Here is a 288,358-nt window from a genome sequence, read left to right as displayed (position 1 = left end):
TTGGTGCATTGATGCCCTGCTTTTCTGCCTGAATCACAACTTCGATCCCTTGTCTGATATCCTCATTCCTCCTTGCTCTGCCTGAGAGAACCTCATCCATCTTTCATGAGGAATAAAAAACTATCCTTTCATGAGTGAGACACTATTCTGTCTCCCCAGAGCCAGCGTGGCTTGCTTGAGTCACCAGCCCGAGACACAGTGGCATCTCTCTCCTCAGCCTGTTCCTGAGGCTTCTCCAGGCCAGCAGGGCCACGTGGACCTGCTGTCCCTGAGGTCTGGCCACACTCCTGCCCTTTGCAGCTGCCAACTCCGACCTGGTCTCTCCTTCTCTGCCTTCCCTGCCCGGAATGATAGCATCTTCTAGCAACTTTCGCTTTGGAGTGTTGGGTTCCCAACACTAAAGTCAACTCTTGAGTGTGGGAGCCTTGTCCTAGCTGCTGCCAGTTTCACAAAGGCCCAGCGTGGGACAGGCGTGGGACACCCTACCGATGCTTGAGAAAAATGTCCGTGTTCATCAGAGCCGCCATTAATTCTGTTCTTCACTACTCACCCTGTGTAGGAGAGAAGGTGAGCTCCATCTAACTGAAGCCCAGAGAGAATTTATTGGGCCACAGATCTGAAAAGACCTGACCCTTTTCGTTAGGTTTTGAATTAGCTGGATTCCCTCCCCGCTCTCCTCCCTGCCCCTCCTCTCCCTAAAGTCTCTCTGTCTCCAAGTATCCCATATATATGGGGTATTTTAGCCACAAAACAAAAGAACAAAACATAATAAAACTCATGCAAACGGACACTCTGGGCTGAGGAACTTCAAAGCATGGCCTATATTTTGTCTGTTACTTTCAGCTGGGAGTGTACTTTGCTTCTGCTTGACTGTCCTTGTATTCTCACAGTGCCCAGCTCGGGGCCAGGCACAGGGCCACCCCTCGAGGAAGGACATGACTCAGTCCGGGTGAGGTCAGAGAGGGAAGGGGAAGGGGTCAGGGATGGGTCAAGTCTGGGGGCTGCTACAGGAAGAAGGTCCTTCAGGGCTGTTAATTCTCACTCCTGGCCTTTCTGCACATGAGGCCCCAGAGCAGGACCAAAGCCCTGTCCTCCTCCCAGACTTCCGCACGTCCAATCAGCATCTGCCATAGCGGCTAGGGCTGGAACGGAGTCCTGGTCAGCATCAGCCAGGCTGATGCCAATTAAGACCCAGGAATCCCCTGCCCCTAACCCTGGGCTCAGATCAAAAGACCTTGGCCCTCAGATGAGGGGCTCCAGACCATAAATCTGAAGGAGCTGGGCCTCCAGCTAATAAGCTGTCCTGGCTCAGACCGGAGCAGGATCCTGGATCCTGTTTCATTCTGGGAAAAGCCAGCCTAGAGCAAGGGGGGGTAGAGGGGCCCTCGACTCCAGAGGCCTCCATCCCCCCTACAGCACCAGCTTGCTCAGTAAAACCTGCGCTGAGTGTCCTAAAGGGTACTTGAGAATCACAGTCGTCCCCTGGGCAGCTCTGCCCCATGGGGCCTCAAGAGCGGCTCTCAGTGCCCATTGTCTGCCCCCACAAGAATTTTAACTGCAAACATCTGGGTGCAGGAGACTCCGGAAGAGCCAATGTCCTTACTGCCTTTGATTCCCTTCAGACAGAGGGCTTTTTAAATTTTAATTTGAGGTGACCTTTGACCTGAGTTCCCATTCCCATAGATTCCAGATATTTCCTGTGCCCTCAGATAACCTCCCAAACCAGCCCCCACCTGACCAGAAGCCCCTTCTAAGGGGGCACTGCCTCCCTGAGCCATGGTCCACTTGGAGTCCCCCCTCCCCACCACACACACATACCTCTGGTTGCCTCCCAGTACCTTCTTTTGTCTCGAGAGCCGAAGATGCCTGTGCACCCACCAAACATCTCCCCAGGGTTCTGGACCCAGCTCAGCCCAGCCCCCAGGAATCCAGGACGAAAGCACCTTTGGTCTCTTGCCTTCCTGATTTTCGGTGACAGCAACAATAAACCATGGGTGCAGCACCTGCCCTGTGTCAGGGAACCTGGTCATTCCAGAACAATTGCCCTGAACTTACAGATGAGGAAGCCAATAATGGAAAAGAAAAGGGACATGAAGAGCACAAGTGTGTGGCAGAGCTGGAGCCTTGAGCAAGGTTTGGGAGCCATGAGCCAGGGCCTTCGGGAGGGAAGCTCAAGCCGCAGACCACAAGGCCGATCAGTCTTGGAGCTGCTGGAGCATGAGTGCGTCTCCACCTGGTCTGTGAGCCTGAGAGGCTGACATGCTCTCACCAGATGTGGTCCACCCGTCTCCACATAGTGACAAGCACAGCAAAGCCCCAGGGGTCTCAGCAAAAGCTGCAAAGGGCTGAGAAGGGACAAAGGGAAGAGGGATGGGCAGGAGCAGGGCCAGTCAGACCCTCAGCCTCCGATGCTCTCTCCAAGTAGCTTTTGGACTAAACTGGAGAGATGCCTTCCTATCAGTCCCCACCGTGTGCCCTGCGTTGTGCTAAGCTGTGCAGGAGGCTATAAGGGGGGCGGGGGGGAGGGGGCTCCTGGTCTCTGCCTTTGAGGCGCTGGCAGAGGAACAGGGACACACACACGTAAAGGGACCCCAGGACTGGAGCGTAGAGTGAAGAGGGTCAGGCAGGCCCCTTGCAAGTGAGACTTCCCAGCAGGGCCTGGCTATGCAGAGGCCTCCCATTAAGTCCCCACACAGAGCTGGGTCAGGGCTCCAGCAGCCATCACTGCCTCAAAGATCCAGCCAGCGCCATGGGGTGGCCCATGGGCCTAGCACCCTGGGCCAGAGGCTGCATGGCACCGTCCGGCCGCCTCACTGGCCCCAGTGCCCAGCCCCACAGCCAGCCCAAGCCTCCTCACCAGTGGTTTGACCACATGACTCCTCGTTAAAACCTGCCCTGGCACCCCATCCCCTCCTTTTCATGCCCAGTGACTCACGCTGCCTTCCCAGGCCCAGCTCACCGCAGCTGACATCACCTTCACCCCACCCCTTTCCAGCAAACCCTCTTTTCCTCTGATCCACCTTCTCCTCAGAGTCAAGAATGCAAGAACTGGGATGGGTCTTAGGGAGAATCTGGGGCAGCCTCCCTTTAGAGTCGGGGGGACCTGGGACCTTGAGAAGGATACCAGTTTATTCCAGTTCACAGGCGGTAATGCATTTTGAACCTGGCTTTTCCACCAAAAGAGGCTGATTCAGGGCTCCCCCCAGGACGTCAGGGGAAAGAATCACTGCTCTCTCAGTCACTAAGCTCATAGCCCTTACACCCAGCCAGGAAGGCCCGGAACCAGGGTCCAGACGCCCCAGGGTCCATGGCTGCCCCTGGGCACAGAGGCACCAAGAGCAGCAGGAGATCAAAGGGTCACCCTGGCCTGAACCACTGCCCAAAGTGGGGAGTGGCCACTTCTTCAGAGAGATCAGTTGCTTCAAAGTAGAGAATAGAAGGAACAGGTGTAAGATCCTACCAGGAAGAGGAGATTGAGTGCAGCCTCACAAAGGCCTGGAGAGATGGTGTAAAGGGACCCTCCAATGACCCGGAGCTGACAAGGAGAAGAAGACAGGAGCCAAAGGTCTGCCAGCCCCCAGAGCATGCCTTGTGTTTCAGGAGGTAAGCACAGCCTGGGGAGCAGTGCTTTTCAGAGTATGGTCACTGGCCCCACAGCAGCAGCCTCGCGTGGGAACTTGTTAGAAATACAAAATGCAAATCCGCTAGCTCCGCCCCAGACCTACTAATCAGACACGTGGAGGTGGGCCCAGTAAGCTTTCCAGATGATTTGGATACATGCTCAAGTTTGATCTTCTTTCTGCCATAAAGAATAGCAAAAGCAGGAGGGCACCTTTTGGGATGAGCACTGGGTGTTATATGGAAACCAATAAATTTCATATTAAATTCAATAAATTTCATATTAAAAAAAAAAGAATAGCAAAAGCGATTAGTGGGTCTGGTACCTGGTCAGTACCTGCCAGTCCTGACCCCAGTGGGCCTCACCGAACCTCTTGCAAGCCCACCCTGCTTGCCCTTGCTGTGATCAGGCAGGACTTCTGCAGGCAGGACGTTCCAGAGGGGTCTGGAAAGAGTCTCACTGCCAGAGATGTGCCCCGAAGACCAGGGTGAGCCTGAGGGCACATCCTCCAGCCATTTGCCTGCATTGTTGCCACTGTCCACACAAATAGGATGCTGCCTCAGTTTCCCTGACTCAAACTCCAACTCACTATTGGCCTTAGAACTCTGCCCTGGACCTCAGCCTACTTCACTGGGTCATGCCATGCATGGGGCTGGTCTCCTCACGGGTGCCACATCCTGCTCCTTTATCCCCAGTGCTGGCTGAAGTGGTTGGTGGACAAACAGCCATCCATAACTGTGCTCCGGGGCCCCCATGTACGACTGCACAGGCCACTTACTGAGCAAGGGCAGCTGTCTGAAGGAGTCAACGGAGGGGTAAAATCCAGCCCACACTGCATTTACCTATGTCTCCTCATGCAAGGTGGCATCCATCCAGTTGGGGCACCTTTTTCTAATTTGCACAAATGCATTATATGGGCTAGTGTTTGAGCATCACACCTCCCTTCCCCAAGGTCCCTTGCTCTGAGCTGGACACTCCCTTGCCTCCTCCATGCCTGTACCAGCTGGACCTGCACCGTCTCCACATGTCCACATCAGCTAGAACCCAGTCCTCCCAAACTGGCCGTGACTGCTGGTGTCACACATGCTAGAACTCTTCTCTCTGTGGAGCCTTTTGGCTGGATCAGCTGTCCTACCTTTTGTCTTCTCACTGCCCGTCCTCACTGACCTTTCTGTCTGTTGAAGAGGACATAATCAAGGGCGCCTGGGTGGCTCAGTCAGTTACGTGTCCGACTCTTGGTTTCAGCTGAGGTCGTGATGTCGTGGATTCGTGAGTTCAAGCCTTGAGTCGGGCTCTGCACTGGCAGCACAGGGCCTGCTTGGGATTCTCCATCACCCTCTCTCTCTGCCCCTCCCCCACTCACGCTGTCTCTGTCTCTCTCAAACTAAATAAATAAACTTTATTTTTTAAAAAAAGATGACATAATCAGATGCAGACAAAACATCTTTGTCAGCTAAAAGTTTGAAGTCATTTCATTACAGCATTTCCAAGACATCCATTGGCAGCCGTACCGGAAAGACCTTCCTTCTACGGCCTGCCTCACAGGTCACCCCTTGTAACTTCTGCACATTAGGGGCCCTGGCTCCCTCCAGTCCTCAGAGACCTGGAAACCGTGCTCCACACCTGGCCCCACGTGCATCTTCTGTCTTCTGCCCCTTTAACTAGTCCCCCGTGACTCAGTCTCCTTCATCACTGTAGGCCAAGCTCTGCTCTGTGGATTCTGCTCATTGATTTCTCCAGACAACTGAACACACACAAGTAGGCACCTAACTTCTCTGTTTTAACCATTCGTGATTAAGAAAGATCTTTCCAAAACGTAACATATTCTTTCCTGCCTCCTGGAAGAGATAGATGAGAACAGATAAAACATAACGCTTCTTTGGAAACTCTAGATCATAATAATTTTTTGAACAACTCTAGAAGTGTTTTTAGGGACACCTGGGTGGCTCAGTCGGTTAAGCAGCCGACTCTTGATTTCGACTCAGGTCCTGATCTCACAGTTCGTGGGTTCAAGCCCCGCATTGGGCTTTGTGCTCACAGCACAGAGCCTGCTTTGGATCCTCTGTCTCCCTCTCTCTGCTCCTCCCCCCACTTATGCACGCACGCCCTCTCTCTCTCTCTCTCTTTTTCTCTCTCTCAAAATAAATAAATAAATGTTTAAAAAAAATTTTAAGTGTTTTTAATAACTCAAGTAATTACATGAGTTTTTGCAGTAGACAAAAAAATGGAAAATACAGATAAAGGAAAAGAAAAAAAGAATCGTATCACCTGATATCTTACCAGCTAGAGGCAATGACTAATGACTTTTTGTTGTATAACTTTCTGGACTTTTTCCTAAGCAAACACACTTCACTAGTTTGGGGCAAAAATTCAGTCACTTTTATTTATTCAACAATTGCTTGAGCTCCATATGCCCATATGAACAGGAAACCTCATCCCACACCACACCCACTATTCCACACCCCCACCACCACAGAAACTGGGGACATACTCAGTCCTAGGAGCGATTCTGGCTGCAAATGGCAGAGACAAACTGAAAAATCAAGTGGTCCCAATTCCCGCGGCTTCTGGAACAGCACTACCGTGTCTCTGTGAACAGTGGTCTTGCAGACTGCTGGGATCTGCCCTTTGCCGGCTCACAGAGGTGCCCGGCACCAGGCTCCAAGGTTCCCATAGCTCTTGTGGCTCACACCTCTGAATTTAGCCATGTTCCTGAGCAGAGTGTGACCACAGCAGAGACAGCTGAGTACAGGGGGACTTCTACTCTCAGCCACACCCCAGGCCCAGGCACATAGGTGCCAGAGTTAAGCCAGGTCACCAATTCTGACCCCGCCCCCTTCTTCCTGGTGCCCACCGCACCCCCTCCCTGAGGGCAGGGGGCTTCCCCTGCAGGGGCACGTTCTCAGAGGGATTCCAACTGCAACATGGAAGGGGCCTCTGTCTCTATCCCTTTCTCCCCAGATGCTCCTTGGCTGCAAACAAATGATCTCCCTGCTCCTCCACACAGGCACTTAGAGGAACCTGCCTTTGTCAGGCCACGCAGGAACCTGCTCCATCCTTTCCCCAGGGACATCAAGGCTCATAGCCTAACCCATGCACCACCAAGAGGGGCCACTCATGGGACGGGTCCTGAACAAAGACGTCAATTCTTACCCAGTTGTGTAGACAAAGAAGGAGCCCATAGCAACTTGCATTAAAAAGAAGGGAAAGTTCTGGGGTATCTGGGTGGCTCAGTGAGTTAAGCGTCTGACTTTGGCTCAGGTTAAGATCTCAAGGTTCGTGGGTTCGAGCCCCGCATAGGGCTCTGTGCTGACAGCTTGGAGCCTGGAGCCTGCTTTGGATTCTGTGTCTCCCTCTCTCTCTGCCTCTCCCCTGCTTGTGCTCTGTCTCTCAAAAATAAATAGATGTTAAAAAATAATAATAATAAAAAAATAAGGGGCGCCTGGGTGGTGCAGTCGGTTAAGCGTCCGACTTCAGCCAGGTCACGATCTCGCAGTCCGTGAGTTCGAGCCCCGCGTCGGGCTCTGGGCTGATGGCTCAGAGCCTGGAGCCTGTTTCCGATTCTGTGTCTCCCTCTCTCTCTGCCCCTCCCCCGTTCATGCTCTGTCTCTCTCTGTCCCAAAAATAAATAAACGTTGAAAAAAAATTTTTTTAAATAAAAAAAATAAAAAAGAAGGGAAAGTTCTGACTTGGCAAACTACCTGGAACCAGCAAATTTGCAATATGCCCATTCTCCAGATAAGGCCACCAAGACCATCTGCTTACTTCTTGAGAGACTGAAGCTCCAGCCTCGAGCACTGAAGATTGTATCGCGAGGCAGTTTCCTCACACTGATGACACTGATGCTCTGGGAATTCCTCTCCTGCTGGGAGGAACCCGGCTGCCCTCTGGCCCCGGCCCCCAGGCCATGTGACCCAGGGAGGCCCTGCCAGCACTACTTACTAGGCTCTAGGTGCAGCTGTGGTACCCCGCAGCCCAAGGGCAGGAAGGATTCTGTTTCCGGGCCAAAGGCACCGACACTTTGTCCCCTCCTATCTGGGCCAGGGCGGCATCTTGTCAACTCCGGGGCATGATAGGAGCTGGGCTGGGACAGTCCCTGAAGTCAGCGCGCCCTCCTCGGCCACCATCATGAATGCAGTGCACGATGGAGGGAGTGGGGAGCAGTTTGGTATGCATTTATGTGTTGATGGCCTGAGATTATTTGAGATAATTAAATATATTTTCCCCAGGTTGGAGAAGAGGGGAATGAAGAGGTGGAGTGTCTGGGAGCTGGTCATTCCTGTCTCTGCTTCCTCTCCCCTTCCCAACATCCAGCCCACGTGTGGGCCACATGTTCGGCATTCGGGTGCCCCCCGTGCCCCACTGCATTCTGCTAGAGAGCACAGCCCGGTGGTGGGGAGGTAGAGAGGGTCTACATCTTCCGTCCCCTGCTCCAGCCCTTGGGCCACCATTTTTTTGTTTTTGGGGGGTCAGAGGACATGGAGGGCAGGGGCCCAACTTGGTGCCACCTGCCAGGGTGCCAGCCTCCGGGAAGAGGATCACCTGTGCATAGAAGCTGGCCCAAACTCTTAGGTTCACAAACACACCCAGTTTTGGGGCCTCAGGCTGGGTGGGACAGGTGTATATCTTGCCTAACGAGCTCTACAAGGCAGGAGACAAAGGGAGAGAGAAAGTGTTGACCCAGAAGCTGGAGGAAAGAAGGACTAGGGTCTCTCCAAGGGTAGAAACTCTCAAGGGAGTGCCTAGACGCAGCAGGGCCGGGGCAGGGCATGGAGGTAGGCTTTCTGGGGCTCTCACAGTTCACAAGTGAGCTGAGGCAACTGGGCAAACAGCTGTCAGAGGACCTCCATACGAGAGGCACTGGGGAAGCCTGACTATCCCGCACCTCCCCCCCAACTTCTTACCTTCATGTAGAAAGAGGCAATGACTCAGGAAACGGACTTGCCCTGAAGCAGCAACTGCCCAGCAAGTGCACCACTTTTATTTAAACGACAGGTGTATTTGGAGTGGTCTTGGGGTACACCTGTCATTCCAGCACTTCCTGCCATCTTGCTGTCCCAGGTCAATCCTCCCCCCAGATTCCTTTGCCTTCCTGCCTCTAGCCTCTCTCTTCCAATCTATCTAACCTGCTTCCTTAATGTTCATAAAGCACCAGTTTTATTAGGTGTCAGTGTTCTGCTCCAGAACCTTCAATGGCTCCCACTTGCGATGAGGTGAAGTTCAAATCCCACAGCCCACAATCAGGGCCGTCTGTGGTTAAGGTGACCATACAGTCCAGTTTGTCTGAGACAGTCTGCTTTATACTTGCTGCCCCGGCACAATGACTAATAGCACCTCCTCTCATACAAAAGAAGTGTTCCAGTTTGGACGATAAGTGATGTGACCAAGCTGTCTACAGTCTACTCCCAACCTAACGCTTCAGGCTAATGTCCAACAGTCTCTCCTCGGATGCTCCAAGTCAGTGGTTCCTGACTCTGGCTGCTCATTAGAATCACTTGGGGAGCTTTTAATAAATACTGCTGCCTGGGCTGACCCTCAAGCAATTTCATTAAGACAGAATCTCTAGGAGCAGGGCTCAGGCTTCGGGGTTTTTTTTAAGCCTCTGAGCAACTTTGATGTGCAGCCAGGGTTCAAGACAATTGACCTAAGTAAAACAAGTGTCTTGGAACTCTGTCCCCGAGCTCATGTCAGAGTTTTCTGTCTCTGACTTTTTCGGTAACTTGCTCTCACTGCCAATCACCCATTTAAGTCCTACTTACACTGCCAAGCCCACTTCCAATGCTGCCTCCTCCTTCATTTTTTCCAGCCCCTAAGCTAGAAGGGGACCCCCCCCATCCTCCTCTGCCCCTCCCTCCGTGGCTACCCTGTATTATGATGTAATTTGGGTTCATGTTTTGAGCTCTTCATAGGCCTGTGAGCTCCGTGGGGTAGATTGCAACTGATTCATCTCTGGGATGTCGGGACCCAGACCCAACCCTCAGTAAAGACCCACACCAGGCTGAGTGACTGTCACATGGCCAGCATTGCCCACCACCTGGCTGGACACAGCGGCCCCTCCAAGTTAACTTTCTTTCCCGATGTGTGTGGCTTCTCGTTCATTCGTTCATTCTGCTTCGTGCCAGATGCTGTCCTCCCCCCACCTTGAACCCCTGCACTATTGGACAACCCATTTCCATCCTCTGGGCAGCCCAGCAGACCATCTTTCACATAAACGCCACTCAGAAAATATTGATTAATAATCAACTGACGAATGGATAAACGAAACATGACAGATCCATGCAATGGAGTATTATGCAGCAGAAGAAAGGAATACATTCTAACACACTGCAATAAGGGTAAACCTTGAAAGCATTATGCTCAGTGAAAGGAGCCAGACGCAAAAAGCCATAAATTAGATCGTTTACATGAAATATCCAGGAGAGGCAAATCCACAGAAACAGAAAAGAGATTAGTGGTTGTCAGAGGCTGGGGGAGGGGGAGATCAGGGCTAGCTGTGAATAGGTACAGGGTTTCTTTGGGGGAGGGGGACAGTTAGAAATGCTCTGTAATTGGATCGCGGTGGTTGCATAACTTCGTGAATATACTAAAAACCACAGAACTGTACACATTAAAATGGTGAATTTTATGGCATCTGGATCATATCGCAATTAAAAAGAAATACTGCTGATGGGTTCTTCTTCCTTTCCTCTGTTCTCAACCATTAGTGTACCAGAATCAACTGACATGTTTGTAAAAGTGCGGTTTCCTTATCCTCACCTTGGAACTTCAGAGTCAGTGGATGGAGGCTGAGACCAAGAATCTGCATTTAATGGTGGTATTCTAAGTGCCATCACCCTGTTCCACAAAGGACTTGGGTCAGGGCGTTTCTGAGCCAACCTCAGAACCTCAGAAGACAAATAAAATTCTTTAACCTATTATTTCAGAAAAAGAGCTGAAGATTTCAAACACAACCGAAACTTTGTTTTTAGTCTGCTTCTTATTAAAAACAGACTGGGACCCAAAGAAACCCCATCAGGGGTAGGTAATGAAGTAATCACGATCATAATAAAAGAACAGAATGGAAAAACTGCCTGGCCTCTAGCAAACCGCAAAAAAATTGTCTTCTGCCTCCAGTACTCAACTGAGCCATTCAGATGAAAATATCCCACTAGCCACATGGAGAGCTTAATTTGGGGAAGGAGAACTAAACATTGGTAAATCTCTGCTCACTGCCCCTGCACAAATACATCTTTACAGACACCCTCTCCTACACTGCCAAAATTCTAATTTTTGGTATGCGCTCCATGATTAGGGCTTTCTTTGGGGTTATAAGGAAGCAGAGTTGTAAATCGGTATTAGAATGTGATCAAAAGGAATGTCTGTATGCAATTATTTGGTTTTGAGACCAGCGTTTAGAGGCAACAGCTTTAAAGCACTGATGTGGTCACGTGGCACAATCTTGCATACATACGCACGCGTGACTTTGGTCCCCTCGAAAGAAGGAAGACAAAGGCCTGGATTTGATCATTGTTGCTTCTTTGTTACAGGATGAAGTCTCACCCTGAGAGCTCAAAAGTACCCTCTATACCATCTCCCTTGGCTGGTCCTGAACCATTTCAAGAGAAAGCCTTGCTAATAACCTCTTGCCCCGGAAAATAGCAGTTAACTGTAACTTGAGAACAGACACCACTTGCTTAACAGAAATTCACTTAACAAAACTCCAAAATGAATAGGGGTAAATGAGAGGAAATAGCATTTGTGATGCACCTCTACTGAGTGCACCCAGGTGCTGGGCAACTCCACAGACATTGTCACATTTCATCCAATGAGCCGTCACATCAACGCCACAACAGAGGGAGTATTATCCCCCATAGGACAGCAAAGAATCTGAGGCCCAGAGGGGTTGTATAACTCTCTTCTGGTCACAGGTTAGTAAGTGCCATTGTTAAAGCAAGTGAAAAGATCTCAAAGGAATGACATACACACAAATTCTAGGGACTGTGGGTGTCCCATGAATACATTTTATGGTGGCCGGCTTGCTGAGGCTGCTGCCATCTGTTTACACATGCACGTGGGAAAGCAAAATCCAGCTGGTCAGATAACGTCCCAAGCAATCAGCGCATTGCCAAGTCGAGCAAGCCCCCATCATCAACAGGCATGAAACCAAGGGGGTGTGCTTGGGAATGAAACCATTAACACTGATGTGTTCTAGCGATTGCATTACTGGCATCCTAAGTCACAAGGCTCTGGTTGGGGCCCCTATCAGTCCAGTCTCTTTTCGAATGGCCTCTCCCTTTCTGAGCTCTGGCCAAATAGCACATGGCTGTCTCTTGAGAGTGTCATGTTTCTCTCTGTCCCAGGCCCTTGGTTCCTGCTCTCCCTCTGACTGCCCTTCTCATGACCCCAACCTCCTTCATGAACTATGACTAGAGGGAAGCTCCATGAGGACAGGGACTTTGGCTGGCTGGCTCATCACTGCATCCCCATAGCCTAGATGGTGCCTGGAACACAGTCGGCATTTGATAAATGGCTATAGAGAGAATGAATGAATGAATGAATGAATAATATATCAGACCTCGGTTCACACTTTACTTCTTCAGTTTAGTTTTTCCTGGGTTACATCCCTCTTGTTAAATGCTCTGATTTCTGACCTACCTTTCTTTCTTTATTATATATGTATATATGTCTGCGTATAGATAGATAGATAGATAGATATACATATATATATGCTTATCTAATGTCTGACTCTCCCACAAGACTATAAGTTCCATGAAGACAAGGACTACATCATGATATTCTTAGTGACAGTTGTATTATAGGTATTCAGTAAGTCTGTGACGGATGTGTAAATAGCCAAGGATGTCTTAGAGAGGTCAAATCTTTCTGAGCTATTTTGGTAATAAAGTACTCAGAGGAACTGAGAAAAAAATGGGTCAGAAATCAACAGATAAAAAAGGCAAGGGGTGCCTGGGTGGCTCAGTTGGTTAAGCATCTGACTTTGGCTCAGGTCACGATCTCACAGTTTGTGAATTCAAGCCCCGTGTCATGCTCTGTGCTGACAGCTCAGAGCCTGGAGGCTGCTCCGGATTCTGTCTCCCTTTCTCTCTGCCCCTGCCCCACTCACACTCTGTCTCTGTCTCTCTCAAAATTAAATAAACATTAAAAAAAATTTTTTAAGGCAATAATTCTCTCTCTCTCTCTCAAAATACATAAATGCACATTTTTTAAAAAGGTGGGGCGCCTAGGTGGCTCAGTCGACTGAGTGTTCAACTCTTGATTTCAGCTCAGGTCATGATCACACGGTTGGTGAGGTTGAGCCCCGTGTTGGGCTATGCACCGGCAGCATGAAGCCTACTTCGGATTCTCTCTCGTTCCCCCCACCCTCTCTCTCAAAATAGATAAATGAATATTAAAGAGAAAAAAGGCAATAATCTGATTTAAAAATGGGCAAAGGACCTGAATAAAAAGTTTTCCAAAGAAGACATCCAAATGGCCAACAGGTATATGAAAAGGTGCCCAACATCACTAATTATCAGGGAAATGCAAATCAAAACTACACTGAGATATCATTTCACACCTGTTCAGGATGGCTATTATCCAAACAAACAAACAAACAAAAACAAGAAATAATGAATGTTGGCAAAGAGATGGGAAAAAGGAGCCCTGGGAATGTGAATTGGTACAGCTATTACGGAAAACGGTATGGAAGTTCCTCGAAAAATTAAAAATAGAACTACTGTATGATCCGACAGTTCCACTTCTGAGCCTATAGCCAAAGGAAATGAAATCAGTATCTCAAAGAGATATCTGTACTCCCAGCGTTACGTATACTTTGAAGCAAATATACTTATATTTATTATTTATATTATATGTATAATGGAATACTACTCAGCTACTAAAAAGAGGAACTGTTCATTGCAGCAATATTCACAACAGCAAAGGTGTGGAAATGACCTAAGTGTCTGCTGACAGATGTGTAGATGAAGAAAATGTGATGTAAATAATGAAATATTATGCAACCACTAAAAGTAAGAAACCCCGCCATTTGCAACAATGTGGATACACCTGGAGGAAGGTATGCTAAGTGAAATAAGTCAGAGAAGGCAAATACCGTATGGTATCATTTTCTATGTAGAATCTAAAAAAAAAAACAAAAAACAAACAGTCAAATTCATAGAACCGGAGAGTAGAGTGGTGGGAGTCAGGGCCAGAGGTGTGGGGGAGATGTTTGTCAAAGGCTACAAACTTTCTGTTATGAGATGAATATGTTCTGAGGACCTAATGTACAGCTTGGGGAATATAGTCAATGATATTGTAGTGTATACTTGAAATTTGCTAAGAGTAGATATTAAGCGTTCTCACCACACACACACACACACACAAAAGTAACTGTGAGGTGATGAATGTGTTAATTAACTTGATTATGGGTATCATTTCACAATGTATATTTATATCAAATCATCATGTTGTACACTTTAAATATATACAATTTTATTTGTTAATTATACCTCAATAAAGCTGGAAAAAAACCATGTCTAAATCGTGGGCAATTATTTTTCTCCAGAAGAACATACTCCTGATTTCAGAATGAAAATCTGTGGGAAAACGAGGTTCACTTAAAAGCCCATCATCACCTTGCAGCCATTTTGATGGAGTGCATGTGCTTCATTAAGTGAGGGGACCTTCATGAGATTCATTTGATTTATTGCTCGCACATTTCCTAAAGCACATGGTGGCAGGCAGAAGATGTGGGTTGTGGGAGTCTGGAGGGACGTATAAAATCGGAGGAGCCAAAGGCCATTTCGTTTTCATGGTTTCGTCGGCAGGGTCTGCCTGGCAAACCTCAGCTGCACGGGGTGGGCTTAAAGCCTGGACATGTGGAGGCCAGAGACGGGGCTGGAGCAAGCCATCATCTTACAGGCAAGTTCCCCTCACAACCTCCTTTTTTTTAATTTAAATTTGCCACTTCCTATTTGCTGGCAAAAGTTTTGTCATCTGTGCCCACACAGGGACTATCTCGGTTGTGGGTGTGCTGGCAAGCAGGGGAGGCTGGGTCCTCTGTGGTGCCAAATACTTGCGGGCCTCCTGGAAATGGGCAGGACTCATTAGAGCACAGAGCATGGAGAACCCAGGGTACAGGGGCTGGCAGCTGGTGGTCACTGAGGACACAGACACCCATCATCTGACACAGCTACCGATTCCTGGGGCCAGGGGCCTTGTTCTTCACCTCTGTTTTGGTGCCGACGGGAGGAGGGGATAGCTTTGAAAACAAGGTAGATTTTTTTTTAACCCCGCCCTAGTGGTCCGGTGGGTCCTGCTGGTCAGGAAGAAAGACCAATAATGAATCCCCTCACTCTTCTTGTAGGTGTGAGGGGGTAAAACATACGCAAAACACAACATTTACCATCTTGACCTTTAGTTTTACAATTCAGTGGGATTAAGTACATGCACGGTGTTAGGTGTCCATCACCACCATCCATTTCCAGAACCGTTTATCATTCCAAACAGAAACTCTGGACCCATTACTCAGTAACTTCCCAATCTTCCCTCTCCCCAGCCCCTGGGAAGCTCTATTCTACTTTCTGTGAATTTGCCCATTCTCAGTACCTCATGTAAATGAAATCATACCATATTTGTCCTTTTGTGTCTAGATTATTTCACTCAGCAGAATGTTTTCAAAGTTCATTCATCCACATTGTAGCGTGTGTCCGAATTTCATTTCTTTTTGAGGCTGAATAATATCCCATTATACATAATACACCACATTTTGTTTATACATTCATCTGTTGGTGGTCATTTGGGCTATTTCCACCTTTTGGCTACTGTGAATAATGCCGCCATGAACATGGGTGTGCACATATCCCTTCAAGATCCTACTTTCAGTTCTTTTGGGTATACACCCAGAAGTGTGATTTCTGAATCAGATGGTAATTCTATTTTTAATTTTTTTTTGGCGGTGGGGGGGGGAGGGGGTGTCAAGTGTTGAGCAAGGTCATCAGCTAGATGTAAAGTGGGTGGGAGATGGGGGTGCCTGGGTGGCTCAGTTGGATAAGAGTCCGACTATGGCCCAGGTCATGATCTCATGGTTCGTGGGTTCGAGCCCCGTGTCTGGCTCTGTGCTGACAGCTCAGAGCCTGGAGCCCGCTTCGGATTCTGTGTCTCCCTCTCTCTCTGCCCCTCCCCAGCTGGCACTCTGCCTCTCTGTCTCTCAAAAATGAATAAACATTTAAAAAAATTTTAAAAAATGGGGTGCCTGGGTGGCTCAGTCGGTTGAACGTCCGACTTCGGCCCAGGTCATGATCTCACGGTTCATGAGTTCGAGCCCCACATCAGGCTCTGTGCTGACAGCTCGGAGCCTGGAGCCTGCTTCGGATTCTGCATCTCCCCCGCCCTCTTTGTCCATTCCCCGATTACGCTCTGTCTCTCTGTCTCTCAAAAGTAAATAAAACATTAAAAAATAAATAAAGTGGGTGGGGGATGTGAGAGACAGGAGGAGGGGGAAGACACAAAATAGTCATTTTAGAAAGAGAAAATAAACTTAGCAGGGAAACATTTTAGGATTACCAGGTTGTATTGCATGATCATTTGAGGTTTGTGGTCATGAATTTAAAATGAAAATTATCTCTAGGAATTGTGTGTGTGCGTGTGTGTGCGTGTGTGTGTGTGTGTGTGTGTGTGTAGGAGCGGTATCTATCATTCTCTACGCATTATTTGGCAACTTGCTTTACTGCTTCCAGTGTGCTATACACAGAAGTGAGGCTCTGCGGTTTGTGTAACCATTCTCCTGGTGATGGACAGTGAGGTCATCTCCAGCTCTTCACCATGATAAGGGAAGTTCCAGTAAGGGCCCTTTACCACGGGACTGTTTCTCTAGGAATGTATCAGAAGAGGATTTACTGGATCATAGGTAAGGGCATTTTAAAGCTTAATAGAGTCTTTCAATTGCCCTCCAAAGTGATTCTACTAATTTAGACTCTCACCAACAGAATATGAGAATAGCCCACATCTTCATCAGCCCTACAGCAATCCAACTTTCTATTTTGCTTGGCTGGGCGAATAAAAAGTGTCCCTCCATCGTTTTAATTTACGTTCCCTTTATTACTGGAGCTATTACACCCTTTCCTAAGTTTCTTGACCATTTGGACTCCTCCTCATGTGAATTGTCCTTTCAGAGCCTTTGTCCTGTTTCTTTGTGTGTATTGTGACTGTTGCAAGGATTTCCCTTAGATGGTTTCTAGTTTTCAGTTTGTTGGTGTGTTTTGATGTGGTTGAATTTACTAATATCCCTTCCTCAATGGCTTCTGTGTTGAGTATCTTATTTCACAAGCTTTCCCTGTCACAAATCCATAAAAATAATATCTTCTGTTTTCTTCTAATTCTTTTGTAGTTGTTGGGTTTTTTTAATTTAATTATTTATTTATTTAAAATGTTTATTTATGAAAGAGAGAGAGAGGGGGAGAGAACAAGTGGGGGAGGGGCAGAGAGACGGAGACACAGAATCCAAAGCAAGCTCCAGGCTCCGAGCTGTCAGCACAGAGCCCGATGTGGGGTTCGAACCCATGAACCATGGGATCATGACCTGAGCCGAAGTCAGATGCTCCAGCTCCACCGAGCCAGCCAGGTGCCCCTCTTTTGTAGTTGTTTTAATTCAACTTTTAGCCTTGAAAGAATTGTAAATTCACATGCAGTTGAAAAAAAAATAGTACAGGAGGATCTCATGTACCCCTTACCCACTCTTCCTGAGTGGTAACAGTTTGCAAAACCACAGGGCATTACCATGACCTTGACATTGACACTGGTACAGTAAAGAGCTCTCACAAAGAGTCCCCATGTTTCCCCTTTATAGCTACATTTACCTCTCATTCCCCTATTCCCCACCCCACTGCCGCCCTATCCTTAACTCTGACAACCAGTGATCTAGTCTCCATTTCTACAATTTTGTCATTTTAAGAATGTTCTATGAGTGGAATCACACAGTATGTAACCTTTGGGTATTGGCTTTCTTCACTCAGCAAAATTCCCTGGAGAACAATTCAAGTTGTTTTGTGTGTCAATAGTTTTTCTCCTTCTTATTGCTGAGAAGCAGCCCATGGTGGGGGTACACCCACTTTGCTTCCCATTTGTCTGTTGAAGAACATCTGGGTTATTTCAAGTTTGGGGCTATTACAAATAAAATTGTTAGGAACATTTGTGTACAGATTGTTCGAGAAATGCAATTGTTAGGTCAAATGAGTTACATGTTTAGTTTTTTAAGACACTACCAGTTTCCCTGTGGTTACCTCCCCACCTGCAAAGTACATCCAAGAAGATCCAAGTTCTTCTCATCCTGGTCAGAAGTTGATGTTGTCACTATTTTTCCTTTAGCTATTTGAATAGGTGTGTAATGCTATCTCTTGTGGTTTTAATTGGCATTTCCCTATGGCTCAGAATGTGGAAGGTTTTTTCATATGCTTATTTACCACTAGGATATTCTCTTCAGTAAGATATCTGTTCATGTCTTTTGCCTACCTTCTAATTTAATGGTTTGGCTTTTTACTGTTCAGGTTTTTTTTTTAATTTTTTTTTTCAACATTTATTTATTTTTGGGACAGAGAGAGACAGAGCATGAACGGGGGAGGGGCAGAGAGAGAGGGAGACACAGAATCGGAAACAGGCTCCAGGCTCTGAGCCATCAGCCCAGAGCCTGACACAGGGCTCGAACTCATGGACCGCGAGATTGTGACCTGGCTGAAGTCGGACACTTAACTGACTGCGCCACCCAGGCGCCCCTTTACTGTTCAGTTTTGAAAAGTATTTATGTATTCTAGATGATGGTCCTTTGTGAGATAAGTGTTTTGCAAATATCCCCTCCCACACACACTGTCTTTATCTTTTTATCCTCTTTTCCGGGTCTTTCACAAAGCAAAAGTTGTTTGTTTTTTTTTTTAATTTTTTTAATATTTATTTATTTTTGAGAGAGAGAGAGAGAGAGAGACCGTGAGCAGGGGAGGATCAGAGAGAGAGAGACGGAGACACAGAAACCGAAGCAGGCTCCAGGCTCTGAACTGTCAGCACAGAGCCCTACACGGAGCTCTAACCCACGAACCGTGAGATCATGAGTCTCAGAAACTGAGAGTAAGAGTCATATGGTCTTCCCACTGAGCTAGCCAGGTGCTCCCACAACATGTTTTGATATCTGGCAGGAGACGGTCCCCGTCACTGTTCTTCCTCTTCAAAACAGTCTTTTGCATCTTTTCTCCCATGTGAATAATAATAAAACTGTCAATTTTAATTAGATGGCTACTGGGATTATACTGAACCTATAGATAAATTTCCACCATGGACATTTTCACAAGGAAGAGATTTCCCAATATAGTACAACCCCCATTTGTTTGAGTCTTCTTTTATGTCCATTATTAAATTTTATGGTTTTCTCCAGATAAGCCTCTCATTTTTTCTTAAGAAAATATGTTGTGAGTTTTCATTGTGTGGTGAACAGGATCTTTTTTCACATGTATTTTCAAACTGGTCACTATCATGGAGAAACAAAGCCTTTTCACGTAGATGTTCCCATAGGATACACACAGGAATTTTTTATGGAAACCCCTATGTGAAAAGGGAGGGACTGGAGTTCAGAGAGGGGAACCCAGGGCCAAATACAAGTCCTCTGTCCCCTCAAGCATCCAGAACTGCCTGGAAGGCTCTGGAATGGAGGGTGGGGAGAACAGCAGAGCTGAGGGGTCTCTCACTTCCTGAGTGGGGACCCAGCTCATGGTTTGGTTTAACTTGTCCTCCCCCTCAGAGAGGCTCCATGAAGACTTAACTACAGCTCTCCACCCCCTATCTCTCCTCCCCCACCCTATCTCCCACCCCTGTTCCCTCCCCATTGCTTTGCAGCTTGTGTCTCACAGGCCAGGCCTGTGTTTCTACCTGGCTCGGTGACCAAGGTCTACTGTATGTGGGTCCAAGGGTCCAACCTGGCAAGTGGACAGGTTAAAGGGTCATTACACCATGGTATTGGTAATGGCAATGAGGCCACTGACCATTCCTCGAGGACAAGGTGAGAGGTGAGAAGTGAGTATGGAGAAGCCAGATTAGAACCGAATTCCTAGGGGCACCTGGGTGACTAAGTCACGGTTCATGAGATTGAGCCCCACATCAGGCTCTACACAGTGCAGAGCCTGCTTCAGCTTCTCTCTCTCCTCTCTCTGCCCTTCTCCCCACTTGCACGTACATGCGTGCTCTCTCTCTCTCTCAGGATAAATAAATAAGCATTAAAAAAAAAGTTATGGGAATGCAAGCTGGTGCAGCCACTCTGGAAAACAGTATGGAGGTTCCTCAAAAAACTAAAAATAGAACTACCCTACGACCCAGCAATTGCACTATTAGGCATTTATCCAAGGGATACAGGTGTGCTGTTTCAAAGGGACACATGCACCCCCATGTTTATAGCAGCACTATCAACAATAGCTAAAGTATGGAAAGAGCCCAAATGTCCATCAATGGACAAATGGATAAAGAAGATGTGGTATATATATATACCATGGAGTATGACTCGGCAATCAAAAAGAATGAAATCTTGCCATTTGCAACTACGTGGATGGAACTGGAGGGTATTATGCTAGGTGAAATTAGTCAGTCAGAGAAAGACAAAAATCATATGACTTCACTCATATGATGACTTTAAGAGACAAAACAGATGAACCTAAGGGAAGGGAAGCAAAAATATAAAAACAGGGAGGGGGACAAAACAGAAGAGACTCATAAATATGGAGAACCAGCTGAGGATTACTAGAAGGGGTGTGGGAGGGGGGATGGGCTAAATGGGTAAGGGGCACTAAGGAATCTACTCCTGAAATCATTGTTGCACTGTATGCTAGCTAATTTGGATGCAAATTTTAAAAAATAAAAAATAGGGGCGCCTGGGTGGCTCAGTCGGTTGAGCGTCCGACTTCGGCTCAGGTCATGATCTCTCGGTCTGTGAGTTCGAGCCCCACGTCGGGCTCTGTGCTGACGGCTCAGAGCCCAGAGCCCGCTTCGGATTCTGTGTCTCCCTCTGCCTCTGCCCCTCCCCCACTTGCGCTCTGCTCTGTCTCTCAAAATATGAATAAACGTTAAAAAACTTTAAAAAAAAATAAATAATAAAATACATACATACATACATACATTAAAAAAAAAAAAAAGTTAAAAAAGCAAAACAACTCAATTCCTAGCTTGGGCAGCAAAGGGATCCAGGAATGAAGGAGACCAGCCCGCAAGCACCAGGGTGCAGGGTGACATCCACTATGGGAAGGCAGGCCTACCGCAGGAATTGAGGGGACTGGCCAGCAGCTTCTGAAGTAGCCACCCTGTGAGGCAGGATGTGGGGAGGGGCGGTCTGGGAGCCTGGGAATCAAGAATGCTGGGAGTCCTCTGTGAATCACAAGTGTGTCGGGGGGAGCTTAATCGTGTGCGTGACACTTGGCTTCTTTGTTCCTGTGTTTGTCTCACTCAGGAGTCATCTGGTGTCGGGAAGAGTCCCAGCCCATCTCGCTGAGTCAGGAGGCTGAGGGAAAGAGCACCCAAGCGAGTGCAGAATCAGTGTCCCCGGGGTGTAGTGTAGAGGCGTCAGAGGGAAGCAGAGAACCCGCAGAGGGAAGGAAGACTGGGGCTAGACTCCGCCCTGCTCTTCCTCACCCGAAAGACCCATTTCAGCTGCACCATGCAAATTCAGGGTTTCTGTAGTACACGAAGGTTATTCAGCTCCTATAGCTTTGTGACCAGAGCTATTTTCTCATCCAAAAAATAAAGATAATAATCCTACAAAGTTCCCCAAGTTATAAAACGCTTATCACTGGAGAGAGTGGGTGGTGTAATCGATTATTTTACATAGTATGTGGACATAGCTTTAAATAATGATGAACCTTGGGGCACCTGGGTGGCTCAGCTGGTGGAGCATCTGACTCTTGATTTCGGCTCAGGTGGTGATCCCAGGGTTGTGGGATCGGGTCCTGTGCTGATCATGGAGCCTGCCTGAGATTCTCTCTCTCCTTCTGCCCCTCCCCCACTTACATGTGCTCTCTCTCTCTCTCTCTCAAAAAAAAAACAAACAAAAAAAAGTGAATAAAATGATGAGGAAAATACATTACCTCACCTAACCTTACAGGGTAAGGCCGTTCCAGAAAAGCTCAGCAGCATAATGAAGTCATTAAAGGTCCACATTATTTTAATCTTTCCTCCTCACCTTATTGGCTTAGTCCTTAGGCATGTGTCTTTGCAGCTACAAAATGGCTGCCTCCCCCCCACACCCCCACCCCCAGGTCAGGATTAGTATATAGCCTAAAGACATCTACTTTATGTCTTTATACTTTAAGACATGCACATTAATGTTATTTACAGACATTAAGGGTAGTCGCAACTTGTTTGCTTTAAGGCATATACATAAATGTGGTACTGAAAAGAAATTCACATAAAATAACCTTTTTAAAGTGAACCATTCAGTGGGTCACAAGGTTATACAACCATCACCACCATCTAATTCCAACTTTTTTTTTATTGTGGTAAAAAGTATCTCTAACAAAATTTATCATCCTAACCAGTTTTTGGTGCATAGTACAATAGCGAATGCACATTCTTGTACAGCAAGTCTCTCGAACTTTTCATCTTGCAAAACTGAAACACTACACCAAACTAACAATCCCTATTTCCCCCTCCTTCCAACCTCTGGCAACCTTCATTCTACTTTCTGTTTCTAAGAATTGTGACTGCTTTAGATAGTTATATAAATATAACTGGGAACGTGCAGTATTTGTCTTTTTGTACCTGGCTTGTCTCGCTTAGCACAACACCCTTAAGGTTCACCCATGTTACAGCATGTGACAGGACTGCCTTCTTTTTTAAGCCTGCAGGATACCCTACTGTATGCATATACTACATTTCTTTATCCATTCATTCTTTGATGGGCATTCAGATTGTTTCCAGGGTTTGTTTCCTCACTTATTTAGAAAGCTCACACGCAATCGAGGGAGGGCAGAGAGAGAGAGAGAGAGAGACAGAGGATGCCAAGCAGGCTCCGCGCTGTCAGCACAGAGCCCAACTCGGGTCTCGAACTCACAAACCATGAGATCACGACCTGAGCCACAGCCGAGAATCAGAAACTTAACCGACTGAGCCACCCAGGCACCCCCTCTGGGGTTTATTTTGTAAACAGGGAAGTAAATCTCTCCCAGAAGCTCCCAGGAGATTTTACTCAGATTTCAGTGGCCACAGCTGGGCCATAATTCCATGCTGGCTGACGGGAGGCTAGGAAAAGTATAGGGTGTCTAGCCTCCCCAGGAGGAGGAGGGTTCTTCCAGCAAGAAAGATGGTGTGAAAAGGCTGTAGATAACAGTGTCAGTCACAGTGAGAGCCTGGAACCTCTCAAACAGTAGTTAAAATATCTCAGAATACCTCAGCCCCAAATCTCCCCGTATGCAATAGTATCCAGCAGACAATAAAATGATAACACTACATTTAATTGTGCAGCTACTTCTAACAAGTGCTACCAGTTATAATTTCCTTTAAGAATAAGTAGATTTAAGTTCAAAAAAAAAAAAAAAAGAAGAAATTGAAGGACACCTGGGTTGCTCAGTCAGTTAAGAGTCTGACTCCTGCTGATGCATAGGGGCACTTGTACCCTAGTGTTTATGCAGCGCTTTCAACAATAGCCAAATTATGGAAAAAGCCTAAATGTCCATCAACTGATGAATGGATGAAGAAGATGTGGTTTATATATACAATATATATATATTGCATATGTATATGTATATGTATGTATATGTATGTGTGTGTGTGTATATATATATATATACTTGGTGATGAGAAAGAAAGAATGAAATCATGCTATTCGCAGCAACGTGGATGGAACTGGAGGGTATTATGCTAAGTGAAGTAAGTCAGTCAGAGAAGGACAGCATATGTTTTCACTCAGATGTGGATCTTGAGAAACTTAAGAGAAGACCATGGGAGAGGGGAAGGGGAAAAAAATAGTTATGAACAGAGAGGGAGGGTGGCAAACCCTGAGAGACTCTTAAATACAGAGAACAAACTGAGGGTTGATGGGGGCGAAGCAGGGGAGAGGGGAAAATGGGTGATGGGCACTGAGGACGGCACTTATTGGGATGAGCACTGGGTGTTGTATGTAAGGGATGAACCACAGGAATCTGCCCCCCAAACCAAGAGTACACTGTACTCACTGTATGTTAGTCAATTTGACAATAAATTATATCTAAAAAAAAAAAAAAGAGAGAGAGAGAGTCTGACTCTTGATCTCAGTCAAGTCTTGATCTGAGTTCAAGCCCTGTGTTGGGCTCAGCTCAGCTCAGCGCTGGACGTGAAACCAATTTAAAAATAAATAGATGAATAAATGAATAAATAAATACAATTTTAAAAAAGAATTTGACCTAAAGAAAATAAGTAGAAAATAGTACAACTGTCGTGCAAAAGATATGGCAAACATCTTTAAGGTGGTAAGTAAATCATCCAAGTTTGGGGTGCGGGGTAATGGTGAGGTTTAAATGACATAACATATGCAAAGTCTCAGCCCATTGCCTAGAACACAAAAAGGGCTCTCTCAATGACTTGTGACAAAAACTGTGGTTACCTTCAAGTTAAAGTTGCCAGATTCAACAAATAAAATCAGAGGGCACTCAGTTAAATGTGAATTTCAGATAAACAATGAATAGGATAAGCATATCCCATGCAGTGTTTGGGACATACTTGTGCTAAAAAAAAAAAAAAAAAATTATTCATTGTTTAACTGAAATTCACATTTAACTGAGCAACGTTTGTTTTATCTGGCGATTCCATCTCACCTGCTTTCCCTGGAATGAGGAAGAGCTGAGACACAGCGTGGGGAACCTGGATGTCATCAAGGTAGCTGGGCAGAAGATAATGAGGGAATGAGGAAGCCCCTTGGGGGGCTGGAGAACCTATGCCCAGGAGCAGCCTCCAGCCCAGGCACTGCACCCCCAGCCCCCATTTCCCCCCAACCCTGGGACAGACCCCTGGACTCTCCAGTCTCCTGCCTCCCCAGCTCCCGGTGGCTGTGATGTGGCCTGGGAGGGAAGTGTTGCTGGGGCAGCATATTATAGGCAGAAAGGATCTTATGAACACACGGGAGTCTCCTGTGTGACTTTAAAGGTTTACCACAGGGACCTGGGCCCATAAACACTCAGACAAAGAAGTTTTATGAGTGTTGGGCTGAATGCATCCTTCCCTCACCTCCTCCCCCCTCCCCATCTGAGCCAGGCCAGGGAACTCTTCTGTCCATAGAAGGGCACAGGGAGCTCCGGATGTGTCACGTGTCCTTTTACCACCCTCCCTGGCCATGCTGAGCAAGATCCAATCCCTCCCCTCCACCACCCTCTACCACACACACACACACACACACACACACACACAGTGTCAGCTATAGCAAAACATGCCCCCTCACTTCCATTTGCTGCCTCAGCTCTTTGAGGGGGTGGGGGACACCTCAAACCAAGAGTTTCAACCAATCTCTGGGATGACAGGCCAGCTCGCTTGTCGCTCCCAGCAGTCTACCCAGCAGCACCCAGCAGGAGGACGTCGTTGTAACTACACAGGCCTGGATACTTGATTCCCACCCCTCCCATAGAGCTTCTGTGCTTTACAGCAGACCCCACTTAAACTCTCTGAATCTCCTGGGGGCTGACACCGTCTGCCATTTGTATCACAGGAAAGATGGGTTTAAATGGAATTCACTCGAGACAGCAGGAGAATTTCACATTCTCTAGGGAGAAAGACCTCAAAAATCTATGGGTCCTCATGTCTGGAAAATGGCGACTCTGATTCACACCAGGCCAAGAACAAAGAGATTCGTGAGCCCAGCGTGCCTTCTGTTTGTCCCATGGCACTGCTTAGCCCCATTACTCACACACAGCCCAGGGTGACACAGACGCTACAGTGCTTACTCATGCACTGCTTATCCCCTGGGTGTCTGCTGTGTGGGTGTGGGGGTGTGGGTGTGTCCTCCCCAGACAGACTGAAGCCCCTCTATGGCGGAAAGATCCTCTTGTTCCTTTGTGGCTCCATGGATACACAGGAAGGACATAGCAATAACTGCCCACCCTGCTCAGAACTTCTGGCTCCAGCATAGCTCACCCGAGGGTGTGTGTGTGTGTGTGTGTGTGCGTGTGCATGTGCACACACAGACGTGTACACCAACCCCCCATGTCCAGCCCCGACGTCAGCTGTTAATCACCTTATTATTGCACACCTTTCTATCTGTCCATCAGGTGCAGACACAGAAGCCTGAAGCAAACCCACTCATTTACGTCTGGGTAATGTCTACCAGCCTCTGCAGAGGCCTCGCTGGAAAGGGGACCTGCCCTGTCCCTCCACGCCATTCCACTCACCCTTTCTTCTCAGAGCGCCCTCCTCTTGCACATCACAGGGAAGCAATCCCCCCTCCAGCTCGGGCCTCTCTCTTCCGTCCCCTGGCACGGCCACTCAGGCTCTTGGCTCCTCTCCCTTCTGGCACCACACTGACCCTTGTCCCCTGACCACTGGCTTGTGTTGTCAGCCATTCTGCTGCATCTGTTCTCACTCGAACTGTGCCCCGAGGGTGGGAGTCCGACCTCAGATCCCACAGCTACACTTCTCCGGGATAAACAACCCACTGGCATTGCCACAGTGGGCCACCTATCAGCATGTAGCCAGTGTGAAATCGTGCCCAGGGGCCCCATCTCTCTTCGCCTTGAGTTCAATGCCCCATTTATTAACCCAGCTTTGGTGTGTGCCAGGGATACAGGTGTGGCAGGAGAAGAAATGTGGGCAGCGTAGGAAGGAAGAAAAAACCCACCCCACCACTTGGGGACACATGTGCACAGTGGGCACCGCCAGCCTGCCCAGGTTGTGTTGCCTGGCCTCCTGAGGCTGAGCATGAGTTAGCTTTCCAACTGAGGAAAGTGAGAGACTCGGAGAGCATTTGTCGCCAGCACTGCAGAGCAAGCAGGGAGGCAGGAGCACTGGAGCCCGGGACCAGCATTGAACCAGGACAGCAAACCCTCCCCAGCTTATAAAGTACCGTCCCCCACGCTGCACCTCCCCTGTCCCCAAAGCTGTGTGACAATTCCAGGCAGCAGGGGGGCCAGGAGCGGAGGACCCAGAGGAAGCAGCAGAGCCCCCTCAGGAGAGCTGTTCTCCTGAGGTGTCCCCCTCATGCCCACAGTCAAGTCCATGCCCCAGGGAAAGCCAGGGTCCTCACAATCTCTGGGCATGCCTGTGTGAACAAGGGCCCCGGGAGGGTGGGGGGTGTGGGCCTCACGGCCAGGGGAATGTCATCCTCCCTGCTTCCCTGCTTCGCCCTGATTCAGGCATTCAACTTGCACTCTTGCTGCTCTAGCTATGGGCCACACCCCACTCTCTTGAAGATGCCATCCCTGTCTCTGAAGCATGTGGCTTCAGGGCCCTTTGGCCTGGGAGTGACACTGAGGCATGGCCATGTCACACAGCACAAGGCTGGCCTGCTTTTGCATCAGGGTAGCTTCATGACCTCAAGCCAAGGCATCTTATGGTGGGGGGCAGGGGTGGGGGAAAGGATGCACGTGTGAGAGTCCCAGCCTCCACGTGGAGACTGACCCAGCTGCCCGCGGCTCCTCCCATAGCCCGGTCCTGGGTCTGACAGGCTGCTTTTATGTTGACAGCTAAGGTTTATAGATATTTCTGCAGCAGCAAGTTAAATCGCATCTGCTCGGGCAGATATCCAGGCCCAGGGCAGGCAGGCAGATGGAGCAGCCAGGGCCCTGGGGTCCAGAGGCCCTGGCAGGCAGGCCTTCCTGCTGTAAAGCCCTATGTCTAATAGGAAATGCAGGCTGGCAGAGAGGCAGGGGCGGCCAGCGCTGCTTCCTTCAGGGTCTCAGTGCCTCAGACGACTCAGCCTGTTCTTCGGTAGCCTCTTCACGTGGATTCTGAGTTCTGGGTCTGGGCAAACCCCTTTCTGGGAAAACAGAACTGATATCAGACTATGGCTTGTGGAACGAGACAGGCAGGAAGAGGGAGGGCCCCTTCTGCCAGCTGTGACCAGGCAGGGAATCCAGAAAGCTGGCCCAGGAGGCAGCGCACGTCGGAGCAATGAGTGGGGAGCTGGTGGGGAGCCCAGCCATGGGCCCCCGTCCTACAGGACTGGCAGTGCTGGGCACATTAGTGATCATGGAAGGTAGGGCTCAAAGCAGACAGGGACCTCAGAGCTAGGTTGGAGGTGAGAGTGCTTCCCCTCGGGATCTCCTCTCCCCACTGGGAAGGCAGAGAGGGGCGCCCCCTCCGGTCCTTCTGCCACCAGCGCAGCAAGCTTTGGTGGGGCCATTTCATTTCACAGCCAGCCCCTGCCTTGGTCCCAGGCTATGTGATGAGATGCTCAGAGACCTTCAACACACAGAGAGTGGACACCTCGCCTCGTACAGCCTGTGTACTAAGCTCTGGGGTTATTGAGTAAATGAAATACAATGTCTTCCTGGTTGTGGAGAGTAGGAGCAACACACAGATTGTGCTGAGGAGCAAGGGTAACGGAATGCAGAGCTGGTCCAGGAGGCACAGAGGGCAGGTCCCAGCCTCAGGGTGAGAGTACAGACCCCAGAGGGCAGAAGGGCAGGCTGTGGATCCTGTGGGGACCACCATCACCCAGCCTGGTCTCAGCCCAGAGTTCCCAGACCCCCCACTCACTCCCTCCATCCCTTCCTGAGAAGCCTGTCATGGGCAACGGCCAACAGGAAAAAGAAAACCCTCCCTCTCAGTGCTCCCTCACAGAGCCTGTTTCTGGTCTGGGAACACAGGCCCCCCCTCCAAGGAACCAGCCAATTGGCCGGGCTGGAGTGATTGACACTCTGCCCCTCCGGAAAACCCAGAGTGACTTAGCTAAACAAAGCTCCCAGCAGGCTGACCAGGTTATCCTGTCCCGTGACCAACGGTCCCTCACACCAGCCCAGTTTCCAGATCACATGTGTTTACCTTCATGGACTGCCTACCACGTGGAAGGTATTGTGCCGGGAGGGGCTTACAACATCCCTCAAAGACAGACAGGGTGTCAGGTTATCACCTAACACTGCAGAACTAACCACCCAAAACACATTTACTTTGCCTGGGAATGTGCAGAGTGAGCAGGGCTCAGCAGGGCCAGCTTGTCTCTGCTCCACTGGGCATCAGCTCGAAGGCCGAGTTCAGTCATCATGTAGGGCCACTCACGTGCCTGGTTCTGGGGTGGCAGGAACAGCTGGGACTCCTCACACACACCTTTCTCCATGGCAGCTGCTGGGTAAGTAGACTTTTTACATGTGCTCGGGGCTCCTGGGGCAAGTGTCATGGGCAAGAGAAAGATGGGCAGACACTATGTCCCCTTTTCTGACCTAGAATCGGGGGCCACATAGTATCATTCCTGCCTCTATTCATTGGAAGCATGTCTTCAAAGCCGCCCCATATTGAAGGGAGGACAATTAGATTCAGTCTTTTGATGGGAAACATGTCAAAGAACGTGTGAACATGATTGTGAACGTGTTTTTAACTCACCACACAAGACATGGGTTATTGTCCCGTTTCAGAGAGGGTCTTAGTTGGGGCATCTGGCTGGCTCAGTCAGCAGAGCATGTGACTCTTGATCTTGGGGTCATGAGTTCGGGCCCCACGTTGGTCTCAGAGAGGCGCTTAGAATAAAGTGGCTTGTCGAATTCACACGGTAATTTGGAATTGAGTGAGAACTCTAAGCCACGGCTCCAAGACCAAGCCTTCCTTCTATCCACCACCTGGTTCAGTGACAAAGGGCTCAGAGTTCTTAGAGCATCTGACGAAACCTATGGACAATTTTCTCGGGGGAAAAGTGTACACATATAAAAACGCGTGTCTGTGAGATTGTGTGGGCACTCCCTCTTTCTCGTCCAGCATGTAAAAAGCTACAAGTGGCCACTCCTAACAACAGGTAAAGAGCTGCAAACACTGAACACTCAACAATCCTTCCTAGATCCTTCAGAGGCGGGGTCACCGGGCAAACCATGGCCCCCCGAACCAGACAGACAGACAGGTGAGTGCCGTGAACACAGTGCAGCTTCCAGAATACACTGGAAGCAGTGCTGGGCAGTGCTGGGCAGTGCTGGTACAGGGACTGGACTAGAGAGATTGCTGGAGCCTGAGAGAGAAGAACTACAGGGGACCCGGTTGCGGGGGTGGGTGGACGCTTTTGTCAGTTTTATCTCCAAGACGTCCCAGGTTTCCACAGTGAAAAGGAAAGAAAAATCCCCTCAAACTTGCTTCCAGCAGGGAGATGAGAAAAGGAACCATTTTGAAAGCTCCTCTTAACACACCCTGCCCTGGGGGAAACTAGTTAAGCACAGCCTAACCTGTGGGGATTTTATCTGAGTCTAACTGACCTAGGAAAAGGGAACTACCCAGTTCAGCCCAGTCTAGCCATCTTGTCCCACCTAAGTGGGGAGGAAAAAATGGAGAAACATTTGCGAAGTTCACAGCCCAGAGGCATAGGCTCGCTGAAAGATGGAGACCTAATCACAGGACTATAGAATGTTCCCCTCACTCCATGCGTCACAACCATATCACTAAAGACCTACTTATAGCAATTTCTTTTACCCAATGAATCATACAGCTGTCAAGAAAAAATTAAGGGCATACTAAAAGACAAAACACAGTTTGAAGAGACAGAATAGGGGTGCCTGGTTGGCTCAGTCGGTTAAGTGTCCAACTTCGGCTCAGGTCACGATCTCACAGTTTGTGAGTTCAAGCCCCGCATTGGGCTCTGTGCTGACAGTGTGAAGCCTGCTTGGGATTCCCTCTCTCCCTCTCTCTCTGTCCCACACCCTTCCGGCTCATGCTCTCTTTCTCTACCTCTCAAAATAAACATTAAAAATTTTTTTGGGGGGCGCCTGGGTGGCTCAGTCGGTCAAGCGGCCGACTTCGGCTCAGGTCATGTTCTCACGGTCCGTGAGTTTGAGCCCCGCGTCGGGCTCTGTGCTGACAGCACAGAGCCTGGAGCCTGTTTCAGATTCTGTGTCTCCCTCTCTCTCTGACCCTCCCCCGTTCATGCTCTGTCTCTTTCTGTCTCAAAAATAAGAATAAAAAAACGTTAAAAAAAATAATAAAAAAAAATTTTTTTTTGAACATCTATAAGTAAGATGCTAACAACTCAAAAGAATAGACACCATCCAAGAACAGAGAGACAACGTACAGAGAAATGGAAAGTCTAAGAAAGAACCGATAGAAATGCTAACAATCAAAAACACTAATAGAAATGAGGAATGCCTCGGATGGGTTTATTAGTGGACTGGACACAGCTGGGGAAGGTAGGGAATGTAGCCAATGGTATCGTAGCAGTGTTGTGTGGTGACAGATGGCGGTTACGTTAGTGGTGAGCACAGCATAACGCAGAGTATTCAAATCACTGTGTTGTACACCTGAAACCAGTGTAACATTGTGTGTCAGCTATATTTCAGTTTTAACAATTAAAAGAATTTGCTCGAGGATATCTCAGTAAATTCTGGGGAGCAAACCAGTGTGACCCCAAATCAGGCTAATCAATCGTCAACTCCACACACTCCCAGCACAGCCACCACAGCCAGGGCAGCTAGGGCACAGCCAGGAGCACATTCCTGACCCCGCACCTGCCCGGCACCCTGGAGGCCTCTCCTGGGGCCCAACCTTGGGGCTCTGGGGAAGGCCTCGCTTGTGGTCACGCTCTGGGGCTTTCCTCTGCAGGTGCCACCATGGTGCTGGGTCAACAGGACATCACATGGAAGCAAAGGAGGAGTCCCCTTCCTGCTCCCCATGTGGATGGCCTCCTGGGGCCTGAAAGGAGAAAACCAGAACCCTCAAAGCAGCCACCGGTCTCCTCACGCCCGGGAGCAGACTGGCCAGGGTCCCAGGGCAGCCACACCACAGAACAAGAGTCCTCTTGGCCTTGATACAGCGAGGGGTAGTATGGTGGGTCCCGGCCCTCCTTTCCTTCCGATCACACGTGAGGGAGGAATGTGAACATCGCCAGCCCGCAGGGGAAAGAGGGGTTGAAAAGTCCTTTGGCTCTGCAATAAATAGCCCCCACTCATCCTTGCTGTCGAGAAGCCTGTGTGTAGTAGAAAACAGAGAGGCTTTATACATGGAAACTTGTGGTACCGTCCCTGGCACCGGCCACACGACCTTCAGCAGGTCCCACTCTGGCCGTGTCTCCTGATCTGTACTTAGGGCTGGAGTGAAGTGGAATATCCCACATTTGCAGGATGGAAAGGGAAGGGTCCCCTAAACAGACTCGCTGGGTGATACTGACAGCGAGTTTCTTTGGTATTCCTACGGGAATCCTTTTAGGTGAGTAGCCTTGCCCAAAAGTTTTCTTTTCCTCTTTTATTCATTTGGAGAGGTGATGGTGCTGAAGAAGGGGAACCTCCAGGGCAAGAAGAGTTTGGCTAAGGGGTGGGGAGAACGTGGCACCAGGGACGTATTTCACCCCATTTCGTCCCCTGGGCTAGTTTTTGAGGCTGTTACAGGGTTACAGAGGGTTACAGAAGGGTTACAGACAAAAACTGAAAAAGTTTTGTTTCTTTTTCTCTTCCTGAAATAACGAGCTTTATGACAGCTTGGACATCAGCTGCTTCTTACCTTAAGGCCCAGGTGACAAAATGTGGTGCAAATTGGAAGGAGAGAGGACCTCGATGTGTGGCCCAGCCCCGAGGTGGTGCCTCAAGTGTTCTCCCGCTTTGGGACACCTGAGCAGCGGAAGCGGAAGGAGCAAGTGACAAAGGTGCCAGCAGGCGGGTCAGATGCCCACTGGGCCTGCCGGGAGAGAAAGCAGCAGTACCTAGCAGGTGCGACCCACGCTCGAGCACACCTCAGACACAGTGGGGGTGGGGTGACGCCGTGCTGCCCGGAAGTCCTGCCGTGGTGTGGAGCCGTGAAGGTCTCGTCTGTGCCATAGGGTGGTGGGAGTGGAGTGTTCCCACTGGGAACACTGACAGAAGTTTTAAAAAGGGATGTGCAGAGGCTCCTGGGTGGCTCATTCGACCGACCATCCGACTTGGGCTCAGGTCACGATCTCACAGTTCATGAGTCCAAGCCCCACACGGGGCTCTGCTGTGACAGCGCTGTCTCCCTCACTGTGTCTGCCCCTCCCCACCTCCTCAAAAAATAGATACACATTTAAAAAAGAAGGAAAGAAAGGGATATGCAGAGAGCAAGCGAAGCTGTAAAAAGCAAGAGAGTAAAATCTCACATTCAGTTGGGAAACTGATGTGGAGCTAGGCCTTGAATGACCAGGACGCCTGAGACAAACACAGACAGACAGAAGTCAGCTCGTTGCAGGTGGAGGAAACACCTGATATGGGTACATGAAAAATGCTCCATTCTTTTTTTTTTTTTTAATGTTTATTTATTTTTGAGAAAGAGAGAGAGAGAGAGCGTGAGCAGGGAAGGGGCAAAGAGAAAGAGAGAGACACAGAGACCGAAGCAGTTTCCAGACCCTGAACTGTCAGCACAGAGCCCGATAAGGGGTTCGAATCCATGAGCCCTGAGATCATGACCTGAGCTGAAGTCGGACGCTTAAACAACTGAGCACCCAGGTGCCCTGGAAGTGCTCCATTCTGGGTATGGTCATTGCAAAGTTCCTACAGGAATATTACAAGTCTCTGACAGGGTGTTTTGCAGAACTTCTGTGGGGTCACTGCAATATCAGGGTGACGTGGGGATGCTGGATTACTGCTGACCTGCTGAGGGTAGAGAATGTCCCCAAAGGCTGGTGTGGACATCTTCTGACATGTGACTTTATTCCTGGTGTCAGAGATGGGGAAGTTTGTCTTTGGGCCCAACAGCAGCCCAGAAAGGCTCAGGAGGGCAGAAGGGGAGTCAGCCTTGGCCTATGGAAGGCATTGTCAGAAGGAGAACAGCCAGGGACCAAACAAGGCCCTGCTCACAAGCTGCACTCTCCATTTGGTTGCCACTGGCCACATTTCACAATTTATATTGACATTAATTAAAAGTTAGCAAAACTGGGGCGCCTGGGTGGCGCAGTCGGTTAAGCGTCCGGCTTCAGCCAGGTCACGATCTCACGGTCCGTGAGTTCGAGCCCCGCGTCGGGCTCTGGGCTGATGGCTCAGAGCCTGGAGCCTGCTTCCGATTCTGTGTCTCCCTCTCTCTCTGCCCCTCGCCCGTTCATGCTCTGTCTCTCTCTGTCCCAAAAATAAATAAACGTTGAAAAAAAAATTAAAAAAAAAAAAAGTTAGCAAAACTTAAAATTCCATTCCTTAGGCACAATAGCCACATTGCAAGTGCTTAACGGCCACCTCTGGCCAGAGGTTATGTGGTGGATGGTGCAGACATAGAATGTTTTCATCATCACCAGAAAACGCTGCTACAACACTGAAGAAAGTCAGATGGAATGAGAGGCAGTGCTCAAACCCTCTGGAAGTGAGCCAGATGCGGAGGAGTGGGTCATAGAGGAGGCCTTGAAAGACCAGCGGCCCAGAGCAGGGCCCACCCCCAGGCCCAGGTCCTCTTTCCTGGCCCTCCCAGGCAGCCCTGAGGCCTGTCTGCAGCTGTCCCCACCACTCAGGGGCAGAGAATGGGCTTGCGGGGACCTGCAAGGAGCTGACCGGGTGCCAACACAAGGCCCAGCTGGGGTGGGGCCAGCAAAAGCGCCGCCCACCTGCCCACACCCCAGAAAGCTTTGCAGACAAAAAACCTAGCTGGGGAAGGGAGCCGGCTGGGGGCTGCAGGCGAGTCTGGCTGCCTTCCGGTAGCCTCTGGCCTTCATCACCGGGACAGGCATGGATGTCCTCTGAAATGTGACTTTATTCCTGGTGTCAGAGATGGGGCAGTTTGTCTTTGGGCCCAACAGCAGCCCAGAAAGGCTCAGGAGGGCCCCAGAAGGGGGCGAGCACTGTGGTTTTTTTCAAGACATCTTTAATGTGCCTTGGAGTCTTGATGTCAGAGGATGTCCCCAAGCTCACTGCGTCTGTCTGCTCTGGGGTTTCCCTTGGATTCATTTTTAAATTCATCTCGTAAAATTAGTTCTGTAAAGAGCAAAAGAAGGAACCCAGTGGAAAAGAAAAATGCTACAGTTTATGGGGGGGTAGAGGAAGTGAAAGCCCATTTGTGGCAAATGGGGCGCAGCCGAGAGCAAAGGCCTGCTCCTCCAGCTCATGCTTAAGGTGTCAGCGCTTGGCACATTAAAATCTCTTAGAGTCTTTATAGAATCCATGTATATTTCTTGTGGATGAACATAAAATCCTTGTGAGATCTTAATGGAATCCATGTAGAAGCTTCATAGAATCCTTTGAGAAGCCACATAAAATCCTCATGGAATTCACCAGACTGCTCCTAGAAGCCCAAATCCCCATTGCTACACTCACACACACGCTCCTATCCCCTCCAATAGAAGGAGCAAGTCACGTTGAACGGGGCCTCCTTCCCTCAGAGAAAAGCCACGTGATAGATCCATCTCTTACATGAATGTAGGGGCTGGAGACACCCACTGCCCAGGGTAAGGGGTTACTGAAAACTTCTGTGGCCTGACCTGGACAGGTATCTATCTTCAGGCCCCTTGGTCTGTAAACCTGGTCCCTTGGGAAGAGGGGGATCTTGTTCATAAGGATCCAAGGGCTTCTGAGAAGAGAAGGGATCCCAACCCCTGTATGAACACTCGTCATGGTGGCCTGGGTGCACTGCCCTCCTGAGTATGAGCCCACGAGGCAGGAGGTTTGGTTTATATCGTTTACATGTCCCCAGAACCTACTCCTGGGCCTGACACATAGTGGGTCCTCAGTAAATATTTGTTTAGTGAATAAATGAGTGAAGGTGTGCTTGCAGGAAAGGACTCCAAGGGCTCAGAAGGGTGCCCACCAAAAGGACACCTGGTGACCTGGGCCACAGGTCAACACAAGGATTGGGCCAGGCACTGGGCACCACAGCAGACTGGCTGGGGATCTGGACAAAAAGGCCTCCTCACTGGAGAGAGAGAGAGAGAGAGAGAGAGAGAGAGAGAAACTCATCTAGTCAGGGAAAAGCCAGGAAATGGGATTCTGGGAGCACTAGGGCAAGGTTGATCTTGAAGGCATCTTGGTGGTGGATGGCCAGGGACTGCAAGGGCAGTCTCTGGCCTGTCCTGGGCACGGGGGGTGAGACAGAGCTGAGGATTAAGTCCTTGCAGGATCTGGAAGGGTTTTCTGGTTATTTTCTAGTTTCATTGCAAGCAGTATGGCTTTTGCTATCATTCTTCAGAGTTGCATTCTGCCAGAAGCCCCCAAATTCAACCTGCAAGAGGTTTGTAGAGGCACGCAGAGATGGGGTCGCACCAGCAAGCCTGGCTGGGGGGGCTCAGGTTGCCAGAAAGGAGAGAGATTCTGTCTCTTCCAGGCAGAGAGGATAGGACCCCTTCACTGGGAGCCCCAGGCTCTGAGAAGTCCCTCCCAGAAAGCAGCAGGGCTGACTCTGGTCAAAGAAGCTGAACTCTGCCTGTCTGTCTGTCTGTCTGTCCCTCTGCACTGGGCACCACCTCTCTCAGCAGCTCCCTCTGCACACCCTATGGAGCCGCAGCTCCACACCCCTTCACTCAGCTTGGCTGAGCATGGACCAGAGCCCTGGCATCCAGGAATGAGTTGTTTTAGTCCCGCCAGAGCAAAGTAGGCCCAGGATTTATGTTTAAAAAAAGAAAGGAGTGAAAAAAGGGACAAAAAAGGAATTCAGGCACCTCTAGCCCACAACATTTTTTACAGAAAACACAAACATCCTACTTCTGCCAACATTCAAATTCAGGTGCCTGGAAGGGACAGCTAGAACTTACATGATAAAAGAAACCACACCGTGGTCACCTGGTCACTGCCAGCGCCTCTTGCAGGCACAGCCCCCTGCCCCATGTGCCAGCAAGGACCTTGGGCAGTGGGGAGCCGGGCTGGCCTTCTTGGGAGATTTGCCCACCAGATATAACCTCAGCAGCAGCGGCAGAAGGACTGGGAGGACAAGGCAGAACAAGCGGGGCCTCGGGGGCCTGCTGGAATCAGGAGTTTGTTCTTCAGCGCTGGGGAGCCTTTGCAGGTTTTTGAGCAGGGGAGTGACTTTTGAGACATGTGCATTAGAAGTGTTCTATTTAGGGAAACCAAATGTTCCAGTGTGCCTGGCTCAGTCCTGGTTTTCTGGGAAGGTCCCGATTTATGCCTGCTATCTCCATTAACTCCCTGATACACTTTCAAAACCATCCTGGTTTTGTTTACTGTATATTTTATGCTATTAGGGAATTATTTTTAATTGTTTAAGATATGATAGTAGCATTGTGGTTATGTTTTTTAAAAAAAAAGAGTTGTTATCTTTCAGGGATATAGTCTTCAATATTTATAGGTGAATGTTGTCTGAGATTGCTTCCAAATAATCTGTGGGGTGGATGGCAGCAGGGGATACGTGGGAGCAGAGATGACACCAAAATTGGCTGAGTTAATAATTTTTGAGATTTGGTGTGGATACATGGAGGCTAATGAACATACTAATCTCTCTATTTTGATATTTGTTTGAAATTTTCTTTTTAAAAATTTTTTTTAAAGTTTATTTATTTTTGAGAGAGAGACAGAGAGAGCAAGCAGGGGAGGGGCAGGGAGAGAGGGAGAGAGAGAATCCCGAGCAGGCTCCGCACTGTCAGCTCAGAGCCCAGTGCAGGGCTTGAACTCAACCAACTGTGAGATCGTGACCTAAGCTGAAACCAAGAGTCGTATGCTTAACCGACTGAGCCACGCAGGTGCCCCTGAAATTTCCTGATATAAAAAGTTAAAAAAGAAAGTGTCCCAGATTGGACAATAAATATGGTCACTCTAGTTCACTCACCCGGAGGGATTTTGTCCCCAGGGAACAGTCTGCAATGTCTGGAAACATTTTGGGTTGTCACCATGTGGGGTGGGGGTGGGTACAAGCCAACGAGGCTGCTAAATTCTGCGGTGCACAGCACAGCACAGCCCCCACAACAAAGCATTATTCAGCCCAAAGTGTCAGTGGTGCTGAGGTTGGGGGACCTGGGCTAGTGACAACGTCTACAATTTACTTTAAAGCACCAATCCGTGAAGGCAGGATGGTATGTGTTCACTGTAATTTGTGCTCTAAGGATGATTAGTAAACGAACACTCACAGAAATTCATACTGTAGGAGCAGCAAGTAAGGGCTTCAAATATAGTTACCTAAATCCACTCCCCAAAATTCATTAGTTAGCATGGAAGGTGTTCTAGATACTTTGTCTTTGGGGAAGTAAGTGATATTCAAGAGATGTGTTTGGCTGGAAAGATGGTACATGCACCTGTCTTTACTTGAACAAGATAGAAGAATCCCACAAAGCTGGATAAATGGCTCATGCCCATGGACTAGTGCTCTGGGTCTGTTTCCATGTGGTTCTGGGTCTCTCTCTGAGCCCCAACCAACCCCCAACATCAATAGAAGATTCTGTCCCTGGTCCAACCAGAAGGTGGGCTGTTCAGGCAGACAGAACATAGGCTTGTCTTTGGGGCACTGAACTTTTCACGCACGTGTTTGCTGGCATACCTAAGGACAAAGGAAAGGGATGCCCCCAAGCTTAGTAGACAGGGTCAAATGACCGTTTTTTGTGCCTACTCGCTATTGAAAATATGCCACTGTGGCAGAATCTGGTCTGAAATTTGCTTTCATTATAACAATCTATCACCTAAAGACTCATAGCCCCACCTAATCCTTGATGACACCAATGTTGACCTAAGAACTTGAGGATCAGGGAATGGCCAAGTTGGCTGAGGTCAGGAGGATGATGCTGGCGGTGTGAGCAGAGGATAAATGGACATTTTCCACTTCCTTCAGCGTCTCTAAAGCCCTGTACCTTCCTGGCACCAGCACCACGTATCACACCTTTTCCCATCCCGCAGGGGTCTCATCCACATCTCCCAACACTTACATCTGTGGCTTCAACCATGGCCAGGAATGGTCTCTTTGTGCCCAGGGCCTCCAAGGCAGGACAGTAAACATTCAGGAGAGCTCTGTGGCCTGAGTCTGGCCTCTGGGGCTGGAATTCATCATGGTGGCCAAGACTGGTTTTCAGCTTCCTCTCATCTGCCTCCAGCAGCAGTCAGGCAGGAACAGGCTGCCTCAATGTCCTAGAAAGCCAGGGGGCCTGGCCGCTCAGCGTCACATTTCCTGCCCCCAACTAGGCTCCCTGATCATAAGTGGTGGTTTGCATTTAGGAGCAGGGGGCAGTTAGTGAACAGTGGGAGTGGCTGGGAGGACCACTCAAGAAGCCTCTTTTTCAGTCATCAACAGCTCAGGAGGTGTGAGCTTCTCAGAGCATATTCTGAAAAGCCTATTTGGCTGGAGAGAGGTGGAGAGGGCAGGGACCACCGAGTGAGTGGGGAAAGGGGTGGGCATCGCAGGGGAAGAATGCCAGCACACCAGCACACCGAGGGAGGCTGCAGGGTCCACAGAGAACTTTCTAGAGCTGTCACGAGATGAACTCCACTAACTTCACCATTCGGAGGAGAAGCATTGCGGTCCTAGCCAGTCCTCAACACATGTGCACACATACACATACACACGCCCACCCAGAGGTCTCTGGGCTGCATTTGTTGACTCAGGGCCCTTTCTTTCCTGAGGTCTCAGATTACATGCCTCACATGGAGATCTCCTAGCTGCTAATGCCACTGTGTGAGGGCTCGGAGCCCCCAAAATGCTCCCACTGGCCCAAAGGCAAGTTCCCTCAATGGGCAACTCTGTCACAGTCAGAAGAGTCCCTGAAGGGAGCCGAGATCCCCCCAGAGGCCCGTGCTCTTCTGCCAGGGTTATTTAGTGGAAATCTCTGGTACAAGCCCATTGTAGCCGTCTTTGCCTCTATTAGGGCCAGGAATTGTGCCACGGGGAAGCTTGGGGTGGGAGAAAGAAGGGGTTCTAGGTCTCCCATAATCCTATTAGCTCCCCTTCCCAAATCATGACAAATAAATATCCTGTAAAACAAAACAAAACAAAACCGGTTTGCTGCTTCGGGGCCCTTTTCCCACCAGCTACCCCCCAAGCCCTGCCTGTCCAGGGGTTCTGAGTTTCCCCAGATCATAGCCTACAGTAGCACTGGGATTCTACAGGGCCTGCATGTGGCTCTTGCCCTCTCCTCATCCATCTGGGGTTCTCTGGGCCCAAGGATAGGGCTGGGGCTGGGGCTGGGTGTTGCTGATCTCTGTCTTTCCCACAACAGAACTCAGCCCAGAACCCCCTCGCCCTGTCCCCACCCCCCGCCCCCATGGACAGAGGATGTCAATGAGTGTGGGCAGAATTTAATTGCCTGGCAAGTTCGGATTCGCATCTTTGATCTGAAAACCTGGCAATGCAGGAGACAACTCAGGATCTGGGCACAGACGGACCCAGGCTGGAATCCCCGCTCCGTCACCCACACCAAGTGACCTCGGGTAGTGGCTTCACTCCCCTAAGCCTGAGTGTCCTTGTCTGGGAAGTGGGGACAGTTGCCTAAATCACAAGGGACCTCGTGAGGGGTGATTACACAATGGGCACAAACAACCCAGCCCAGTGCCTGGTGGCCTCTTGGCTTCCCCTTGCAGATTAGCCAAGCCCAGTGATGAGTGTTTTCATCTTGGTTTTGGGTGCTGGGGTTTCTGCATTATTGACCCAGTAAGCACTTTATGTATACCCTACTCCTCACAACAGTCCTCGGAGGAAAGCATCGTCATCATCGGCAACAACACCATCTTTTTCATAGTCCAGGAATCAGGCCCAGAGAGACGGCGACGCTTGGCCAAGGTCACACAGCCGTAAAGCAGCAGAGCTGTGGTTTGAACCAAGGCATTTGACGTCGGTACCCACCAGCCTCTCTCTGCCACCCCACTGCTCTGGGATCACTCTAAGAGAGGAGACTGGCAAAGAGACGTTCTTTAATGCATTCAACCTATTTGCTGAGTTCCTACTAGAGAATTTAGAGAGCTGGTCTCAGGCCCACCTTCGGATGCTCACTATGGGGTCCTGGGGAAAGGCTCCAGCCCATGCCTGCGGGGGGGAGCTCTGCGGAGCCCTGGCAGGGGTAGCCCTGCCCATCATGTCTTCCTCCATAGCAGCTCGTTCGTCTGCCAGGGCCTTTGAACAATGATTAACTGCAGCGGGCAGGCTAGTGCAGGCTGGGACGGGCTCCGTGGGTGAGCTCACCCCTTGCACAACGGCTGCCGCACCCGCCTGCCCGGCTCAGGGGCGGCCTGGGGGGGCGAGGGGCAGGGCTGGGCAGGTTCCAAGAAGCTAGGGAAATGGCCCTGGGAAGGACAGGGGACAGCCTGGCTGCAAGGGACTGCCACCACATCCCGCACCCCTGGCCTCGGCTCGTGGGGCTTCTTCTGGGGGCTCCTGTGCGTCCCATCAGTAGACTCCAGCCACAGGGATTGGTGGGATCCGCCTTGCTGGAGGTGTTTTTCAGATTGTATCACCTAAGCCCATCCCCTCTAGTCCAGCCGAGGAACAGTGTACCCAGATTGGACCAGAGGAGGCGGTAGCTCCCCCTGGGGGCCCTCCACCCCCGCTTCAGGCTCTTGGCCGAAGGAGCTACACAGCTAGCTCCTGGGCACCTCCTCCCCTGTCCTTGCTACAGCAAGAAGCACAGGCACATGCATGTTGCAGGCATGGTGCACCCACCCCCACACCGCCCCCAGGGCCCCTTCCCCAGTTGCTCGCTAGTTCCTGGAGCGGTGATGGTAGTGAACCCACATTCAGACCAGGCCAAGTCTGCCTCGAGATGCACTGCTATGCCCACGCCCTCGTTCCCAGGCTCACCTGCGGCCCGGCCTGTTTGTTGGTTGAATGGAGCACGAAAGCCCTTTGTCCTGCGTAAAGTCTGTGCCTGGGTCAGGTCTGCCTTCGCTGCTTCAGAAGGTCAGATGGGATTGGGCTGTGTGGGTGGGAGGCGGGGTGGAGGAGTGAAAGGCAATTTTCTCTGAAGCTGGAAGGGAGGTGTGGGTGCCATAGACAGGGCTGACCCTCTCCCCGCTCCCACTCCTCTTCTTCAATATTCCAGGACATCCATTCCTTGCTGGTCCAATGAGCTGTCTTGGCTGACATGAAGGGTCAGTCAGCCTTTTGGATGCCCCTCAGAGAATGGCCCCCCAGCTACCTACAGTCCCCGGGGGTGGGGGCACTAAGCAAGGCCTGGGCCTGACTGGGCTGCCTGGCCTCTCTCCTCACAATCTAGGGACACGGCGACCCCGAGGCTTTCCAAAAACTTTTCAGTAATAAACAAAGGGTAAGCTCCTCCTTGTCCCAGATTCACCTGCCCAGCCACCTCGGGGAACTCAAGTGTTGGCCGTCCTGCGTATTCTCTGAAATCAACCCTCCCCCACCCCCCCCCCACCCCCCTGCCCTGAACCCAGGTCTCAGCCTCTCAGCTGAGCCCCTCCCACCAGCCTTCTTACAGCAAATTCAGTTGTTCACTCCGCATCTGGGCTGGACAGAGGGGAAGAAAATACAATATGCTCACTGCCCCCAGAGCACGTGACCTCCTGGGACAGACCGGCACATGAACAAATGGCAGAGAATGGGTCAGAATTGCCACGATGGAGGCCTGTCCTGGCTGCTCTGACCCCTAAACAGCACCTTCTGTTGCTCTTAGAACAGGCCCTGTTCTAAGCAGGTCCCATTTATTGATTTCTATGCCATGAGCCTCACAGGAAGATATGCCCCGCACAGTAGCTGATGAGGGAAAAACAGAAATTGAGTAACTTGCCCAAGGATGTAAGTAGCAGAACCAGGATTCAAACCGGGGCACCAGTGTTCTAAGCCGCACCAGTGCTCTGCTGCCTTTGAAGCAGCATAGAAGAGAAAGGGATGGCCAGGGGCAGCTTCCTAAACCAGATGGTGGCAGAACCGGGCCTGAGGTGTGAATAGGAGTCTGTCAAGAAGCAGCATGGGGCAACCCCAACAGAAGAATTAATATCTGCAAGGCTGGGAGATGTTAGCAGCGAGCAACCCCCACAACCCCGGGGAGGAGATGGGGACAGGGGGCCGTGTATCCCCATACCTCTGTCTGGTCTGAATCTCTTATAGTGAGCACATATTTATGTATTACAGGTGAAATTTAAACACAATAAAGACTAAGTAACATGTCAAAAAGCAACACCCTAAAGCAGGAGTTGGCAAACTTTGCTTGTAAAGGGCCAGATGGTAAATATTTGATGCTTTGTAGGCCATACGTTTTCTGTCACCACGACTCAATTCTGCCACGGGAGCCCCAAAGCCTCCACAGTGTGTGAACAAATGGGCATGGCTGTGTGCCAATAAAACTTTATCTAAGGACGTTGAAATGTGACACAGTTTTCATACACTGCAAAATACACTTCTTTTAGATTTTTCAGTCTTTTAAAATGTAAAAGGTGTTTTTAGCTCACGAGCTATACAAAAACAGGCATGTGCCGAGTGATTTGGCTGAGGGCCACAGTTTGCCAACCTCTGCCCTAAAGGCTCACAGAGGTGAGAGAGTATGGAGGCTTGGAGAGCTAGTTATGCAGATTGGCTAGAGCCCAGGAACCCAAGGATTGTGAAGTGAGGCTGGGCCAAGATTGAGGAGGGCTGGAGCCACCCCTAGAGTGCCTTGAGGGCCCTGAGAGCAGGTATTGTCACAGCAGGGTCAGCCCCAGGTCAGGCTCCAGTGTCACCAGGCCCTGGCTGTGAGACCCAGGTGTTTGCTTCTCTGAGCTTCAGCTGCTACAGAGTGAAATGGAACACTGGCATTGACCTTAAAAGTCCTGTGAATCTGGTCTGCTGAGGTGGGGGATGGGAGGGGGGTCCTTATTAACTCATACAATTGTTTCAGTTATTCTCAAATTTTTCGGTGGCAACTTATTCAGATGTGGATTTTGGAAACATCTCCCTGGTGGCCATATGAAGAATGGGTCAGCATTGGTGTGAATACCTTCTACTTGCCCTCTAGATTCACCCTCCACCCGCTGCCCTGGTCTGGGAAGACCAACCTGTGTGGACAACATCTGATGGGCATCTCTACCTTCCCACAGGGAGCCCCTGCAGAAGGTGGGGGGAGACAGGAGAAGCAGGTTCAGGCATCAGCTCCCTGCAGGGTGTCGCAAACTGGCTACACCCCTTGGGGAAAGCCACAGCACCAGGCCTGGCTGACCTCACCAGTTCTCAACGGTTTCCTACCCCTTGCTCACATGCTTGCAAATTCTTCTGGCTGTCAGAACTGGAATGCACCCTGGCTGATTGACTCAAAGAGAGGGAGACTGGAGAGACATCCCAGTTAGGAGACCATTGTCGTTCTGACGAAGATGAAGCAATAATCTGGGGCTGGGGCGGGGGGGGTGGGGGTGGGGGGGAGGGTGGGGGAGGAAGAGCTGGAACCAAAACAGAGTTAGAGGCCAAACAGGTCAAACGGAGAGCGTGAAGGACAGGGAGGAGTCTCTGGGACATCTTGCATTTCCAGCTTTGATAACTGGGAAGATGGAGATACCCAAGAGGTATCCAGGAGGGGAGGCAGCCATTTGGAATGGAAATGATGAGTTTGAAGTGATGCCTGCAGGACATCCAGGTGGCTGGGTGCACAGGTGTACCCCAGCCCTCCTGCAGCCCTGATTTTCTACCCAACCTTTAGCGATGACCCCTCCATTCCCCCAGATGCGCCACCACACTGGGAATAGCTGGGGAGCCTTCGAGAGGCGTCAACGCATAAATGATTGCTGGCCCTTTAGATTCAGGGAGAAGGCACTTAGATGCATGGACTCAGCAAGAAGGAGTGACAGGGCATGCTGGGGCCCTCAGGAGAGGTCCAGGAAGACTCCGTCCCCAAAGAGCCATTGGTGAAATAAAGACAGAGCTACCAGCCAGTAATACTGACAAAGGGCAATTTTGCCCATCAGCCAAGGATGCTGAACATGATGAGGCACCTCCATTTGTGATATGCACTAAAACCTTGGTTTGCAAGCTTAATTCACTCTGGAAACATGCTTGTACTCCAAAGCCCTTGCATATCAAAGCAAATTTCCCCATAAGAAATAATGGAAACTCAGATGATTCGTTCCACAACCCCAAAATATTCATATAAAGATGATTACAATACTGTCATATAATATAAAATAATAAAGAAAATACAAAAGAAAAAGAAAAAGAAAAAGAAAGTAACTTGCACTTACCTTTGAAAACCTTCGTGGCTGGTACAGGGGAGACAGGAGAGAGGAGGGTTATCGTATAGGACGACTTTCATGATCACTAATGGAATCACTGCTATCTGTTGGCTCAGTGGAATCTTTTTCTGCATAGGGGCCATTGAATACGCTTGCATGGATGTTGACTACAGTGCAGTATAAACTCTTGTCATATACTGTATTTAATGTAACTGGTAATAAGGCAGCAGAGGAAAGGGTCTTTATCTGCAGGCAGCCCGACCTAGAATGAAGCAAAGCATTCCTAAGCTTACTCTTGCATGGAAAAGCAAAGGACTGTCCATAGGTGCTTTGAAGTGACCAAAAAAAAAAAAAAAAAAAAAAGTGGTGCCAGTTGTGGGCACCTTCCAACATTCTGAAAAATCACTGATTTCTGCCAAACACCACGGCCTGAGACTGAGCAACTGAGCATGGGAGATGATCCCCCACAATCCTGCATCGAGAGAGAGAGAGAGAGAGAACCATTGGCTCAGTTGTGATCATGTGACATTCAGTGTCACGTACTACTTGTATTGCAAGACATCACTCACTTATCAAGTTAAGATTTATTAGAAACGTTTGCTTGTTGGGGCACCTGTGTGGCTCAGTCAGTTGGGCGGCCAGCTTCGGCTCAGGTCATGATCTCACAGTTTGTGAGTTCGAGCCCCACATCAGGCTCTGTGCTGACAGTTCAGAGCCTGGAGCCTGATTCGGATTCTGTGTCTCCCTCTCTCTCTGACCCTCCCCCCCCTCACACTCTGTGTCTCTCTCTATCTCAAAAATAGACATTAAAAAAATTTTTTTTAAAGAAATGGTTGCTCATCTTGCAGAATACTTGCAGAACAAGTTACTTGCGATCCAAGGTTTTACAGTATTTGGTTTAAATCTTTTTAACTACCCATCTCTTATGGCTTGTAGGAGACAGGAGGTCAGATTCAGGCTTTCTTCCAGGGTGGGTCCTGGTGTTGGAACATTTTGGGGAGCAAGGGGAGGGGTACCTCCTTCAGACCTCCTTAGGGCTTTATCTCCTTCATAACTGCACTGCCCTCTGATTACAGTGTCCTTCCACAAACGAATACTTGATTGAATATTTCTCAATTGAGTCACTGTTCAGTTTTCCCTCTCCCAGGAAATCAAACATTCTCTGGTTTTGCCTCTTCATCTTTCTGACCACAGTCATGCTGGACTTTCTCCTGGGATGCCTATTTGGGCTTCTCTGCTCTCTTTCTTGCTCGCAGAACATTGGGCAGTTCGAACCTTATCTTAGATTCATGGTCTTAGAGAGGGCAGTGGTTTGCACAACGCTGCTCTCCACTTGCCCATGATGAATTACCATGTCTCCTTCTCCTGAGAGGCTGGCCTGCTTTTAAGCCCCCTACCCCCACCACCTCTAGCCCCAGTCCACAGATCTGGTATTCATTAGTGTCTAGTCAAGGCCTGATTCAGCCACATTGCTTCCCAGTCAGCCCAGCAGGCAGACAGCTAATGCTCTGGGAAACCCAGGTCTGACCAACTGGTTGGTCAAGTTGGATGGTCATGTTGCTAACAGGAACAGCTGGGTGGACCTCAGCCTTAGGAGGCTGAGACAGGGCCCATGGGACAGCCCCTTGCTCTGACTCACCAGGTGATGCTGAAACCTTGAAACACCCAGGAAGGCCTTTTTTCCCAGAGAGGCTTCCTGGTTCTGCCATCAGGCCTGGGACCTCTCTTTAGGTCCTGCACTGCTCTGTGCAGAGGATAGGGTATTCGTTGACTGAACACTACTTTCTGGATCATTATTCTCTGATATACTGGCAACTGCTGAAGACTTACGCTTTCCAGAAGATCCATTAGATGCTTAGCTATTGAACCTACACCTTAGTGGGCATGAAGTAATTAAACTATGTTATTCACTTGCAGGGGTCAGGGCAGAGGATGGAATGGAATGATGCTATACAAGAAGTTCATGTATCTTTATCTCTGCCAATCCATTTTCAGCTCAAACTTCATGCAAGAAGCAGGTTTCCACCACAAAATTCCTCATTAAGACTGAGGTATGCCCTGGGCTCAGACTGTAGCCCCTGGGCTCAAATTACACCTAGGGGCTCCACATCACATAGCAGAATAGCCAGGGTATTACAGAATTGGAGGGATGCAAGTCTCCATAGAAATCAGTTGCTAGAGATTTCTTCTTAACAAAATGCATGGACATCCCCACTCACGCAAGACAGTGTTGAACAAGAACATTGATGATAAGAATCAGCCCACCGTGATTAAGGCTTCTCAAGGACTCCTTGGTGTGAAGAGGAGAAACACCAAAATGAGTCCCCTGCCTATCCCTCATGGTCTAGTTCATGTAAGGAATGGTGACATAGGGGTCCCTATAGAGAGTGGGTTTGATCTGGCATTCTCAAGAAGCCCACTGAGGCCCCCAAACGGCCCTGAGCAGGAGCCCTGGGCAGTTTCACACTTGGGGGGCTTTAGGGCTTGGGCATTTTGATACCAGATCCCAAGGTTCTACTCAGGATCCATTTTCCTAAGTGCCCTGAGGAGGGGGAGGGGTGTCAGGAACACCTTCTGATGGGAAGATCTGCTTCCTGTTGGGATTCCCCTGTTGATTTCCTGAGCCTCAAGCAGCCTCTGTAGTAAAAAGCCAGATGAGCCTACAGAGTAGGGGAGCCTGGATTCTGGTGCTTCCCCCTCCCCCAGGGTAGTCACAGCCTGTAGACAGCTCTGCCTCGGGAAGTATGACCCCTAGGGCTCATGCTGACTGCGTGGGACACTTTCAGAGGTTAGGAGTCCCAGGGGTCATTTGAATAGGAAGTTCTCAGGTCACATCAAATGTTCCATGTCACAAATCCCCCATTTAACCCCTTTTCGGGAAGTCATCAGTCTCTGTGGCAGGGTCAGGGAGGGGCATAGTATTGTAACTGTCATGAGTAGGTAGCGTCTAGCTGTCCCTCCGGTCAGCGCACCGGGCTAAAACACCATCTCTCGGCACAGCCTCCATGACAGCACAGCACAGAGACAAGCCCCTTTGGGGTGGGCACCACCCAACTAAAATCACGAGGAGCTCCAGCAAAAAGCTGAAGGGAGGACATCTGGCAACAGAGACACTGGTATAAGAGTCAGGGGTGCTCCTGTGTTCAAGATTGTGGAGGCAATGAGGAGAGATGGCCTCACCCCTTCTCTCCCTGTGCCTCTTCCTGTCTCTCTCTCTCCCTCTCGGTTTTAAATCCTCCTGCTGTGTCCCCAGGCAGCTGTCCCACACCTACAGATCCCCCCAGACAGACAAAATTCTTTGTCCCACAGACTGAGAACGCCTCAGTCTAGTCCTGCCTTGTCCCCACTGCTTAAACCTGCACCCTACCCCCATTGTGCTTGAGGAGAATCTGTGGGTCACAGTAAGGGTGGGTGATAAAGGGCAGAGATGCTTCCACTCACAGCCTCAGGCCCTCCCCTGGAAGGCTCCTAGAAACTGCTGGAAGTTTCTAGAGTTACAGATGGATCCTTCTAGCACTCCAGGATCCAGCTCAGTGACACTGCCTCCTGGAAGCCCGCCCTGTGTGTGCTGGCAGTCTTAAAACCAGAGGGCAGCTGCTGAGAAAGTAATGAGGGGAAGCAGAGGCCAGAAAAGTATGGGGGAAGAGGAGGAGGGACAGAGAGGAGAATCCACAACGTCCATCCTGGGGCTCTTATTCTCCAGGAGGCTGGCTCCATTCGTGTGTGGTCCCAGCTCCTGAGGATCCTTCCTCCAGGTGGCTGCCCATGGTGCAGGTGGCCCTCTGGGGGAGGCAGCAGGTAAGAGGGAGGGAAGGCCCTCCTGGACAGGACAAAGGGAGCATCCAGAAGGCCACAGAGAAGCTGCCTCCCCACAGGAGGCAGCGCTGTATGGGTGGGGACACACTAAATGTGCTGTCTGAGCTCCCCGCCTGGGGGCAACCTGAACTCACCCGCCTGGGGCAGAGCTGAACCCTTCTTCCTGAGCCCTCATAGGACATCTTCCCCATGCAAGGAGGGGGTGCTGGGAATCAAGCGCCAAGGGTGGCCCCTGACTCCCTGGAGCTCATGCCATCACAGTCCCCTGCACCATCATGCCCAAGGGGTGGCCCGCTGTGGCCTCAGCTGCTATGAGGAAACTGCTCCTGGAGAACCAGCACCCACTGTGGCAATGCCTAGAAAGGCTGGGGTCCCCCACCAACTCACTTCCCCTACGGGACTAGGTCTCTTAGTTCTTTATTTTTTCTTAATTCTAGACCCCTCCCAGTCAGAAATCCTACCCTTCTAGGCCAGCCGGGGAGGCCCTCCCTGACACCCACAGCCCTCGGCAGACTTCTCCCTCATCCCCTTTCTCCTGCAGGGCCTGGAGTCACCTCACAGTGTCAAGTGCTCAGAGTCTGATGTGTGTCTTCCCAGCAGGACCGTGGGGTCCCTAACAGCCTGTGCCAGTGGGGTGTCTAGGGCTGGGCATCTTGTAGGTACTTAGTGGGAACTCAGTGAGGGGCCAAGTCCTCAGCTACAGCCCCTCTGCCCCCTCCCCTGTCAACTCCCCATGGCTGCTGGCCTCAGGAATTCCTGCCTGAGGGCTCAGCCCTGCCCCAGGCTGCACAGGCAGCAGCCCAGATTCTTCTAGGCTGCACAAACTTGGGACCTGGTTCCCAGAGAACTCTCAACAACTTCCCACTGGTCACTGGCCACTGCTCCTTTCTCTTCGAGGAACTAACTACTGTTCTGTGAGTCAGTAACTGGGGACAGAGGGAAAGGGTGGCCTCATGTGACAGCTACAGTCATGGGGGAAGGCCCATCCGCTTCTGCTTCTCCAGAGAGACATTCTCCTCCAGCGGGAAGGAGGCCCCAATCACAATACAGGTTAGATGTACGCGCAGTCTAACCAGATGGGTTCCTAGACAACCACCTGAGCGGAGGAAAGACACCCGGCTGGGAGCAAGGGGACGCAGGAAGTCTTGGTTCCCCCTCTGATTAGCAAATCACTCCCCTTCTCTGGACCTCAGCTTTAAGGGTATGGCCTCAAGAACCCTAAGAATCCTCAGTTTTGTGATTTTCAGAAATTCGTGTATGTGGAGACGTGCTGAGGGGCCGGTTGCATCCTAAAGGACCCACGTGGAGTTTGTCGCCGTCGGCACAAATCCTCTGGCTGAGAGCAGACCTGGCAGCCGTGGTTCTGGGTTCCAACCCCAGCTCTGCCCCTCACTTGCCCATGACCCAACTTTCACAGAGGAGACCTGAGGCCCGGGAAGAAGGAATGCGCCCATGATCTGGAGTATGCCCCTGAGCCTGCTGGTTTGCAGCTCCGGGATCCTGCCCCTCCCTCCCCAGAGGATGCACCCTAAAGAGTCGATGTCCTAAAGAGGGCCAGGGTGTGGAAGGGGGTTCGGCTTTCAAGGGCTGGGATGAAGGCACCACCTCCAACAGCCTAGCTGGGAAGGCCAGTTCCTCTACCCAGGAGCATTTATGGCTACGCTGTTGACTCCTCGTGTCTGGAGGAAGGGTGGGGGCCAGATGGGAGCACGTGACACTAGAGGGAAACCCTGGAGGGGTGACTGGGGCCGCAGCTGGTCCTGTGCCTTTCATCCCCAGATGCCGGGCCTCCCTCCCCACATGGTGCCCAGAAGGAGTGTGGGGTTTCCCCTCCTGGAAACAGCCTGGGGCAGAACTGGGGGGGGGGCGGTTAGAGTGGGCTACACCTCCCACAGCCCTTGAAGTGGGTAAGGATTTCTGCCTTCGTGGCACTCCTCCCTGCCCTACAGGTCCCTCCCATCCTTTTCAGGACCATTTATTAGGCGGGTCTGGGGTGGCCCATGGATGCGGGAGGGACAGAGAGGGCATAGTTGTGTGTGCAAATGAAGCCCTCTCCTGCCCATTGGAGTGTCCCCCTGAGGCTGTGTCTGTGCACACTGGTCACTGCCCAAGGGCTGTGTCTGCTTGAAGATAGTGTCTTCCTTTCTAACTACAGTCAAGGCCAGGTCCATTCACATTGCCCTCTGCCTGAAGCGCTGGATCAGTCCAGAGGAGACGCTGTTTCTAACGTGCACAGAGATGCGCTGTGTGCCCCTGGTGCCCATTCCTGGGCAGAATTTGGGTGGGGAGGAGGGTCTGGAAGCTACACGACAGGTGGGAACTCAGTTCACAAAGTGGCATCCCCTTGATGCCAGAACGTCTTTTTCCCAATTTCTGACACACCTGGTTGGGGACCACTGGCGCTTCCAGCCGGGAGTCCAAGCGCTCAGTCAGTTCTCACAGGGCCTGGGAGCGCCATGGCCACTTCTGGGCCAGCGTCGAACTGTCCCGAGAAGCCAAAGAGAAAGGCTGCCTGGTAGGATGTGCCTTCCACCCAAGGCAAATCTTGCCCAGTCAGTCCCTCCCTCAAGAGAAGGGTGGGTGGGGGCCTGGAGGCCAGCCCCTCCCACAACCCCATCTCCAGGCACTAAAGCCCACGGGTCAGTTCTGATCTGGGGCCAGGCAAGGAAGCCCCAGGGAGCTTTAGGATCAGCCAAGTCTCCCGTTTGCGGTCTCAGACACTCCCTCTCCCCTGCATCACAGGGTCATTGGCAGGAGACAGGATGCGGGAGCACCAGCCTTCTCCTCCCTGCAACATCACCAGTCAAGCCCCCACCTCCACCCCCCAGGACTCTGTGCGAAAGACATGTGACCTCGCCTGGTTGTGGCTTTGACATCTGTGACCTTGACTGAAAGCCTGCATAGAATAGGCACCCCCACAACCAGCACCTCGGCTCAGGTGATCACTGGGGGCCCAGGCCCTGTGACCCGTCCTGCGTCTCCTGCAGCACCTCACATCCTCGCCCAGCCCAGGACCAGGGAGTCGAGTGTAACACTTGCAAGAGCTGGTGCATGAGCAAGGGAAGGGATGGGGAGCCAGGTCCTCCGCGCTCCCCCTCAACCGCCCACCCTCCCGTCCCCGGCTCGCAGCCCGGCCGGCAGAGCCCAGGTGTTTCCCATTAAGGGTTTTATTGCGGATTCTCAGGCTCTGGCTGAGGAAGGCTGAAGGAGCTCCCCAATCCTGCACACACACCCCCGGGGCTGTGCCCACACGGGGGCCCTGTCCTCTCCCGCCACCTAGCCGGGAGGTCACCCCAGGCCCGACTCCAGGCTCCAAGCCCATTCCCTTCCACCCATCCACCCTTCCTTCACACCGCAACAGCCAGGGCATCCTTCTGTGAACCAAAGCTAATGATCCCATGCCCTTACGTTGAAATCCACCAAAGGCTGCCTTTTGTGTGCGTGCGTGTGAGTGTGCGCGTGTGTGGTTTTTTGTTTTGTTGTTGTTTTTTTTAACAACTGGCTCTGATTTATAGCGCTTACCAGTTCCCGTGGTGTAAATATCCCCACCACGGCCAATTTCAAACTAACAGCGTGAGTCACTGAACTCGTGCCCAGTGAGCATTCACAAGTCAGGAGGAGCTGGCCTCAGCTCCTGTACCCCTTCAACCTTGACTGAGGATGCAAAGTCCACCTCTCCTGGCCCTAATTGTCCCTCCGGCCTCATCTCTCACCGCTTTTCCAGCCCTGACACAGACACTGCACGCGGATGGCACCCATGGGTCCCCGAGTGCACCCAGCACTTGCCAGAAACACTCCTCTCCTGTTTGGCTGGGCCAGCTCCTTTGTTAATACCCCGTTCAGATGTTTCCTCCTGTAGGATGTCTCCTCTAACTCCCCACGCCCGATTAGTGCCCTTCCTCTGTGACCCTAGAATACGGCCCTGAGGCATCTCTGTCCTTGCCCCAAAACTGAAGGCTCTGCAGAGGCCACTGCTATATTCTGGGTCTCTGGGTCTCGGCCCCTGATCCAGAAGAGGCCTCAAGATTGAGTTGAGGGAGTGAGATTCGTGGAGTAGCAAGCTTGGGGCTCAGGGCTCCAGGGGAGGGGCTACCCGGGGATCCAAGGCACTCCCTGGGACCTTTCCCAGCAGAGCCCGGTGCCACCTTCTTGGCCAGCTTTCTAGGAGAGCTGCAGGAGAGGGACAGGGGACATGGCCTATATTGGGGGAAGGGGCATCCGTCTACCTCCTGGGTCTGAGATACACCAGGTGCCAGCCATAGCCTGCCCCCTGGCACAGAGGGGTGCAATGCTGGCTGGGGCTGGGGCTGAAGTGACCTGCCGCCCCTCCCGGTTGTTTGTATCCTCGTGACCATGTTTTCCTGTGGGCAGTCTATCATTATTGACTTTGACACCAGCACCCAGGCATTTCAGGGAGGCCACCCTTTCCCATGCCTGGGAATGGCCTCAGGGGCTGCTGGGGCAGCCTCTGCCTGGATGAGCCTCCCCCAGGTCCTGCCCAGGTGGTCCTTTGTGACCAGAATGGGTGAGACGGGAAGCAGCGATGGTATGGGAAGGGCTGGGGGAGAAAGGGCCGAGGGAGAAAGACCTGGGTTTGCACATCAGCGTGGCCACTCAGTAGTTATACCAAGTAACGGCGTGGGGCCTCAGTTTCCTCATCTGTAAAATGGAGGTGGTTATATCTGCCTTTCAGGGTTTTTGTGAACATAAGAGTAACATCCACTATTGATGGAATGCTTGCAAAGTGCCCACAGGGAAAGGCACTTTACTCACATTATCTTCCATAACCCCCCCATAGCCCTATGAGATTGGAGTTGTTAGCCCCATTTCACAGATGTGTAAACTGAGGTTCTGAGGAGTTTATAGTCACACAGTAAGTAAAGCGGGGTGTAACTCCAAAGCTCCTGCTGCCACCACTGTGCCACTCTGTGTCCCTAAAATTAGAAGGTAGGTGTGTGTAGGGCTTGACATATCCCAGGCACAGTGTAGATAGTAGCTATTATTAATAATCAGGAGGTAGAATTTTTAAATATCCCTTGCACAGTGTTATCTGAACCTGAAGGTAGGCACTGGTGTTCCTGCTTTTCAAATGAGGAGACGGAGGCCTGAGGAGGTGTGAGCTTCTCCGGGTCCCGCAGCTAGTTCCCAGGCTCTGGGCCCGTCCTCCGCAGGGTGAGGGCCTGCTTCTGGCTCCTGGGAGAAACCTGGTGTGTCTGTGGGTGCAGGTGAGGAAGGGGGCCAGAAAGACAGGGCTGAGGAGGGCTGACCATTGGGCCTGGCCCCAGAGGGGGCGTAGAGGCCAACTCCCCACCTCCTCCTCCACCAGCCCTTCTCCTGCCCCCACCCTGGGCCACATAACTGAGTTGGGATGGGGGCGGGGGAGCACAGGGTGCCTGCAGCTCCAGCCCTGCGTCCTCACGTGTGGAATGGGAGCGATAATGACTCCCGCACTACCACTGAGTCCCAGGACCTGGGGAGAATAGGAGGAGCTGAGAATGGTACACCTGGCCTGTGGGTGGGAGCCCCACCGGGGAGGGCGCGGCCAGCCTGTGCTGAGCAGCAGCTGAGGGGCGCATCTCAGGGACAGCTGGGCCCACCTCACAAACAGTGGTGATGTGGTCTTGCTGCTCACAGCAAAGCCCTGCTCTGTGTCTGCACTGTGATGCCTGACAGCAGCTTGTCTGTCACACCAAGAAACGAGACTTCTCTAGTGAGGTCCAGTGGAGGCACACCTGATATGGCAAAACATCCTAGTTTAAAAAAAGAAAAATATATCAACATTTCAAATAGCCTTAAGGACCCGTGGTACAGAGAAGAGTTGATAAAATTCTCCCTCCTTCTATGGACTCTGGACAGCCAGCCACTAGTTGAATTGAGCAAATTCATGTGCCTCAGGTTCTGTTGTGGCTCACGATTAGCCAAACTGGAGCCGCCAGGGAGGCTTGGCTGTGTCTGCATCGGGAACCCCTCGGGCCTGGTGTAGACCTTCTGCCCCTCATCTCAGGCTGTGGGGACCACCTCCCAGGAGGGTGAGTGCTGGGATCTGCATCCTCAAAGCCCCTGGGTGTGGTTATCACCAGGTCAGGTCACCCTGCCCTGGCAGAGTTCTGGAAGATGCGAGGGGTGATCTCACCTAGGGCTACATCCTAGGGGACTGGGAAATTGTGTCCAGAGGGAGAGAACACTAGCTGGTGAATGTCCACACTCAGGCTCCTGCACCTTGCTAGCCTGTGATGCTGTTACCGGTTTAACCACAGTGTCTATTATTTACCACAAGGCAGCAACAGACTACATGCTGTCCACCTAATACCTCACTGAGTCCTCAGGACACCCTGTGAGGGAGATCACGTGACCGGTAGATGGCACAACCAGGCTTTTGAGCCCAGGCTTCTGCTCCAGTCTTTGTCTCAACCATCATGCCATTCTGCCTTCTCCATGAGTTCTGAAGGGGTAACCACACCTCCCGCTCCCCCCATACCACCTTCACTTTGACATGAGCATTAAGAGCCCCCGCCCTCGGAAGCCCTCAGACCTGGGGCTGCTGGAGCAGGTGTGCCAGCCAGTGTGGGTCCTGGCCGGCCAGGGCTTCTGTCCTAGGAAGGGCTCGATAGGTTCAGGATTGAAGTTGCTCCCCTGGCAAGGTCTCTGGGGTCCAGACTGCCCGTGGCGGGGTGAGGAAGGGGGCGAGGCAGCCCAGTGACACAGCACAGGCCACCTCTGAGGCTCCCACAGGGCCTCAGGCTTCCTTGCCTCCCAGGCCTGCAGATTTCAGCATTTTGCTGCTTTTAAGGGTGGGAGGCCCCAATCTGGGCTGCCCCATGTGATTGTGAAAGCTTTGCCTGGGTCAAGGAGCAAGCAGGGGGTCAGTATCCTATTGTCCAGGTTCAAAGTTATGGGCCTGGAGGAAAAGGTCCTTTCTCTTAGTAGACAAAGGTGTCTGTGAACCCGCAGGCTCTCACAGGTAACTTCTCTCCCTCAGGCAACAAGGACCATGCTTTCTGGATCTGAAATCTGGATTTGAACTTGGACAAAGGAAGTACTGATTTATGAATCTAGAAATGAGGAAATACTAACAGTTGAAGAGCATTTGGGTTGTTCTAGTTTGGGGTGATTATGAGTGAAGTCACCATATCCGAACCATGGAACACTACTCAGCAATAAAAAGGAGCCTGCTGTACCCACAGCTTGGATGGAGCTCAAAGGCAGACTCCTACATGAAAGAAGCCAGACCCAAAAGGCTCATGGTATATGATTCCATTTACAGGACATCTGGAAAAGGCAAAACTGTCAGGACAGAAAGCGGATCAGCGGTTGCCAGGGGCTGGGTAGGGAGTAGGGTTTCCACTACAGAGGGGCACCGGGGAGTTTTCAGGGTGCTGAAACTGACCTATGGTGTATTTGTGATGGTGGTTACATGGCTGCTTGCGTTTGTAGAAGAATTGTACGACAGTGAGTTTTGCTGTATGTAAAATAGATCTTAATTTAAAAAAAAAAAGAAAAAGAAAAAAATTACATTTCCTTTTCTGTCTCTTTTTCCACTCGTGTTGACCTTAACACAAATTTGAATATTAACCAATTTGACTTAGTGGATATTTCCAAAGTGCCTCCTGTGCGCCAGGCCCTCTGCTTTGCCCAGAGAAGGGAGTGGTACCCTGAAGCCTGAGCCCACTCGGGGACCTCCCCACCCCCATCCCTCTTCAGCCGTCATCAGCCCAAGCCTCCTCCCACACCTCCCAACACACCTGCTGAGGCCCAGTGCACCCCTATTTCCCTTTTAAGGGACTCTGGATCACTTCAGCCTAACGCTGACTGATGTGGGTCAATCGGTAACTATGTGCTGAAATACTGGAATTTCTGAGACATTTCCATGGTTTATGGGACCATAATATTTGAAGTGGGAACCTGGGAACCATCCTTGACACCTCCCACCTCCTGCTCACCCCACCTCTCCATGCTCCACACAGTGGCGGGCAGGGGGGTGGTCACAAACAACCAGGCAGGTGGCCCGTGGGGGCTCAGGCCTAACTATGTGTCTTATCAGTATGAATTCTATGTCACAACTTTTGGGGAGGGCAGTTGGCAATGTCGTCGGGGGTTTTTTTTTGTTTGTTTGTTTTCACTGACCCCAAGGTGCCCTGGACTATTGTGCAAAAAATCAATCCACTGGCTCGTCCTGTTGGTCTTCCTTCCTGAATGTCTTCGCACCTTCCTTCCCCAAGGCCGCTTGTTCCAGGCCCTATACCTCTCACAGGGACCCCTGCACCGGCCTCCCAGCTGACCCGCCCCCTCTGTCCCTCACACTGCCGCCAGAGGGATATTTCGGACACCAGAACCCGACAGTCTGCTCCCTCAAAATCGCTGGCACATGAAGAACCCATGCCAATCCAATAGGAAAAGACAAAAGGCCCATTAGGAAAACATGCCAAAAAAACATGAAAAAGCAGCTGTCCTATGAAAAAAGAAATACAAATAGCAAACACATATAAAAAGATTCCTAACTGCATTTACAATTCAATAAGTGAAAATCAAGCATGTGATACTGTCTCCCTCCCCCACCACAGCGGGGGGGAAAAGAAAATGGAACCATTTGTGGGTATGGGTGGTAACGTGGCCGGGGGTGGGGGAGTGTCTAGGAGTCTCTCGCATGTCGTGTGGGTATGGTGACAGTTGTGGCACATTGGTGAAACTTTTGGAGGGTCATCGTGAGGGATATCCCCTTCCATCCAGGACCCACTGCTAGAAAGGGGCCCATGGTTTGTACTCAGAACACTTTGTCATGTCTGTATGACACACCTGCTGTACGACGGAAGTGTGGGGAGGCTTCCTCCCACGGTGTTCACCAGGGCAGAGGCCTGGAAATAAGACGCCCGCCAGCAGGGGAGAGTCGAGTCACTAATGCTCTGTCCACACTGCGAAATGCTCCACAGTCATTAAGAAGAATGGAGAGGGACCAAGGTGACACTGAGTCGGGAAAAGGAGCTACAGATGTCCACGGTTGGAACCATTCCTTTGGGTGCAACTCTTGAAAAAGCATAGGCTTATCCTCACAAGTATACGCATGGAAACATTTCTGGAAGCACACACCAAAACCCTCCAAAATGAAATTGCGTTTGGCGAGAGACAGGTGTGGAGGAGGAGGCTTTCTCTTTTCACTGCTACTTTATTATTCTGCTGGGATTTCTGATCGTGTGCACAGAGTGTTTTACTTTTAAAAATGTCATCGGGAAATATCTGGGTGGTGGGATTTGAGGCCGACTTAGTTTTCTTCTTTGTACTTTTCTATATCAAAAAGAATCAAAATCAATGTGTTTAAATGTTGCAAAACAAACAAAAACTTTTGCTGCCCTGGGGATAAAGTCCATGCTCCTGCGCTCACACTGGGAGGTCCTTTGGCGCCAGCGGCTGCTTCCCCTCCAGTCTCCCGACTCCTGGGTCCGCCACAGCCAGCCCCATCCGCTTTCCACGCCCCAGAGCCCCTTGCTTTCTCTTACCTCTGGGCCTTTGGCCATGCTGTTCCATCCACCTGGAAAACTCAGTCCCTCCGACTGCCTCTTAATTTTGCTTTTTTCCTCCTTCAGCCTGGCACCAGGCGCCTGCCCATGCCCCCTCCCCCACTGCTCACCGTCTCGCCCTGCCTGGCTGGCTCCCCAGCACCCTGGCCTCACCTCTGTCAGGCCGGCGCTCCTATCACGCCGTGAGGCCTCTTCCGCCCGTCAGCGCTCCCCCCCCACCCCCATCACTACCTCACAATGGCCTGGAAGGTGAGGACAGGCCCTGGTTAACCGACAGCGTCCAGGGCCCAGCTCTATGCCTGGCACACGGTGGGTTTCAACAGCGATTGCTGACGGAACTGACAGATGATTTCCTGAAATGAACGAGCGCACAGCTGGCACCCAGGCTCGGCTCTCGAGCAGGCCTGTTAGTGGGGCGGGACCCCGGGGCCTCAGGGCCCGCCGAGGCAGTCTGCAAGGGCAGACAAAGCAACCCGCAGCAGCGCCGCCCGCTCACTCCACGGTGGCTTTTATTTCCTCTTTGGTGGTGCCAAGTCCCTGAACAAATATTTTCCTGGAGCGGAGTTGCGGCTTAGCTCCCGGCCCTAAGCGCTGGAAACACCGCTGCGCCGGGCAGCTCCCAGGACCCAGAGGAGGCGCGGGGTCCGGCTGCAGCTCCGGGCCGAGGGTCATCGGGGCGCCTCCGCCCGGTGCCCACCCTCCTGGCCGGCGCACGGGCCCTGCATCGGGCTGCCGACCCGGGAGGCAGCCGGCTTGATCTTGTTCGGCCCACGGCTGGGAAAGGCTTTAGCCCTGGGCCTCTCTGCCCATAAATTAGAATCCTCTGGGATCCCGAAGAAAACGTAGGCCATGTGGGCCTCCCTCGTTTTTTTGCTGAAAAAGCTACAGTGGGGTTTAAAGGAACTAATTAGAATCTCAGAAGCCCTTTTAAAAGCCACCCTCCCCACTTTAACTTTCTTATTGCAGAATAACACACACAGAATATGCTCATCTGGAGCGTATAGCTTGATGATTGCCTTACGTATGCATACACCCCTGTAATCACCACCTACATCAAGCCAGAGAACCTTCCAGAGAAGCTTCCTTCATGTTCCTGCCTTGCCAATCCCACACCCCCAGCAGAAGCACCACGGGCTTTTATTACCATCGATTAGCTTTGCCTGTTCCTGAACTTTATATAAATGGAATCATGCCATCGGGGCTCTTTTGTGTCTGGTTTCTTGAGCTTAACGCATTGCCTGTGATACTCGTCTATGTTGTACGTGGAACAGCAGCTGGTCCTTTCTTTGACTGCGGAGGAGTATTCCACTGCATCAGCGTGTCACCATCTAGTTCTCCGTTGTCCTGTTTGGGGTTTGTTTCCACGTTCGGGCTCTGTATGGTGAATGAAGCCTCCAGCGGACGCGAGCCCTCCTTCCGCTTGGATTAGCAGGAAGCTACAGGTTTCTCTTCGTCAGATTCTGCTCCACCACGCACGTGTCCATTGGCATGCTCTCCAGCCGCCTGGAAGAGTTCCGGGCGCTCCACGTGCTCCCCAGCTATCGTCCATCTCTAATGTGAGCCTCTGTTGTGGGGTGCGGGGGTGCCTTGCACCGTGAATGAGCTTCGAGCTTGACTTTCAGAGCAAGACGGCAAGCAGCTCCAGGTGGCTACAGGGAGCACCCCAAAGGCAAAGACTCCCTTTCTGCAGTGAGCGCATGCCTCGTGCTGGGTCATAATAAAGCGTCTGCCTGCAGGAGGCACCCAGGGTAGCAGGAAGCCAATGTGGAAGCACACACCTAGGTGATGTGGTGAGAGGTGCCAAGAGGAGTGACCCAGGAGTTCAGGGGCACAGAGGCTTCAGTGCCTCTCCTTAGAGCTGTGAGCCCAGGCTTGAAGCAAAGCAGGTATACGGTAACACGGCCAAGGGCCCGATTTGGGAGTGCGTTCACACGCACCCCCGCACTCCGCCAGCAGGTGTAGAGCTGGTGATGCTCAAAGAAGGCACTGGGTGACAGGGTGCTATGATGCTGGGGAGGGGGGGGGGGTGGAGGGAGAAAGCCAGGTGAGAGCTGTGATCACGGCCAGGCAGAGCTGGCAGGATCCCAAGCCCCTCGAGGGTCCCCTGGCTCAGGGCCCTCCCCTTCTGCTTCTGCAGCTCTGGGAACCAGAGCTCAGGTCTTCCAAGGCAGCCAGCCTGCCTCGCTCTTGTGCCAGGCTGGAGAGAAAGGGGATGGGGGGGGGGGGTTGCTGACAGAGACAGAGGTGGAGAGCGAGCCTCGGAGCAGGGGGCACAGCCCCACACTCCTGCGTGGTAGTCCCCTGCAGACCCATTTAAAAGAAGACTTTTTCCCCAGATGCTTCTTGGGGTCCACCTACCAGAAATGCCAACCTGGGAGGTGGCATCAGATGACCCCCCTGAGGCCCAGCAGTGGGCTCCCATCATCTCTGCCCCCCATGACCACCCGCTCAGAGGACAACCTTCACTCCACGTGAGAAGTGCACCTGGGGAGGGCAAGGTGAGGCCCAGTGAAGTGGGGACAGGCCTTACAGGTTCTGCCGGTTTCACCTCTGAACAAGTTTTCAAACCCAGCTCCTCTTCCCCATCTCTTTGCTGTCCTGGGATTCAGCCTCACATCCCTCCGGTTCCCGGATCTGCTCGCTCCTCAAAGACCCGCAGAGAAGTTGCAGGTGACTTCTCACCATATTCCAGCATCGTCTCTTCCCACACCTGTGTTCATGCCTCATCAGCATGAAGCCTCTTGAGTCCATAAAAAATTTTTTAATGTTTATTTATTTTTGAGAGAGAGACAGAGCGAGAGCAGGGGAGGGGCAGAGAGAGGGGGACACACAGAATACAAAGCAGACTCCAGGCTCTGAGCTGTCAGCACAGAGCTTGACGAGGGGCTCGAACTCACAGACCTTGAGATCATGACCCCTGAGCCAAAGTCGGACGCTTAACCAACTGAGCCACCCAGGTGCCCTTTGAACCCCTATTTTTGCCAAAGCTGGACCTTCTGCCTGAAATGCCTCCCACCCCCACCCCCCATTTGAGATGCCTCTGTCCTTCAAGTGCCACCTCTGGGTACCTCTCCCAACCTACCCACACTGAGCCCCCTACCATGATGTCCCTGAGAGGAGCACGGAGCATCTTTGTTCTGGATGTGAAGGCACAGGGTAACCTTGTGATCTGGAGCAAACTTGAGAGGCAAGCGAGGCAGAAAGTGCAATTTAAAACAGAAACTGGCTTAAATTAAGAAGGTGACAATCGATTTAGGAGATGGCTCGCTCATCAGTTGAGGAAAGAACTTGTACGAACTCTTGGTGGAAAATTCAAGGAGCCCTCATCCCCACACAACGTAGGAACACATGGGCAGGCGCACCACGGTGAGATGTAAAGGTGAGGAAAAAAGGACACATCACTCCTTGCTCCATTCCCAGCAGAGGGGGGCAGGGGGAGTCTTGAAAACGCAGAAAAGAGGGGAGAAGGGGGTCAAGGTGGTGGGAAGCAGGGCAGCAAGCTAAGGACTGAGAAGGGCAGGGAGAAATCCCCTGAGGCAGGGGTGCCTGAGAAACTTGAATATGATGTTAACCCCCTTCACATTTTCACTTCTCTGTTAGGTTCACTGAGTGAACCTGGTTTTATGGCACCATCCTGTTTGGGTAATGCCGTCTGGTGGGGATGCCCCCGGCGGGAGCACAGAGCACCACACGCTGGAGCATAGACCCAGAAAGGGAATTAGCAGAGCAAGAGAAGCCGCGGGCAGCGGCACAGCTTTGCCATTTAGAGATGATGGGAGCAGGTGGACGCTGGGTCTTGGAACCTTGCAGGTCCCGTGTGGAAGGGACGTCGAGCCCTCTCAGTCCTAGTGCTGCCTTCGGTGTATGCACAGCCCACTGTGGACTCGGGGGCCAGGCTGCCTGCGTCCAAACCCAGCCCCGCTGCTCACTGACATGTTGCTTCCTCTGTGTGCCAGTTTGTGTCTGTGAAGGGGGCACACGGTAGTGAGGTCTGAGATGGGTTAGCTGTCGGTGGTGGATGAAATAACCCAGGTGTGGTGTGGAGCAGCCCCTGGCCCATAGTGAGCTCAGTAGAAGTGTTAATATTCAAGTTGCCTATTTACGACTGTAAATAGGGGCTGGCAGAAAATAGGCATTCAGTGTTTTCAATGTAGAACAAATGGATGAGCTAAGGTCTTTGTCTCAGCCTCCGAACACTCTGAGCACAATATGTCGGGGAAAGTATAATTCACTCTGCAATGCCGCCCAGAGCCTGCTGTCCCCACTCCACCCACAGGTGCAGGGCCCTGGAAGGAATGGTCCCTCTTGCCCTACATTCCCAGGACACACCTGGGGTTCAGGATAGCACCTGAAGCCGGGGGTTCCGATGCCAGGAGCCCCAGGCAGGGAGACCGGCCACAGAGGGGCAGCTGAGGGGCTGGGTGGCAGCCTGGATGGGACTCTAAGGGGAGGGCAGCCAGGTGCCCTCAGGACACTGGGCTCCTGCCGTGCATTGTGCTTTCTCGACTTTCAAAAGTTTCACTGTAGTTTTTCCATGTAGACATTTTTAGGCTTTTGGCACTTTGCTGGGGAGCGTTCAGGTGTTGCATGACAATGAGTGCACAGAGTAGCTAGCAAACTTTCAGTCAGGAGGAAGCTCTCGTGTCCACAAGGTAGGGAAGGATCTAGGAGAGCAAGAAGGACGATCTGGGCAGGAGACAGAGACCCCTGGGAGGAGGTAAGACAACCAAGGCCAGACAGAGGGGGGACACAGCACTCCCTCACTGCAGAGGGACTGGCACTGATCCTACTGTTCCCCACCCAGGCACATCACAGCCCAGAACCAGTCTCTCTCCAAGAAGGTGACAGGGAAGGACATCGCCAGGCCAAGAAGAGACTCAACCACCGCCACAGCCCAAAATGACAAGTGCTGTTTATTACAGTTCCATGAATGGGCCCAGCCACAGGCTCAGCCCATCCCAGGGAGGAGCAGAGATGAGCAGTCACAGACCCCTTCCCCATCCCCCGAGTCTTGTCCAATCACACACTCCGGGCAGAAAGTCTCAGTATGGAACACAGAGCACGGGTTCCCTTTGTTTGGCGGAGCATCTCAGAGTCACAGATGGCCCCCCTCTTGGAGCGTCCAACAGAGCAATGGGACGTTGTCAGACAGGTGAGCATGGGAGTTCCCAGGAGGACTGGGCTGGAGGCTCTGGTCCTAGCAAAGGTGTGAGAGGAGGTCTGTCCAAGGTGTCCGAGAGCAGGCCTTGGCCCCAGGCCTCCGCGGGGCCAATGGCCCCAGGTAAAGCTGTGCCAAAGCCATCAAAGCTTCATAAGCCATTCAGGAGACAGTGCGTCGAGGTTGGCAACACAGAAATTCATATCAGGCCTTATGTAACCTTGGCTGAACCTACCGACCTCCAGCAGAATTTCAGCAAAGACGAAAAACAAAAAGGAAACAAATCAAAGGGACTCTGGCCGCAGCATCCCTCCCCACGAGAAAGATAAAGGCATAGAGTTTTTAGCCAAGTTTCCCAATATCATTTGTGTTTAGAGAAAAGGCTGGTCCACACAGCCAGCACAGAGAGAAGAGGCAAAGGCAAGTAGAGTTCACATGACTACTTTATATTAAAGTTTATTACATTTGGAAAATCTACTGTACAGGGAAAAACCCATTGGATTAAGTAGAGTTTTGCCAAAAGCAAAAGACTATCTCTCTTTGGAATATTCCTGATTCCAGCCCAGGGGGCAGGGCCACAGGAGCTAATCAGAGGTGAACCTGGTCGTACGTGGAGCAGCTCCATGACAGGTGTGCCCAGGCCCCCCTCATCACCTTCTAGAAGAAAATGTGCCCCAGAGACAGCACCAAAGGAAGGGCTCGGTCTTCAGGAGATTCTCTGGGGCCACTACCACCTCGCTCACCCCACAGTCCTCTCTTCTCGGTCCCCAGCTTGAGGTGCCGGGATTCCGTCCTCACACAGCTCAACATCGCGGCAGCCTGGGCCACGGCAGCGGCCCCGAGTCCGTGGACACAAGCGTGACCGCTCCAGACGTGACTGCCCACGGCTGCCAGGATCAGCCAGCCCCCCAATGGGGCCACCCGACAGACATTCCATACCCTGTTGCACACGTGAGTGACAAACTCAGAGACAACACACCGACTAGGCCTACACGTTGGCTTCCAGATTTGGTTCTCCTAGTTAAAAAACAAAACAACAACAACAACAAAAACAGTCTTCTTAACCCTGATGCTGTCTCCTCGCCGTAGATTAGGGAAGCAAGATGGGGGTAACCAAATCAACTTACTTAACTTACCTCGGGAGTAACCAAGTCTACTGGGCTATGAACAAAGAAACTAGAGGAAACATGTGCAAAAACAAGTTGGTATCTAAATGAGACCTCCCCGCAAAACGTCGCTCTGATGGAGCTCCGAACTCCTCTCCCTGCCACTCAAGGGTGGAAATGTGCCCCCAGACCACTGGTCTCCACCAGCAAGTGCGACAGATGAGCCAGCCCTCGGCCAAGTGGGCCATCCAGGTCCAAAGCAGCAGGGTCCCCTTTGTCTCCAGAATCGGGTCCGGGGAGGGGCTGCTCCAGGTTGGAGAAACTGAGTCAGAATGATGAGATGCCAGGTGCTGGCGGTGGCAGAAAAGTCACGTGCGAGAAAGCCCTTGCGCCCAAGTCTCCAGGCAGAAGTCAGAGAAGCAGAGGAGAGCCCCCAGCATGCCCCGGAAGTCCGTGGGCAGGGAGCCGGGGAGGTGGCATGGTGACAGGGCCTGCAGTTCTTCGTGGAAGAGGCAGGTGGGGGCCTAGCGAGTGGCAGGGGCAGGAGGAGCCCCGTCCCTGTCAGGCATAGAACTCTTCCTGTTTGCTGGGCTTCTGGTAGGCCCCACCGTTGGCTTGTTTGGGCTCCTCCAAGGAGTAGCTGCCCTCGTCCTTCTTCTTCATCCGGTACAGCATGAAACCCACCAGGCACACGGCGAAGATGAGCCCCACGAGGCCTCCAGCGATGACCCCTGTTGGCGGGGGTGGGCAGGGAGGCCGGCTCAGCTCAGTTAGGCAGTAGTTCCCTCACACCGGGCAGCCCCCGAGGTGGCCGCGCTCAGCCGTACTCCAGCGTCCCAACCCCCAAGCAGCGGTATGCACCCCCCTACCACCCACCTGAAAGGAACTCACCTCCCAGCACTTCCTTCCGGTCCAGGAGGCCCTGGGAGGCCCCCGTGGCCCCACGGTCCACTGGGGGCTGATTCCGCTGGTCGGGCTCCACAGCGGCCACGGCTGTGTTCTCCCCAGATATGTCAAAGGTGAAGTCCTACGGGAGGGCAGAGACAGTTGCAGGCTGCGGAGGGCCACCACCAGCAGCAGCATCCAGTTTTATTTCTAAACCCAGAAGCAGCTCGGGAGTCCCTGGTCACCGCAGCCACCAGCTCAGACACACCCAACCCAGCCCTCGGGGACCCCAAAGCCAGGCACCTCTCACCACATCACACCAGACCCTGGCTGGACTGTGGCAGATATCACAGCAAGCGAGACAAAGCGCTTGTATTTATATGAAAATAAATCGGCTCATTGTAATGTAAAGTGTAAAATGACCATGACTCTAAGATCTAAAGAAAGACCTGGTAGGGCTTCTCCCCTGCCCCGCAGCAGGGGCCCTGCTTAAGTTTGGGAAGCCCTGTTTTAGGGGATCTTGAAGGACTCCTTTGCTCAGGTCTCATATTTAGTCTGTCCCGCTCTGGGCTTGGCCCCGGAGGCAGGGGGAAGGTGGGACCGCGTGAGCCTGTCTTCTTGGCGGGAACAGGGCACGCTTACGGGGCACAGGGTGTTGAGTGTGCCAGATGACCAAGCCAGCTGTACTAACGTCCCAGGAAACACAGAGGATACCAGTGAGCACTCACCTGCTCCCCAGAGCCCTCTCCTGCTGGGAGCTGAGTGGAGATCCCATCCTCGACAGCCTTCTCAGTGGCAGAAGGACCACGGTCCTCCATGCTGGGCGCGTGAGAGTCGAGCTGGCTGGGTCCTGCAGGAGCTGAGGTCTCATGGTGGTCAGGCTTCATGTCCCTGTGGGGATGGGAGGTGACAGGCCCCTGGGCCGTGGTGGCTCTTGCTGTTGATGCCTGGTGAGTGGTCGGCTGTGGCGTGGTCTCGCCGGGTGGGTGGGTGGTCTCCTTCTCCCTGGCCGTGAAGCCAGGCTCCACCTCTGCCGGAAGCACTGCCTCTCTGTCCTGAGGCCTCTCTCCAGCCGGCAGGACGGACGTGGAGGTGGCGGTGTTATCTGTGCCGCTGGGCTCTGGGGCCGTGGGCACGGCCGTCAGGAGCTCCGTGCCCTTCCAGGTGGATGAGGGCTGCTGTGACAAGGTGAGATCTTGCAGAGCACCTGCAGGCCCAGAGGCAGAGCTGGTTGGAGTGGGGGACGCCCAGACCTCGGGCCCAGCCAGGCTCACGCAGTGAGGAAGGCCTGGACAAGGGCCCACAGCTCTGACTCCCAGGCCTGCCTAGCGAACCCTGTTGTGAGAAGTGGTTTCCCCAGGGCAGAACGAGCTGAGGCTAAACTCAGCTTTGGAAAATGGACAAGGACAGCTGCCCTTTTCTGCTGCACGTGCCTGTGGACAGCCTGGTCCCTCGAACCATGAGACATCAAGGCCATCTGGGAAGGAACTTTTCCTGTGGCTAATGAAGCTCGCTCCCTGGGTGGGGGCACTCTCAGGGTCTGAATGCCTTGTCCCTGGTGCACACTCCTCTCTGGCCCCCTCCCTGTTCCACCTGCCCTCTCCCCAGAAAGGCTCAGCACCCCCCCCCCCGCCCCCCGCTCCCAAGAACAGAGGGCTGCATCCTACCTTCCAGCTCCCAGGCCCCTACCTCGGCCACTTTCCCCACGGATGGCCTCGGCCCTCTTCCAAAATCCTGGTCAAGAGCACCTCCTCTGGGAGGCCTCCATGGCCACCTCTAGCTCAAGGACTCCACTCCCCCAGGGAAAGGGGAAATAGGGGAGATAAGGGACATTTATGGAAGATCTACATGCCACCAGGCTTTATGTTACCTTACAGCTCCCAACAATTGTACGAAGTCAAGACATATTCCCATTTTACAGATGACGAAATAGAGGCTCGGAGAAGTCCACCTTTCCAAAGGTTGCCCAGGGAGTTAGAAGAAGATGAGCCCAAGTCTGTCTGCAGCAGGCAGTCCCCAGGGCCTCCTGGAACCCCAACATTCACTCCCACAACCCATATATGCCTTTTCCTTGCAGCGTGGACCCCATTCTCTTCCCTAACATCACCCTTCAGACCCTGCCGGGGGGCTGCCTGATCGCCACCCCCAGCTCATGGCCCACTGCCATCTTGGGATGGGGCCCCCATGTCAGCTCACCTGCACCTGAGCCAGAGAAGTTGTCAGAGTCATCCCCAGAGCCATCCTGATCTTCAGGGGGCACATTTGTGGCCACTATTTGCTGGAAAAGGATCAGAAAAGGGTATGAGTGGAGGCCTGGCCAAGGCCCTGCTACTCTGGGGTCCCTGTCCTAGACAGCTGAGTGAGCTCCCCCACCACACACATATAGAACAGGAAGGAAACCCTTGTGTGTGGCTCTGGAACCCACAGCTCAGGGCCACCCTCTGGTCCCCCCCACACCCCTGAACGCTATGATGACACAGCCCTGTGCTAGGTACTAGGGGTGCAGAAACACCTGAGGGGGGCAGGGCTCTTGTCCCAAGAGGCTCAGTCTGGTAAGGGAGCCCCAGACCTCTTAGAAGAGCAGACAGAAGATGCCATTACTTGGAACACAGGCTGTGGCCACAATGGGACCCCATCAGCTCACCCTACACTGAAAATCAGGTCTTGGGGCCACTGGCCAGGGAGCCTCAGGGGCCAAGACAGGTTTAAGAGCCTCAGGAACAATCCCCCAACACCCTGACTCCAGAAAGACATTCCAAAGCATGCTGAGCACCAGGGTATGGACACTGAGGGCCTCACGGGGGGGTGAGGGCAGGGATGGGCACGGATAAGTCGTCTGTGCTGAGGCAGGGCTGGCCACGCAGGACACATGCTTCTTCCCACACCTGGTCTGTTTTCTCATCCACAGGAAAGACAGGACACAGACCCACTTGGGGAAGGAAGGACAGGGTGCCCATTAGGCTGGCGACAGATGAGACTGATCTAAAGGAGGCCCTGCACTCAGGAGGTGGCGACAAACGAGCCACGAGCCTGGAATGGACCCCATGTACAAACAGCTGTCCCAGGAATGCTGTCTGCCTGGTCCGGCTGAGAGGCTGCAGGTGCCAGAGTGCAAACACCTCCCCAATTCCTGAGACAGGAGCTGCACCAGCAGACCCAGAGAGCGGGGCCTGGAGGAGGCAGGGCGCACCACACAAGGCCGAGCAGGCCTGCGCGGAAAGCTGGAAGAGGGCGGCGTGGGGGTGCGGAGAGCTCCCAAATACTAGTTCCAGAACAGCGGTTGGAGAAGAGAAGACCCAACAAGCCAGGTGGCAGGAAGGGTAGCGATGAGTGTCCGTTCAGCAACATGACCTTGACCCAAATGAGTTCGTGATACACCCATCTCGAGGGCCCCAGTGTCAGGGGCCAGAACAAAGAATGAATAAAGAGGCAAAGCAGCACAGTTCAGGGCACCCAGTGTGGCCCTGAGGACATCACGAAACCTCTTATGGCCTCAGTCTCTCCATCTGTAAAATGGAGACAGTAGTTATATCTACGTTTCAGGATGGCTGCAAAAATTCAAGGAGGTTATACACATAAAGAACCTAAGAGAGCCTGGCGTGCAGTAAACTCCCCACCAACAAGGGCCACTGCTCTAACCCGGGGAGCCAGCGCAGCTCAGCGCGGGAAAGAGGATTCTGGCGCCTGCCTAGGAAGAGCTGGGACAGAGGTGGCAGAGAGGCAGAGGTGGGTGGAAGAGAGGCAGGAGGGAGCCAGCTCACAGGAGGCTCTGTGCAGACTTGTCAGAGGCAGGTTCCGCCCAAGGCTGGGCTCCGGGGAGTGGGCCTCCGCAGCGGGAGAGGCATCGCCACATCCTGGTCACAGGCCACGGAGTTTCACCCTTGAAGGGAGCAGAGCAAGGAGAGCCAGACAGGACCTTTGGCCTCCCGAGGCTGCCTGGGGCAGAGCTGGCCCAGGTGGAGCCTCCGCTTCCAGGAGCTCAGGTCTGGAGGGAAGCTTCAGACATGTGTAGAAACCACCAGGCTAGAAATACCACTGAGCTTCCTCTGAAAGTACAAAACCCAAACCCTACCTCTTCCTCACCCCCCGAAGAAAAAGGTTTTGGCCCCAGAAGGGCCTGTCTGAGCTGTCACGGCCCATCTAAATGAACTGGCATGGTCCCTGCCCTCCGCCTGCACCGCAGGCCACATCCTGTCTACACTGTCCCCAGGTGGTGCTTCCTACACCTGTCCTGTCTCCACCGAGCTTCGAAGCCTCCCCTAAACCTTCCGTAGTAAAGAATACGGCCCACCAGGCAGGCAGAGTGGGTCCCCTCATCCCCACATGCTCCCATCCCAGGCCCACAGCGGACTGCTTCCCACAGCCTGGCGGGGCAAGGGGAGGCCCAAGCATTCAGGGGACCCCCACCCACCCATACTCACTGAGACCCCACTTCCCTCTTGCCCACTGCCTCTGCCTTCCCTCAGCTTTCCTGAGGAGGCCCTAGGAGACGAGCAGCGACCTTTCCCAATGCATTGATTCCATCCCTTAGAGATGCTGCTCACCACGGCACGGGGTCAGGGCCCGGCCAGACCAGCCTCAGCTGCACACTGTCATGAGAGCCAAATCTGCCAGCAGAAACCAGAGTCTCCTGTTTCACAGATGAGGGGATGCAGGCCTGCAGAGGACTCCATGCACTGGGACCATGTCACCCTTGGAGGCAAAAGCCAGGGAGGCCCAGCCTCTCACCTACAGGGAGAAGCCTCAACAGGTTAGCAGTTTCCCAAGAGCTGGGCCTCTTTCACCACTTGATAAGACTTTGGATCTGCCCGGTCCCTAAAAACAATTTGTTCCCTCAACTCTACTCAGCTTATCCCTCGGCGATCTTGTTTACACAACAAGCTCTTAAGCAAACGCTTTCTCTACTGAAACCAGCTCCTTGGCCTCGGGGCAGCCCCTCCCTCTGAGGGCTGGGTCTCCATCAGGGGAAGGGCTGCAGTGACCTCCCAATCCCCTCCAGCTTGAACCTGTGCTGGCCTCAGCTCCCTGGGGAGGAAATCAGCAGAAACTGCTGAGTTTGAACTTGGATCACTAGGTGCCAGCTGACTCCAGCATTCTGGGTGAGACTTCCAGTTTCACTTAGGCCACTGTGCTAAGAGCATGTGGCCAGCTGCCCCCAAGGCCTCATTCAGGGCTCTCCTCAGCACTGCCTGACCTGGGTCCTTCCCAGACCATGTGGCCACAGCTCGGAGCTGCTCGGGGACAGGTGGGCCCCCCTTGGAACCTGCTTCAAGCTGCCTGAGAAGGTTGAAGGCCAACCAGCTCATACCTTTTTTCTTTCTTTCTTTTTTTTTTTAAGTTTATTTATTTATTTTGAGAGAGAGCGAACATGCTTGCACAGGGGAGGGGCAGAGAGAGGAGAGAGAATCCCAAGCAGGCTCTGCAGTGTCCGAGTGGAGCCTGATGCGGGGCTTGAACTCACAAACCGTGAGATCATGACCTGAGCCGAAACCCAGAGTCAGACACTTCAGCCACCCAGGCGTCCAGCTCATACCTTTAACGGGGCCCTTTAACCTCTGCAAATCCTAGGAAAATCCACTTTTCATATAACAAATCAAAACCCTGAGGGGCTTTGACCTGGGGTCAGGGCTCCAGCAGAACAGGAAAGAAGGTATGAAAAACAGGCATTCTCTGACACTGAAAACACTTTCCACCCCTTTCCACCTTTACCCTTCTATTTGAGGCAGGCAGGCTTGAGATTAGCATCTCCCACAGATAAGGAACTGAAACAGACAAGGTGATGGACTTGCCCAAGGCCACGGAGCAGTGTGCCACGTGCTCTGCTCACCTACGTCCCTCTCCCTCTGGCCCATCTATTTTAAGATGCCTGTCTTCCCAACACAGCCACAAGCTCCAGGAGCCACGAGATGAGCGCATCACGGAGTAAAAATTCCTGACCACTACCCCAGCAGCCGAGGGGACCTCAATGCCAGCCCAGACTTCACAGGTTGACAGGGGAGGGCATGGACAAGCATCAGGTCAGAGCTGCCAGGGGCTGGGAATCTGCATCAGGCTGCCACCCGCCATTCCCAAGGACAGAGGGCTAGGAGAAGAGCTTCAAGAAGCTGTCAAGAAGACAGCCTCAAGCCTCACCCTGCACTGGCCATAAAGAGGGCCACTCTCCTTGGCAGCCTGCATCTGAGTAGCCTGCTTGCCCTGGCCAGCCGAAGGACCCAAGGGACCCAGGCAGCATCCCTCGAAGACACCTCGGGGACAAGAACTCCATAGCAGTGTCACAAGTCAGGATGCCAAGTGGACCTCTCAGTGAGGTTCAAGTGAGGACGGTGGACCCAGCCACTTCTAACTCTGGATTGATGGAAGACGTTGTCTGTCCGCCTGCTCCCTGGACTCCCGCCACCCCGTCAACTGCAGCCCATGGGTCCCTTTCTACCTGTGGTTTCCAACCCACACCCTGAATCACTGACATGTGTCATTTGCTGCCTGACTTAAGTGATGGCTAAAGCACAAATCCTTTAGAAAGCGTTACTGAGTTCACAGGATCGCATTGCTCTCTCAACCAACACACTGCTAAAAGTACAGTATCGAGGGGCGCCTGGGTGGCTCAGTTGGTTAAGCGTCTGACTTGGGCTCAGGTCATGATCTCACGGTTTGTGGGTTCGAGACCCGTGTCGGACTCTCTGTGGACAGCCTGGAGCCTGCTTTGAATTCTGTGTCTTCCTCTCTCTCTGCCCCTCCCTCACTTGCACTCTGTCTCTCTGTCTCAAAAATAAATAACAAAACAAAAATAAAATAAAAAATAAGTTAAAGTATAGTATCGTGTAAGGAGGATTAAGAGAGTCACATTTTTTAAAGTAATTTTTACCCTTTCAGTTTCTTGGTCAGAACTGTGGATCTAAGGTAAATGGGCAGAGCCCTCCCCCACCCCCCATATACCTAGAGTTCATAACTCTTGGGGTCTGAGGTCTCAGCTGCAGGACCCTAGCCTTTACCCCCCACCACCACCACCACCTGTGCATCAGGATGCCAAACTGACCAAAAGTGAAATCCAAAGCATCACCTTTGTCCAGACCATGGGCTCTTTTATTCAGGGTCCCTAGGAATCAGCAGGAGACTATCAGAAGTCTTCTGAGCTCCATCCCTGAGGCTGATTCAGTGGATCTGGGGCAACGGCCCAGGACTCTGATGTTGAACAAGGTCCCGGGTCCTGTAGGTGGTATGCAGACTACACTTGGGGAACAATAGTCTGGACAGGGAAATGTCTGACCCAGACTTGCCCAGGGCCTGGGTGCTGGGGAAGGCAAATCCCTACAAAGGTCCCAAGACTCTCACTCAGGTGCAGTGTTCAAAGAAGAGGCACCAAATAGCAACAGAGCCCCGTAAACAAGCGCTAGGGGCAAACTGATCCAAGAAGACTCTGGAACATTTCTCTGTACTTCTGATGCATCCACTCCCCACAAACAATACATCCCAGTACCTGCATCGTCTGTAAAAGAGACTCACCATGGAGCTAAGGAAACCCTGAACTTCCAGAGGCATGACCCCTTTGGTTCCTAGGGGTACAAGAAACCGGAGACAAAGATGAGCCTCTGTCCTGCCTGCCCAGAGTTGCAGGACCTCCTTGGTATCCCAGGACCGAGGCACTGACCTGGCAGGAGCAGGATCTCCCAGGGTGGGCCCACCAGGGAGGGGAGCAGGGGCTGCAGAGCCACTGTGCATTTTCCAGGGGAACCTGCCTGAATGGGAGGCAGGGGTAGGGGTCACAGGGGCTAGAGAATGTTGTAGAACACACTGCCCCACTCCTGCAGCTCACCCAACACCCTGGTGCCCTATGGCAGTTATAAACATAACTCTGCTTTCCTCATCTGGGGGATCATTTGTACCCCCTCCTATAGCCCTGGCTAACATGGCCTAAGCACAGTCCCGAGGGCCCAGGCAGGTCAAACCCAAAGCATCTTGGACCAAGGGTTCTCAAGGAGAGGAGCAGAGCCAGGGGTGGTAGGGGGAAAGAGCCTGACCAGGGTGGCTGCCACAGGGCAGGTCTAGCTCTACTGCTCCCTTGCCCAGTACTGCTGACCCGGGCAGCTCTCGGCCTCTCTCTAGACAACAGAAGGGGCTTGGCGGGAGAACACTAAACTCCCTTAGTGCTCTGACAGGCTAGGCTGGGACCTGGGAGCAGAGGCCCCAACTCCTTGTCAGCAGGGCCAGAGTGGTATCGGGGTGGCCATGTCAGGCTGGGTGGAAGGGGCAGGACCGTGGGCCCGGGCCCAGGAAGACACCAGGCTCCCCTCCTGCCCAGGATATCAGGGTAGTAGCAGATAAATCACTTTCTCTCTGAAGGCTTCTCTCCTGACTTGGGAGCTGCCAGGGAGACATGCTTAGGCCACTGAGAGGCACAGATCTCCCCCAGTTTTGGCCTCAAGACCCTGAAATCCACCCCACTTTAGGCACTCCCAGGAGGAAGGGGCCCCACCAGTGCTTCAGACAGGATCAGCATTTCCGGCCTGACAGGCACAGTGATTTATCAGCTCCGTGTCTCTCTACCAAAACCAAGTCAAGACTAGACTTGCAGAGGGTGTGATGGGCATGGCCCAGGGCGGCAGGGGCCCAGGGAATGGCAGGTGGGAGACAGGGGCTTATTCTGCCTTCACCCTGAGCATCCATGAGGGCATGTAGGCCCCCAGCCCCCATCGGCACTTCCACTGTGGGGAGCACATTTCAGGGGACCTCCCAGGGATGTGCCCTTCACCCCATACACACACACAACCCACTGGAGCTGTCCCCATCCTGCCACTCAGACACAGACCTCACCAGTTGGGGGATTCCTGGGCAGGGCTGGGGTACAGGGCAGCATCCATACTGGGCTTTACAGATGGGAAACCGGAGGTCAAGTTTGCAGAGCCCTTTGCCTGCCCCATTCTGCCCATTTGGAGTACCTGGAGAGGCCAGACTTGTGTTGAGGTGGTGAGGGTCCTGGCAGCCAGTGCCAGCCCCAGTGCCCAAGCCAGGTCAGAACTGCCACGAGCACCCCCATACGCACCCCTCCACAGAGCTGGCACCGCCTCACGGCTCGCGTGCTGGGACTCGTCTCAGCCGGGCCCAGCTGAGGGCTGGGTGTGGGGCCGCAGAGCCGGAAGACCCGTTCCTCTGCTTTTCCCCACCTCCAAGAGCCTTGTACCAGGCATGGAGCAAGGTTGCCCAGCCTGGTCCTGCCAGCCTTTGTGGCCAGGGTTGCCCTGGGAGTCAGACAAGGGGTGGCCAGGGGAAAGTGACCAAACCCAGTACCAGGAAAACCTGGTTATAGCCTGGGCTCTCTGTTCCCAACTTACTGGATGACCTTGCATAAGAATCTCTGTCCAGTTCCCCATCGGTACAATAGGTGATAGTAAGGGGGCTCCTGGTTCCAAGTCTATGGTTGGGAAGTCAAGGGGACTGCCCACCTGAGGGGTTGTGGCCCACAAACACAGTGCTCAGCAGGGGGAGGACCCACCATGACAAATAGGGAGAAGGGTACTTGATCACAGTGACTCAGTGTCACTGCCCTCAGCTTCCCAAGGGGGGTTATGGCCTAGGCAGGACGTTAGAGGTGTTCCAAAGAAAGGGGACTCTGGGATGGCAAATGGCACCCCACGAGGACAGAGGGAGCAGCTGAGGCCACCAGAGCCTTGTACCTCCCAAGCCTTGGCTGTCCTAATGAGGCGGCAAAGACCAGAAGTTCAGTGTTGGATGCCCCAGCCAGCCCTCACAGGGGCCCCTTGAACTGCTCTCTAGCTGATTAACCTCCAGATGCCACCGGGCTTGGGGGCCTGACACCTCTGGCAGGTGGGCTTCTAGAGATACCCTCCCCCAGCTCTGTCTAAATAAAGTCTCCTCAAGTTTCGCAGGGCCAGAAACTAGTAGCTTTGGACACACCTGCAGCCAGCCGGGGCTCCAGCTGTGCAGACAGACGGGGATGGGGGCACTTCCTCACCCAAATTTATCCAATCAGTGTCCCTGCAGTTGCACAGTGTCCCCTTTAAAATGCCTCTGGTAAGACTATCGGGTGCTAGACGCTCACCCTAGAGTATAAATCAGCTCTATACAGGGGAGCAGCTAATTCCGGAACGGGGGCACCGGGGGTGGGTAGGAGCCCTGGAGGATGGGAAAGGACTGCAAGAGAGGCCGGGAGATGCCAAGGGCACATTTTTTAACTTGTGTCAGAATTGGGTCGCCAGCCAACCCCATACCTAAGAAAGACAGACTAAATTCCCTTTGTTCCCACTTTGAGCCACAGACATACATGGCTTCTCCTCCCACATACAGAAGAATAATGGGCCAGCCTGGGAACTTGCCTCTAGGATAAAGTTCAAGTCAGACTGATGAGGCACTGAGGTAGAAGCCCAGACAATGACACGGGAAGGGCAGAGTATCCTTGAAGGAGTCCCGTGGGGGTACCACGGCAGAATGGAGTTTTGGCCTTTGCAAGAGAAGGCAAAATTTTCTGTGAAGACCAGGTCTGAATCGGCTGGGCTCGCTCCCCAGGTTCCCAGTGGGATCCCACCTCAAAGGCAGCAAAGTAGACTAGGCCCCTTCACTGTCAGCCTAACATTCGCCAGGGGACTCTTGATGGCTGAAAGGCCCACAGAGCCTCAAACGCCCCACACTGAGCTCCCGGGCACCAGCGGCATGTGCACACAGCAGACGGTGTGTCTGTGCATGCAGCTCGGGGGGCTCTCAGGAGCCCGGAGTCACTCAGCAGGTGGAGTAGCCACAACACCTTGCCCAGAGCTCCGGGACAGTCATGGGGTGGGAGTAGGCACCTAAGGATATAACCTGGGCTGGGGGTTACTGGAAAAACAGAAATACCTGAAGTAGGCCTTAGGGAAAAAACAGCTAATACGTATTGTGTGCTATGTGCCAGGCACTAATCTAAGCACTTTAGCCGAATTAATTAATCTTCACAGTAACCTTAGATTCCAGTGCCGAATCCATCCTCCAGATAACGACACTGAGGCAAAGGGGACAGTTTGTCCCAGGGCATACAGCCAGTGAAGTGCTAGGGAGAGGGTCTGAGGCCAGGCAATCCAGCAGGCATGTGGTTAACAACCCTTCAGTGGGGGCCACGTGGCTCTCTTACCCTCAGGAAGAAAAGAGGTGGCACAGGGGAAAGTGCAGAAGGAAGAAGGACCACAGAAGTGAGGCCTTCCCCCCACATCCTGCAGCCTGGCCTCGCCCAGCTCCCTCGCCGGGACAGCCTTCAGTCGGCCGTTCTGGGGACAAGCCGCTGTCCCCTACAGTCCCGGGGCCCTGCTCGGCTGGCCTGAGCCCCGGCCCAGGTGCCCTGGTGTCTGGCCTCCCCCCACCGCCTGCCAGCCCAGCTCACACCTCCCCGGGGTCAGGAGCCAGACCCTGGCAGAGGCTCAGGCAGAGGCGAGCAAAGTCTGGCCTGCCAGCGAAGGCTCACATTTCTGAGAAGGGGCAAAAGCCATGTTTTCAGGCCCTATTACATCAGCACACTGGGGTAAGACCAGCCAGCCATTCACATGAAGTAACTATACACCCAGGCCAGGTCAGACTGTACCCCTTCCTCCAGTCACAGCCACGGGGGCGGGGCGGGGGGTGTGCTCCCCAGGGGACTCTCTAAACAGAGTCAGGCCCAAAGCTCCCCCAGACTTGCTCTTCTGAGTCCAGGTAAGGAAGGGACTCTCAATCATGCCACGTACATTAGTTCCTGGGGTCTTTTCAAAAGCCCTCCGAGGAAACTGAGGCTTAGGGGCAAGTGAAGAAACATGCCCAAGGTACTCAGGGAGGATGTGATGGAGCCTGGTAATGACTTGGACTGCCCAATCTCCATGTCCTGTGCTCTTCCCAGCCTCCACATGACAACTCTCCAGTCCCCGTGACACTTACCTAGGCTGACCAGCCAGCCAGTTCTGGATCCCAGCTGGCCTGCCCAGCCCCACAGCTTCAGGACCTCAGACTGGGCCCCAGTAACTACCCCAAAGGCAGGCAGACCCAAGCAATCAGCTCAGGCTGCTGTCCTCACAGTGGGAGGAAAGGTGGACCAAGACATCCCCCCTGCCGCCCCCCAGCCCCTAGAGAGTGGTCTTGAAGAATGACCCTGTTCCCAAACAGGTAGAGGGGAGAGGGGTGAGGCCACAGCCTCTCTGCTCCTCCCACAGTTCCAAGGGCGCAGGACACAGACTCAAGGCTGTCCCAGGACCTTACTACAACAACCAGGAGACCCCAGGGAAACTTTGCAAGGATGCCCCTCCCCCAGCCCCACCCACCCTTTACTCCCGGAGACCCTGTGGGTGGTGGGTGGAGAGGCAGGGGCAGAGCCTGGGGCAGCTCCCTCCGCCCAAGTGCAGGTGTGCCCATTCTCCTAGTCTGGCCCACAACCCATAGGCCCTGGCCAGCCCGGAGGTCTTGCTGCCCAGACCATGCCTGCACCGCGCCCTGGAGGAGATGCGGTCACCATAGATGGCGGTGCCACACCCCAGCATGTCTCTCTGGGAGAAGGGGGACTGACGTCAGCCTCTACAACAGTCTCAGAGGCTCCTGAAACACCTGCAGCCTGGGGCCCTGCGAGCCCAAACCTGATCACATACCCGTCGGGGACACTCCCCAGAGATGGGACTCCAAGGCCCCGGATAGTTTCCTGGGCAGCAGGGATGCTGACAAGCTGCAGAGAGAAGAGCCAGTGCTGCCTCTGCACCCCTGCCATAGGACTGGCACAATCAAGTCCCCAAATGGGTAGGCAAGGCCCTGGGCATCAGCGGTCACCGTGGTACAGGTGGCATGGAAGCAGCAGTCCTCAAGTCCCCCAAGGCCTCCCAGTGCCCAGCATGTGCTAGGTCTGGAGTCGATGAGTGCACCTGGCCCTCCAGAAGTTCCCTCCCTATGCACCCAGGCCCCACCACTCCATCTCCTCAGTCTGCTGTGGGGGACAGAGGGCCGGTGTGGCCACAGAAAGGCAGCCTGAGTGGGAAAGACTAGGAATTCAACATCACTGTGGTGGGACAGTTCTCTTAACACCCGGGGAGAGCAGTGTGGCCCAAGAATGGTCCCAGAGCAAAACTGGCAGCCTCTGCCACTCCCACTGCCCCCATCTGGGGACTACCTCCCCTAACACTTCCCCTGGCCAGAACATGGCCTGCCTTATGGCCTGAGCTCCTGATTAGAAACTGCTGTACTGTGGGACTCGAATGAACCCTTTCGCAGTGAATGACCGTTACTGTCACTGCCCCTCTGGCCTATCTGCATGGACCAACCCTCCTGTCTGGTCCCAGTAATGGCCACCTTCTCTTGCATGTGCTCCTGGACCAGGTGTGGACGGCTCCCCACCTGCACAAGGCAATGCACACGGCAGGCACCAGGCTCTGGGTTTTAAATCTGGTCAAGCCAAAGAGGGCTCATGACCTCCAAGGGTTGAAGCAGAATGCTTCCGGGAACAGAGACAGGCCCAGCCCTGATTCCCACCAGTCCTGTGACACAACCACAGGATACCACAAACACACCAAGTGCATGATTGTTGTTACCTACGCTTCTCTGCTCCCTCCTCCCATTTCACAGGTGGGTTCACTGAGGCCAAGACAGGCCCTTGCACAAAGTCACTCAGCAGAAAAGAAGAGGGCCAAGGCTGGATGGCAGGCATCAGAGCCTTAGTTAGTCCTGCTGGGTTCCCCTACCCCGTCTAGCACACAGTGGGCTCATGGTCAAGGCTGCTTGGGTGGATCTGTGGGCCTAGCACCATGACTCAGCCAACAAGTGAAGTGATAAATATGCCTGCCTGCCCCACTGCCCCAACCTGCCCAACACGGCTTCCGTTCCTGCTGATGAGCGGACCTGGGCAGGTGGCCAGGATGCCTGGGTGTGTGCAGAGAGCATCACCAGGCCTGACCTTGCCCAGTGTCCTCTGTCCACATCTGGTTCCCACACTGAACTCTAAGGCCACCTCCTCCAAGCAGCCTGCCCTGACCCCCACCCCCACAGATGACTCCTCGGGCAGTGAGTGTCTCCTCGAGTCCCCAGAAGAATAACGGTGGAGGACCCTAAGCCCTGGTCAAGTCCCCCATTACCACCTTCATCCTCCCCAGGACAAGGTCTCAGAGCTGAAGAAGAGGAAGGAGGCCCCAGAGGGGACAGATGGGGGAACTGAGGCACAGAGGGACAAAGACCTGCTCAAACCAGTCAGGGGCCAACCTGGGACCAGGAAGGACAAGTGTCCTAGCCATCCTTCTCTGTAGGAATAACCTCCATAGACTCCTAACGCCAGGGATGGAGGAGTATCAGGGTTAAAGCTAAAAGGGGAGAATCCACCAGAAAAGAAGAGAGAGGAAGACCACTTCCCGGCTTCTGAAGAGGAAGTTGCAGACAGGTGGTGACCAGGTTTCCCAAGACACTCAGGCTGCAGCCTACCCAGCAGGAAAGCCCAATGAGGAAACAGAGTCGAGACCACCCAGGCCAAGCTCGGCTGTAGCTGCAACCCGGCCTGCAGGCCCACCAGCCGGCACACAGCCTCTTGCGGGTCGCAGCCCTAGGTGGGTCACAAGAGCGTTCCCAGCACTGGAGCAGCCTCTCCATAGAATCAGGCAGCCCTTGGAACCATAAATGAATGCCAGGAGGACAGAGACCCTCAATAAGCTCCAGAGGCAGAAGGGGATGCATCTGAAAGCCTTCAAGTTCATGAGTCAACAGGAAACATCCCGGGGCAGACAACTGAGTCCAGGAGCAGGTCCAGCCACTAGCCTTCCCCTTTCCGCACCCAATGGTCCCGAGCCCCAAAACTGCCCACTGCACCCCCCACCATGAGCTTGCCTCCACACACTCACGGCCTTCCAGACGTCCTGGCCTGCCAGACCTGCATAGTGTTGACAGGCAGCAGGAGGGAGCTTAGCCCACCTCCCCTCAGGCCACCCCACCTGCCCACCACCGGCTCATTCTGGGCCCCACAGCACTGAGAACAGGGGAGCTAATTAAGCGCCCCGTCTAGGGCCTAGAAAGGTTATTCTTTTGGGGACTTCTAGTGCCTACTGCCCACCCAACGTAAGCTTCCTGAGGTCAGGCAGAAGCAGCTCCATCACGCAGATAGAGCTGTCCATCCTGGGGGCCATGTGGGAGACTTCCCAGGTCTCCTGGATTCGAAGGTGCCGAGTTGAAGTGACCCCACGTGCAGGGTCTTGCCTCAGTGGCCTCAAATGTGCCTCCTTGTGTTGAGCGATGCATCCATGCCTGCCCTCCCTCGGCATCATCAGGGCACCCACAGCCCGCTCTGAGGGAGGTTCCAGAATGCATCCTCGCATGCAAAGCCCTGGAACAGCTGACAGGGAAATGACACCGTGCTGAATCTGTTCCAGGGCGCAGGATCCTGGCGCCAAAAGCCCTCTTTCCACAGACTCCCTTAATCCCATTCCCTTTCCCTAGACACACTTAGGCAGGCCCTCAAGGGGGGATGGGCTTTCAACCCAAGACTCCAAAATTGGTTGTTGAAAAGAAGGAAGAAATCAGGAAACAGTGCATTCTGTAAAACTACCAAGGTTCCAGGACTAGAAATCATTTAATGACTGATTCTTTACGGGGCTGCTTCTGCAGCGGGACCTAGTGTTGGAGGGGACCAGGTGGGAAACCCAGCACAGGAACCAGGAGTGCTGGGTATCTGGGCATCTGGCTGATACCATGGTGCCCACCTCCCCAGCTTTAAAAAGGATCTACTAATTCTGAAAGTGTTTCCCCAGTGCCTAAGATGAAAGCCAGTGCAGACTGGCTGTTGCCCTGGGAACAAGCACGCAGGCACCATGCAAACATGGGATGCCCCATCAGGCCTCTTTGCACAAGCCAAGAACATATATATGGTCCCTGCACGGGTATCAGACCTGGGAGCACACCCCACCTTACCCCCATGGGCTCACTGTCTCCTGACCTAGGCTCCAGGGAGCAACTCTTGCCTGTCCCTAAACCACTGGGTGAACCCAACCCAAGCCAAGGATGTTGCCAATGCTCAGGGTTCACCTAAAGGCACCGTTCAGGCCAGCTCAGCCCAGCCCAATGCCCTCTCCATCCAAAGTATGCACACCCATGGCTCTCCAGGATGGAACAGCAAATACCCATAGGGCCTCACAAGTTTCAGCGAGCCTCCTATGCTGGGCTTCACTGGGGAGACTTGACAGTTCATCAGTTCATTAATGCCATACACATAGGCGCACGCATATGGACAGATCCTGTTTCTCACACATCAGCCCCTTAGAGGGGCTTACTTCTATAGGCTTCATCCACAAGATGAGGGCAATGACGTACATCGTAAAGGTTTGGCTTAAAGATGAGATAAGAAGGTAAGAAAAGCACTGAACACTCAATAATCAGCACCCAATTACAGGCGCCTCTAATTATATCGATAGCTAACTTTTCCTCTGGCGCTTTCATTTCCAAACACTTTCAAGCACTCATTATGAAATGAATATGCAAATGACAAAGGACAGGGAGAACAGGTATGATGTCCGCTTTACAGAGGACATCAAGACTTGGAAGTGAAGTGACTCACCCAAGGTTACATGGTAAATTAGTGGCAGGGTTGAGACTTGGTCCTGGAGCTCTACTTAATCCAAAGCCGTTTCTGGCCTGCCAACAGTACGCGTGCACTAAGAAAGATGCACTTCAACCCAGATAAAACATGGTGACACGATGGAGACAGGACCCAAGCTAAGAGTAAGGGCCCTTCCAATGGAGACTTATAAGTTAGCCTCACCAGGTCCAGGCTACCTGTGAGCCTCGAGTCACTTACAACTCAAGCCAGGAAGAGAAACTCGGAACACAGGGTCACAGGTGCCTCCTCCCAGAGATCATCCACACCTGTTCACCGAGGGAGCCTGTAAGCATGCCCTTTGACAGCCTTCATTATTCCAGGTACTATCAGGGATACTGCTGAGGTCCCAGCTGGGTCCATGGAGGCACAACTCCACATATCACAGATCATGAACATTACTCACAAGTGAAACTCTCACTCAGCACTGAAAACTCATGTCTTAGGAATCATTCTGACATATCTGATTAGTTTCTTAGTACTGCTGGAGAACAGTGCAAATTAGAATTGAATAGAAAAGCTGCCTGCTACACTTAGGCCCACAATTGTCACTTTTGGCTGCTGTCAGGGATGAGGGGAGAAATAGAGCAAACCAGAATTCAAAAGGTACCAACCCTGGGGGCACCCAGCAAGGGGCAAAATGCTCTTCAGAGCTCAAGAAACCCAGGACAGAAATGCCTAACCTAACACAGTGACAACCATGAAGAAGACCCTGGCATCTTGAGATTAAATTATGCTTAGTATTCTCTCTCTCTCTCTCTCTCTCTCTCTCTCTCTCTCTCTCTCTCTTTTTTTGAGAGAGAGAGAAAAAGTGCTGACAGCAGAGAGCCAATGCGGGGCTTGAACTCACGAGTTGAAGCCGGACACTTAACTGCCTGAGCCACCCAGGCGCCCCAGTATTCTTTTGTTAATAAAGGAAGGAAAATAAATATTGTAGAGAGTCCTGCCCAAAGTTGAGGTCAATATGGATTCTTAGCTCACTAAAAAAACCTGGATGCCAAGGATACCTCATTCCCAAGGGATTTCAGAATCCGAAACTGCAATAGGAAACATTCCTCTATAAAATACTACAAAATTCAAGCTTTTCACTAATTCTTTCCAGGCCTCCCTCCTTTCTCATCTCTCTCCCCACCAATCTTGGTTAATGAGGTTTTATTGGAACCCACCATGAGCCACAGGTAGAGACTTAAAGCAGCTCCACCCTCCCACCCTCCTGAAGCCAGGAGTGACATCACCTCTAGAAGGCTCTGAGCCCAGGAGGAGAGGAGGCACTTAGCGCCTCCCCCAACCCCCACCCACCCTACCAGGCCTTAGGAAAATGTCTCTACTGGCCCCCATAATTAGGGCAAAAAGGGATTTTATGCCTTTCAAGAAAGAGAAAAGGGAAGGAGAGGAAAACAGCAAATAACTATTCCAGAACAAGCAATTTTTCTGGCATGGAAGAAACAAAAGACCACAGGAAACACACACACACACACACACACACGCACAGAAACCTTTTCAGACAAACCTGTTCTTGTCTCTTGGGAGTGGTTTTAAGCAACCTTCTGCCCTAATAGCCTTCTCTTGCCCATTCAAAATCAGGTGCCGACGATCACACCCTACCTCACTGGTCCCCAGGGGGGTTCTGACCTGCTTCCCACTGGGACCAAAGTGAACCCTGGGAGAGGACCAGATCTCTGCAACCTGTAGACACCTCCTCCTATTTTAGGCAAACCCCATTGCTTAGTTTCTTTTAGTAAGGGGGGAGGGGGCAGGGACTTTATGCCACCTTATGCCCCCACTTTTAACCCAACATGGACAACCACTGTAAGAGGGAAAAGGCAGGTCTGGGAAAGAAAAAACAAACTAAACTTTATAAAAGGAAAAAAGAAAACCTAAGCTCCAAGCCAACGTCTGACCCCAAAGCTTAGTGCTTTCAGGCTCTACTCAGCCACCTCTTCCAGGAAGTCCTCCTACCACCACATTCTAATAAGCCGTCCTCCTTCCCTCCTCTCCCCTTTGAGACTCCACTGCCTCCCAGCCCTCTGTAATGTGTCAAAGTTTCTAGGCAAGAAATAATGCCTCTTAATGCAGCATCTGCCCTTACCCAGTACACAGGAGACTCTGGGAAACACAGTCCACAGAGAATCTCACAACCCATCTGCCTCCCCCATATAACAGGCACTCTGGGATCCCAGCTTATAAGAATGCCAGCCTCAACCAAGGCAGGCAAAAGAACCAAACCCCGCACTCCTGATTTTAGCTGGAAATAGGTGGGGGAACCCCACCTCGGCAGTCTCTGCTGAGGCCCAGTCTTGGACCTGTAGAGAGTGGAGTATCCAGGTAACGCTAGGTGGACCACCGAATTAAGCCACACATCTCCACTCTCCTCTTCAGAGTATGAACTATGAGTCAAGGCACAATCTGAGTCCTACCAAGCTGCAACTCTAAAGAGAGAAGAAGCCAGATACCAACTTCTTGGATCTGAAAGCCAGGAGTGCACTGGAGACTCAGCTCAGAAATCCTATCTGTCCCCATGGCTCCCCCAGATTTGGCACCCTTCGCCCCCCACCTCCATCCAACTCATCAGCAATGCAAGAAGCATCAGGGACCCTGTCCTTGTACTTCAAAATATAATTCCAAACACAACAGTCGCCTGGAAAAGTGGGGGGGGGGGGGGGGGCACTTCACAGATAAGCCTGGGAAACACCTCACCTGAGCCAGACCCTGTAAAATACCCAAAGCTCTCAACAGCTGGTAGCTTCTATTATTGTAGAGGGACCCGCTTACAGAGGGTCGGCACTGCTGAGAGTTGTGCAGATGCCACATTACCCGTGGAGGACCCGGCACCCCTCCCCCCTCCTGCGATCCTTCCCTGCCCACGTGCCTCCCTCACCAAGAGCTGGGGAAGTAGAGCAGTCCAGATGTGGTAGCGAAAGACCGCCACTTCCGGAAGGGGAAGAGCCCCCCGCTCCGTCCACACCTCCCCTCTCCATCCCAGGGGATGGCCGCCCCAGCCCGCGGGGAGGGCCCCGGGACTCCAGCACCGGGTGTGGGGGCTGGGAGTGGACGTGGACACCCGGCGGCCAGCGCTGACACCTGGCGGCGGCCCAGGTCCCGGCCCACGGCGGGGCCGGCGCTGCGGGGCGGTTCCCAGGAAAGGGTTACAGGGGCCGAGAACAAAGCGCCCCCATTGGGAAAGGCGGGCTAGCGGACGGCGGCGGGGGCGGGAGATCACTTTCTGGGGGCCCTTGGGATGCTCTTTGTCGACCAGGTCCCTCTTCAGAGGGGACCCACCCCTCGCCAAAGGTGGATGCTGGAGTCCTACCCAAAGGCCTCCTCCCCCAGCCAAGGGCTCCACATTTGTCCCTCTTTCCCCTCAGCTCCACTGGGCGGGCCAAGGGACCCGCCTTCCCTCCGCGCGGCTACAGCACAAAGCCAGGCCGGGGGAGGGGAAGAGCCATTCCGGGGTCCACTCGCGTGGAAGCCGCAGCCCTCCCTGGCCGTGCCCAGCACCGCCAGCACCCCTCAGCAGGCAACACAACTTCAGCAGCCCCAAAGTTGGGTTCCTGCGGGGCTCCGGTGTTCCGGGACCAACTTCGCGGAACCTCCCGCTGCCAGCTCTGCCCAGCTCCCTTAGGGCAGCCGATGGGAAGCCGAGGATCCCACCTCCGCGGCCACCACGACCCCCGCGCAGCCCTGGCCCGGGCTCCTCTGCCAACGCGCCGGCCCCGCTGCTCCCAAACTTGCCTGCGCCGAAGGGGCCGGGAGCCTGGGCTCGGCGGGTCTGCGGGTGGCCGCGGTCACCGCATCTTCCCGGGTCGCCGGCGGGGACCCCGGCTGCTGCGGTGCCAGGGGTAACTGGATGGGAACTCGCGACCCCGGGAGCCGCCGCAGGCTAGTGGGCACCAGCGCATGGGGAGCCGATTCACATAATTGAGCGCGGGGCCCCCGCACAGGCTCCTCTCCGCGGGGCGCCCGAGCCCCCACCCCGCCCGTAGCGGCGGAACCCGCGGGGCGCCCACCGACGGCGGAGGCAATTGGAGCGGGACCCCGGTTTCGCGGGCACGGTCCCGGGGTCCGCCGGGCTAGCGCGGGAAGGCAAGTCCCCGCTTCCCCTCCCCCTCCACGTGCCGCTGGAGGCATCGGCGAGTCTGCAAACACCGGCTTCCCGCCGCTCCCCGCCCGGCCCCGGGCCGCACTCACCGGGAGAGCCGGCTGCAGGCGCAGCGCCAGCGCGCAGAGCCAGAGCCAGAGCGCAGCGCGCCTCATGCTGCCCGGACCGGCGGCGGGAGCGCTGCGGGCTGCGGGGATCGTGGCGACGCCGCGCGGTACGGACTGCGCGGGGCTCCGCGCCGGCTCCTCCGGGTCGTTGCGCGCGGCACCCTCGGGCAATGCCCCGCGCGCGGCTGTCCCTGGCGAGGGCTGCGGAATCCGCCGGCTGCAGTCCGTTCTCTACCTCTGGATTCCTCTCCGCCCGACTCGGCTCCAGCCCTCACCTCTCCCGCCGAGCTCCGCCTTATAATAAACCCACAGGCCCTTAGCCGTTGCAAAAACTAGCCCCCCACCCCCAGCTCGCCTAGTCTCGGGGCCAGCCCCAGTCCCCACCCCCTAGGACCCCGCCCTCTGAGGCACCCAGCCCGGCCCCCTTGGAACGCCCCACCCCCGGCGTCCTGGCCCCGCCCCCATCCCCACCCCCTCCCGCACCGCCGGGGGGACCTCGCCTTCCTCCGGAGCTGTGGTTCCCACAGGCTGTTGTGAGTGGCGTTTCAGCTCCGCTGCTCCCGAGTGGCGGGATCGGGGCACCCCCTTCCGCCCTGGCTCAGTATACTGGGGGCGCTGACCGCGAGAGGGGCGGGAGGAGCGGGCGTCGGTCTTCGACCGTGGGCGCCAATCTTACAGCGCCCTCTGGGCGTGGGCACCCAGCGTCCTCCAGGTGTGTTCAACTCCGAGATCCCGGCGGCGGCGGGACAGCTTTCCGGGCTGTGCGGGGCCCCGGGGTGATGGGGCCTTAAACCGATGGAGCCCTCCCCTGCCTCTCCTTCGGCTGCCAAAGGGGTCCCTGCGTCCTCACTTCCCCAAGTACAGGTTCCCACAGGCCCTCGCGTTCTGCCATCACGCCAGAAAGTGGTGGAAACTTGGGGCCTTACTTTGAACAGAGGTACATGCTCAGGACGGGCTGTAAAAATAAAGAGAGAGAAAGAAAAAGAGAAAAGGAAAGAAAGAAAGAAGAGAAAGAAAGAAAAAGAAAGGAAAGAAAGAAAGCAAGAAAGCAAGCAAGAAAGAAAGAAAGAAAAGAAAGTTTTCTGTGTCTTTCGATGGAAGACTGCCCTCTCCCTTCGTCCTCTTAGCTAAAAGGAAAAATAAACGGCTTTCTTCCCAGGGCAGACAGCCTCTGGCCAGCGGATCTGATGAGGGCCGCTTGAGTTCCTGCTCCTTCGTGAGTCCCTAAGACGTCCTAGGCCTCAGGGTTTCCAACACCAGTCAGCCACCTCTGTGCAAAAAGGCTGTGGAAGGCCTCTGGGTGTCGCACAAATGGCCTTGAGGGAAAAGGGGAAGAAGCTGCCAGGCGCTGCCTGCAGTCTGGTAGGCAGGAGAGATGGCGCCAAATGACCTTCGTACCCGGACCTGGAGACCAAAGATGGCGTCCTCCTCACCCACCTTCTGCAGGCAGTGGGCAGGGCAGGCCTCAATTGGCCTGAATTGGGAACCAAAAAGTTCTCCTGAGGTGACTTGGCCTCTCAGCAGTTTCCAGTGTTTCTCTTTAAATGGTTTAAACGTTCCTGGGTCCTGGGCTATACAGGCAGGACCATCCACTGTGGGCCCTGGGTTCTCCACCCACCCAGCAGGTTTTCCAGGCACTATGCAGCCTCCTGTGTCCCCGTCTCAGCCACACTCCCCTGTCAGAGCACCAAAAGGTGAGGCCCCTGAACAGCAGCATAGCCCTGTTTTTGCCCCTTCCCTGAATCCCTGTTTGACCGTGGGCAACTCCGGTTTTGAGGTCTCTGTTTCCTCAGCTTTGTCTTTGGGGGATAAGAGATTCTTATCAGGGTTCTTGGGGCCTACTGCAGGGTCTCTGAGTGCCTGGCATCACGGATCGTCCAACAGCATGGCACCAGGCAGGGTCTCTCCAGGAGCTCAGAGAGTCCTGCTGGGTTAAAAGGCCCTTTTAGTAGAAAATCCATGTGTCTCCCAGGGGCTGGCTCCACGGGTCTGAGGTTAGTCTCTGGTCCTCTCAACCCAATGTGGAGGGAAAATAGGTCAGTTCAGGATCCTGCTTTTCTCTACTGCACAAAATCGAGAAAGTTGGGGTCTGGGGGGTTTGATGGAGTCTTTTCAAAAATTACCAGTTTAGTGTTTCTTTCCAACGGTGCATTTGCCCCAGATCAATGTGTATTTCTTTGGGCAGACTAGGAAGAGGAAGGACCCAACAGAGGGATCCCAAAGAAACATGTACAGAAAGAAGGGAATAGAAGGTCAGGGCTTGCCTTTGGCCCGGCTGACCCCTGCTTGCTTCTCCCCCAGCCCAAATTCTGCAGGAAAGCCTCTTCCTTGAGAAGCTGCCTCAGAGATACAGCCCTTTGGAATGTGACAGCAACATCGGTACATATGCACAGGTATGGCCGTCCATCCCTGCTGTACTCATCGGCCCCTTCCTTGGGAGCCCCACCAAGCCTTCATACACCTAACATCTTAAGGGTTAATATCTGGCTGAGCAGGGGGCTTCTAGCCTCCCCTGTGGAGGGACTAAGGCAGGGTCTCCATCCTGACTTGTGTTCCTAACATGGCTTATTAAGTATGTTCAGTATCATCCCTGGTGAGTCATAACTGCCTTGAATGTTGCTTCCTTTTCCCACTAAGAGAAAGAAACTTCTGGGAAGGCAAGGCCAGCATCTCCCCCACCCCATTTCTCTCATTCTTCCCATGGGCACCTGTTGCCACTTGGAGGCGGGGCAGCCTGTGGAGAGCAGGCAAGAAGAGGCCGGCCCTGCGTGGTGCGTGTGGTACCTCGGGCACCGGCTGCCCTTCACTGCGTGAGACACCTGAACTGGCACAGGCATCCTCTGAGCAAGTTGGCATCTGTCAAAGCTTAAAATGCACTTGGGGCGCCTGGGTGGCACAGTCGGTTAAGCATCTGACTCTTGATCTTGGCTCAGGTCATGATCTCACGGTTCATGAGTTCAAGCCCCACATCGGGCTCTGCACTGATGGCATGGAGGCTGTTTGGGATTCTGCCTCTCCTTCTCTCTCTGCCCCTCCCCTGTTTGTGTGCACGTAGCATGCACGCACACATTCTCTTTCTCTTTTTAAAAAAAAAAAATTTTTTTAATAAAATAAAATGGACTTAGCCTTCAACTCAGGGACTCTGCCCCAGTGAATTTATTTTTCAGAAGTATTTTCACGAGTGTCCCAAGAGGCATGTTTACATGTTCATCAGTAAAGAAAAAATGAAATAAATGTGGATATTCCCACACGGTGGAAAACTATACAACACTTTTTAAAATAAAGCAGTCTTGACATGGGACATTTTTCAAAGCTTGTTTTTAGGTGAAAAAGGCAAGTTAAAGAGTGATCTATATATAGTCTGGCCACAATTTTCTTATAAGAAAAACATGTGTGTAATGTACACAGACTATTATACATAATACATTTCTCCTATAGGGGAGGAAAATGGGGTGGGGACAGTTATAGGAGAATTTTTTTTTAATTTTTTTTCAACGTTTATTTATTTTTGGGACAGAGAGAGACAGAGCATGAACGGGGGAGGGGCAGAGAGAGAGGGAGACACAGAATCGGAAACAGGCTCCAGGCTCTGAGCCGTCAGCCCAGAGCCTGACGCGGGGCTCGAACTCACGGACCGCAAGATCATGACCTGGCTGAAGTCAGACGCTTAACCTACTGCGCCACCCAGGCGCCCCTATAGGAGAATTTTTAAGTTTACTCTATGATATTAATTTATTAAATGACAATACATACATATTACTTGTTTAATTCTTTACTTTAGAAGTTATTTATTAAATCAGTGGAGATGTTTTTAACCTTACCTAATAGCTTCCCCTCAAGCAGCTGGAATAATAGGACGTTTATTGCATGTACCTTACCTGCATTACTAATGGTACAACCAAAACCGCCACCGTCCTGGTGTGGCTCCACCCTCAGCCTGGTGGCAAGATGGCTGAAGTGTTTCCAGCCATCTCAGCTAATACAGCCACGTCCAGAAATGAGGTCATCTCCCCTACACTTCTTTTTTTTTTTTAAGTTTATTTATTTATTTTGAGAGAGAAGGTGCAGGCAGGGGAGGGGCAGAGAGAGAGGGAGACAAAGAGAATTCCAAGCAGGCTCCACACTGTCAGTGCGGAGCCCGATGCGGGGCTCCAACCCACCAACTGTGAGATCATGACCTCAGTCGAAATCAAGAGTGGGATGCTCAACCGACCGAGCCACCCACGTGGCTTCTTTTCCCATCTCACTGGCCGGAATTGGTTCCACACCCACCTGAAGCCATGACTGGCAAGCAGAGCTTGAGTATCAGAATGGGTGCAGATTAACCTTCAAGGGGCTTGAATTCGGGGGAGCCAATGTCAAGGACTTCCCAAAGAATATCAGACGCATGTAAGGGCATTCTTACTTCAAGATGGTAAAAACACAACTTTTTACTAAGACAAAGTAACTTCTTGTCATGAAACATTTTTTTTAAATGTTTATTTATTTTTAAGAAAGAGAGAGAGAAAGAGTGTGAGCAGGCAAGGGGCAGAGAGAGGAGACACAGAATCCGAAGCAGGCTCCAGGCTCTGAGCTGTCAGCACAGAGCCGAATGAGGGGCTCAAACCCATGAGCCACGAGATCATGACCTAAGCTGAAGTCGGACACTTAACTGAGCCACCCAGGCGCCCCTTGTCATGAAACATTTTAACGACAGTTAATTGTTTTATTGTGGACCATTTCAAACATATAATAAAGAATAATGTTCCTCAAAAAATTAAAAACAATTACCATATGATCTATCAATTTCACTTCTGGGTCTATACTAAAAGAATTAAAACCAGGGACTCAGACAAATATTTGCACACCTGTATTTACAGCATTATTCACAACAGCTAAAAGGTGGAAGCCACCCTTGTAGCCACTGACAGATGAGTGGATAAACAAAATGTGGTGTAAACATAAAGTGGGAATATTCCACCGTAAAAAGGAAGGAAATTCCAACTCATGCTATAACATTGATGAACCTTGAAGACTTTATGCTAAGTGAAAAAACCAGTCAGTCACAAAAGGACAAATACTGTCTGATTCCATTTATGTGAGGTTTCTGAAGTAGTCAAATTTATAGAGACAGAAAATAGAACAGTGGTCTTTGCTTGGGTTTGAAGGGAGGAGGGAATGGGACATTATTGCTTACCAGGTATGGAGTCTTAGTTTGGGAAGATGAAAAAGGTCTAGAGAGGGAAGGTGGTGATGGTTGCACAACATGAATGCACTTAATGCTACTGAGTCGTACACTTAAAATTGTTGAAATCGTAAATTTTGCATTGTGTATATTTTACGATAAAAAAGAATGCAAAAGAACCCCACCTCAGTTGCAATCCCCCCAAAATAATAATATAATGAAGACCTATGTGACTACCACTCAGTTTATCTAATCTTAACAGGATCTTCTTTCTTCTCTTTTTATTATTTTTGTATGAAATGAAACATTACAATGGAGTCTTCTCCTTTAGCCATGTTGATACATGTGGTGGCTCTGGGTCACTTATCTTAACTGCTGCATTATCATTTATTGTATGCATATACCACGGTTTATTTACCCATGGACATTTGGTTGTTTCCAGTTTTCAATATTATACACAACGTTGCAATCAATTCTTGTACTTTTCTCCTTGAGTGCGTGCAGAGACTTTCTCTAAGAGTAGATAGAGCTGGGTTTAAGGTACAAATATATTGAGCTTTCTTAGGAATTGCTCTAATTTCTCTAAACAAATTGCTCTCCAAAAGGGTCCATAGCAATTTATACTCTCAGCAGCAGTTATGAGAGTGCCCATTTTTCTACATCCTCTGTATGACCTGGCATTTATTGGGCCTTTTATATTTTGCCACTCTGATTGCAAGTAAAATATCTCGTTGTCATTTGATTTTGAATGGCCCTACCATTATGAAACATGGAGCCTTTTATTGCTGACTGCCTGAGCAGATACCACTCGTTGCTTCCTGTATTTGTTTTCTTCTCCTTTTTCAGTAAAAGAACACCTCAATTTCAACTGGCCCTTTGGCCATCCAAAATGAAGATTCTCTTTCCCAGCATCGCCACAGCTCTATGTAGCTGCCGGATGACGGGACATGAGCAGAGATGGTCGTACGTACGTTCAGGGAACGAGCAGAGAAGGTTGTACATACGTTCAGGGAGCGTCAAAGGGAAGGACAGTTCCTTCTTTCCTTTTTTCTTTCCTCCTGGTTGGGATGCAGATATGGCTACAGCTGGAGCAGTCATCTTGGACAGGAAGTGAACTTGAGAACAGAGACCATGCTTGGCAGAGGACCAGGTTAGGGGCGTCGGGTGCCCAGCCGGTGAGGCGGCACACCAGCCTTGCCCTGCCCATGCACACGTGTGGATGATGGACCTCTGCGTTGCTTCAAAAACTGGATTTTCCTGGATTTTCCACCCCTTGCCAGAGAATCTAACTCTGACAATACTCTGGTCAATTTGGCCTCCTGCATGTAACCCAAGAGAGTGTGGGGAGGACAGTTGTGTGGGGGGAGGAGGGAGAGGGGGATAGTTCCAAAGATGCTGCCCATGATACGACCCCACCAGCTCCCCAGTGCTGGACTGTCTTAAATTTTGGATTTGACTCAAGTCACCTAACAACTTTGGTCCCCAAAAGAAGTCTTGATGAGAAGTAGGCTGTTCACGCGATGGGGTGTTTTCAGAATCTGAAGCCCATACAGTCTGTTCTGCTCACACTGCTGGGGACCATGCTCAGCAGGTGGCAGGCATGCAGAGGGGGCTCCACAGGAAGCCCTCACCCCAGTCCGCAGTGGGGCCGTGCTGGAGTCCGAAGTGACACAAGAAGAATGAGAGGCCCATGGGAAATTTTTGTTTCTTCCATGAAACTTACATGTTGTTTTCACGGATATTGGGAACTGTGTAACTACATGTACTGTTGGCACCTTTGTGCTCAGGCGGCTCTAAAACACCGGGTGCCTGGGGGATTGTGAGCATCCTGGACTCTACGTCCTCCTTCTCTGTCGCCATCCCCACGCCCTGCCTCACCGTTATGCTACCTGCCCATTTCTGATGTATAGTTTTGCTTGCCGTTGAAGTTGAGTCTGATATTTGCTAGGATGTCAGCAGGAGAAAAAAAAGAGAATAAACACATCCTCTGTAAATAGCACTGGAATTTCCACATCCAAACCAGAGTTCCTTCCCCAAAGCCGTCCCCTTGGGGGACCGTGTTTATCATCTGATGCTACCCACGCCACCACCCTAGGGAGACCTGAGGACTCTTTGTCTATAAAGATAGCTTTTTTTTTTGAGGAAGGTGGGCTGTAGTTCATTCATTTGATAAACGTGTCCAGAGCTGCAGTGCTGCCCGGCTCCACCTCTGCAGCAGCCTTCATTGGAGGCTTGGACAGGAAGCTCTCAGGCAGGCAGGTATGCCAACCAGTGTCACCCTCCCAGGTGCCGCCAGACTGATTCATCCTGAGCCACTTCCTGGGGCGGGGCTGCTCGGCCCACAGCAGCCTGTCCCCGCCTCCCAACGACCTGGCTTCAGAGAAGCCAAAGGGCTTTCCCTGACTCAGCCCTGTGTCAGCAAGGGGCGCTTGTGCTGAGGTTGTCAGGGGGGGGGGGATGCTGAGGGCCACGTCTGTCTCGCTCACCCCCACCATCTCAGGCGGCCACCAGATGCAATTCCTCCTCCACATTCTTAGACCACCTTAGCTATGTGGCCTCGAGCAAGTAACTTAGCCTCTCTGTGCTTTGATTTGCTCCCCTATGAATTGGGGACATACTAGTACCTACTCAGAGAGGTGTTGGGAGGGTAAAAGGAGAGAAGCACCGTGAAAGGTTCAGCACGGTGCCCAGCACACGTTAGCGGCACTGGGGCCGTGATGGTGCACCTGGGAAAGGTGGGTAGAAACTCATCTTCACAGCCCCCTCCCCTGCGACCTGGGCCCGGGCGCGCCTAAGCCTTCTGAACTCAGCTCGTTGTGACAGCACTTAGCACTCACTCCCCCTGGCACCAGGCCTGGTAAATAGCACTGTTGGAGAAGTTAGGCATTCCAAGGCCCCAGGGGAGATGCTGGGGTGGGCTCTGAAGGGGAAGGAGCTCACAGCAGCCGGGCCGTAGAAGGCAGGGTGTGATGTGGGTGCAGGGATGTGCGTGTAGTGCCTGCGTGTGGCAAGTTCTCTCCTCAGGTAGAAGGTAAACCCTGTACTCATCAGAGGTTGCACACCAAACAGCCCCCAGGGCTGCATTTGGCCTGTAGAAATGTTTTGCCCTTACAGTGCTTTTCTAAAAAGAGACATCTCCATAAGGAAATCACACGTACGAATCCAGATTTCGGATTTTCTAAAAGAATCAGAAGAGCTAGTAACACTGGACCCCCATCCCGTTGTGTCAAGGACCAGCTAAAGCCACGACTCATGACATGTATGCATTTCTAGCACATTCACCACCTCCTGGGCCCTGCGGGAGTCGACTTCCAAGAGGCTCTGGCATGAGACTGCAGTTGACCTCTGGCCCTGCCTCCCTGGGCAAGTCACACAAGCCCTCTAAGCCTTAGCTTTGTCATCTGTAAAAGGCATGTAAGACTAGTCCCTTCCTCACACCGTTGTGAGGGGGGATGGGATAATATATGTAGAGCACCTGACACCTGGCACATAGCACGTATTTTATACTTTCCAGCTATTGCTGCTGTTGCCTCTGGTCCCAGCTCATGATTTCAGGATCAAAACTGACCTCCGTGGAGACCGGAAAGGACCTTCCTTAACTTGGACAGCTTGTTTTCTCCCCAGGTGAAACCGTTGCCAGCTGGAAATGACCACACTGGGGGGAAATTTTTAAAAATCCCCTCTGTTTCATCTACTGATCCCTTCCTCCCCACCCGCCCCATCCCCACAACTCTTGGCAACCTTTTACCTTCTTACAGTCTCCATAGTTTTGCCTTTTCCAGAACATCATATGGTTGGAATCTGGTATGCAGCCTTTTCCGATGGGCTTCTTTTCACTGAGCGATATGCATTTCAGTTTCCTCCATGTCCTTTCACGGTTTGATAGCTCATTTCTTTTTATTGCTGACTAATATTCCATTGTCTGAATGTATCCATTTGTTTATCCACTCACCTACTGAGGGACCTCTTGTTTGCTTCAAAATTTGGGCAGTTATGAATAAAGCTGCTGTAAACATCTGTGTCCCATCTTTCGTGTGGGCCTAAGTTTTCAACTCATTTTTGGGTAAATAGCTAGGAGCATAGGTCATATGGTAAGACTTCCTTACACATGACTTAGGAATTCTGCATAAATGAATATAGCTCATGGTTATAGCTTGTGTGCACTATAGTTCTGTCTCCAAGGTTGTTTTATTTTGTAGAATAACCTGGGAAATTTTCACTGTTGTCCACACTCTGTAAAATTTTATATAAACTAGGAATTATATGTTCCTTAAAGATTTACAGAACTTGCTCTTTAAACAGTCTGGGCTCATGCCTTTATTTTAAGAGTATATCTTTTTTTTTTTAATCTTTATTTTTATTTTTGAGAGAGATGGAGTGTGAGCAGGGAAGGGGCAGAAAGAGGGAGACACAGAATCCGAAGCAGGCCCCCGATGTGGGGCTCGAACTCAGGAACTGTGAGATCATGACCTGAAGTTGGACACCCAACTGACTGAGCCACCCAGGTGCACCTAAGGTTATATCTTTGACTCTCCTCTTTTTCCTTTGACCCCCCTCCCAACCTTTTTTTTTTTTTTTTTTTTTTTGCCATCTTGATCATCTTTAGGTGTACAGTTCAGTAGTAAGTATACTAACTCATTGTTATGCAGATCTCCAGAACTTTTTCATCATGTAAAGCTAAAATTCTACACCCATTAAACAGTAACTCTCCGTTTACTTCTCCCCCAGTCCCTGGAAACCACTGTTCTGTTTTTATAAACTACTTTAAATAACTTCATATGAGGGGAATCAGACAGTATGTCTTTTTGTGGTGTCACATACTATAATGTCAAGTTCATTCATGTTGCAGCCTGTGTCAAAACCTCCTTCCTGGGGCACCTGGGTGGCTTCGTCAGTTGAGCATGGGCTCTTGATTTTGGCTCAGGTCATGATCCCAGGGTTGTGGGAGCCTGCTTGAGATTCTCTTTCCCTCTGCTCCTCTCCCTTGCATGCGCTCCCTCTCTCTTTCCTTCTTAAGGCTGAACAATATTCCATTGTATGTATACACCACATTTTGTTTATTCATCCGTCCATTGATAGACACTTAGATTGTTTCTACCTTTTGGTCGTTGTGAATAATGCTATTATGAACACAGGCATACAAATATCTCAAAATCCTACTTCAACTTTCTTTTAATGTTTATTTTTGAGAGGGGAGAGGCAGAGAGGGGGCGAGAGGATCTGAAGTGGGTTCTGTGCTGACAGCAGCAACCCCAATGTGGGGCTTGAACTCATGAACTGTGAGATCATGACCTGAGCCAAAGTTGGACGCTTTGAGCCACCCAGGCACCCCCTACTTTCAATTCTTTTAAACATATAGACCCAGAAGAAGGATTGCTGAGTCATATGGTAATTTTTAATATTTTGAGTAATCACCAAACTGTTTACAATAGCAGCTGCACCCTTTGACATTCCCAACAGGGCACAAGGCTTCCAGTTTATGCACATCCTAAGACTTGCTACTTTCTGTTTGACAGTAGCCATGATCAGTGATATCCCATTGTGGCTTTGATTTGTGGTTACCTAATGATTAGTGATATTCAGCATCTTTTTTCATAAGCTTGTTGGACATTTGTACATCATCTTTGGAGAAATTCACTTCCTTTGCTGAGTTTTTAATCCGGTTGGGTTTTTTTTTTCTTCTTGGCTTGTAGTTCTTTGTATGTTCTGGATATTAACCCCTTATCAGATACATGATTTGCAAACGTTTTCCCCCATTCAGTGCCTTTCCACTTGGATTATTCCCTTTGCTGCACAGATGATTTTAAGTTTGATGCAGCCTCACTTATCTATTTTTGCTTTGTTGTTTGAACTTCTAGTGTCATATGCAAAAAATGATTGTCAACCCCAAAGCCATGAAGCTTTTCTCATGTTTTCTTCTAGGAGTTTTATAGTTTTAGGTCTTTCATTTGGGGCTTTAATCCATTTTGAGCTTTAATCCAATTTTTGTGTTTGGTGTAAGTTTGTAATTAAGGGCCCAACTTCATTCTTTTGCAAGAGGATATCCTATTTTCCTGACACCATTTCCTTTCCCTATTGCATGTTCTTGGCATTCAGTGTTGAAGATCATTTGACCATATATGCAAGGGTTTACTTCTGGGCTCTTTATTCTTTCCTATAGATCTGTATGTTTGTCTTTATCTAGTACCACAAATTTCTGTGAAAAATTGAGGTATAATTGACATATAACAGTATATTAGTTTCAGGTGTATAACATGCAGTATTTGTATATATTGCAAAATGATCAATCACAATGTGTAGTTAACATCCAAACAGTTTTGATTACTGTAGGTTTTGATATCAGGCCATGTGAGACCTTCCTTCAACTTTGTGGGGTTTTTTAAAGAGTTTTTCTTTTTAATGTTTATCTATTTTGAGAGAGTGAGCGAGTGAACACACAAGCAGGGGAGGGTCAGAGAGAGAGAATCCCAAGCAGGCTCCGTGTCATCAGTGCAGAGCCCCTTGGCAGGGCTTGAACTCAAACCTTGAGATCACAACCTGAGCTGAGATCAAGAGTCTGACGCTTAACCAACTGTGCCACCCAGATGTCCCAAGCATGTCTCATTTTTAACCAATCAAATCTATTCCTTTTTTGTGAAGTTTATTATTAATCCCTTCTACCATTTTTGGTAATTTTGTTATTTTACTAGCTTCTTAAATTATCTTCAGACTTTCTTGGCTAAATATTTTTTCTCTGGTCTTTGGCCCAAATCTCCCAAGTTTTGATATATAGCACTATTACTCATTTTGAAGTTGGCCCAAATGGTTTATTCCAAATTAGTTTAGTTCTTTAACCTAGGAGTTAAGAAGTGTATTTTAAACGTGTCTAAGATATATGTCTAAATAGATGTATTTCTAAGATACATTTTTGGCCTTTTCGAATTCTCTTCAGTGAAACCTCGTACATTCTATTCAACTGAACGTGTCCTGGAGGTCACAATGGGACTTTCAAAGTCGGGGCAGGGAAGCCTCCCAAACATCCCCCTTCTCCTCCAGGGCGGTCCACACGCTTTCCTCCTAGCCCCTGCTGTACAAGGGACCCACCAGGTGTTGAGACCCATCTTTTCAGGGCTTCTTCCTATAAAAGGCCTCAGGTGAGACTTGGGTGTGGTGGGAGCTGGCCGTGTGATGGAACTCCTAACTGGAATTCCCACTGCCGACTTTGGCCTCTCTCCAGTTTCCCACTACTTCCACAGCTTTGCCCAACTTGTGGGCAAGTCCTCTATAGCACTGTACCTGTCACTCCACTGCTCAAGGATGTGACAACTCCTTATTATCATCCTGGAAGCTGGACATATCAGGGCAAAGCTACTTTTAAATCAATTAGGGCACATGGGTGGCTCAGTTGGTTAAGCGATCAACTCTTGATCTCTGTTGAGGTCGTGATTTCACAGTTCCTGGGAGCAAGCCCCGCGACGGGCTCAGCACTGACAGTGCAGACCCTGTTTGGGATTCTATCCCTCTACCTCGTACCTGCTTGCACTCTGAAAATAAACTTAAAAAAATTTTTTTTAAATATTCCCCCAGCCCCCAACAGTTTTGTTAACTCACTAGGAGTCACTCACTGCCTCTGCACAGAACCTATCTTATCCAATTCTCACAATTTTAGGAGGGAGGTCTCACTTCTGTTACCTACACATCAGGAAACTGAGGTTTAAAAGATGAAGTCATTTGCCTAACTACGTAAAGCTAGATTTGGAATCTGGGAAACCTAATTCCAGACTCCAGACCCTGAACGATTACACTTGGATGCCCAAGAAAACTTGAATTAATCTCAACCTAGCCAATTTCTTCCTTCAACTACCAAATGGAATACAGGGTTTAAGTTCCTGGTAAATATTTAGAGAAAAACAAGTTCTGTGATTGAAACCTAGAAGAAATGAGAAATTGTCTACAGGATATGGAGGAAATGACATTCAATAAAACTTTCACCCAGTTCTGAGCTTCCTGTAGGATCTGTCCTACAGTTCTCGTAGGTTCTTACCGTCAAGTAGTCCTCAGATTCAAGGTTCTGTGGGCAATCAGGACAGTATTCCTACTTTACAGATGGTAACACAGAAGCCTAAAGGGTTAAGTTTGCCCAAGATTACACAACCTACACTCACCCTAGGGACCGGAAAATGGAGACCCCCTCGTGCCCTGCAGCCTCCTAGAAGTGAGCCTTGGTGACACCATGCTCCCGGCCTTCTCACTTGTGTTCACAGAAGAATTTACCGTCTGGAGCATCCAAATCACATCAGCTAGGCCCTTTAAAGTTAGCTAGATAAGACAGACTGTGAACACTGCTCCTCTGGGGTTCCTCTGCCCTTCTCCCCCCGAACCCCAACCTTCCTGAAAAAATCACTGTCAGGAGGGCAAATAGAACGACTACTGCCAAGGTCAATTTAGGAAACTTTTCTTTGGTCAGTAAGCTAGTGTGGGAGGATGTAATATTTATTTCTTCAAGGGTCTTTTAATTTCAACACTACGATGTGGGATAGGCCAACAATTCCAGAAGGACTGCTTTCAGCTCAGAACAGAACCAGACGAAGATACAATTAAAACTGGCACAATGTGTATGATGAAAATTCCTTTTCCCATGTATTTTTATGTAGACCTCTGCTCTGGATTCTATCAAATTATCTGTATGGCTTAAAATAAACAGCTATAGAAGGGAGAGGGGAATGGAAATAGTATTAGCATTAGTTGAGAATTGGGTTCTATGTATCTATTTAAGATATTCTCAATTCTTAAAATCAGTGACCTAAGTAGTACTACCCATGGTACAGATGTGGCATTGAGCCTTAGATCAGTTAACACACACACAACTTCACGACGTTTATGAATCACCAGGTAAATTCCAAATCCATGCCTGAACGCAAACTGCACTTCTCCTTTAAACAACACTGTTTCTTAAAGTTCATGTGGAAAGGAAACAAACACCTATAGGTAAAGATAAGTGATTTAATTTAATCCTGAAAACAACCTTGAAGAAGTATCATTTTATCAAGTAAACAGGCTAAAAGTTTCATCCTATGAAGTGTGTAATCACTCTATGTAATTAGAGATCCTGAATACTAATCAAAGACACGAATATCATCAGAGTAATCAGTAGCCCCAGATTAGCATCCATGGGATAAAAATATTTTCTTTTCCTTAAATCAGAGTAAACTTGAATGGGCAATCTGAATTATAATTGAGGTACAGAAGGGTATTTTATCTAGAGAAAAACACAAGACCAGGTTTATTTCATACAATGTTATTCACACATTTTTCATTTTCTAATTTATACATAATATACAAAGTGAAGATAACATTATTTCATATGAACCAAGAAGAGCCAGGACTTAGACAAACTGGTCCAGAAACAATCCATTATCAAAAGGAGACACTCAAGAGTGAAGTCTAAGTGGTTCTGCCCAATTAAAGTTTCTTTATTCTGAAATGTCAGAGTTTAGCAAAACTCCATGCCAACTTATTAAATGGTGGAATCAGAGAGGTGGGCACCAAAATGGCAGACTGTAAAATTTCTAGAGTAACAGATATTTTTCTAGAATAGGCCCCAAAGTATTGGGAAGATTGGGTTGTCAACACTGGGATACATGGGAACATCAAAACCCCAAGAAGAAGGTTCAGTTTCCCAGCTATCCCCAAGACTTTCTAAGTTTGCAGGACAAAGGAAAGCCAGGAATTCAACTGTGCAAATCCAGGAAAGTCACTATCAATCTCCAACAAGGACGATTTGGATCATGATCAGCTCACGACTGTGAGTGGATACTGGGAGCAAAAGTTCAACACAGGGCCAAGACACTCTGAGGCTGGCAAAACAAAGTAGGACGGGAAAAGAGCAGCTTTGTATGGGGCGGGGGGTGGGGGGGTGGGGAAGCACTGCCACTGTTGACTGGGACATGCTGATGAACCAGTAGGACTATGAGAGGGGACAGTGACAAGTGGTTGGATTTAATGGACTCAACATGGAATGTTGGGTTAGAAAACTAGAATAACTCAAAGTCAAACATGAAAAAGTATGCCTGGCACCCCAAACTTTATGCCATTATTTTTAGGTTCATGATAAGAACAGCTAAGTGATAAAACCTTTATATTCAATATTGTGCTCAGAAGAATGCTTTTCTTCTGCAGACTTCTAATAAAAAAATCCTTTACATGTTCAATCGAAAGAGATAGCATGGTTCATTAGTTGTCAGCACTAAACAGAAGTGGGTCAACATAAATGGTTTTATACAAAATACTGACTTCAACAAAATACAAAGCACTTTCTTTATCTTTCAGAAACTGAATATACAAAGCAAGTTTTTTTTCCAAAATATTTTCATAGGCAAAGGATTAAAAACGATTTTAATTATACACATATGGTCACAATTTTGCCTTAAAAAGATTGTTGGGAAATGTACATAAGGCCGCTTGTAAATGTACATCATGTTACTGTTATGTCCTATGTCCAGAGAAAAAAATGTTATCATACAGATTTGCTCTTACTTGGGAATAGGCTATTCAAAAATACAGTACTCTTCTGTACAAAGAAAAAAGTCACATCACATTTAATAAGATGGAAAAAGCATTGGCCTCCATGGTAACCAAAAATCTCAGTCCAATACTTTCTATTATGCACAATACCCTGACTTCTTGAAAGTGATCCAAATCCTAGTATGTCCATATTAACAGAGTCAACAACTATGTTATAAAAGAAAATGTTTCCCACAATAATAAAAAGAAAGCTGGTTCATACTTCTGAAACCATATAAAGATAAAAAATTTTTAAAAAATCACTCTCGATTTGGAGAAATAAATTTACATTATACAACACTATATGCCAGGTCAAATAGGGCAGGGACATAAATGTACACTAAAATGCAAATGTTTCCCAAAGAGATAAAACAAATTCCATTTACAGCATGAAGGTTTACAAATGTACACCTGTACAACCAAGGAAAGCATCACTACTAAATTAGCAAGGCTTTTATAATAAACATTGAAACAAGATTTGCTTTTAAAGTGTAAACTTACATCTATTACTACACACACAATGCATATATTTATAGGAAGCAAAAAAAGCTATCTGAATATGTAGTCATGCTTAAATGTTGAGCTATCAAATTCACTTTTCAGTGGCCCCTTTTCACCTCTATCTGGTTCCTACTTTTGCAAAGTCTACTATGAAAAAGCAAAATAAAGCTCAACACTTCCTCAACATGTCCTTGTAATCCTATAAGCAAAACAATATACAAATTTCTACTCTTTCTCAGATTGCAAACCAAACTGAAAAGTTAAAATGGGACTTAACTTTTCATTTAGTGCACTTAACTGAATGGAAGTGTCACCATGATTTTTTTTCTTACCTCTTACAACAATTACATATGTAAGTATATACAATACTTCTGTACATTGCCAGAGACATTTTAGGGCAGTATTTGTATTAAAACCATATCCATTGTAAATAATGTAAGTTCTTTCATCTCAAATCATTTAATTCTTAACTTGCGGAGATTTTATTTGCATGATAGTTTGTGAATTACCAAAATACAACTTAACTTTCTTTTTAAAATATTAATAATATTTATGCAGTTGATTGTTAATTGGTTATAAAAGGCTTCACACAAACGACAAAAAAAAAAAAAAAATAAGGACTATATTTCTATATACATCTCTATAACCTGTTGTGCTATGGGGTCCGTAGACCTACCAGACTGCAAGCCAGTTTATTAAAAGAATACTGTACTTTTTCCTTTAAAAACTATTTTTTGTGACTTTACAAGGTAAAAATTTACAAAATATGTGACAGCTTTTTTTTTGATAGTTACATCATATACAGGCATTCTGTGCTTTGCCAGCAATCCAATCTGATAGGTCTCCACTCAGGGCTGAATATAATTTATAATTCACCACCCCCACCCCCCAAATATACACAAGAACCTTAAAAAATTTACAAATGGATGAATAAAGTCAATAAATAGTTTTGCTTTAAAAAAAAATTTGAAGATTCATAGTTGAGTTGTGTTTTGATAATTCACAAAAGAAACATTCTTTTCACATGGTTACATCATCTTCTTTCTCTTTCCTTTACAGCATTCCATTTGGTGGTCCTCCAATAGGCCCTAGATCTGGGCTATTTTTCAAATAATATTTTTCCAACTTGGCCAGTATATGCTTCCCATATGTGTATTTGCGCAAAGTAGTAATGTGAGGTCGAATCTGAAAAATAAATAATCTGCTTAGTAAATCTAAGTGACTTTGGTTTCTGGCTTCTTAAAAAAGCACTCCTAAATCTGGGTGACTTAGAAAGAGTAACTGGAATTTTAATATACAAATCCTTTAAAGAAAAGTTGTTTTCGAAAGTAGTTCATCCTACTCAATCTCTCCAATTATACTCTCAAAACTGTCCAATGAATAAACAAACTACTACTTCTAAACTGTTACATATGCAAATAGTAGACGGGGCTCCAAACATAGCAGGGAAGCATCACTAGTGAATTATTGAGTTCTTTAAAAGTTGATGAAAGCAGAATTTTCTAGCTTAAGTTGGGAGACAAAAATTCAATAGGGAAAATAGAGCAAAAGACATAAATGAGCAATCAGATGTGTGATGTGTGATTTTAAATTGTTCAAAATCTCACTAATAGTTTTTAAAATGTAAATGAAACTACTCATTAGAATCATATCATTATCTTCCACACAGACTGGCAAAAACTTTATAAATAACAACTGGTATTGATGAGATGATGGCAAAACAGGCATTCTTATTATATCTTGGATAGATGTGCAAACATGTACAGATTTTTTTAAAGCAAAACCTGGCTGTGTCTATCAACATGTAAAATGTTTACACACTTTGCCCCACAATTCCACATCTAGGAATTTATCCTACAAAACAGTTAACCACGCAAAGACATTCACATACAGCACTGCTTATGACAGTTAAAAACCTGGAAACAATCCAAATGTCATAAAGATGACAGTGGTTAATGTAATTGTTAAAAAGACTGACAATTTTAATATGTATATACTTTTAAGCAGAAATATTAAATTTTAAAAAGGTAAAAAAAAATTATGATCTACTTCTCTCTATACGACAAGAGGTCCAAAGAACTTATGTATCTGTCCCCGGTTTCTTAATGAATAAATTTACAAAAACATGGAGTATATATATAGTATTTCTTCCAGTGGGTTTTTTTATTTTTTTTTTAAGTTTCTCTTTGGAGCGAGCAAGCAAGCGAGTGAGCACATGTACAACCAGGGAAGGGGCAGAGGGAGAGGGATAATCCCAAGCAGGCTCTGTGCTGTTAGCCCATGAACTGTGACATCATGACCACAGCCAGAATCAAGTTTCCGAATGAGCCACACAGAACCCCCACATCTAGTGTTCATTTTAACAGTAAGTTTTCCTATGGAAATTTATGAGCTAGATTCTAGAGAGAAGACAGAGATAAAAAAAACAAAACAAAACCCCAAATTCTCTTTAGCAAAATGCTTAAAAAAAAAAAACCCAAATTCTCTTTAGAAAGCTGCATTACATTAGTGAGAAAACCTAATTAGATTTTAAAATCAATGTTCAACCCATGTATCATGGCAAATCAAATATATCTCAATAAGATGGGGATGGGCAATGCTAAAGGCAGGTTAAATAGATGAGAAATAAATTTGATTTTATTGAGATTACTTTAAGAATTTTAATAAAAGGGTACACCATACCTACATTTGTCAAAGGTTATCCATTGATTTTAGATTTTTTTCTCCAGTTACATCACATGAGGAAATTAAAACCTAGGAAGTTAAAATTGTATCCTGAAAGTCACACAAATTGAATCATCTATTTTAAGTGCTATAAGCTGTATTACCTTATGCATGATTATCTTTCTCTGGGCAGGTTCAGCCATATCAATCATCTTCTGAACCACGTAATTGGCATACTGGTCCTTCATCATGGTGTATAAGGCACTGTGAGCACCATCATTCTGGCAGCAAACTTCATCAATCAGTAAAGCTCTCTCGGCACGGGAGGCATGGGTAACACACTTTTCTACTACATTGCTAAAAATTCAAGTATATACACAAAAAATTTTGTTACTTTTTCCTTTATAGTAAATTTCCCTTGGTTTTAAAAGAACTTGCTTAACACATTGGAAGACAAAAGAGTGAAGATGGTATTCTCTTACCCTTTACTTTCAAAAACAAACAAACAAAAAAGAATTAGTATTATAGAGGAACCCATATTGGATATTCACAAGTGTAATTACATGCCTCTTAAAATTAAAATTACAAAGAGGAAACTAAAGACTAAGTCATTAGTAAGGTCTGAGACTTTCATTAACAAGCACTAAACTAATTTCCATTTATAGGTTTGGGGAGACCATTCATTTTCTGAATACAGACTTCAAAAATGGAATATACACAGGCAGATGGATTTGTCATGAGGAGTATTCAAGAATAAAAGGAATAGTCTGTATGTGCTTTTTCCCTCTACTAAAAGAAACATTATATTTGAATGTCATATTCTACATGCATTTGTTTACTAATAAAAGAGTTGAAAGAACTGACCCTTGGAATTAGAAAATATTGCAATACCTGGCAAATTTGTGTTGACTCAGGGCTAAGACTTTTCCTCGGATTTCAGAAACAATTTTGCTTTTGTCTTCAGGTCGACCGTGTTCCAAGACATGCTGAATAACGTAATTGCCATACTGATCCTAAGTACAGATGTTTACAAGTTACTTTCCTTAAGTCACCCCTTAAAAATAATGACTATTCTTTAAGAAGATACTATTTTTCTAAAGATCCAGTAGTATATAGTCAGGAGAATACACCAAGCTTTTTTGTCTTACTGTGTGTTTTTACAGTGTGTCAATTTAGGAAAAATTTCATTTCCCTATATTCTGAACCACTGTCAGAAACACATAAACATTGACAACTATCACGGAGTTCATACCTGTACCAACTGCTCTGTATGTTGGTGGAGTTCCTCTAAGATAGGTAAAGTCTGCTCTGCAGTGCAATGCTCGAGGATGCGCTGGATCACTCTGCAGCCGTAAGGATGAGTTGAAAGTACAAACACCTTAAGACAAGTGCAAGAAATACATTTACTTTATCTGGCATTTCTGGGAAGTTCTATGAGGCAGACAGGTTTTTGATGACATGCTGAATTAATCTAAAATAGAAGGGTGGGGAGTCACCTCTAATATGACTACCATCCTATTGGTAAAGACTGGAAAGTGAGGTGCTCAATTCAGGAGCTAACAGATATTTTGATCAAAAGGAACCTAACCAGATATGTATTAGTTACTAATTGGTATTTATTTTCTGTGTTTTACTGTACAGTCTTAAGTCTTCTTCCCTCCTTTACTTCTCCCTGAAAAATCTGGAGAACACTGTTGGGTTTCTAATTCTAATAGCTGTGATCCCAAAGTAATACAATTGATGGGGTGCCTGGGTGGCTCAGTCGGTTAAGGGTCTGACTTCAGTTCAGGTCATGATTTCACAGATAATGAGTTCAAGCCCTGCACTGGCCTCTGTGATGACAGCTCCAAGCCTGAAGCCTGCTTTGAATTCTGTGTCTCCCTCTCTCTGCCCCTCCCTTGCTAACACTCTCTCTCTTGCTCAGAAATAAAGATTAAAAAAAAATTAAAAACAAAACAAAGTAATACAACTGAACTCTTATTTCCACATATTTCAGCTTCAAAAAAATGAAGCTATCTATTGACGCACTCTATTAAAGAGGCAGAAATCACTGTACATTCAGTTTGTCTCCTATTTTTGTCTGTCATTACTGGGTATTATAATCTTGTGACTTAGGAAAAATGTGTTAACACTCCAATGCTAAAAGAATGCCCTGCTAATTAGAAGACAAAAATAAACCTTACTTGTCCTTTGAAAGCATCAATGATGAACTGTAGTGACTGTGGCTGAACACATTCAATACATTTTTGTACAACATGGTTTCCATTCTGATCTTTCACACATTTGAGTACATGACCATCTAGCTCCTTTACCATTTCACTCTGCAAAGAGAAGATGACATTTAAAAAATTACCTCATCAAGAAACGTTAACAGGATTAGAAAGAGTACAAAAGTATACTCAAAAATGTGTTGGCAATATTTTAGATATCAAAGTTTAAAATCCATACTCCCTGCCCCTCCAAACAGAAATTGAGATGGTTACCAAAACATTTCGTAGGACTGCAATGTAAATGACACTTATTAAAAAATAACCTAGGGATCCTGAACCTGCCATATTTAAATGACTTTCTTCACTTAGTATACCTTCCACACAACTTTCTCAGCTGACTATAATATACATATACAAATAATTCCAAATTCTATACTTTTTCTCTGCTTAGCACTCCCTTTCCTTCAAATAATTTTTAATACCTACATGAGTCTATTAAGTGCATGGGAAAGGGTAAGGAATTGAGCACTTAAGGGCTATGTGACTTTCACATATTATCTCAATGACAGGAAGAAATCAGACATTTTAATTCTTTTTTTAATGAGCTTATATTAAAGAACTCATTTAATATAACTTTTCTTTATTATGTGACACTTTCTTCAGGGACAAATCTTTGGGAAATTTTAGATTTTTGTTCATTTAACCAGGAAAAATGACCCTTTCATGTGTATTTCTTTGCTTACTCGTAAGGTTTTCACATTTACAATCTTTCTCACCCAAAGAACTCCCAGCTACCTACTACTCCCAGTTACCTACTACCTACTGAATAACTGTAGAGAAATTCTGTTAAGCCAAAATACAACACAGATGTTTAACTATAAACTAAATAACAAAATAAAATGTTACTTAGTTCACAATCCAAACAATACCATTAACAGGTTTCTCTAAGGCTTATTCCCAGTGCTTTATATTTTCAAGTATTAAAGACATTTAAAGTCTTTATCATTTACTTATTAAGTGTAACCAACAATGTTATATTAGTTTCAGGTGTGCAACAGTGATTAAACAATCATACACATTACACAATGTGCACCACAATAAGGTATAGCCACCATACAACGTTATTACATTATTGACTATAATCCCTATGGTGCACTTTTCATCTCTGTGACTTAAATTTTGTAACCGGAAGTTTATACTTCTTAATCCCTTTCACCTATTGCCTCCCCATCCTGCTATCCACACAAGAACTTGTTCTCTGTAGTTGAGAGTCTGTTGTTCTGTTTATCAGATTCCACATATAACTGGAATCATAGGTACAGTATTTGTCCTTTCTCTGACTGATTTCACTTAGTATAATACCCTCTAGGTTGATCCATGTTACTGCAATTGACAAGATCTCATTCTTTAAAATATCTTTATTTAAAAAAAAAAATTTTTTTTAACGTTTATTCATTTTTGAGAGAGAGAAAGACAGAGAGAGCATGAGCAAGGGAGGGGGAGAGAAAGGGAGAGGGAGACACAGAATCCGAAGCAGGCTCCAGGCTCTGAGCTGTCATAATAGAGCCCATCACAGGGCACAGCGAGATCATGACCTGAGCAGAAGTTGAAAGCTCAACCAACTGAGCCACCCTGGCATGCCCAAAATATCTTTATCTATACCAGTTTGAGACTTAGGATCAAGCATTTGTGTAAGCATCTACAATAATCAAAATCTGTTCATCTTGTTCCATTGTGACATATCTTCAATTATTCTAAAACTCAGGATTTCCTCCAGAGTAATGCTATTTTCTCACAAATTTTCAATGGTGTGATTAATGCACACATACAAACATATTCATCCATACATGTTATGACTGTTTTTAATTCTGGGATTTATTATACAATAATATATGTGGGTGGAGAATCAAAGCTGATCTCTTTCCAAATTTACTAATTACTGACACCTTTAAAGAAATAATTATTTCCTTTACTCTATGTTTCATTGTAATACATAAGCTAGTTATATAGAAAATAGTGATCTATTTAGGGTTATAAATTTAATTCCTAAGGTCTGCTTAATTTCACGTGAAACCCACACTAATTAGTGATGCTTCACAATTTATTTTCAAAAATCTAGCAGATCAGCATGTACTCTCAAACTCTTAATATTCTTGTCTATTTCAAATAATTTTAAAAATTATTTTGATGAATTACCAAAAGATTCCCAGAGTATGACTGAAATTACATCAGTCCTTTTTTGATTTAAAATAAGACTTCTTCCATCCAAAAATTTGATATATTCCCATTTACAGGTGTTCTCTTTTCTCTTTAAAGAATCGTGAATCTTGTTAACAGAATTCTTAGGTTAATTTCCTATTGAATGAAAGTTTTAAGAACTTTATGTGTATAATTTCTAATTGGCATATAGAATGCAACTGGCTTTAAATTTTTTATCCTTTGAAGAAATTGATGTCTGGTTACAGGAAACAGATAAGAAGGAAAAGATTGTTTTAAGGTCACAGAAATAAATTTTTAAATAAAACTGGTTTTGTTTCTGTACTTTCATATTTGCTGCTACAGTAGCTCAATATTTTACAGAGCTAACATATAAATCTGGCTCCATTTAAAAACTGGAGTACTTTCTAGTACAACCAGAATGGAAGGAAACCGTGCACCACAGTTTTCCAGATGGGTGGGTTGACTTTGTTTAGCCGATGCATGCTTAATATTCTCCTATAGGCCAACATCAAAGAAGTCTGGGGAAACTCTTACCTTGCAGCATTATGATTCCTGCTGGGCACTGGCATTTTGTGAAACCTTATGAGGGAGGGTAATGCTGGGGCAGAAATGTGAATTATGTAGATGGGTGGTTTCATGTCTTCAGACCTCTCCTAGACCCAGTACAGTTCTCTTAACTGTGCCAGTCCCCAGTTGACAAGCTTTGTATCCACTTGTCCGCTCAATTTAAATATAGCTGTACATAGGTGACAGTGGCCATAGCTAAGTTACTTATTAGCATATCTGACTTTCAACAGTAATGAAAATGGTTTTGGATTTTCTTTTATTTCCTAAAAATGAATACAATGTCAGAACTTCACATTTTATTTTATTTTTTAATTTTTTTGTAATGTTTATTTATTTTTGAGACAGAGAGAGACAGAGCATGGATGGGGGAGGGGCAGAGAGAGACGGAGACACAGAATCTGAAGTGGGCTTCAGGCTCCAAGCTGTCAGCACAGAGCCCGACGCGGGGCTTGAACTCACGGACCATGAGATCATGACCTGAGCCGAAGTTGGATGCTTAACCGACTGAGCCACCCAGGAACCCCAGAACTTCACATTTTATACACTAGTACCTGGCTATTAGTATTTTACAGGAACCATAGTTCTTGGGGACTTTATATATATACATATGTACATATACATATATATTTTGTGTGTGTGTGTGACTTTTTTGTAAACTAAGTCCGATTCAACATTACAATCATTTTAGAGTTACTATAACCAATGAGAATAGCATGTTTTTTTTTCAAATCTCTTCTGAAACTGTCAGTTTCCTTTGTGAACATATCTCTATTTTATACATTTTGTATAGTTACACTGTACTAAAATATTAGCTTGTTTGATATAAGGAAAGTATGTATTGAGTACCTTTTTGCTAGCCTGGTTGTTTAACCTTTTAAAAAAAAAAAAGGTTTAAGCTTTAAAAAAAAAAAAAAAATCTTGGGGCGCCTGGGTGGCGCAGTCGGTTAAGCGTCCGACTTCAGCTCAGGTCACGATCTCGCGGTCCGTGAGTTCGAGCCCCGCGTCGGGCTCTGGGCAGATGGCTCAGAGCCTGGAGCCTGTTTCCGATTCTGTGTCTCCTCTCTCTCTGCCCGTCCCCCGTTCATGCTCTGTCTCTCTCTGTCCCAAAAATAAATAAACGTTGAAAAAAAAAAATTAAAAAAAAAAAAATCTTTAAACTGGTCTTTCTTGCATGTTATAAATAAAGTTACAGCTAAAAGGGACAGGCAGAGGGGTGCCTGGGTGGCTCAGTCGGTTAAATGTCCAACTTCGGCTCAGGTCATGATCTCACGGTTGAGTTCAAGCCCCGGGTTGGGCTCTGTGCTGAAGCCTGCTTTGGATTCTGTGACTCTCTCTCTTCCTGCCCCTCCCCCGCTCATGCTCTGTCCCTCTCTGTCTCTCAAAAAATAAATAAACGTTAAAAAAAAAAAACGTAAAAAAAAAAAAAAAGGATAGGCAGGGAAAACTAGTTTTGAGTGTCTTAGAATAGAAACACAAGATTTTTTTTTCTCATTAAAATGTCTTATTCATGATTTATGGAAAAAATAAAACAAAATTTTTTTACCTGTGCTTGCTTCAGCAGCATATACACTAAAAGTGGAATGGTGGGGCACCTGGGTGGCTCAATCAGTTAAGCATTCAACTCCAGCTCAGGTCATCTCACAGCTTCTGAATTTGAGCCCCGTGTCGGGCTCTATGCTGACAGCTCGGAGCCTGGAGCCCAGTTCAGATTCTGTGTCTGCCTCTCCCCTGTGCTCACTTTCACACACTCTCTCTCTCAAATATGAATAAACATTAAAATTAAAAAAAAAAAAAAGTGGAATGGTACAGGGGCACCTGAGTGGCTCAGTTGGTTAAGCATCCAACTTCAGCTCAGGTCATGATCTCATGATTCATGAGTTTGAACCCCACATCAGGCTCTATGCTGACAGCTCAGAGTTTGGAGCTGGCTTCAGATTCTGTGTCTCCCTTTCTCTCTGCTACTGCCCAACTCACGCTCTCTCTCAAACACAAACATTAAAAAAAAAAAAAAAAAAAAGGTGGAATGATACAACGACTAGTATAGCCCCTGTGCAAGGATGACACACAAATTGTGAAGCGTTATGTTTTTATGTAAACTGGAATTAAAAAAAAAAAAAAAAAAAAAGCACTGTATTGAAAAAAGAAAATTTTATTCTTGTGGTTATAAATTTAGTACAATCTGGGGTGCCTGGGTGGCACAGTTGGTTAAGTGTCCGACTTCAGCTCAGGTCACGATCTCCCAGTTCATAGGTTTGAGCCCTGCGACGGGCTCTGACAGCTCAGAGACTGGAGCCTGCTTTGGATTCTGTGTCTGTCTCTGTTTCTCTTTCAAAAATAAACAAACATTTAAAAAAAGTTTAAAAAAAAAAAAGTGGTACAATCCAAATACATTTTGGAAACAATAAAGGTATTCCTGATACTACAGGTAATCAAATAAGCAAGTGTAGCATTTTGCTTCCCACACAGCAGGCCCTCAAATTATCTTCATTTAAAGATGAAGAGATGTTGAAGAGAATGAAGAGGACAGACAGATCAAAGATCTATAGTATAATATGTAATTAAAACGTACTGTTTGAGACAGATTATTTAAAGTATTTTATTCTAATTGGGGAAATATAAAGTAATAATTTAAAAACTGAATAAAATACAAAAAGTTTGTCTTAACTTACAATTACCTGCTGGTCAGATGAAATAGACTCCAGAGCTTTCTGGATAACACGACAGCCATACATCTGCAAGGCTAAAGGCAGAACATGCCCACGAATACGAGTGGCGAGAGCTAATTTTTGATCCAAACTCCCAAACTGATAGAAAAGAAATCAGTATTAATAAAAATAACCATTATATTAATTTTGTTAAACCTGAATAACCCACTGTTTGTGGCCTATTCATTCTATTTTTAAAATATCACAATTTGTAATCATGTAGGGAAGAGGACTTAGGTAAAAGCTAATTAAGATAAATCCAGAACTGCCTGAAATAACTGCATTACTTTTATGGGGGGGGTTAAGTCTCATTATCTAAAATTTCCTTTTTACTAATATATTGATCACCTGTAATTCTTTTAAAGTAAACAGCATTACATTTCATTTTAAACAAATAAAATCCCCTCATCTTTAACGTAATGAACTTCTGACCATGCATTCAGACCAAATTACATTCAGACAAACTATATTCTGATGTAACTGTGGAGGAAACTTAAGTAAAACAGAGATACTTAGTTGTAAACTGAAAATTAGATAAAATACAAAATACATGACACATCTAACAAATGTAAATAAAGACTATACTATTATCACTAATTTCTTCATCTAAGATTTACTCTCAATGCTTTATATTTTCAAATATTAATCAGATTACTACTAAACTTCTCATTTAAAGTAGGCCCATATATTTTAAAAATATTTTTGTGATAAAATATATAGCATAAAATGTCATTTTAACCATTTTTAAGTGCATAATTCAATGGCATTAATTCACAATGTTGTGCAATTATCACTACAAACTGTTTCCAAATCATTCCCGTTGCCTCAAACAGAGACACTGCATACATTAAGCAGTAACCCCCCCACTCCCCCACCCCCCCTCAGCACCTGGAAAACCCTAATCTACTTTATGCCCCTATCAATTTGGCTGTTCTAGCTATCTCATATAAGAAAAACACTATGATGTTTGTCCTTTTACATCTGGCTTATTTTACTTAGCTTCATCCATGATGTAGCATGTAACAGAACTTTATTCCTCATGGCTGAATAACATTCTTATTGTATGCATATACCACATTTATCCATTCATCTGTTGGACATATAGGTTGTTTCCACCTTTTGGCTACTGTGAATAATGTGGAAACAAATGGTGTTTGAGTCCTTGTTTTCAATTCTTTTGGGTATACAGGAGTGGAACTGCTGGGTTGTAAGGTAATTTTTATGTTTAGTTCTTTTTTTTTAAGGAACTGCCGAGGTGCCTGGGTGGCTCAGGTGGGTAAGTGTCCAGCTATTCATTTGGGCTCAAGTCATGATCTCAAGGTCATGAGACTGAGCCTCATGCCACCTCCACTGGGCATGGAGCCTGCATGGGATTCTCTCTCTCCCTCTGTCCCTTTCCCTGCTCACACGTGCTCTCTCTCAAAAAAAGAAAAGTTTGAAGGAACTGCCAAACTTTTTCACAACAGCTGCACCATTTTACATTACTACCAACAACGTATGAGGTTCCAATTTCTCCAAATCTCCACCAACATTTGTTATTCCCCTTGGCCCTCTAAAGCCATCCTAGTAGATGTAGCGTAGAATCTCACTGTGGTTTTGATCTGCGTTTCCCTAATGACTAAGGATGTTGAGCTTCTTTTCATGTGCTTCTTGGCTACATGTATATCTTCTGAGGAGAAATGTCTATTCAGGTCCTCTGCCCATTTTTCTTTCTTGTTTTTTCTTTTCTTTTTTGTTTTTTTTGAAAGTAATCTTTATACACGGGGCTCAAACCCACAACCCTGAGATCAAGAGTCACATGCTCCACCAACTGAGCCAGCCAGGTGCTCCTCCTGTCTGTTATATTATTTTAATGTTTATCTTTGAGAGAGTACAAGCTCTCTCTGTACGGGCAGAGGAAGGGGGACAGAGAATCCAAAGCGGGAATGAAGTTAACAGCATGGAGCCCAATGTGGGGCTCAAACTCACAAACCGCGAGATTATGACCTGAGCCCAAGTCAGATGCTCAACCAACTGGGCAACCCAGGTACCCCTCTCCTGTCCATTTTTTAATAGAGTTGTCTTTCTCTTGTTGAGTTTTAGGAGTTCTTTATATATTCTGGATATGAAATCTTTGTCAGATACATACTTTGCAAAATATTTTTCCCCAAGTGCATATATTTTTATATGAAAATGACTCTTACCCAACTTTCTGAACTTTTCTACGCATTCAGCAATATAGTTGGATGTACAAATATGTATATGTGCTTACCTCAAAAAATTTCTGTATAACATAGTTTCCAAAAACATCTGTCATTAATTGATAGGCTGCTTGTAGAATTTCATTAAATACCATCTGTCGCTCAGCTGGAGTAGCTCTCTCTAGTTTTTGTTGTATGAATCTATATAGGAAACATTTTATATGTCATCACAGCACATTGAAAATAAGCTCCTGCAAAATCTGTATCTGACTTGAGTATCACACACCCCCACGTATATACACATAAAATTACTTCCAGGAATAGTACTAACACATTTAATACTGTGAACAGCAAATTTAAAGCAAAAAAGGCAAAAGCTATGAAGCATTTCTTTGTAATGCCTTAATTTAAACTAACTATTAGGCAGACATTTCGATATATTATAATCTGCATTATAATCAATGAAGAAAACTAGATTTTACTGGTTATTCATACATTTTTCATAATAGTATTAAATATTTAAGTTTAGAGCCTAATGAAAGAAACCCTTAGAAATAAATTCATCAAACACAAACGAATTCCTAGCCATTGTGAATGACACAAGGTTCATGTGCTACTCTTAAGGAATTTTCAACTTTAGGGAGATAAAATAAAACTATAAAAGGAAATAATAATTAAATTTAATAAATGTGTTACAATTCTATTTTCCTTTTTGTGTTCTATCTTGAGAACACTAATTTACATGTACCTTAAGTACTATAAGAGAACATTATGTTTAATGTACAAAGTCACCATATTCTTCTAAAACAAAAGTGAAATGTTTCAACTTAAGACATATCACATCAAATACAAATCTATACAAATACAAACACAAAAGCATTTAACCTTCTTTAAAAAATTTTTTTTTAGACAAGGTCTACATCAGGGACATTTACATCCACAAATGTAATTCAGAGCATTCTTTTCAAAGGAAAATTAAAGTTGAGTGTTTTCAGAATCAATGTAATAAAAATAACCCAAAAAAAGGGCACTCCTATATTTTCATTATAAAAGTATTCTCATTATAGAAAACTGGGAAACCATAAATAATTAAAAAACCTTTATTTTTATCATATGTCCTAATAGCGAAGAAGAAATCCATTACTGGGCCTTTATTCTGTAAAAATTTCCTTAAATGATCCCAGTCAAGAAAATTTTAGATTCCTATAAGGCAGTAATTTTCAAAGCAAAAATACAGTGCTCAGTATCCTAAACCATAATCACTTACCTAGAACCGTGTTGGTCTTGAGAAAACTCAACTATGTGCCCAATCAAGTCTCTAAGTTGAAGGTTTGGGAAGCGGTTGTTTCTGAAATCTTCCAATAATCTACTTCGGCCGGAAGGCATAATATCAGACCTATTATACCGAAGCCGGGAAGGAGGAAAGAGCTGGCTGCTGGAGCTGAACAGACTGGAAGTGCTTGAAGCACTCCGGTATTTTGCTTCTGCTCCAGGCGCTGCAGAGATATATCGACCACTACCATTTGTCAGGCCTCCTACAACAAAGCAGCTGTGGTCAGCAAATATTTTTGACAAGGCCATTCCTCAAATAAGAGTTACTTACACTAAAATTCAATCAATAAAGAAATAACCACTCCACTGACCACTAATTCCTATATGTTTTAACAGGAAATTGAAACTGGAGGGAAAATCTCACACATTTACTTATTGTGTGTGACTACAGGATCTGGGGGATAAAAAAGACTAGAAAAGATGAGAAAAATAAACCTGTATTTGTTCTTGGCAGTTTAGTTTCAATCATAATCATAACACCTAATATCATATATAAAAGTTGTATTTGTCCTTGGAAGCTTAGTTTAAAACATAATTATAGCAAGTAATGTCATACATACTAATATCAATACCAGAATACTAAAACTACCAACAAAATTTCCAGTTTATTAACAAGGTTACAAATAGCTAAGCAAACTCAGATTTGAAGCCACTGAAATACAGTTGGGCTGAAATTTACTTGCAGTGTTCATGGAACACTGAGGGCTAAATTTGTACTTTTTTGGACTGTATTTTTAAAAATGCATTAGGTAATACATATACCTCTATGTAAAGAAAAACGGATTTTTAAAAAAGTAAACTCTACACACAACATGGGGCTCAAACTCATGACCCTGAGATCAAGAGTTGCATGCTCTGACTGAGCCAGCCAGAAGCCACAAAAAACCATTTCTTAAAGAAAATAAATCCATTACATCTTAAAGTATTTTAAAAATTTTAAAGGAATACTCTCCATAAAATACTATTATTTTACTGACAAGAACTAGAAATAAACAAAATGTATTTTTCCTAGAGCTTTAATGTTGATCATTTGAGACACATAAAAAGCCTCTTTAACTTATTATATCCCATTCCAAACAAGAAAATTAAAGGGCAGTCAATAGAAACAAACAAAAAATACAAGCAGGAAATTGTTATTACAAAAGTCATTTAAAAGTACTTGACAGTGTCCTTTTAAAAAAGAAAAATGTATAGAAAACCGTAACGTGCAAATATAGTTGCTCAGATAAACAGAATCTACCATCAGCTTTAAGCTATTATATACCATCTCTAAGTAGAGGAGTGCTATATATACAATCCAGACCACAGGGCAGAGATGATGCCAAGGACACACTGTCAGTGCAAAGTTGTGAAGTTATACAGAGGCACTGAATGGCAAAAAGAGTTACAGGCACAAGGAAAAAAGTAAGACAACTGTAATCCTGGAGAGTGAACTGCTTTAAAGCGTTCCTCTTTTACTTTCAGTCCCCAATGCCCTAGCTTTTGTTGTGATTCCCACCACCCAGAGTATTATACATATAATCCACAGGACTCTCCAGTCCCCTTTCCAGTGTAAGTGCCACAACATTATGTTCACCTACAAGCTAGATCCCTGGTACCTAAAAGAATGTCTGACAGATAGTGGGTACACATTAATATTCATGAATATTTTATATAACATTAACTGCCTAAGGTTCAATTCTAGACTATCTTTCTTAAAAATGTGTAATTTAACAGAACATTTTATACACTAAAACCACTAACATCAAATTCGCATATTCATGCCAGGTCTATATAACTATACCAGTGTTCCTGTACAAAGAATCCAAAATGTGAAAGAATTCAGTGTTTTAATACTGTCTTGATTTCCTTGATACTCTTAACCCTCTAGCCCCTACTATTATTTCTAATTATACAATTCTATCAACTGTTCACTAGCCCATTCAAATCTCTAACAATTCTTTAACCTTTATGTAGGGTAGGGATACTCTGCATATCATTCCAGTCTGTTTTTACAAACAATTATAAAGTCTCACTCAAAGGCCACTTGGAGGTCACTTTACACTAAAGCATCCTGCTAGAGTACATCCTCTCAATTCTTCAGCCTAATATTGAGTCCTTATTCTGAATCTATTACTCAAATTTCCTAGAAGACCCCTAATTTAATTGTTCACTTCTCCTCCTCTTGTTCATTATTGTCTCTGCACCACTGCTTACCTTACCTCAAACATAAGGCCCAATCCTGCACCTCTTTACCCTTAATGCGCTGAAGATTTTCAACACCAAATTCAAAATATATACTTACCCCCAGAAATGACTATGCCAATTTTATTTCATACCTTCTAATACCTAAAAGGAATCTCTCCCATGTCTAGATATTCTTTGATTATATTCTATCAGCTCCCTAACACCAAACTCCTGATGCACTCATTGCCGACTTAAAATGCCTCATGATGTGTAACCGCCTTTAGTTTTAAAGAAACCTCAAAATTTCAGTTCTGGAAATCTACTTAGTATTTTCATTTACAAAACAAAAAAATTCACTCAGGGCAGGGTACCTTTCTTTCTTTACAAATTAAATAAGCATTTAAAACCCAATTGTAATATACACTGAACATTTTAAATCTGGTTATCTAAATATTGAAAGCATGCCATCCAAACCTATTTTAGAATTGAGGGACATTTTACAAAACTGGCTTATGCTCTTCACAAATGTTTAAGTCATAAAAGACAGAAACAGTGCAAGATTAAAGAGTCATGACAAATGAGTGTCATGTGAGTCCCCACATCAATCTCTTTCCTAATCCTTACTCTCTCCAGTCTCTCTCTGGCAAAGTTTGAATAAGTTGGCTAATTTATTTTTTATTGTGGTAGGATATCATTGTTTCCGGACTTTGATCATTGTAGTTATATAAAAGAGTATTTCCTTATTTTCAGAAAACATACATGGATATATTTAATGGGTAACGGACAGACAGTATGTCTGCAACTTCCTTTCAAAAGTATCAAGGAAAAAAAAAACTGGATGTGAAGGGGAATGAATATGCAGAGAGGGGGAGAGGAAGAGAGGAAATGAACGATAAAGCAAACATGGTAAAATAACATTTTGAAATGTGGATAAAGGGTGTGCTGTAATTTTTTTTTTCCTGTATCAGTGTTACAACTTCCCCATTAAGTCTCAAATTATTCCAAAATTAATGAAAAACAACACACATATAGCCTATCTAGGTCATACCATTGCTAATGGTAGTCCATAAGCAGAGGTGTTTCTGCACCAAATGTGTTAAAGGGATAACCGTCTTCAATTCATCACTGACATCCACCCTTAGCATTTACACTTCTTAATCACTACTTGGCTAGGAATGTATTTTGGACAGGGAGATCTGTGCTATAATGTCACAGACCACTGGTCCAAATGCAGTATGCAGCTAGTCAGCCAGGACTCTTGGACAGAGCTCTTCACACAATAGTGTGCTGCCCTTTACATACTATTTGTGTAAGGATTTTTCAAGTTCACTCATGACAACCGAGTGAAGGCAAGCATCTTACAATAATCCTAGTAGAAATAATATGATTTTATAAGTTTTCATTAATTTCCTCGAGAAGTCTATTGCGTTAGAATCCTTCCTATTATTAATCAAAAACAAAAAAGATTATAAAATTACTGGGAAAAACCACAGGGCAAGAAAAACAACGGTAACAACTGTAACAATCAGAAAATAAATAAACCTGATTAATCTTTTCATTCTTTTCTAAGTCCAGAAAATTTGGAATGGCAGCTGCTTAACCTATCAGACCTGTGTATTCTTTTGAAAATACAGATTCCCGGAGACTTACTCAAAACCTACTGAATTACCCTCAGTGGATAATTTTTATTAAAAAAAAATATTCTGAAGGTTATTCTGAAGAAGAGTTTAGAGGCTAATGAATTAGAATTCAAGATTATTCAAGGATTCATTTTACAGCAGGTTGTTAACTACCAATTTCAAATAGAAATGGTAATCCTAGTAGATTTGGGGTCCTGAAAAGGGTACAACTACATATAGGCTACTAGACAGTGCTGGTTTCAGAAGACAAGGCTCTAGAAAACTCAGGAAATGGTAAGATGATAACCAAAGATGGCCAGTTAGTTGCAGTAGGCAAACAATCAATGATACAGAGTGGTAGGAAAAAAGTCTAAAATGACAATCTTAATTCCTCAAAGGATAATATTGGTCAGACCTTTTTGTCCTGAGTTCTGGCACCTCATTTTAAATAGGGTTTATGTGTTCAAAATAATCAGTTTTTTTCACCTACCTGAGAAAGTCCATTTAATTACTTAATATTCATAAATAATACGGTATGCTAGACACTGAGGGTCCTTTAAAAAAGGCAGGAAACATTTATTGGGCTTCTTTATTAGACACTGAGAAGTGAACTCTGGACAAAATGCTATATACTGTGTTGAATTGTGCCTCCCCCCAAATTTGTCATTTTAAGTGACTCAGCTGGGGTAATCTGCCATAGCAACCCTGGGAAACTAACACAGATTTTGGTACTCATAGTGATGTGCTACTATTAAAAAATGACTAAAAATGAAGAAATGACTTTGCAGTTGGGTAATGGGTACAGTTTGAAAGAATTTGGAGGTGTTCACAAAAAGCCTAAATTGCCTTGAAGAGAGGGTTGGTAGAAACGTGGATATTAAAGGCAATTCTGATGAGGGCTCAGACAGATATAAGGCACGTATCAAAAGTGGCTACCGTCTTAGAGAATACATATGTTGTCATGAACAATGTTTGTAGAAATATGAATGCTATAAAGATGTTCCAAGTGAGGTCTCAGAATAAAATGAGAAACATGTTATTGGAAACGGGGAAACCCAACTGAAATGTGTTAAAAAAGCAAAACTGGGTGGAAAGCAAAACTGGTATGGAGATTTAGCTGAGATTTCCAAACAACGTGCTAAAGGTGTGGTCTGGTGTCTGGGCTGCTTATGGTGAAATAAGATTAAGATAATTTGAAGAAGGAACTGTTTATTTATTTATTTTTTTTAAGTTTATTGATTTATTTTGAGAGACAGCATGTGTGCACAAGTAGGGGAGGGACAAAGAGAGAGAATCCCAAGCAGGGTCCACGCTGTCAGCACAGAGCCTGACACGGGGCTTGATGCCACGAACCCGGAGATGCTGACTTGAGCTGTAATCAAGAGCTGGACGCTCAACCAACTGAGCAACCCAGGCACCCCTGAAAATGGAACTCCTAAGCAAAAGAAAACCAGCACTTGATGATCTGGAAAAGTCTTAGCTTATCTAGACAGAATGCTGAGAATGCAGAGTCAATGGGTGTAGATGGACAGCCCCTTGACATTAGTGGGAGACCAACAATGTTTTCAAGAATTTCGTATCTACAGAAACACTGGCAGCCTGGCCTGAAAGCATTAGAGATGGGATGAATTAAGAACTACTCTGAAAGCAGAGCCACAGATGCAAAGGCTACAGGGGTTGGGCAGCAGTAGATACGAAGTACAGAGCATCATGCCACAGGTGATTATTCTCAGGCCTTGAAACAAATGGAATTTGCCCTGCTGGCTTTCAGACCTGCTTGGCACTGTAAGTCCTTCATTCCTTCCAATTTCTCCCTTTTGCAGTGGGTATGTCTATCCTATGCCAGTGCTACTACTATATTCTAGAAGCAGATGATTTATCTCCTAAGTTTCATAGGTCTATAGATGCAGAAGAATTTTGTCCCAGGATGGACCACATTAGGTGTCTCACCTGACAGAGAAGATGAGATTTAGACTTGAGTCATTTAGATGAGATTTTAGACATTCAACTGACGACAGGATGGGTTACAATTCTTGGGGATGCTGGCTTGGAATTAATGTATTCTGCACGTGGGCCAAAGAGGAATTTGGGGTAACCAAAAGGCAGCCTATACTGGGTTGAACTGAGTCTCCCAGAAAAGTTTTTAATTCTTAACTCCTGGTACCTGTAATTTGATTTTATTTGGAAACAGGGTCTTTGCAAATGTAACCAAGTTCAAATGAGGTCATACTGGATTAGGTTGGGCTCCTACCCAATGAGTGGTGTCCTTGTAAGAGAAGGAAAATTAGGACACAGACACACAGAGAGAATGCCATGTAATTATGTAGGCGGCCATGGGAGTGATGCATCTATAGGCAAGGAATGCCAAGGACTGCCAGCAACCACCAGAAGCTAGGAAGGAAGGACTGCCTCTTCGGTCTTCAAAATGACATGGCCCTAAAAACACCTTGATTTTATTTCTAGCCTCAAAGTATGAGACAATAAATTTGTGTTTTAAACCACCTAGTTGTAGTTTGTTACAGGAGCCCTAGAAAACTAATACATATGCTATACTCTTAACAGGACAAGGGACAAGGCTATTATCTCCATTTCACATGTGACACAATAGGCTTAGCGAAGCTACCTTATTGAAAGATGAGTAAATAATAATTAGACTGAGTTTTTTTGGAAAACAATTATACCAGGATAATTCACTTAAAGCTTTTAATTATACCCCACTATACCTCATGAAGAACAGTATGACATTACATTCTTTTTTTTAAACTTTTAAACAATGTTTTGTTTTATATTGAGAGAGTGAGAAAGAGAGAGAGAGAGAAAGAGAGAGAGAGAGAGAGAGAGACAGAGAGAGCATGCGCGCGCCTGCACAAGAGAAGGGCAGAGAGACAGAGACAGAATCTGAAGAAGGCTCTAGGCTCTGAGCTGTCAGCACAGAGCCTGAAGTGGGGCTTGAACTCACAACAGTGAGATCATGAACTGAGCTGAAGTCAGATGCTTAACCAACTGAGCCACCCAGGTGCCCCTGTCATATGACATTCTGAAATCTGGGATACACTTGACGTAAGTGACACGGGGAATAAATCACATAAAATTTTTCTAGTGATTATTAGCTATATATTTGCAATATAAAGACACAAAATTTTACTGGAAAAAGATTGAGGCTTCAATGAGTTTAAAAACTAATGAGATTCTAATTAAGAGTGTATTCTCCCAGGGTGCCTGGGTGGCTCAGTCAGTTAAGCGTCCAACTTTGGCTCAGATCATGGTCTCATGGTTGGTGAGTTTGAGCCCAGTGTTGGGTTCTGTGCTGACAGCTCAGAGCCTGGAGCCTGCTTCGGATTCCGTGTCTCTCTCTCTCTTCCCCTCCCTCATTCAAGCTCTCCTTCTCTCAAAAATAAACATTAAAAAAAAAGTGTAGTCTTCCACACCATTTTAATAGGCTAATATAAAAAACAAACAGCATGAAAATGTCAGGTGTTACCTTAAAGTTGTACATCTTACGACCACACATAAAGCAAACATTAGATGTAAACTATAAACCAAAATAAAAATCTGTTGTTTCCATTTCTATTGCTTGCAATTTTTTCTCTAAATGCAATTAAGTAACCTGACCTTTTAGCCTCTACTTAAGCTTAACCTTCCTAAAAATATAAAGAGGGAGACCATCACAACAGAAGATATTTAATAATCTTCCCTCATTCATCAAAGAGCATTTAAACAGACTGAGGGGCACCTGGGTGGCTCAGTCGTTGAGCATCTTGACTTTGGGCTCAGGTCATGATCTCATGGTTCTGGAGTTCAAGCCCTGTATCAGGCTTGCTGCAGTCAGTGCAGAGCCTGCTCCAAATCCTGCCCCCCTCTCTCTGTGCTCCCCACCCCCACTTGTACTCTCTCAAAAATAAATAAGCCTTCAAAAAATAAATAACCAGACTGAGCTCTTAACATATGAACTACAGTCTTCAGACTAGTATTACATCATTTCTATTACTAACTCATCTTGTTGATTCCCATTATTCTAACAAAAAGGCTAGTTTCTGTTTGGTTCTAAAAATTGCCTGAACTTTAATCTTTAGTGAAAACTACTTCTGTAACTGAACATGAGGACTCTTTAAAAACTATGCCCCCAAAATCATAAGTAGCGGGGTGAATTTCATTCACTGCCTCATATGGACATGTGGGTGCTAAGTATCTTCCCCGCACATCTCAAACCACCCTCACAGATATGACCTCATTTCCTCTCTGGTTAATACTTTTGGTGACAGTTAAGAAACCAATGGATTACATCTGCATTTCTTGTAAAAAAAATTCCTGTTGCGATTTCATGACCAGCTGCCCTGAATGGGGTAAATGGAAATTGTAGGACCTGGGATTTTTCTCTTAAAATCAGGATCACTCAGTGAGTTTATGCAATGTTAAGGTTTGCTTAATAAACTTGAGTATCAGGAAGAATAACTTTGATCCTAGACAAACATTATAGGCACACTGATTTTCTGTCTTGATGGGGCTGTTACTGTAGTGGGAAGAGGGCTGAACTGCAAACGGACTGTGAAAGATTTAACCCAGACAGAAATAAACCTAACCTAATGTCCAAAAACCAAACCAAATGTACACACACAAAAATAAAAACTCTACAACTGTCATAAGCCCTTTCAAAGTGCAGTATTCTAAACAGTATGATCCTATTAACACACTGAACAGAGAACACACTGACTGGAACAGCTAAATAATGCTTTAATAATAGAAATCCAAGTAGAATGTAAAACAATTTTTTAAACAAGTAGCAAGTGTCCCAGAATATATTCACCAATAAAACACAAAGAAACAAAACTCCTCAAATTCAATTACCCAAACATCTGTTGAGATTTCAACATTCTTATAATTGTGGAGAAAGGTCTGGCCTTTCTTGCTTCTAATCCAAAACAGCCCAGAAGTAACTGTAATATAAAGTGTGGTAAATTTGGTACAAAAAAACCCTGAAGGAAAGATGGCAATTCTAATGAAGAGAATCATTATATTTCTATAAAACAGAATTAAAATGCAATAAGGCAACAGAATTACAATCATTACATTGTAACCTCTGGTAGCCAGGTCTACATTCAACACAAAACTACTACCTCCATGATGGTGGGTAGTTTGACTTGATGATGGGTAGTTTGACTTAACAAGTGGTTTTTTGACTTAATACAATTATCTCCAGTCAAGAAGGGTCTGGCATGTAGGTAGTCATTATTGTCTGAATAAATTAATAGGTAAAAATTCTGATCAGACACAAAAATTATAAAATGTAGGTCAATGAGGGGGCGCCTGGGTGGCTCAGTTGATTGGGTGTCAGACTTCAGCTCAGGTCATGATCCTGCAGTCTATGAGTTCAAGCCCCACATCGGGCTCTGTGCTGACAGCTCAGAGTCTGGAGCTTGCTTCAGATTCTGTCTCCATCTCTCTCTGCTCCTCCCCCACTCTCACTGTGTGTGTGTGTGTGTGTGTGTGTGTGTGTGTCTAAAATACACACACACACAATTTTGGGGTACCTGGGTGGCTCAGGTCACGATCTCGCGGTTTGTGAGTTCAAGCCCCGCATCAGGCTCTGTGCTGACAGCTCAGAGCCTGGAGCCTGCTTCGGATTCTGTGTTTCCCCCTCTCTCTGCCCCTCCCATGCTCATGCTCTGTCTCTCTCTTTCTCAGTAAATAAAAGTTAAAAAAAAAAAAAAAAAAGGTCAATGAAACTACTCACAAAACATAAACATTTAAAAAAAATGATTAATCTCAGCATAAATTAAGTTTATTACTATCCTATTTAAAACATCACAAAAAGACTTTTATCTGTTTTAATTTAAAAACCAGTAATAAAATACTTGAAGAGACTACCGAAGTAAAAATTTAATTTGGATTAAAGGCCAATTGTTAGCAAGTAAAAATGTATAAAGCAACCAATATAGTGACATTCAAACTCAGTTTTCCCATCAACTCACAACAGGCTAAGTTATATTTTACCAAAATTTTATAAATAAAGTTCACAAAAATTCTAAAGTTAGGGAGTAGGAAAAGACCCGTTATTTATTCAGAGAGATATTAGACAGAAATAGAAGCATTCTTTGAGAAGCAGTGCGACATCCTGTAATAAGCCAGAAAAATCTTGGGCTCAAGATTCTTGTTCTTTACTAACTTCATGACTATAAGCCAATTACTTAATTTCTTTGATGATACAATTTGTATGTGTGTATCGTGTGAAAGAGAAAGAAGTCAAAGTTCACTTTACTCTATTTGGATATTTAATTGCTCCAGTCCCATTTACTGAAAAGACCACCCTTCCCCCAAATATACCAGAGCGGCCCACTGGTCACAAATCAGGTAAACCTAAAGAAGTAGGTCTATTCCTGGATCCTCTGTTCTATTCCACTGGCTTATTTATCCTTGTGGCAATACCACAACTTTAGTTGCCATAAGTTTATAATATATTTTGACATTAACTTGGATCTGTAAGATTGTCTGGACTACTCTCAGCTCTATCTTCCCGTTTACGTTATTTAACGTAAAGAAATTGTCAATTTCTTTTAAAAGCCTGAAAAATTATTGAGGCTGTGCTAAATCTAGTCATCAACTAGAAGAAAAGTGGTTTCTTTATAATACTGAGTCTTTCCACCCCCATACAAGGTATATCCATCCATTTATTTGTCTGCTTTAACTTCTCCAGTGTTTTACAGTTTGTAAAGATCTTGACCTTTTCACATTAGATTTGTTCCTAGGCACATTGTAAGAAAACAATCACACATGAAAATATTTTCAATAACAATTTTCAATGTCACCCCATGAGACGTGTGCTTTCATTTTCAAAGATTATTTGGCTAAAGCTATAAATCTCTAGTGAAGCACATCTGCATATATCTCAAAGGTTATATTTTTGATCCTATGTTTACTTAATGGACATTGTTTGGTGTATAAACAATGCAATGATGTAAATTCTAGGTGACACCTTGGTAGATTAAAATGTTTAAGGTGCATGAAGACTTATTTGCTACCTCAGTAATAAGAAAACAAGGTAAAAACTAATTGAGTGGGGAGCTGAAATGCAAATGTGAAGGCCGACAAAAAGGAAAGCTTTAGAAGGACAGTAAACAATGATACACAATCAGCAAAATTAAAGAAAAGGCTCAATTTGGAAAATATCAAGAGGAAAAGAGTATATAAAAACATACACAAAAAGACGGGGCGCCTGGGTGGCGCAGTCGGTTAAGCGTCCGACTTCAGCCAGGTCACGATCTCGCGGTCCGGGAGTTCGAGCCCCGCGTCGGGCTCTGGGCTGATGGCTCAGAGCCTGGAGCCTGTTTCCGATTCTGTGTCTCCCTCTCTCTCTGCCCCTCCCCCGTTCATGCTCTGTCTCTCTCTGTCCCAAAAATAAATAAACGTTGAAAAAAAAATTTTTTTTAAATAAACAAACAAACAAACAAAAAAGAAATCTGGCTTTTCTACTTTGTCTCTCATCTATAAGCTTTTATCCCCCTCCCCCAAACTTTACGCAATAGCAAGCAGAGTTGAGATAAATGGAAGGCAAGAAGGTAGGAAGGAAAAAAGGCATTAGGGAGATGACAGAGGACAAAGTCAAAGGTTCATGGGAAGCCCCCAGGGATCCAGGAACTAAGAGTTAAAAAGGAAGTGTGAACTAATAAGGTCATGTGTAAATTATGAATTATTTCTTTTCAAGGTGCCTCTCTCCCCGTGGGTACTATTGGAAATTTCAGTGGGATAAAACTCCCCCCACCTTTTTTTTGTTATGGTAAGATTGGCTTCTGCATATTTAATGTCAACAGAATTCCTACAATCATTGTGATAAGTAAAAACTGTTGCCACATATTTCCAAATTGTTCACCTCCTCAAACCTGGTACTTTAAAGAAGCACTCCCAAATTACTCTGATGCTGAACCATGGACTCAGATCAAGTATTTGCTAGCTCTAAACCTGAGATTATCTTAACTGAACTAACTGGTGATAATATTCTCACTCAGAACCACAAAGTCAAAGATAATGTTATTAAAGGATAATGAATAAAATATAAGGGCAACAATTAATCACTGTGATCCCAAATTAGACCTAAGATCAATAAATTTGTATACAGAAATGAAACAAAATAAATTCTTCCATACAAGTAATAATTTTGGAATTTCTTCATAGAATAGTTTATACCCATCAATGAATAAAAATGACTTTTAGACACACCAGAGGGTTTGAAGCAATGCTTTAATTTACATCGCCATGAGCCCCTGTAAATGTTCTGTTGCGAGCTGTATATGCTGCTCTAAAGCCAGTTCCCGAGATGCCTGCCTTATGATTAACACATATTCTTATTTCATGAAGTAGATAATATATTTGGACATTCTCAAGAATAACTAATAAGAAAGAAAGGATCTAGAAGTTTAGTAATCTTATATACAACTTTAAAAATACATAACCGACGCCACTGTGAGGTACACAGTTTCAAAGACTGATTAGAATACTGTTGTTTATATACTTTGTGTAAAACTGTTCAGTTTATTTTAGAATAGCATAACAGAAAAAGCAAGGATAGTATCAGGAGTCAGAATGGTGTTCTAGCCTCAATTCCATCATTCGCTGGTTTGGGCAAGTCTCTTGGGCTCATAAGACCTATACTTTTCTTATCTCTAATGAGCGTATCGCTCAGCCAGTCTACCTTAACAATTAAGATGAAATGAAATAATGAATATGAAGGTGCTTTAGAAAACTATTCAAATGCTACTGAGTTACAGGCAACTTATTACTTAAAAGATAATAGTACTTTCAGTAAAAGCTTCAAAATAACTTACACTGTTTTCTGCTTTAAGGACCACATACAAAACTCAGAAAAATTGCACACAGCCTTAAAACCGATTGGGTGACACTTGTTTTAATTTTTATTTAAACATTTCATTCTAAGAGAAGGAGCTGACAAAGTCTACCAAAGTTTGGCAATTTTAAGAGAGGCTGACATCTACTTAATAGGAAAAACGATCCCAACAATTTTATTCTGTTTTTAATATAAAAATCTTCTGTGATTAGAAAATAGGTTATAAACTTTTCTAATCCATAACAAGCTAAAGCACTGAATTTGATTGCTGAATACATGACATTAATGAATTTTCAGAACTGACAGTCCCTCTCAATAAACTGAATTTCATATAGTTCAAAGCTTGAATTACACTTATTCATACCCTTAAGAAAAACATCAGTCAGCTCAAAAATGAAGAAGTACAAGGAATAAGCCATTATTTTGTCAAGTCGTAAATTAAATAAAAATATAGAATGTTGCTTTATATGCAGGAAGTTCCATATCAATCTAATAATGATGAGCATAAAGATGAGAGTATCAGAAATCAGTAACATGTTTTAGATCAATGTAATAGGAGAAAATAATTCACTTAATCTTGAACACTTAACTTGAAGCCCAGAATGACACTACTCTTTCAATTTCAAGATAAAAACCATTCATTTAAAATTTCTTCTTTTTCTTTGCTCTTTCCCACTTGTTTCTGACTCCCTATATTTTAAGTGCTGCTTTTAAAAAATTGTCCTTAAGAAATAATAATAATAGTAACAAAAAGTTGTAGTCAAATGGAGCCAATCTGAAGGGTGCCAAATGGCCAAATATGGTAAAATTTTTGGATAAAAAAAAAAAAGGTATAAAATTGATGTCTCCCAGACCACAATGGACTGAAATCCCAAAAGCTATTAATTTACAGGTAACAATGATGATTAAAAGAACACAAGTAAGCTGTTAGTGTATCAACTCATTCTCAAAGTTAGAAAATAAAGATTCCAAGCATTATCCTGACTCCTATATGAACTATGTATTTTCAGTGTAACCTCACAACTCATGAGGGAAAATTTTTTTAGATAAAAGTTCCAGCTCATAAATGCAGAAGGTATGACAGAATTAGAGAATCACCATTTTTGCAAACTCATAAAATAGGCAACTATCGAAGGCTGCTAAGCCCATCAAGTGGATCAGGCTGACAAGCTCACAATGGAGACAACCAGATACATATCTCCTGATAACGTGCAACACTAAGAATACAGAACGCTATCTTGCCCAAACTAGCAAACAACAACCAGACCATGCCTCTAGATTTAATTGTTTTCTAGAAACAGACATGCAAATTCATTTCCACAGGCATTTCCTAAATCAGCTGCCTTGATAACTTGATTCATGAAGAAATCCATCTGAAGGATATACAATTTAAGTATTTTCTTAGACCAGAAAGCATGTAAGTCTTGCATTGTGATTCAATCAGATGAAAGCAAAGGATAGATTACTTGTGTGAACACTATGTAAAGAGCCAATTTATGAAATCTATTAAATTATTTCACCCTGGCATGGTCTATACAGTCCTTGTTAACAACATTGCCAGTCACACTACAACTAAAACCAAAGGAAACTGGGAGATCACAAAAGAAAATCACCTACAGATAATTCCAGTCAGAAGTGCGTTAAAATACCAGATTTCCAGCTGAAGCTAAACCTATGGAGTTTTAACTCTGGGTACAAAAGTATCAGGCTATAATACAGAAATGCTGGCCCAAGTGATGATTATTTCTCATAATTGATGAGAATTTCTTCCCTAAGCATCTACACAGCTGGGTTCTTTATAGTCTAAAGAAAAATATCTTGATTGCTGTTTAATTATAGAGACAGATCTAAAAATTTTATTTTTTTTTAATATATTTTTTTATTTTTTGGAAGAGCACAAGCAGGGGAGGGGCGGAGAGGGGGACAGAAGATCTGAAGCAGGCTCTTCGGTGACAGGCTGACAGCAGCAAGCCCGATGTGGGGCTCCAACTCACGAACCGCAAGATCACGACCTGAGCCAAAGTCGGACACTCAACCAACTGAGCCACCCAAGTGCCCCGAAAAATTATGTTCTAATTTTTAAGCAAGTTATGTAGAATAACTAATGCCATTTTTACAAGCTCTAAAGCACAACATAAGCAGTAACAGTTGACAGGAATCTGATCTGAAACTTACCTATAAAAAAATGACAGGACATGACAAATATAATCTTAACAAATAAAACACAAAACTATTATGAAAGTCCTATTCTTAGGTTTGTTATGTTCCAAATATTTGTGTCCATTTCAAAGTTTCAAAGGCATATCTTACATGGGGGTGGTGGAAGTGAGTGGGTCTGAGTAGAAATAACAGAAATCAGGAACTGAGCAGCCTTATGACCAAGAAGAGATGATAAATGAAGGTGTCAGGCTAAAAACTGGTAAATTTACACAAATAGTGTACAGCAGATCTTAGGACACCTCCCAAATAAATTAATCAATTGTATATATTTAATATCCACAAAAGAGCAAAGACCCAGAATTTGGGGCACAGGACCAGTCTTTCAAAATCTAGGCCACGTCACACTGACATATATTTACACGATGATCACTACAAAAGATCCCTTTGTTACGTGGACATTTATGTATTAATGAGCTGTAGGAAAAAATAGCTATACCTTAATGATGGGGGAGTCAAATATAATCACTAACTTATATTTGCTAACAACAGCAACATTACTTTTTAAATTGCAAGCTGATTTAAATCTTTCCAAGCACATAAAAATCAAAAAAAGGAATCTGTTTTAATTAAGGCAACTAAAATTATAAAAATCCAAAATCTACTTTCAATGAAATACTTTCCTTGAAGAGATAAGGATTCATACACAGCCTGATATTCAAAATCTCTTCAAATATATGCTGCTAACTACATGAATAAATACTTCCTAGAGAGGAAAAGGGGTAACCACCAACTCAATAATCTTGGGGTGGGGGCAATTTTAATATAAAGATATAAACAAAAGTCCTAAATACTCCAAATTCAAGGATATAACAAACCTAAAACATTTTTTTCTTAAACTAACGACGTATTCAAAAGTATATGGACCAAACCGATAAGATTCTCTAACTCACAACCATACTAAATTCATATACCCTGATACACCCTTTGGTAAAATGGCCAGGCATTCAAAGGCCAAAGCAAAAACCATTGTAGTAAACTATCTCAAGTTTGAGAACTATGTGACTAATGTTTTCCTTTAGATGTGCAAAAACTTTCGATAGTGAAATTTCTTTTACTAACATGTTTCAACAGTTGACTTTTCAGATGATCTAAAACACACACAAATCAAAAGCACAGACAAGAAAAAACACACCACTGTATTTCATAAAAGGAACATAAGATACAATAGGGGTCTTTACCTTACTGTACATTAGACCCTCACTTTGAATTTTCACGAAAGTAGAACTTTTTCAAAAGGCTAGTATCTAAAAGCAAAAGCAATTTGGCATGTTTTATCCAACATTAAATATTTTACACATATTATAAACACACACACAAACACACTTACATGTATACATACAAATAAAAAGGGTTTTGTTTTTTTTTTTTTACCTAAATGCAAACTGGATGAGGATCCATGTGATGAAAGTGATGGCGGTGGCGTAAGTGAATGTCCTGGAGTTTGGCTTGGCAGAGGCATGCCTATTGGACTTGGAGAGGAGGAAAATCCCAGACTATTGTAAAATGGTTGCCCTATGGGTGCTAGGCTGCTACTAGATCTTTTGTACAAGTCAGAGCTAGTAGATAGAGACTCTCTCCTTGTGGCACTACTACTTGCAGAACTGCCAACTGAAGAAGAAATAAAAAAAACCCTAATTACATACAGTGTTAACTGAATAAAACCTATCCCCAACTCTTGCTGGGAAATAACAGAAGTGATCACAATAATTACTTTTAGAAACATTATGGGGAAGATAATTACTGTGATAACTATATAAACTAACTTTCATTAATCATAAAAGGGTATAAATGCACCCCAATAAAGTAACCAGATACTTAACAGAGCACTCATATGTTTATTATTTCACACATATTTACCATTGACACATATGATTACTGTGCTTTAATACCCTGGTATGATTTATAAACCCTACAATTGTAAGGTGTCTGCTTTAGGAGACGCTAGAGATTAAATTCCAATAACGTTAAATTTTGGTAGTGTCCTAATCTCTGGAATCAGTTTCTTAGACTTCAACTCAATGCCAAGAAAGTATTACACTGATAAATAGATTATTAATACATTTCCCTCACCATTCACATTTAATTTGGCTTCTACCTTGTGTTCAAACCATAGTCCTTTAAGTCCATATTGGCCCGAATATCAGTCAGTTGTGAAATACAGATGGTAACTAACTTCTCAGCACTTTTCAAATTACACATTCTCCCTATCCATCAGCAACTAAGTTACAAAATATATATGAAAAAGTAAACTTCCTTTTAGACAATTGATGGCTTTCATTACTGTTGTCACAACCAAAGACATGCTTTCACTTACCCCTCAGGATCTCCATCTCCCATTCCAGAGATTCTACTACTGGTCTTATGAGCCCTTTACTCAAGTGAAGACAAATCAGCCTTTTTCCCCCCTCAAATACACAATTATCTCATATCACATACCTTCCTAAACTACATACTGAATTCCTTTTACTTAATCCCAAATTCAACCCTCTAGTCCTTTTTTTCCTTAAGCACTCTACAAAATCATTTTTAAAAAATGGCAGAACCACATTACCATGTAGCCATGCATGCTCAAAAAAGTAATCAACATATCCGGATAATCAGTCTTTACCAAGTGTTTAAAAGGGCTGTCCAAAACTCCCACATCTTAAGTCTCACTTATAGCCCACATTTTCAAGTGCTTCTTTCCTATTTCTAAACACTAGCCTTTTTTTGGTTTGTTTTTTAACTGAATATCTTTTATAGCGAAGGGAATTTCATATTAGATTTCTTAACCTGTCAGGTTTTTAAAGAACAAGCTCTATATTCGGACCAATATGGTAACATTTTTAAAGAGAATTTTAAAGTTTCTATTAGGTCTTGGTTTTCTAATCTCAAGTCAATTATAAATAGGTCATTAGAGCACAATGAAAAATTAAGAGAAAAATTAAGCAGAGAACATAATGGGTAGACCAAGTTAAGCTTATAATACAGATAGCAAACAATTACATTGGTTTCCCCAAATTCAAGACTCTTATAAAGGAAAAACACAAGGCTCACACTACTGTATGAGGCAAAATATTAAAACACTAGTAAACCTTTAATACCAGCCAGTGTGGTTTCTGAAAGACTGATATGTTTTATAGAAAACTGCACATTTTAAGGTATCATCTAATAAGAGAACACTATGTAACTATATGCATTTTAGTAGCAAAACCAAACAAACACTCACGTGATAAGCACCTCTTCTAGAGTTGCTTTTGGCAAAATTGTAAATACATGCTACGTTAACTATGCTAATTTAAAAGGACACTGTCAAAGTGATTGTTCCAAATACAGGGCTACACTTAAAATTCCTATTTATTTCAGAAAACAATTTGACTGACAAGGAAAAAAACAACAGCTCTCTAATAAGAGCAGTAGCACTGTCATTTCCCTGGCAAATAACCAAAGAAACCATAGTTTTGACACATGAAATAGTATCTTCCTCCAAAAAGGAAAGGCCAAGCCAAACGTTTAAAAGTAATTCAGAAATAGCTTTATTTTAATCCTAAACAAGCTGGCTCCTTAACTTTTACTATATGCCTAAATTATCTGCAACAGTGCAACTGTGAAATATGAAAACAAAGGATACCTAAAAGATCTAAAAGGCTAGACCAACAGCGGAGTCACTAATCATTTATCAAGTATATATAACATGTTAAATTTCAAACTTTCAATTGTAACAACACTTTCCAAGTAATGGGTCGTAGAAGGGTTGATTTAATTACCATATTACAATGGCTAAGCTTCCTAACTGTGTTATATAAGGTGGGGTATAACACTGGTAAGTGTTAATAATTGCATCATATAGGTAAGAGAATGACAGTGTACAGGATTCTGTATGTGTATATGTGCACATAACCATACTATCATTTTAGATTTCATACAGGTATGGAATTGCCATCATGTGAAACGGCAATGGGTAGGCTTCTTTTAAGAGTACCCTTGTGTAGCACTTGAATGAACTCTCACAAAATGTCCAAGAGGAAGGGGAAGATGATAAGACTTTTACTGGCATCCAGGGGTGGCAACTGCTAATGTCCTCTGAAGCAAGGTAAAACAGAGGTATATACAGATTGGTAGTCAAAATTAAGTAAGCAATGTTTATAAATAAGGGAGGCATGAAGAAGACCAGTTTTGGGGAAGGAGGCATCTGCAGGAAACATTTGTAGGAAACAAAATGCTCATGCCAACCAGTTCCTGAATGCTGGGGGGAATGATCCTAACAACTGAGAGACAAATGAGAATTTGAAAGAAGTGGATAAGGGGGTCTACAAATCCATCCCAGACCATCAGTGACAATATATATTATTACAAAAGGGGAAATGAGGTTTATCAAAGCTCTTCTCTATTTTTCCTGGATTATTTAGAGTCTGTAATCTCTAGTTTAGAAACTAGTCATTCCTACAAAGTTTATCTTTTAAGTTATATGTTCTTACAATTTTCTTCAGCATGTTGGATATTTGGAGAAGATGCTTGTCAACTGTATTAGGAACAAAAAATGAGTCCGATGGGAGTGCCTGGGTAGAGGTAAAAATACCGAACTCCAAAAGGAATGAAAAATTCAAGTAGGAATATTAAAAGATTGAAGACTCTCCAAGTTCATTAGATTTTTCCCTCAGAAGTTCTTGTGCCCATTCTTTAGGTAGTTTGGTGTTAGGCAAGTATGATATTTCCCTATTGCATTTCATTGTAGCACAAAAGGATTCTGCTTCTACAAGTTTATAGCAATTTTAGATCATTCCTCTTACAAATATGAATGTTGAAAGTTCAGAAGTCACTTCCTTAGAAAACCAGCAAACATACTTAATAACAACTGGCCCATGTTAGTTTTGCCATTTTCCACACCAGAAAAGAAAATAATTTAATGTGGTGGGAAAACAGACGAGAAGCAGGTATTAAAAGATTCTATGACTTTCTTTACTAAAAATAGAAAACCTCTTGAGATCTGAATAAACTGCCCTACCCCTCGTGAAGAAAAGGCTGCCAATTAATTGTACCAACAGAACTAGGGTTTCCTGAATACTCTGGAACCTTCAGAGACTGATAACACAGGTATGTCAACAGGAAGTCAATGTGGGCCTCTTCTGATTTCACCTGGTCATTTCTCAGTTACAAAATCAGTTTGTGTGGGTAAATTATTTATTTTGTGAAGCTATTTTAAATTTAAAAATTTTAAGTATTATGTATATAACTAGGCTATGGAAGAAATATTCTTTTAGAAGAATTTTTAATGATAAAGGCTAAATTATTTAGTGTAGAAGATAAGCGTATTGGTAGTTTCTTAGGGGCCTCTGACCAGAATATTTCACTGTATTTTAACTTTATATATTATACCTAATAAAACCATAATGAATGACTAGCATTTAATAAGAATAAAACATCTGATAAAAACAAAAAGACTATTATTTTAAAACACTAGAAATTTAAGGTGGCAAAATATTTACTTCCTCAAACATTATTTTGTACATAAAAAGGAAGAACTAGTAATCAGCAAACAAATCTTAATAAAACAAAAATTATAATTCTTAAAGCCAGGGGAAAATGTATTATATCTGAGTAAAAGATGGGCTGCTTAAAGTGAGCTAAACATTCATAAATGCTTAAAGATTTGCAGCCGGTAGTTTTCTTCCTACAAAATTAAATAAACCGGTATTTTATTCCTGTCCTTTCTACACTATAAGCTATTACTTATCTTCATATTAAAAACAAACATATACCTCATGTCCACTTAGCAGAGTACACTCATCTTAAAAAGGCAACTTACCTGACGAACCAAATCCACTGAGGGCTGAGCCTATAGCAGCACCCAAAGAGCTACTGCTTCCAAAGCCAAGCGATGTACTTCCAGGTTGGCCAGGTCCGTGAGAAAATAAAGAACTGCTCTGGGAGCTACTAGTCAAAGAAGTGCTCCCGTAAAATGAATTAGACTGCAGATTCGTGCTCGGCGGCTGCTGCTGCTGCTGCTGCTGCGGTGGCTGAGTGCCAATTGGCCGAAAGAGACCGTTTGTGCTGCCGGTAAGACTATTTGCAGTTCCTCCAGCTGCTGCTGCTGCTGCTGGAAAATAAATTTCAGATACTTCTTGAAACCACCAAAAAGACTACTCTCTATTTTTAAAATATCTCAAACAACACCAGAAAAATATTATCCCTGAAAACATCAGTTACACTTACCAGCTTGTGCTGCTGCTGAACTAATTAAAACGGGTGTCGGAGCCATTAAACGAACTGGAGCTCCAAGGCCAGTTCTTGCTCCGGGGCCAACCACTAAGGCACCAGTCTGATCATAATAGGCAGTTGGAGCTAGTACTTGATAGCCTAGATAATATTAAAATAAATGTTTACTAATGAAAACATTTGCTATAGAAAACATGCATATTTATTTCCCCCACATTTGTCTTTATCAACCACAAAATATAATTATATACAATATGAAATCCTTAAATAATCATGATATGAGAAGTTAACACATGTGAGAAGGTATTACTTACTAAATGTATGAAACTGTAATAGTGTGTAAGTAAAACTGTTTTCTCTAAATTTTAAGAGATGCCTTCCATTTACAAACCACAAAATAACAAGGTACATTCTTTGATATGTAACTATAGGCCATCAAGCACTGATACTTGAAAAATATTACCTATTAGTTCTGAGAAGAGGATGGAAAGACTAAGGGATGTGAGGTAGTTAGAACACTACAAGAATGGTTTATTATGCAATTTTAATAAAGTTCTAAACCAAGGGATTCATTAACAGCATTCCCTCAGCTTTTCATTTCTAAGCATCCATTTAAAAATAATGATATAAAGATACCTTAAAATCATAAGGTTACACTTTTTGTAAAGGTTCTCAAGTGAAAATCTGAATAAACATCATATCGGAATTAGTTTTATAGCCTTAAGCACAAGTCAGGTGATAATCTGCACTATTCACAACTACAGAAGCTCTTCTCAGGGGAGATTCCTTATCTTAACTACAGAACAAAAAGTAACTATTTTGAAGAGAAAAGTGACTATTTTGCCAATTCTTCCAGGGATAATATATAACAAGTACCACTCTAGATGCACAGGAGAGAATTTAACTACACACAGGAGATACTTTTAAGACAGAAAAGCTTACTCCTCTCCCAGAAGTCATGTTAAGAAAGTCTATCTTACACAGGACAAGGACTCAGGTTCAACATTCAGACAACCATTTGCAAAAAGGTACTGATAATTTTAAGTTTAAATACTACCTTCACCACCAAGACTAACAACACTGTCACATGCAAAGGTTGTTTTTAATTAAATATGGTAATTCTGACTGTTTTTGCAATTAGTTTCATTATAAATGGATATAAATTAGAAGAACCAGCTGAACAGACATATAAGGCAAAATCTAGGGGGGGGAATACAGAGCTTCCAAGCTGACTCCTCACGGAATGAATGGGATAAATCTTGAGAAGAGATTATGAATATCCAACTGGAGATGTCAAATAGGATATACAAGTCTCAAGTTTAGGGGAGAGGGTCCAGGCTGGAGTTACAAACAATTAAATCACCAAGAAAAATTAAAAAGGGATCTATGGACAGAGTACTTCACATTAAGAGGCTGGAGACAGAAGGAACCAGGGAAGAGATGAAGAAGGAACAGTCAGGGCGGGCGCCTGGGGTGGCTCAGGTGGTTGAACATCTGACTTTGGTTCAGACCAGAATCTCGCAGTCCGGGAGTTCAAGGCCCATGTTGGCCTAAATGCTGACAGCGTAGAGCCTGGAGCCTACTTCGAATTCTGCGGCTCCCTCTTTCTCTCTCTGTCCCTACCCTGCTCGCTCTCTCTCTCTCTCTCTCAAAAGTAAAAATTAAACAAAAAAAAAAAAATAAGGAACAGCTGTAATACTGTGGTCTCCTGCAGGCCAAAGAAAAAATAATTCTAATGAAGACTGAGTGATCAACAATGTTAAATGATGCTAAAAGCTATTAGAAGCTGAGAACTAACAAATGGCTTAGACACATGAAGTCATTATGATGAGGGATGCAAGCCAAACTGTAGTGAGTTCAGTCAAGAATGGAAGAACCACAAGCAAGTACAGACAATGCTTCTGAGGAGTTTAGATGTAAGGAGGGCCAGAGGGGAGCTAAAGAAAAGGGGATGCTGAGACTAATTTTTTCTTAATCAGAAAACGTACTTTATTAGCAAAGCACAACACTTTGTGCTTAAAATTTGTTGCTGTAAAATAAAACACATAAACACACAGAGAATGTAAACCCAAAGGTACAGTATAATGACTACAATAACAAAAATTTAACCACAATCCAAGTTAAGAAATAGAAAACTGCCCAGCACCCTACCTCTCATATGTCCCTGCTCCTCCACAATCTTCTCTTTCTCTTAGAGTTATACACGACTCTACTACCCATAAATGCCTCCCTAAGACTCATGTGGTTGGAATGATTTAAAAATTTTCATGTAGGATTCACTAGTGGTTGTATGCAGATATACATGCCCATTATTCCATTATTGTATAGCAGCTCGTTGGATGGATACGAAAATGCATTTATATGTTCTACATTTACACTGCTTCCCCCATTTAGGGACACTGCCATCAGTACTGCTTATAAACATTTTGGTACATGTATCCTGGTGTATAACGTGTGGATTTATCTCTCTACTGCAAGGTATGTATCTAAGTAGTTGACGCACTGATTATGTAAATTCACACTCCTTCTAACCTTGCTATTAGAGTTCTCACTTGCATGTAACTTTAATAACACTTTATATTCTCAGACTTTTAAATCTGGCTGATCTGGAAGATATGCAGAAATATTTTGTTGTGGTTTTGAGTTTCATTTTCCCACACTAAATAGGCTGAGCATCTCTTCATATGCTACTCTTGGAAGAGGCTTTTTCAAGTCTTTTACTCATTTTCCTACCAGGCTGCCTTTTCTTACTGGCTTATAAATATGTATGTGTATCCAAAGGTTTTCACTGTTTTAATATATTGCAATTATCTTTCTCCATCCCTAGCCTGACAATCTATTCTCTTTATGGTGAATTTTGGGGTAATAATGTCAAATATTATTTCATTTTTATAACAAAATTTCCCTGTATTTTCTAATGCCTTAAAATTCCACTTTTCACATTTCTGTCTAAAATCCAAACAAAGTTGGTTATTGAACACAAGACAGGGCAGGGGTTCAATTTCATTTTGTTTCCAAAACAACCAATTTTATTTCATCTTATTTGTAAAACAAGTCATTCCTCCCTACTGCTTTGTTCTGTTTCTTTGTAATTAGGTGTTCGTTTGTTTGGGGATTTCATCTTTGGGGTCTCTATTGGGTCCCACTGGTTTGTCTCTCCAGGCAAGAATTTAACTGTAGCTTTAGAATTAGTCTTCCTCTGGAGTAAGTCAGAACAGAGCAAGTCTTTTTACTTATTTTTGTCCTTTAAGAGTATTGTGGCTTAATCTTGATGGACCCTTTGCATTTTCACTAAATTTTTTTCTCACCTATCAAAATATCATAGAAAGAACCTATTAGAAATTTTAGTTGGATATGTACTGAAACTATAGGGAGAACTGACACATTTAAAATGCTGACCTGTCAAGGGGAGCCTGGGTGGTTTAGCTAGTTGAACATCCGACTTCAGCTCAGGTCATGATGGTGCAGTTTTTGAGTTCCAGCCCACACTGGGCTCTGTGCTGAAAACTCAAGAGGCTGGAGCCTGCTTCAGATTCTGTGTCTCCCTCTCTCTCTGCCCCTACTCGCGCGCTGTCTCTCTCTCTCTCTCTCAAAAATGAAAACATTAAAAAACATTAAACATAAAAACATTTTTAAAAAATTTCAATGCTGAGTGGACCAAAGGTAGCTATATCTCTTTAGGTCTCCTTTATACTTTTAAAAAGTTAGATTTAGTCCTAAGTACTTGTTACTACTACAAGTATCTTTAAAATTTTTCATTTTCAAACAGTATGCTGTTAACAAAAAATATTTCATATTTTTTTTAATGTTTACTTTTGAAGGAGAGAGAGAACAAGCAAGTGAGCAGGGAAGGGGCAGGGAGACATAGACACAACCCACAGCCCAGAGCCTGACGGGGGGCTCAAACTCACAAACTGCGAGATCATGACCTGAGCTGAAGTCAGACGCTTAACCGATTGAGCCACTCAGGCGCCCCCCTGAAAAGATTTTTAAATTGATTTTCATATCCAAAAACCTTAACAAGAACGTTAATTCTAATACTTGATCTAAAGATTCATTGACAGTTTTAGTTCTTCCTTTACAGAATTTTCTCATTTCTCTCTCATGTTATAGTACTAGCTAGGATCTCTAACATGCTAAAGTGTTAATAGGAATCATTGTCTTCTTCCCCGTCTTAAAAAAATCCAATTATTTCCCATAAAGCAGAAGTCTGTTATCCATTTGGGGGCACGGGGGGTGTCAATTTCCACCTTAGCATATTAAGGAAACTATCTTTGAATCCTAATTTGTTGAAGTGGCTTGTTATTAGAGTCAGTATATAAATTTGTTATGCTTTTCTTGCCTCTCTTGAGAAGTTCTTGTGATTGCTTTCTTTTAATCTTTGAACGTGCCAATGACCTCATATGACTTCCTAAACTTCTTGAATTCCTGGGATAAAACCAACTTGTTCATCATATATTATTACCCTGCTTATTATATACTGCTATATCTGGCTGTTAATATTTTAGAATTTAGTAATTAACCTGTAATTTTCCTTTTCTGTATAGTCTGACAGGTTTCATTATTTTTTCTTAAATGCTTATTCTTGAGAGAGAGAGAGAACCCTCGAGGGAGGGTCAGAGAGAGGCTGAGCCAGAGGATCCGAAGCAGCCTCTGTGGTGACAGCAGACAGCCCAGACATGGGGCTCGAACTCATAAACCGTGAGATCATGACCTGAGCCAAAGTTGGACACTTAACCAACTGACCCACTCAGGCGCCCCAGATGTGATTTTTAATATTTAAATTTTCTTTTTTTAATGTTTCAAGCTTTTTTTTTTTTTAATTCTAGTTAACGTATAGTGTAATACTGGTTTTAGGAGTAAAATTTAGTGATTCATCACTTACATACAACACCCAGTGCTCATCACACGTGTCCTCCTTAATCCCCATCACCCATTTAACCCATCCTCCCACCCACCACCCCCCTCCAGCAAATTTGTTTTCTGTAGTTAAAAATCTCTTTTATGGTTTGCTCCCTTCTTTTATTTTTCTTTCATCTATGTTCATCTGTTTTGTTTCTTACATCTACATATGCGTAAAATCATGGTATTTGTCTTTCTCTGACTTATTTCGCTTAGCATAACACACTCTAGCTCCATCTACGTCATTGTAAATGGGAAGACTCCATCCTTTTTGATGGTTGAGTAACATTCCAGTGTGTGTGTGTGTGTGTGTATACATATATATACATACACATATATACATACATACATACATACATACATACACATATACACACACACATCTTCTTTACCCATTTGTCAGTCGGCGGACATTTGGGCTCTTTTCAACATTTGGCTATTGTTAATAATGCTGCTATAAACATTGGGGTGCATGTGCCACTTTGAATCTGTATTTTTTGTATCCTTTGGGTAAATAACCTAGTAGTGCAATTGCTGGATTGTAGGGTAGTTTATTTTATTATTACTATATTATTATTATTATTTGAGGGAGGGGAGGGAGGGAGGGAAGGAGGGAACACGCATGAGCTGGGGAGAGGGGGAAAGGAGGAGAGGTAAAATCTTAAGCAGGCTCCATACTCAGCACAAGCGCCATGCAAGGATCAATCCCATGACCCTGGGACCATGATCTGAGCCAAAATCAAGAGTTGGATGCTGGACTGACTGGCACCCCGGGGTAGTTCTATTTTTAATTTTCTGAGGAACCTCCATACTGTTCTTGAGTAGCTGCACCAGTTTGCATACCCACCAACAGTGCAAGAGGGTTCCCCTTTCTCTGCATCCTAACTGACGTCTGTTGTTTCCTGTGTTGTTAGTTTTAGCCATTCTGACAGGTGTGAGGTGATACCTCATTGTGGTTCCGCTTTGTATTTCCTTGATGATGAGTGATGTTAAGCATCTTTTCGTGTTATCTGATAGACATCTGGATGTCTTCTTTGGGAAAATGTCTATTCATGTCTTCTGCCCATATCTTCACTGGCTTATTTGCTTTTTGGGTGTAAGGTTTGAGAAGTTTTTCATAGATTTTGGATACTAACCCTTTATCAGATATATCACTTGCAAATGTCTTCTTCCATTCCAAAGGTTTTTAGTTTTGTTGACAGCTTCCTATGCTGTGCAGAAGCTTTTATCCTGATGAGGTCCCAATAGTTCATTTTTACTTATGTTTCCCATGCCTTTAGAGACATGTCTAGTAACAAGTTGCTACAGCTGATGTCAAAGAGGTTGCTACCTGTGTTCTCTAGGATTTTGATGGGGTCCTATCTCACATTTAGGTCTCTCATTGATTTTGAATTTCTTTTTGTGATGGTATAACAAAGTGGTCCATTTTCATTCTTCGGCAGGTTTCCCAACACCATTTGTTGAAGAGACTGTCTTTTTTCCACTAAATATTCTTTCCTGCTTTGTTGAGGATTAACTGGCCATAAAATTTCGGGGTTTTCTATTGTGTTCCACTGATCTATGTGTCTGTTTTTGCCAGTACTATACTGTCTTCATGACTGCAGCTTTGTAAGATAGCTTAAAGTCTGGAATTCTGATGCCTCCAGCTTTCCTTTTCTTTTTCAAGACTGCTTTGGCTACTTGGGGTCTTTTCTGATTCCATATATATTTTAGGATTCTTTGTCCTAGCTCTGTGAAAAATATTAGTGGTATTTTGATAGGGATAGTATTAAATGTGACAGGTGTTAGTATTTAGATTATACTAGTATCATAAAATGACCTGGGAAGCATACCTTCTTTTCCTATTTTCTAGGATCTTAAAAATTGGAATTATTTCCTCCTTGAATACCTGGTATTCACCACTGAAGTTTTATGTTGGCCTAAAATCTTAAGGGAGAAATTTTGATTACTTATTTCACTTCTTTAATGTTAGCAGACCTCAGATGTTTTATATATCCTCAAGTCTGTTTGGTTACATTTTTCTAGTTATTTGTCCATTTTATCTACACTAATTTGCTAATGTGAGATTGTTCCTAATAGCCACCAATGATTATTTAATTTTTCTGTATTGGTATTTCTGCCTTCTTGTTTTAAATCTTTTTTGGATGAGTCTCTCAGAGGTTTATCAATTTTATTAGTATTTTCAAAGAAATAACTTTTGGGATAATTTAAATCTTTGAATTGTATGTTTGCCACCTATTTCATTCACATCAGCTCCCATCTTTATTATTTGGTTTCCTTTTACAAATTCTTTGGGTTTATTCTCTTCCTTTTATAGTTCCTAGATAGAAACTTACTTTCCAATGTATGCATTTGAGCCTATTATATTCTCCTCCTATGTTGTTTTAGGTGTAGGTGACAAGCTTAAATTTGTAGCATTTTCATAATCATTTAGTTCAAAAGCTTCTAATTTCTACTGTGTTATCTTTCTTTACTGAGAGTCTGGTAAGACACAGGGGCTTTAAAAAAAAAAAAAAAAAAGACATGGTCCCTACATGCAAGGACTATACAATCTAGTAGAGGAGGTAATGTACTACGTCCTTAAATTTAAATGTTTATTTTTGTGAGAGAGAGCAAGCATGCAAGCAGGAGAGGGACAAAGTGGGGGGATGGGACATAGGATCCAAAGCGGGCTCTGCTGACAGCAGAGAGCCTGATACAGGGTTTGAACTTCTAAACCATGAGATCACCACCTGAGCCAAAGTCAAACACCTAACTGACAGAGCCACCCAGGCACCCCTCCTTAATTCTAAGATGCCACTTTGTTTTGAGACAAGACACTGATCTACTAACTTCCATTCAAAGAGAAATAGAAAATGTTGTTCTACTTGAAGACATTTTCTAACTTTAACATGGTAAAGCAAGGGCAGAATTGAGAAATCACAAATAACTAAATGAAATGCAAGGCAGACAGAAGAACTAAAGAAAGGTGCAAGAAGAGTAATTACTGATGAAGACACACTGGGAAAGAAAGATCAGGAAGGCTTTATGCAAAGAATACTGAAGGATGAGAAGGAAAGCTAATTACAAAATGTTTATAAACCAGAGTTAAAAAAAATAATAATGTTAAACTCTATCTATCCCAATTTCCCTTAAAATGTGTAAAAGGGTATTTTAAGCTAAAAACCATTAGCTAGGGCTAGAGGCATAAAAAGTACAAGTATCTTTGGCTGGTAGTATATGGTCTAGTGTGTTAAAGCATAGGACTATGGAAGGATACTATCAATTAAGTAGTTTGGGACTAGATCATTGAAAATACTAAGGGGCACCTCAGTGGCTCAGTCGGTTGGGTGTCCAACTTGGCTCAAGTCATGATCTTGCTGTTTCTAAGTTTGAGCCCCACATTGGAGCCTTGCCTTGAGACTGTTTTGGATCCTGTGTCTCCCTCCCTCTGCCCCTCCCCCACTCTCTCAAAAACAAACATTAAAAAAATTTAAGCAAAATATTAAGAACCAGAATGGTATAAAACTAACTTATATTTTTGAAACGTTAACTGAAAGAAGAATAACAAGATGAAATGGGGGCGCCTGGGTGGCTCAGTCGGTTAAGTGTTTGACTCTGAATTTCCGCTCAGGTCATGATCTCATGGTTTGTGAGATTCAGCCCCCCTCCCCCCATGTCAGGCTTTGTGCTGACAGTGCAGGGCCTGTTTAGGATTCCCTCTCTCAAGATAATCTCAAGATAAATAAAAAAAAGATAAATGAACAGAAGAGATTGGAGGCAGAGTTAGTGGGAGGTTAAGAAAGAGGCAGAACAAGAATAGCACAGATGAAAAAGAAAGGGAACATGAGATAGAATGAACAAGAACTGACAAATTATTGAATGCGAAGCACAGAAGAAAATCAAGAGTTGAAGAGGATTCTGAGACTGAAGCCAAAAGTCTCTAGTTCAAGAGTACAGTGAAATTAATACTAAAATAAACAGTAAGATAAGCAAATCTGGGAGAGAGTTCATTTTTTTTTGACACTATGAGTTTTGAGGACTGCTGGAACATACACATGGTAATGTCCAATACAAAGGCAGAAATATGTTAGATGTTCAAAAAAGAGTCCAAGATGTAGATGTAAACTCATTAGTTTACTGGAATAGGAATGATAGCTGAAATGATGAAAGCAAACGGTCTCCACCCACCCACCCACCCACCCACAAAAGACCATCTATTGTTCCAATACTGAAACTGAAGTTCAAAGAGAAAAGTTGGCCAACATGACTCAACTAGGTTGTACGGAAATATGGCACATCTGATTCCAAAGTATCTAGTCCAAAGTAACTGTCTTCCACGTTTAAGGATTTAGACAGAGGAAAGGGAAACTGATCAAAGCAATGAAAAAGATAGGAAATCCAGGAAAACAAATTATCACAGAGGCTAGTGTCACGACAGAGAAACGTTGTAGAGAGTTGGACTTAGTCAATATGGTGAAATACACCAAAGAATTGAGAAAAATAAGGATGGAGAAGAGGAGGTCTTACTTTGCAATTGTTACTGAGTTAATATTAGAGTTACTGAAAGGAATCACGGAGGCAGGCTTAAAAGAAGTGTGAGACAAATAGAAGAACCCAGAGCCGTCTTAGTACTATCTTTCATAAACTTTCAGTCCAGTTCCCTTTTAGCCCTGCCTCCATGTCCTTCCATGCGTCTACAACTTCAGCTTCACGGCTCCAGGTAAGCAGCTTCCCCGAAGCAAGTACATAGCTGGGGTAAAAAAAGAAAATAATGAGAACACTCCCATTCTATTATCATTTGTACTTCAGAGACTATAATATTAACATGTTCTCTTTAGCCACTGGGCTAGACAAGATGATGAAATCAGACCTTAGAATCTCAGAGATAACAGAATGAATGCAATCAATACAGAAATTCTCAAAGTAACATACAGAAGCATTCAGCCACATGTAACACATACAAGAAACCCTCAATCACATATATTTTCCGATACATTAAATACGATTCCTAAATGATCTGAAAATTTAACTAAATTACAATTAAGTGAAAACTGAAACTCACATTTCATTAATAAGTAATCTATATAGTTAAAGGAATAATTACTCATATACTAAGAGTGAAAAAAACGGATACTTAAGAGAGAAAGTGAGTCATCAGGAGAGAACAGAATAGGAAATGGCGCACTATCTACTGATATTCAAATGTAGCTTTAAATTTCACTTTAAAAACATAAGTGCTTTTCTTGGTTTAAGAAAATTATTGTCCTTGCATTATTCTTAAAGTTGTAATTTTGTATCTAGTTTCATGAAAATCTACTTTACAACAAAAATCTATTTTTTTGGCTCCTTCTAAAAGTTGTACTGTGGTAATGGGAATAAAATTTTATCATTTTCTTTGCATTAGGCTTTCATAGGTGTATTTTAGTATACACTTGCTATCAGGTTATAGATACCAATAGTTCATAATACTATAAATTGGCTAAACACAATGAAACAGTGGAAAATTTTAGCTGCAAACTTCTCATATTAACTAAATGACCTTCTTATTCAGCAGCAACAGCACACAGAGGTTTTGTCTTAACATGACAACTCTAACCAACTGATTTTACTTCTTGAAGCATGCTTCAAGAATTCTGGACTATGTTGAGAAAATGCTATAGTTTATGCCATATACAGAGTAAGAAAAAATGGATGTACGGAGAATTCCAGTACATGTTCGCGATCGCGGTCTCACAAAAAATACAGATTTCAACTATTGGCCCCTGAGTTCTAAATAACTTATTGCAAGGTAGGCAAGACTTTAAAGATAGTTCTGATTTTTTCACTCTTCAATATGAGTGATTACATTTAACATTTCAAACCTATGCAAATTTCTACAATTAACTAACTGTATACCTGGCATGCCGGTAGCAAGACCCTGACCAAAAGCCAAAGTTGGATTTGCTGCTGCAAGTGATTCTGCCTGCTGCCCTTGCTGGCCCTGATTGGGAGTAAGAGGGCGCTGACCTGCTCCAGCTCGGAGAACCTACAAAGGACAAATGATTTCCTTAAAAATGAAATTATAAAATAACAGATAAATAAATTTATCCCAGAGTAAATTGCCTTTGGATATTCTTCGAACATATTTATATGCAACAAAACGATGATTTGGCATGAAAAAATACAAAATACTTAAAATCAAAAACACAATCACTGGCTCATGACAACTAGAACAATCTATTAAGTAACATCTAGAGATTCTTGAAGGCCTTAACGAAAAGTTATTTTTAGTATTTGTGCTCTTTTTCTTACCAAAGAAATTTATTTGGGGGGGGGGGGGAGGGGATGGCAAAATTTTATATCATATTAATTTCACAAAGATAGATGAACAATTCAGGACAAGCAGTATTCACTGTAAATAAGCCTCACATATAGGTGTATTCGTCAAGTAGTATATTTTCATGTTTGCCCAAAGAAGATATAGATTGAAAAATAATTTATTAAATGGTGCCGTGGTCTAATCTACAAGGACTGAGCCACAGGACAGCTTCAACAGAACACCAATACAGTAATAAACCACATAAAGGAAATTTAGAATAAAATTTAACTGCCAAGTAACACTACACTTGTCATTAAGTTGCTTCTTTGGTATAAATATGAAGAATTTGACAATCAGAAGTCAGAAATCACCAATAGTGTTTCTACATTTATCAAAACAGTTTATCAAAACATGAAAGCAGCAGAAATTTCAAAAACCCAAAACCAACCAAAACCATTGTAATAAACATTTTCTTTTTGAAGAAGTTAAATTTAACCAGTAGTGAAAATATTTCCTCTTTTCAATTTTCTCCAGCTTGCTTAAAAATATAAAGTACTCTGTAATCATTTTCTAGTCAGAAATGTATTAAGTTAATATTTAAAATAGTAACTTAAATACCCAGAAGAAAATGAAGTGGCAATTACTTTGATAGGAACATGAGCACACCTGAAAAGGTGATGAAAAGAAAATTAAAATCTGCTAGAGATTTCAACAGTTTCTATAACAAAAATGTAGAAATGGAATACACCTAAATCTAAATTCATGTGATACCAATTAGAAAAAAAAAAAACCACCATGTAATCAATACTTGTATACAGGTACTACATTACATGCTGAGGAGATGAAAAGACACACATCTTGAAAACAAGGAACTCATTGAAATTTCAAGGACTCTTCAGGTATGATTTAATGAAGGCAGGCCTATACCTGTTGCTGTCCAGGCTGAGCTTGTGATGCTGCTTGCTGATTTGCTGTGTTGTTTGCCGCAGCTGCAGCTTGTTGCTGAAATAAATTGGCTGGATACACCCCCCATGGAACACCATAATACTGAGGTGGAACCACTGCTGGACCTAAACCCCACACCCCACCCCGCCCCCCCAAAAAAAAAGTTACTTACATTTTATAGATAAATCAGTTACCATTAGATCATAAAAAGGAACACTGTATATGAGTTAAAGCAAATGTCCTTATAATCCCCAACCCACATACACCTACTATATCCTTTCTTTTTTTTCCTGATTCTAGTAGGAAAAAGTCTCGTTCAGGTTACGATTACTTCAAGAGAAACAGGAGTGACAGCAGTGGCCTCAATGGAGATGGTAAAGCTAAAGTCAAAAGGACCAATGAACTAACAGGATACTTAACCATCTATGCAACAGTTACTGAATGCCAGTTTATGGGTTTGATACTGGCAAACACAGATAATATACTCAGGGAACATTAGACTTCATAAAACTGTAAGATTTACTATGTTCAATTCAAATTCTCTTAAAAGGCTATTTTCTGAATATTGAAAAAAATTACCAAAATATTACAAAACACTTTTATCTTTTTATTTGCAATCTACAACATAAAACTTTGGAACATTCTTGTACCAAGCTTGCGACAACTGTATTTGAATTGTAAACCTTGAATTTAAAAATATTTTTTAGTTAAAGTTTTTATTAAAAATATTCTTCATATTTGAAACAATTAGTCACAATTCTCACAAAGCAACTGAAAATTGCATGAAAACAAATGAAACATCACTGCTTATGTGGTTAGGAAAATGGAACTAGTGAGTAAAGACAAGAAAGAACCAGGTAATATAAAGGCACAGAGGGACATAGACATGTGAAAGCAAACTAGGAAAAACAGAATGAACTGTTCTTGCTCTAGTCTATGTTATTCAAGGTAACATCTGCTTCTATGGGAGTAAACAGCATTATGCACAATAATTTCCACGTTAAGTTGATGAGCAAGATGTCATGATTATTAATTGATAAAATAAAGATGGCCTAAAATTCCACGGATACAATTTTAATATATCTAGTATTTTAAAAAGTTAAACTCTTGGATTCACTTTGTTTTGGAGGAAAATAAAGCCCAGTACAATTGACTGAATCACTAAAGTGAAAAGCATTAAAAAACTTAAAGGTAAAGTATTATTTCTGAAAATAGTTTAAGCACCATCTACAATGAAAACTGTTAACAGGATTTATGAAGAATACATTATCAAAACGAGTCAAATATCTATCTAGAACCTCTTTGCCCAAAACAATAGCCAGAAGCCACCTTCACTACTGAAGAATTAAAAAGTTAGACAGCCCGAACTGAGATGTGGTCTTAAGTATGATATACACAGGATTTTGAAGACTTTGCATGAAAAAAAAAGTAAAATATCTATTAGTAATTTAAAAAATATTAATTATATTAAAATAATATTTGGTTGTGTTGGGATAAATCAAACATTTAAATTAATATCATCTGTTTTTGCTTTTATAATGTAGATACTAGAAAATTTTAATTACATTATCTGGCTCACATTATATTTCTATTGGACACCACTGGTCTTAGAAAGCCTGAATCCAAAATGCCTAGAATGCTTAATCTGAAAACTAACCATTTCTTAAGGTTTCCTTAAAGTCCATAGATTGTATGATATACCAGAATTTTACATACTAACATCCAGTTAAATGGCACCAAGAAAGCTCATCCCCTCCTTATGGAATTACGTGCAGATCTATACTAATACTAAAATCTACTGAATGTGACAGGTTGGTTTCAGTCTCCTAAATAAGCTATCAAACTAGAATTTGAAATTAACATTTATTTTTTCACTTCTTAAAACAGTCTTGAGTATAAAAAACAAGTCCCCTAACTCCCAGGAAAAGACTGACTGTTCTACAGTCAGGATAATAACTGCCAGAAGTGGAGTTTAAAATTGTCAAATTCAGGGGCGCCTGGGTGGCGCAGTCGGTTAAGCATCCGACTTCAGCCAGGTCACGATCTTGCGGTCCGGGAGTTCGAGCCCCGCGTTGGGCTCTGGGCTGATGGCTCACAGACTGGAGCCTGTTTCCGATTCTGTGTCTCCCTCTCTCTCTGCCCCTCCCCCGTTCATGCTCTGTCTCTCTCTGTCCCAAAAATAAATAAACGTTGGGAAAATAAATAAATAAATAAAATAAAATTGTCAAATTCATCAGTGACAATTCATATCATTGAACAAAGTTTAAAACTCATGATAGTCTAGAGTTATGAAAGTCAGTCAGTTGGCAGGCTCACTCCAGTGAACACACATTTATGGCTGACATGACCCTGTTCCTGCCTCTGTAACCAACATTAACCCATGCCTAAGACTAATTCATTTGTCTCTATAACCAACTCAACCTAAAACAACCTCTTCTTCAAAACCCTACACAGAAGATGAGCAAATTGTTTGCTTGGCTCAATAGGATGGTGCCTGACCAGCACACAACTCTCCTTACTACTTAAATAAGCAAGAAATACAGCTTTGGGTTTAAAAACATTTTTCCCCAGTATTATTGCAATATTACTGATACATAACATTTGTATAGTTTTGGTTTTCATTTTAGACTTTGAGTGGCAGTTTCTGGTTTTGACAGTTAAGTGCTTTCCAACTCCATGCCACCTTTTTGCCCCTCAGTCGGCTTGCATATTTTAACATTGCTAAATAAACTTTACTTTTTAGATACTCATTCTCTCAAGACTGCTGAAGCTCCTTACCTCATACTCTCCCTGACCTGGGTATCTATGGTACCTACCCCAGTTTACTGCATTAGAAGTAACTTTACTTTTGCACTGTCTCTGTGGGTGATGGAATTGGTCAGAAAAAAGATCTGTGGTTGGCAATGTAAGATTTCTGAAACTACAAAATTGAATTGGAAACCAACTATGTACAAAAGGAAAAAGTTCTCAAGCTTCGGCTTTTTCCTACAGCATTAAAACTGGACAAATAGTAAACTAACTCTCTGGAAACATCACTTGATTCTAGAGAAGTGTTTCAGATTTTCTTAGGAACTTCAAATTGCCCACCAAATAGACAAAAATACAACTTGTAAGAAAATTAAAACTAAATCCATAATAAGCAACGAGGATGAACAATAAGTTACCTGCTAATGTTGCTGCTGCAGCCAACCCTGCTGCAGTATATGGATCAGTCCCTGGAGGAGCAGCACTAATAATATACGGATTTGGCACAAATGCAGCTGGAGCAAGGCCTGCTGAGAATACACCAGCTGTATTTTAAAAAGGGGAGAAATAAGGAATGAAGATGTAAAGTATAATTTTCTTCATTAGGTAAAATAATTTCTACACTGAATTTGGAGTGGGGAAGCAGAGTGCATATAGTGGTTCAAACTCTGATTAACTGAGTGACTTTGGGCATGTGACATCACCCGACTCTAAGATTCTTCATTTAGGAAATAGGTGTATCACCACTTATCTTAGAGGATTTTTGTGAGAGTTAAAACATGATACCAAATATGAAAGGACTGTGTAGAACTAGCAAAACAGGCACACAATAAATGTTTAGAGTTAGAACTACTATTGTTCAACGGTAGTTTTTCTTTTGTTTTTCTAATGCTTATTACTTATTTTTGAGAAACAGAGCACAGGCAGGGGAGGGGCAGAGAGAGGAGGAGACACAGAATCAGAAGCAGGCTCCAGGCTCAAGCTGTCAGCACAGAGCCTGAAGCCAGGCTCAAACTGATCAACTGCGAGATCATGGCCTGAGACAAAGTCAGATGCCCAACTGACCCACCCAGGCGCCCCAGTATTTTTTAATTTAATCTTTATTAAGCTATACTGTGAGCTAAGAATTCAATAGTGAGGAAGGCATGATCTGCCCTCACAAATCAATCCATCTAATGAGAAAAACAAATTGACAATTAGAATACAGTATAGTAGGAGCTACAGGCACAGAGAGAAGGGGTACCTAGTGAGCTTCAGAAAGTGTGGGTAGGATGATGTGGGGTTGTAGGGCAGGGCAAGACAAGACAAAATTGGAGTTACAATCAGAATGAAGACCTGTGAAGACCTTCCTGGGTCATGTTAAGAAGTTTGGACTTTACCCAGAAAGCAACAGAATAACAATGAAGAGCTTTAGGCAGAACTGTGACTTTAAGGCCACTTCTGCATCTAATGACTGCTAACGTGAATTCGGTAAAAGGCAGGGAAGAAGATTTTTTAAATATTCGTTTGCAGTACTTATTAAAGAAAACTGCTGGTATCAAGAAAGTACTGTGTATACAAGTCACTGTAAGGTATGGACTTGCTTGAGTTGTCTCTTCTGGAAAACAAGTGGAAAGTGAGGAAATAATGAGAAAGGAGGTGTTTTAAAAGTTACAAGAGCTCAGAAAAATTCAATTTACAAGATGATTAATAGGGCGCCTGGCTGGTTATGTCAGTAGAGCACATGATTTCTTGATTTCGGGGTTGAAAGTTCAAGCCCCCCATGGGTGTAGAGGTTACTTAAAAATATTTAAAAATAAATGAAAACATGATTAAGGGGGAGAATAGGAGAATAAAAGCATGTGGGTATAAATGACTTAAAAGAAAGGATTCAAAAGGAACACTTACTCTAAACCTTAAAATCAAGGTTCAGAAACTCCATTTAAACTATATGATAGCAGTTTTTAAATGTTTTGAATGTGACCCATAATATGAAATATATTTCATATCAACCTAGTGACCATATATACATACACATGCCACAAACAAAAATATATAAAAAAAATTATCTTTATAAAGTTCCATGTAACTTAGTATTTTCTACTAAATTTATTAATTTCTATAATCTATTTAATTTCTAAAACTAGTGGCCATACCCCACAACACTGATTTCATGTACAGGCACAACCATTTGAAAAATGAGTTTTTAAAACTTTTATTTGAGAAAGAAAAGAGAATACACACATGCACACGCACAAGTGGGAGAGGGGCAGAGAGAGGATCTTAAGCAGGCTCCACACTCAGCATGGACCCCAACATGGGGCTTGATACTAGGATCATGAACCGATCCAAAATCAACAGTCAGACACCCTACAAACTAAGCTCCCCAGGAGCTCCCAAAACTCTGCTTTTAATAAAGGAAGACTAAAAGAGGGTTCAGGGGCAGCTGAGTGGCCCATTAGACTAAGCATCTGACTCTTGATTTCAGTTCAGGCTATGATCTCACGGTTCGTAGGATGGAGCTCTGTCTTGGGCTCTGTGCTGAAAGCGGGGAGTCGGCTTGGGATTCTCTCTCTTCTCCCTACCTCTGTGCCCCTCCCCTGCTTAGGCTCGCTCTCAAAATAAATACACTGAAAAAAAAAAAAAAAAGAGAGAGAGTTGAATAATATCCTTGCACTATTTAAAAAATCATTTGCTCAGAGTTGCATTCTTAACTAAGTCCTAGGGGAAAGGTTTCAAGATTTCCCTGTTTCCTCTATCATAAATTGTCTTTGTCACAAAGAAAATGATGCATGTTGTGGTATTCATGTCCTACTCATACCCCTACAAAATCTCAAAGCCAGGATATAATTTTTTTATATTCCATATTTTATGATTTAAATAGCTTGCTTTTAAGATCTCCAATACTAGTGGAGTTTACAAAACGGAAAGTCAAAGTCCTCATGTAATCTTTACTGACTGTTGGCTTATATTCTACTGAATTATTCAATTTTAGAGAGGATTTTAATATAGTTTTCTCCATATTTGTTATAAAACAAATATGAAATATAAAGCAGATATGAAGTAAAGTTTCAGGTATGTGGGGGAAAAAGGAATTAGTTTAGCCTAATGGATACATACTGAAACTTATTGAAAAAATGTTTTTCATGTGTTTTTATTAAGTTCATGATTAATTTAGAAATATTTGCAACTTACTAGACAGCAAACAATACACTGTGTTTACATATATATGTATATTTATGTTTGCACGTGTATACAAATGTGTGTGTATATTTATGTTTATACATACACATAGGTATATACATCATTTTCAATTTTGAAATGAACACACACACAGTCACACATTTTATATACTGTAGGCCATAATGGCACTTTAATATGTATTTTTCACTTTCCAATTAACCATAGGTCCTTTTCTATGTCAACAGGTAACCTATCAAGTCATTCTTTCTAATATACAGAAGGAACATACATGATTTAACCAGTCTATTAAGGATATATAGTCAGATGGTCCACAATCTTTTGTTATAATAATCTTATTATTCTATTAGTACTCAAGGTCTCTGCATTATCATCCTATCTTTATAAAAATTCAGTTAAGGTTCAAGCACCATGTCAGGCTCTAGGCTGGCAGATTAGAGCCTGGAGCCTGCTTTGAATTCTGTCTCCCTCTCTCACTGCCCCACCCCCACTCTCTCTCTCTCTCTCTCTCTCTCTCTCTCTGTGTCTGTGTGTGTGTGTGTGTGTGTGTGTGTGTCTCAAAAGTAAATAAACATTTAAAAATTCACCTAAATGAGGGGCGCCTGGGTGGCTCAGTCGGTTGACTGTCTGACTTCCTTCAGGTCTTGATCTCACAGTTCATGAGTTCGAGCCCTGCATCAGCCTCTGTGCTGACAGCTCACAGGCTGGAGCCTGCTTCAGATTCTGGGTCTCCCTCTCTCTCTACCCCTTCCCTGCTCAAGCACGTTCTCTCTCCCTCTCTCTCTCTCAAAAATAAATAAAGATTAAAAAAAAATTTTTTTTAATTCACTTAAATGGGAAAATATACATCAATTCTTGGCCAGTATGTCCATATTACTCCCCAGGAAAGTTGTGCCAATTTACATTCCCATCAGGAATATATGAATATGCCATTCACACTCCTGTCAAATTTGGACATTACCCAACCATTTAAATTTTTTAAGTTTATTTATTTTGAGGGGGTGGTGGGCAAGCACAAGTGGGAGAGGGGCAGGGGCATGAGAGAATCCCAAGCAGACTTCCCACTGTCACCCCGGAGCCCAACATGGGGCTTAAACTCATGAACCATGAGATCATAACCTCAGGTGAAATCAGGAGTTGGATACTTAACAGACTGAACTGCCCAGGTGCCCCTACTAAACTGTTAAAGAGTTGTCAATCTGACAGGTAGAATAAAGCATTAAAAATATTTTGTTTTAATCTATGGTTCTCTGTCTATCAAAGAGGCAAAATGTCTTGCAAAACTTTTTCTCATTTAAAATTTTGATACATTAGGAATAGGACCCAATTATCTCAGAGCTATTTTCCAAATACATGCTTTTATCGTTAATTTGAAATCCCAATTAAGGTTAGAACCCACTCCACCGCTGCACCACCTGGGTGGCTCAGTCAGTTGGGTGGCTGACTTCGGCTCAGGTCATGATCTCACAGTCTGTGGGTTTGAGCCCCTCGATGGGCTCTGTGCTGGCAGCTCGGAGCCTGGAGCCTGCTTCCGATTCTGTGTCTCCCTGTCTCTCTCTTCCCCTCCCCTGTTTGCTCTCTGTCTCTCAAATAATAAACATTAAAAAAAAATTTTTTTTAAATGTGGCTACAAAAGAATTTAAAACTCTATGTGGCACATATTATATTTCTGTTGTAAAGTGCTGTTCTAAAGTAGGCTATCAGACACCCAAGAAATTACTAGTCAAACTTGGATAAAAAGAATGATGGTCAACAATAAATCCATTTAACTGTGGAACAAAGGTTAAAAGGTAGGATTCGTGTATCTGGGTGGCTCAGTGCATTAAGCATCTGGCTCTTGTTGTCAGCTCACGTCATGATTCATGATCTGGCTTGCGAGTTTGAGCCCTGTGTCAGGCTCTGTGCTGTGTTGAGCCTGCTTGGGATTCTCTCCCCCACCCCCACCCTCTCTCTCTGCCCCTCCCTTGCTCATGTGCCTTCTCTTTCTCAAAATAAATATTTTTAAAAGATGGGATCAATTTTGGTAAATTATGCTTAGAAATATTTCCATTTTATTCAGGTTTTCAAATTTAATTGCATAGTCTTCCAGATGGCTTCACAAAGAAATTCTGCCTTATGGTCTCTTAAAAGACCATGTAAGTCCAATGTTATTTGAAATACTCCAGGGTACTAAAAAGGGAGATATTTCTAAATTCTTTTTATGACAAATCTGACCAAAAAAATGAAAAAACAAACATACATACAAACGTAAACACTAATTTCATATACACATTATTGATGCAAACACCCTAAATAAAACACTAGCCAATTGAAAGAGCTCATTAAGAGAATTATAGATACATTTTTATTCCATGAACACAAGAATGATTCAATTATTAGAAAATATTCATAGAAGTTAGCATTTACAAATCAAGAGCTTTCAGATACCAATTAAAAGATATATAAAAGCCATTTACAATGATAGTAAAAGATAAAATATCTAAGAATATACTTAAGAAATATGCAAACTTATATGATAAAAACTTTAAAGCACTCATAAACAACACATAAGCAGATGTCAACAAAAATAAAAATACACCATGTCCTGATTAGAATACTTAATATCATAAAGATGTCAATTTTCCCAAAGTTAATTTAAAATTTTAACCCAATATTCTGGTAGTAAATAAATGAAGTCTAAAGTTTATATAAAAAAGCTTATAAGAAGAGAAAACTTCAAAAAGGAAGAGCAATAATGGGTATACTATTAGCCTGTCATATATTAAACCATACCATAAAGAAATAAATAAAAGCGTTACACCAGTCCATTAGTAGACAGGAATCACTATGTTTCTAACAATGAGAAGGAAGGATTAAGTATAGGAATAAAGAAAGTTGGAGGCAAAGAATGCATGCTGCTATTAGAAGTCACCTAGAAATGTGTGGTCATCTTGGATAAAAACCAAAAATAAAATTTGGGACCTAGGTGTCCTTCTTGGATTGACAAAGAACAATACAAATGTAAGGGAAGAGAAACAACTTAATAAATATCTCCCCCTTCCACTGATTATGATGTTGAGAATATTCACAACTTTTCCAACCAAGAAATAAATCAAGGTTAGCTAAAACCAGGCATAAACGTGGTTATATAAATCTACACATGTGATACAATGATGTAATACTATACATATACATTTACCAATATCATATTCCGGATTGTGGTAGTGTACTATGATTATGTAAGATGTAACCATTTAGGGAAAGCTGTGTGGGGAACCTCTCTGTACTCTCTTTGCAACTCCATGTAAATTTAGAATTACTTCAAATTGAAAAGTTAAAAATAAAAAACCCCAACATGGACAACATGTACCAATGCTTTGACTCTAGCAATAACAAAGGTATAATAATAATTCATGTTAAAGGCTAAAGGTCAAAGTCCAAATAACTTAATGAAGTGAAGAAGAAAATATTTTAAGGAATTTTCTTGGAATTGATTCCCAAACCATTTTTTTTAAATAAGCATTTTTACTTGACAAAAAGACACAAATAACTACATTTGAATTTCCAAGTGTTTGACTCTCTTAACTTTACACTGACCTTATGTGCTGACAGCTTTCATCATATTATACATTTTTATTTAACTATACAAAAATCAGAAACAGTTCTTCCCTAGTTAATCTTTACTCCTGCCATGTAATCTATTACTCTTTTAAGAAGACGTTTTAAAACAAGAACCCCATACAATTATAGAAAAATAAAACATTCTAATAAACACTAACACAAGAGTTGCTAACAGTCTAATCAAAATGGTAACTTATAAAGACTCACCTATATGTGGCTGCTGAGCTGCAGCTAATGCATATTGCTGCTGTTGAGCTGCAGTTAACTGCTGAACTGTTAGTGCATTAGTCCTCTGAAAGAGCTATTAGGGAAAATATTTAAAACAAAGATTAGTCTCAAAGCATTTAATTTCTATTTAGAAAGCTGAGAATAGATTATTTTAAACACATATTTCAATCACTTTCTCAACTACAAAAACATTTTATTTATAAAACATTAAGTATTTAAGAACACTATTATTCATGTCCATGCCTCACAGCACCAGAGGCTACACCGGTACATAGTTCAGAGAAGCTTCACTGAAGGGGCATGCTTTACCTGCTGCTGGGGATTGTAGTCAAAAAGGCCTACAGTAGCTCCTGAAGAGTCCATGGGTACCTGATTACCAGGATAGTCAAACTGCAAGGAATCCAGACCAACTTGTTCCATGGCATCCAGATTCTGGGTTTCAGGATTTGAAAACTCTTCAACAAGTGGTTTATTAGCTGTAGGATTGGGAAGAGGCCCCAATCCTTCTGAGGGATTAGTATTGGGGCCCAGGCGCTCAACTACTTCAGTTGGAGAGGCTTGACGACTTCCAGGAGTACGACTACATAAAGAAAACAGAAAGGCATTATGAGTAATAGTAGTAAGTCAAATCTGAATGGAAAGTAGGAAAATCATGAAAAACAAATGGTGGCAAAATACAGAAGGCAAATCAGGCACCCCAGGTCACTCATTATTCCACTTTATTACAACCCGCCCCCCCCCCCCCAGTTTAATGTATTAAGAACTGACACAGTTTCATTTTTTCATATTACTAATGATCATTTTCTCCACGGTGAATAGCATAAAGATATAACTCAATTTTACAGATAAGAAATTGCCCAATATCACAATTTAGGCTCAGACTCCCTGAAACTTTTGTCTCAAATCACAGACAAAATGAGTAAGTACGAATAGCAGCCTATCAAGTGACAAACACGGGAAGTCTCAAAACCAAAATCCACCTACCATATTCCTGTCTTGCCCAAGAGTACAGAATTTTCCCGTAAAATCTTGCTTGCTATTTGGGGGAGGGCGGGGAGAGGGGACTGGACAGAAAGGATGGCCTTCATGACTTCAGAGTGTAAAATGTGGGATATAACAAAAAAGGACATGAACCAAGACAAAGGCTGACTCCGGACTCCGACTTTAAATATGATTTTGAGCAAATCACTTCATCTTCCAGGCCTCAATTCCTTAAGTGAGGAGACCAAAGACATAATCTTCTTGTACTTATTTTTCCAAATGAGGACAAAAAAGGAATTATGAAAAGCCTCTATGACCGCTCTCAAAAACCCATCTTTATCACACTAAATTGCTTCAGTTTAAGTCATCAGAAAGAAATGGAAACGTGTAACATATTTACCAAAAACTAAATGTGCCCTTCAATGAAAAGTAAACTTCCACATACAAAAAAGCAACTTCCTCTACTAACTAGCGTCTTTATTTTCCCAAAAAATGTATTAAGATTAAATATTAAGGATCGACTCTTTTATCAACATCTTTCATGGTCTAAACTTTATTTCTATATATAATCTATTCTCATTTACCAATGTCTTTTCTTCTACAGAATTATTTTGTGCAAGATCCTTTCCCATACAAGAAGTAAGTTTGTTCTTAGGAAGCTTGAGTTCATAGTATATTCAACCATAAGTACATTAAATAAATGGTAATAACTATTTTACCTGGCTTTCATTGCCAGTTGTTAACATCTATGTAACTCTGCCCCCAACTTGAGGAGCTTCACATTGAGATAAATTTGCTAACATATACAGAGCATTTTACAAGTAATTACTTATAAGAATTTGTTTCCAGATACTTAGGTGAACTTGCATTTTATTTAAAATTCAATCACTATCCTCGCAACATTTAGAAGAAATTTCTAACTCCTTTAACCATACATAATTTTTCATGTGAATATTCCACAAAGATTTGCTTTTCTTTCAGAATATATGGGAAGAAAAAAATAAAACTGAAAGGGTCTTCTTTAAAATCAGCTAGAAAGGGGCGCTTTGGGTGGCTCAGTCAGTTAAGCGTCCGACTTCGGCTGGGTCACGATCCCACGGTTTGTGGGTTCAAGCCCTGCATCGGTCTCTCTGCCGATAGCTCGGAGCCTGGAGCCTGCTTCGGATTCTGCACCTCCCTCTCTCTCTGCCCCGCCCCTCTCACTCTGTCTCTCTCAAAAATGAATAAACAAAAAAAATTTTTTCTTCTTTAAAGAATATTTTTTAAAAAATCAGCTGGAAAAAAAATAATAAAGCCTGGTATAGTTCTCTCCCTCCTTTCAGTTCTACACTCTAGTGGTTATATACTGATGATGTATCAATTAATGTACATATTAACGATGTGTGAGCATAGTGACTGTATGGCCACAGCCATATGTCTGACACATTTTTATACTATCAAATACAATACTGTATCTAAAATATTTTGTAAGCAATTTTAAATACATACCCCAACCTTAATGGAATAAAATTATAATTTTAATAAATGTACAAGTCCGTATTAATATGGAGAAGCACAGCCTTTCATACACACAACTCTAATATAGTGATAGATAGAGGATATAATAGAAAAGGGAATTACGCTATCAAGTGGTGCTATTTTCTTGCTATAGTTAATGGTGTATTAACACTTCAATTATAAATGCATACTCTGAAGGGCTCATAATCAACTCAGTTTTAAATATACACCCTTGCTAAATCGCAGATTAGGTAATTGCAGAAAAGCACAATCAGGATAAGGCTCTAAAACAAACTGAAAAGCATGAAATGTATTTCTCGTCAAAGAGGTTTACTGGTTTTGGATGCTTTTTTGCACTTAGAACAGATACAAATGGCACTGTTTTTAGGAAACATTGTTACTCTGCTTTTGACAATTAAAGGCAATAATAAATGTAAATGCATACCACCCACATATATGATTACACTCAGTTAAGGGAGATTCTGTGGCTCACAAGACCTCAAAGAAAACAGTTCATTTTCAGCATCTCATTAGTGAAATATAAAGTTATAGGAATTCAGTATGAAGAAACAACTCTCTAATATCTAGGTAAAGGTACACTGGCTAATTTGAGACAGGCTAGAAGAAAATATTTAATTGCCATCAAGAAACAACTAAGTTACAACTTAAAGACTTCTAAGCTTAAAACTAACTTTTTGAGATCTCTAATATGTTCCCTACTTCCTAATTTCAGAAATATTAAGTATTAGCACAAATTCGTATTTATGAACAAGAAAGGTCACAGCTCCTAAGCTAATTATGTTTTCTCATTTCCAAGATTAAGAGTTAAGTGGGGGGTGGGGGATACAATACAGGGATAGAAGAAAGAGAAAACTCCACAAAAAAGGTGCTCAAGAGCAACCCCAAGAGGAGTTTGCCAAGAAAAATCACAGATTAAACCTAAAATTCACTAAATCTTAGCAGGCAGGAAAAAGTTAAAATTTAGACTACCATATTAGCAGAAAGGTAACAGCAATGCCTAACATTACTCCTTTAATGGAAGGCATGGTTTTAGAGACTATTCTATTGAATTTTTTTTTTTAAAAATGGTTCATAATCAATATTCCTTATAAAAAAATTAAATCTTTTTCTGGATTAACGCAAGGCACAAAGGGAAATAAAGTAAACCAAAATTGGAAAAGTGTCTAAATCAACCACATCAGCTAACATAATCATCCCTAAAGAGATATGCTTTTCTTCTTGAGAAAGTTAAAGTCTTACTTAAAATCTTTGCAATCGGCATCCATTCCATTTGGCAAACCTCTGCCATTTATTTTAGAATCATCATCATCTCCTTGTTTAAGATCTCTGTTTTGGTCCTCCTCAAATGGAGAAGCCTTGCCTTTTTGATCTCCTTTCTCAGGTCCATCTGTTTCAGCATCTCTAGTGCCCTGAAGAAAAAGAATCTGTTTGATTCTGAATATGTAATAAAACACAAAATAAGGCACCATAAGGTGACCTAAAACTACACTATAGTGCACATAAACAATAAAAGCATTGAACCTTATTTTACTTTCATAATCAACTAATTTATCAAAGGCCAAAAAACTGAGCACAAAGCAGTGATTTATAACAGAAGAGCTAAGGCAACCTTAACTATAGCGGGGCTGGAAGAGCAGTAACACCACAGAAGAGATAATATTTTACTTAATGCATAATTTTGTTCGGTTACATTCACATCAAGCACTACCATAAGTAAGCAATTTTAATCTTGCAAATTATGTTTTTTAATTCATATAATTTGATTTTTGTAACATGGCTAAGATTATATTCCCAGTGGTTCTACTATTTCATGTATTTCAAGAAGTAGCCAAAAAAAGAAAACAAGAGCTCCAATAAGTTATAAAATTTCCTTTAGCTCTTGGGAAAAAACAGAAAAATAAACTGACTTAAAGATAACCAAAAAACCACTGAGTAATTATTAAATATTTCTTTATTCAAAATACTTACAAAAGTTCCCTTCCTAAATCGAGAATCCAATTTATCAGCAGGAGAAGAACTTAATACATATTCTACCATGCTCACACCAAGGCCTCCACTTTCTGATCGCGGAGACAGTATTGCATTTACTTCACTGTTTCCATGAAAACCCTGTCCAGATCTTCTCTGTACCATAATAGGCTGGGACATTGAATGGTCTGTTTGGAAGAAAGAACACAATTACACGTTTGTACTTTTAAGCTAACCAAAATGTATTTACATTAATATATTGAAGTACAAAAACTCAGCATACCATTTGCAACTATGTGGATGGAACTGGAGGGTTATTATGCTAAGTGAAGTTAGTCAAAGACAAAAATCATATGACTTCACTCATATGAGGACTTTAACAGACAAAACAGATGAACATAAGGGAAGGGAAACAAAAATAATTTAAAAACAGGGAGGGGGACAAAGCATGAGAGACTCATAAATATGGAGAACAGAGGGTTACTGGAAGGGGTGTGGGAGGCGGGATGGGCTAAATGTATAAGGGGCATTAAGGAATCTATTCCTGAAATCATTGTTGCACTGTATGTTAACTAATTTGGATGTAAATTTAAAAAATAAAATTAAATTAAAAAATAACCCAGGAAAAATAAATAAAAGGTTATTGGCTCTATCTTAAAAAACAAAACAAGGGGTGCCTGGGTGGCTCGGTCGGTTAAACGTCCGACTTCGGCTCAGGTCACGATCTCACAGTCCGTGAGTTCGAGCCCCGCGTCGGGCTCTGTGCTGAGAGGTCGGAGCCTGGAGCCTGTTTCAGATTCTGTGTCTCCCTCTCTCTCTGCCCCTCCCCTGTACATGCTCTGCCTCTCTCTGTCTCAAAAATAAACGTTAAAACAGAATTAAAAAACAAAACAAAACCCCTCAGCATATTATTTTTATAATCTTTACAAAAAGCTCTTCAGGGGTGCCTAGGTGCCTCAGGTCATGATCTCTAGTTTTTGAGTTCGAGCCCCTTGAGTTCGAGCCCCTCTGAGCTGTGCTGACAGCTCAGAGCCTGGGGCCTGCTTCAGATTCTATGTCTCCCTCTCATGGTCTCTCTCTCCCCCTCCTCACTCCCACTCCCACTCCCACTCTGTCTCGCTCCCCTAAAATTAAACAAACATTAAAAAAAAATTTTTTTAAAGGCTCTTCATATTCACTGGCCTAGGCACATTTCTTGGGAATACAGATAGAAAGAGCCATTCGGTAAAAAATAAAAATAAAAACAAAATAAGTAAAAGCTGATGTGAAGCCAGTCAAACCAGAAAGGTCAAGGGAGACAAACATTGACCTGAAGGCTCAGCTACCTGTAAGCATCTCACTAAAATGGTAAAGCTCTCTTTGTGATTCACACTAATTCAAAACAAAAACCTTTAAAAGTAAAACCTAGAAGAATAAAAATAACTCCTAAATTGGCAGAGGCACTCCTCAAGCTCAGTTATATACTGGACAGATTTCAGAACACAAGGCTGTACCACTATAAACACAAACAAATAAGTTTGAAAAAATCAGTTCAGGGGCCCCTGGGTGGCTCAGTTGGTCTCTCGGTTTCAGCTCAGGTCATGATCTCATGGTTTCGTGGGTTTGAGCCCTGTATCCAACCCTGCCCTGACAGTGCAGAGTCTCCTTGGGATTCTCTCTCTTCCTCTCTAACCCTCTCCTGCTCACGCTGTCTCTGTCTCTCTCAAATAAATAAAACTTAAAAAAAAGAAAAAAATCAGTTAGTATCACAGAATTTTCTCTTGGTGTAAAACCTGTCACCTGAAGATTAGTTTTAAAAATCCGTTCTAGAGGGGCGCCTGGGTGGCTCAGTCGGCTAAGTGTCCGACTTCAGCTCAGGTCATGATCTTGCGGTCTGTGAGTTCGAGCCCTGCGATGGGCTCTGTGCTGACCGCTCAGAGCCTGGAGCCTGTTTCAGATTCTGTGTCTCCCTCTCTCTCTGACCCTCCCCCGCTCATGCTCTGTCTCTCTCTGTCTCAAAAATAAATAAACGTTAAAAAATTTTTAAAAATATATAAAATAAAAAAATAAAATAAAAATCCCTTCTAGTTTAAAACCTTCCCATTTATTTTTAACAAAAAAATATTCACCTGATATGAGTGCCCTTTCTACATTGTTTTTAGGACAAAAAGGAAAAGCAGTATTTAAGATTAGAGAACAAATAGGGTACAACTATAATTAAACATTTGAGGCAACTTTTTAGATCTGCCAAAAAAAATTGTAGAAGGAACCAGTGAGCTGCCTCTGGTTCATTTGTGATCATATACAATATTCAGTATTAGGTCTAGTCCTTAAAGGGCTGAACTGTAATGGAGGAACTCAGTTATCACTTCATTAACTGTAGGTTTGATTGCTACTTTTGTTAAAGCATATAAAAACACTACCATTACAGTATCTTTATCCACAAGAGATTAGTCATTATATTTTTTTCATTCAATCAAACTAGTGAATGAACCCATTCATTCACTAGTTCTAATGTTGATTTACGGCCTCTTGCATATTAGGCATTGTGCTTAGAACAAACATGGCAGTACCTGCCCTCAAAGCGATTATAGGTTTAATAGAAGGTAATCATAATAGAGTAAAAGAGCAGCAGTAAAAATAATCAAGGATACTATGCAAAAATAAAGAAAGGGCATCAATCCTTCTCAATCTTAGAGTGAATCCCAGAAGAAGTGGTATGAAGAGTAAAGAGTTAAAGTGAGCAAAAAATAGGGAAACATGAAGGTGGAAAAGAGTTTCAGTTAGAGAAACCAAGCATATGGTAAAGTCTCCTACAGTCATGGAAAGAATCTTTAGATTGACAATTCCTTTAGGACATTATTCCTACAATTCCTTTATTCATATTTGTACATACTTGGCATTCAATAAATGTTTTTTTCTTTATTTTTTTTTCAATGTTTGTTTATTTTTGAGAGACAGAAACAGAACGTGAGCGAGGGGAGGGGCAGAGAGAGAGGGAGACACAGAATCTGAAGCAGGCTCCAGGCTCTGAGCTGTCAGCACAGAGCCAGAAGCAGACTCAAACTCAGGAACCATGAGATCATGACCTGAGCTGAAGTTGGATGCTTAACCGGCTGAGACACCTGAGCGCCCCCCCCAATAAATGTTCTATAAACAAAATAATTTCTAAATTTTTCATTCATTTCTAATTTTCACATGTCTCCAGGTAAAGACTAATATTCATCTTCAGAATTTTATCCATACAGCGTAAAGAAAAATTCCAAGAGGAAATGATATAAGAAATTCAAAATATAAATCTGACACTAAAAGAAATATATAAATTTGTGGCTTAAATGTTTTACTTCTGGTACAAGCTATCCTCCAAATATAACATACCAAAAATATTTCCCAACCATCCATCTTGAAAATAATCTTTCATTACCATGTTGTGCTCAAAATGTTTTCCTTTGGAATGCTTTAAAAAAATATTTGGTTCTGGTAACTAAAGTAATTAACCACTCAACCTTTAAAACAAAAATCAAAACATATCTACCATTCAACTTTTCAAGCACATGTAATTTTAGCAAGGAAAGTGTCTTTTGTGGGAAAAATGTGCCCCAGTCTAAATAATGGAATACTTTAAATTATGAGACCCATGTAATATGGGTTAATTCAAATCCAGAAAAAAAAAAAAATCCTTTGAGGGCAATATCTTATTTACCTTCATATTCTCCAAACCTGGCATATTATATTACATACCGACGAACTTCAAAGAAAATTCCCAGTATTTTAAGAAAATTTCACTAGGGGCGCCTGGGTGGCGCAGTCGGTTAAGCGTCCGACTTCAGCCAGGTCACGATCTCGCGGTCCGGGAGTTCGAGCCCCGCGTCAGGCTCTGGGCTGATGGCTCAGAGCCTGGAGCCTGTTTCCGATTCTGTGTCTCCCTCTCTCTCTGCCCCTCCCCCGTTCATGCTCTGTCTCTCTCTGTCCCAAAAATAAATAAATGTTGAAAAAAAAAAATTTAAAAAAAAAAAAAAAAAAAAAAAAAAAAAAAAAAAGAAAATTTCACTATAAATTAATAGCTAAAGTTTTCAAACTTTCTCAATTTTTACTATAAGAGTATTTATTAATCACTAAAATTATCTAGTACTACCTAACTTTTCAGCAATTATTTTAGTTGAATAAACAAATTTAAATTAAACATTAAATTAAATTTAAAAAACTTATATTAAAAATTAAGACTTTTTTTTTTCAACATAATACTTAATTTTTTTTTTAATTTACATCCAAATTAGTTAGCATACAGTGCAACAATGATTTCAAGGGTAGATTCCTTAATGCCCCTTACCCATTTAGCCCATCCTCCATCCTACACCCCCTCCAGTAACCCTGTTTGTTCTCCATATTTATGAGTCTCTTCTGTTTTGTCCCCCTCCCTGTTTTTATATTATTTTTGTTTCCTTTCCCTTGGGTTCATCTGTTTTGCTTTTAAAGTCCTCATATGAGTGAAGTCATATGATTTTTGTCTTTCTCAGACTAATTTCACTTAGCATAATACCCTCCAGTTCCATCCATGTAGCTGCAAATGGCAAGATTTCATTCTTTTTTTTTTTTTTTTTCAACGTTTATTTATTTTGGGGACAGAGAGAGACAGAGCATGAACGGGGGAAGGGCAGAGAGAGAGGGAGACACAGAATCGGAAACAGGCCCCAGGCTCTGAGCCATCAGCCCAGAGCCCGACGCAGGGCTAGAACTCACGGACCGCAAGATCGTGACCTGGCTGAAGTCGGACGCTTAACCGACTGCGCCACCCAGGCGCCCCAAGATTTCATTCTTTTTGATTGCCGAGTAATACTCCACTGTGTGTGTGTGTGTGTGTGTATATATATATAATATACATACTATATATGTATGTATATTATATATATATACATATATATATATATATATATATAAAATACACACACACACACACACCACATCGTCTTTATCCATTCATCCATCAATGGACATTTGGGCCCTTCCATACTTTGGCTATTGTTGATAGTGCTGCTATAACACTGGGGTGCATGTGTCCCTTCGAAACAGCTAGCCTGTATCCCTTGGATAAATACCTAGTAGTGCAATTGCTAGGGTAGTTCTATTTTTAATTTTTTGAGGAACCTCCATACTGTTTTCCAGAGTGGCTGCACCAGCTTGCATTCCCAATATAAAAGACTTTAAACCTTTTAATGTATTTTAATGATTTGTAGAATAAAGAAACACCTGGTAATTTACACTCAAAATTTAAGGTTAATTTGATAATTATCCAGAAATTTGTTCAGAAATTTGTTTTGATCTTAATTTGGTAATTTTGTGTAGCTTTCACAAGCTGCAATGAATTGTTATAAAAAGAGAAACTTATTTGTAAAATACATGTTGACAGTTGCATGTGTATATATCTCAAATTTTACTAATGAGAAACATTTGAAAATATAATTAGTACTACTTTAAGAATAAGGCCATGCTCTTTAATTTACCTATCAATACAGTTACTTCCGTGAACTGTACTCCTTCATACCAGTTCCTTCTCCCTTAACAGTTTCTTGGTTTCTAAGTCTCTCTCCATTACTTGTGGATATCAAAAACATTCAAAGTCTGCTTCCTTTCTGTGGATTTACCTCACTCAGGGAGTTTACTTCCTTTCTGGGTATGGCAAATGTCTAATAAAGCTAAACTGAGCTGCAATTAGATAAATCAGTCGCTGTCCTCTAATACAATTTAAGATTGAAAATCCCTATTGTTAATGTGCCCTCTTTTAATGGAAACTCAGAATTTTATAATCAGAGTTAACTTCATTTTTTTTAAAGATTTTATCTTTAAGCAATCTCTATACCCAACAAACTCACAACCCTGAGATCATGAGTTGCACATTCCACAGGCTAAGCCAACCAGGCACCCCAGAGTTAACTTCAAATAAAACTTTGTAACATACTTCACTGTGACAAACACTTCTAACTGTTAAGTAGATCATTAGATAAGGGCTAATAAAAAATGCGCATTAACAAAAAATGTGCATTATAATGACTTATAAAATCTTCAACAAAGACTTCACAAATTTGCTCCAAATACTGTCTGGGGGTTAACAGGGTTTTGAAAATTTCAAGTAAATTCATAATTCTTACACATACACCAATAACTTACGAGAAGTTCCCCATGCAGTCTCTCTCCATTCATCATCCCCAAGAAATATGCCTTTTTGTCCATCTTTTGTTGAATCATCAGGTTCCCAAAACTTTTTGGTAGGCAAAAGCTATTTGGGAGGGAAAAAATGATTAATTTAAGTATCATTCTGATTACAAATTTATTCTAATTCTACATGGGTGAAAGCAAACTTACCACTGGTATGTACAAGTTAGTTTTCAATGCTAAGGAAAATTCAGGGTGAACTATTTTCTAATTTGTATTGTTAATGATAAAATAACTCCTCCCTTATGTTTGGGTACTGGCTCTAATAATTCTAGACCTGAACACTAATCAAAATCCACTTTGGACTTTTCTATACTTTTTTAAAAGGTTTTACCATCATGTGATTTTCTTTATAAATTTTTTCAAAAAACTTACTAAATTTCTTATTCAATATAGATAATACAATAAAAACATTTATACAAAAAAGGAAAACTTTTCCTTTACTTCCAAATACTGCCCTTGGATCACCTCTTATCCCACAGCTTCCATGGCAGAAAATATATTTTCACTTTTACTTGACTTATGCAATGGAAGTATGTGACATATATAGCACATAAAAACTGTGTTGACACAATGATTCACATATTATTCAATATGTACATTTTGGCTAATTCCTAATGATACTTTATTACTCATCCAAGCCTCTCCTCTCTACTTTCCCTGACACTCAGAGAAGATGGACTGGGGAGATGTTTGAAAAGTACAGACTGTTTTGTTTTTCTGAGACATGTATGTGGCATTTTAAGTTAAGTACTCCTAAGATCTCCTCCCTCTCAGCCCATAATTAGGTACCCAGTCTTCCAGGGCTCATAATTAAACCTGTATATACTTCTATCACTAAGCTTTTACCTGTGTTTCTCTCCTTAAGGCATAGTAACCTTATTTTTAGAGAGTTTACAAACATACACACTAAATGTAATACAATGAACGTAGTAAAACCTGAATTGAGTCTGAGAAATAAAACGGGCAGTGGGGGGGAGGGTTGAAAGTGTGAGCAGAAGGGGAGGAAGATACAGTAAATCATGAACAAAGGCACAACCTGATAAACTGCACTGTGTGTACAACAAGGTGTGAGATGGATGAACAGATGTGGGAATGTCAAAGCTAATGCTGGTAAAACTTTCTAGGTCAGATTCTCAGAAGCCTTAAAGATAAGCTAAGAAATTGCACATTTCACCAACGTAAAGGGAATTCAGAGAGGTTAAGACATTATGTTTTAGAAAACAACTCAAGTTATAAGCTTTAAGAATAATGGATAGTCTAGACTACAGGCAAGGAAATCGGTTTAGCAAATTCCAACAGGGCCAAGATGGTAGAACTAAAACAGGTGGTACTAACCCAAAGAACTGAAAAAACAAAATGGTTTGAGAGACATTTAGGACAGTCAAAATGAGAATGATTACAAGTGGGGAAGGGATTAATAAAAAGGATACAATTTTTAAATTTGGATAATAAGCTAAATGGTAGCACTATTAACTAAAACAAAAAGCCAGAAGCAGCTTTGAAGGCAGGGGGAAAAGTCCAATTTGGGCATGTTCCCAATCTACAGATTTTTTTGCTAAATTAAATATATTTAATTTTAAAGGAAACCAGCTTCTACTAATTTTAGAAAGAAAAGTTTTTCCATGTTAGGATCACCCTGGGCTGCAAATGATTTTTATTTAAAGCACATTTTAAACAATAATCTGCTCTAACGAAGATCCCAGCAAAATGCAACCTCTGTTCCTTCATAAGCTTTTTTTAAAAATCACTATAAAAGGTTCATGTAAATATTCAAACAAAATGTAAAGCTGATAATACTAAAACACTGCACTTGATATATTTAAATAATTGAACATGTATGCATAATAAAACCCAAGTTAATACTTTAAAATATCATTAAAAATTGGTTTCTGAGAGAATGTTTTATCCATACATCATGAAAAAAAGTTTCAATATCAAAATAATAGTAACAAACTGAGGGTAAACTTTTAGAAACTTAATAGAAACAGTCACAGAAATGGCTGAAACTAACCTAAAGTAACAGAAATAACAATCCCTTTGAGGAAGTCTTTGTGATAAAGTTCCGTGTAGTGCTTTAGTAGAGAAGCTCATAAATTACTGCTTTAAAACACAACTAGAGGGGGTGCCCGGGTGGCTCAGTCGGTTGGGCATCCAACTTCAGGTCAGGTCATGATATCACAGCTCCTAAGTTCGAGCCCCACGTCAGATTCTGTGCCAACACTTGGGAGGCTGGAGCCTGCTTCAGATTTTATGTCTCCCCCTCTCTCTCTGCCCCTCCCCTGCTTGTGCTTTGTCTCTCTCAAATATAAACATTTTAAAAAAATTAAAAACAAAAACTGTATTAAGCACTTATCCAATGTGCCTACTTTTTGTCAAACACTGTGCTATGAATATCTTCATTTTGCAAACATTTATTAAGTTATCATGCACAGGAGTTAGTAAAATTAATACCTCTCCTAACAAAGGCCTATACCAACATTCTACAAACAACGTTCTGTGACAGTTTAGACACTGATTTGAAATACTTTCAGAGAAACTACTAGCTTGTGACCAAGAAAAGTTAAAATGAACTGAATACAGGGAAAGGCAACAATTCAAGATAGACCATTTAGGGGAAAAAAAAAAAATGTAGGCAGTACACTGGCTGGAATAGCAATAAAATTAGAGATTTGCCCCTGGAGACTCTTTTACGGTAGTAGATAGGGGGAAGCATATTATAGAAAACAAGGGTTAAGAGATCTTAAAGATCTGCAAAATATATTATCCAGTACTACTTCATATTAGTTCCCAATTTCACAAAAACTTTAAACCAAGGTCAAGCAACTCAGTATATCTTGTTAACCTACACCTCTGTCTTTCCAACTCAGAAATGACTGGGTGAACATACAAATTCATCCCCCCAACTGTCCACCATTTTACTAGTTCTTTCCTTCAAGAAGCATTTATGGCTTGCCCTCTCCATCTTCAAAAATAGCAGTACGGGGCGCCTGGTGGCTCAGTCGGTTGAGCGTCCAACTTCGGCCCAGGTCACAATCTTGCGGTTTGTCAGTTCAAGCCCCGCGTCAGGCTCTGTGCTTGGAGCCTGGAGCCTTCTTCATAAAAATCACAAAACCAACCAAATTAACATAATCCCAAGAATTAACAGGATGTAAAAGCTTTATGTCTACAATATGGTGTTTTAAATTAAGATGTTCATGTAAGGGGCGCCTGGGTGGCTCAGTCGGTTAAGCGTCCGACTTCGGCTCAGGTCATGATCTCACAGTCCGTGAGTTCGAGCCCCGCGTCGGGCTCTGTGCTGACAGCTCAGACCCTGGAGCCTGTTTCAGATTCTGTGTCTCCCTCTCTCTGACCCTCCCCCATTCAGGCTCTGTCTCCCTCTGTCTCAAAAATAAATAAACGTTAAAAAACAAAAATTAAAAAAAAAAAAAGATGTTCATGTAATATCTAAACTGGGACACTTCTGAGGAAGGGGGTGCTATTAATAATTATGCCATGACACCAGATATGTATCTGGACTATCTGGTCAAATTACGATGTTAAGGTGACTCTCTTCATAATGGAAGTTCACAAAAGACAGGCATAGATGCTAATAACTAAATGTGTATGTAGGAAACAAAAGACAGGGTAATTCCCTTGAACCCCACAATGGTGCTTTTCCAGACTTTAATTTTTTCTATTAATAAAAGATATCAATACTTCTTCATTTTTTCAAATCATACCACTTCCCCCAGATCTTCTCCATTTCTAACACTTTAATCACCAGAACCATTAGATGTCATCACTTCCAATAGGAAGCAGTACTGTAAATAGTCAAGGCGCTCATCAGTTCATGCTATTCAATCACTACTATATACCATCTTGGGCCAGTTAACCATTCTGAGCTTCAATCTTCTCATCTGTAAGGATAATATTAACAATACTTTTATAGTTTCTATGAGGCTAAAATGAAATAGCGTAAGTAAACTGCTTAGAATAGTACCAAGCATATAACAGACATAAATTAGATCTCTTTGCTACAAAAATAGGAACCTTTTAATATTTATTATAAAACATAACAAACTGGCCAGCAACATTTAACTGGCTGATTATTTTAAAGGACTATGATATTACTATTCAATACAAAAGTCTTATCTATAGTTATTTGCCTTCTTTTTCCAATTCATTTTGAGTATCATAGGAGGGACATGAAACAAAGAATAGATGCCTAATACCGTCCCATCCTGCACAAGGAATCAGAACCAAAGTTACACACATGGCTAATAAATGGCAGCAATAGGATTTGGACACATCGTCTGTATAATTCTAAAGCCCATTCTCTTTACACCTACCATGGAAGATGGTTCTTTTCAATCATAGTCTAATTCATCAATATTTCTGAAAATTACCAGCATTAGACCACCACTAGATATAATAAAAAAGCTTAGGGGTGCCTGGGTGGCTCATTGGTTAACTGCCCGAATCCTGATACCAGCTCAGGTCATGATCTCACAGTTCATGGGATCGAGCCCGCATTGGGCTCTGCACTAACACTGCAGAGCCTACTTGGGATTCTCTCTCTCCCTCTCTCTGCCCCTCCCGCGCAGGCACATGCATGGCATGCTCTCTCTCAAAAATAAGTAAACATTTTAAAAAGTTTATATTATCATGATATTCACCCCATATAACGTGGGCATTCATTATGGTGGATAAAGTTTAAGAATTAAGGTAAAGATTTCTGTAGATAAAACTATGATCGTTAAACACTATTTCAAATAGCTGGCTTCTATTCCAGTTATCCCTAACAGCTCAGATCAGAGCTAGAACATTTGAGAGATATATGTAACTCATACAAAGGTTATTCCTAATACTGTCTTCAAAGAAGTCAATCTTACTCAGAGTCATAGTGATAGTGATAGATTGGAGAGAAAACAGAAGTTTCCTCCCATATCCAACATTCCACTTCACCATACCACCTGGGATCTTAGTGCATAACATTCTTTAAATATTACTGTGTCAGAAAAGAAAGGAGGGGGCATTATTTATCATACTAAGCTTTGACTATTCCCTAAATAATATACATTAACGCAGGGACTTAAAATTAAATTCTAGGTTCCCTAAAGAATTTCAGGCAGGGGTATCTTTCCCCCTATTTAAAAAATAAACAGGAACATACTGTGTGTGTATATAATAGATTTGTGCCTTTGCACTGTAGTTTTAAAACACTATATTAATGAAGCTGAGTCCAACCGCCTATGAATTAGCTTTGTTCTTTTTAAGCCATATGACACAATACAAATCAGTAAGTCTTTTGACAGAAACATGCTATGGAAAAATATGGAAAGAATGAGTTTATGAATGGATGAATACAGATCTGTTCCCATTTCTGGATGACCAAGTAGAAAAGACTGCCCTTCTGATGGTGGGTCAGTAAAGACATCATGACCTACAAAACCCAGTACATTTGAAAATAGTCCTATATGTAATGCAATATTTGTACATGAGAAATTTACAACAACTTAAGACATAATAAAGAAAATTTGATTTTTGAAGAAAAAGTCAAGAATAGGGCAATCCATTAAAAAAGGATGTCACATTAAAAAATAAACAAGCAATTTTAGAAAACTCAGGAGCCAAAAACTCAGGGCTACTTTTAATTTATTAAAATGAATGAATTCTGGGATAAAACAAAAACAAAAAACCTCACCTGTCAGGAAAGGAGGAGAAGACTGGTGAGAGAGAGACAGGCAAAGAAGGAAATCCCAGAAGGTTCCCTGCTGCCTGTGAGATGAGGAAAGATAGAAAGGCTTGTGGGAGAGAGAACCCAGAGGCAGAAACCTGAGTAGGTTTCTTAGCTATCTCTTAGAGGTAACAGAATTAGTTGGTAAACTGTTAAGAAAAAAAACTTAATTAGTGAATAACAGCTTATTTAAAAATACATTTCTACTGAATGAAGGTCATAGAAGCACTGACCTACTGTTATCTGCCCAAAAGAGCAGGCAGTCTAAACCCTAGCCACTTTCATTCTGCGTTATCTAAAATTTCCATTAAGAAGGCCTAGATTTAAGTTTAGATTAACATACTGTTCAACCCAGCTTGTCTCTTTTCCAAAAACCTCAAATATACCTCCTCCACCCCCAAATAACTAACCAAACTCTTCCAACTACTGTTTCTGATCATGACATTCTTGTTTAACTGCAAAGATGTCTTTGCATTTATCAAGTGTTATTTAGAAGGGGAGTGGGGAAATGAGCCAATCTGTAAACATATATACAACGTAGATCTAGGAAGTAAAGTGCTGGGGGTCTAAAGAGAATTAAGTTAATGGTGTGGCTTTACTTGCCCTTAAATCACTGAGTTCAAGTTTGTCACAGATCAGGCTGAAACACTGTTCAAACCTGGATTATTTTGCTTTCTAAAGACCAAAGAAAACAAGTAGCAGAGAACAAAACAGAAGCCTTTTTCAACTATTTCTTTTTATTCACCCACAGTGTAAATAATGCCTAAGTAGCCACTGCAGTGAAGGTGTAGGGATTTTTTTGTTGTCGTTGTTGTTGTTTAACTAAAAAATTATTCCTTCTTTCAAACCTTTCTTAGGGACCAGAATTTTACCTTATACACTAGACTAACAAGTGTACTTTGGCAATACTTATGCTTAAGCACCTTAACTCACCCTTAAATCAGTCCTCTGAAAATGACAAACTCTTTGGAAAACGCTGTTCTGGAGAAGGGAAGGGTTAGCTAGCTGCAGGGTGCCCTCTTGTGGCCCAGAGGAGTGACTGGACTCTTTTTCTGCATCTGAAGAGCACAGCATTGGATGGAGTGAGTCTCATGAAGGTCGCTAATCTACCAAAGTAAAATAATCTCCGGGAGCAAGCAGTTAATTACACATCTCATGTCTGTTCACTGTTATGTTCTATTACCAAAGTCCACACTATGTTAGTACTACAGAACATGACAAAATAAAGATGTGACCACAAGGGTTTTCATAATCAATTAGTTTTCTAAATAGTCTTTAGGTATATGGAAAACTCAAGCATTTTTTATTCCTTAATTTATGTGATGGTGTAGTTAAATGGGATGCCCCAACAAAAATCATATATTAACAGGACTGATAAAATCTATTAAATTCAGAGTGCTGTGTGCCACTTATTCAAAGCTAACAATCTACAGAAAAGATTAATATAAAACAAATTGTAACAAGTAATAAAGTACGTATAAAGATCTAGGAGAAGTCAGAAGAGGAAGTAATTAATTTTACTGCAGATAGCAATGGGACAACAGATAAGAATCTTTCTCAGTACAGTCTTGTAGAGGATTAGAAGTTTATTAAGCAGTGAACAAGGAGAGATTTTTGGAAGAGAGAATAGTGAACAATCAAGTGTGGCTAAAGCAAACGTCATACATATATAAAACAGCAGGACAAGGATCAAGAAAGGCTCTTTTCTAAGCAAAGTAATTATGGTTCATTATCAAAATATAAAACATTATCTAAACCAAGTCAATCAAATCAATTAGATACAATCTCACTAAAAATTACTACTAGAGGTTTAAAAAAAAAAAAAGGTGAAAATCACCACAACTACAGAATTGTATCATCTGAAATTTAAAAAACCCACATCATGTGGAAGACATAAACACTATTTTCAAGAATATTTATGGTTTAAAAAAAAGTCTTAAGGGCTCAAATAAAGTAAGGTATATACATTCTTAGTATTCGTAAGTATTTACCTCTCCCATTCCCCGAGATTCTAATGCAAGAGCTTGAAAATCATGATTCATTTCATCCACAGATCAAACCTGTTGAACAAAAACAAAAATCAGTAGAAAGAAAAATTTAAATAGACTGTATCAAGTATTTTTATATTATATTGCTATTACTGCAATTAGCATGAGCAGAGATAGACAAAAACCGATTTCTCTATGAAGATAGATTTCCCTAAATAGAGCACATAACAGCAATCTACATTAAAATTAAAACCCTGGGGTCAAAGGTTCGTGGGTTATTCTGTGTGCCAAGAAAAACCACTAATGGCTGAGCAAAATAGAAGGTAACAAACAAAGGAAGCAAGCTCAAATACTAAAGTATAGTTAGCTTGTTTTTTGTTGTTCCAATTATAACATTACTATTTTACATTACTTTAGTTAATATTTTTCAAAATTTCTCAACACTTCCTTATTTGTAGATCTTCTACCACTGATTTAAAACTTTCCCTCAAAATATGCAAGTGATGATCCAGTTCAATCTCAAAGAAACACATAAATTAATCAGCTGTGAGAGCGATTAAATATTGAAATTTCCTTAAGAGTAACTCCTTTCACTTCGCCTTCTACTAAAACTAAAGTGTATGTTTCTTATCTTTTCATTTCTAACATTTTAAATTATCATTCATGTGACAATGTGTTGAGTCAGAAGGTCCTTTGCCTTCGAATGTTAAGTACTGCTGGAGAACACCATTCAACACTGAAGCCACTACAAATTCACAGCCTTCAGCTCTTAGGCCTTGCGATACAATCCTATTAATTTCCCCAATAGGTTCTCTCTCTTTAAGACTCCATAGTATTGGACATTACAAAGCACCCCTCCCTTGCTGTAATAATGTTCTCCGTTGCCACTTTCTCTCTCATCATTTTTCCTTCTACTTTCCAACGTGTCCAGTTGCTTTTTCTCAGCCTTCACAGATCCCCTTGTCTCTTCAACTCTAGTGTTCCTTTAGTCCTCTATCCAAGGTAGTGTCCTCTCTACCCCTTATCCTGAGCAATCTCATCCACTCTCATCGCTTTGAAAACTATATATATGCTTAGGACTCTCACTCAAACATTTGTATTTATAAGCCAAATTTCTCTCTTAAAAATGTCCAAATATCTCCTTCCCATTCCCTGGGCAAAATTCCAACTTTATTCTTCTTCCCCATTTACAGCTTAATTCTTTCCTTTCTTACACCAATATCCAATCACTAATGTCAACCTCCTACCTCACTTAAATCTAACCATTTTCCAGCTGTTTGGTTGTTTACACTACCACCATCTCTTACCTAAAATGACTGTAATTCTGTCTTCCCATCATACACTCTAATCTCCAAATGTAATCAGTCATCTTTCTGAACTGTACTTTGTCCATGTGATTCCTACATCTTAATCCTTGACTTAAAGATAAAGCTCAAACTCCTGAAGGTGGTTTACAAGGAAATAGAATTAGATTCAAATTATAGTCTGGCAGCTTAGTAAGTAGCTCTACAACTCTGAACAAGTACCCTAAACTGTTTTCTCTCAATTTCTTCATGGGATGGTAACTGGAGCATCTGCCACATGGCTTACTGTGAATTAGAGAACAGGGTATGTAAGTATTCAAAACTTAGCTAATAAAAGGGCACCTGGCTGGTTCAGTTGGTAAAGTATGCAATTTTTTGTTAAATATTTTTCTTTATTTTGAGAGCACAAGTGGGGGAGGGGCAGAGAGAGGGGGATAATCTGAAGTGGCCTCTACTCTGACAGCAGCTACCCCAAGGTGGGGCTTGAACTCATGAATCACAAGATCATGATCTGAGGTGAAGTCAGATGCTCAACCGACTGAGTTACCCAGGTGCCCTGAGCATGCAACTCTTGATCTCAGGGTTGTAAGTTTGAGTCCCACACTGAGTGCAGACCTTACTTAAAAATAAAATCTTTAAAAAAGTCAGCTATTAAAAAAGCTCTTCAATCTTTTCATCAAATGATACTTGAAAAGTAAGATATCCATATGCAAAAAAGTGAACCTCAACACATACCTTACACTTTAATAAAAAAACTAATGGATCATACAGCTAAATGCAGTATCTATTATTATAAGACTTCTAGAAAAACAGAACAGCTATGTGACCTAGTGTTTATGAGGTAAGATCAACATCAAAAGCAGAGTCCATAAAAGAAAAACCAATGTGTAAAAAATCTGACTTCGTCCATAAAACAGGCTGAACAAAAGACACTGATAATAATGAAAAGACCACAGACTAGGAGAAAAATATTTGGAAATCACAGATCCAATACAGGACTTGTATCCAAATATATTAAAAAACTCTAACAAAATAACAAAAGAACAAACAACCCAATCTAAAAATGAGCAACAAATCTGAACAGATACTATTATCAAAAAACTATATGGATAGCAAATAAGCTATTTCTCTTAACCTGTTAGAAAAGCTGGATTCATTAACAGTTCTCACAAAGTGAACAGGTCGTTTCACCCTTTCATTAACTTAGGAACCTTTTACTAGATATCTTCAATGCGTTGGATTTTGTTGAGGAAAAAACGAGTTAAAATACAGTCACTGTTCTCAAAGAGTTTAAATGAGTCACAGGCACTTCCTGGTAATAAGAGGTATAGCTCTTATTAACCTAAACACTCTGGCAGATAACTACAAACTCTGGGCAAATACAAAACAATTTGAAGGCAATGGAAACCAAAAACCCAAACTGGAACATCATCTACACTTAAAAGAAAAGACTGGCAAAGAGTGAGTTTTTTAAATGGCTTTTTCTCCTGAGAACAGGCCTGGGGTTGGAGGTGGGCACCAAAATTCCTACAGAGAATCTAGTCTTAAAAGCTTGAAGAACCAAAGGACAGTTTGGAGCAACCAGAGATGCTGGAAACTGAAGATGGAAGTCTCAGAAAAGAGAGAACCAAATTCCGTATATAAATTCTACTCAGATTTTTAGACAATCCCTGAACTATACATCTGTGGAGCAGACTTTGAGCAGCCTGATTAAGGCTACAGACTTATGTCTGTAATGTCTGCTACAGACTACCACAGAAGTCACAGGAATTTGGAGTTTGAGCCCCATTAAACAAAAACAAAAAACTTTCTCAACAGGAACATAACAGAACCGAGAGTACTTTCAATGTATCAATCATAAAGTCTGGAACACAATCTAAAAGTACTAGACATGTACAAACAGGAAAATGAGACCTAGACTAAAGGGAAAAATCAATTAATAAAGACCAAGCCCAAGCTAACCCAACGGTTAGAATTAGCAAGGATCTTAAAGCAACTATTGTAACTGTACACAAACATGAAAGAAAAAATATGCTAACAAATTAAAAAATACAAAATTACAACAAAGAAAGCAAACTATAAAAATAACCAAATGGAAATTCTATAACTAAAAAATATCTTTAGGGGTGCCTGGGTGGCTCAGTTGGTTAAGCATCTGACTTCAGCTCAGGTCGAGACCTCATGGTTCAGGAGTTTGAGCCCCGCCGTCAGGCTCTGTGGTGACAGATCAGAGCCTGGACCCTGCTTCAGATTCTGTGTCTCACTCTCTTCCCCTCCCCCACTCATGCTCTGTCTCTGTTTCTCTCTCTCAAAAAATGAACATTTAAAAATATATATATTTAGGGGCGCCTGGGTGGCGCAGTCGGTTAAGCGTCCGACTTCAGCCAGGTCACGATCTTGCGGTCCGTGAGTTCAAGCCCCGCGTCGGGCTCTGGGCTGATGGCTCAGAGCCTGGAGCCTGTTTCCGATTCTATGTCTCCCTCTCTCTCTGCCCCTCCCCCGTTCATGCTCTGTCTCTCTCTGTCCCAAAAATAAATAAAAACGTTGAAAAAAAAAATTAAAAAAAATATATATATATATTTAAAAAATTTTCACTGGATGCATCTAGTAACAGATTGGAGATAAAAGGTCAGTGAATTTAAAGATAGATCAACCGAGATTTCCAATCTAGAGAGAGGGGGAAAAAAAATAATAAAGGAGAAAATGAGGTGGGAAAATTACTTGCAGAAACAACGGCCAGAAAGAAATTCTTTCAAGTTTGATGAAAGCAAAATTCATAGATTTAAGATATTCAGTGAACCCAAGGCAAAACGAGAAAAAAGAAAATAAAACCCATACCCATAATAAAAATCAAACAGAAAATCCTGAAAACAGCTAGAAGAAAAAGGTTACCTAAAGGGGAAAAGATAATATGAGTGCCCACTGATTTTGCACTTCAAACAATGGGGACCAGAATACAAAGGAAGAGACTGTAAAGTGCTGAAACAAGAAATAAAAATGCCAACTTAGAAGTTTTTACCTGGTAGAAATATGTTTTGGCTTAAAAAAAAAAAAGATATTTTTAGATAAAAACATTTGTTAGAACAGACTTCCACCTCAACAAATACTTAATTTTTTTTCAAGCTAAAGGGAAATAACAGATGGAAACTCAGATCTTCAAGGAATGAAGGGCACCAGAAATGGTAAGTATGTGCTTAAGTATAAAGGACTGTTTTTTCCTCTTAATTTCTCTCAAATTCATATGCCCATTTAAAGTAAAAATGTCAACATTATAGGTTTTATTACATATGTAGATGAACCAATTTACCTGCACCTATAAGAACTCTAGCCCTATCAAGACACTAATTTTTTTTTTTTTAAGTTTATTTATTTTGAGAGAATGAATGAGTGGGGGAAGGACATAGAGAGGAGGAGAGAGAATCCCAAGCAGGCTGTGCACTGGTGCAGTGATGCAGGGCTCGAACCCACAAACTGCAAGATGATGACCTGAGCCACCCAGTTGCCCCCATGGCTCTTTAAAGCAAACTCACTGAGATCAAAATATTGTTTTACACACAACATATATACATAGACATATAAAATTCTGTAGCCATATATATAATACGGATGTTACATATACTTATATACATTTTGCACATGTATATAATTATCAAGACAAATAAAGGAATCTTGGTCCAAATGTGTTCCACACTTCTCATTCACACAAAGTTCTCCATCTTAACACAAAACAACTTGTTCTAATGTCTAGTATAGTCTGCTTAAATCATCTTTGATTTCTAAATGTTTCTTTAAAATTCCCTAAATTTAGATATAGTCAATTTCATTATTCTATAAATATTTCATAGGATTTCACATATTGCTCTAAATATGTCCTTTATATTCTTTTTCTTAGATTCACATGTGATCCTTCTCTTAAACCTTGTATTTTATATTGTATCTTCTAGATCTCTCATTCCATTACAGCTTCAACTTCTTCCAAGCATTAACTGTTTCCCAAGTCTAATGGCCAATCATCTGGAAGCTACAGAATATTGCCAACATGTTATTAGGAATCATATTTTCAATCATCTAAAGTGGCTTCCTAATATTATGCAGCTAAGTTTTTAAGTATGCTTCAAATGTAAATCAATATATGCTTTACAAGCTTAACAATATGTGCCTTTTAAATCAACTTATACATTAAATGCATTAAACGATATTAAGCGCTGAAGGGCTCAACGTACAAAGATCATACCAACTGCAGTCATTAAAACACTTCCAGGGGTGCCTGGGTGGCTCAGTTGGTTAAGCATCCGACTCCGGCTCAGGTCATGATCTCACAGTTTGAGTTTGAGCCCTGCGTGGGGCTCTGTGCTGGCAGCTCAGAACCTGGAGCCTGCTTTGGATTCCGTGTCTCCCTCTCTCTCTGCCCCTCCCCCACTGCGCGCGCGCTCTCTCTCCCCCCAAAAAAAAAAAATAAAATGTAAAAAAAAAAAAAATTTTTTTTAAACACTCTTCCATGGAACATCTTATTTATCTGTGTCCTCTGAGAACACACTGTCCTTATTAAAGTAATTATTCCATTAGGGCCAAAACCTTAAAATTCTTATTATTTAGGATATGGAAATGGCCTTAAAGTTGATTCTTTCTTATTCTGCTTTCCTAAAGAAAGCACAATGGACACATCTTATATCAGACAATATGGTACAATAGAAATAGTATGTGATTAGGTACAGAATGTGAGTTCACATTTTGACTTTTGCAAGTTGTCTAACCTCTAAGCCTTAGCTTAATCTATTGTGAAGATCAAATGAGATAATGTATCCAAAAATGTTTTGTAAACTATTAATAAAAAGTACTCAACAAATATCCATTACCAGCACCACAACAGACTACTCTAGAAAGAAACGATACTTTCTGAGGCTCTTGTGGCACTCAATGTTTAGGTCTCTTGTGGCTGCTTTTGTTAGCATTTCCTGCCTTGCTGTCAGTTTAAGTATTACTTGACTTGAGGGGCACCTGGGTGGCCTCAGTTGGTTAAGCATCTGAGTTAGGCTCAGGTCATGATCCGCATCAGGCTCTGTGCCGACAGCCCGACAACGTGGTGCCTGGAGCCTGCTTCAGATTCTGTATCTCCCTCGCTCTCTGACTCTCCCCTGCTCATGCTCTGTCGCTGTCTTTCAAAAATAAATAACCTTTAAAAAAACTTAAAATAACTAAATAAATACCACTTGACTTGAACACAGTGGTGCTATTTCCGACCTTTTTAATTAGGTTGCTTTTAATTTGCAGTGACCCGTAGCCTCAGATATCCAAGGTATGGTAGACTAACAACAGTAAAAACATGCTTTAAGAAGGAAACTAGGGGCGCCTGGGTGGCGCAGTCGGTTAAGCGTCCGACTTCAGCCAGGTCACGATCTCGCGGTCCGGGAGTTCGAGCCCCGCGTCGGGCTCTGGGCTGATGGCTCAGAGCCTGGAGCCTGTTTCCGATTCTGTGTCTCCCTCTCTCTCTGCCCCTCCCCCGTTCATGCTCTGTCTCTCTCTGTCCCAAAAATAAATAAACGTTGAAAAAAAAAATTTTTTTTAAAAAAAAAAAAGAAGGAAACTACCTGTAACACACACGCACAAAAACGTATTCTAGGGGCGCCTGGGTGGCGCAGTCGGTTAAGCGTCCGACTTCAGCCAGGTCACGATCTCGCGGTCCGTGAGTTCGAGCCCCGCGTCGGGCTCTGGGCTGATGGCTCAGAGCCTGGAGCCTGTTTCCGATTCTGTGTTTCCCTCTCTCTCTGCCCCTCCCCCGTTCATGCTCTGTCTCTCTCTGTCCCAAAAATAAATAAAAAACGTTGAAAAAAAAAATTAAAAAAAAAAAAAAAACGTATTCTAAAAAGTTTCAATGAGCTCCTGGGTGGCTCAGTCTGTTAAGCATCCGACTTCGATTCAGGTCATGATGTCACAGTTTGTGAGTTGAAGTCACATATGGGGCTCTGTACTGACAGCTCGGAACCTGGAGCCTGCTTCAGATTCTGTGTCACCCTCTCCCTTTGCCCTTCCCTACTCGCACTGTCTCTGTGTCAAAAATGAATAAACATAAAAAAAATTTTAATTAAAAAAATAGTTACAATCCTTTTTTAGGAAAGCAATTTAACATCATACACACAGATTCATAGCTTTTTAAAAATTTTTTTAAAACTTATTTTTGAGAGACAGAGCACAAGCAGGGGAGGGGCAGAGAGAGAGGAAGACACAGAATCCAAAGCAGGCTCCAGGTTCTGAGCTGTCAGCAAAGAGTCCAATGTTGGGCTCCAAACCATGAGTCATGAGATCATGACCTGAGCTGAAGTTGATCCGCTCAACCGAGCCACCCAGGTGTCCGAGATTCGTATCTCTTGAACCAGTTTCCCCAACGGAATCAATCCTAAGAATAAATATAAATATATAAAAGCTATGTATAAACATGCTTGCAGTATTGTTGCTTGCAGTATTGTTGCTTGCAGATTACTGACTTCCAAAATTATAAACTGCATAATTGCCCTACAATAGTTAAGTAACACATCTATAAAATGAAATAACACATAACTATTAAAAATATTTGAGTTTGCAATTAAGAAAATGCTTAGACAGGGGCGCCTGGGTGGCTCAGTCAGTTGAGCGTCTGTCTGACTTTGGCTCAAGTCATGATCTCACGGTCTGTGAGTTCAGGCCCCACGACGGGCTCTGTGCTGACAGCTCAGAGCCTGGAGAGTACTTCAGATTCTGTGTCTCCTTCTCTCTCTCTGCCCCTCCTCCACTCATCTGTCTGTCTCTCTCTCTCAAAAACAAACATTAAAAATTTGGCAGGGGGGGGGGGCGCCTGGGTGGCTCAGTTGGTTAAGCATCCGACTTTGGCTCAGGTCATGATCTCACAGTGAGCTCTAGGCCCACGTCAGGCTGTATGCTGACAGCTCTGAGCCTGGAGCCTGCTTCGGATTCTGCGTTTCCCCCTCTCTCTGCCCCTCTCTCTCAAAAATAAACATTAAAAAAAACTTTTTAATGAAAAAAGACTGAAAGGAAATCACCTAAAATTCATACCATCCTTAAGTGATCAGAATACACCATTTTCCCCATCTATTTATCTATTTAATTACCTTTCTACAATATATCTGTATAATCTATGAATAAAAAGGGAGATTTTTATTAAGAAAAATAAAAGGAACATAGAAGCAATGTTCTCAAGACTAAAGCACTGAAGCTTTACTGAAGCCCTTCTTTGCTTACTTCCAGGTTTTATTTGTCGTCCAAACAGATGAGGTCATAAGTTAAAGAACCTCCAGATAAATGTGAGAAGTCTCTTGGATCCATTCTTACTTTTGTGGTGAATTATGCCCCAGTGCAGAGGTCAATAAATTTTTTTAGTAAAAAGCCAGACGGTAAACATTTTACGCTTTTAGGTCATATGGTCTCTGTTCTCAAATATGCCTTTGTAGCACAAAAAGCAGCCATAGATGATATCAAAGTAAATAAGCATGAATGTGTCCTAATAAAACTTTATTTATGAACAGTGAAACCTGAATTTCAAGTATTTGTGTTATATTATTCTTTTAATTTTTCTCCAACCATTTACAAATCTAAATACCAATCCTGGAGAGTGAGCCAAACAAACATAGGTAGTGGGCTAGATCTGGAGTGTAGGCCAGTTTGCCGACCTCTGCTCTAGTGGATTTACTTTCTTGACTGCTCCACAAAAAAATCAAATGCAGATAATTCACTCTAAAATATGAGCAAGCCAAAAGTTAAGCATCAGAGCTTTGCCTTCAACCTTTTCATTCATACTATTCCCCAGGCATATTTTGTTCTTAAAATGAATGGTATTTCAGGTTACATTTAAATGAAGGGGATTAGGTAGGGGAAGAGAAAAAGCCTTTAAAAAAAAAAAACAAAAAAAAATCAAACTCAGCTTTTCAGTTTAGGGTGTTACCATTTATCTCAATCACGAAGAGAGGAGAAAGTGGGCAAAACAACAGAACAGAAACACTGTTAAATTCTCAAACCAATAATCTCCATTTTAATAATAATAAAGTTGAGGGAGCAGGGGTCACATGTATACCAGTAAGTGGGACTCCAAAATTTTTGCAAAATGCCAATCTACCATGTCCTACACAGTTACAAATGCTGATACCATCTGGTGGCAAGGGAAAAGAATTTGGACATAAATTTAACAATTTTATCCAGAACGGTTAGATCATAGGAGAAAAAAACAGTATTTTCTTCTAACAAGCAACAGACTATCTAGCATGCATTTACAGAATATTGAATTGACTATATTAACTTGAAGAAAGTGCATCCAAGAGTTATGGTACACAGTACTGCTTGGGGTTCTTCAAATTTTGTTTGCATTATTAAGCCATGAAACTCTCCCAAAACTGTTTCCTTTAATAAACAACTGGAATCGGCTCATATAGAAGATACATAATAGAAACTTCTCTATGGCCAAGACCTTGGGAAATACTGAGGTAAGTGTGAACTAAAGTTTTTGAGGTTCTTTTGTTTCCTAACAAAAGGAAACAACAGTGTCATCAAATTCTAAAATTTAACAGCATTAGGAGGACCTGAGTAGCTCAGTTGGTTAAGGGTCTGACTCTTGATTTTGGTTCAGGTCATGATCTCATGGCTCATGAGCCCAGCACTGGGCTGGCACTGTCAGTGAGGAACCTGGGATTCTCACATTCTCCCTCTCTCTGTCCCTCCCCCAATGCGTGCACACGCATGCAAGCTCTCAAAATAAACCTAAACAAAAAAAAAAAAATTAACAGCATTAACCAACTTTTTGTAGGCAACATTATTGCTAATTACATGAGAAAAACAGATAAAGAACCTCAATACACTGGTTAAGTTCTAAGTTTTTATATTTACTAACACATAACTCAAAAGTTTAACAAGTTTGTGTAAAGAACCAAGAATATGCATTGATAAGTACATTTATGTCATTAAGAATATTAATTTTTCAGGGTGCCTGGATGGCTCAGTCAGTTAAGTGTCTGATTTCAGCTCAGGTCATGATCTTACAGTTCATAGGATAGAGCCCTACATTGGGCTCTGTGCTGACAGCTCAGAGCCTGGAGCCTGCTTTGGATTCTGTGTGTGTGTCTCTCTCTCTGCCCCTTCCCCACTTGTGCTCTCTCTCAAAAATAAACATTAAAAAAATATATACTAATTTTTCTCAGACATCTGATCCAATTCCTCACCATATGCCTACTATAAAAAATAAGTTGGAGGGAAAACCATTTAGAGCCACAATAAACGGTACTAAAGCACTTTCTACTATGATATGACACTAATTCATAGTATCATAATTAGTTCTATTTAAAGGCCATAGTAGAAATTAAGCTCTGGGGTCTAAGGGACCAGGAACTGTGTCTTAGCTGTCTGAATGCTCAATATATATTGAATAAAAAAGATTTTGTATTGTATGAAATATAAATTCAAATCACGAAATCAACTAATATCTGGATAGTAACTGTATATAAATGCCTTCATACATATTAATACATAATGCTAATTTTAATGGAGAGACAGAGAACAAGAACTTCCTCAGATTTTCTATACCACTGAAGACATTCAACATAAAATAACTGATAGCAACTTCCCACTGGCACTACTTTTCCATATTAGTCCTATAACACCTGATGGCTATTGTGATCTTGTGCACCAATTACAAAAAAAAAAAAAAAAAAAACCAAAAACCTGAAAACCAAATTAAATATAAGCCAATATAAAAAGTAACTTAGGCTGTTGATGAAATATTCTTGGTAGTCATCCTCCTTGGATAGTTTGTTTTTTTTTTTTTCCTTTTCCTCCTCGGATAGTTTTTAATGAACATAATCACTGAACATTAGTGGTATCTACTGCAAACACACAGAAGCTAAAGTCCTTAAGAATATCTTCATTTTGGGGCACCTGTGTGGTTGAGTCTCTGACTTCAGTTCAGGTCATGCATGATCTTGCAGTTCCTAAGTTCCAGCTCCACATTGGGCTTGCTGCTGTCAGCTCAGAGCCCACTTTCCAATCCTCTCTTCCCTCTCTCTATACCCTTCCCATGCTTAGGCAGGCAGAGTCCAATGCTAGATCATGACCTGAGCCAAAATCAAGAGTTGGATGTTTAACCAACTGACCCACCCAAGCACTCCAGTAATGCCTTTTCTTATCCATGACAAAGGTAAACCTAAATCCAGTCTTAAGTATTTGTAGTAGACCATTAGCCTTCAAAGATTGAACATTACAAATTTCTACTATTCACTGTCAACACCTAGTAATTTATTTTTCCTGGGTGCATAAATTTAATCATATACTTTTCTAGTGATGTTGGACAAGTCACTTAGCTAGCAGTTGAGCCAAGAACCACAAGAACCTTTTTGGATATTTAATACTTATTTGTCCACATACTTCACAGGATAACTATATGTGCTTGTTTTACCAGCATCAAGAACAGTATTTCTCACTCAACTATACTAAGGAAAAGTCAAGTTTTAGTTTTGCATGAAACTTGGCCAAAAAAAAAAAAAAAATCAATATAGATTCCCAGAAACCAGAAATCTTCAAAGACCCTACCTCAAATCTTCTAATAAGTTTAGAAATTAAATTACAGCAGTTAGACATTAAATACAAATTTACCAAATATTTCTGTGCAAGACTGCTTTCACTCTTTGAGGATAAATCTCACAAAGGGGCAAAATAGGATAAATATTTAACTTACAAATATGCAAATATGAGGCAAGATATTTTTTCCTTAAAATTCTCTCACAGGAGAATCACCATATATTTGAGTCCTTATGAAGTCTTCTCAATTCATTTGGGAAATAAAATACTGCTTAAGGAAATTCTTTTATTTTGAAAAACAAAATATTGCCTACAGAAGATCTTCACAACCAACCTCAATCAATCCTAGTTTCTGTTACTTTTACACAACACTTGAGAGGTCAAATAACTTAGATGGAAATGAAAATGACATACTTGAATAAAAACAGACAATGCAAAATGACTAATGAATCTGAGACATGTGAAATATCAAAGATACATTATGGAATGAGCCCCCTCCAAAAGGAGTATTTATAAATTAACATTAATTTGTGATTTAATATGCTATCATCTTAAAAGTAGAACAAGCAAACATTATATGCCCCATAATAAAATGAAATATGAAAAAGCACCACCCTATGAAATTTTATTGCCTCAAAAACAAAAACCATTAAACTTCAAGTTAATAAAGGTGCTAGATCCAAATACTAGTTTATCAGAAATATGCACAACATAAAAGAACAGTCAATAGATAACACAAGAAAGTAATTGTCTAATCCAGAATATGGAAAAAAGGAAAACCACCTGGTTTCACTAACATTATCTATGATGTGAAATTTTAAAGGGGAGGACAAAAGGAAGAATATTATTCAGAAGAAGCTTAAAGGTCAAATATATTGTGTAAACCCTGTCTGAATCATGATTTTAACAAACCAACTATAAAAAAGGCTTTTTTGAGAAAATCAGGGAAATCTAAATATGGAATGAGTATTATATGATACACAGGAATTTTGTTAGTGATAATACAAGAGAACTGTGTGTGCGTGTGTGTACTTAAATGTTTACTTTTTTTATATCTTTAAATGTTAACTTATTTTTGGAAAGAGAGAGAGAGAGAGAGAGAGAGACAAAGGGTGAGCGGGGGAAGGGCAGAGAGAGGGAGACACAGAATCTGAAGCAGGCTCCAGGCTCTGAGCTGTCAGCAGAGCCCTAAGCAGGCAGAACTCACTAACTGTGAGATCATGACCTGAGCCAAAGTCATATGCTTCACTGACTGAGCCACCGAGGCACCCCGAGAGGATTGTATATTTTAATAAGTCCTCATCAGTAAGAGAATTTATGCTTGAACTGGTCTGCTGTCTGGGATTTGCCTTGAAATATTCGTTTAAAAGTTAAATTTCAGGGGCACCTGGGGGACTCAGTTGGTTAAGCATCCACTTCAGCTCAGGTCATGATCTCATGGTCCGTGGGTTCGAGCCCCGCGTGGGTTCGAGCCCCGCGTCCGGCTCTGTGCTGACAGCTCAGAGCCTGGAGCCTGCTTCAGATTCTGTGTCTCCCCCTCTCTCTCTGCCCCTCCCCTGCTCATGCTCTGTCTCTGTCTCAAAACTAAATAAAAATATTTTTAAAAATTAATAAAAGTTAAATTTCACCCAAGGTTGAATATGGATGACAGATACCTGAGGATACAATGCATTATTCTACTTCTGTGTTTGAAAATCTCCATAATAAAGTTTAATATACATAACAACATGACAGAAGGCCATGGGAAGCAGGTAGTATTAAGCTGGGCCTGAAGGATTGGTACAATTTGAATCCATCCCCCTTTAAAAAAAAAAAAAAGTTTATAAACTGCAGCTTGTAAAGGGAGTTACCCTACACAAGGCTAACTGACTCAGGGTCCAAGCTACTGTATAAACTTAGTATAACTTATTACTTCCTCAACCATATTTTTGACAAAGGACACATAAAAATTTTTTCCCCCAAAAATGGATTTCCAAATAAGCATAAATGTCTTTGGCCTTATTTTTATCAGACACCACCCCCTAAAGAGAACAAAATTTACTTAACACTCAATGTCATGCCACAGATCATACTAGGCACACTGTATCTAATTCTTACTACAATCCAGAAAAGCAGGATTCTTTACAAATAAGGAAACTGTACCAATTTCCATATCCTAATAGACAATAAACTACTAAAATGGCAGAGGATTTGATACTGTCAAGACTCCAAAGGCTCCATGCTGCTCTTTTCCATACCAACCAAGCATAAACCGTCAGTCAGCTTGTATGTAAATTATACAACTAAAAGCTTTCCCCAATCATCCTTTTGCTTATACTATTCCAGTCCCCTGGACAGCTCTTTGCCATCTAACTCTTCACATGCAAATTCTATAAACTCAAAATTTGGCTCAAATGCCACTTTCTTCATCAAAACCTATCCCCAAGCAATCTTTTTCTTAATTTCCATCGCATTTAATTGGTATTTTCAGTGTATTAATATCACATTAACTGTTAGACTTGAAAACTTCTCTAAATCATAACTAGGACAGAAAAAACACATAACACAATCATGCAAGCTATTCTGGTTACACCAGTGTTCCATGAAATGTTAACAATTATGAGGGAGAGGATCAGGATAATGTAATAAGGAGAGAAGTAAACTCGTAACATTATCAAGTATGAATCCATTCAAAAGCATGAGATAAATGCATTTATGCATATATAGAAAAAAATCCAAGGGGTACTTGGATGGCTCTGTCAGTTAAGCATCTGACTTTGGCTCAGGTCATGATCTCACGGTTGGTTCGTGGGCTGGAGCCCCACATCAGGCTCTGTACTGACAGCTTGGAGCCTGGAGCCTGCTTCAGATTCTGTCTGTCTTTCTGTCTCTCTCCCTGCCCCTCCCCTGCTCATGCTCCATCTGTATGTTTCTCTCTCAGTTCCCACTTATCTAAAACTTAAATTAGTCTGGGCAGAGAAACAGGAATAGATTGTTATTAGTATTTTTGCAAGTTCTCCAGATGATGTTTCCCTGTACAGATACAACTGAGACCCTTACACGTCACCATATCACCTATAGCTAAAGAATACACCTACAAACACACTAATGGTTTTCCAAATAAAAAATAAAAAAATAAAAAATTTGGATCATTCATCATGATGTAACAGATAAATATGAATTAAAAGATCTAGAATATAGCTCCACGTTTGTCCCGAACTAGGTGAATGAACTCAGAACACTTGAATACTCTGGTCCCGTTTCCCCATTTGCAAATGAGAATATGCCCCCCTCACAGGATTATTGTGAAGAATAAATGAGATAATATATAAAATTAAAATATAAGTGTTTTCTAGAGTATTAATGACCTAGTATAATGAGTGGATGATTTTCTTACTTAAAAAAATCAATATAGGGTGGCTCAGTCTGTTAAGCACCTGACTTCAGCTCAGGTCATGATCTCATGGTTTGTGGGTTTGGGCCCTGTTTTGGGCTCTGTGCTGACAGTTCAGAGCCTGGATCCTGCTTCAGATTCTGTGTCTCCATCTCTCTCTGCCCCTCCTCTACTTGCGCTCCATCTCTCTCTCTCTCAAAAATAAACATTAAAAAAGTATTTAAAAAAAAATCAATATAAAATCCTCTAATACAAGAATTTTTCTGGGAATTTACCTTACATAAACAGAACCAACAAAAATAAACTGCATAACATTTACTGCAGCACCACTTCTAGTGGTTCAAAAATAAGAATTAAACAACATAAACTCAACAACAGAAAAATGGTATAGCAAATTAAAATCTATGCACTGAATGTTACAAGTTGATAAGTAATATAGTCAAATGTCCATATTAAGTAAAAATACCAAGTTGGCTAAGGTGTATCACACAATCCCATTTTTGTTTAAAATAGAGGAGTAATATATATATGACCATATATTTGTGTGCAGTATGACCAAATAAACACTTAACTCTGGTAGGAGAGGAGGTACTACTACTGGCTTTATCTTTGCTTTTTTGGTTTGTGTTCTAAGGCTCACTGAAGCTAGCAAAATTGTTTTTTCTTTAAAGGTGTGTGTGCGTGCTCATATACATGCACGTATAGATATATATGTATATGTGCATGTATACACACACATATTTATACATGCACTATATACATATATATGCTTCACACACTGTGCAGAGCCCTATACGGGGCTTGAACTTATGACTCTAAGATCAAGACCTGAGATGACATCAAGAGTTGGATGCTTAATCAAATGAGCCACCCAGGCACCCTAAAAGGTCCTATGTTAACATAGTTTAAATGCATTAGTTTAGAGACTTTATCACAGAATATAGTACAAGTGATCCTGTGCTATTTTCAGTTCATTTTAGTAGTACTAGGTTGAATGCCCAACAACTGAAGACTTGTCTCAAATGATTATCTAGTAATTTTCAATTGTTACACATAATCAATTGGAATCAATATAGCACCAAGGAGAAATAACTTAAATGTTAGGTTGTAACAGAACTAAAGGAAGTCATTTCAATGCATGGTCTGAGACAACTGAGGAAAAATAAAAACCATTTTAAGCAGCAAACTCTAATGCAATTTTAAAAGGATTTTTTTTCTTTAGAATTTTCCAAAGTGTTTTCCTTAACCACCAACTCACAGTGTTATTTGAAATAAAAGGTTCCCTGTCCATTACATTTAGGATATGCTGCTCCCTGGTAGTCATTTATTCTTTTGCAAGCTGAGCATACAGTCAATCCAGAATTTATTGTCACATAGTAAGTCCTACAGTTAAAACTGCTTAGCTTTACGCCAGTATTATAACTTTTTTCTGGAAATATGTTAACACAAAATAAGTTATTTTAAACAGTATTTCTAGTAATTTCCAAGAAAAGAAAGCTTAGCCAATTATACAACATATTTCAACTTTTTAAACTTTTGTCTAAGAAAAGCCACAACTTATGACAGTTAAGTTTTAAAACACGTTTGGTTTACTATGACTACTCTGAATAGTATAAGAAAAAATATATGAGCTGTACAAACCTTTCAAATAAATAGGAATCTCTTAGGTGATTAAGTATGAATTGTGATTTTTTAAATTCCTCAAATATTCAAGAACAAGCTTTGAATGGATGATCACTTGTATCTCAATAACTTTAAGTGAAATGACCCAACCAATTTCTTAAAGATGTTGTAAAAAACCTTCTGTAAGTTGCTTAGAAACAAACAACAAAAAAACAACTGCCTATGGTGCCCCTGGGCGGCTCCGAACAGCATGGGACTCTTCATCTCTGGTTTGGAAGTTCGAGCCCCATTAGGTGTAGAGATTACTAAAAAAAAAAAATAATTAAAAACTTAAAACACACACACACACACACACACACACACACACACACACACACACACACACCCACCCACCCCCACACCCACCCACCCACCACCACAAATGCCTACACTGCAGTGGCTGAAAAGAGAAACCAAATCTGTTAGTTTCCAGGACTATTAAGTTACATACCAAAAAAGGGTCTGTATAGAAATATTCTTGAGCATAATTTAAATGAAATTTGCTCTGTAGCTAGGTAAATAAAAATGTGTTGAAAGCTGCATGAAGTATCTCATAGGAAGAAATATAGACAATAAAGCAAAAATTAATCTTAGGAAAATAACAAAGCAAATATTAGTAGCGAATTAGTAAGTAAAATGTAACTTCTGAAGATACAAAGATTAAAGGGGAGAAAACACAATAAATTACATACAATTCTCATTATCCATGAAAAAAAAATCATACAACCTTATTTCTAGCACTAAGTTTTCCTTGAACATTATATCAAGGACACAGAACTGTAACAGAAAATCTCAACAACATTCTCTTAACAGATGCAGGTTTCATAATCTCATTTTTTACAATCAGCTTTCCTCCAGGAAAACCATGTACCTAACTTGTAACACAATCCAGGGAATGCAATTCCACAGCAATACTTTAAAGTTTCCAAACAATATGGCCTAAATCTTCCCAGTTTACAATCTTGGATTTCCAAAGTCTTTCAGGAATGACCAAATTTAAAAAAGCCTTTAAATCTGATGAGCCCCTATTTATCTCTCCAGGTCCTATCTTTTCAATGTTCCCTACCTCCACTTTAAATTCTGCTACTCTCCCCTATCAGGGTCACTACCCATACTAATCCCTCTGGCTGAATGCCATTTACCCATCTCTTGACTAATTTCTCCAGGTCTTTTTTTCATTTTTAAATTTTAAGTAGGCTCCAAGCCCAACATGGGGCTTGAACTCATGACCCTGAGATCCAGAATTGCATGCCCTACTGACTGACTGACTCAGCCAGGTGCCCCTCTCCAATTTTTTTTAAAACTCAACTTAACCTCGCATAGAAAGCTATTCCTGACCCGTGTCAGCTATTCCTGACCTATGTAAGCCCATTACACTTTTGTGACATCACTCGCGTGTTACTCAGTACACTTACTATACTGCACTGTAATCACAAGTTTAATCAACTTCCTCTTCACTTTATTTTTAAAATTTATTTACTTAGAGTGAGAGAGAGAGAGAGAGAGGAGGGGAGGAGGAGGGCGCGCAAGCAAAAGCACACATGCGGGTAGGAGCAGAGTGAGGGAGAGAAAATCCCAAGCAGGCCTCATTCTGTCAGCAGGGAGCCTGAGGCAGTGTTCAAACCCATGAACCTTGAGATGACGTGAGCCAAAATGAAGAGTCAGACACTTTAACCGACTGAGTCACGCAGGCGCCCCCCTCTTCACTGTATTATAAACTCCCTAATAACAAGGATCTGATACCACCAATGTCTAAATAAAGTCTGGCATTATCAGAGGCCTGCAAGTCTCAAAATGTATTCAGGTTTCTGGTAGTCTAGCTTGATGACAGGATACAACCTAGAATATTCAGAGTAACAAATGGGATTGAATGTTCCTCAAATAATACTCCATGAGTATCTTCTCAAGCAGACTCAAAATAAAAATTAGCAAACAATTTATCTTTGGCAAGTTCCTAGAGTACTCCCATTCCTACTGGTATAGGAACCACATAATTTAGAGATTAAATGAAGGTACCAAAGACATTCCCTTTGATCCCTTTTCAGCAATTACACTTCAACCGTAGGGAGGTCCAAGAAAACATCTACAGACAAAACTGACAGCTATCATCTTCTCAAAACTTCAAATCTTAATGTTGCTTACGTTAAATCAGTCTTAAAGACTTAGATATTACTACAGAAAACTTATTACATTTAGTCAAGCTAAAAGTGTTGATAAAATACTGCATAGATGTTAATAAATGACTTGGTCACCAAAATGGAAGACATAAATAGCTCCTATGTGTATATAATTCTTGGTATTTGACAAAACCAGACAATACTATCCATATTTTTCTCTACCTACAATTTGCCTTATTTGACTACCTAGCAAAGACCTATACTTAGGGTCAGCTTGACTCTACCACTCATTTACCCTAATGTCTGAATGCATACAACCAGTTGCATCTTACACAATCAAAACAATATTCCACTGATCCATAAGTCTTTCAGCAATAGTGCTTAAAACCACAGATCACCACTTTTAGATCTAAAACTGGCACTCTTGGTATGAGATGTCCACTCTAATAGAAATTATAAAGATCTATCCTCGGGGCGCCTGGGTGGCGCAGTCGGTTAAGCGTCCGACTTCAGCCAGGTCATGATCTCGCGGTCCGGGAGTTCGAGCCCCGCGTCAGGCTCTGGGCTGATGGCTCAGAGCCTGGAGCCTGTTTCCGATTCTGTGTCTCCCTCTCTCTCTGCCCCTCCCCCGTTCATGCTCTGTCTCTCTCTGTCCCCTCCAAAAAATAAATAAACGTTGAAAAAAAAAAATTAAAAAAAAAAAAAAGATCTATCCTCAAATTACGTTCTCTATATTTATAGGTATTTTTTTTTTAACGACTACAAAAAAGTGTGAAAAAAAAAATGCCTTCTCTCCCCCCTTCCCCTGCCACACACCATTTTTTATGTACTCTGGCAGTTGCAGGTTTTATTCTCTTAAGCAGGTATTGAATAGGTGGTTTTGCAGTGTCATTTTATAGTCAATTTCATCAAATCCCTTCCAGGAAGCAGATTTTTGGAGGCTTTGTGGTTCAAATACTTGCCTCAGGTAGCTGATAATGGCTGCTTTTTTTTTTTCTGTCCCATTTATAGTCAAAAGTATTCTTACATTACAACTACCCATTTCCCTTTACACTTTCCCTTTAGTGAAATGCTGGGATATGCACATAAGGTGTACACACTTGTATGTTTTCCAGTACTCTACTCCAACGTCTTTTCTCTACAAAGAGAGTAAGTGAATAAGTGAAAATCTGTGAACTAAAAATGGATGGGATTACAGCAGCTAAATTTGCAGAGGTGAAATACACTAAACTATGATTTTGCCAACATGCTTGAATAACCAATACTTTTTCAATTCTTTAAAGCACTTTAGAATTCTAAAGTACAGAAAGAAGCCAGGCAAAGATCAAATAAAATTTTTCTTTTAAGAAAAAGGTTAACAAAAGACAAAAATTTCCACAATTTTATTAAGAATTAAAATGACTCTCTGGAAGGTGATACTGTGTTTAATTAGGCAAGTCTTAATTTTTTCATTTATAAAGTTGGATCTTTTGAGTTGTTGGACGAAAAAGTCACCAAGACAAAAATACATTAACCTTACGTATATAAACATACTGCTACCTGAAACTAAAAAGAAAGAAGAACCTACCTATGTAATAGTTTCATTGGAAAGGCTCGAAAATAACAGCTCTGAAAATTCACTTTTCCCACTACAAAATACATTTTAAGTGATAAATGTCTTCTATCTATATTGCTAAATATAAAAATTATTATTAAAATATTAGCTTCTAAATGAAGGTTTAGGTTTTTGAAGGAAAGGTTTTTGAAGGAAACCTTTTTCCACCACATCAGAATTCAGAAGTGAGACACAGGAACTAGACTGATAGCAATCCAATATCTGATCAAGCTACAATGGAAAGCATAATTTAGACCTAAGCCAGTGGGGCTTCTACCACCACACCCCTTAATTATCCTGACCCAGTTACAGGCAGCACTGGACAACTGATGGTCCTCCAAAAAGATGCAGAGTCTATCTATCATGGTCACCTCAAGAAGCAGCAGAATAAAGAGCTTTCTGCAGGGGGCAGACTTCCAAAGAGAAAGAGAGGAAGGAGACTACAAGCCATACTTGATCAGTTCCTTGTTATAAGTTCATCAAAAGCAACAGTGAAGAATTAGGACAACAGAAGCAAGCCAGACTGTTTTTATGCCTTCGTAAAAACAGCAAGAAATCTAATACATCACCAACCAATTTACCCAGTTACAAGTACAATTTTTATACTAATCACACACCTATCAGTAAAACAGCCACAACCTGAATGCAAGTCAAAGGCATATGAGATACATTCAAATATTTAAAATAGTCATAAACTTAAGAACATGAAAAAAATAGAGTATTTCCCTATGTTAGAAACCGACAAGTTTAAAGGTCATTGAATTACGAAATAATTCAGGAGACAGGAACCAACTTCCACTTAAAATTATGAAGATCTTGGGGGCGCATGGGTGGCTCAATTGGTTAAGTGTCTGACTCTTGATTTCGACTCCAGTCATGATCTCAAAAGGTTCCTGAGCTGGAGGCCTCAACTGGACTCTGCTCTGAGAGCGAGGAGCCTGCTTGGGGATTTTCTCTCTCTCTGCCCCTCCCTCACTTGTGCATTCGAGCTTGCTCTCTCTCAAAAATAAACTTAAAAAAATTATGAAGATCTTGTCAATGTCTATAAAAAGCAGACAGAGTCTGGTCACTGACCAGACTGGCTTTGGAGGTCACACCTGGCCCAAAGCTCTGATCATAGTTACTTTTGTTAACTAGGATAAGTACCTACACAGGAAGACAAGTTATATTTCAATACCAGAAAGATTATTTATAAAGTATGGAAGGTTTAGGAGAAACAAAATCATAATATTACCTTTAAGACTGCATAGTTTGGTTTGTTTACTTGTAACACTTAAGATTATTGGCCTATTAAAGCAGACAGCCTTGCATGACCAAATTAAATATGGTAGTAATTTAGACTTTTAAGTTGAAATTTTACTAAATATGAAAACATCTAAAAGAACCTTGCACTCAAATTTTTTCAAACGTATAAAAATTAAGGTTTAAATTCTCCTGAAGATGTTTAACAGCAAATCTAACCTGAAGATTAAATAGCCAGACTTGTACAAACAGGAAAAAAGAACTTAAAAGCTGAAGACCCAAGATTCTGAAATACTAACTTTTTAAAATCCGTGTAAACCTTTAGTGGGTACAAAAACTGTCCTTGGGACACCAAAAGACAATCCTAAATAACTTATTTCACCAAAAATTTGACTTGAAACGACATTCATGCGAAAAGGAAATCACTATGATGCCTATGCAGATGAAGCAAATTATCTTTAAAAAGCAGGATATTAAAAGACTAACGACAGAAACTTAAGTCAATTAAAAATATCTGTCCTTGTGTTTTAAACAGGATTCCTAGCCAGAATTCCTTAAATCATCCTGATACTCCCAGTCACATGGTGAAGAGTCACCTATTAAACATGAAATCTAAGCAGTAAACAAGCCTTTAAAATCCTTAGGTAAATTCCTTTATTATAATTGTTTCGATATACCTTTACAGATACTACATTTCTCTTAAGCGTTTAAAACATTCATCTAATAAAGCTTTCCCTAAAAAACTTTACCAAAAAAACCCTGTCACCAGTTTTAAGTTAAAAATCTCACAAAGTCCTAAGACCTGACTTTACCATGCTTGTCCTATTACACCTAATGTGCCCGTAATACTAACCCACAAAATGTTTAAATATGTGTCTTAATAAAAGACTAAGTTAAGGAAATTGGGTTTTCCCTAGGTATGTTTTCGGAAGTAGCATAACTTTTACACGCGTTTGGGAACAATTCATTTTCCCAAAATCTGGCCCAATTCAGACACAAAACTATTGCTAAAATGTCTGAAGCATCTAATCTTTCCTTTCGTTTTAATGTATGTATCTTTTTGGGTGTCGAAATCTGTTTCAGTAACAAAAACATAACATTCCTTAATAATGGCACCTAACCAGCCTAACCCAAGTCGCTCTTTCATACCCACACCTGTCTGCTACAAGCTTTTCCTGGATACACTCGGGCCCACGAGAATTCCCACACTTGTTTTTATAAACCCACTCCTTCCTCTTCGCCCACTTCCAACTCGCACACTTCTCTGGATCCACCGGCCTCTGCCCTCTTTCCGAATCCAAGGGCTGAGAGGACAGCTCGGTCCTTAACCCCAAGCGCCGAGAAACCGAGGACACCAGCACCCCAGCGCCGCGAGGCTGCGGCGTGGGGAAGGAAAGGAGGCGGGAGAGCCGAGCCCCCCCCACCCCCCCCCCGCCGCCGCCGCCGCCGCCGGGCGCACACCCCCTTCCGGCACCCCTCCCCCCGCATTGTGCGAGCGGGCCTCAGGCCGCTGCCGTCCCGGGCTGCCCGCAGGCCCCGTCCGCCCTCCCGCCTGCGGGCTGCCCCAGCCGAGGCCGCCACACAAAGCTCGGGGAGCCAGCCCCTGCGGTGCCAGAGCACGGGGAGAAGGAGCAAGCGCGGGCTGACTTACGGGGCTGCTGCGGCCGCGCTGCCTCAGCCGGGGACACCGACCGTTGGGCACACGGCGGTGTCGCTCTTGGCCGTCCTTCCCTCCTCCGCCTTCGGTGGCGGCAATATCTTCTTTCTCCACCTACCTCCCTCCCCCCCACCCCACCTCCTCCTTCTCCTCCCCCTCCTCCTCCGAACCACCGAAGTACCGAGGGTGAGACACAGAGACTCACAACAACATGGCTGCCACCGCCGCCTCCCCTCCCCTCCCCCCCCGCCCACCGGGCGAGCGCAAGGCACTCCGGGAGAAAAGGGAGGGGGAGCACTCACCGAGATGCGCCTCCTTTCTGTGGCTTCCGTCGCTTCTCCCGCGCTCTGGGCGCCGGCCGGCGGGAGCTCTGCGCGTGCGTACGCTCTCAGCGCTCGCGCGTTTCGGCCGTCCCTCAGGCGTGCACTCCCCCGCCCTCACCTTGCGAGCTCGCAGCTGGTTCTGGACTCAGAGGTGGCACCAGGCGGGGACGTGCTCCCAACCTCCGGCGGCGCAGGCGTGTTGCCCAGCGCCGCGTTCGCGTCTGTCTTCCCGCGTGGGGCCTCGACTTCCGAATTCGCTTACCCTCCGCTTCCTCCCCGGTAGCTCATTGTTCTCCGCCAACCGCCTGTGCGGGTGTTAGAGCTTCCGACCGCGCGGTACTCCCCGCACTTAGCTTCTGGGGTGCTGACACCCACAGGAGCTGGACAGTAACCCAGGCCCTTGGGTTCCATCCTCACCCTCTCCCCGCAGCAAGACGACGGAGACGCAGTTTGGATGGAAAAGTGAACCCCTTACGTGGACTGTCATTCTAGTCGTTTCCTCTTGGGCAAGTGGAACCAGCTCAGCACATTGCCGGCCTGCAACGCTTGGCCGGAGAAAACACAAAAGAGACTCAGGTCGTTCTGCTGGGGCAGTGATTCTCACTTATCGCCAGTTTTCATCAACCGCGCTCTCCAAGCGCACCTCCCTCCCTCTCGCAGTTAGAGACCAAACCCGTGCCATCGTCCTGGCTCCTGGCTTTGGTAGTGGTGATCCCAGGCTTGAAACCCACCCGGAGTCTGCCCCTGGCACACAGCTGTAATGTGGTAGAGGCACGGGCACTGTGTCCAATTTGTTCTCCATTGTTTGCACAACCCTCTGACGTTCTGTACTTCGAAACGGAGCGCCTTGTAAGAACTTTATCTTCCTGGACGACTGTAAGCTACCCGAGAGGCTGCAAGGACCATGGGTATCTTGTCCATGCATGTGTGTTATGTCCCCCAGCGCCTGGGCCATGGGAGACTTTAACAGTCGTGTACTGAATGCATAAGCTTTTCAGTTTTTTAATTACCAACAAAGTGTGACATTTAAATCCGTCTCAAGCCTTCACCTGTGGCCCAAATTTCAGGCTTCTAGATATTTCCACCTAAATATTCTTCCTGGCACCAAACATATCAAAAACAATTCACACCCACCCGCCACCCCCAATTCGTATATTATCTCCATAGATGGCAGTGCCACGACCTATTCAGTATCCCTAAGTTCATCCTTTGAACCATTCTTGTCTCTCATACACCTCCCCCTATATAGGTAACTTGCCAATCCTTTCAGATTTTCACTGCCCAAATATTTCTGGAGACACTTTTTCCCCGTTTCCCCATTAATACTAGCCTTGCTTCCCAGGTCTGAATTTCTGTAGCAGGGTCTTAATTAGCCTTCTTGTGTTCAGTCTTGTTCCCTCCAGGCAGTTCTGCTCCCTGCCATCTGCAATGAAAATCTGATTCCTGGCTCTCATGCCTCTCCTTTAGCCATTTCATTGCTTCATGTTGCCCACAACTGCAATCCTCAAGTATGTTCTGTCACTACTAACAGGCGTTCCTTCAAGAAATGTCTCATGATCAATTAAGTATGGGAGACACTGGGATGGACATATGTTGCCTTCTTCCCCCCCTCCATTGAGCCAATACTAGTTGAAGAGTTGTTATATATAGTTGCTTAATTCAGGCAAAACTAGATGGACTCATCAGAAGCCCTTCCTCGGAATGCGGAATTCGGGCTAAGAGACCCCAATCTCCCTCTGGGAAGTCTCTTGAACCTGTAAATCTGGGCTGATTTGTCCCACGGTGTGGACAGGGAACCCACAGAGAAGACGAGTTGAGAGAGAAAAAGAGAGTCCTGATAATGCTTCTCTTCCCCTTTGTTCCTGTACCTTGCTGGCTGCTTCTCCCCTTGGATTCTGAAACACCTGCCTGGATCCTTACAATAAATTCTGCTTTTTTTTTTTGCTTAAGTTAGATAAAGTGAGTTTCTGTTACAACCAAAAGCTGTTTAACTAAAAGCTGTGTGTTCACCATAGTTATTATTTATTTAGTGCATACAGGATGCAAGCATTAAACCACTTTTCATTCCTTGTTTCATTTAATGCTCCCAATATCTCTGTGAGTAGGGCAACTTCATGGGCATGTGAACTGCATAGTCCCAAAAGGTCTGAAGATTTCCACAATTGGTTTAATGCTCTGTCACTGCCATCTAGAAAATCTTAACAGTTCTTGGAAAAGACAAATTTTCATTTCACACTGGGCTCCACAAATTATATAACCAGTACTGCCTATGAGGTATTATCTCTATTTGACAAAGGCTTCTTAGCATCTTTGAAATCAAATTATGCGTTGTAAATAACAAAGTGAGGGGCATAGAATGCAATGCTTCCCCAAAATGATTGACTCTAGAAGACTTTTTTTTTTCCCCATGGAAAATCTTGTAGAGGCTTTGTGCTCAGCAGAACACAGATCAAAGCCCAGCCCTTTAGTGATCTGACTCTGCCCACCTCCAGCTTCTGATTCACCATGCACGTGAGCAGTTTCTTGCTTCTGTGCCTTCACATATGCTTTGCAATCTGGCTTTGCTCATTAAGCACCTTCTGATTATAATTGGCTTCTCCTGTATATTCACCTACAAGGAAAGAATGCACTCCTCAGCTACTGTAAATATCAGGTGTGTTTGATAGTTAAGGTGGACGATGTAATTGATGCCTGACAGCCATTCTAATCACCTGGAATCTTGTTAGAGATGCAGAATCTTGGCCCCACTCCAGACCTACTGAATCAGAATCTGCATTTTAACATGGTTCCGGGGCAATTCCTCTATATAATAAAGTTTAAAAAGCATTGGTAAACCAATCACAGTAATTCCATCTCACTTGTTAGGAACCGGTTCTATAGGGGGTGTGTCATTCATTTAAAACCTGTGAGACACCAAGAGGTGCCAACTCAGCATCTGGGGGGGGGGGGGGGGCGGGAATCCAGGCTCTCTCTCCTGGAGGTAAACAAGAAAGCATCTTGCCCCCTGTTCCTGCCAACAGGCTTCCTATGCCACTAGTAGCCTACCCAGAGTATTCATTCTTCCTGTCTTCTTCAGTAGCAGATCCTCTGAAGAGGCATAGGGTGGAATGAGTGGCTGGACTTTTCAGCAACATGCATTACATCTTAGGAATGTGCTGTCTGGCCTGTTGAAACCAGTGGTTCTCAGCCAGAGTTGCACATCAGAATCACCTGGGGGAACATTTGAACCATATCATTCTCAGTCCCCATCCCAGAGATTTTAATTGAATGGCTCTGGTCTGGCTGAAGCCTAGATATTGAAATTTTTAAAAATGTTCCTCGGCGGTTACAGTGTGTAGCCATTGAGAACCACCAGTTTAGATACACCACATCTAGAGCATAATGCCATTTTAATATTCCCTATGAAAATGCCCCTTTCCACTGGGACTGCTAACGAAACTTCTTATAAAGTCTGTTTACAACTTTGTTGTTTTTATAAAAATATAAACCCTTTATAAAAAGTCCAAGAAATAAAAGTTCAAACCATCCCAATTTTAATATTACAGAATACTAACATCCATATGTGAATACTGTTATTACAAGCATGAATACATATAGAAGGATGGATAGAGAGCTACATAGAGTAATGGACAGGAATAGACTCAATCTGGACATGCCATTTTTCTTAAAATACAGTGTTGAACCTGGTCTTACTTGAATTTAACAAAAGAACTGAAGGAACTGCTCAGATGCATGTTTCCTCATTGTAAGAGAGATTGATTCATAAAAGGTTTCTCAAAGAGTAAACAAAATGATAAAAAATCATAATAGGACAGAGCAACTTTTTAAAACTATGTGCTTCATTATTGGCCATACTGAGTTCCCTGCTATGAGAGATAGATTAACACTCTTTCACTTCCTCCCATCTCTTCCCCATACTTCCTAAATTTTGGTGCACATTATTTTTCACTTTGTCAGGGTTTATATTTATATTCCATTTTTTTCCATCATTTCCTATCGATTTTTCTTAACCAGTATTTAAATGTATTTATCGTGCACTGCTTTATTTCCAGCTCCATTTTGGTTTGGTTGTGTAGATTTCATCATGTCTCAGTTAGCCTTTGTTCATGTGGATTACAAACCACCCGCAGGGATCATTTCCTAGCTCCCAGTTCTGTGGGTTGGTCAGTTGGGCTGGGTTTAACTGGGAAGTTCAGCTGATCTCTCCTGGATTTACCTGTGCAAATTGGCCATCCGGTATTGAGCCTAGGGCTGCATCTGTCAGTTCTGGTGGTCAGCCTAGGCACACGTAGCCCCTCCAGCAGGTTTGCTTTGTCTTGTTCAACAGGTGGCAGCGTGAGAATGGAAGCTGCAGGCTTGGAATTCAAGTAATGTCCCTTCTGCTGCAAGTCATTGGCCAAAGCGAGTCAGAAGGCCAGCCCGTATTTAAAAGATGAAGAAACAGACTTTATCTTTTGATGGCAGAAGGTACAAAGAATCTGTATGTATTCTCAGTCTTTCAACAGCCTCATATTCCTTAAGTTTTGAAAATGTCTTCCTATTTTATTTAAACTTAAACAAGTGTTCTTGAGTCTTGCCATCCTGCACCCCTGCCATGTCCCAGGACTTTGTGGATACTGCTCATAGGAAAGAGTCTGGAAAAGTCTGAGACTGATTTGATTTTAACCTACTTAAGAATTTTTTCTCGCCTTTTGAAGTTTGAGGTCTTAACCACAATATATCTCACTGTCCATCAGTTTCTAACAGATTTTCCTGGTATTACAATATAATATTTGAAATTAAGTTCTTTAATCATTTTGGGAAATTTTTCTGTATAACAGCCCTGAATATTTTTTCTGTGACCGTTTTTTAAAAATGTTTATTTATTTTTGAGAGAGAGAGAGAGGGCCACCCAGGTGCCCCTTTTTCTGTGACCTGGAATAGATTTTCTACTTCAGGGGCAAGAATTATCCTTATTTGAAACATCTTGCACAACTTAAAGCTAATGAGAAGATCACTATTAAAAAGAAGTTTTTGGGGAACGTCTGGGTGGCTCAGTTGATTAAGCATCTGACTTCAGCTCAGGTCATGATCTCACGGTTCGTGAGTTTGAATCCTGGGCTCTCTGACATCAGCACAGAGCTGGCTTCAGATCCTCTGTCTGCTGTTCTCTCTCTCTCTCTGTCTCAAAAGTAAACATTCAAAAATAAATAAATTTTTGAAAAAAAAGAAAGAGACATCTTTGTCCTTCACATGTACCCTCTCCTTGTTAATTGCTTTAATATCTTTGTCTTTTTCTTCTGAATTCATGACGATGAAATCAAGCCTTATCTACATGTTATTAATTCAATTTTCAGCCAAATTGCCAATGGTGCAGTGTCACCGTTAGTTTCGATGATTCCTTAGCTCTTCCATCATCCTTTTCATCTCATTTTGATGTTTTCTCACCAGCTGTGCTATTAATCTATTGTGTCCCAACTCCAAACTTTGTGGTGCTGAGATTGGGACCCTGCAAATGATACTTCCTCACCAGCGGGCTACCTGCTAGACATTGTCAGTAGTGGGCACCTGGAAAGAGACGGGAAGGTGGGAGAGAGGAGAAGCCCCTTGGTCTTTCCACTTGTTACTCCTGTCAGAATGATCCCGAGGCAGCACTTCAGCTGGACGGTAGCAGTGGTTCCAGTTTCTAACTTCTTGCACACTCCAAGAATCAGCCTGCTTGAAGGAATAAGCAGTGGCTGGACAGCACCCCTCCTCAGAGAAGTAAGACCTTGTTCCTCTGGAGACTCTTCTCCAAACCCCTGAGGTCATAAGAGCAACCAGGGTGCCCCTCCCCCAGACGGCCAAGTTCCAATTCTGTGGGGCTCTTCCTTTGCTTCTAAGTTTGGCTGATGTCCCCCTCTTTTCTTTATTTCCCCAGGGGTGGTACCTGCAGTTACTAACTCTATACTGCCTCATCATGTTTCTCCTTCAGTCAGCTTAACCAATTCCCCCACATTCTCTCCATTTAAATAACCAATATTTTCCTGACTGGTCCTGAACCGATGCATCATCTTCTAGAACTTATTGAAGTTATGTTATTAAATATTATAGCATAAGTATTTGCAGAAAATGTGACTTAAAAAAAATATTTTCCCATACCTTTATTGTCACTTTTTCTATGTCTATTGTTTTGTTTTGTTTAAATGAGTCTCTTAGACAACATTGCTGGCTTTTATTTTTTAAAGAGATTTATTAAGCTATAATTCACATGCCATACAACTTACCCATTTAAATTTTTTTGTTTTTATATTTATTTATTTTTGAGAGACAGAGACAGAGCACAAGTCAGGGAGGGACAGAGACAGAAGGAGACACAGAATCCGAAGCAGGCTCCAGACTCTGAGCTGTCAGCACAGAGCCTGACACGGGGCTCCAACTCACAAACTGTGAGATCATGACCTGAGCCAAAGTCGGACGCTTAACCAACTGAGCCACCCGGTACCCCACAACTTACCCATTTAACGTGTACAGTTCAGTGGGTTTTAGGATATCCAGAGATGTGTACAACCATCAGCACAGTCAATTTTAGAATATTTTCATCATTTCAAAAAAAGATCACATTCCCTTAGGGTAGTACTCTGCTGTCATCCTACCCCTAAACAGCCACTAGTCCACTTAAAAAAATGTTTATTTATTTGTTTTGAGAGAGGGAAGGGACAGAGAGAGAGGGAGAGAGAGAGAGAGAGAGGGAGAGAAAATCCCAAGCAGGCTCTGCACTGACAGTGCAGAGCCCAACTTGGAGCTCAGTCTCATGGCCATGAGATTATGACCTTAGCTGAAATCAAGAGTTGGACCCTTAACCCACTGAGCCACCCGGGAGCCCCACTAATAGACTTTTTGTCTGTATAGATGGTTTGCCTATTCTGGACATTTCATATAAATGGAATCATATAACATGTGTCTTTTGTGATGGCTTCTTGCACCTAGCATAATGCTTTCAAGTTCCATCTATGCTATAGCATGCATTGGTCCCTCATTGCTTTTTATGGCCAAATATATTCCATTGCATGTATATACTGCATTTTGTTTACCCATTCATCAAATAATGGGCATTTGGGATGTTTCCACCTTTTACCTATTATGAATAATGCTGCTGTGAACATTGGTGGTCAAGTTTTTGGGCAGAATATCTTTTTGACTGTGGTCTTCCTCAGACTGGGTTCTCTGTCTTTTGTATGAGGTGTGGTTTGTTTGTTTGTTTGTTTTATTTGACCCTTGTAGTTTGTTTGCCTAATTGCCTAGTGGAAAGGCCTTTTTTTTTTTCCTTGTTCCTCAAGGTTACCACAGGCAGAGCTGGCACACTTTCTTTTGCTATGAGCAAGTGTGACCTTTCTCTCTTATCTGGGACCAATGTGTCTTCCCTTCAGAGCTATTGTGTGAGTACGAGGTATAGTTTTAAGCCACTTTTCTGTAGCCCGAGAAAACCCTGGTGGAGGAGGCAACAAGCATATCTGGCACTAAATTAGATGCTTGCTGGAGGACCTAGGTTCTGGTCGCTCAGTAGAGATCCTCCTGATCATTCTTTGCCAGGGCTCATGCTACCCACTCAAGGATTTATTCCACTCTCATGGGGTTCAGCTTGTTCTGTCAACTAAGAGTGTCCTGGAAGGTGGCTAACCATGGTGACATCCACTTTGCTTCCTGTCCTGTTCCATCCTAGCAGTCTGGTCTGTGAGAGCCCTATTTCAGTACTAAAGCCAGGCAGGAGCCCTGACCAGCTTGTGCATAGCTACGGTAAGCTTCCTTTCCTTCCTTTTCCCTTTCCAGGACAGAGCCCAATTTCTTTCTTTTTTTTTTTTAGTGTTTATTTATTTTGAGAAAGACACACACACACACACACACACGCACAGCGTGAGCAGGGTAGGGGCAGAGAGAGGGAGACACAGAATCCAAGCAGGTTCTAGGCTCTGACTGTCAGCACAGAGCCCATTGCGGGACTCAAACCCACAAACCACGAGATCATGACCTGTGCCGAAGTCGGACGCTTAACTGACTGAGCCACCCAGGCACCCCTAGACATAGCCCAATTTCTTAAATTATAAATTTGTAGAAGATTGGTTTCTATCAATTGTGCATTTTCAAAATCATGAGGAAGGTTTTCTTAGATATTCTTAGCTGATACCTTGCAAAACATGAAAGAATCTCTTGTTCTCCAAATGAGGCATCCAGTCTCTAGTAGAGCATTTCTCCAAAGCTTCTATTTCTCATCTCAAAATAGTTTCCAAATGTACTTTCTGTCATTCTGGTGGTATTGTCATAAACAACACTGCTAGTGCAGGCTTGAATCCCCACCTTTTTCCTAAAGCCTATACAAAATAAGGCCCCTGCTGTTAGTTAAACCTTAACTACTTATTGTTGTCCCATGATAGGCAATAAAACAGTGGGGATCTGAATCACGGTATGTTTTGGGTTTTGTTCTAGGAAGCTGTGGTAGCTGTGGGTTTGTTTGCTTATATTCTCTGAATGTTTGTGCATGAGGCCAGTGCTGTCACAGCCTTGTATGTCCTATTCCCCCTGAAGGAGAAGCCTACTGAATAGTAGCTGAAGAGCCAAAGGCATTTCCCTGAATGGGAATGGGGTTTTCCCAGCTTGTTACAGTTTCTCGGGGGGGGGGGGGGGGGGGGGGGGGGGACCTGACTAGTTCTTCCATTTGGGCATAGGAGGCAGTAAGTAGGACTTTCCTTGACTTAAAATAAGAAGGGTAGGTCCTGGACACAGGGAAATCTAGGACTTTGTCCTATGTCTGTTAGGCGAGAGCAGAACTGGACCAGGAGACTTGGTATTATCACAAACATGCCACACCTCCATAATTCCCAGAGAATGATTTGCATGCCATTGGGGTGATTCTGAGGCTGCGCGGTGAGTCAGGGAGCCAAATAATGCTCATAAATTCAAAAATAAATTAGCACCAGTCCATGATGTCAAGGAAAATCTTCTGGTATCTTCTGCTTTATAGATTGCCAGGAATAGAGATTTTGAAAGTAGATTATAGTTTCTCATTCGTCCTTAAACTAGAGATGCATTCTCACAGGAGAAATATCTGCAAAATATTATTGAAAACCTGGTGGTACAGCAGGCTTAGTGCAATACAGTGATTTATGATAAGACATTTATTTTTGGTCTTCATCCGCATTCCTGGCACAGAGCTCCTAAAATCCTTGGAATTTCAGAAGAGATGAGAGATAGAAGTATCTTTTGTTATTCATAACAAGTCCCATTCGACCCTATCTAAGTTTATGTTAATGAGGTGACTTTGGGAAAGCCTCTAACCTGGGAGCTGGTTGCCAGGAGAACCATCCAGGTAATTAGAGGGTTGGAACTTTCAGCCCATCCCCCGACTTCTGGGGGAGGGGACAGGGAGAGGGGTTGGAGGCCGATCTAATCACCAGTGGCCAATGATTTAATCAATCATGCCTACATAATGAAGCCTTCATAAGCACCCTAGACAATGGGATTCAGAGAGCTTCTCGGCTGGTGAACACGTGGAGGTGTTTGAGAGAGGAGAGAAACTCCACATCTCATCTCCCATACCTTGTCTTGTGCATCGCTTCCATCTGGCTATTCTGAATTGTACACTTTTGTTTTGTTGTTGTTGTTAAGTAGGTTCCATGTTCAACGTGGGGCTTGAACTCATGACTCTGGGATCAAGAGTCAGATACTCTACCGACTGAGCCAGCCACATGCCCCTAAGTTGTGTCCTTTTATAATAAACCAGTAATCTAGTATGTAAACTATTGTCATGAATTCTGTGAGCTGCTCTAGCAAATTATCTCATGCGAGGTGGGTGTCCTGGGAACCTGGGAATCTCTGAGTTATATCCAGTAGATCACAAGCACATGTGACAGCTTGGACTTGTAATTGGTGTCTGAAGTGGGAGAGGGGGTGAAGTCTTGTAGGACTAGTCCTTAACCAGTGGGGTCTGCTCTAATCCCAGGTAGATCGTGTCAAAATTGAATTATAAGACACCCAGTTGTTGTCTACAGAGAATTGGAGAATTGCTTGGTGTGGGAACCCCTCTCCCCTCACATTTGGTGACCAGAATGAAATATTGAGAGCAGTAGATGAAGAAACAGAGTTTTTTCCTCTAGCTGATGTAGAAGAGGAAATGAATATTTCCTACTCACTCATCCTGGTGTTCATGGTCTCTGGTATGCTGCGTGTGTCAAAGGGCTTTAAAATACCCCTCCCATTGCAGAAGTTCACAGAGAAAGTTGATTCTAGAGAGAAAATACAGCATGACAGAGAAAAGAGAGCTGCCCCATCACGTAGCCTTCTTGGGTTGACAAGTAAAGCCAACATTTAGCATTTTATAGAGCATATTAGAGAGAAGCAAATCCTCCCTTGAAATACAGACATAGCAAAAACTATGAGTCCTAGACCATGAATGGTAACAAATGTATGAAACAAGAAGTAAACATCCCAGAGCAAACTACACCATGTGGGACAATCTCAGTGTGGTTACCACAAAGGAAGATACGGAAGAATCCTTGGACAGGGGAAACCTGAGGGGAAGAGACTATTCTCCTGGCTATAGTAGTTATGGATCTTCACCAGCTTTTAAATGAGGAGAAACCTAGATCAGAACTTTCTGCACAGCATTTATATTGTGTTGTCTACAAGAATTTAGAGTAAACTGATGATAGTTCTCATTACAGTATGTGCTCCTTATTCTCAACTAGTCATTTGACGTCGACACAAAGTCCTAAATAAAGCCTCAAGGCTTTTCTATAGATGATATTAGAGCTGGATAAATCTTCTTGGATTATTCAAGTCCAAGGTCTAGTATGAAGTCAAAACAAGGTGAATAACTGTGCTTCCAGCTGCTACTTTAGCAAGATTCGGTCTGGGTTTACCTTAAGATACACAAATATCCCAATGCACAACTAATGCCCTCCACATGTGCCCTGGGCTCACCTGCATTTGCACCCACATGCCCACCATCAGTGTCATATCTTTATATATCCATCAGCATGCACATTTGCAGGGTCACCCTCTTTAGTGGACTATTGAGTATTGCATCCGGGTCCTCGGCATGTCCCTTTCTTGATTCCTGATTTTCATTTTCTTTTCAGAGAAATACAAAATCCCAGAGTTAAAAGCACTTCCTAGTGGTAGCTTCATTCTTCCTGTTTGTTCAAATCAACATTCTGAGTCACCCCTGAAGTCATCTTTGACTTTCATCTTTCTCTAATACTGCACATACAATCCATCAGAAAATCCTGTTGGCTGTTCGTTTGAAAATATCCAGATTCTGCCCATTTTCTACCCTTTCCACCATGCCCACTGTAGTCTGGGCTATGATCATCCCTTAACTGGACCACTGCATAGCCTTGTCTCCCTGCCCCCCATCCTCACCCAGCTCTGATTTACTCTGTAGCCAGCAGCCAATGAGTGTGTTCCTTTTACAATTCAAGTTGGATCATGTCTCTGCTCTGCTCGGAACCCTGTAAGGCCTTCCCTTGTCACATGGAATAAATCTAAAACCTTTACCATGACATTTATGTCTTGGCTCTCTGCTACCTCTCAAATCTACCCCTCTTGTGCTCTCTTAAGCCACACTGGATGCTGTTCCTCACACAAAACAGACACTCTTGTTTCAGGGTCTTTGTGCTTTTAATTCCTCTGCCTAGACCATTTCCTCCCAGATACACCCGCACACTCACGTCCTCACTTCCTCCAGGTCTCTGCTCAAATTCACTTTATCGGGAAGAGCTTCTCTGGAGACTCTTCCTCAGATAAACACTCATGTCTTCCCAGCCATTCTGTATCTATCCCTTTACTCTGATGGAGTTTTCTTCTTGCCACTTAGCACCACACAGAGGTATTATTCATTTGTCTATTGTCCCTCTGACCTCATTAGAATGTAAGCTCCAGGAGGGTAGGGACTTTATTGTGCTCTCTGCTCTACCCCAGCTCCTAGGCAGTGCCTGAAGGCAAGGTGAGAAATACGGGTACAGTGGGATCTACTCTTCACAGGAGGGATCTACTTATACTTGCCTAAGTTATTTTTTGGAGGGCGGGGCGGGGGGGGGGAGCATTATGTATGTATGTATGTATTTTTACATTTTTTTAAATGTTTATTTCTGAAGGAGAGAAAGACAGAACGTGAGCAGGGGAGGGGCAGAGAGAAAGGGAGGCACAGAATCCATAGCAGGCTCCAGGCTCCAAGCTGTCAGCACAGAGCCTGATGCGGGGCTCGAACTCACAAACTGTGAGACCGTGACCTGAGCTGAAGTCAGACGCTTAACCGACTGAGCCATCCGGGCACCAACCCCCAAAAGCTTTTATGAGGGTTTCCTCCAGAACTCCTGAGGAGACGTGGTCAAGGAGGGCACTGCCCCTCCCATGTGCTCTGGTTGTGCCCCAGGACAGTGAGGTTGGACTGTGAAAGAGTTGACATTGTGAGGTGTTTGTGATGCTGTTTTTTAGGAGGGCAGGCTCTGTGAAATGGAGCCTTCCAAACCAGTCCGACAAGAGTGAGGGCAGGATTCTGCCCAGACTAGTAAAAGAATCGTGGGGGCCTCCCAAGCCCTGATTCTGCCCATGCCGAGTGAGACTGGCAAAGAGGGCACTGTGGCAGTCCTGTGGAGCTCTCGCAGAGGAACAGGGGCTGAGACAGTGAGGGGGACAGGGCATCATCCCACCGCACACAGGCAACTTGTGTTGTCATGAAACCAGCTACTGCAGGGAAGCAGGCCTCACTTCCTGATTCATCCATTCATTTGGCACATGTGTGCTGAGCATGCGCTGTGTGTCAAGCACAATTTTAGGTCTTAGAGGACAGTTCTAGGAGCCAAAGGTGCCTGGGAGCTGGGCCACAGCCCACAGGGAGGGGCCCACGTTGGCTCAGGAGAGTGCCATGGTCTCCCCTTCAGTGCAGAGCTTTCCTTTTTCCCTCCTGGATGTTGACACTGGGCCGCCTCTTCAACTCCATTAGGGATCAGTGCCACCTGTGTCACCGAGGCTGCTGGTGACCCGGGGAAGCACTGGGCAGCCTCTGGAGGTTCCCACCACCTCTGGAGGCTCCTCACCATGAGGGTTCCCGGCCCCTTCTCCTAACTGCTGCCAACTCCCCAAGGGTCAGAAGGTCCTGTCCACCACCTGCTGTTTGGTGCTGGAGACCTGGAGCTCCATCTGCTAATGGACTCCCTCCCCCAGCTGCCCTGGAGCCTGCCCCTGGCACTGGCTTTGTGACTAGCTGGGGGCGAGGAAGCCAGCTGTGCCTGGTGAAGAAGCAGGAAATGGAGCAAGATACGTTTCTTCAGGGCATATCTTCAGCGGTGTTTCTTCAGGGATGTTGGTCAGGGCTGTGGGTGAGGAGGTATCAGGTGGAGATAAGAGACAGCCGAGAGAGGGCCAAACTCTAAGCCAGTCGGTTGTATTGCAAGTTTAGAATGGACCCCAGTCCTGGACGCTGGCCCCTAGGCTCTGATACCCAGGGCCAGTTCTGACCCTGCCAAGACCTGGGGGCATCGGGAGATCCACCCAATACTCTGTGGGACACGCTAACCCCAAAGTCTTACCGGCTGGCCTAACCCATTCACCTCTAGGCACCGGCTGCAGGGCCAGTTCAGACTTCCTCTGGGACTCGGAGTGTCCAGCCTGCTGATGTCTTCTCCCTGCCAGCTGGAGGGGGTGAAGTCACCTGTAAACACTCGGGTGTACATCTGAAACAGCTGGGTGAGGCTAAGAACACACAAAGGCTGACGTGACCCGGTTTCCAGAATTTGGCACTCCCTGTCTGGCCCATGCAGGGAGTTCTGGTCATGACCAGGCGGTGGCACTGGGGCTGTCCTCACAAGTATAACGACTCTGGGTCGTCTCTAGGGATGCTTCCAGCACTGCTGTTGTCTGATTCAGAGAAGAGATGTAGCTTATGGGCTCATAGATTTTTCGGGTTTTATGTAAGAATACTCCGAACTCTGAGTCTGTACAGCACTTTGTATTTTTCAGGGTGTATTCATTACAAGACACTTCCAAGAGAACCCAGACCTGCCGCAGGGCTGGCCAGAGCATTTGCAGAGTCTGGACACTAGGGATGTGACTGAACATCAGTTCCCCAGACAGGGGAAGCCAGCGAGTGACAGGAAGAGTAAATCGCATACAGCATGAGCATTCCCGAAGGCCTCAAAACACCTGGGGTGAGGTGCTGCTGAACTGGCCTTCCACCTCAGAAAGAGGGAGGTGGCAGACCGAAGGGGACCTCATTTATTATTAGTATTCAAAATTAAGGTTGTGGGTGTCTGGGTGGCTCAGTCGGTTAAACGTCCGACTTTGGCTCAGGTCATGTCTCATGGTTTGTGAGTTTGAGCCCTGCATTGAGCTCTGTGCTGACAGCTCAGAGCCTGGAGCCTGCTTCAAATTCTGTGTCTCCCTCTCTCTCTCTGCCCTTCTCTGGCTCACACTCTGTCTGTCTCTCTCTCCCTCAAAAAAAAATGTTTTTTTAATTAAAAAAAAAACATTAAAGTGTTTTTTCTCCTTCTTCTCCTCCTCCTTCTTCTTCTCCCCCTCCTCCTCCTCCTCCTCCTCCTCTTCTTCCTCCCCTCCCCCTCCCCTCCTCCTCCCCCCCCATCCTGCTCCTCCCCCCTGTCCTCCTCCTCCTCCTCCTCCTTCTTCTTCTTCCTTCAATGACCTTATCTGGCAGCCACAGTTTGCTGAGGTCTGGTCATTTGGGTGAAACAAACAGGGCTGTTTCAGGACGGAGGCAGTAAAGTATTTCACAAAATCCAAGAAATTGCTGCCTAGAGCTGAGCACCTTTCATCACAGCTCTGGAAACAGGAGAGGGCATTCCTGGGACAGACACTGCATTTGCACAAATGGCACTCATGACGAGGCAGAGATGAGGTGCCCTCACGGCAGGACTGTGAACGGGGACGCTGGCAGAGAGGCGCAGGGCAGGAGGGAGGACAGCGCGAAAGCACCTGATGCTAACTGTAGCTGACAGATGGGTTTCTGAGCACACAGGACACACCTCCTGAGACCTGCCCAGAGTACTTGAGGGAAATTTGTTGGGCCCTGGAGCCTAGAGTGGGCAAGTGGGAACAAGAGCAGGAAATGCGACTCACTGATGCAAATGTAACTGTGTTTGCATCCATAGGCTGACAGATATGTGGATGTTGGGGTTGCGCTTACAAGATTCCTGGGAGGCACTCAGGGTTTCTGTTACAGAGGGGAAACAGCCATAAGGCACCCTCAGGTGCTCCCACATCAGAGTGAGGGCTGCTCTTCCCACTGCTGAGAGCAGACAGGGCCACAGGCAGGGTCTGCCCCCGCCACCCCCACCCCCCCACCGACAAACACACACAAGTGATGGGGACCCTGCAATGCCTCACAGGACCCCCATGGCAGCTGCAGGATAACTTAGGTATGACAGGTGGGAGACAGTGGGGGATTAAGCCTCAGCCTTCCCAGTCCCTTTCCACCAAGAAAACCCTGAGCTGGCTCCTTCCCCTTCCCCATTATTTTCTTGGCCATTCTAACCTTACTTTCTCTCTGCCTCTTCGGGGAACAGCCCTGCTGGCCTATGGGCTCAGCCCACCTCAAAGCCCCATCTTTCTGTGGGCTTAGAGGTCCCAGAAGACTTCTGAGCCTTTGGGGTTCAAAGGGGACCATGTTGTTTACACATTAATAAATCCTCACCAAGGGGTCTTTTTTTAAAATGTTTATTTATTTTTGAGACACAGAGAGACAGAGTGTGAGCAAGGCAGAGGCAGAGAGAGAGGCAGAGAGAGAGAATCTGAAGCAGGCTCCAGGCTCTGAGCTGTCAGCACAGAGCCCGACGTGGGGCTCGAACCCACAAACTGTGAGATTGTGACCTGAGCCGAAGTCTGATGTTTAACCGACAGAGCCACCCGGGGTGGCTTAAACACCCAGGGGTCTTAAAAATAGCTGGCTTCTTACCTCAGACAGAAGATAGTTTACCCTTCTTGGTGACCCCATTCTACCCCCTTATTTCCCATCTATTTCCTTCTTTCCCCATCTTTGTTACCCTCCCTGTGTTACCTCCCACGCATAGGAAACCACACTGCTTTTTCTGGCATGTGTCCGATAGGGTTTTGTGGAGGAGATTTAGGTAGGAAGGGGACCACCGAGGAATCCTCCCCCCACTGCGAAGTCTACATGGCACTTTACCCATTTGCAAACCCCTTCATCACACCAGGAGCAAACACCGAGATAGCAACTGGTCATTATCATGCTCTGGTAATGCCTATCTGGGAGTGCCTGGCCCACTCTGGACACACTATCTGGACCACAATTAGCAGCTGAGTTCACTTAACTTGCCTAAACATGAGTCCAGAGCCCTGCAAATTTGACTTACATGAATTAAGAAGGGTTCTTTAACTCGGCATTTTATGGATACAAAAAATAATTCTTTTTGATCATTTGAGACAATTGAAAACTGCCAGACTTGGGGCGCCTGAGTGTCTCAGTCGGTTAAGCTTCCGACCCTTGATTTTGGCTCAGGTCCTGATCTTAGGGTTCATGAGTTCGAGCCCTGCATCGGGCTCCTCACTGACAGCACAGAGCCTGATTAGGATTTTCTTCCCCTGTCTCTGCCCCTCCCCTGCTCATGCTCTCTCTCAAAATAGCACATAGTACACCAGCAGTCAGTTATACACTGATCACAAGTTCCATACAAATGCACTGCTCAGCATGGAAGCCACTAGCCACTAGTGCCTTTCAAAATATTTTAATTAATGACAATCAGGTATAATTAAAAACGCAGTTCTTCTGTTGCACTAGCCACATCTCCAGTGCCTTCTGGCCACAGGTAGCTAGTGCCGTTGTATTCATCAGCACGGGTAAAGAATGTTTCCACCATGGTCAAAAGTTTTACCGCAGCTGTCTTCTAGAGTGTCCTTCTGACATTAAATCCAACCTCTTCACACTGTGGAATTGGTGAGACCCTTATGCAGGTGTGCCTGGCCTGATGGAAACATCCCTCTCTGTTCCTGTCTGTATCTCCCTCATCCTTGATTCCGAGGCTTTCTTATCAGTGTCCCTCACTGCATCCTGTCTGACCTGGAATGATATCTTTGATATCTTTGCTGATCTGCCTATTAAAAGAATTCTGCCTTCTCATCTGCGATTGCTTGGAGTTTACATTTTAAGTACAGAATCTTCCTCTGCTAGTTCTACACCAACCTAAAGAGTGAGTGCCAGGAGATTGCATTGAAACCTCTCGTTATTGGCCTGGGGCTGAGTTGTCCTGGGAGTGGGTGTCTCTGCATTTAAGCACGCCTGAGTCAGTAAGATACCAGACACAGGGCCAAGGACAGAACCAAGGTCTTTAGAGCACTCTGCTCGTCCTTTGGTTTGAATGCTCTTGGGCTGCTGTAATCATTAACTCTTGCCAGAGGCTCCCTCTGATCTGCCTCTGATCAACCGCTTCTATTGAAGTCCTGAGATGGGAGAAGTAAAGAAAGAAATGGAAGTGAGAGAAGGTCAGGCCAAGAATCTGGTGGTGGGGCAGTGGGGAGGGATGGAGATGGCCTGCAGAGCGGCGTGTCCCCGATCTGCTCTGATACCTTCATGTGTTTGCTGTCACGGTGCTCCCCATGGCCAGCTCTGAGGCCAGCCTCATGGTGTGGGCAGGCTGGTCACGCTGGGCACAGTGTGCTATGCGGACCTAGCACTGGTTCCTGAGTCCAAGGGCGGTGCCTGCCTTTCTGATGTCATCTGCACACTGCCTGGGCTCTAACGCCCTGTGCCGAACTGCCCCTCCATACAGAAGCGCTCCCCACCCACTTAGGCTCCAACACCCCAGACCCAGCTGCCCTCCAGCATGGACACTCTCCTTACCCCGCTTGGGTTGTGACGCCCTGTTCCAGCCAGCTCTTCCCCATGTAGTACCCTCCTTACCCCACTGAAGCTGTGGCATCCCAGGACAGGTCACCCTTTGTCTTAGTCACTTCAGGCTGCTATAACCAAGTACCACAGATGAGGTGGTGTATAAATGATAAAAATTTATTTCCCACGGTTCTGGAGACCAGACGTCTGAGATTACGGTGCAAACATGGTCCAGTGTGGTGAGACCCTCTCCCAGGGTTCTCTCTCCTTGTGTCCTCACGTGGTGGAAAGAGAGTGAGGGAGCTCTGAAGTTCCCTGTTTACCAGGGCACTCATCCCATTCATGAAAGCTTCCCCCTGGTGACCCAATCATCTCTAAAAGCCCCACCTTCCTAATACCATCACACTGGGGGTTAGGATTTCAACATAAGAATCTGGGGGGGGGGGGGAGGGGACACAAACCTTCAGTCCATTGCATTTTTTTTTAAATTTTTAATGTTTATTTACTTTTGAGAGAGACAGAGACAGAGCATGAGCGGGGGAGGAGCAGAGAGAGAGGGAGACACAGAATCTGAAACAGGCTCCAGGCTCTTAGCTGTCAGCACAGATCCCAACGTGGGGCTCGAACTCACGGACCGTGAGATCATGACCTGAGCCGAAGTCGGACGCCCAACCAACTGAGCCACCCAAGCGCCCCAGTCCATTGTATTCTTGTGCCCACATGTCCTCCTTTCTCTGTGCAGGCTCCAGCACTGTTACTTCTGGGGTTGCCACCGCCCTTTCCGTCCCTGATGCAGGCCGATTTTGCCTGGTGCCACCAAATGGCTTTGTCTGAACTGATTAGAAGGCAGAGGACAAAGAGGAAGTGAAAGAGGAAGAGGGACTGTTCCTTTATTTTTAACATCCGGTATGTCTTTGCAGGGACCACATTGTGTCCATTCCCCTTGGTACACAGTATGTCACGTTGCTTCTTCTTCTTGTCTAGTTCCTTGGGTTTGTTTTCCTTTTTGAGGGGATTCCACTTATGTACTTCTTGCATCGCCACTGCCTGTCTTCTCATCTATCAATGTCTTTATGATTTATTTTATCTGATTAAAAAAATTTTGTTTAATGTTCATCTGTTTTTGAGAGGAGAAAGGGACAGAGCACAAGTGTGTGAGGGGCAGAGAGAGAGGGAGACACAGAATCCGAAGCAGGCTCCAGGCTCTGAACTGTCAGCACAGAGCCCGATGCAGGGCTCGAACCCACAAACCACAAAAGATCATGACCTGTGCCGAAGTCAGACACTTAACCAACGGAGCCACCCAGGTGCCCCTGCCTTTATGATTTATTTTAAAACGGTATTTTCATTTCACTATCAACACAGTTCCATTTCAGTGCTCTAGTTTTTTGTTTTGTTTTGTTTTTTACCGCGTTTTCAGCCATGTTAATACTCCCCCCCCCAGTGCTCCTCCCACTTTTGCTTTGAATTCTGTGATGTTTCTTTTTTTCCTTGTACCTGTGTTGCTCTGAGTTCTACGAATGTGTAAGATCAAGTTTTATCTTGTCTTGTTTTCTCACGATGTCTTCTCTGGGACTATATATTTCTTTTTTGTAGTTTTTTTCTTCATTAAGTCTGTTTTTTCATGAAGCCTCTTTAAGTCACATGACCAAATACTTGGTCAGAATTTTCATCTATTTCATGGCAGCTTTGTCGGGTGAATCCTCATACCTGGTAAATTTTGCTGCAATTTTCTTTCTTCCTCCCTCCCTCCCTTCTTTCTCTTTCTTTCTTTCTTTCTTCCCCTCCTTCCTCCCTCCCTCCCTTCCTTCCTTTTCCCTTTGTATTAATGCTGGCTGCCTTTGAATTTCCCTGGTTTACCTTATTGTTAAAGGTTACTCCACAGGCCAGAGTTTTGCTCTGTTGTTTTTCTTCCATTGATTGTTACTGGTTGTTTTATTTCCCCAATGAGATGTCTTTGCTGTCCTCTTTCCTGCCACAGCCCTTACTGTATGCAAGGGATATTGATTTATCATCTCAGGCTGGGCCTCTTACCTAAAGGAAATCTTCATTCTGGCGTTTTCTTAAATCTGTTGCCCCTGGGCTGCTTTGCATTTTACTTCCTTATTCTACCCTCTACCTGGAGGGACTTCCACAAGTTATTCCCTTTGCAAAGATTATGAAGGGAACTCATCAGCTTTTGGTAGCCTTTATGCATATTTGGAGTCTATGGATCTTATGTCTCCTAGAAGTTTGTATATTTCCCGTTATTTATAAAACTCCTGCTTCCTCTACTAACACACACACACAACTTCTGACACCATACGTATGGGGACTTTCTACACCAAATAATTCTCCGATTTTTGGAGGATACCAAGTAGGTTCCTACAATTTAACTTACTTCCGACACTAACTGCCTGGAGTTAACACAAGCCACACAGGTCACAGGCTCAGTCCTGCAAAGCTGTCCTCATTTCAAATGCCAGTTGGAAGTCACCTATACTTCGGACTGGCTATAAATTGGAGGTTTCCATGATCCTCTCCTGGTATTTAATAATTTGCTAGAACAGCTCACAGGAGAGAGGAAAACACTTTATGTTTACTGGCTTATAATAAAAGGTTGAATAAAGTGTACAAGTGAACAGCTAGATGGAGAGGTACATAAGGCAAGATCCAGAAGGGTTCTGAGTGCACTTCTATATGCTTGGGTTGGAGTGTTCCACTCTCCTGGCTTGTTGATGTGTCCACCATTCCAGAAGCTCTCTGAATCTCATACTTCAGGGATTTCTATGGAGACTTCATCACATAGGTGTGTTTAATTATTAGCTCAATCTCTAGCCCCTACCCTCTCCTGGGAAGATGAGGGTGGGGTTGGAAGTTCCAAGCTTCTAATCCTCTTAGTCTTTCTGGTGACCTGTCCCCAGCCAGAGGCCCCAGGGTCATCCCAGTGGAACAAAAGATAAGGATTTAGGAGCTCTTGGTAAGACTCCTATCACCCTGTCACTTAGGAAATCACAAGAATTTCGTGATTTTCAGGAACCAGGGTCAAAGACTAAATATTATCAGGAACTGAGGGTAGACACCAATATAGATATTTCTTATTATTCCACACAAATCATTATTCTTTTGCCATTTCAATGCTTTTGTGTAGCTGACAATTCTTTTTATTAACTTCCTCCTGTTAATAAAATTGCTGAGTGGTTTTTGTCACCTGATTAGATTCAGACAGATGTATGTATATGGCTTTTGGGTTTTGTGGTATGAAAACAAGTTTTTCCATTCTTTTTGTGTTCCTTTTAGGATTTTTCTATCTACATTTAAATACTTGATTAATTTGTTATTTATCTTGGTATAAGGGACAGAATACAGATATTTGTTAATGTTTTTTTTCAGATGACTACCTAGATGTTTCAACTGCATTTATTAAATAGTCCATCTTTCCCTTCTTTGATCTGAAGATCTTTATCATCAAATTTCTATCCACATGTGGGTCTATTTCTGGATTTTTAATTTTGTTCCATTGTTCTATGTGTCTGTCCCTCTACCAGTAATATACTTTTAGTTATTTAAAAAAATTTTTTTTTAATGTTTATTTATTTTTGAGACAGAGAGAGACGAGCATGAACAGGGGAGGGTCAGAGATAGTGGGAGACACAGAATCCGAAGCAGGCTCCAGGTTCTGAACTGTCAGCACAGAGCCCCACGTGGGGCTCGAACTCACAGACTGTGAAATCATGACCTGAGCCGGAGTCAGAAGCTCAACCGACTGAGCCACCCAGACGCTCCTATACTTTTAGTTACTTTAACTTTATATTTTCATATCCTGTAGGGCTAATCTTCTCTCATACTCTTTTATTTCTGAATTTACCTGGCCATTCTTCTTTTCTTTCACTGTTTTCTATAAGAACTTTAGAATCAGCATGTTTAACTGATTAATGAAAAATTAATCTCCAAACCTAGATCTCAGTTTGACTTTCCATTGGTTCTACGGTTGTTTTTTCTACTGTCTCCATCAAGGGAGTTTAAAAACTTTTTAAATGAAGCTTTCTTATTAAAGTTTAATTTGCATTCCCATTATCAGTGTTAAAGGAGAGCATTTTAATTGGCCATTTATTTTCTCCCCCTTATTTTGCAAATTGCCTGTTCTGTTTAATTAGAATTTACTGCCAAAGTTTACAGGGGTTATTTTCCTTTTGTTCATTTATAAATGTTGACTTAAAGATGTTACGTAATCTGGAAACTAATTTGTTGCCAGGCAGATGAACTGGAAATATTTTCTCCCGGTCTGTGGCTTGTTCTTCAGTAGTGCCATTTGATTTTTTAAAATTTAGTTTTTAAATAGAATAACATTTATCAATCTTTTCTTTTATGGCTAATACATTTGGGATCTTATTTTATAAAGAAATATTTTCCAGGGTACCTGGGTGGCTCAGTTGGTTAAGCATCCGACTCTTCATTTTGGCTCAAGTCATGATTTCACAGTTTGTGGGGTTGAGCCCCGTGTCGGGCTTTATGGAGTTTTGGGGTGATGGTGGGGTCCGGACCCAAGGACCAAGAAAGAATTCTTCAGACATCTTTGGTGCAAAAAGGTGATTTTATTAAAGCACAGGGACAGGACCTATGGGCAGAAAGAGCCTCACTGGAGTTGTAAAGAGTGACTGGTTATATACTATGGAGTTTGCGGAGATAAAGTCAAGAGAGTTTCTTAAAAAAAATTTTTTTTTTTTTTGGGCGCCTGGGTGGCTCAGTCGGTTGAGCGTCGGATTTTGGCTCAGGTCATGATCTCACAGCTCGTGAGTTCGAGTCCCACGTCGGGCTTTGTGCTGACAGTTCAGAGCCTGGAGCCTGCTTCTGCTTCTGTGTCTCCTTCTCTCTCTGCCCTAAACCACTCGCAGTCTGTCTCTGTCAAAAATAAATAAACATTAAAAAAAAAATTTTTTTTTTTTTACATTTATTTATTTTTTGAGAGACATAGAGAGCACAAGTTGGGGAGGGACAAAGAGAGAAGGAGACACAATCCGGAGCAGGCTCCAGACTCCAAGCTGTTAGCACAGAGCCTGACACGGGGCTCAAACTCACAAACTGCGAGATCATGACCTGAGGTGAAGTCTGTCGCTTAACCAACAGAGCCACCCAGGCGCCCCTAGGGGAGATTTCTTAAAAGGATTTTCATATGGTAAAGAAGACTCACAGATCACTGGAGGCCTAGCTTTTGTCAAGCTAAGGTTGTTTTTCCCTCTAGCAAAGCATTCACATTGCGACAGTGGGGAGTTCCTGGAGAAATGTTATACTCTTTATTTGCCTCAAGCATTTGTCAATAGGCTGCAGGTTTTAAGGAAATTTAATTTTACCTGCATTTCCTTCTGGTCTTTGTTCCCCACATCACTATGGAGGGGAGGGTGATAGGGCTATAGGTTTCTGGAGGTTAGGCTATTGATAAGATTGCCTTTTTCTTTTAATTTACTAAGATATTTGTAAACCTATGGAGACTCATGTCCTGCATGACTGTGAAGTGTATCTGTTAACCTTTGGTTTTCTTTCCCTTTCCTTTGTCCTTGTGAGAAGGAAAGCCAGCAAAAGCAGATAAAAAAAAAGTGCCAGCCAGATGTTGGAGGCAGGATACTTCCTTTGCATGTTTTTCGCTTCTGTAATCCTGCTTGCCTCTCACATCAGCCAGCTGCCTGCAAAGCACAACCGATAGTGCCTCCCGGTGCAGCCAATAGAATGTTTCCAAGTACCCGGAAGCTAGCCAGGCATAGAAGAAGGCCCGCACCAGAGCTCAGGGCTCAGCCTTTGGACGTGACTCCTCTGGCCCGGCGCTGGCTGGCCCCGGTGCGAAATAGTGTCTTTTCTGATTCCCCGAGTGCACCTTGCTCGTCTCTTCCTGGGCGCCGAGTACTTGCTGTAACCTTTGGGCAACCAGGAGTGCCTGAGGGATATCACAGGCATCCCACCGGGCGGGGGTTGTGGCGTGCCTCCTTGCTTACACTCCCTCATCAGGGTTCTGCGCTGACAGTGTGGGTGACTGCTTGGGACTCTTTAAAAAAAAGAAAGGAAGAAAAATATTTTCCTAACTTAGGGTCAGAAAGATTTTTTTCTATGCTTTTTTTTTCTTATTTTAAAAGTTAGTTTTTCACAGTTAGTGCTTTCCATGTAGAAGTGATGTTTATGTATGTTATGAGGTATGTTTAAATTTTATTTTTGAGGGGCGCCTGGGTGGCGCAGTCGGTTAAGCGTCCGACTTCAGCCAGGTCACGATCTCGCGGTCCGCAAGTTCGAGCCCCGCGTGGGGCTCTGGGCTGATGGCTCAGAGCCTGGAGCCTGTTTCGGATTCTGTGTCTCCCTCTCTCTCTGCCCCTCCCCCGTTCATGCTCTGTCTCTCTCTGTCCCAAAAATAAATAAACGTTGAAAAAAAAATTAAAAAAAAAATAAATTTTATTTTTGAATATGGCTAAGCCATTTGCCAGCACCAATAACTTAAAATGTACTTCTGACATAGATTGTTTGTTGTTGTTTTAAAGATTATTTTTATGTTTATTTATTTATTTTTGAGAGAGAGAGAGAGAGAGAGAGAGACAGATTGTGAGCAGGGGAGGGGCAGAGAGAGGGGACAGAGGATCTGAAGAGGGCTCTGCGCTGACAGCACAGAGCCCGATGCGTAGCTGGGACCCATGAGCCGTGAGATCGTGACTGGAGCCAAAGTCAGACGCTTAATGACTGAGCCACCCAGATGTCCAAAGTTTGTACAGGTGCATATGTACCTCTCTGGGCTCTCAGGGTGGCTCTTTGTGTTCTTTCTTTCCCTATGCCAATTCCACACTGTTTTAATTACTGTAAGTCTTGCTTTTCAGACTCCTTACCCTGTTCTTTTTCTCCCCAAATTGGAGTGGATTGAAATTGCATTGGATTATAGATGAATTTGGGGGAAATAGACATGTTTATACCTTTGAATGTTTATAATAACATGGTATATTTCTCCATTTATCTAGTTCTAAAATACCTTCAACAAATTTGCATGCATTTCTCTGTAAACATCGTGAAAAAAGTTTTAATTTTTGAGAGAGTGAGCAGGGGAGGACAGAGAGAAAGAGGGAAAGAGAGGATCCCAAGCTGTCTCTACACTGTCAGTACTGAGCCCGATGGGGAGTCCAAACCCACGAACCGCGAGATCATGACCTGAGCGAAAGTCGGACCCGCTCTTTATCCTTCCCCTTCAGCAAAACTTTTGCCTTGTGTTTTTGGAATTTTTCTCAAAAGAGGAGTAAAATCTACCCTTGGTACTGATGTTGGACTTGGGTAGAGGTCACAATGTGCCAGTGTTGACACTGTCTCATTTGTACCCATGGGACTTTAAATTATGGAGGTGACTGAGTGACATGGAGAGACCAATGCCATTGAAAGAAGAATGCATTAGTTACATTTGCCAGGAGAGGGGGGCCTGTCATGCCACTTAGGGCCGCAGGGAAAAGCACCAGTGTTGGTCAGGAGGCAGAAAAGAGTGAGGGGAAGGCGCAGACCACGCCTTTATTGGGGTTTCCCTGTGAAGGCGAGGCAGGGCAGGGTAAATAAATAGTTTAGGATTAGCTAGTTGGAATAATTCTGGCAGGCTTTGGGCTATGGGCGTGCGTCTAGTTGCCTGATATCTGGCCCCAGGGTGATTTAGATAAGGGAAGTTGTCACCCTGCATTTGAGATGCGTGCCCCCAGGCAATGTGTTTACTGTCTTTAGGAATTAGCTAGCTCCAGCAGAAGCAGTGTCTCAAGTCTGGAAGGCCCTCAAATGTCAGAGCATCGACAATACAGAAAATATTGTGAATATAGAGACCGGGTCTTGGGGTGAATTGTGAGTTCCTGCTTGCCTTCTTGTGCTTGTGTCTTAGGGATGCTCTTATAATGCAGGTGTGGCCCACTGGTCTCTGAAGAGAGAGAGGAGCAGAGCTGCCGCAGCCAAACCCTAGCCCACAGCCAGGCTGGGGGCATCTGCTGAACTCCACCTGCCTTTAGGTGTGCAAGCAAGAATGCACGGTCATTGTTTCAAGTGCCTGAGTTTGAGACGATTCGTCACATAGCATTACTGCAGCAATAGTTACTGACACAATTGGTGTGTTTTATCAAATAATGATTGGGAAAAGATAGGGCAAAATGGGCAGAGAGGGAAGGGTTAGGACCTGAGGCCCCTGGGTGGGGAAGAACACATATTTTGGAACAATGCTGGGAGCGGCTGACTACAGCCAACCCCTTCAGGTGGAAGGTCCCTCTTAAGAATGTAACAGACACCACCCACTCCCCCTCAGGTTCTCCTTAAGAATTTGACAATCAAAATACCTAACTAAAAAAAGTAAACCATAAAACTTATGTTATATGAGGGACAATGTGACCATAGTCGGACTCCTCACACAATGGAAAAGAGCCAATCAGGAAAGGACACCCAGCATCTAGAATTATCCAGCCAGTAAGGGCAGAATCTGAGAAGGAATGAGGGGGAAGGGAAGGGGAGATGACCAGAACCTTATAAAACAAGGCCCCTTGCCTACAGGTCGAATGTCCCCTCTCTGTAAAGAGAGCTTTCATGCTACCCTTACTTTCCTACACTCTAATAAACTTTTGCCTGCTGCTCATTTTGTGTCCACCTCCTCATTTGTCAAAGCGGTGGGACAACGAATCCTGGGTACTGAGGTTAAAAATCCTGCAACAAAATGACACTTTCTAACGTCTTGGTGTTAGTGTGTTAGAAAGTGATTTTTTTTCTAAGTTGAACCCTCTTCGTTCTAATAATTGTTGATTCTACATGATGAAGTTTTGGAGCGGTGGGGGTCCGGAGCCAACGGCCAAAGGAAGAATTCTTGAGACATCTTCGGTACAAAAAGGTGGTTTTATGAAATCACGGGGATGAACCCGTCTTCAGGAAGAGCTGCCTGGCATCGTGAGGAGTGACTGATTATATACTTGGGAGTTGGGGGAGGTAGAGGCAAGAGGAAGTTTCGGAAAGGACTTTCATATGCTAAAGATCTTGGAGGATCTTGGAGGCCTAGCTATTGTCAAGCTAAGGGTGTTTTTCCCTCTAGCAAAGCATTAACATTAAGATGGGAGGGGGTTCCTGGAGGAATGTGGTATGCTGCCTGCCTCAAGTATTTGTCAATGGGCTGCAGGTTATAAGGAAATTTAATTTGATCTGCCATTTCCTTCTGCCTTTGTTTCCCACATCACTATACAGACAATCATCTTGCCTGTGAATAATGGCAATTTTGTTTTTCCATTTTCAGTTATTATAATTTTATTTTTATTTTTGCCTTGCTCCAATGGTTAGATTTCCAGTGCAATGCTTGATAGACGCAGGGATCATAGTCATTCTTGTCTCCTTCCTGACTTCGAAAGAATTTAGTTATTAAGTACATTAATTTAGTTATTAAGTACATTGTCTACTGCGGTGTTTTTGTAGGCTTACATTATGAGACTAAAGCAGATCTCTTCAGTTACTTTGAATTTTTCTCGCGTTAGTATTACAGTGTAGCAAATATTTTTTTTCTGTAGCTGTTGAGATAATATGTTTTTCTCCCTTAATTTGTTAATATGGAAAATAATTTATATTAAGAGATTTTCTGAAATTTAGAAATAAGCATGGGTGAGATAAGCTAATTTTGCCATGATAGAATAAAGAAATACAATGTTGGACTCAATTTTCTAGTACTATGTTCAGAAATTCTGCATCCATGTTTGTAAACTTTTTCTTTGTTCTATTGTCTGCTGGTAGTAAGACTATCTTAAGCTCATAAAACAATTGGGGCAATGTCCCCCCCCCCTTTTTTTTTTTTTGAGAAATTTGCACTATATTGGAATTATCTCTTGGGGAGCCTGGGTACCTCTGTCTGTTAAGCATCCGACTTTAGCTCAGGTCATGATCTCATGGTTCGTGGGTTTGAGTCACGCGTCGAGCTCTGTGCTGACCTCTCAGAGCCTGGAGCCTGCTTCAAAGGGATTCTGTGTCTCCCTTGCACTCTGCCCTTCCCCTGCTCCCAGTCTGTCTCTGACTCTCTCGGTCTCGAAAACAAATAAACATTAAAAAAAAATAAAAATAAAAAAATGATCTCTTCTTTGACATTTGGCAGAATGTTCCTATAAAGCCACTTGGATCTGTTGGGTTTTTTTTTTTTTCCCTCCTTTTCTTGTAAGATTTTTAGCTTCTGATTTAATGTTATAGTAGCAAAGAAGTCCTCCATTTTTTCCTAAGTTTCAGATTTGTACAAAAAGTAGTATATAGTGTTCTCTTACTCTTTTTTTTTTCCAATTATCTTCATTGGCATATTTTTTCTTTATTTGTATTTAATTGTTTAAAAAGCCAAAATATTATGGATTCCAGTTCCACTCTTTCCCACTCTTTCTTCTCTCCCAGAAGGTACCCCTTTCTCTTTTTCCTTCTGGCATTTAGACTTTTTATTTCTACATGAGTACTTTTTTGTCTCTTGGTTCGTTCCTATTTTCTTCACATTTTCGATCATTTTGTTTTTCACATGATCTCTCATGTGAAAAAATCATTTAGGTTTCTAATGACATAAGGTAAGGACATTTGTTTTTTCCTCACAGAAACCCATCTCTGCATTTCTGCCAAGCCCGTGACACTCCCAGCTGTTCCCAGCCAGTTACTGAGTGTGGCAGGGATACCAAGGCAGGTCCATTCCTAGGAGATGTGCAACTCCTTTGAAGGTGACCTTGGCTCAGGGACTCCTCAACATCCTTGGTCCACTTGCCTTCTAGCTGCACTGCAAAGCTGCTTCCACACAACTTTCCTTCTATCCTTGCCTTTCTCCTCCACTCAAGGCCAGACCTGCAGCATGGGCTGATGTATCTTCCAGGTTTTCTTGACTCCTTCCCCATGTTCCTTCCCTAGGGTTTCTCCTAATACATTCTTTGCACAGTTAATATTGTCTTGGTGTCTGCTCCTTGGAAAGCCCATAGTAACGTTCATGTGGTGAGAGGTGTACATGTGTGAGGACAAGAGTCATGTAGAGTCAAGAGAGCCTCCAGATAGGTTTGGGGATCTTCCAAGGGAAAGACCCAGGGAAACATGTCAGGTACTAGAATTCCCCCATTATGCAAGGCAGAACCTTGCTATCATGCAAGGTAGCATGATCCAGCATGGAAGTGTGGAGGGGTGCCTGGCTGGCTCAGTCGGTAGAGTGTGCAACTCGATCTCAAGCTTGTAGCTTCAAGCCCTATGTTGGGTGTAGAGATTACTTAAAAAATACAAAAAATTAAAAATAAATAAATAAATAAGACCTTTAAAGAAATGTGGACATGTTGGTATGGCATCTTTAGACAAAGTGTCTCAAGACATCCTCTCTGGCTTCTTGTTGCTCCAGAATGTTGCCCAGACTATCAGAGCATTCCCCGTGTTCCCTCACCTATACCAAAAGCAAACTTGTTGTTAAGGTGGTATAGACCCCAACAATGGCCATGGATGATCTGTACAAAGTGGATCCCCATGGTCAACGGACTCTTAAGTAACCAGTGGCTCATTTGAAATGTAATAATTCCATGTATGTTATAGTCCCTATTCAGCAAGATATGGCATAAACTCTGGATTGGTGACTAAGTGTATCTGGCAGGGATCTTAGTTGCAAGCAACAGGAACTGATTACGCAGAAAAAGGAATTTATTAATATGATATTAAATAACAACAATAGCTAACATTTATTAAACCTTTACACTTTGCCAAGCATTCTTTGCAATTCTTTGAGTATGACATTCACATAATCGTTTTCACAACCTTTATAACAACATAATAATACCTCTGAGATTGGTACTATGATTAACTACACATTTTGGATAGGGAAATGGCACAGAGAAGGTAAGGGACTTACCCAAGTCCCATAACTCACAGATGATAAAGCCCAGGTTTAAACCCCAGCAGTTGGATCCCAGAGCTTCTCTGTGGCTTGCTCGCTCTGTGGAACTGTGTGTCGGGGGTGGGGAAGGACTAAAAAACAAAGCCTGAAGGATATTAAATCAGGAACAATATTCCAGATATTCTCCTCAGGGAGAAATCCTGAGGCTTGTGCTGCTTACACCACTGATGCTGTCTTTGGTCACTGTCCCTAGAACTGCCACCACTGTCACCGCTTACTAACCATATGGGTTTTCTGCTTCAAAGTTTCTGACTCAAAATGTAAATGCTTCTGATTGGCGGAACCATGTCTGTGTGCCCATACCCATGCTGGAATGTTCCATGAGGAACATTCTGTAGCTTCTATGGTGGGATACAAACTCTGCTTCATAAAGGGAGGGACTCCTTGTACATAAAAAGGAATTCAAATGCTGGGCAGCCAAAATGAATGGCAATGTTGTTATACAGATATCTTCTTTTTCTTTTTCTCCTATCTGAAAGGGACTGTACATCTTGTTTTTTCTCCAGCATTGTTTTGGAGGTGATCAAATTTCTCACTGTACAGGTTGCTGTGTGATGATGAACCACAGCTTAAACTTTCAGAAAAGAACAGAGATCACTAAGAGATCCTGAACTCAGTGGAATGTAGTGACTGTCTATAGTCCCTGGTTGCTTCCCTTTGGGGAATAGGATAAGTGTATCAGGTGGCTTTGGCCTGGTAACAAATCACCTTACCATGCAGTGGCTGATCGTAGTAATCATTTATTAGTTAATGATTCCTCAGGTCAGCAATTTGTGCTGGATCCCCAGGACAGCTCCTCTGCTCTTGGCTGGGCTCACTCAAGTTTCTGTGGCCTTCCTCCAGTTTGGGAACCCTTCAGTAAGTGGTCCCTCTCTCATTTCTAGCTGCTGGCAGGGCAAACAAGGCATTTGGTTATGTGTCTCTCCCCATGCAGCGCATTCACCTGTTTGATGTCAGTCCCAGGTGGAGTGAGAGAGGGTAAGCTCTGATATGCAAGCACTTTTAAAGGCTCTGCTTACTCCAAGTTTGCTATTGTCTCATGAAGGGACATGAGGCCACACTCTGGACTACTATGGGAGGGCACAGCGGTATAAGAGCTTGAGAGTCAGCTGTTAAATTTCCAGGAATTTTGCAAGCCAGCTGTTAAAAACTGCTCCTAGCTTGAAATTGGCCCCATCATGGGAATATTTATACCATAGAAATTGACAAGTGCTACAAGCCAGCGCTCCCCCCACCCCCCGCTTTTCAGAAAAGCGGTTTACCAGTGTGTCACTAGGACCATTTGAGGACATGGCTACACAGGGAGAAATTACTGCAGCTGTTTTTGAAAGAATCCATCAGAGTGAACTTTTTTTTTAATTTGAGAGTCATGGTTTTTAAGCATAACCATTATTTATACACACACACACGCACACACACACACAGGGTTGTATATGTGTTTAGAAGTCAGTGGTTCACTTTGCAGTGGTTCTTAAAAACTTCTTTAAAAAAAGCATCCTTTAGTCTTTTCTAGTAATAGTCCCTGCTCGAATCCAGCTAGGCCGTTCTCTTGACATAGTGATTTATCTAAAGGACAAACCCAGGAACCAAACCAATTTAGTCAGAATTATTCCCCAGGGTTTTTTTCAAACTGAAGTTAGGAGAGGAAAGTCCCTCTCTTTTCTCTTACAAATTGTGATGGGATGAGCCAAGAGCTGCCAGCAGCCATAATCACGCAATTGTGGGGGCACCCAGTCTAAGAGGGAAAAGCTAACTACAGAGATTTGCATGAAAGAGACACAGGGAGAGAGAGAGGAGAAAAGACAAATTCATCTCAGCCCTTCTTATTTTTTGGTTGTGTCTAATATTATATATATATATAATAATATATATAATAACAATAATATAATATATATTAATAATATATCATTATATTATTATATAATTGTATTATATATAATATATAATATCATATAATTACATTATATAATAATTATATAATAATATATTATTTAATTTATATATTTAATTTATACATTATATATGTACACTTACATATTATATATAATTTACATATATATAAATATATATATATTTTTTTCCTAAAGAGGTTGAATGAACAGTTGTTGTCACTTGCAATCAAATAGTCCTAAGACAGGAATAAAAATAGTTTGTTGAAGAGGCAGAGAAACCAGGACAAGGAAGGGGTCCGTATTGCTGTGCAGAGACAAGATCTGTGTCGGGACATTGTGTTCCTCGCCAGGTGGTGAAATAAACAAGGGGGTGGTGGCGCTGGAAATATTATATGAAGAGCTCCTCTGCAATTTGTAATTTTTCTCTCTGTGTCACTTCAATGTATGGTTGCAGATAGCGGAAAGGACTCCAGACAACTGGTGTGGAAACAGACTTAATACAGGGAGTTGAGTGATTTACAAAATTGTTGGAAGGGCAGGAGGGGCAGCCTGGAGGCTGAACTCCCAGGAATGTTTTCCCTATAACAACACTACACAGCTGGCCTGCCAAGGAAATCAATATTCTAGCTGGTGGCTTGAGGATAGACCACTCAACTGTGATTCACGTAAAAAAAAAAAAAAAAACCTGGATGCCCCATGCTCTGCATCTTTGCAACCACAAAGCTGGCACCAGTCACTGAGATTTGATTCTGTATTCACATAGAAATCAAATATCTCCTTGACTATACTTGCTAGTAGATGGTCAGCAGCCACAGAATCATCTATGCACTTCCCAGTCGCATGCTTCAGATGCAATAGTAGTTACCATTTTCTTCTGTATCCTTCCAGAAAATTTCCAAGCATAAACAAGTATATATGCTTGTGTGTGCGTTAGGTACATGTGTGTAAAACAAATAGGATCACACCAAATGTTGGTCTGGTTGCTCACTGATATAAAGGACCTCTATTTGGATGCCTTTCCTAAGTGAAGGATGAAAGAATGCAGCCAGGTTTCTTAAGCAAATCACTCTAATCCCTAATTTTAACATGGCACCAGGATCCTTGGGAATAAATGTAAAATATTTAGGAGGAACACTAAGAATTAAATGAATAAAGAGGGAAGCATACAACTCTTTGAAAACCACTTCAAAATGAGCATTCTTTTGAAAGTAAAGTTTGGATCTGTATATAGACATCTTTTTCATTTAAAAACAAGATTTTCTATAATTTATGAAGGTGAAAACATATAGTCATTAATTTCTTATTTTATTTCATTTTATTTTTTTAAAGTTTATTTCTTTATTTTGAGAGACAGACAGCAAGAGAGTGAGCGCATGAGCAGAGTAGGAGCAGAGTAAGAGGCAGGGAGAGAGAATTCCAAGCAGGTTTCACACTGTCAGCTCAGAGCCTGACTGACACAAGGCTCGAACTCCTGAACCTGCGAGATTGTGATCTGAGCCAAAACCAAGAATTGGACTGGACGCTTAATGACTGAGCCCCCCAGGTGCCCCATTCATATTTTTTTTAGAGGGCAGAGTTTTACACTTTTGCCTAAATGCTATTTTAAAATGTACAGAGCAAAGAGCAAATACATGTTCTTTTAAAAATGCAGCGTAAGGAGCAAAACTAAAAGCAAAGTTTTTAAAACTTCCAAAAGCTAGAAACTAAGAAAACCTAAAATACATGAAAAGAAAGAAAAATCTCTGAATCTGGGAGTAAATGGCACCCATGGGCCTGCTTTCACATAAGGGCTAATTGGATTAATATGTCACCTAGTCAATGTCACTGAATCATTGATAAAAGACAGAGAAAAGTCTAGATGGTTAGGCAGGGACCAGGTAGAAAGATAGCCACTTGGCAGAGAGGGCCAGTCTTATCCTCACTTGTCACTGGGCCTCCCAGGCACATCATGGGCGCTCCCTGGGGCCCTGGGAGCTGTGAGAGGGACAGAAGAGGCTGGGTGACCCTGAGTTACTGCTTTTGCTTGGTGACTCTGCTGCAGGAGCCCCATCTCTGCCTGGGATTCATTCATCCTGGCGCTACTCATGACTGTTAATTGTCACAGCCCAGGGAGTGGCCTCATGAGTGCAGCCTCAGAGGGGAGACAATCCAGCCTCAGAGGGGAGACAATAACACGGAAACTTGGCCCACGTTGCTCCGGGAATCTGGAGGGGCCTGACTGGGCCACCCAGGGAGCAAGTGTGGAGCCCAGAGAGGGAAAGGCAGCGGGGCCTCTGGCTCAGGTGAGGGGGCCTGAGTGAGGCGTTCGGACTTGAGTTCAAATGCAACTTTGGAGAGGAGACTGGTGCTCCAGAGATGCATCTGGCTCCTAGTGCTGAAAGGATTTGAGAAGGAGAGTGGCTCTGCAGAGGACCTGGGGTGGTAGCAGTAGGTGTGAGGGACATGGATGGGTCTGAGAGGCACAGCAGGGGAGGACTGGCCGGGTATTCTGGGTTGTGGGTCAGGGGAAGGAGATGGATGTCAGCCACAGCTCAGAGCTGGAGTCCTCGTGAGCAGGTGTTGCAGCCTGGGTTCCCCGGGCGGAAGTCTCCAAGGCACAGATTCATTCCAGAGGCTGACTAGGAGGTTCTTATGGGATCAATGCCTGAGGGAGGGAAGATGAGAAGGATCTGGAAGAGGGGAAGGCTGAGCCTGGATGCAGCCTCAGCAGAGAGTCCATCTGACCCTACATGGATGATCCTGCAGAGCTGTGCCGATTTAGGCAACGGGGCTGGGCTTTATGTCCTCATGCTGTTCCGTCTTTGGATGAGGACCTCCCTGGGAAAAGAGTGGCCTTATGTGGGGTGGCTCCCTGCAGCCTGCAGAAGAAATCTCTGGAGACTGATAGCTGAGGGCTTTCTGGCACCAGTACTCCTGGCAGTTGAAAAACTAATCCCATCACTCCCGAGGGGGATCTGGGCGGGCCATCAACCAGGTCTACCACGTCAAGGAAATGTGGTAGGGCTCAGAAGAACAACAGGTCTGGGGGAGGTGATGAGTCCCATTTTGGACATATTGGGTTTTCAGTGTTTAAGGGATAGGCAGGAGGGGTGTATAGGTGTATAGGGTCCACAGCTCTGGTGGAAGGTCAAGGGAGAAATACAGATTCAGCAAAACCAGAAAAGTGGAGTGGAAAACAGAGGAATCAGTGGGGCATTCCAAGTCAGGGAGAGATGAAACCTGAGATCACCATCTGGCAGCTGGTGCTCAGGGGGGCCTCACAGGAGGAGTCATCTGGGTAAGATCAGCAAAAACCAGTGAGTTCAGGAATTCCCAACTCAGAGGTCTTGAGAGCCCTGGCCACACTCACTGGGATAGAGCTCTCCATGCTGATGTACAAATCAGGGGGCAATATGGACTGCTTGGGGAGCCCAGAAGGCAGGATGCTCCCCTGGGGTCATTCTCCCCTTCAGCTCACCCCATCTCCCATGCCTTCCCTTCTCTATCTCCCTCTACCCATCTTTTGAGGCTTTCCTCTCCCCTTCTCTCCTCCTCACTCTGTCCCGGTCTCTCCTTCTCTCCCCCTGGACCACTAGAGGGCGGCAGCTGGTAATCCAGACCCTGATGTCCACCCTCCAAGCCTTTGCCTGAATTCTGCCTTCTGGTGGTGGTGGGCAGAGTAAGCACCTCAATTACTCTCAGGCCCTGGGGTCCCTCTCCTGGGTCAGGCTTGCATTCACAGGTCATGCGGGAAACACCATGTTCAATAGTAGGTAGGGCAGGAACTGCTTCTTTGCCCTGCTTTGCTGAAGCATAAAGTCCTGGTGCCATCTGTACCTGCTTTGGACAGATGGGGACATCCAGGCCCAGAGAAAGGCCAGGACCTCCTCTAGATCTCGGAATTGCCAATCACATCCCCTTCCCCTATCATGGAGCTATAGGTCCACAGAGCCTTAAGAAATTGGGGCTGGATCTTGTTCCTACTGGTTGTGTCCTAGGGTGTTTTTGAAAGGATTTTTCCTGGAAATAACAGGCTCTAATACTGTGCAGGGTGTCCAAAGCGCAGTGCTGGCCCCTGGGCTGCTGTATTCTGCCTCACCTGGAAGCCTCGCCTGGGGCCTGGTTGCCCGAGTCTGTGAGGCCCATGGATTCCTGAAAGGTTCCTTGTGACCACAGCTCAGAGAGACTGTATCTGAGCAGTGTGCCTGGACCTGCATTTCTAAAGACACGTTTAGGTCAAGAAAAACTGGTTCTTCCAAGTGAGGAGAACAAAAATGGAATGACCTGGGAAGCGGCCCCTACAATAGTAGGTTGAGGACTAGAGAGCTTGCCCAGAGTCAGACCCCATCTGAAACCCCTGCCTCCTCCTGTCGCCCCTCACATACAGCACATAGGCCAGCTTCATAGCTGCAACCACGCTCTGATCGAGTGGAAGAGATAGGATAGCTTTAGCATCTTTCTTACCTGTTCTTTCTTATGCTCCTTCTGGGAAGGTCGAAAGCACAAGCCAGAGCTGTGCAGAAGGGTTAGGCTGGGGCTGGAATGGATAGACAGGGGGCTGGGCAGTCAGAAGGTTGAGGACTTGTTCTCTCAATCAGGTCAGGTTAGGGGTTCTGTGTAGCTGGGGTCAGGTATGAAAGAGAAGAGGGGTGGGGCCATCTGGAGGCTGTGAGAAGCAGTGAGCAGGACCGCTGATAGGAGGCAAGAAAGGTCTGTGCTGTGTGCAAGGACCTAGTGAGAGCCTTGTTTACCCTTCCCATTGGGAATGGGCCCTTCTGAGCTCACGGAGGGGCAGAGTGGGAAGGGCAACCATCCTGCCTAGACCAGGGACAACGCAGTGAGCCTCTGATGAGATCCCAGGGTTTAATCAGTGATCAGAATGACTAGCTGAGCCTCTTCTAAACTGTTTCCGGCAGCATCGTTGGGGGCTCTGCCCAGGGACTCATTCGACTCCCAGCTTCTCCTGGACTCTTCTCCAGTTCTGTGTAGTGCTACAAGCTCTTTCCAAGTCACACACCACCAGCCCAGGGGACCCTCTTGTGAAATCCCAGCCTGATCATGGGTACCGATCCCTCGGCCCTTAGACTGACCTCTGGATTCAGAGCTTAGAGCGGGAGTTTGTTCATTCACACACTCTCTTGTTCAGACTTTTACTCATTTATTAGCTTATCTCTAATCTATTTATTTATTTGCTCATTCATTTATTCACTCACTTACTCACTTGCTCCCTCATTCTCTCATCCCTCCGGAAAACATTTCCTGACCGTTCTTGCTAGGCTCAACGGTAAAATGTATAGAAACAAATGAGACTTTTTCTGACCTTCTCGGGGCTCACCTGGTGAGAGGCGGAGATGGAAAAGCCAAGTAAACAATTGGAAAATGAGAGAGAAGGTAGTAAGTGCCATAAAGGATACAGAGGTAACTGAAGCTCAGAAGAGAGGAATCTCTGGAAGGGCCACCGATATGGCTGCTTCGGTCTTGACCTGCTCTACTGGGAGCGAGGTTCCCTGATGTGCATGGAGACTGGGGTCATCACTCAGCATGGCTGGAGAAACCAGCTGACTCTGGGGCCTGGGCTCCGTGCTGCCCCACTTTGCACTTCAGTGTCCTCACCAGGGAGCAGGGTGGTATTGGATCGGCTCATCTCTAGGGCCCGTGACTTCAGTGGCTCAGTGCGGGGTACAGTTGTGTCTCATGGGGGATAGGTTAATATTTAGCTAGTTTTGGATAAAAACTTTGCATTTATGAACAGTCTTTTACATATCCACAGCATGGTATTTTCTGGGCACTCAGTCAGTGCACATTATGCAGCGAAGAAAGCCAAGGCCAGCAGATGGGGCTCTCTGGAAGCGAGGAATCATTGGGTCTGGTTTCAAGTGGCACGTTTGCTCTTCGGCTCTCCCAGCAGAGCAGAGGATTGACAGGAAGGCTGGCTCACAGAGCAGTGTAAGCACCCGTGGGAGCCTTGGGGATTTGGGGGAAAGAGAAACACAGGGGAAGATTGAGCTTCTTGGTGTTGGGAGGACGGAGACAGATTTCCCTTAAAGGCAACTGAACTCAGGCTTTGGGATTGACCCTCACTTGGAAAGTCTTTCCAAAGCTGTGCAGTGAATTGTTTTTTTAAATAAAAAAATCAAGGTAAAATTAACATAATATAAAATTTGCCATTTTAACCATTTTAAAGGTACAATTCAGTGGTTTTTAGTGTATCTATAATATTGGGCAATCATCAGTATTATATTATTCTAGAATGTTTTCATTGCCCCAGAAAGAAACTTCATTCCCATTAATCAGTGATTCCCCATTAACTCTTCCCATCAACCCCTAGCAACCACTAATTCACTTTCTGTCCCTTGGATTGACCTATTCTGGACATTTCATAGAAATGCAGTGCCTGAGTGGCTCAGTAGGTTAAGCATCTGACTCTTGATATCAGCTCGTGATCTCATGATTCATGAGATCGAGCCCCTGCTTCGGGCTCTGTGCTGACAGTTGATAGCATGGGGTCTGCTGGGATTCTTTCCCTCTCTCTCTCTCTCTCTCTCTCTCAGCTGGCATGTGTGCATGTGCGCCGTCTCTCAAAATAAATGAATAAACATTAAAGAAATGCAGTCACATGATAATATGTGGCCTTCTGTGTCTGGCTACTTTCACTTAGCATAATGCTTTCAAGGTTCATCCATGTAATAGCATGTATTAGTACTCCATTCTTTTTATGGTTGAATAATATTCCATTGTATGAATGTACCACATTTGATTTACCCATTCATCAATTGATGGACATTTGGGTTGCTTTCACATTTTGGCTATTAAGAACAATGTTGCTATAAAAGATTGTGTACAGGTTTTTGGGTGAATGTATGTTTTTAATTCTTATGGGTATATACCTGCAAATGGAATTGCTGGGTCATATGGTACCTTTATGTGTAAATTTTTGAGAAGTTGTTCATTGTTTCCACAGTAGCCACACTATTTTATATTCCTAACAACTGTGTGTGAGGGTTTACATTCCTCCGCATCCTCATTGACATTTCTTATTTTCTGTTTTTCAATTATAGCCATCTTAGCAAGTGTGAAAAGCTATCCCATTGTGGTTTTGATTTGCATTTCCCCATTGACTAATGATGTTGGACATCTTTTCATGCAGTTGGTGGCTATTTGACTATCTTCTTTGGAGAAATGTATATTTAAATCCTTTGCCCATTTTTAAATTGGATTGTTTGTGGGTTTTTGTGGTTGTCGTTGTTGAGTTGTAAGAGTTCTTTATATATTCTGAATACTAGACTCTTGTCAGGTATAAGTTTGGCAAATATTTTTTCTCATTCTGTGGGTTGTCTTTTCACTTTTTTGACACTATCTGATGCACACAAGTTTTAAATTTTGATGAAGTCCAATTTATCTCTTTTTCCTTTGTAGCTTATGCTTTTGGTGGCATATTTAAGAAATCATTGTCTAGTCCAAGGTCATGAAGATTTGCAACTAAGTTTCCTGCTAAGAGTTTTATAGTTTGAGCTCTCACATTTAGGTCTTCGATCCATTCTGAATTAATTTTTATATATAATGTGAAATAGAGGTGCAAATTAATTCTTTTTCATGTAGATATCCCATGCCCTAGCAGCATTTGTGGTTGTCTTTTAAATTAGATTAGGAAAAATGTGGAGGTAAAAACAAAAAATACATCATTAATATTGTGTTATATTTGTCTATGTTGATACTTTTACCAGTGTTCTTTATTTTTTTGTGTGGATTTAAGTTACTGCTTAGTGCCCTTTCTATTCAGCCTGAAGGACTCCCTTTAGCATTTCTTGGAGGGCAGGTCTGCTAGTGATGAATAATCTTAGCTTTTGCTTATCTCGGAATGTCTTCATTTTTTTTTTTTTTTAATTTTGAAGAGAGTTTTACTGGAAATAGAATTCTTGGATGACATTACCTTCCCACCGCACCCCCCCCCCCCCCAGCACTTGAAGATGCCATGTCACTGTCTTCTGGCCTCCATGGTTTTTGATGACAAATCAGCTGTTAATCTTGTTGAGGAATACTTATAAAAGATGAATTGCTTCTTTCTTGCTGTTTTCAAGATTCTCTCATGGTCTGACTTGATCATTTGATTATGAGGTGTCTGGGTATTTCTTTGAGTTTATTCCATTTGGAGTTGAATTTCTTGGATGTGTAAATAAATGATCAAATTTGGGAAATTTCCAGCCATTATTTCTTCAAATAGAAGTTAACATAACTTCATTCATCTCCATAGGATGATGGGACACGAGGGCTTTTGGCTTATTTTCATGAACACTTTTGTGGGAGAATCATCAGCCCCATTTTCCTCATGGGAAATGGAACCAATAAAGATTCCATTGAATGCACAGTGATATAAAACATGACTCTCTGGTTCTTGGGTGCTGAATTTCTTCCTAAGACATCCATTTGGCTGAGCTTCAGACTGGGTCCATCAGCTACCCCATCACTTCTGATGGCAGCACAGGGATGTCATATAGGCTCAACTCTGCTTCAGAGATTCCTTCCTCACAGGCAGGCCCGACCTTGGACCTGAAGACCACACTTGTCAGATTCTGGGAGGGCAGTTGGATTTGCTAATTGAAGCCCAAAGAACTTCAGAGTCTCTAGTTCCATTCAGGAAGAGCTTTGAGGTGAGCCCTTCCCTACTCATTCCTACTCATCATCCTCTTCCCTCCCATTCCTGGCTGGTCTCAGCTCCTTAGCCTGGCATTTAGGGTTCTCCTCTTTAGACACCCTACTAGATGACAAGATGAGTCATTCAAAACAATCTTTATGTTCTCATAATGTTCTTCAGCTCACAGGTACATCCATATCTTTGTAGTAAAGAATTTAACTTTGCCCAAAGAGAGGTCTGGCCCTTGTCCTCAGCTTCTGGGAGGTAATCTCCAAGCCCTTGGAATGTTATGCTTGATTGCAGGGTCTTCATTTGCCTGGGGGCCTTGGGCCAGCCATATAGTAACAATGTGATTTTTGGATGGAGGCTTTGGGTCATAAAATATCAGCTTGATCTGAGGGGTTGGAAACTGAATTCAGCCACATGAGCAGTCAACCACGTCTATGTGATAGAGCCCCAATAAAGAGTGGACACCAAGGCTCAGGTGAGCTTCCCTGGTTGGCAATATGATATGCTTATTGTCATACTTTGATGCCTGGAGAATAACAATGTCCTGACTCCTCAGGGAGAAGAGAACTGGAAGCTCTGTGTTTGGAATTCTGTTGGATTCTGCCCTACGTCTTTTCTCCCTTGAGTGACCTTAATCTGGACCTGTAAGTGTAATAAAACATAACCTGAGTGTAAAAGCTTTTGGTGTGTTCTGTGAGTCTTCCTAGCAAATTATTGGACGTAAAGATAGTCTTGGAACCCTCCAAACTTGCTATTAGTGTTAGAGGTCAGGGTGGTCTTGTGGACTGTTCTCAGACATTGCAGTTGGCATCCACTAGCAACAGTCCCTGGAGAAGAAGAGGGTTGACATTTAAGTGTCTTAGTTACTACTTAGCTATTGCCAGGAAGGAAGCTGATTTTCTTTCCTGAGCTTCCAGGACTCTATCCTTTTTTATCTTCATTCCCTCCAATTCTTGTAGCTCCTTTTTTTTCCCCCCCTTAATTACTTCTCTGTCCTTTTCTCTCTCTTCGTACTGTGTAGGAATCTTGGAGGACCTCCTTCTGAATTTTGGAGGGCCCCCTCTTCAGGGATTTTCTCAAGAAGATGTCTCTACATTTTCTGAGGACCTATGTCAAGTAGCCTTCCATGAATCAAGGGGAGGAGGTAAGATGGACACCCCAGGAACCAGTGACATCTGTCAAGAGCTTTATTAATACACACGCACACGAGATCCAAGTAGCCCATATGGCTGACTTGAGCTAGGTCAGTCTGGAAGATCACAGGTGCCTTTCTGCTCACTTTGGGTGTCAGCATCTTTACTCTAAATGCTAGTGAGTTCCACTGACCTTTCTATAACAATACTAGTAGAGGTTCTATAACCCAAGATTTTAAAAGTGTAAGGGAAAGGGGTGCCTAGGTGGATCAGTTGAGCATCTGATTCTTGATTTCAGCTCAGGTCATGATCCTGGGTTCATGGGATCAAGCCCCGTCTCAGGCTCTGCACTGAGCATGGAGCCTGTTTAAGATTCCCTCTCTCTCGGGGCGCCTGGGTGGCTCAGTCGGTTGGGCGTCCGACTTCAGCTCAGGTCATGATCTCGCAGTCCGTGAGTTTGAGCCCTGCGTCGGGCTCTGTGCTGACAGCTCGGAGCCTGGAGTCTGTTTCAGATTCTGTGTCTCCCTCTCTCTCTGCCCCTCCCCTGTTCATGCTCTGTCTCTCTCTGTCTCAAAAATAAATAAACGTTAAAAAAAAAAAAGATTCCCTCTCTCTCTCTTTTTCTCCCTTTGCCCCTCTCTCCTGCTCATGCACGTTATCTATCTAAAATATAAAAAAATAAAAAAATAAAAATATAAGGGAGAGTTAACAAAAAAGTTATAAACTATATCCTAAAATGAACATTATTCATAAATCAATGAAATATATATTTAAAATATATATTCATATATATATGTATATATATATAAAACTAGGGAACTAATGAAACTCTTAGCCAGATAGTATTGGCTAATGTTTAAGGAAAGCCTACTGCATTTCACCTACTATTCTAGCTACTTTGATTGGACTATGCTATTTAATCTTTACAGTAACACCATGTGGTGGGTATTGTAATTAACTGACAGATGAGTAGGGTGAAGTTCAGAGATCTTGTCCAACGTCACACAACTATGAGGGACTAAACCTGGGATTTGAATGCAGGATCCCATTCCACACCCTGTACTGTGCTTCTAACCACGTGGTCCTTTCCTTGTAGGGGTAAAGCTCTGTTCTGAACTATTTGAATCTTCTTCTTTGATTGTCTTGATTCTTCCTTAAAGCAGGCTCATGCAATTTTAATTGGAATCCTGATAAAACAGGGGTTTTATTGCTTGGCTGATAAAACTATTGCAGAGACTTTTTTAGGTTCCTGATGTGTAATTGCTCCGCATTCTTATTGTTGGCACAGAGCACCCGTCCAACTGTTATTCCTCACATAGTGCTGTGGAATTGGGCAGCAGGGAATTCTACTAAAATCCCTCTTTCCTTGATCTTTTCCTTGATCCCTGGGTTACACTGGCAAACAGCTCCTGTATACTGCCTATACTGGAGTTTGAGTTGGACAGGGACCGGTCGATCAGTGAAGGCTCTGTGCCTGCTGAATGCCATGCCCTGGCTGTCTGGTCTCCAGTTCAGACTTCATCAAGTGCTGTAATCATTAACCCCTGCAGGAAGCCCGCAAGACAGACGAGAGTATCTGCTTCTGCTCAGCTAGACACAGCGACTGTTGAAGCCCTGAGATGGATAGAAGTCAGGAAAGAAATGGTGGTGAGGGGGTGGCAGGACGGGAGCCAGGTGGTGAGGGGCTAAGGCTGAGGAGGGAGATTGGTTTGTGGAGTGCCGTGTCCCTGATGGCTGGCTGTATGATTGGCTCTGGCGTCTTCATGTCACCACAGGGGGTCTTGGTCTACATGGGCAGCCCTGGAGCCAGTCTTGTGGTCTGGGCAGGCTGTGGCCTCCTGGCCATGATGGGTGCCCTGTGCTATGCTGAGCTGAGTGCCCTGGTTCCCAAATCTGGAGGGGAGTATGCCTACATCCTGCAAATCTTTGGCTCTTTGCCAGCCTTCCTGGTTATCTACACATTTGTGTTGCTGGTCAGACCAGCTGCCATTGCTGCCGTCTCCCTGAGCTTCGCCGAGTATGCCGTGACCCCCTTTTACCCTGGCTGCTCCTCGATGCCCCAGGCTGTGCTCAAGGGTGTGGCTGCCTCCTGCATCCTGCTGCTGACGCTGGTCAACTGTTGGAGCTCACGGCTGGCCACCATGCTGGTGAACGTGTGCGCCGTCGCCAAAGTGTTCTCGTTGCTGGTCATCGTGGTGGGTGGGGCCGTGGTGCTGGGCCAGGGCCGGGGCCACACGGAAACCTTTTTGCTTGCCTTCCACAACACAACACAGCAGGCTGGGCGCATTGGCATGGCCTTTTACCAGGGCATGTGGTCCTTCGATGGCTGGAATAACGTCAACTATGTGGTGGAAGAGCTCAAGAATCCAAAGGTGAGTCCATAATACTTCTTCAGAGGGTGAAATCTCCAAACATTAGCTGTTCCAATTATTGTTATTTGAACTGACTAAAACCATGAGAAATCAGCTGAAAATGGGGGTACCCTTTTTGAAGTCATGAATGCCAGCCCACTGTCTACCTTAAGTAGTTTATGGAATTAGAGGAATAATAACTTCCCAAGTGAGCACAGAAATTTATAGGATCACACTCATGGTCTCATTTGCCTGGCAAGGTCGGTATTATCAACACCATTTTTCACATGGAAAACTGAGGCTTAGAAAGGGGGAAGTGATTGTGAGGTCATACCACTAGCAAGAGGCCGTGCTTGATGACTCAGCTTGTTATCTGTCTTGATAGCTGGAACATTTGGACTCTTCAGTTACTATGGAAATTAACTCTTTGCTATAAATATATTTGCTTAGGTTGCTATTTGTTTTCTTTTTTTCCTGCAGGAGCCTTTAATTTTCAGAGGGGGAGAACTGAGTCTTTTCCTCTACATCCTCGGGGCTGGCTCAGGGGCCATTACATGTCTCACCTCTCAGCAGAGGCTCCCTGGAGGGGGGTTTGGGAGAATCTGGGGGGAGAAGAGGAGCTTGGAGACTGAAGTCCCAGAGCACAGAGAGAGACCGGGGTGAGGGCCAGAGAAGTCCTGGGACCTAGTTTTTATTCTTGCATGTAATTCCTCGTGCTTTAGTTCCTCCCTATCAACGGGATCATAATAGCTGCCCCACCTACCGCGCAGGGCTTGAAGGTATTAACTGTTATTAACTGGCGTAATCACTTGTGGATGGAGTGCCATAAACAGCTGTAATTTCAGGTGAATGGTTACTGTGTGTCCATGGTGGCTCTGGGTGAGTCTGGGGCTGCTGGGCAGGGGCACGGGCTCATTCAGTTCACAGGGCTAGACTCCTCTCTCTCTGAATCCAGGCTCTGGGCTCCGAGCTGGTCCAAGGAAAGAGCAAGGGGGTCCAAAGGTGACAAGCTCCCATGCCATAGAGCATGGATTAGCAAATTTTTTTCCATAAAGGATTAAAAAGCTAACATTTTAGGTTTTTTTGGGTCACGAGTCCTCTGTCACGATCACTCAACTCTGTTGCAAATAGCCATAGGTAAACAAATGAGGGTGGCTGTGCCTCCATAAGAGTTTATTTACAAAAACAAGCAGTGGCTGGATTTGGTCCACAGGCTGTAGTTTGCTGACCTCTGAATTTTTTTAAACAAAATTTTTAATGTTTATTTATATTTCAGTGAGAGAGAGAGAGTGTGTGCATGAATGGGGGAGGGGCAGAGAGACAGGGAGACACAGAATCCAAAGCAGGCTCCAGGCTCCAAGCTGTCAGCATAGAGCCTGACAAGGAGCTTGAACTCACGAGCTGTGAGATCATGACCTGAACCGAAGTCCGACACTTAACCGACTGAGCCGCCCAGGCACCCCTGCATTTTTGACAAATGTGGGTTTCTTTCTTTCTTTTTTTAATGTTTATTTATTATTGAGAGAGAGACACAGAGCGTGAGCAGGGGAGGAGTAGAGAGAGGGGTAGACAGAATCTGAAGTAGGCTCCAGGCTCTGAGCTGTCAGCACAGAGCCCGACGTGGGGCTCGAACTCAAACTGTGAGATCATGACCTGAGCCGAAGTCGGTGGCTTAATCAACTGAGCCATCCAGGCGCCCCGACAAATGTGGGTTTCAAGCAAAAACAAAGCCATGCCTCTGAATGATGGACAATTGAAATTCTGGCTCTAAGTCAGAGCTCTGAAGCACATGTTAAGTGTATCTTTGTTTCACACTCTTTTTCAAGAAATGGCAGATCCTATGCCAAACCTGGGCCAGCGTTATGCCCATGTGCCCTGGAATTTGAGTAAAGAGTTAAGGTGTTTGAGAATGAAACCAGGAAATCTCACTGTTCTTGTGGCACAACCTGGGGCTTGGCTGTCATAGCTCATTAGCTGGCCGGTGGGCTGTCCAAGAGGAGTCGAATTCAAAAGCATGTCAGATCCCTTCCCTGTGACTTGGCATGTGGCTGGGTCATGCATGGTGGGTGCTTGCCTGCTGAGGGCACCCCACAGCAAGGCCTGCAGTAGGAGGAATCCAGGACTCTGCTCCATTGCCCATCTTTGCTACACGTGCCCTCTTCTCGGCCCAGGCAGAACACACTTTCAGGACTGGGAAGATGAGGAATTAGCTGCCACGCTGAAACAGTGGTTGGGGCCATTTCCTTTGCCTCCAGATCCTCAGATTTGAGAGCTGGAGGGGACCTGAGAGGACCTACTGTCTGTGAGAGTCCATTGCTGTCCTACTGGCTTCACTTGCATGCATTTGTCACATGACCTGCTAGGTCTGCTGACCAGGTTGCCCAGGACTGGAGACTTCCTAGGGATACGGGGCTTCTGGTGTTAAAAGCGGGAAAGTCTCAGGCAAGCTGGGGCGAATTGGTCACTCTCCCCGGCCCCTGCCCTTAGAGGACAAGACAGGATGGGACAGAGGCTTGGATATAATAAAGCTTGCTGAGGTGCTGTCTCCACTTGCTGCTGGAACTCATGAGGCAGAACAGCCCAGGAGTCCTGCGAGAGGAGGGCTGGAGCTGAGCCTTGAAGGGCTGATGTGGTTTGTGGCAAAACAGCCGTGCAGAGGCAGTGTGAACAGGAACACAGAGACCAGAAAGAACTGGGCATCTCTGTGTCTCAAGGAAGTTTGAGTAGGGCAGAAGACAGGCCCTGAGATCAATACTCTGCCCTCAGTGCCCCCTTCCTCCTGTGCTTGCCTCCAGAGTTTTCTGTGGCTGGCAGAAAGCTCTGGAAATTGCCTTATTATTATTTTTTAAATATTTATTTACGTTTGAGAGAGAGTAAGAGCGAGCCGGGGTGGGGGCAGAGAGAAAGGGAGAGAGAGAATCCCAAGCAGGTTCTGCACTTTAGTGCAGAGCCTGATGTGGGGCTTGAACTCACAAACTGCGAGATCATGACCTGAGCTGAGCTCAGTAGTTGGATCCTTAACCGACTGAGACACCCACGTACCCTTGGAAATTGCTTTTTATATAATGTTGAAGAAGAGAAGATGTGCTAACCAGGGGCAGACACTAAAATGGGGGAGGGTCCTACCTAGTGGTGGGCCAGGAGGTGTGTGTGGGACTGTGGTTCAGCCCTCCCAGGGACAGCTCTGTGCCAAGTCTGGAGAAGACCTCCCTGCCAACAGAATGACCTCTTCTGTGCTTCATTTCATGTTATAAGTGTCAGTAGCAGCAATACCAGGTTCTGGGGTCCCGTTTGGTACCGAGGGGAGAGGCTCTGGGCTCATCAGTGCTTGCCTGCCCCTCAAGAGGTAAGCCAAAGGACATCTAGAGAAAGTCCTGCGTGAGGCCGGGGGTGTCGTGGACATGCGTTTACTGCTTTGAGGTGTAGATGTCTATCCAGGGTGGCCCAAGCCTGGGAAATGTTTTTTGTTTTTGTTTTTAATTTTTTAATGTTTATTTATTTTTGAGAGAGAGAGAGACAGAGAGAGACACAGAGAGACACAGAGAGAGACAGAGAGAGAGAATGTGAGCAGAGGAAGGGTGGAGAGAGAGGGAGACAGAATCTGAAGCAGGCTCCAGGCTCTGAGCTGTTAGCACAGAGCCCGATGTGGGGCTCGAACCCACGAACTGCAAGATCATGACCTGAGCTGAAGCTGGACGCTTAACCTACTGAGCCACCCAGGTGTTCCTTTGGGGAATGTTGAATGGAGTTCTGTGGGTTCAGAGGGAGACCCCTTCCTTCCATTTGCTCCTGGCTCCAGAATGATGTCCAGGGCTTGGGGGGAGGGGGTGTGGTGGGAGGGTGACCAGGCGGTGAAGTGGGAGGGAGTACACTCTGTTTTACCCAGTTTTCATTTATTCCTCCATTTTTATTGGACGCCTGCTCAGTACCTTTATTGAAAGACTGAGGGTCAGAGTGTCACAATGCCTCCATAGGATAAGCTGCTCTGTGTGCCCACAGCCCTTATGTCCAGGCCTTTCCTTTTCCCTCCTCTGTGCTGACCCTCATACCTTGCAGGGAGGCAGAGCAGTGAGAAGTCCCATTTTACAGATCCCCAATGACCCCCAATTTCCAGTTGAGGAGCCTGAGGGTCAGAGTGGAACCCCTGGCAGAAATGGCCTTCAGTCTGGGTGGGCCTGAGTCCTGGAGACCCAGAAAATAGGCAGGGTTGTCATGGTGGTCTTGGAATATTACAGCTGGAAAGACTGATGAATAGCCAAGAATGAAGATCTTTAACTTCCTTGTCCCTTCTCTGTGCTCTGTTCTTGTGGGTGCCCCCACTCCTCTCAGGCCCTCTGTATCTCCACTGCTCAGACTGGTTCCCGCCCCTCATGGCCTCCCAGCACATCTGTTGTTTGTGGATCCAGGCCATGGACTGTGAGCAAGTGGAGGGGGGGGCACACAGCCTGAGTGGCCCCCAGGGCCTGACATACTCCCTGAGGCCAGGATGAGCTCAGCACTGCACTGACGAGCCTATTCTGGGGGCCTGAGAAGGAACTCACCACCTAACACGTGGCTTCTTCTGGACTCTGCAGCAGAACCTGGTGTGGGCAGTGATGATCGCCATCCCCCTGGTCACCAGCTTGTACCTCCTGGTCAACATCAGTTACCTGCTAGTGTTGTCGCCCAACGAGATCCTTTCCTCTGATGCTATGGCTGTGAGCTGGGGGTGAGTGAGTCAAGTGATGTGTTCCTTGGCCACCAGGCAGACATCAGGTTTAGGGAAGGATAGTGTCCTGTGTATATTTCAAGTTGCCTCTAGATGTTTCGCTTGCTCTGTTTCCTTGCTGTTGTCTTCCAGTTTGCTGCTGGAGTTCCTTCCCTTGACCCTCTGTTGTCCTAGGAACCAGGTGCTGGGGGCCTGGGCCTGGCTGGTACCGTTGGCTGTCGTACTCTCGACATTTGGCTCTGCCAATGGGATGTTCTTCGGTGGAAGTCGTGTGTGCTATGTGGCTGCGAGAGAAGGCCACATGGTGAGAGATGGGGTCTGGGCTGGCCAAGGTGGTGGGGGCTGCAGGAGGGCGAAGCTTTCTCCTGCCTGAGCTTAGCACTTAGCCCAAGCCAGGACTCCCCCTACAAGGCATAGCCTTCTTCTCTTCTTTAAAAAAAAAAAAAAATTTTTTTTTTAGTGTTTATTTTTGAGACAGAGAGACAGCATGAGTTGGGGAGGGGCAGAGAGAGACTCTGAAGCAGGCTCCAGGCTCTGAGCTGTCAGCACAAAGCCTAATGCAGGGCTTGAACTCATGAACCGTGAGATCATGACCTGAGCTGAAGTCAGACGTTTAACTGACTGAGCCACCCAGGCACCTTAGCCCTCTTTTCTTCTGAGAATGAGACTCAAGCATCCCAAGCATCTCCATTTAAACTCCAGTCCTTTGACTTCCAGGTTTTGGGAGTTACCATACTGGATCACACTGTGGAGTCTGTAGGTGATGGGGATGTTTGTGTAGGGCAAACGGTGTGGGGGCAGCGGGGCAGAGCCACAGGAGCAGAGCCGAGCTGGTGAGTACGCTCAGGGCCCCTCCCCCTGGGGACTCTGTCCCTCTGGTAGCTTTCGCAGCAATGATGCTGAACAACAACTCCAAGATCTAGGGGGCTGACAACAGCAAATGCTTCATGTTGCTCATCAGTCCCTGGGTCTGTCATGGCTCTGCTTCAGCCTGGGGTTCGTGTTCAGATTTTCTCATTCGGGTCTCTGAGTCTGTTCTTGTCTCAGGGACCCAGGCCAAAGCATGTTTTTGCCTAAAGCAGGTGGCAGGGGTTCAAGAGACCAAGCCAAGCCACACAGGTATATTTCGAGCCTCTGCCGTGTTACCCCTGCTCACATTTCATTGGCCAAGCCCAGAGTCAATGGATGGGGAAGTACCTAGTATTTCTCCTACAGAGGTGGGAGAGGGAGGACTATTTGCTGAGTACTTATACAGTCTACTACCATAATCCATGATCCTATTCCATGCTCCATCCATAACCATCCCACCCTCTTCTCCCCCATCCTCTGTCTTCCTGCCCCTGGTCCCTCTTCCTGTCTTGGGGATGAGCAATAGAAAGTTGGACAACCTGGCCAGGCACGTGGGTCAGCTCCCTACACTCTAGCCCATGTCCTAAGCTTTTTGGGTCTCTGGAGTGATCGGCCTCCCAAGCTGTACGCTGGGCCTGCTTTCACCCCAGGTGAGCCACAGGGACCTGCATCTTGAAGCTGTGGGGACTGGGGATTATTAGGTTGGGCACACTGGTGTCCAGAGTGAGTTTGGCAGGGGAAGAGGGCTGGGAACTTTCCAGGGCAGAAACCTACTGCGCCTCCCTTGGCGGGGTGGCTGCCTGACACCTGGCTTTGCTCCCAGCCCCAACTTCTGTCCATGGTTCATGTGCATCGCCTCACACCAACTCCGGCCCTGATGTTTACCACGGCAGTGGCTTTGGTCCTGGTCATCCCAGGAAGCTTCAGCACCATCGTGAACTTCTTGAGGCAAGTGAGACTGTCCTCCCGTGCTGGGTATCTCATAGCCCCTTTGTGCGTACACTCACATACACTCATATGTATATGGAAGCCCCCTATGTGTGCACACTCACACACATGCATGTGTGTATATAAATACATGTGTGCACACTTCTGGAAGCCCCTATGTGTAACTATCACATATATGCCTGTTTATATACATAAAGATATGCATGCACACTTCTGGAAACCTGAGCTCAGGGCTCTTGCACATGCACACACATTTCAGCCATTCTCTCCCAGTTATGTTTCCAAAATTAAATGTGGCTCCCTCCTCTCTTGTCCTATTTCCAAAAATTCAATGAGACAAATGTTTCACCAAGAGGCAGACAAGTTAAAGGCTTGTGTTGTCTCTGTCATTTTTTATTCTTCCTCGTTCCTTTATTCTGTCGCTGAGATCACGTTAAAGCTATCTTCAGGCTTTACTCACCACGACTGGTAGCCCTTGGCTGTGGTGTGATTTTCCCTTTGTAGTCTGATCTGTGCTCAGGACTCTGACCCAGCATATCTTTATTGAACCTAGGGCAGACCCACAACCAAGCTGGGTAGGTATAATCAGAGATTGCATCAAAATGGAGACATATTCTGAACCCCTTTATTGCCTTGCCTGGGGCAGAAATGATGGACTGTCGTGCCATTCAGTTGTGGTTTTATGACCTCATCTGAAACAGGTTTCGTGGGCACATCCTTACACTTACAGGCAAGTGTGGCGTCTGGATGCCGAGGGAGCTCTCAGAGCAATTTCTCAGGCATCGTGTGTTCTCTTCTTCATTGTCATAAGTATAATTAATCTTCTGGAACAGGATATACAATGCTTGATGTGACTTTCTTCAGAACATTAAGTAACAGATCTGGTTTTCTTTTCATCTTTTTCCCATGAGAAAGGATAAAATCGTTATATGATGAGAATAATATCAAACCGTGGTGAACCCAGGGTTTCTTTGGGCTGAGATTGGGGAATGTGACTGAGACTGTTCCGGCACAGAGTGAGAATGTTGGGGATGATCTATCCCAACAAGGACCCCATGTCTCCCAGTCTTGACTGCCTCAAGAGATGGCCTGGTCTGGATCCCATCTCCCGGATCAGATGAGGCTTCCATCGGACCTGTATCAGCCACTCAACTAACCACACTAGGGAAGGCAGAGGCCAGGCACTTGTCTGGGTGTTCAGTGACCTATCCTGTCACCGACTCTAAAGTAGGAGCATCTGCTATGAGTGTGCTGGTCCCTGAGGAGAGCACAGGCTTCCTTGACATTTCACCAGACTCCTGTTTTTAGACACACAAATGCTCCTCCCTCTCTTTGAAAATTGTCCTTTTCTGTCCAGTCAGGGGCAGTCAAACAAGGCCCAATATGAAGCCAAGTGGGTGCCTGGGCTTGTATGTGTGAGTCACTTTGTGACTGGAGATGAAGGAGGCAAGAATACCCTCCATTGCATTCCTGTTCTTGGTGCCCCAGCCTTGCCTTCTTCTTTCCTAAGTCTGCATAGACAAGGACAATTGGGGGTAGCTGAAAGGCCCCTGATGAGCTTGCACTTCTGTCCCAGGTTTACACCTAGTAGGCCAGCCCCTCTTGCAGGCCCACCCAGGGAAGGGCCTCAGAGTAAGTGGCTCATGTTTGCCTCTTAGCTTCCTTGGCTGGATCACCTATGGAACCACCATTGGCTGTCTCTTGTACTTGCGGATAAAGAAGAAGAATCTTCCTCGACCTCACAAGGTAGAGTCTGGAATTAACATTGGGCTTTTTGCAACCCTAGGCTGTTGCATGAAGCAGATCGTTGGACCATAACCCCATTTGGGGCCTGGAGAAAGAATGTAAGAAAGGATGTCATATTTGGTAGACAGTTTCTATATTTCCTGGGGGTGAGGACATCTGGATCACAAGGCATCAATTCTGCTTACTGGGGACTCATTTCTCCTCTGGAGGACCCTGAGGGAGAACAACAGGAGACCAATGCAGAGAGGATGCACACATATAGTAGGAGGATTAATCCTCACATAGCATAGAGAGGATTAGCCTGGGTCCCAAAGCCCCTGATTCTTGGATGGCCCCTTGTAACCTGGCAGGCGGCTTCCCTGGCCAGGCAAGGTAGGATGGCAGTGACTGGAAGAGAGGAGCTGGTGCCAGGTGAAAGCAACAGGCGGGCAGGCAGGAGGGACAGAGCCCAAGGGCCACATACAACATCCCGTGCCTCTCCATCATCCAGGTCCCTGTGTCCATTGCAGGTCCCCACCATCATCCCTGTCATCATGCTCCTTGCTTCTCTCTACCTGGTGCTGGCGCCCATCATCGACCACCCCCAGATTGAGTTCCTGTACATCTTCCTGTTCCTGCTCAGTGGCATCCCGGTCTATTTCCTGTTTGTCTATTTCCAGTGCCAGCCCAGGTGTTTGCAGATGGCCACCCTGTATCTCCAGCTGCTCCTGGAAGTTGCTCCAACCACTAAAAATGTTGACTAAAGGACTGGACAGTTGTGTACTGCCCTCCTTGCTGCAGACACCTCTATCCCCACACAAGTGGCCTTGCGAGTTTCTCTGTAGGCTGACTCTGCATAATTTTAATGAGCAACTGGAATGCTAAATACAGCTGTTGTGAAGTTTTGGGGGTATCCAGCCAGGACAGCATCCCTCCTTCTCTAAGAACTGCTCCTTCAGTGAAGGTGGATCTCACAGCCACATTGGTATTACATGGCTGCCTCTCTGGGTATGGTTTTTTGATATTCCAGGTGGGGAGCATGAAATACATTCCCTCCTTTGGGGATTTTGGAGTTAGAATTCTGATGGTTGCCTAATCTGAGGAATTGTAAGTCCTGGGCTGTATGTGGAACCATCTTCCATTATGGGGGCAGAGAAGCAGAGAAAGCTCCCGTGCAGAGAAGGATGAAGATACACAGTGAAATGGTGTGAGAATTATGTGGTCCCTGAGAGCTGGGGAAACGACCTGAGTAGACAGCAGCCTGGGTCCCTGGCTGTTTTATAGTTCTAGTCTCTGACCTTCTGTAGCCCAACTGCCATCTAGCCGTCCTTCCTCCTTTTTGATCATCAAGGACAACCTGATGCCTTATAATAAATTTCCAATTTCAGCTCAGGTGAGTTTGAGTGAGTTCTAATTTCCTGCAAATGGAAAACCTTTGGGTCTGACAAACCTTGTTCAGGGAAATATGATACTTTAGTTCCTGTTTAAAACCACCAACTGGCTTGAACAGGGAAAGAAGTAAGAGACAGATCCCTGGGAGGAAGGGATTTTATTGACTTTGGGTAAAAGGGAGGGCAGTCAAATTTCTAGAAGAAAGGATGAAAAGTTAGAACAGACCCCGGAAGACTAATGTGGTTCCAGGGGGCAGAGAGAGCTGGCTGCCCAGGTGAGAATACGGGATAGGAAGGATGACAACAATGCCTAGAAAAGCTGGGGGTGCAGTTTGTGAGTCCATGGGGGAGGGACTGGAAAAAAGGAGGGCAGGAAACACTGCTCAGCACCTCTCCTCTTGCGGCTGCACCTAGACAACTGTGTAGGGCTTTCCTTTTATTGCACAGACATAGAATAGGATCCCACAAGCTCTTTCTGTTAAGTTTTCTTCTCCCATCAACCAATTCTCCTTTTTTCTGACACCAACTGGGTATCCAATGATTCTGTTCATTTCTGACACAGTTAATGCAGATCCCCAAAGCTAAAGGGCTCAGGCACAAGGTGCAGACACCAGTCACAACCATTGGGTCCCTCGGTCACCCATGCTTCTGCCCAACTTGGTTACAGTCCCTCCCTTTATGGTTGATCACTTGCTAGAATGACCCACTGGACTCTGGAAAACACTTTACTATCAGTAGTCCATTACAAAGGACATAACTCAGGAGGGTCCAGTGGGAGACATGCATAGGGCAAGGCATGGGGGAAGGCGTGTGGCACTTCTGTACTCTCTTTGGGTGTGTCACCCTCCTGACACCTTGATGTGTTTGCCAACCTGGAAATTCTCTAAAATCTGTCATTTAGAGGTTTTTATGGAGGTTCCATGAGGTAGGTGGATTAATCATTGGCCCTGGTGATTGAATTCAATCTGTAGCCCCTTGGCCCTCACCAAAAGTCAGGGGTGGAGGTGGAGTTGAAAGTCCCAACCCTCTCATCTGTCTTGGATTTTCTGGAGATCAGCCCCCCTTCCAGAAGCTCTCTGGGGTCCCCACTCACCAGTCATCTCATTAGCATACAAAAGATACCCATCACTTCAGAGATTCCAAGGCTTTGGGAGTTGTGTGCCAGGAACTGGGGACAAAGACTTAATATTTATTTTTTGTGATACCACACTTCTGAATTGTGAACTCTTTATCAGTGCTGTTCCTGAAATTCTAGGAGAATCTTCATATCCTTCCCCCAGCAGCACAGCCTACTTTAGAGAAAAGAAAATTACAAGAAGTTGGTTTTATCCCATTCCTTGTTAAAGGAGGCCATGGATAAGGCTGAAAGTCCCCAGGAAAAGTACTGAACACCTTGAACAGGTATTAGTTCTTTCTGATATGAAACACTGGGCTCCAGAAGCAAATGGTCCAGAAAGAATTCTTAAGATGTCTTTGGTGCAAAAAAGGTGGTTGGTTGTATTAAAGCACAGGGACAGGACCCACGGGCAGAAAGAGCTGCACTGGGGTTATGAAGAATGATTGATTATATACTTTCAAGTTGGGAGGGGGTTAGGGATAGTGTAAGTCTCTAAGGAATTTGGAAGCAAGGTTTCCAAGACCTTGAGGGGTCATTTACTACTGTTTAGTAAAAACTTAGACTTCAGATGTATATTAGTGGGCCATATATTTGGAGGATGATTGTTAACACATATCTTGTGGGGTGGGGGTGGGATTGGTGGGGGGAGTGGAGAGTTAGAGATAAAGGAAGTTTCCAAGGGATTTTCCTATGTTAAAGAAGACTTACAGGATCCTGAACTTAAGGCTAATGTCAAGCTAAGGTTTCCTTTAAAAAATTTTTTTAAACATTTATTTATTTTTGAGAGAGAGACAGAGACAGAGCATGAACAGGGGAGGGTCAGAGAGAGAGGGAGACACAGAATCCAAAACAGGCTCCAGGCTCTGAGCTGTTAGCACAGAGCCTGACACGGGGCTCGAACTCACGGACCGTGAGATCATGACCTGAGCCGAAGTCGGACACTCAACGGACTAAGCCACGCAGGCGCCCCACTAAGGTTTCCTTTAGCCTCTAGCAAAGTATTAACATGGAGGCAGCTGAGTTCCTAGAGGAAGGTCACTCTGTCTGTCCCAGGTAATTGTCAATGGGCTGCAAGTTGTAAGGAAATTTAACTTTTGCCCCATACTTCTTTTGCCTTTGTTTTCCATATCACTTTCCTCTTCTGGGTCCCATCAAACTGTGCCTTTGTCTCTCATGAACCTCACTGGGCCATGCACCCTAGTGCTTGGTTTTGTGTTGTGCTCTTTCCTGGGCTTTGGGTTTGGTGAGGATAAAGGTTAGTTCTTAGACATGTTTGTCCATCCCTCATTTCCTCTCATGCTCCTGGGCTCCTTGCTGACCAATAATGTTTGGTGAATCAAAATAATGAAATAGCTGTTGAATGATAAGGACATGTATGACATTTCTGTTTTTTAGCATTTGCATGCATGGCTGTCTTCCCCATAGTGCCTGCTCTGCCCTGGGCTCCCAGGCTCTGTCCTGGGAAGGTTCTCTAAGGAGGAAAGATACCTCCCAAGTCTTGAGAAGTCCTGTCCACCTGGAAGTGGATGCATGCCTAGGGGTGGAAAGCAGAGAGGGGGCTGAACTACCACAGGCTTGGCCTTGGGTCGTGCATTCCAGTTAGGCCATGTTTCAGTTTGCAACTCAGTCTTCCCATCCTTCCCCCAATCAACTGGCTTTTGGCTCACAGTCCTGTTGTGATGGTGCAAAGGGTCCTCAAAGCTAGAGTCTGAGAAGGCAGCTTCTTTCTCCTTGCAATTTCCCAGGACTTCTTCCCTGAGCTTCTGTTCTGCCCTGGACCCCTTCCTGGGCCCCCAGAATAATAGGGGAATGATCTTAGATGGAAAAAGGAGATTTTTTTTTTTTTTGTAACTAAAAAATTTTTTTAATGTTTATTTATTTTTGAGAGAGAGAGAGAGAGAGAGAGGGAGGGGCAGAGAGAGAGGGAGATACAAAATCCAAAATAGGCTCCAAGTTCTGAGTTGTCAGCACAGAGTCCCACTTGGGGCTCGAACTCATGAACTGTGAGATCATGACCTGAGCCGAAGTCAGATGCCCAACTGACTGAGCCACCCAAGTGCCCTGGAAATCTGAGATTTCTTTTTTAAAGTAGGGATTTTTTTTTTCAACGTTTATTTATTTTTGGGACAGAGAGAGACAGAGCATGAACGGGGGAGGGGCAGAGAGAGAGGGAGACAGAATCAGAAACAGGCTCCAGTCTCTGAGCCATCAGCCCAGAGCCCGACGCGGGGCTCGAACTCACGGACCGCGAGATCTTGACCTGGCTGAAGTCGGATGCTTAACCGACTGCGCCACCCAGGCGCCCCTGAGATTTCTTTAGAGATGAGAATATTGGACTTCCTTGCTCTGAGTCATGAGCATGATTTCTTCCATTGTTACTTATCTTCTATAATCAGAGATGGCATAGTAATTGTCATGATGCTGGCCTTTGGATTGGGAAAAAAAAATGTTCTGAGTCTTGGGGCCCAGGGTCAGAGTCCTTGCTGTTCCCTCTAGAGAAACAATAAGTTCCAGGAAATGTGTGGGGCAGATGTTGGTTGAGTTCCTGGGGGGTGGGGGTGGGGGTGGGGTGGAGACAGGGCAGTGTTCTTTAACCCTAGGTCAACCCAAAAGCATCTGGATGTTTCAGTTTGGGGCAGAGCATGGCTACTCCCCATCATAAGCACTCAATTCTTTGAACTTCCTTTTGGCCATTTACACTGTCTTCTGCTGAATATTGGGAATGGGGGAACCTGAATCTCATAGAATAACCCATACAAATGAATGTTGTGGTTAAAACTTCAAACATTACAAAGGGTATAAAGTGAAAGTCAACATTTCTTACTCCACACTCCCCATTTCCAGTGCAATCAGTTTCTTTGCTTACTTCCAGAAAGCTTCTGCACATGGTAGAGTCCACTGCTGCTTTGCTCATTAGAGAAATCACAACCTGTTCAGTTCTACCTGTTGATGGGAAGCAGTTCTCTTCTCATATCTCCATCCCCAGACCAGGGGTCCAAGTCCTTTACTATGGTAGTCATGCCTACTGTTCACTATCTATTGCTAGCTCTCCTTGTGACCACATGGTGGACTGCATTTTCCTGTCCCCTTGGAATTAGATGTGACCACAGGACTTGTGTTGGCCAATAAAATGTGGGTTGAAATGATGTATGTTCCTTCTAGGGTAAAGCTTCAAGAGCCAGTGTACAATTTCCTGCATTTTCCATTTCCATTTCTGTTTTGGTAACTGGAAGTGTTCTGTTAGTCTGGGTCCTGATATAACAACGATGTGGAGGAGGGCCAGCCCCCAGCCAACCCTATGTGGGCATGTAGTGTGTGCATAGTTAACTTTTATTGTTTAAACTACTGAGATTGGGGGATGTTTATTACTGCAGCATAACCTAGCCCATACTAACTGTTTATCCCTCCCCTGTTCATGAGTTGTACGAGTACCCAGGACTGCTGACCAATTAAGATGCACCTCAATTTGAGAGGTGCCAAGGAAACCACACTTGATGTGAACTCATCCTTTCCCTGGCCTCCTGGACATCTCTCTTTCTCCCTCTCATGTCAGTGATTCCTCATCTGTCTTCCCAGTCCTTCTCCTCCTGGCTACCCCCCCCCCCCACCCCTTGCCCTTGTTTTGTCCCTTTCTTCCCATAGTCACAGTCTTATTTTGCCTCTGGGGGAAGAAAAGCTGGTTCTGCAAATACACCTAAAAGAAATTTTGTCTTGTGAGGGCTTTTGGATCTTTGTTCCTGCTTAGGTGTGCACTGAAGAAAGAAAAAACTGTCCAGCCCAGCCCTTGGGTACCTGTAATAAAGACAGAAGGAGATAAATACACATGCAAAAGCCAGCAGATTATTTCTTTGAGATATAGGCCCCATGCACACAGATAAGCACATACTAACACCATCCCTTTTAAAATAGCAATGGGTACTATAGATTTTTCTAAAAATTCCTTAACAGTTAATGTAGGAGAAATATTTTACATAATACTTTTTATATTAATATATCTCTTTCTTGTTTAAAAAAATTTTTTTAATGTTTATTTATTTTTGAGAGAGGGAGAGAGAGAGAGACAGAGCTCAAGAGGGGAAGGGTGAGAGAGAGAGGGAGACACAGCATCTGAAGCAGGCTCCAGGCTCTGAGCTGTTAGCACAGAGCCTGATGTGGAGCTCAAACTCATGAACTGTGAGATCATGACCTGAGCTGAAGTCAGAAGCTTAAGTGGCTGAGCCACACAGGTGACCCTTGTTTTTTTTAATTAAAACATTTTTAAAAATGTTATTTTTGTGAGACAGAGAGAGAAAGAGACAGAATGAGAGACAGAGCACGAGATGGGGAGGAGCAGACAGATAGATGGAGACACAGAATTCTAAGCAGGTTCCAGGCCCTGAGCTGTCAGCACAGAGCTTGATACGGGGCTTGAACTGAGCCATGAGATCATGACCTGAGCCGAAGTTGGACATTTAATTGACTGAGCCACCCAGGAGCCCCCCTTTTTTTTTTTTTAATTTGAGAGAGAGAGAGAGAGAGAGAGTGTGTGTGTGAGCAGGGGAGAGGGGCTTCAGAAGAGAGAGTGAGGGAGAGAATCTTAAGCAGTCTCCATCTCAGTGCAGAGCCCAATGTGGGGCTCGATCCCAAGACCTTGGGATCATGACCTGAGCTGAAATCAAGAGTCGGGTATTCAATCAACCGAGCCACCCAAGCACCCCCTTAACACATTTCTTTTTAATAGATGTTTAGTATTATTGGCCTAATGTTCATGGATATTCAGTTGTTTCTACTTTATCATATTACAAGTAAAGCTAGAAGGACCACCTTGCTCTATAAGAAAGTGATGATCAGAAACAGACACCCTCTTTGTTCCCAAATCATCATTGTTCTTCTGGGTCTCCAGCTTGCTGACTACAGATTTGGGAACTTCTCAGCATATATATTTATTATTATTCTTCATATATATTCACATATATATGACAGAGAGACTTACTAGAACATATAGGAAATGTATATCTCCCATTTGTTTTTTTTAATTAAAAATTTTTTGAATGTTTATTTTTGAGAAAGAGAGAGAGAGAGAGAGAGAGAGAGACAGAGTGTGAGTGGGGGAGGGGCAGAGAGAGAGAAAGAGAGAGAGAGACAGAGAGGCAGAATCCAAAGCAGGCCCCAGGTTCTGTGCTGTCAGCACAGAGCCCAATGTGGGGCTTGAACCCACGAACTGTGAGATCATGACCTGAGCCAAAGTTGGATGCTTAACCAACTGAGCCACCCAGGCACCCTTCTCCTATTTGTCATACAGATATTTGTTGCAGATATATGTATCTCCTATTTGTTCCTCTCTGGAGAACCCTGACTGATACCATGTCACCTTGGACCTTATGAGAAATGCACATTTTCTTGGGCCCTAATGAAACCAATTGGATCATAGCTCTTGGCGTGGGGCTCATCAGTCTGGATTTTAACAAACCTTCCAGGAAGTTCAAGATGGCCATCAAAGGTTGAAAGCTGTTGCTCTAAAAACAAACACTGGGGGCAGAAGACAGTGCTCCAGGCCCTTGACTGACTTCTTTCATGTGCTCCTGGGTTCCTTGTGGGTTCCACTGGACATTCAGTTTGGCTTGATTTTCCTAGAAGTGGGTCTGAGACATTTGGGCTTACAAATATCCCGGATTGGCAAAGGCAGAGAAAGCCAACCGTCAGCTGACTGCAATCTGGAGGCCCAGGGAAGCCAGTGGTGCAGTGCTAGTCCAGACCTGAAGGTCTGAGCAACAGGAAATCCTAGTTCAAGCCCAGAGTCCTGAGAACCAGGTGATGTCTACAGAAGAAGATGTCTGTCTCAGCTCCAGAAAAGAGCAAATTTGCCTCTTCTCCATGCTTTTGTTCCATTTAAACCCTTGATAGGGGTGCTTGGCTGGCTCAGTCGGTAGAGCAAGCAACTCTTGATCTCAGGGTTGTGAGTTCAAGTCCCATGTTGGGCACGGAGCCTAGTTAAAAAAAATAAGTAAAATAAACTCTGGACAGATTGGAAGCTGCCACATTGGTGAGGAGGATCTCCTTCACTCAGTCACTGATTCAAATGCTAATCTCTTCTGGAAACACCCTCACAGACACATTCAGAAATACTGTTTTACCAGCTTCTGGATGTCCCTTAGCCCAGGCAAGTTGACACATAAAATGAATTATCATGGGCACCCACTGCTGGGCTCTGCTCCTCTCTACTCTGTTTATCCTGTTTCTGAAAGTTTCCATCGCCTTCTTGCAGGAACCTCGTATTCCTGTTGGTTCTATCTCACACTGGAGCTTTTTTGAACAAGTGTCTTCACCTTCTGTGACTCAGTTTCCTCATCTATAAGACAAGGAGGTTAAGTCTTGCTCCACAGGGCAGTGGTAAGGGGGGGTACTGTGTAAGTGTTTAGAAGGTTCTGGGGACTGAGTACATGTTCACTCCATTCTGCTGGCCACTTCCATCAGGGCATCATGTCTCAGCAGAGGGGTGGGGAAGGCCGGCTGGGCCGAGCAGACCCTGGCTGCAGCCACAGGCATCCCTGCCCTGAGGGCTGTATGGTCCAGTAGATGCTATTGTGATGAAGGGATCTGTGGGGGGAAAAGATGCCATGTAGGGTTTGTGGCCGGTCTCAGAAGGCAGGATCACGGTGCAGACCTTTGGGACTCTGGAGCAAGGCCATGCCCTCCGGGGTCAAGAAGTAAATGCCTTTTGAAAAACAATTCTGGCATGCTTCTGGGCCCCAGAACAGATGGAATGCCTGAGCACAGGACACCAAGTGACCATGCAGCCCTACTACCTGTCATGAACCGAGTCCTGTCAGAGCCACCATTCATAAGGTGGAACAGACCCCATAACAATCCACGGTGGGATGGAAGAGGTGCGTGTGGCACTAAGTGTGAGCAGCACCAGAGGGCACAGCAAGCGGGGAGCCCAGAAACCCCATGGCCCCTACCGCGGTGCACCAGTGCCCTCCCTCACCAACCGCTCATGGCTGTAGGGAGGGTCCTAAGTGACGCTCAACCCTCGAAGGGAAGACGAAGAGGCCCAAGCTCGCTGCGTGGGTAGGTTCCCTTGGTTCTTTGGGTGTAAGCTGAAAATGGATGGCGGCTGCACTCCAACCTCTAAACAATCAGTTTAGAGCATAAAGGAAGTAGCTTTTCATTCATTTTCTCATTTGTACACAAATTTCTTTTTTTTTAATTAAAAAAATTTTTTTTAACATTTATTTATTTTTGAAAAACAGAGAGACAGAGGTGAGTGGGGGAGAGGTAGAGAGAGAGGGAGACACAGAATCTGAAGCAGGCTCCAGGCTCTGAGCTGTCAGCACAGAGCCCGAGGCAGGGCTCAAACCCACAAACCGCAAGATCATGACCTGAGCCGAAGTCGGACGCTTAACCAACTAGCCACCCAGGCGCCCCCCTACCTTTTTTTTTCCTTTTTTTTTTTTTAAGTTTATTTATTTATTTTGAGAGAGAGAGACAGAAAGAGACAGAGAGAGCATGTGAATAGGAGAGGGACAGAGACAGAGAGAACTCTAAGTAGGCTCTGCACTGATGTGGGTCTTGAACTCATGAGCCGTGAACTCATGACCTGAGCTGAAACCAGGAGTCGGACACTTAACTGAGCCACCCAGGTGCCCCTGTACACAAATTTCATCCATTCATCCTCTCTCTCATAAAACATCTGTGGTTTGGCCCTGACCCCTCTGCCTCTTCCAGTAGGACTTGACACTTTTATCTGTCTTCTCTCTAGCGCTTCTCCAGCATTCTCTTTACACCAGACCCTTCCCATCAACACTGAAAAATTCTAACATCTCAGGGCGCCTGGGTTGGCTCAGTCCATAAGCGTCTGACTTCGGCTCAGGTCATGATCTTGCAGTTTGTGAGTTCGAGCCCTGTGTGGGGCTCTGGGCTGACAGCTCAGAGTCCAGAGCCTGCTTTGGATTCTGTCTCCCTCTCTCTCTGCCTGCCCCTCCCCTGCTCACACTCTGTCTCTCTCTCTCTCTCTCTCTCTCAAAAATAAATAAATACTAAAAAAAAGAATTAAAAAAAAATGCTTGTCTCTTTCATCTTAAACATTCCCAGAAGAAAAAAGAAAACAACAAAAAAGAGAAAACAGAACTCCACTTCTCCCTGTATCTGTTTCCCGTCTCTCTTCCCTTCCTTACAGACAGACTTCTTAAAACAATGGACACCTGCCGTCTCAGTTTCTCATCTCCCTGGTGCCCCTCCAGCCAGGCCTCCATGGCTGTCACTCTGTCACTCGGTCATGTTGGTCGTGTCGCTTCTATCTGTCCCTGCCACAGCCTGATGCAGGCCACCCTCACCTCCTTCCTGAGCTCTGTGATAGCCTCCCAACTTCTTTCTTTCTTTCTTTCTTTCTTTCTTTCTTTCTTTCTTTCTTCCTCTCTCTTCCTTTTTCTTTCTCTCTTTCTCTCTCTTTCCCTCTCTCTTTCTTTCTCTCTCTCTCTCATTCTTTCTCTCTCTCTCTTTCTCTGTCTCTCTCATTCTTTCTCTCATTCTTTCTCTCTTTCTCTCTCTCTCTTTCTTTCCTTCTTTCCAACTTCTTTTCAAGTAACAATTTTTGTTCCTTGGATCCATCTGCACATAGTGACTGGGATGATCTTTTAAGAGCATAAATCTCAGTATTTCACACGCTGCATTAGTGTGCCAGAGCTGCTGTTACAAAACACCACAGACCGAGTGGCTTAAACAACAGAAGTGTGTTTTTTTCATAGTCCTGGATCAAGATACTGGCAGGTTTGGTTTCCGGGGAGGATTGTCCCCTTGACTTGCTGCATATCTCACGTGGCCTCTCCTCTGGGCATGTGCTCTCCCGGTGTCTCTTCCTCCTCGTATAAGATCACCAGTTCTGTCGGATTGGGGCTCCACCGGAATGACCTCATTCACCCTTAATTACCTGTCTCCAAATACAGTCATATTGTGTGGGTAAAGCTGCAACATACGAATTTGCAGGGGAAACAAGTTCAGTCCGGGACAGACCAAAGCGCTCTACACGGTCTAGAAGGTCCCGTGTGGTCTGGCTTTTGCTTGTTCTCCAGTCCTATCTGCTCAGCCGTCCCCCTTTCCCTGTGCATTTCTCAGTTCCTCTCTAGGACCTTAGTACACACTGTTTCTTCTGCTTGAAATATCCTTCTGCCACCCTTCCCCACCCTTAGCCTATGTAATCTCCTTAGTCCTCAAAAACTAGCTCGCGTGTCTTCCTCAAGGACTTCCTTCCGACTTGGTCCTGGTGAGGGCCCCCACTTACATTTTCTCCCTGCACGCCTTGCTTCTCCTGTGGCACTTAGTACCATCGTAATTAAATCTCTGACTGCGTAATTCATTGTTTGATGCCTCTTTCCTTTCTACAGAATCAAAGCTCTGAGAGAATAGGCAACAGACATATCCCATTCACTGTCATATCCCCAGCAGCTAGCATAATGCACAGTACCCACAAGGTGCTTAAAAAATAGTCATTCAAAGAACTAATTCACAAAAGTTAAAGGTAGACTCCTTATTGGACCTTCAGGTAAAGAGAAGAATCAGCAACATCAGTAATTTTAAAACTCTATTCCTCTGTGAACCTGTTTCTAGCCAGGAAAGCCAGGCTGATGGGAATTGCATCGTGCTGACCTATTGTGGAAATTGCACACAAGACTCTAGCTAAAATCTCTGTGGTCATTGTTACGTTTCCATCTCTTCTCAAGTTGCCCAGTTATGGGAGATTGTTTTCGAAGATGGCTGAAGCAATTCATCCCATGCTCCTTTCCAATGGCCCAGGACTTTGCGGACCCTTCTAACAAGAGTGTCAACCTGTCCTCCCCTTAACTCTGGACTGGCCTTATGACTTGCTTTGGCCAATAGAACTGGGCAGAAGTGATGTTATTGTTGGCCTTGCCTGCAAGAGTCCTTACAGCATCCACTTTGACTCTCCCGGAATGCTGCCCAACCCACCATGTACGGAAGCTGGGTTAGACTATTGGAGGCCAAGAGACCAAGTGGAGGGGAATCAAGGGGACTCAGCTGACAGCCAGCACCAACTTCCAGACATGTGAGTAGGACCCTCTTAAGCCTACTTCCTGCCCAGCTGATCCTTTACCTGACATTAACTGCCTGAGCAAGCCCAGGAGAGACCAGCAGAGGAACCCACGTGATTGGGAGAACAACAAATCTTTACTGGGTGGCTTATTACCCAGAAATGGCTGAGTGGAACATCAGCCCTCCTGACTTCCACATGTTGATCCCATTTCCTTTTCTCTAAACAGTCATGCCCTCCCTCCTGACTCTCTCACTGTCACACTCAGTGTGAGTCATGAGAACACTCCAGAATGTCACTATTTCCAACTATAAATCCAAAAGCGAAAACAGACAAGATAAGTGATTCACAGCAGCATCTATATGTGTGTCTTTCACGGAGTCCGGATGAAAGGGCGTTGTCAGGAACCATATTCTTGGAAAGATGGCCAGTTTCACTCACCTAGGACGTGGGGCTCCCAAGGTGGAAGCTGGAGGCAGAGTCGTCGTGCCCATTTCACATGCCCTTGGCTACAATTTCTAAACTTGAAATGCAACCTAGGTTTTTTGTCATATGAAAAGCTCCTTCCTGTGACAAAGGTCCATATCTTAGACACTCTTCTGCGTGTACACACTGGCCTATCCCGTTGGCCAGTGCATCGGTCATTGCAGCATTGCTGGTGTTGAAAAAAAAAAAATCAACTGATGGGGCTCCTGGGTGGTTCAGCTGGTTGAGCCTCCGATTCTTGATTTTGGCCCAGGTCATGATCCCACGGTCATGGGATTGAGCCCCACGTCCAGCTCTGCCACGAGTGTGGAACCTCTCTCTCTCTCTCCCTCTGCCCCCTCCCCTGCTCATGTACACATTCTCTCTCTCTTAAAAAAAAATTCAACGGAATAAATTAAAAAATTTTTGTTTGTTTATTTTGAGAGAGAGAGAGAGACAGAGCACAAGCAGGGGAGGGGCAGAGAGAGAGACACACACACACAGGATCTGAAGCTGGCTCCAGGCTCTGAGCCTGATGCGAGGCTTGAACCCAGGAGCTGTGAGATCATGACCTGAGCTGAAGCCGGACGCTTAATCGACTGAGCCACCCAGGTGCCCCTCAACTGAGTAAATTTAAAGATCTAATTTGTTTTTTGGACAGTTCATGAGTTGAGAGGCACCTGGGTGGCTCAGTCGATTGAGCATCCGGCTTCGGCTCAGGTCATGATCTCATGGTTCATGAGTTTGAGCTTCACATCAGGCTGGCTGCTGTCAGTGCAGAGCCTGCTTCAGATCCTTTGTCCCCCTCTTTCTCTGCCCCTCCCCCACTCAGGCATGCGTGCGCGCTCTCGCTCTCTTTTTCAAAAATAAATAAATATTTATTATTATTTTTTTTAATTTTTTTTCAAACGTTTTATTTATTTTTGGGACAGAGAGAGACAGAGCATGAACGGGGGAGGGGCAGAGAGAGAGGGAGACACAGAATCGGAAACAGGCTCCAGGCTCTGAGCCATCAGCCCAGAGCCTGACACGGGGCTCGAACTCCCGGACCGTGAGATCGTGACCTGGCTGAAGTCGGATGCTTAACCGACTGCGCCACCCAGGCGCCCCAAAAATAAATAAATATTTAAAAAAACCCAGGGGTGCTTGTGTGGCTCAGTAAGTTTAAGCATCCAACTCTTGGTTTCAGCTCAGGTCATGATCTCATGGTTTGTGGGCTTGAGCCCCGCATCAGGCTCTACACTGACAGTGTGAAGACTGCTTGGGATTCTCTCTCCCTCTCTCTCTCTCTGTCCCTCACTTGCTTGTGCTCTCTTTCTCTCAAAATAAATAAATAAACTTAAAAAAACTTTTTTAATATAAAAAAACAAAAACAAAAAAACAGTTCACGAATTGGGCGGCATCCCATCTGGCAAACAGGAAACAGCTCTGAAAGGCTGCACAAAAATGAAAGGCTTTTATAGGCATAAGGGGGCAGGAAAAGGAAGTTTCTAGCAAAGAGTGGATTGTTTCGGGCAAGGTGACCTCCCTATGGGGGATGGAAAGGGTCTGTGGAGCAGATTACTTCACTAGTGCTAACCAGGTAATTCCAGAACAACTTAAAGGTTACATTCCTGGGAGAGGCTGAAACTACATTTAGGTTAGTTGTTAAGTGTTGATGTGCTGACATGAGGCTTAGCACAAGTGACTCCATTTGGGGCTGTTGTCTCTCTCTTTTGAATAATTGTATCAGAAAAACCTTGGGAATAACCCAAATGCCCAAGAACAGAGGATGCATAAATATTCACAAAATGGAATACCACACAGATAATGTGAATGAGCAAGAACTACATGTACTGGGCACCTGTTGGCTCAGTAGGTAAAGCATGTGACTCTTCATCTCAGGGTTGTGAGTTCAAGCCCCACAGTGGGTGTGGAGCCTACTTAAAAAAAAAAAAATCTCAAATCTCAAAAACCATATCATCGAGTAAAAACAGCAAGTTGCAGGAGTGCCTGGGTGGCTCAGTCAGTTAAGCGTCTGACTCTCGATTTTGGCTCAGGTCATGATCTTGCAGTTTGTGGGATCGAGCCCCACATCAGGCTCTGTGCCGACAGCATGGAGCCTGCTTGGAATTCTCTCTGTGCCGCTCTCCCCGACTCTCCCTCTCTCTCAAAATAAATAAACTTAAAAAACACAAAAACCTCAGCAAGTTGCAGAAGTTATGCAAAGTACGACATTATTTGTATAAAAGCTTGAAACATGTGAAACACTCCCATATATCTTTAGGACACATTCACGTGTAATGAATAAATATATTCACGGAGATACTGAACAACATATATGAGAGAGGGAGGCTATGGAGCAGAATTGGGGAGGGGTGCACAGTAGTTTCTTCTGTACCAAAATGATTTAAAACGTATGTGGAAAATACAAAGATTGGCAAGGCTGGGTGGCAGGTATTCGTCTTTATATTTTTCTTATGCTTGAACCATTATGCAATAAAAATATAAAAGCCTCCGTCCTTCACTCTCCTGACCAGCCGGTTCTATCTTTACCGTAGTCCGATCTCTTCCACGTGGGCTTCCCGGCAGCACTCCTGCCACCACGTGGGGTAAAGTAATACAGCATAAAGAGGCCCATGGCAGGCTTAGTTTTATTCTATGACAATAGAGCTTTAAGTCAGGGCAAGTTTCAGAGAGAAAGAGAATTGCCTCCAGGGAGGGCTGTTTTCCCAGTGTGGGCTCAAGAAATGTTTAGAGAAGGGTGACTGGTTTGGGCAGGACTTCCTGTCCCAGCCATGCTCTGCGAGTCCTGCCAGCCTCTCATGAGCCATGGCAGCCACGGGATGTAAAGTACAAGGTCAAAGCTTGATGGAGACATCAGGAAGTGTCTACTTGAGCAGACACTGCCTGGGTGGAGAAGCTCATCCAGAGGCCTGCTTCTGGAAGGGAGGGCGTGGGTCACTGAGGAGGGAAAGGAGGATGAGGGGACATTTGGGAAACATACTTCGGGGAAGGGAGTGAACAAAGTGGTATTTGCAGCCCAAGAGTTCCAGAGCCACTTCTGTGTGTGGTCTGGGCGACTGTAAAACCCTTGACCTGGACGAGCCTAGAAATAGCAATGAGTTTTCATGCTCCTCTAAACCACTGTGGTAGCTGGTAGCTGGCCACCAGCACAGACTGCTCGATGGAATTTGGTTTTGACATTTACTGGCAGTGCAACCCCAGGCAGGTTATCTAAACTCTCTAATCTCTGTTTCCTTATCTCGACGTGGTGGGGATAATAATAGTGCAACACAAATAAAACTGGCTGGCTCAGTTCTAGCTCAGTTCTGGGTTGCTTCTAGAAGATACATAGTTCCCGCTCAAAAATTTTTTTGAAAAGTAATGTAAATATGTATATAAGTCTCCCAAAGTGACAAAGGGGAGCTATAGTACAAAACATGTAATTAGAAATTCCTAAACATCTTCTTTACCCAGCAAATTCTCCGGAGCCCTGTCCTCATGGCTGCCTCTCCCCAAATTCTCTCTCATCTCCACTTCTCTCTTGACCACTTCTTTGGCCTTTTGGACAACTTGCTTTTTTTTCTGAGAGAAGCTTCCGGGCCTTCAAAAATATAAGTCAACTCAGCCTTTCAGTCCTTTTGATTCTCCTTCCCGCTAATGATCATAGGAAAGAGCCTGTGGTCCAGCAGGCAAACCCAGAATCCTCTAGAAAGGGGCGAGTGGGAGGTGCCAACTGAATAGGCTGTGAATATTGATGCCTTTTGTCCCTGTCACAATAGCATCTTGCTCGGGCTTGTCGTAAGATTAGATGAAATAATGCACGTCAAGAATTTAACAGTAACCGATGCGAAGTCCCCAAACCGTTTGTTATGATACCGACTGTTATAGTCACCATTGGCGTCATTATTCCTAGGGACTTCTTTACTTTGTTTAAATTTCAAGAACATGGGGCAAAAGTTCAAAAGGAAGTTCTGAGTTCAACTGTGGTCAAGAGGTTGCGGGGCATCCCCCATGTGAGATGTGCCCCCACAAGCACCTCTCCTTGTGCACCCCTCCACAAGCACCGGGGACATTGCTGTAGTTGATTCAGAGATGGGAGGGACTGTTGGGCAGTTCTCTCATGACTCTGGGAGCCCACCGAAGGGCCCTGACCTTCCCTAGGCCTCCCCTTAGGTGCTGGCCAGAATCCAGGGTGTTCCACATTCTCTGCTCCCTATGGCCTCCCCGGGGCAGCTCACAATCCACTCCACCTGGAATACCTTGGTGGCGGTGCCTCTGCAGAGGGGCCTCATCCTGCGGCCATCTGACTGTCCTGTCCTGAAGAACTGGCAGGCCTGCAAGGGCAAGGTGAGACCATCCCTGGAGTAGTGACCTGACCTCAGGAATGTCCCTTAAGAAGGGCCTCAGCAGAGCACTGTGTGTCAGAGCCAGGCTCCCAGGAAGGCAGCCAGAGCCTGCAGAGATGGGTTATAGGGACCAGAACTACCTAGATACGAGCAGACTTGGAGAGGGAGTCATTTTCCAAGAACTGAAGGGCTGTCCTATGACAAGGGAGCAGATCCTGTGTTACCTTAGACACAGCTTCCGGGAGCTACGAGAGGGGTCTTCTCCCCTCAGGGCAGTCTAAGTGAGGAATTGTTGTTCTCCTGCCCTGTCAGTGGGGGACTGTGTGTGCACGTGCTGATGGGAGGGGGCGGGACAAGCAGAAGCTGGATGACCCCTCAGCAAGGTCAGCTAACGGTTTTCCAATACATAGCATGTGTCAGGCACCATGCACCCCAATGTCTATAGCAGTGCTATCAACAATAGACAAATGTCCATCAGCTGACAAATGGATAAAGAAGATGTGGTGCATATATACAATGGAATACTACTTGGCCATCAAAGTGAATAAAACCTTGCCATTTCCAACAACAAGGATGGAACTGGAGGGTATTATGCTAAGTGCAATAAGTCAGTCAGAGAAAGACAGATATCATATGCTTATATGCTTTCACTCATATGTGGAATTTGAGAAACTGAACAGATGAACATAGGGGAAGGGACAGAAACATAAGATAAAAACAGAGAGGGAGGCAAACCATGAGAGACTCTTCGATGCAGAGAACAAACTGAGGGTTGCTGGAGGGGCGTTAAATGGGTGACAAGCATTAAGGAGGGCACTTTTTGGGATGAGCACTTGGGTGTTCTATGTAGCAGATGAATCATTGGGTTCTACTCCTGAAGCCAAGACTACACTGTATGTTAACCAATTCGAAAATAAATTATAAACAAATAAAATAAATAAAATTTAAAAAATACTTTATGTGGCTGAGACTGTTGGTCAGGAGTCCAGTTCTCTTCCATATGGATTTGTCTACATGGAAGATTGAATATCCTGAAAACATGGCAGCCAGGTTCCAAGAAGAAGCTTCCAAGAAGAAGCAAGCCCCAGTGTAAAATCACTCACCAAGCTGCAACCTGCATCATTCTTGCTGATGTCCCATTGGCTTAATCTAGTCACATGGCCAAACTCAGATTCCTCATGGGAGGGGACCATACAAGCAGATGAACACTAGGGGGTGTGGTTCATAGAAGGCCACCAAAGTGCCAACATACCACTTAGTTCAAGCCTTCTCTGAACTCCTCAGGCCCCTCCCCTGTGCCCAGTTGGTGTAGCACTTACCACACTAGACTGACTGTTGTACTGTATTGCCACTCATATTTATGGACTGGAGCTCCTTTGAGAACAGGCAATCTACCTGATTCCTCCTGTATCCCACTGGTGGCACCCAGTGTGTTTGCAGAATAAATGATCGAATGAGAGTGGCGGCTGCCATTACTTCATAGCTGCCAGATTCAGGCCCTGCCTCTACCTCTTAGAGACATCGGAGGTTCAACAGCTGTAAGATGTCACATATGCTAAGTCCCTAAGTAAGCTCCATAAAGTATGGCAGCTATGTCCTAAACCAAGATCCTGGCACACAGGAAGCAACTAACACATGTTAGTGGAATTAATGAAGGAGTGAATGAGGGATTGAACTTTGTAGGCATATCACTGAGATTTCCAAACTATAGATGAATCAACTTCTTTCTTCAGCATACGTTGTGACCAAGCTGAGTAGCAATCACACAACTCCACACTTCAAAGATGAAGCAGTTCCAAGAGAGTTGTCTAAAAGAGAGATTTTTCCCATGCTCTCCTTTTTTTTAAAAGTTTATTTATTTATTTTGAGAGAGAGAGCGAGCAGGAGCAGGGGAGGGGCAGAGAGAGAAGAGAGACAGAATCCCAGGCAACCTCCAGGCTGTCAGGGCAGAGTCTGATGCGGGGCTCAATCTCATGAACCCTGAAATTGTGACCTGAGCCAAAATCAAGAGCCATACCCTTAACCGACTGAGCCTCCTGGGCACCCCTCCATGCTCTCCTTTCTGACTGAGGATCCTCAAGAGGAACAGCTTTGTTTGTGGCTGGAGAGGAAGCAGAGGCCCAGGGATGGCGGGATGAAACATATCCATCACTGCCTCCTCACGATTGTATTGTCTGCTCCCCAGAGTCTGGTTCTGAGCAGGGGCTCCTAATATAGGCTCTGTCTCATGCTATAAATAGCCGCAGGCACATCTTCACTGGAGCCACATCGGAGTGTGGAAAGCCATTGTGAACTGAACTCCTCCCTACTGCAAAATTCTGACATCATAAGATAACACAAGAAGTGAATCATCTCTGTATAAATACTTTGATTAGATCATTTGCTTTCAAGACTGGAAACAGGGAAGAGAAAAAACTTGGTGTTATTGTCCTCTGGATGTTACAAAAGGGTAACATTCCCTCCTCCCCCAACTGAATGCTAATTACCCCTCAGTTGTGAGAGCAACTTATTCTTCTTTAAAAAAATTTTTTTAATGTTTATTTTTGAGAGAGATAGAGTACGACTGGGGGACGGGCAGAGAGAGAGGGAGACACAGAATCTGAAGCAGGCTCCAGGCTCTGAGCTGTCAGCACAGAGCCCTATGCAGGGCTTGAACCTATGAGCCCTGAGATCATGACTTCACCCGAAGTCAGATGATGCTTAACTGACTGAGCCACCCAGGCGCCCCGTAGAATAACTTATTCTTTTTTTTTTTAATTTTTTTAAATGTTTATTTATTTTTGAGACAGAGAGAGACAGAGCATGAATGGGGGAGGGTCACAGAGAGGGAGACACAGAATCAGAAGCAGGCTCAGCGTGGAGCCTGATGGATGTGGAGCTCGGTCCCACGACCCTGGGATCGTAACCTGAGCTGAGATCAAGAGTCAGATGCTTAACCAACTGAGCCACCCAGGTGCTCCTAGAATAACTTATTATTAAAAAAAATTTTTTTTATGTCTTTATTTTATTTTGAGAGATAGAGTGCAAGTGGGGGGGAGAGGCAGAGAGAGAGGGAGACACAGAATCTGAAGCAGACTCCAGGCTCTGAGCTGTCAGCATAGAGCCCGGCCTGGGGCTCAAACTCACAGACTGTGAGATCATGACTTGAGCTGAAGCTGGATGCTTTAACCGACTGAGCCACCCAGGCTTCCCTAGAATAACTATTCTTATGTAAGACCACATTTCCCTAGATTCTATACTTTGGCATATTTTGTCGTTTTGACCTCAGTTTAAGCAATTCAAAGAAAAGGTCTTGGATAATAAAATTAAATAAAAATGAGTTTTTGCTTTATACATTTTTTTCCACTTTATGAAAGGATTAATGATATTATTTTCTTTAGGTGAGCTCCTTTGATTCATTAAAAATGAAATGTACCTAGTGGGGACTCACAAACTGGTTCTGGCCAAATCCAGCCTGCTTTGCTTGTGCCTTTTCTGGGCAATGCAGTGGTTTGCTTTTCAATTCTGGACTTTGATAACTTAGTACAGCACGTTCTCCGGGTGCCCCGCCCCACCCCCCCAGGCCCCACCACTGCCCAGTGTCTTACACACAGTTTTGTGACCTGCTGGACCCCTGTGGACACCTGAGTTTCCAGTATTGCAGTTTTGCATCTCATGGGGAAACTGAGACCCAGAAAGGAGGGTCTGCCCCAAGCTGAGCAGCTAGGAACTGGGAGCCCGGAAAAGCAGGTCTCCAGCCTCCTGGTGTGAGGCTCCCCTCCCTTTGGTTTACTGAGTCGCCACACCACTTTCCTATAGGTTTTGCTAAAGTAACAATGTATGTATGTGCTTTTGCTAATGTAACAATATATGTGCCCTCCCAGCATAGGCCACAGACCTGGCCAGCATTTGCCAGGGTGGATTTTGTCATGTGGGCAGTAGATAATGGCAAGTTCTCCTGACCTTCCTCCTTCCTTTCTGCCCTCCCTTTTTCAGGGTGAGGCAAACCTCACAATGCTGTTACTATTAGGCAAATCTCATGCATAGAAGGAGGAACATGTTTCTACTTGTCCTGTTGCTACTTCCCCCTTCTCCTCAAATGGCTCTGATTAGAAACTTTGTCCGCACAATAGTTACACAGTCAATGTTTTAGCTGGTGCAAAGAGGTATTTCTTCTGGAAAAATCCTACTTGGTTGTCAAGGCCCTGCTCAAATGTGACTTCCTGTGTGAAGTCACCTCCACCTTTCATTTAGGTATTAGTGATGTCTCAACCCCCAGTGGGGTGTGTGTGTATCTTTACATGTTGGTTCTGTGCCCTACTTATCCTTTGTGTCCTTCCTCACCCTTCTGTAGTCCCCTCTTCAATCCGTGCTTGCTGAATTGAACTGAGAGGATTGAGGTTTGATAGGAGAGTTCCAGAGAATAATCTACAGCCTCTATTTTACTACCAAAATTGGAAAAGAACTAGATGTTGATTCTCTTTGTTGGAAAGGAAAATATGTCATCATGCAGAAAGGCCAAACAGCTCTATTGTTCAAGAAAACACCTCCCAGTGTTGGGATGAGAATTGGACACATTAGGGAGGGGGCTGCTGATTTACAGGGGGTAGATGAAAGGCACTGGGGGTGCCTGGCCTGGAGAGCAGTGACAGAGAGGGGGACAGGGAGGCTCCAGATTGTCCCAACCACAGTGTTCAGCTGCCTGGGCCCTATGAAACAAAACCCAGCAGCGGGTTTAGCACAAATAAAAGGAAAGCATACCCATAGGAAGATTAACAGGTTTCAGGGGGCTCATACAAAAGTGACTCCCTGAGATGATGCATGAGGGAGTAGCTAGGGAGACACATGGACTTGTAGACATTTTAGGGCAGAGCCATCCAATACATGTGTAACGTGAGCCACACATGTCATTTAGAATTTTCTGTGGGGCGCCTGGGTGGTTCAGTCAATTAAGCGTCCAACTTCGGCTCCGGTCATGATCTCACGGTTTGTGAGTTCGAGCCCTGCTGACAGCTCGGAGCCTGGAGCCTGCTTCGGATTCTGTGTCTCCCCTCTTTCCACCCCTCCCTCACTTGTGCTCTGTTTCTCTCTCAAAAATAAATAAACATTATGGAGCACCTGGGTGGCTCAGTCGGGTAAGCATCTGACTTCATCTCAGGTCATGATCCTGAGCTTCGTGGGTTCAGGCCCCACATCGGGCTCTGTGCTGACAGCTCAGAGCCTGGAGCCTGCTTCAGATTCTGTGTTTGTCTCTCTGCCCTTCTCCTGCTTGCACTGTGTCTGTCTCCCCAAAATAAATAAACATTAAAAAAAATTAGGGGTGCCTGAGTGGCTCAGTCAGTTGGGTGTCTGACTCTTGGTTTCAGCTCAGGTCATAACCTCACGGTTTGTGAGATCGGGCCTGCATTGGGCTCTGCGCTGACAGTGCAGGGCCGGCTGGGGATTCTCTCTCTCCTTCTCTCTCTGCCTCTCCCTTGCTTGTGCTCTTTGTCTCTTTCTCTCTCAAAATAAATAAATAAATAAATAAATTTAAATAAAAATTTAAAATGCTCTGGTTGTCACATTAAAAAACCATAAAAAAAGAGGTAAATTAATTTGAATTATATATCCAAGTATATCCAACATATTAAATATAATATATTAAAAAATATATTCAGTTATCTAAAATATATCATTTCAATATGTAATTAATATAAAAATTATTAATGGACTATTTTACATGTTTTTCAATCTGAGACTTGAAATTCTAGTTTTTATTTTATAGTTACAGCCCATCTTAATTCAGGTGCTAAATTTTCATTGAAAATACTCAGTCTGTATTTAGAGTTTATAAAATTTCCAGTAGGGAAAAGTAGATTCACATAGCTAAGTTGCTTCAAACATATGTAAAAGTTTCCCAGCAGCTGAATTAAATATCAGTTTTATCTTTTTATTTTTTTGTGGTCCATATGAGAATTCACTTAATTCTTTCTTTTTCCATTATTATTGAGCTATAATTGACACAAAACATTGGGTAAGTTTTAGGTGTACACGTTTAAAGTGTTGATGTGATATACTTCCTTATTGCAAAATGATTACCACCATAGCCACACCTCCATCATGTCACATAATTACCATTTCTTTTTTGTGGTGATGACATTTTTATCTACTCTCTTAGCAACTTTCAAGTATTAATGCTGTATTTTTAACTACAGTTACCACGTGCCTTAGATCCCTAGAACTTACTCATCTAGTAACTGGAAGTTTGTACTGTCTGATCAAGATCTACCCATTTCCTCCACCCTGAATATCAGTTTTTCAATTTCAATTTCAATTAATTAAAATCAGATAACATTAAAAACTTAGCGCAGCAGCATGAGCAGCATTTCAAGTGTCCAACAGCCACATGTGGCCAGTGGCTACTGGATCGGACAGTGCAGTTTAAGGGTGATTAGGAGGTGGTCCATTGCCCACTGCCTACTCGCCTTGACCTGGCCCTAGGCTAGACAGATGGGTGTCTTATCAGAGTTCAGGGCCCACATTCTGAAGTTTAACAGTTTAGCTATGGTGGTTCTGTGAGCCCAGCCTTCCCTGTGTTAGGCCTGGGTCACACTGGGTCACAATCCCAGGGCAGGACTGGGATGTTTTACCCAGTAAAAGCTGTTGCTTTTACCTGAGACCTCAGAAAGCGGCTCGAAGGCTCAGCTCTGTAACTCATGGCTGAATGTGCTCAAAAGGACCAGACAGGACCACTTTGGTTTTCCCATGTTGCAATAGCATGTGTAGTTCTAGAAGAGCCTTTCCCTTTTCAGAACTCATTGCACTGAGATGGAAGGTTGACAATTTTCCTAGAGACTTGAAGCTACTCCTCAAGTGGGAAAAAAAATTAAAAAATCAAATGCTGTCAGGAATGTCTATGGCATTGTTGATTCCCAGTAAATGTTTGCTGGCAAATAAGCATAACTTCTAATTACACCAGAATATCCAACAACTGCTTTCTTAACTAGGGGGAAAAAAGAAGATGGCTTTTGTGGTTGAAGTTGTTTTACATTTCTGTGTATTACATGTAGGGCAAAAGAGATCCATTTTTTATGTAAATTAGCAAAATTCCATAGCTTTATGTCTCTTTCTTTGAATCTCTTTTAAAGTTTTTTTTAAAGCTTATTTTTAATTCTGTGTGTGTGTGTGTGTGAGAGAGAGAGACAGAGAGAGAGAGAGTGAGCATGAGCAAGTGCAGGAGAGGGGCAAAGAGAAAGAGAGGATCCCAAGCAGGCTCTGAGAACTCTATGTGGAGCTCGATGTGGGCGCCATCCCTCGAACCATGAGATCATGACCCAGGCCAAAATCAAGAGTGGGACACTTAACTGACTGAGCCACCTAGGTGCCCTTCTTGGAATCTCCTTCAGAAGTTACTATTTATGGGGCTCCTGGGTGGCTCAGTTGGGTAAGCGGTTAAGTGTCCCACTCTTGATTTAGGCTCAGGTCATGATTCTAGGCTTGCGGGATTGAGACTCATGTGGGGCTCAGCAGCGTGGGACAGCATGGAGTCTGCTCAAGATTCTCTCTCTCTGTCTCCGTCTGCCTCTTTCCCCCGATCCCTCTCCCCTGCTCACACATGTGCACTGTCTTTCTCACTCTCTAAAATTAAAAAAAAAAAAAGTTTATTTAGGAAGGAATTAATTTCTTTTTTTACATTAAAAATTTATTGTTTGTTTTAGAGAGAGAGAGAGAGAGCATGTGTGAGCGGGGGAGAGGGGCAGAGGGAGAGAGAGACAATCTTAAGTAGGCTTCATGCTCAGCACAGAGCCAGCCACAGGATGCAATCCCAGGACCCTGGGGTCATGACCTGAACCAAAATAAAAAATTCGATTTTTAACTGACCCAGGCACCCCATGGAAGGAATTAATTTCTTAAGTGTATGTGACAATAGTTAATATGTGTGTATAAATATATCTGTGATGAATTCCTAAAGAATCTACTTGTAAAACACATACCATAGATATACACATATATAGTACTATATACACATGTAAGGTTCTTTAAGGGGGAAGAAAAAAAACCCATTAAGATTGCCACAAGGTGGCACTAAAATCTAATGAACATTCCAGTCTCTGGTCTTGTCTGAGAGCAGTTGGGGGGTGATTTAAAGGATCTGTAGGAAATGCTGGACAAAAAAGAAAACCAAACAAATTAAACTGAAGATTGGAGAAAGATTAACATCTCCCTTTGTCTGAGGGATAATTTCCCTCTCTCACTGGTGTGGTATCTGCCATACAGTGGATCTATATGTTAATAAAACTAATTTTTAAAATGAATTCTTCTTCTGGAGGAATCCTCGCCCTTGCCGGCAATGGGAGTGTCTGGTGAAGGGAGAAGGGAGGCAGGGAGGAGTCTGTTTGACACATCACCTAGTTTGGAAAAGTTTATCTTGTGAGTGGTGGAGTCTTTGAAGTAGTCAGTCTCCACAGAATTTGTCGACGTCTCCGGGACGTAAAAATGAATACCACGAAGAGAAGTAGCTGCAGAGCACGGATTTTTCTATTTGTTTACTTTGGCATATTTACCAACTGAGTATTTTTAGAAATTATTGCGATATTGAAATTCAGGCTTGGAACACTCATATATTATGTCTGAGAATCAGGAAATGAGTGAATTGAATCCTTCTTCCTGATTCTTTGTATTTCAGTTTTTTAAAAAATACATGGCACAAAGCTTTAATTGTTTGATATTTTCTTAATATTTGAAGCTTAAGAGCATAGCCAAGGTTCCCAAGCTATATTAAGACAAAGAAAAGCCATGTAAACAATACAGCTATAAACGGTTTTGACTAAAAGAAGAAAAAATAAGATTTTTTTAATAGGCAAAAGAAAGAAAGGAAGAAGAAAAATTTGCTGATGGGAGCCCTAAACCAATGATCAAAAAACCCCTTCTTTTCTCCCGTGGGATCCTACTGAGCAAAAATTACTTGTTGACAATTTAGTCCCTTAAATCTGGAAAACAAGAACAGTGGAGCTTATCCAGTATGAGGGAAGCCCTTTGGGTCATTTGAATATGTTCCCTATGGGACAGGCTCTAGGGGTTAGGGCACTACTGTCTTATTTGACTTGTTATATCTGTGGTGTTCATGTAGAGACCCAGACCTCAAAATATGAATCATAGGAGAAAATACCACAGCTTGGTGACAGCTGGCTGCATGGGTTTGGTTGGATGGTTGTTAAGGGGGAGTCTGGAGTCTGAGGTAGGAGACCCCCAGAAAGTTCTGAGCATTTGGGTGAATTCTCAACAGTCATTTAGTGATTCTTGCATAGAGCCAGGCATTGTGGTAGGTCTTCAAGATGCTGAGAGAAGATGGAATTTTGGCTCTCTACCAGCTTCCAGTCTTAGACAGGGAGGCAGAAACCTGAGGCCATAAGTTCGTCCTGATGTGTGGGTCTCTCCTTTGCTGAAAAACCAGTAAGCATCCCACTGCCTCTAAAATGGATACGCCCCAATCTGTTCAGTTGGTACTTTAGCCCTCCATGATTAGCCTCCACCTGAGTTTCGACTCTCTCTCTCTCCATCAAGTGCAGTCGCACTAAGCTATTCCCTGTTATTAGAGTATGTCTTCCTCCTTCCTACCTCTCTCCTTTTTCAAGGCTTTGCCTCCTTCGAGGAAGCCCTCCCTCTGTGCCCACCCCTCCCTCTTCTGTCCTGTGAAATTCTTTGCCTTAGGTCCTTTTAGATCAGAGTTTGGGATAGATGAATCAAGTCCTGGTGTGTAGGAGGAGACCTAGCACCCTACCAGAGACGAACTTGCTGGGTCCTCACCTGCAAGTCCTCTGTCCGCCCCTCTCTGTCCCCTGTCTCAAGCCTCATCCTCTTCTTGCCTAATGGGTGGGAGGTTGTTGGATTTTATTCGTACTGTTTACTTCTGACAGTTCTCAGCCTTACTACCAGGACCCTAATTCATCATGCAACCCCTGGCTGAGGCTGCCTTTTGCTTCCTGTTAACTTCCTCCAAGTGGACATAAAGTCCTGCACCCAGCCTCAATCTTCCTTTTTCACGGGTCTCTCCTTCCCTAATCCTCACCTAGAGATGGGGGTGTGTGTGGGGGGGGTGGGGTGGGGCAGGAAGAGGGTAAGCGATAGGACTTGAAGAGCTAGAAGCTAGGCCCAGGACCACCCAGCTCACAGTCAGCTTTTGGTCTCTGGGTCCAAACCTAGGGCTGTCCCAGGGAAGATTACCAGGGTGGGGGGGAGTTGGGAGTGGCGGAGTAGGTGAGGGAAAGGGCCGCTTCTAAGGGAAAAGAAAAAAACCTTGCTCGGAAACAAACGTGTGTGTGTGTGTGTGTGTGTGTGTGTGTGTGTGAGAGCGCGCGTGTGTTTATTTAAAAACAAAACCGCTTAAAGGAGCCGCTCCCTCCCCCCCACAGGGCCGGCCACCGCTGGGAGTTTGCAAGGAAGCGGGACGATTTTGAGCCAACGCCCCACAAAGTGCAGCCTCTCTCGGATCCGCTCGCCCAGGCCCCGCAGGCTCCCGGCCGCCAGCTCCGGGCCCGGGCTGGCTGCGAACAGGACGCGGGAAAGAGGTGGGGGGAACCCTGGTGCGGCCAGAGCCCCGCAGCGACAGCGGAGGCGCAGACTCCCCAGTCGCCGCCTCTCCCAGCCCCGCGGCCTGGGCCGTCAATCAAGCTCGGCCGGCCCCGCCCCTGGGCTGCAGGGGGTGGCCAATCAGAGTCAAGCTCCGCAGCGATGAGCTCAGTCGGCTCGCTTCCCATTGGGCGGCTATATTAAGAAAGTGGCCGAACTCTTTAAATAGCGGGCGCTAGGGCCGCAGCCCGCATCTGCCACCGCAGTCTGCCTGTAGTCAGTGCTTTCTTGTATCCCTGGCGACACCTATAGAAACTGGGGAAGGGACCCGGCCGGCTCCACTGCTCGAGCCACCGTTTGAGCACAAAGGCACCGACCCCGGGCCCGGGGCGAGAAGAGCGGCCACCGCCCCGGAGCAGCGCGGAGACCCACGGCGCGCCCTATGCCCCCGCGCCCCCGCCACGGCAGCCTGAGCGCACCGAGAGAACGCGCCACCGCGGGGCCCGGGTGCAGCTAGCGACCCTCGCCCCCAGCGCGCAGCCCGAGGTGAGCAGTGAGCGGCGAGCGGGACGGCAGCGAGGCGTTCGCGGGCCCCCTCCTGCTGCCCGGGCCCGGCCCGCTCATGGCGGCCATCCGCAAGAAGCTGGTGGTGGTGGGCGACGGCGCGTGCGGCAAGACGTGCCTGCTGATCGTGTTCAGTAAGGACGAGTTCCCCGAGGTGTACGTGCCCACCGTCTTCGAGAACTATGTGGCCGATATCGAGGTGGACGGCAAGCAGGTGGAGCTGGCGCTGTGGGACACGGCGGGCCAGGAGGACTACGACCGCCTGCGGCCGCTCTCCTACCCAGACACCGATGTGATCCTCATGTGCTTCTCAGTGGACAGCCCCGATTCGCTAGAGAACATCCCCGAGAAGTGGGTGCCCGAGGTGAAGCACTTCTGCCCCAACGTGCCCATCATCCTGGTGGCCAACAAGAAAGACCTGCGCAGCGACGAGCACGTCCGCACGGAGCTGGCCCGCATGAAGCAGGAACCCGTGCGCACGGATGACGGCCGCGCCATGGCCGTGCGCATCCAAGCCTACGACTACCTCGAGTGCTCCGCCAAGACCAAGGAGGGCGTGCGCGAGGTCTTCGAGACCGCCACGCGCGCCGCGCTGCAGAAGCGCTACGGCTCCCAGAACGGCTGCATCAACTGCTGCAAGGTGCTATGAGGGCCGCGCCCGCCCTGCCTGCCCCTGCCGGCGCGGCTCCCCCCTCTCGGGCTCGACCCTCCCCCTCCACACCGAGCCCGAAGTAGGGGAGACCTGCGCCCCCCAAGGACCCCACCGGACTGCCTGACGTCTGCCTTTCGGCCCGGCAGCTGTGACCCGGCGGCTCTGGGATCGCCGTGGGAGGCACCGGGCGCCCCCTTTCCAGTGTCTGTGTGCGTCGGGCTGTGTTGCACAGGCCCGGGCGCCCCGCTGAGTGCCAAGGGTCCCCTGAGCTCCCCTTTCTGAAGAGCCGAGCCTCTTCGGAGTGTGTGGCTGTGTGTTTGTTCGATTCCCCCGCCCCACTTTCACCCACCCCCGCCTCTGATCCCGGGAGAAGAGCTTGGCGCCGGGGTGCAGCCGCGCCCCATCAGATGCGCGCCCGGAACCAGCGAGCGCCTGCTGTCCCTTGTCTGTAACATAGACCGCGGGAACTGCGGGAGGGGAGGGCTGGGGAGGATGGGGTGTTATATAAATATAGATATAATTTTATTTTCGAAGGTAGGATGGTGTTATTTAATGGTGGTGGTGGGTGGAGTGACAGGGCGCCAGAACAGCTCCGGCCCACCTTGGGTCGGGCGCCCATCCAAGCATGAACAGGACTTGGCAATCTTTCCAACCCCTGGGGAAGACTTTTGCAACAGCCTTGGGGCTGAGAGGACACAGCTTCCAGACTCACGTCTCCTGCGGGCCAGCCCCAGGCGAACCCCTCACTAGCCCTGGGCTGGAGGAGGGAGAGAGGGCTTTGGGTCGTTTTTTTTGCCATAAGCGAACTTTGTGCCTGTCATACAAGTGGAAATTGTTCATTCCAAGAAACTGATGTTATTTGATTTATTTAAAAGCTAAAACTTGCTGGGGTTTTTTTGAAAGAATTCTTTGCACAATTGTTTTATTGTTTGACACTTAATGCACTTGTCATTTGCATAAGACAGTAGCATTCTGACCACCCTTGTATGCTGTAACCTCATTTACTTCTGATGTTTTTTTTTTTTTTAAAGATGATGATGACTTTTAAACAAGAGGAAAAAGAAACCACTAATTATTGTTTTAGTTTTCTTGAAAAAAAAAGTGGCAACACTGTTTTGCGATTTAATTTGTGCAGGTATGCGCACTATTTTGATAAAAGGGCAGTAACAAGTATTGGGACCTATTTAACCCCCCCTCCTTTTTTTTTCTTCACAAGGCAGTCTTTAAAGCTATGTGAAATTTTCTCTGCATCTCTGTACAGAGAATGAACCTACCCCTACCCCTAGTCTCTCCTTTCTCCCCCTCCCTTCCCCACCCAGTGGTACTTCTACTAAATTGTTGTCTTGTTTTTTTATTTTTTAAATAAACTGACAAATGACAAAGTGGTGAGCTTATGATGTTTACATAAAAGTTCTATAAGCTGTGTATACAGTTTTTTTATGTAAAATATTAAAAAGACTATGATGATGACATTTATAAAATGGCTCTTGTGATTTAATAGCGTGTGGGGGCAAGGAGAGACTTCTAGGCAAGATCCTTCTTGCCGCCACTCTTTCCCTCATGGTGTTTGGAGTAAATGAGGCCGAAATCCTTTGGGGATGTGTGGGGGGTTGGGTGGCACGGGAGACCAGTTGCTCCTGTCCCCATCCCAGAGGAAGATGAGTGGGGGACCCAAGCACCCAGTGCCAAAGTCTCTGACTAATGCATACTGTCTGCCTATAACACCGTGTCTAAGTCCGTGGGTTCTTACTCCTTGAAACTTGGAAGGTTGTCATTCATGCATGTTAAATTAGGTAACCTTTTTGTGTTTGTCACAGATGTGGGGCCGAAGTCTCTAGCTAGGAGGCTGGTTACCTGGTTCCCTTCACATCCTCAAGGGGTTCCACAGTACCCTAGATTGCAAGTTGTTACCTGTAGGTTGTTACCTTTCTAGCTGGAGCTCCTAGGTGGAAGGGGAAGGCCCGAATCAGGACCCGATTCTTCTTTCATCAAACTTTTGTCTCGGTGTGTGTCTATACAGAACCTAGAATGCTGTATTCTAAGTTCAGAGAAAGGCCACATCACGGACAGAACCCTGGATGTTTGGGGTGGCTGTGATTTAAAGCTGGGGCAGCCACATTGTGAGATTTAATCAGGATGAGCTCCAAATTCAGACACTTAGCCAACTGCAGGGGGTCTCAGAAGCAGCTAGGCAGGGCAGAGTGATACTTGGAGACCACGCCAAAATCCTGCTCCAGGCATGATGGCTCAAATCTGCCAGCTCTCAGCAGTTTCTAGGGAATGTGGCTGATAGTGTTCACCTCTCCCAGCTGCCTAAGATGTGCGGTTTTTGTTTTGGGAATCCGCACTTTCTGACTTTCCAGCCCTTAGCTGCTCTCCCTATCTCCCTGCACACCCAGGGCTGAGACCGAGGAGTTTCCTTTTGAAGTCATTTGCTTGAAAGCTTGAGGCTTCTGTTCCCTGTCTTTCCTGACACCCAGGGTCTTTTGTTGTGTGAGGCAAACCTGGTCGCTGGTGACCTTTCACCCACTTAAATGTGTCCAGAACAGGGCCTCCTGCACAGCCAGGCCCATAGGCCAACAGAGGGGAATTGTCTGGGCTTCTCCAAGGGCAGAGTGGGAGATGGTCCACCCAGGCTGGCTGCTTCTATGAGCCACTGCCTCCCCCCTTTCCTTGGCCCCCCAGCCCCACTCACCTCCATCCCCAGAGCCTACTGTTTCTTCCTTGCTTAAAGACAAAACTTCCCATTGAAAAACAAAGTGTTGATTTGCAGGTTTTACAGCTAGCAAATCCTTCTGTACCAGGGAGTGCAGGACTCTGGAGAAGAGCTCAGGCTTGGGCTCAATGCCCAGGACTCAGCTTTGTAACCAGCCAAGAGCCCGGAGACCCACCCAGCCCTCTGAAAGGGCCTTTTCTGAGTTTCCTGCCTGCTCAAATCTGCCTGGTAGCTAAAAGCTGTCTGGTTTTTTAATTTTTTTTTTATTATTATTTTTTTTTATTTTGGGAGGACAACCACCCAGATGACGCATGGCAGCCTGAGTTATGCTTGTTTTAAAATGCATGGCATTTAATAATCCTGCCGGAACACACTCTTCTTGCTGCATTAGGATCCAACTGGAAAATATAAAGATGAATTGCTGTAGGCTGGAAAATCAATTAGGAAAAAGAGGTAAAACATCTGGTGTTACTCTTAGGATATGAAAATTCATTTTGCACATTTAAAATAAATGTGCTGAGTTCATTTAATTGCCTGTTGAGCTGTTTCGTAGAGAATAGTGGGGTGTTTCATTGATCCCGGGCATTTCATAGCAAGGGGCACTGGCTTGGGTTCTCGTTTAATCTTAATTTTAAACCAATCTGGATTGTATTTCTAAGTTCTTTTTCACATGTGTGTACTTCTTTTTCAGTGTACTTAGAATGATGGTTTTCAAACCTAACCATGCATCAGAATCGCATGGAGGGCTGGTTAAAACACAGATGGCTAGGCCTAGCCCCCCGAGTTTCTGATCCAGCGGGCCTGAGGTGGGGATGCCAAATTTGAATTTCTAGCAAGGTCCTAAGTGATGCTGATGCCGTGGGTCTGGGGCCCTCAGTTTGAGAACCACTGATTCAAAATGAGGGAGAGTCCTTGTCAGTGCACAGAGGAGGGGGTCATCTGGTAGGAGAGTAGATGGAATTCCTCGGACTTAGGGGGTCGCACCCCCACCCCTTGCAGTCCCAACTTCCTTACCCCAGAGAGTCCAGCACTTTCTGAGACCTTCCCTTCTGAGATGAACCACACATAACCCCTATCTTCTCTACATTCTTGGGAGAAGGGGGCTTTCACGCCCTTCTAGAGATTTATTTCTGCCACTTCTGAATTCAGAATGCAGCAGCTCTCTGTAATTCATCCAGCACTGGCACCTACTTTGTCAGCTCTGCTGAGATGAGAGAGAGATACAAAAGCAAATAGGGCAAAGTCTTTGCCCTGGTGGGCTGGGCAGTTCCAGGAATACATTCACTAAGGCACTGAAGACAGTGTGCTCAAATGGAGGCATTAGGCCCAGGGCACAACAGGAGCCTGGGAAGTTGGGGAGGGCTTCTTGGAGGAGGGGACATTTGAACTGAGTCTTAAAGCAGGATGGCGTGATGTGTAGGTGGGAGATACAGCTTCTTTGTATTACTGTGGGGCCTGGCCTCTGGGGAATAAAGCTCTCTTGGGTGGGAACCACCTTCCACTTTTAGGCCCTCTGGCATATATTTCTTCAGTCAAGAAAAATGATGTTACCCAGCCAAGTCAAACACAGCCTCTCCCCTGCCTTCCCTGTCCACACACAGGCCAGTAGAGAAGGTTGGTGATGATGACGGTTTCATTGTTTTCTCTGCGCCTTCCAGGGAGGCGGGGCGGATACAGGGACTGGCTTTGTGGTCACTGTGCTCCTGGGAAACACACAGCCTGGGCTCAAGGAGGCTGGAATACCACAAAGGGACCTTGTACTCTGGCCCACTGGGGACAGTCCCTTACCACTTTACCTGGCCCATCTTCTGGCTGGAGGGAGAACCTGAGCAGTCAGGCTGTCCCTCCCGGCCCCAACTCTCAGCAGGCTCCTTTTCTGGCCTGAGAGATAAGAGTCTGGAAGACCCAGTTCATTCCTTCCTGCCCATTCTTTCAGCCATAAGTATTTCCTGTATGAGGAAGAGACTCTGCGCCTAGCATCATGCCAGGAGCTTGGGACCCAGTAGACAAATGGGCAAGTATCTTCTGTCCCCTCATAGGGCTTTCTGTCTAGTTAGTGTGTCTGAAAGATGTAATAATAATGATGCTGATGAGAGCTAATATTTATTGGCTCAGCATCGGGCCCTATTCTAAGCCCTTCATCTGTATCATTTTATTTAGTCTCTGTATTAGTTATCTGTTGTTGCATAACAGATTATCTCAAAACTTAGTGGCTAAGAATAGCATTTATTATCTCACAGTTTTTGTGAGTCAGGAATCCAGATACAGCTTAGCTGGGTCCTCTGGCTCAGGGTCTCTGCTAAAACTCTAACTAAGGTATTGGCTGGGGCTGGATTCTTCTCAAGGCTCCCCTGGAGAATCTGGCCCACTCACTTGGTTGCTGGCAGGATTCAGTTCTCATTGGCTGAGGCCACATATCCAACTCCTCACCAGTAGGCCTCTCCATAGGGCATTCACAACATGGAAGCTTGCTTCATCAGTGCAAGTGAGAGAGAAGATCCAGGGAGAGAGAAAGTGTAGGCAAGACCAACCTAATCTTGGAAGTGACATCCCATTACTTTTGCTGTGTTCTATTTATTAGAAACAAGTAACTGAGTCCAGCACGTACTCAGTGGGAGCATATTACCTAAGGACAAGCATACCAGAAGGTGGGACCATGGGGGACCATTTAGAAGCAGTACACCATAATCTCTATGACAACTCTCAGGTAAATAGTGTTATCCTCACTTCCTGGTGGGATAACTGAACCGTACGAGGTTAGACAACTTGCTCATGGTCAAAGAACACATACAGATTTGAACCCAGGCAGTCTGGCTCCAGGACAATGACCTTACATACATGGTGGGAGGATGATTTGAGAAAAATAGCCCTGACTGCAGTATGGAGGATGGTTTGGAACAGGGAAAGCCAGAGGCAAGAAGGGCAGTCAGGAAGACTTTTTTCCTGGTCTAGGTAGAGATGAGAAGGCCTGAACCAAGGCTCTGACGTGGGGAGGAGAGGGCAGATTGGAAAGGCATTCAGGAGGTAGAAGGCATGGGGATCTGAGTGGGAGGCACCATGCTGACCCCTAGGATTCTGATGTGGGTGATGCTGAGGATGCTGATGCCATTATTTAAGGCAAGAGTAAACAGAGGACAGGCAGATTTGGAGGCAGGGCTCTGGAAGGACATGTTGAGTATGGTTTTATATATAGTGAGTATGGGGTATCACTGTGCTCATTCTCCTCACCTTCCTTCTCACACTACCGTCTTGTACTTTCTGTAGAGTTGGACCAGTGTGTGCTGCTCGGGTCATGGCGAAGGTCACAGCTTTTATGGATGAGAAAAATCTCCCCTGAAGGGAGGAGACATTCATCAGATCACCCTCCTTGGAAGAAACAAGTGCTGGGATAAGTCTTAGAAAGGCAACAGGGGAAGGGGGCTCCTTCATCTCCCTGAGGACCTGCTGTAGGTGATTTTAAGGTCTTGCTGGGTGAGAGGAGGAGACGTTTGCTCTAGGTGAGTGGCCAGGGTAGACAGAGACCC

The 288,358-nt window shown here is 44.7% G+C and overlaps 4 protein-coding genes and 1 long non-coding RNA gene across 11 annotated transcripts; 3 read left to right on the top strand and 2 right to left on the bottom strand.

Moving 5' to 3' along the window:
• The first annotated feature begins 28,499 nt into the window (after positions 1-28,499).
• Positions 28,500-31,654, top strand: LOC122497421. The gene is made up of 3 exons (XR_006301106.1): positions 28,500-28,865; positions 29,523-29,624; positions 31,307-31,654. It is a non-coding gene; the product is annotated as an uncharacterized LOC122497421 (long non-coding RNA).
• Positions 31,655-62,922: 31,268 nt separating this feature from the next.
• SDC1 (syndecan 1) lies at positions 62,923-86,342 on the bottom strand. Its single transcript, XM_043604467.1, has 5 exons — positions 85,921-86,342; positions 67,374-67,455; positions 65,906-66,384; positions 65,184-65,319; positions 62,923-65,023 (listed from the first exon to the last, which is right to left on the bottom strand). Exons 1-5 carry the CDS (start codon positions 85,984-85,986, stop codon positions 64,854-64,856), a joined length of 933 nt encoding a protein of 310 aa, XP_043460402.1. The 5' UTR covers positions 85,987-86,342; the 3' UTR covers positions 62,923-64,853.
• Positions 86,343-100,066: 13,724 nt separating this feature from the next.
• PUM2 (pumilio RNA binding family member 2) lies at positions 100,067-201,054 on the bottom strand. Of its 7 annotated transcripts, none has more exons than XM_043604459.1 (21): positions 200,797-201,054; positions 177,306-177,374; positions 169,551-169,659; positions 163,407-163,594; positions 162,678-162,847; positions 159,249-159,519; positions 158,919-159,012; positions 152,351-152,476; positions 149,169-149,311; positions 147,839-147,968; positions 137,057-137,200; positions 136,650-136,940; positions 132,236-132,472; positions 115,959-116,226; positions 114,763-114,892; positions 112,476-112,610; positions 106,993-107,130; positions 106,062-106,187; positions 105,701-105,822; positions 104,974-105,166; positions 100,067-103,330 (listed from the first exon to the last, which is right to left on the bottom strand). In XM_043604459.1, the coding sequence occupies exons 2-21, from the start codon at positions 177,354-177,356 to the stop codon at positions 103,199-103,201; spliced, it is 3,198 nt and encodes a 1,065-aa protein (XP_043460394.1). In that variant the 5' UTR covers positions 177,357-177,374; positions 200,797-201,054; the 3' UTR covers positions 100,067-103,198. The 7 variants fall into 7 exon arrangements, with proteins under 7 accessions (XP_043460394.1, XP_043460395.1, XP_043460398.1 ...); XM_043604460.1 differs by having other exon boundaries at positions 112,482-112,610; XM_043604463.1 differs by having other exon boundaries at positions 112,482-112,610; positions 149,169-149,257.
• Positions 201,055-244,022: 42,968 nt separating this feature from the next.
• On the top strand, positions 244,023-254,424 carry LOC122467022 (b(0,+)-type amino acid transporter 1-like). Its single transcript, XM_043553297.1, has 6 exons — positions 244,023-244,835; positions 249,389-249,522; positions 249,697-249,826; positions 251,195-251,319; positions 252,978-253,065; positions 253,575-254,424. The coding sequence occupies exons 1-6, from the start codon at positions 244,083-244,085 to the stop codon at positions 253,806-253,808; spliced, it is 1,464 nt and encodes a 487-aa protein (XP_043409232.1). The 5' UTR covers positions 244,023-244,082; the 3' UTR covers positions 253,809-254,424.
• Positions 254,425-281,134: 26,710 nt separating this feature from the next.
• RHOB (ras homolog family member B) lies at positions 281,135-283,594 on the top strand. The gene has a single exon (XM_043604458.1). The coding sequence runs from the start codon at positions 281,525-281,527 to the stop codon at positions 282,113-282,115; it is 591 nt and encodes a 196-aa protein (XP_043460393.1). The 5' UTR covers positions 281,135-281,524; the 3' UTR covers positions 282,116-283,594.
• The last annotated feature ends 4,764 nt before the right edge of the window (positions 283,595-288,358 follow it).

Source organism: Prionailurus bengalensis, chromosome A3 (assembly GCF_016509475.1).
Source record: "Prionailurus bengalensis isolate Pbe53 chromosome A3, Fcat_Pben_1.1_paternal_pri, whole genome shotgun sequence".
Taxonomy (NCBI): Eukaryota; Metazoa; Chordata; class Mammalia; order Carnivora; family Felidae; genus Prionailurus; species Prionailurus bengalensis.
This window is presented reverse-complemented; position numbering and strand designations above follow the sequence as displayed.

Coding starts and splice junctions, on each gene's coding strand:
- SDC1 (XM_043604467.1), bottom strand. CDS start 85,986: ATGAGGCGCGCTGCGCTCTGGCTCTGGCTCTGCGCGCTGGCGCTGCGC. Junction 66,385..67,373: donor CTTCTCTGGCTCAGGTGCAG/GTGAGCTGACAT, acceptor CTGGGCCTGCAG/GTGCTCTGCAAGATCTCACC. Junction 65,320..65,905: donor GAGAGGGCTCTGGGGAGCAG/GTGAGTGCTCAC, acceptor GCCCTCCCGTAG/GACTTCACCTTTGACATATC.
- PUM2 (XM_043604459.1), bottom strand. CDS start 177,356: ATGAATCATGATTTTCAAGCTCTTGCATTAGAATCTCGGGGAATGGGA. Junction 132,473..136,649: donor CAGTGGATTTGGTTCGTCAG/GTAAGTTGCCTT, acceptor TTTCTTCTTCAG/TTGGCAGTTCTGCAAGTAGT. Junction 116,227..132,235: donor CTCATCCAGTTTGCATTTAG/GTAAAAAAAAAA, acceptor GCTTTGTTGTAG/GAGGCCTGACAAATGGTAGT.
- LOC122467022 (XM_043553297.1), top strand. CDS start 244,083: ATGGATAGAAGTCAGGAAAGAAATGGTGGTGAGGGGGTGGCAGGACGG. Junction 244,836..249,388: donor AAGAGCTCAAGAATCCAAAG/GTGAGTCCATAA, acceptor TGGACTCTGCAG/CAGAACCTGGTGTGGGCAGT. Junction 251,320..252,977: donor ACCATCGTGAACTTCTTGAG/GCAAGTGAGACT, acceptor TTTGCCTCTTAG/CTTCCTTGGCTGGATCACCT.
- RHOB (XM_043604458.1), top strand. CDS start 281,525: ATGGCGGCCATCCGCAAGAAGCTGGTGGTGGTGGGCGACGGCGCGTGC.